The sequence below is a fragment of the Bufo gargarizans genome, chromosome 1, assembly GCF_014858855.1.
Source record: "Bufo gargarizans isolate SCDJY-AF-19 chromosome 1, ASM1485885v1, whole genome shotgun sequence".
In the NCBI taxonomy this organism is placed as follows: domain Eukaryota; kingdom Metazoa; phylum Chordata; class Amphibia; order Anura; family Bufonidae; genus Bufo; species Bufo gargarizans.
In genome coordinates this window covers 95532856-95821213 of record NC_058080.1, presented here as the reverse complement: position 1 = coordinate 95821213, position 288358 = coordinate 95532856, and the positions used below count along the sequence as shown (strand labels likewise).

The 288358-nt window shown below is 44.3% G+C and overlaps 2 protein-coding genes across 3 annotated transcripts in view; both read right to left on the bottom strand.

Annotated features, from left to right (window-relative positions):
• The window catches only part of CC2D2A (coiled-coil and C2 domain containing 2A), a 90342-nt gene extending 1612 nt beyond the window's left edge, over nucleotides 1–88730 (bottom strand). The window contains exons 1-36 of the mRNA XM_044296771.1: nucleotides 88500–88730; nucleotides 84536–84619; nucleotides 80175–80244; nucleotides 77695–77786; nucleotides 74016–74117; nucleotides 73293–73394; nucleotides 70254–70433; nucleotides 66169–66322; nucleotides 56540–56676; nucleotides 55504–55635; nucleotides 53500–53709; nucleotides 53247–53353; nucleotides 50077–50217; nucleotides 48534–48690; nucleotides 47896–48125; nucleotides 45143–45320; nucleotides 44613–44769; nucleotides 36218–36359; nucleotides 35284–35422; nucleotides 34320–34523; nucleotides 31612–31704; nucleotides 31237–31328; nucleotides 26037–26204; nucleotides 19865–19970; nucleotides 19439–19548; nucleotides 17872–17968; nucleotides 17664–17762; nucleotides 15595–15771; nucleotides 14089–14292; nucleotides 13905–13994; nucleotides 11076–11189; nucleotides 8851–8985; nucleotides 8408–8530; nucleotides 6001–6059; nucleotides 5302–5479; nucleotides 1–2874 (exon numbers count right to left, since the gene is read on the bottom strand). The exon at nucleotides 1–2874 is cut by the window's left edge and continues 1612 nt beyond it. Of these exons, the coding sequence (XP_044152706.1) occupies nucleotides 2686–2874; nucleotides 5302–5479; nucleotides 6001–6059; nucleotides 8408–8530; nucleotides 8851–8985; nucleotides 11076–11189; nucleotides 13905–13994; nucleotides 14089–14292; nucleotides 15595–15771; nucleotides 17664–17762; nucleotides 17872–17968; nucleotides 19439–19548; nucleotides 19865–19970; nucleotides 26037–26204; nucleotides 31237–31328; nucleotides 31612–31704; nucleotides 34320–34523; nucleotides 35284–35422; nucleotides 36218–36359; nucleotides 44613–44769; nucleotides 45143–45320; nucleotides 47896–48125; nucleotides 48534–48690; nucleotides 50077–50217; nucleotides 53247–53353; nucleotides 53500–53709; nucleotides 55504–55635; nucleotides 56540–56676; nucleotides 66169–66322; nucleotides 70254–70433; nucleotides 73293–73394; nucleotides 74016–74117; nucleotides 77695–77786; nucleotides 80175–80244; nucleotides 84536–84619; nucleotides 88500–88538 (4791 nt within the window). The 5' untranslated portion in view covers nucleotides 88539–88730 and the 3' untranslated portion in view covers nucleotides 1–2685. The remainder of the gene's footprint in view (nucleotides 2875–5301; nucleotides 5480–6000; nucleotides 6060–8407; nucleotides 8531–8850; nucleotides 8986–11075; nucleotides 11190–13904; nucleotides 13995–14088; nucleotides 14293–15594; nucleotides 15772–17663; nucleotides 17763–17871; nucleotides 17969–19438; nucleotides 19549–19864; nucleotides 19971–26036; nucleotides 26205–31236; nucleotides 31329–31611; nucleotides 31705–34319; nucleotides 34524–35283; nucleotides 35423–36217; nucleotides 36360–44612; nucleotides 44770–45142; nucleotides 45321–47895; nucleotides 48126–48533; nucleotides 48691–50076; nucleotides 50218–53246; nucleotides 53354–53499; nucleotides 53710–55503; nucleotides 55636–56539; nucleotides 56677–66168; nucleotides 66323–70253; nucleotides 70434–73292; nucleotides 73395–74015; nucleotides 74118–77694; nucleotides 77787–80174; nucleotides 80245–84535; nucleotides 84620–88499) is intronic.
• Nucleotides 88731–127614: 38884 nt separating this feature from the next.
• On the bottom strand, nucleotides 127615–248105 carry C1QTNF7 (C1q and TNF related 7). 2 transcript variants are annotated; one of them, XM_044285503.1, is made up of 3 exons: nucleotides 247806–248105; nucleotides 133516–133761; nucleotides 127615–129978 (listed from the first exon to the last, which is right to left on the bottom strand). In XM_044285503.1, exons 2-3 carry the CDS (start codon nucleotides 133754–133756, stop codon nucleotides 129350–129352), a joined length of 870 nt encoding a protein of 289 aa, XP_044141438.1. In that variant the 5' UTR covers nucleotides 133757–133761; nucleotides 247806–248105; the 3' UTR covers nucleotides 127615–129349. The 2 variants fall into 2 exon arrangements, with proteins under 2 accessions (XP_044141438.1, XP_044141476.1); XM_044285541.1 differs by lacking the exon at nucleotides 247806–248105 and adding an exon at nucleotides 143846–143959.
• Between the last annotated feature and the right edge of the window lie 40253 nt (nucleotides 248106–288358).

Below are 288358 nucleotides of genomic sequence, written 5' to 3'. Positions count from 1 at the left end.
ACTGAGGCTACCTGAGAAAACTGAGCGATGTAGCAGTCCCATATACTTTGAATGGAGCAGAAATACGCATGCTATACCATCTCTCCAAACAGGGAGCACGAGACTTTAAATGCTTCTGCATAATTAGAAAAACATGGCTACTTTCTAACAAGAATAGTGCCACACCTGCCATTGGGAGGTGTCTGGTATTGCATCTCACCTCATCTCTACTGACTGTGCACAAACTGTGGATAGATGCGGCCCTGTTTTTGGAAGAAAGCAGCCATGTTTTTCAAATCTCTTCAATGAAGAAGTTCACCAATCTAATCCCAAATTAAAAACTGGGAAAATAATAAAACCGTCTTATGCTGGGCATTTAGCCGTTCATGCGATAGATCAATATAAAAAGAAATGAAATGTAACTGACAATTAAAATAAATCACTGATTAGAAGTCTAGATATGCATAGGTACAGAATATGTCTCAGGACCTTCTATATTCAGGGCCCTATAGTAGCTGAACATGCCTGTGGAGCAATCGTATGGCTCTATGTGTGGTCCATTTTTCTTTGGCATCTTCTTTTTTTGGTTACGATAAATGCTCAGTTAAGGCTATATTTCCACCACATTTGGTGTATGCAGGAAAAATGATCTGAAGGTACTATTTCTACTTGTGGGGAACACGTATTAGGTGTAAGAAGTCTTTTAGGCCATGCAATACAAAAAGACGGACAAGCTGTGCCAATACCAGATGTAAGGTGGCTATCCTACAAGTCAATGTTTGACATTGTAAAAAGGTCCTGAGACATGGTTCGGGGTTATAGCCAAGCCAGTCACTCATCAGCATACAGCTGTTTTGGGGCGATTGCCCCTTATTAGTGCAGAGCAGATAGAACTGCCAAAATTGGGTGAGGGGCTTTTGTCAGAATTGGGGATACGATTTCCCACTGTGGGAATAGTGAGATTGCAGTTTTATGCAGACTGGTTGCTAAGGGCTGAATCTTATTAAATATGGGGAAAGTCAGTCTAATAGTAACTGATTCTGGAATATCATGTTATTAGTAACTATATATATGAAAATTGAAATTAGGGTCTAAGTGTGACAGTTATCCTTTAAACCCCCCTACAATGGGGTTGATAACGGGAAGGTTTTAATGTCATCCTACATTTCATTCAACCCACTGTATGTCTTATGGCTTGTTGGGATAGCCCAATCCTCAATCTAGTAAAAACTGCATTTGCAGAAAGGAGAATTTCCTAGAACTATTTCTATGGAAAACGTCATTCAGAGCAGAAATTAGCCCAGTTTGGCTACATTTTGTGATGGTACAGGAATAGGGCAGCTTTCTGCTACACCATTACCCATTGTTAATGTACCTTAAAGGGGTTTTCAAGGAATAATTACTTTGTATCTAATGCCTGCAGCCTTCCTCTGTAAACAGAAAACTCAAACTGGCTTCAGCAGTTATAGGGCCATAAGCGGCACATCACCGCTGAAGCCAGTTATTGGCTGCAGCAGAGCACGTGACCAGGCAGAACCAGATGCAAACACTGCAGAGACCAGAAAATGGACACAGTGGAAGCAGCGCAGAAGAGCTAAGCGGCAGGGAGCAAGTAAGTATGAACTTTCTGTTCTCACAGACAGGCTGCGGGTTTTAGATTTTTTGCTTCATAAGACACACTTTTCCCCCCAAAAGTGGGGAAAGAATGGCAGTACATCTTATAAAGAGAATAATAATGAGTGCTTCCATAGGTATGCAGGAGTTATGGAGAGCGGCGAGTGTAGGGCTGTCTGCATTCACCGCTCCCTGGTCTTCTATTGGACGTCAGGCTGCACTGTGTCCTGACTGCATAAAGCATCAGAACGTAGCACACGTAGGCCTGAACTATGACCTGGCTTTGTTTGACGCTGGGTCTTGGTGCAGCACAGGGACGGAAGACGACTAGGGAGTGGTGAGTGCAGAAGGGCACGCCACTCGAGGCATTTTATGTCTGATCTGAGGCCTGATGGAGTTTGGGGGTCTGATCTGAGGTCTTATAAAGATTGGGGGTCTGATTGGGGTGTCTAAAAGAATGACAAATCTGATTGGGTGGTGATGAAGATTGGGGGTTATGATCTGATGAAAAATATGTTTTTTTTCGTCCTCTAGGTGCATTTTAAAATCATGTGCTTCTTATACGTTTATTTTTTCCGGAAAACCCTATTAAAGGGGCCATATGGGATAAAGGAAAACATGGCTGCCTTCTCTCAGAAATAGCAGTATGGACTGTGTCTGGTATTGTAGCGCCACCTGAATAGGGGCTAAGCGTCAATACCAAGCATGAACCATGTTGCTGTTTTTTAAGGAAAGCAGACATATTTTTTTTTTATTAGATCATACAACCCTTTAAATTCCAAAGTGACAGCACTTTTAGTCAATGAGCCAGGTATATACTGTAAATACCAGTGAACACCAGCTTCTGCCCTGTTCATTATTCTCCTTCTCATTTCTACTGAAAGCCTGTTGGTTTCTCAACCGCAAAACACAACCGATGTCAAGTAGGGATCACAGGAGAATTTCACAGGAGGTTTATCACAGGTGACGTAGGTTCTAGTATGCCTGCCAAAGGATGACCTGCCTGAGAAGCAGGAGAACACCACCCAGGCAGGTTTGGCAATGATCTTGGCCCATCGTGGTGGTTATTGTCTGGAACATTTCATCCTCGGGTCATCTGTTTCGAATAAGAGACGCAACATATATCCATACTGAGTAGACATTCTTAGGGTAGGGGTGAACATACACAGCCAGGGCAAACTCCACATTGGGAACTTCATTGTTGTGAACGCCAGTGCTGTACACGGCCTCTATGAGAGGTCTCACATCTGAGAAGGCCATGTTAATTGGGAACCCTGAAAACTGGAGAAAAAAAAATGCACAAAATAAAATGTGTCAAATATAATGCAGGATGTCACAGATGAGATTAAACTCATACAAAAATCCCTCCCCAGCTTCAATAAACAATGCTTATTTAATAATGTTCAGATTCGGGGGATACTATATCTCCTAATCTGTGTAAGGAGTCTTATAGGCCAGGAAGGCTCCTCTATAATTCTGGGAATAGGGTATGTAAATCAACTCTTAGCAATCTCTACATTATATCTGATAGCATTAGAGGCAGCTATCCTATAATCAATGTTCAACCTTTTAAACGGGCCTTGAGACATGAATTTGATTATAACTAAGCCAGCACCTCATCTGCAGACAGCCGTTTTGGGTTGACTGCCCTTCATCAGTGCAGAGCAGAGAGTTCTGGCTTAAGAAAAGCTTAGGTCAGGATTCTGGAGATACTATATCTCCTTAGGGAGAGCACCTAATCAGCATGAAGAGTCTTAATGCAAATCAGCTCTTAGCAGGCTCTGCCTCTGTGTTGACTTAACTGGGTGAGAGGCCGAGGTCGGAATTTGGGGGATACTATATCTCTCACCAAGTTAAGCCAGTACTCTCTGCTCTTCACTGATGAGGGGCAATCATCCCAAAACAGCAGTCGGCAGATGAGTTGTTGGCTTAGCTATTAACCAAGTCATGTCTCAAGGCCTGTTTAAAAGGTTGAATGTTGTAGTATAGCTATCTTATATCTGGTGGCATTAGAGGCAGAGGTTGCCATGAGCTGATTTGCCTACGGTCTTATTTAATAATGTGTAATGAATCATGATGTAAAGTTCTAGTACATTTGCGTATTTCTCAATGTTCTCAAAATATCTGCTTGCTGTCATCAGTACAAGAAGCCAAAAACTTGCTCTGATAATATGAAAGTGTCACAGCTGCAATGCTCAAGATCTGATGATCTATGCACCCATGTCAGTTAAAGGGAACCTGTCACCGGGATTTTGGGTATAGAGCTGAGGACATGGACTGCTAGATGGCCGCTAGCACATCCGCAATACCCAGTCCCCATAGCTCTGTGTGCTTTTATTGTGTAAAAAACCCAGATTTGATACATATGCAAATTAACCTGAGATGAGTCCCGTGTGTGAGATGAGTCAGGGACAGGACTCATCTCAGGTTAATTTGCATATGTATCAAATCGGTTTTTTTACACAATAAAAGCACACAGAGCTATGGGGACTGGGTATTGCGGATGTGCTAGTGGCCATCTAGCAACCCATGTCCTCAGCTCTATACACAAAATCCCGATGACAGGTTCCCTTTAAGTATGAGGAGGACAGCTTTTCAGCTTCTGGATGTAAACAATGTTTTCATTCACTGACAGTTAACAGAGATCTCGGGAAACTCTAAAGAATCCAAATGCCTATTAGAAAGTCTCATTATACACAGATGAAAAAGGGTTTTATGCAAATAAAACTTAGGCTACTTTCACACTAGCGTTAGAAGAATCCGGCAGGCAGTTCCGTTGCTGGATCCGGAAATCCATATGCAAACGGATATCATTTGTTTCTGGATCCGGATGCGGATCCGTCTGACAAATGCATTGCAATACAGGATCAGTCTCTCCGGTGTCATCCAGAAAAACGGATCCGGTATTTTTTTCACACTTGGTTTCCCGGATCCGGCATTAATACATTTCAATGGAAATTAATGTCCAGCAAGTGTTCCGGAATTTTGGCGGGAGTTTTTTTCCAGTATTGAGCACCTATGACGGAACTCAATACCGGAAAACTTTAACGCTAGCTGGTATATAAAGGAAACATTCTAGGATTTTTTTTTATATACTTTAGGTTTTAATTTCTCACCTTTGTGAAGATATTTGTTTGCTGTCAGTGAATGAGAACAGTTGTTAACATTCGAAGACTGCAAACCTGTCCATAACTGTTCTCAGCTGAAATGTTGATCCAATGTAGACAATGCTCTATGAGCTAAATACATCAGCAGCAGCTACACAAATATCTCTGGTGGTTTGCTACAATGTATCAGTATGCAGTCCTGTTCAGCTTCCTATACTGGATACAATGTAGATCTACTACTCATCTGACAGCAGGACTGTTACTACTTACTGACTTTGAATGTAAGCACAAGTGTTATTATTCACTGACAGCAAATTAAGATCTTGAGGAACTAAAACAATTAGAAAGTTCTATAACTTTCCCTTTAGTCACCAACTATGAAACCCAGCTAGCTATATATGAATGACCATATAGTAGTCATCAGGGTGATGTCCAGATTAGTCAGTGACCCAACCCCGGCCCCTCCTGCCATGACTGACATCTCCCTGCTGGAGCTGTCCAGTTGGGGATCTGAGAACCTGAGACTCTTATGACATCTTATAAAGATGGTGTGAATACCCCCCCTACTGGTCATGTGCTGAATGTAGACTGTTGTCTGTACCCTATAATCGCCCAGCTGCCGCTGCAGCTCTGCCCGGTGATCTTCCTCCACATCTTTGCCTTGGTTCTGTTCCAATAAAGGAAGGAAATGCCTGAGAGTAGATGTGCAGTATCGGTTCCAGCGGGTGGGATGTCTTGGTCTCCATTCCATTATCTTCTCTTTCAGCAGCTTTTCAATCCTTTGAAAAACAAAAATAACTTCATATTCAGCTCACTATTTGAAGATCTTTTTAATAAATCTGTCCTTCCTTGGAAGATCCACAGTGAGAGCTGGCACAGAGACACACTAAGGGCTCATGCGCGCGAATGTTTGCTGCCTGCGCCACGCATTGGGGACTGAAAATTGTGGTCCGCAATGCGCGGGCACTGTCCGTGTGGCCTGCGCTGATGTATGCAGACCCATTCAACTTGAATGGGTCAGTGATCTGTCCACACCGCCCAAAAATAGAGCATGTTTTATTTTTATTTTTTTGCAGTGCGGAGGCAGGGACCGAAATGCCATGGAAGCACTCCGTAGTGCTTCCGTGGCCTTCTGCTCCGTATCTTCCAGATGCATGATACGGGGCGCACACAGCTGGTGCTTGTATATTGCACATGTTCCTGTAAATGAGCCCTAATACAGTAACACCGGAATAAAATATGACATTCCTTATATACTATTTTACAGTCAATGCTCCAGCTCAGGCGGATGTTACGGTACCTGTCCTGAAGCTCCATGGCCGCAGTCTTATCTGTACGCTGATAAATCAGTTCATCTGGCTAAGGAGGGAACAAGCACATTGATTTGTTAGAAGAAAGACTATACATGATACCTGAATATACTCGCCATGTTACATTCCCTCTCTATTTCTAATGAGGTTAATTATTTGTAAAGTGCATGTCCAGCACTTTCTAATACTGTGTTGTTTATAGGTCAAACATTCGGTCCTTATTAGTTTCTTAATATACTATTAGGCTCCTTTCACACGGGCAAGTTTTCCGTGCGGGTGCGATGCGTGCGGTGAACGTATTGCACCCGCACTGAATCCTGACCCATTCATTTCTATGGGGCTGTGCACATGAGCGGTGATTTTCACGCATCACTTGTGCGTTGAGTGAAAATCGCAGCATGCTCTATATTGTCCGATTTTCACGCGACGCAGGCCCCATAGAAGTGAATGGGAAGCGTGAAAATCGCATAGCATCCGCAAGCAAGTACGGATGCTGTGCGATTTTCACGCACGGTTGCTAGGAGACGATCGGGATGGAGACCCGATCATTATTATTTTCCCTTATAACATGGTTATAAGGGAAAATAATAGCATTCTGAACACAGAATGCATAGTAAAACAGCACTAGAGGGGTTAAAATAAATAAATAAATAATTTAACTCACCTTAGTCCACTTGATAGCGAAGCCGGCATCTCCTTGTGTCTCCTCTGCGCTGAACAGGACCTGGGATGAGCTGCTGCATTAAATACCGGTTAAGGACCTTTGATGACGTCACTACGGTCATCACATGGTCTTTTACCATGGTGAATCACCATGGTAAAAGATCATGTGACGTACCATGTGATGACCGGAGTGACGTCATCGAAGGTCCTTAACCTGTATTTAATGGAGCAGCTCACCCCAGGTCCTGTTCATCAGCAGAGGAGAAACAAGGAGATGCCGGCTTCGCGATCAAGTAGACTAAGGTGAGTTAAATTATTTTTTATTTTATTTTTAACCCCTCTAGCGCTGGTTTACTATGCATTCTGTATTCAGAATGCTATTATTTTCCCTTATAACCATGTTATAAGGGAAAATAATACAATCTTCAGAACATCAATCCCAAGCCCGAACTTCTGTGAAGAAGTTCAGGTTTGGGTACCAAACATGCGCGATTTTTCTCAAGCGAGTGCAACGCATGACAATGTTTTGCAATCGCGCGGAAAAATCGCGCATTTTCCCGCAACGCACCCGGCTCTTATCCGGGCAAAAAAACTGACGCCCATGTGAAAGAGGCCTTATAGTATCAGAGCTCCACCCCCCTGTATACTCATACAGAAAAACAACAATTCCTGCTACTCACAGCCACCACCAGGGGGAGCTTAATCGCTTACTGCATACTGTGTTACTATTGACCTTCATGTATAAAGTCATAGAGTCACTTTACTTTTACACAATTTCATTTCATTTAATAGAGAATGGTGTAACTAGAAAAAAAGCTGTAAAGTCTGGCCACTAGGGGTCTCACTTCCACCTAATTTGCATTCCACTGTCTGTTGTCAGGCAAGACCTGTCCCTGGTAACAGAGACTCAGAAGATGGCTCATAGGAAAAGAGTAAGCTGAGATCCGGAGCCTGATAAAAGAACTGCTTCTACACTGCTTTTGAAGATAATGGGAGCCTTCTGTGTGGCTGTAAGTTTGATTTATCCCATTCAGCTCTGGAGCTGAAGACATAGTTGGAAATAAGGGAAAGGATGTCACAATAGTACAGTGTGAGATTCCACCCCTGCTTCTGAGCGAAATGCATCTAGTTATGCAGCTGAAACAGGGAATAATATGGCTGAGGAAGACTTTCGGGAAGTCCAAAAAGGCCTGTACCTTCACAGTTATGATTGTACAAAGAAGCACAGCCGGTACGCAAACATCTTTGAAAGCTTAGGTACGCTTTAAGCTTTGTCTAATACATTTCCAAGTGTGGACTATAAAAAATATGATTCAATGGCTATAAATTTATCAGACATCACTCCGGGAATGGTATTCAGGCCAATAACATCGAATTTCTATGAACATTGTATTATGTCAAAAATATACACATCGATACAAGTCTGTGTCCAGACATTAGCCCTAACCAGCTGTGTCTAACCTGTAGCCAAACTACAATTCCCAGCATACTCTGCTCTATCCTAATGCTGTCATGTCATGCAAGGAGTTGTGGTTTTTCAACATCTGGGGAGCTACAGGTTGGATCTTACTTTAGTAATGGGAAAAGCTTTCTTAGATATCACAGCCTCGAGGTCTTCATGGTTTGGACCACTTCTCCCTAGGGTCACCCATATACATATATTCACTGCTATAAGTAACAACAGTCCTATGCTATTTCCCATAGTCACTTGTGTGTACATGTATTCAGAAATACCTGCACACTGGGGAGTCCAGGATTCGGGTAACTTCTTGAGAAGAATGGCTTCCACAGCTTTGGGCGGCTTGTGTCAAAGCTTATACTTATAGGAGAGTCATATTGTTGAATATTAAACCAAATCTAAAAGGAAAAGAGGCAAAAACAGAATGAAAGAGAAGACAGGCAATATGGAAGAGTTCTGCCTTGCAATATATGCGTGGTTGCATTGTTAAAGGGGTGGTATGGGATTAGAATAAATATGGCTGCCTATTTCCAGAAAGAGCACCCCTCTTATTCATGGATTTCTTGTGGTATTGCAACTCGTTCAAATGAAAGGGGCTGAGCTGCAATACCAGGCGCAGCCTATAGACACGAGTGGCACTGTTTCTGGTAGAATGCAGGCATGCCTTTTTCTAGTCTCATACAACCTCCATAATAACTTGGATCCATCACATACTTACATTATCAGCATTAATCAAGCAGCCAACACTTTGCAATGGACAAAAAGTGTCATATTGAGCATAAAAGCAACCGCTGCTTGGATTCCATATGATGTACTGGTTCTGCTCTAATGTCAGCACATAAGTAGTGGGGCCCTAGAAAATATGTAAAAAAAAAATTACATTACTAATCCGAGATGTAATAGTAAACCGGACATGTGGACACTTACCACGTAGAATAGTACGATTTCACAGGAACTACATACTGAAGTGACATTTAAAGGGCAACTCCAACAAATGCCACATAACAGTGTATAAAAAAAATCGATACCTTTTGTCTCTGCTGAATGTACGGTGTTTTAGAGACAGACAGTGGTCCAGATTTACTAATGCTGAAGATGATGTAAACTTAAAAGGGGTTGTGTCACTTGAGCAAAAGGCATTTTCTCATGTAGAGAAAGAGAATACAAGGCATTTACTCATGTATTGTTATTATCCATATTGCCTCCTACGCTGGATGGATTCATTTTTCCATTACATTATACACCGCTCGTGTCCATGGTTACGACCACCCTGCAATCCAGCAGTGGAGGTCGCTCTTGCACACTATAGGAAAAAGCACTAGCCTATGTGCACTCCGGAGGTTTCAGCCACCATAGAGGCCAGCACCTTTTCCTATAGTGTGCAAGCATGGCCACCGCTGATGGATTGCAGTGTGGTCGTAACCATGGAAACAAACAGTGTTTAATGTAATGGAAAAATTAATCCAGCCAGCGAAGGAAGCAATATGGACAATCACAATACATTAGTAAGTGCCTTGTAATAATGGGAACCTGTCACCTCCAAAACACGTATAAAACCTCCAGCATTACCTCATAGTAGCCCCCAGTCTGTTAATAATCATATGTTTGATCCGGTAGTATGATGCTCCATAGGTTCAAAAAACTACGTTTTAAGCACCATCAGCATTATCTTGCGGGTCAGCTTGAAGTCAAGCGGGCAGAGGCCTCCTTGCGTCAAGTCAAGGTAAGCACATCCCCTAACCGTCCCTTTTTTTTGTGAGATTGAAAGCCTGCAGTTGCGTCAGGGATCACCTAAGTCTCGCGCATGCGCGGTCCGCTCCTTGGTAATGCACGATCCCGTCTCCTGCTGTCCCAGCTTGGTCTCATATAATATTTCTGGGCAACAATTGAGCTTATAAACTATTTTTTTTTGCTGTTGGGGTCAGGTGCGAAGCACTCGCACTGGCTTGAATGGGTTCATGGTTTGCATTTTCTGGACATATTCTATTGTTTTTGCGGAACAGACATACGGATGCAGAAACCACACAGATGATCCGTTTGCTTTCCACATCCGTCCATGTCCATTACGTAAAAAGATAGAACATGTCCTATACCTGGGCATAAAATGCGGACCAAGGTCCTATTGAACTCAATGGGTCCACAAAAAAATGCATAGGCAACACGGATGATATCTGTATTTTTTGGACCTGTCATTTGCGGACCACAAAATATATACGGTCATGAGCATGAGGCCTAAACAGGGTATCTAGACCCCCACCTTATTTATCACAGGGGCTCAGGCTGGATGATAAATGATATACCAACTATTGGTTGACTTACAGATTTTTATACAAGGATCGTGGTGCAATTTTGGCACAAAAAGGTGTGTATTAGGTCCTGCCCTGTTCCCATAAAGCACTGCCCTTTTCTGTTAAGTCCGGCCCCCTTCAGAGATGTGCCAAACTGCACCAATTTAGGATTTTTGGCACAGAAACATCAGTAAATCTGAGGTCACAATGAACACCGTCTGAAACCACAACATGTAAATTCCCATGTAGCTCCCCTTACAACTCAACCCACTTAACGCATTGAGGGACATTTATTAAACCCTTTATTATGGCGTAAAAAAATTGGCAAATGATGGTGCATGCCATATGTGCACTATAATTTGTGACTTTTTCAGCTTAAAAAAAAAGAGCAGAGAAAAGGGGGCGGTTCTAGCGGGAGGGGTGGGGCTCCACGCCGCCTGCCGGATTTACTATGACTTTCACCACAAAGTGGCGTAAGTTATAGTAGAAGTCTACACTACCTACAGTATCTGGCACACGGCGCCTAATTTATTAAGGGTCCACACCATTACATAAGACACCATGTTACACGGCACATAAGACAAGCTGTGACTTTAAGGCAAACCGTCAAGTATATAGAACATAGGTTCGTCTGTAAGTGTGGGTGATGGACTACCTCAGGGATGGCGATTCCGATTACAAGCCAAGCTTTCTTTCCCATGGCCAGGAAATAATTGCACAGTAGCACAGCGTGTTCTTCCTCGTCTCCAGCCAGAAGGTCAAGGAATTGCTGAAAAATACAAGCGGCAGAAGATATTATCACTAGATGCAGAGCAGATGGACATCACAGAGAGGAGGCTATTGGCCAGAGCGGAGATTAAAAAAAAAGCCCCATCTCTAGTGGACCTGACCTTGACCTGTCCATGTGTTTTATGGTCATCAATTCATTTAAATAACCGGTTGGACTTTGATGCATAGGGAGGCGCTTACAAAAGCTAGTGAGACGGCTCTATGCCTGGGAGATACCACTTTGCACATTATTTTCCTATGGAGCATTGCCACCAAGTCTTCATACATAACTGGTCTCTTCTAGCCGCATCCACGGCTTTGCACTCAGCCAGCCAGAATCCTACTCTGCAGGGGCAAACACCCCAAAACAGCAGTGTGCAGATGGATATTTGGCTTTGCTATTAATTGTATGGAGTGGGCTACGGCGGTGAGCGCACTACATACGCGGCGGGTGCCAGCTGTATAATACAGCAGGCACCTCGCGCAATGACGGGGAACATGATCGCGCCGAACCCCATCATTAAACCCCTCAAATGGCATGTTCTAAAGCGATCATAGCATCTGTGAGGTAAGGCAGAGGGATGCGGCTCCCTCTGCCTTACTATCCGAGCCCCGCAGTGAAATCACGTGGCTCCAATCAGTTACCATAACAGCCTGGGAGCTGCTGAAGCATCCCTAGTCTGTCATGGTAAGCTCCCTGCTGAACTATGCACAAGGCACAGCTCAGCAGGGAGTGTGTAATAATCCCATTCACCGGAATAGATCTTATTTAGGGTGAATGGCATAAGGCCTCTTTCACACGAGCGTGACGGATAGGCTCCGGATGCGTTCAGGGTTCGTTCAGTGAAACTCGCACCATTTTGCAAGCAAGTTCAGTCAGTATTTTCCGCGCGAGTGCGATGCGTTTTTTCACGCACGTGATTAAATACTGAAGGTTTAAAAACAACATCTCTTAGCAACCATCAGTGAAAAACGCATTGCATCCGCACTTGCTTGCGGATGCAATGCGTTTTTCACTGAAGCCCCATTCACTTCTATGGGGCCAGGGCTGCGTTAAAAACGCAGAATATGGAACATGCTGCGTTTTTAACGCAATGCAGAACTGATGCGTGAAAAAAAACGCGTGTTGCCGTTTCCGTATTGCGGACCGCATTTGCGGATCCGCAATACACGGCACCGTTCCGTGTGCATTCCGCATCACAGATGCGGACCCATTCACTTTAATGGGCCCACAAATCCGGAGATGCGGAACGGAAGCACGGAACGGAACACTACAGAGTGCTTTCTGGGGTTCCGTTCGTGCCTCTACACCGCAAAAAGATAGAGCATGTTCTATCTTTTTACGGAACGGAGGGATCGCAGACCCATTCAAGTGAATGGGTCCACGATCCCCATGAGGCTGGGCCAGGTCCACAGCACAGGCTTCACACGGTCGTGTAAACGAGCCCTAATAGTAATCAAAAAGGTCCAACATACCACAAAAATGGTACCAATAAAAAGGACAGTTCGTTCCACAAAAAAACAAACCCCCATACTGCTCTGTAGACCGAAATATTAAAAAGTTATGGCTGTAATAAAATGGCTATGCAAAGAAACTGTTGATTTTTTTCAAAAGTTTTTTTTTTTTAAGTAATAAAATAAAATAAAGACTACACCAGTTTGGTATCGCCGTAATCGTATTGAGCGAACCTAACCTTTGTAGGATTGTTTTTTTTTTTTTTCCGTTTTACCCCACAAAGATTTTTTTTCCCCAGTTTTACAATACAGGACATGGTAAATTAAATGGTGCCATTAAAAAAATCCACCTTGTCCCGCAAACAATAAGCCCTCAAAAATAGGCTCGGTCTTTAGAAGGGGTTATCCAACACCCCTGAATGCCCGGGCACCTCATATAGGTTATACTTACCCCCCTCCCCAGCACCCATGTCGCTCCTGTCCCCGCACGTACAGATCAAAACATCCGCCGATGGAGGGAGGATATTGGCAGCCAATAGCAGGCCACGACGGGGACAAGCCTCCCTTGCATAGCGGGTGCTGAGGAGCGGGGAAAGTATAATCTATATGAGGTGCCCAGGCATTGGAGGGGGGTCATTATAGGGGTTGCATGGATTAAGGAGAGACAGTTCTTCCCCCACAAAAATAACCAGTACGTAATTCTCCATTTTCTCTGCAGGTTAGGCTAGTTTCACACTAGCGGTAAAGAGATCAGGCAGGCTGTTCCGGCAGGGCCTGCTAGATCTCTCTGGATCCGGCATAGCCAGACACTACCTGAATGAGTGCAGCAGATTTTTTCCGGACGACTCTCTGCATATTTGATCTCTGCTGGTCCCCATTGTAGTTAATGGGGCTGGAGGGCATTCAGGTAGCGTCCGGCAATGCCAGATCGAAAGAGCTCCAGCAGGGAATAGCCTTTCGGATCTCTTTACTGCTAGTGTGGAACTAATATGGCCGTCTGCAGCTTTCCTCAGCAACATCGGTAATTTAACTGGATGTGCTGTGGCCCATCTGTTGGAAGGAGTGGAGGCACTGGGGGCAATATGTCCATCTCTATAATTCAGTCCAGGACACACAATACCTCATCCATCGACTCCTGCAGACACAGCATATTGTACAAAGGTCCAAGTCTACCCCGCACACGTATCTGTAGACATGACTACAGGGTTGAAATGCCCCATCCACAAGAAGCAGGGTGCCGCTCACATATGTGCATACTCACATCAGATGTACTCCATAAATTACAGATCCCAGCAAACGATACATTATCCGGCAGGAAGGGAATTAATGACACGTATCGAGCCAGCAGCTCCTGTGTGGGAGATATCAGATATGTGCAGTACAGATCAGATGAATAGGATGGGGTGTATCCACACACACATATTTATGGATGAGGGGGCACTCACACTCGTTGCTTGCACGTTACTTGGATCCGCATCAAGAAGCTCCTGAGGAGGCTTCAAGGCCTTGATGTATCGTGTCACAAATACAGTAGTCCCGTTAATATCCGTGATGGTGCTCAGGCATTGCCGTCTGGGGAACTTTAATGCTGCTTCACTTTGGAACTTCTCTGCGGCCTGAAGCAACTTCTCATCTTCTCGACTGTCAAACTAAACATGGTTTATGGCATCAGCATTCATCAACATGTCCCGTAACATTATCATCCATCTTATTTCACCTGTACGTCTGGGAATTAGACTCCATAATAAGTCTCAGTAAAACCACAGCTCACACCTCCAGGTATCACCAAGAGCAATGGCTAACGGCAAATGGACATAAACAGGATTAGATCCCATGAATAGGTTTTTTGTTACTGGTCATTGTCCAGCTCACTCCAGCTACTAGCCTTTCCCAAAGTCCTGTTCCAGACATAAAACAATGGCTATTTCCAACAGCTGCCATTAGGGGGGAGTTCAGTGCAAAGAGATTTTATTTAAACCTTCTATTGACTTCAAAGGCAACTGTAGACACACCTATGTACGGAGCTCCCTCTAGTGGTGGCTGCAGGCCATCAGTTTTATAATGTTTTATGTGAGTGGAGAAATAGACACAGAGCTGTAAGGAGATTTATCAGTGTATTTATGCCAGATGTATGGTGTAAATACATTGAGCAATATAGTGTTCAGAATGACCGTCATATTTTAGAAGTACCCTGTACTGAGGGCAACTTTTTTTTTTCTTTATTAAAAATGTCCTAAAATAATAAATTTGCCTAAAATCTCATGTGGGTGGGTCTATGCTAAATTTTGGTATGGGACTGTATGAGATCTGTGTACGCCCCTGGTATTTCCAACATTTTGCTATGTATGGCAAGCATAAAAGAGCTGTCTAATGAAATAATGCATCTTTAGGACAGGGCTCAATGCAATCTCTGGTCATGGAGCCCTGGCCATAAAAAGAAAATGACTTTACCCAAAATCGAATTCCTGGCGATCAGACAATGACGAAAACGTACCATTACATGCCAACCGTTCAGGTAAATGGTCGACCATATAATGTATGCCACTTGTATGGATGGCACACGTATGAGTGATAGATCTACGTATATGCTGAGCATGCTCAGTAAATCGCTAGCCATTTCACTGCAACACCTCCTGCCAGGCACCTGTACAACCACCAACATCAAGGGCACCTCAAAACTACCATCAGGCAGTAGACCCAACTACAGGGAGTGCCCCGAAGGAGGAAAGGGTGCACCCTCCTCTCACTGCATCGGCCCTAGGGAGCAACGGGCCTGAGGGAAACCACTGTGACACATTCTATAGTCAGAATCACTACTACTCCCATCATCTGCTAAAGCTCCCCAAGATCTCACTGCAAAGAGACACGCTGATGATGAAAGTGACTACTTCTGAAGTGTTACTAATGGGTATTATGGGGTAATGTGCAGATTATGACAACATTATTCATACCTTCTCTCTAATGGGCGCTCCAGGTACAAGCTGAGGTTCAATCGTGATAAAAAGTGTCAGAAAGGACCCCTGACTCAGGCTTCTTACTGACTCATAACCACCATCATTTCCCAGGCTGCGCTGCTTGCTGTATCCGAGGAGCACTGGTGGGGTCTCAATCCGAAATGTTCCATCAATCTGAATGAGAAGCAAGTAACATTATTTCACTTTTAACGGGCCGTGGTTTTCGTAAAGTATACACATTTCCCCGTTACATGGAGCTGAATATGGAGGGGAATCACAAAGATATTAAACAATTCTATCCCCATCAATAGACATGGAAAATTCAATGCTTCTAGTATATGTTTAGTAAGATTACAATATATTCTTATTATTATAATTATTCTGATTAGTATTAAAGGGATTGTCTCACTTGAGCAAATGGCATTTATCATGTACAGAAAGTGAATACAAGCCACTTACTAATGTATTGTGATTGTCCATATTGCCTCCTTTGCTGGCATGTTTCATTTTTCCATAACGTTATACACTTCTCGTATCCAGGTGTTTACGACCACCCTGCAATCCAACAGCGGTGGTTGTGCGAGTACTTTGTAGGAAAAGGCACTGGCCTCTCTGGTGGTTGGGACAGCAGGAGTTCCCAACCACAGCTGCTGGATTGCAGGGTGGTCGTAACCATGGAAACGAGCAGTATATAATGTGATGGAAAAATGAATCCAGCCAGCAAAGAAGACAATATAGACAATCACAATACATTAGTAAGTAGTTTTTATTAACTTTCTCTACATGATAAATACCACTTAGTGAAGGGAGACAACCCCTTTAATAAAGCAGATGGGTCACCCTAATATGCTACTCTATGCAAAGGCAGCATATTACAGCTACAAGTCCATACTACTAGTAGCCAAAATGGCACAAAAACATTTCTGCAGCATTGAACAAATCCATTGGGCACATATTGTACCGTATTTTTCGTTCCATAAGACACGCTGGCATTTTCCACACATTTTGGGGGGAAAAAAGTGCGTTGTATGGGGCGAATACTAATGAGCACCTCCATTATGGAAGCGCTCATTAGTACTGGAGGACCACTAAGCGGTGAATGCAGTGCTCCCCGGGCTCTGTACTTACCAGTATATGGTCATCTGTTGCCGACTATATTGTGACTGCGCACAGCGTGAGGACAACAGCGCTCTGTGGCGTCACGCTGTGCGCGTTGGGTCAGAGCAGAGCGCGCGGCAGAAAGATGGAGCTCGATCCTGGGAGTGGAGGCGGCGGCCAGAGCAGGAGAAGTAAGTAGATTTTTTTAAAATTTTATTTTCTCTGAGCAAAAAGAGTCTATACTGAGGTCTGCGGGTCGTTCACATTCGGGGTTTGATCTGAGGGCTGAGTGTGGGGGGGTATTTATAATGGGGATGTTATCTGGGGTCTGATCTGAGGTCTGAATGGGCAGATTCTTATTCATATTGGGGCTCTGATCAGAGGTCTGGGGGGGTCATTCACATTGGGGTCTAATCAGAGGTCTTATTGGGGTCTTATTAACATTGAGGCTCTGAGCTGAGGTCTAATAAACAATATTTTTTTTCTTATCCTCCTCCTCCTCCTCTAAAACCTGGGTGCGTCTTATAAGATGAAAAATACGGTAGTTAAGATCTCCGTGGCCTGATGAACGGCAGTGAGCGCTACTCTTGTGAATACACTGTGAATATACTATGGTCCGCTGTATTCTACCAGTACCATTTTGACTTCTAGCCGTACAGTCACCGCTAGTAATGATATGAGGGACGCTAGCAGCTCAGCGATGTGTGCAGGACATCCTGCCGCCACGTGTGTTCCTCTCAAATGGCAGCAAGCAGACATACTGAAAACTGGGAGTAATTAGGACAGAAAGAATGCTGGAAAACTGTCTGATTTAATTATAAAAAAATAAAATAAAAATTGCTTTAACGGCAACCCCTTTAAGAACCTGGTCACAGTTTTCAAGATTTCCCCTTATCTTCAATATATCATGTTATTGCTCTTCTTGCGGTCTGTCTCCTGCCAAGAAGCTAATTTGTGAATGCACCTACCCTGGCCTGGAAATAGATTGTAGTAAATGGAATTCGGATGGATCCGAGCCAGTGTCTCTCCACTCGGGTGTGGATTGCACTTCCTCTCTCGCGATCATCCTGAAATATAGCAATAAATCATTACTTTACTGGAACCTTGTCAATGGTAATGGCGGATTGTTACGATAATCTGATGCTGTATATTCACATAGCGCTGCTTATACCTTACCTCTAATATATCAAAGCAAACTTCATCAAAGACATTGATGAAAACATCGTCCTTTACAGACTGTAAACTGGCTGTGCTGTAATCACCATTGGGAGCCCTAGAAGAAGGAAAAACCGCGTCCGATGAGATGTACCGCAGCAGGTCAAGTCATGGAAAGGAAAGGAGCAGGGCAGGATTATAGTGGGGGCAAATTCAACATTTCGTCCCCATCTTCATCAGGACTGTCACAGCAGGGTCTATGAAACTTGGCATAAAAATCCTGGATCTAAGCATCGACCATCCTCTGGTTGTGCATACCAGTGTTACTTAAAGGGCATCTGTCAGCAGTTTTGTACCTATGACACTGACTGACCTGTTGCATGTGCAATTGGCAGCTGAAGACATCAGTGTTGGTCCCATGTTCATATGTGCCTGTATTGCTGAGAAAATTATGTTTTAATATATGCAAATGAGCCTCTAGGAGCAACGGAGGCGTTGCCGTTACACCTAGAGGCTCAGCTCTCTCTACAAACTCTTCACTATTGACAGGGCCAGGCAGTGGAAACATCTTTACGCCTGCCCGGCCTTGTGAATCAAAGTGGAGAGGGTGCGGCAGTTGCAGAGAAAGCAGAGCCTGTAGGCGTAACGGCAACGCCCCTGTTGCTTCTAGAGACTCATTTGCATATATTAAAACCACATTTTTCTCAGCAATGTGGACACATATGAACATGGGACAAACCCAGATGCCTTCAGCCGCCAAGCTCATATGTAACAGGTCAGCCAGTGTCATAGGTACAAAACTGCTGACAGACGCCCTTTCAAGGGGTTGTGCAGCCAGTACATCAATATCTGATCGGTGGGGGTTTGACTCCTGACACTCCCGCCAATCAGCTGTTTGAAGAGGAAGCAGCGCTCGTACGAGCACTTTTTTCTCTTCAATATTACACTGCGCGTCGTCTTGTTTGCAGCGACAGCGCAGTGTAATGACAAGTGCTTGGAACAAACACTTGTAATTACACTGCGCTGCTGAGACTTCTGAGATGAAGCTCAGTGTATTCTTGAAGAGGGAGTAGCTCTCGCACAAGCGCTGTCTTCTCTTCAAACAGCTGATCGTGGGGGAGTCAAAATCCCACCAGTTATTAATGACCCATCCTGAGGATAGGTCATCAATATGTCGTGGGTGCACAACCCCTTTAGGGTCAATTCACACGTTCGCAAAACGGGTCCACATCTGTTCCGCAATTCAGTTTCAATGGGGCCGGAATGTGCTGGATCTGGCCCTTCTGTTTTTTCCATTGTTCTGCTCCTAGAACAATGGAAACTGATTGCGCCAGTCTTATTTGTATAGTTTTAGAAATAATTTTCTTGTGGTTGCGTGAGTGTGTATTATTTTAATGGCGCTCTTATAATAAATCTGGAAATGTATGGAATCCAAATTCTCTACCGTTCCCCTGTTATCGTATTAGAAGTCAGCCCTTCAGGTTCAAGCTATGGTCTGCATGTGGTGTAAGTCTTTAAGCCAAAATCCCATATGATTGTCTTTTTAACAAGTTGCTGCTGGTTATCCCCATATGGCAGCATTATTTACCTGAATGGCAGCTCCAGTTCTTCATTCCAGTTTGGGTTTGGACCATCAGCTGTTGAAGTCTGGCACACTGTGCGCTGGAAGGAAACCTCTACAAAAGGCCGGACCAGTACCTGAAATCATATTAAATACAATGGAGAGATATTATGTGATGCACAATGTAATCGCTCACAAATAATGCGCAAATATCTTCACATTGGTGTGTCCGTTCAGCACATATAAATGTAAGGGTATAAGAAAGTGTACTATTTAGGCAAAAGAAGATTATCTGGTAACTGTCACACATACAGTACCCCCAATTTAAGGGCGAGATCCTGGAGCGGGCACATAGTTGTCCTAGTGGCAATTTGACTAAATTAGAGATAATTAACTCATTTTGTTATTAAAAATACCGTAAGTTAATAATGATTGAAATGGTTCATTAGTTACCTGGTTAACCGACCACTCTGGTGTCTGGGCCTGTCCTTGAGGGGAAGCAGACGCTGTGAACATCTCATTAAATGATCTTGCTGACCTGGACGGCAGCGCTGGTTTACTAGGAAGGAATAAAAATATATGTATATTTATACACGGACATGGCAATTTTAAAATCTCCTTACAATTGTAAATTCAGTAATGTAATCAGAATATGCTTATACAGCAAGAGAGAGAACAAGGTGCTACCAGAAGACTCGGAGCATCAAAGTTAGTGATGGACGAACATTGGCCGGGACGGTTCACGAACGCAATCAAATGTCCGCGAACTGCAAACCTTCAGCTTATACAGACGTGGACAAAATTGTTGGTACCCTTTGGTCAATGAAAGAAAAAGTCACAATGGTCACAGAAATAACTTTAATCTGACAAAAGTAATAATAAATTAAAATTCTATAAATGTTAACCAATGAAAGTCAGACATTGTTTTTCAACCATGCTTCAACAGAATTATGTAAAAAAATAAACTCATGAAACAGGCATGGACAAAAATGATGGTACCCCTAACTTAATATTTTGTTGCGCAACCTTTTGAGGCAATCACTGCAATCAAACGCTTCCTGTAACTGTCAATGAGACATCTGCACCTCTCAGCAGGTATTTTGGCCCACTCCTCATGAGCAAACTGCTCCAGTTGTGTCCGGTTTGAAGGGTGCCTTTTCCAGACTGCATGTTTCAGCTCCTTCCAAAGATGCTCAATAGGATTGAGGTCAGGGCTCATAGAAGGCCACTTTAGAATAGTCCAATTTTTTCCTCTTAGCCATTCTTGGGTGTTTTTAGCGGTGTGTTTTGGGTCATTGTCCTGTTGCAAGACCCATGACCTGCGACTGAGACCAAGCTTTCTGACACTGGCTAGTACATTTCTCTCTAGAATTCCTTGATAGTCTTGAGATTTCATTGTACCCTGCACAGATTCAAGACACCCTGTGCCAGACGCAGCAAAGCAGCCCCAGAACATAACAGAGCCTCCTCCATGTTTCACAGTAGGGACAGTGTTCTTTTCTTGATATGCTTCATTTTTTCGTCTGTGAACATACAGCTGATGTGCCTTGGCAAAAACTTCGATTTTTGTCTCATCTGTCCACAGGACATTCTCCCAGAAGCTTTGTGGCTTGTCAACATGTAGTTTGGCATATTCCAGTCTTGCTTTTTTATGATTCGTTTTCAACAATGGTGTCCTCCTTGGTCGTCTCCCATGTAGTCCACTTTGGCTCAAACAACGACGGATGGTGCGATCTGACACTGATGTTCCTTGAGCATGAAGTTCACCTTGAATCTCTTTAGAAGTCTTTCTAGGCTCTTTTGTTACCATTCGGATTATCCGTCTCTTAGATTTGTCATCAATTTTCCTCCTGCGGCCACGTCCAGGGAGGTTGGCTACAGTCCCATGGATCTTAAACTTATGAATAATATGTGCAACTGTACTCACAGGAACATCTAGTTGCTTGGAGATGGTCTTATAGCCTTTACCTTTAACATGCTTGTCTATAATTTTCTTTCTGATCTCTTGAGACAGCTCTTTCCTTTGCTTCCTCTGGTCCATGTCGAGTGTGGTACACACCATATCACCAAACAACACAGTGATTACCTGGAGCCATATATATAGGCCCAATGGCTGATTACAAGGTTGTAGACACCTGTGATGCTAATTAGTGGACACACCTTGAATTAACATGTCCCTTTGGTCACATTATGTTCTGTGTTTTCTAGGGGTACCATCATTTTTGTCCATGCCTGTTTCATGAGTTTATTTTTTTACATAATTCTGTTGAAGCATGGTTGAAAAACAATGTCTGACTTTCATTGGTTAACATTTATAGAATTTTAATTTATTATTACTTTTGTCAGATTAAAGTTATTTCTGTGACCATTGTGACTTTTTCTTTCATTGACCAAAGGGTACCAACAATTTTGTCCACGTCTGTATTTACAGCCACCAAATACTTAGTAGAAGTGTACAAATAGTCCCACAACATGGACAGTGACAGACCAGAGGGGGATCAATGGCAAAAATTCCAACAAAAAAATATGTATCTTAATTAGGGGACATTTTTATGCATCTTAAAGAGAAATTCTCTGAAATGTGCCCTGTTGGAGCCTAGAATTTTTTTATTTTAGGCCACAGGAGTACGGGCCTTAAAAATAGGCAGTCACAATAAATTGTGAGTATGTGGCTCGAGGTACATTATGCGGTCAATGGATAACAAATTTTACTGTAGGCCACTTTTTTTCACTTTTTGGGGGGGATGGGGGGGCAACTGGTATATCACACCAGTAGAAATTATTTGTACCAATGTCGTTTGTCACTATCTGTAGCTGAGGTAACGCAGCAAAACTGCAAACAAATGCTGCATTACCCAAATGCACTATATAGAAAGTATATAATTGGTATTTAACACCCCTGCTTCAATCAGTTTTTTGGGAGGCAACTGGTATATCACACCAGTAGAAATTATTTGTTCCAATAGCGTTTGGCACTCTGTGTAGATGCGGTAACGCAGCAAAACTGCAAACAAATGCTGCACTACCCAAATGCACTATATAGAAAGAATATTATTTGTATATAACACCCCTTCTTCATTCAGTTTTTTTAGGGGGCTACTGGTATTTCACACCAGTAGAAATTATTTGTTCCAATGGTGTTTGTCGCTATCTGTAGCTGAGGTAACGCAGCTAAACCGCAAACCAATGCTGCACTACCCAAATACACTATATAGAAAGTATATTATTGGTATATAACACCCCGGCTTCAATCAGTATTTTTGGGGGGCAACTGGTATATCACACCAGTAGAAATGATTTGTTCTAATTGTGTTTGTCCCTCTGTATAGCTGCGGTATCTCAGCAGAACCGCACACAACTGCTGCACAATACAAATGCACTATAATATACTTTCTATGTTAGAAAGTATATTATAAGTATATCACACCACTCAGTAAGTCACACCTATCGATAGCACACCTATACCAGTCCTTAAAGGGACTTTTGTGGCCCTATTAGCTAGCGTTTGGTGTCCCTAACAGCCTGTCCCTGCTCCACACAGCAACCTCTCCCTACACTGGCAAAAGACTGAATGTAAAATGGCGGCCAGATCGGGTTTATTTATAAGGTAGGGGGTTTGTCCATGTGCTGAAACCTCTCAATTGGCTGTCCTGTACCACCTGATGGATGTGTCATTGATCAAAGTCCTTCACAATGTAAAATAATATGGCGCCGGTGGACATCGCCATATGTTCCCCCATTCGGCGAACCGCAAACGAGCAATCTGTTCTTGTTGTATAATAATATGCAATGTTATTTAGTGCTATTTTATATGTTCAAACTTTATAATGACCCAATATAGATTTTGCATGGATGGGACAGGGTTAATTTCCTTGCCTCAGCCCCTCAAAGAAGTTAGGTGTGGATCTGCATCAAGCTCAGTCTAGTTAGTGTATTTGAGGAAGTAAGCGGAAGCTCCATGTTCTCTCCACTCCTCACAGGACTGGACTACAGTATTCCAGAGAGAGATAAAGGAATGAACAAAGGCGGTCCAGAATCTGCATGGCCAAGCGATGGAGTCAGTCAGTAAGGTATTTGCTGATCAAAGCTGATAGACTTTACTGCTGTGAGGGGAACATTGCTAAAACACGGGGACACAACCTGGCCAGCCATAGTTTAAACCTGTATCACTCGGTTGGAAATTACGGCCACCATTGCAAGATTAATATTGCCAGCCATAGATTCTGCAGAAAGAGAATTTGGAAAGGTAGACAGGAAAGGGGTCATGCAATTCCCATCCTGCTTAAATCCATACATTGATTGCCATCAGGTAAGATTTGCACTGCGAATTATTCCTTCTATAAGTTTATGAATAAAGGTCCAGCTGGGTGATATCAGATGAGGTGTGTCCCTGCATAGTATAACACTGGCATCACTGACTGGATCGTGTCAGAATGTGCAAGGGCACACCTCCAACTGGTAACCTCCAGCTGTACCTTTATTCATAAACTCCTTGCATGAGGAATTTAAGTAGTTACTAAAACAGACATGTCAGGAGAGGGGACAGGTCCTTTTTAATAAAGATACGCAAGTACATTTTTACCATACTTTAATGGCAATTCCCTTTTTTCCCAATTTTTTTCCATTTTAAGGCTACATTCACACGATCCGTATGCGTTTTGCGGCCTGCAAAATACGGATCCTCAAAAAAATACAGGTGACATGATTTTGACATCCGTATTGCATAGTTTTTTTTTGTGGATCCGTTGTAACAATGCCTATCCTTGTCTGCAAAACAGAGAATAATAGGACATGCTCTATATTTTTTGTGGGGCTACGGAACGGACATACGGATGCGGACAGCACACGGTGTGCTGTCTGCATTTTTTTGCGGACCCAGTGAAATGAATGGGTCCGCATCCTATCTGCAAAAAAAACGGAACTGACACAGTAACAAATTCCGTTCGTGTGCATGAGGCCTTAAGGAGAAAATCCCTTTGCCGTGCACCACCCAACCTATATCTTCACTTTTAAAGCTCCTATTGGAGCGGTCACCAACGCCCCATTAGAGGTCATCCAGCATTCCCAGAAACATCAGACCTTTTAACAACTCGACCAATAAGTTCTCTTCCCATACGTATGTATTAGTGAGCCACACAGATTTGTATCAGTAATTATATCACCGGACGGCTACAGAATTTTAGGAGTAATCTGATTATTTTGGTAAATGACATTCATGTGTATTCCCCTCCATAGAGGTGCATGGGAATGTTTACTTTCACTACTATCTGCCATTAAACGCATACTGGTGTATTTGTGGGAACATGAACTCCCCCTTTAAATAGTGGGAAGATATACAAAGACACTTGCTTATGTGTCAGCGCCTGAACCTGGTTATGTGGATATAGACACGTATTATAATTAAATAAAAGTCAGAAAATTACATTGTGCTTGGTACATGTATCGGTTATCAAAACTGTCTAAAAGAGAAAATAGCCTGGTTGCCCATGGCAACCAATAAGAGCTCAGCTTTCATTTCTTAAACTGCTCTGGTAACATGCAAGCTGCGCTGTGATTGGTTGCTAGGGTAAACAGAGACTAGCCTTTTCTTTTAGACAGTTTTAATAAATGAGGCTTAACATTGGTGTAGAAAATAATGTTCCTGTGCAGATTCACAATTCACCCCATACATACTGATGGTATTGGGTGTTCCCATACTTACCAATGTGCAGGGTGGTAAAATTGGGGCATCCCAAACCCCACCAAAGGCCCTTTATGCCCACTTATGGAAAGGTGTTTGGGGGGGGGGGGAATTACATTAATATGCAGTGTAAACTTCAGATCATCCCCCTTCCCATACACTGTGGCCCGCACGCTCTGCAATTTCTGGCCCCTGGGGGCGGACTGGAATTAGTAATTATATGACCTTTAACCTTTTCAGAGCGATTTTTTATTTTTTTTTAAGTCTGCCTCACAACATGAATCAGTATGTCCGGTAAGTGAGCTCTTATTAGATGTAAGTGCATTTGTCTGATGAACAGATATGGCGGTATCTTTCTTTTGGCATACGTGGGTCCAAGTTATCTTTCTTAGTTATTAGGGTTATTATTTCTCTAAGGGCTGTTTCAGATGAGCGTGTCCTGTGCGAGTGCGATTTCCCATTAAGGACACTGCTCGTTTAGCAGGAGTACATGGTATTATACTGATTTATAATGCTGTGTGTCTCTGCATGACAGAATCATGTCAGTATAATTGAGTAGATACAGGTCAAGCAGAGACACACAGCATTATAAATCAGTATAATGCCATGCGCTCTTGCGAAAAGAGCAGTGTCCATAAAGGGGAATCACACACTCACACGGAGCGCGATTCCCGCACAGGAAACAGCCCTAAAGCTTCAACTTTTCTTTGAGCAAGGGTACAGCTAGATGGCGGTGCTATTAGATGTGATGTCACTGTGACGTGATAAGATTTCTTGAATGGTTTAGTAAGCTTGTGCCTTCACATGTGGCAGATTTTGTTGCAGAAATTTCTGCAGCTGAAAGTCGGTTTATTCTTGTGAAAGGGGTAGTTTTAATGGTAAGCACATGGATTTCTACAAGCCGCCTTCAGGTGAATGGAAAGGATTTTCACACAGTTTTCTCACCTGGTCGTTGGTTTTCTCACTGGTATGTCATAAGCACGGATGACGTTCACCAGGACTTTAATGTCCCCATCAGACAAGTTCTGGGCGGTGACCTTCTTCCGCTCTTTTCTCCTAGGCTTCAGTGGACGTTTTGGCTCGGCTAACTTGAAGAGATCCATTCCCAGGATCCTGAGATGGGAGCAGAAACCATTAATGGTCTGAATATTTCCTGTGATATCACTACATGTCTAGCTATGCAGCAGTCCTCAGTGGAGCCCCCTGGAGATGGTTTGGAGCAGTACAACTGAATGGACAAAGCCCAGTATAAGAAAGTAATGAACATATCGCAATTTGCAGGCCATTTGTTTCCCAATTATTTATTGGCAGAGCCGGTGGGAGATGACACTGTGGTCATAGATGGTTGATGTGAGATTGGGTTGTCATGGGTGGAGCAGATACCATGAAATAAAAGATACTGCAGTGACATGCAGCTCCTAGCAGATGATTGGCTTCGTGAAAAAAATTGTATTCGGCCTTTTCTCAGGTTGTATCTCTTTCTGGAAAGTCTGAATATTCATGCAGTGTCCCCACTGCAAGTGGTTAAATTGCAATGTCACTGTATTACTTGTCCCATAGACTGTGTATGGGATGGGAGGATGTCTAGTGGCTGGCAGGGCTGGCACCATCTCTTCCTCTCTAGGAGGAAGTTAGTTTAGTGTTCTGTTCGGTTACGTTTTGTTCCCATTGACAATAAATGGGCACAAAACTGAAGTTTTTTTTTCCGGTATTGAGACCCTATGACTGATCTCAATACCGGAAAATAATAACGCTAGTGTGAAAGTACCCTAACATCACCTGCTGTTTTTTTTTTCTTCTAATTTCGCTGTCCACCCCAATATAGGATTCTTATAATAAGGGTACATTCACATCATCATTTAGCTTCCCGTTCTTCCGATCCGTCAGAAGTAGAGAGACAGAAAAAAAAAAAACAGGATCCTGTTGCATCAGTTGTCATCCATTTTAGCCATTTCCATCTGAGATCCGTTTTCTCCCCCCTCCCCAGTCTAAAAAACAGGTCTCAGACAGAAATGGCTCAAACGGATGACAACTGATGCAACAGGATCCGTTTTTTTACAGGATCCCGTTTTTTTTTCTGTCTCTCTACTTCTGACGGATCAGAAGAACGGAAAGCTAAACAGTGATGTGAATGTTCACTAATTCAGGCATCTTCCAAACCATTTTCCAGATCAGTGGTCTTCAAAGCATGCCTCTCCAACTGTTGCAAACAAATAAAAATCCCAGCTTTCCTGAAATGCCCGTGAATGCTGGGAGTTGTAGTTTTACAACATCTGGTGAGCTACAGGGTGAAGAGCACTGTCTGAGCGGCATCTCTGAGGACTGCAGTATGGGACTGATACTAATTATCACTATGGTACAAAACACCACCATAAAGTCACATAAAGCTGTAATTGGGACATGACGACATTATAATAATCGGTGACTACAATGTAAAGCACTGGACTATTACCCAAAATTACCCAGATTTTATGATATTACATAAAACCATTATCAGCGCTGGGATCCAAATCATCCCGGCTCCATGGGATAAAACCCAAAAATTTCATAGAACTAAGAAATATGAGAGGAAAACCCTCATTATCCTCAATGTACCATGACCTACAGAGTGAGAATGGGACTCCTCATCTATGTCCGGAACCTTGATGGGAGTCAGTCTCCTACTAATGGATATGAAGAAATGGATGAGCTGCCGAGCCTTTTCAGGACTCTATTACAGTCTCATTACATTTTATGACAACTTTATGGAAGTAATTTTGTACTTACTCCTACACAGGCAATAACCAAGGGGGCGATATTGGGGGCAACAGCCCAGTGATGGTCTAACGCCCCAGAGGAGCATTACCACCATTGCACCTTGCTACTGTCTCCTATGGTTAACCACGTGTCATCCTATGTATTGATTTCCAGGTCCTGCACAATGTGTATTCATATTTCCTATTTTGTAACTGTTCGAGTGTCATATGCCTGGTTCACCAGCAGGTGGCAGCATAGATGGCAGAGCTATCTTACAGAGAATGGAGCTTTCTATTCCATTCTAACACAGCCATCTGTGGTGTGGTGGGCGTGTCCCACTTGCTGCAGGGAGGGGGGGGGGGGGAGTTCTACTTAGAAGGGAGTTGAGCTTACCCCCTGCTAGGGGAAGGAAGCAGGAGCCCGTCCCTGCTGGACGAGCACTGTCTGGACCAGCTTGATAAGCATAGAGCCTCAGAAACCAGGAGTAAAGTGTTCCCTGGATAAAGCTAGAGACAGACCAGACCACAGAAAGTGAAGTACAGCCTAAAGAAGGAGCTGAGTTCTACTATAGCCAGCCTGTTAGCACAGCAGAGCCAGAGAGCAACAGACGTAGCAGAGAGGAGTTGGCGTGCCACAGTTAATGCCAAAGCCTGCTGGAAACCAAGACAAAGCCTGTAAATCATTTGGAGAAACGTTTATTTCAGGAACTACATCACAAGATCTGGACTCAATTTATTCTTCATCCCCTACTACTACTACCCCCTTTTTCTGCGTTTCAGAAAGCCACGGCTTTGGTTCCAGCATATCCAGGTAGGAGCATCGTGACACGTGCAACACTATTAAGGGACATTTAGGCCACCCTACACCACTCTGGCATTCCTACACCTGGGTACCATAAACTACCATATCACTAAAAGGGGCCCTGTGCCCTTGTTGCTTCACAACAAACCCCAAGTAGTGCGCCCGACGATGCCGCAATGGGAGCATAATGCAGGGAGGGATACATGGGCATTGCCATTTACGTGTACAGCACAGCGGTGGTGGAGGTGGTAGATCTGACTACACCCTTGGTTCATTGCCAGTGCACTAAATGAAGAGTAGAGCAACGATGGATACCATACCCGGAGCCATTAGAACTTAGTATAAAAGGCAAAGCGGAAGTAAGAGAGTACAAATACAGATCAATATGACGTCCGGACACATATGGAGAAAATGAGTGCAGAATAACAGAAGAGAGAAAATGTCAGCGATACTGAATCTCACAGCTTAGGAGGATGGCGTCTATCTAAATGACAGAAAATCTAATTGCCGGTCTGCAGTTTCAGCCGTGGCATGAATCAGTGGGGTATGACCTAAATTTGGTGCTCTGTGGTCGGGGAGAGTGGTGCGACAACCGCAGCTCACACCCAGCTTTCCCCAAAAAATGATTATAACTATTCCTGGTTGTAAAGCATTTTTAAAAACAAAAAGACAACATCATTGTCTTATGGCCTTTCTTTTGTGTTGTGAAGGTGGGGGACTTTAAAGGGGTATTCCAACCATTATTAGGATGCGTCATAAATTCCTCATAGGTGCGGGGGCAAAAGTAGAAAGCCCCCCTCCCAATCTATCGGGCGAACTGGGCTCCTTGGACACCTTTAACCGGAAAAGGGAGGAAAACAAGATGAGCAGTCGGAATACTCCTTTAAACTCTGATGAGAAAAACGCAATGGTTGAAGGTTTACCTTTATAATCAATCTACAATCATGCACTAATAATTTTTATTAATTAAGTTAAGCATTTTAGGTTTTTGGCAGATCCTCTTTACACCTGGAAGAAGGGAATCATTATAAATGTTCAAAAATCATATTTTCATACCAAACACTGAAAAGCCGTAAACACACAAAAGAAGTCAATCCATGCAGAAATGGTGCATATGTGAATACGGTCTAATACTGGCGAGTTACCCAACTAAGAATCAGGATAACTTTATATTATTTGTGAAATCCTGTCTTCTTCCAGAAACAGCACCACACCTGTCCTCAGGTTGTGTGCGGTATTGCATCTAAGCTCCATTGAAACGAATGGGGCTTAGCTGCCATACCATCTATGCACAGGTGTTGTGTTATTTTTGGAAAAAGGCAGCCATGTTTTTCTCATCCTGGACAACACCTTACATTCACACTACCGTATTTTCGTTCAGCGTCCGATTAGTATTTTTTGCTGATTGCACGCAGACCCATTCTTTTCTATGGCGCAGTAAAAAATGCGGACAGTACACGGATGCCATCTGTGTGCGGTCCGCATCCGTGGAATAGGACAAGTCCTATTCTGGTCCATTTTGGGGACAAGAATAGGCATTTTTTTTACAACGGGTCCCACGAAAAGTGCAGGATGCACATAGACCAAATTGCGGATCCACAAAACTGATACCGTCGGGTGAATGTAGCCTTAATATGAAATGGCACGGTAGTAAGCAGAGTAATAAAGTGTTATTATCACATCGAAAACTATAATAATAGAAGATCCCTCCAGCCCACATCAGAGATTAATAATATAAGTGTCTACAATCTCCCCATGGGGTTTCAGTTTTTATCACTTTTTATCACGTTACAAACCATAATGATCCCTGAAGAAACATCAGAATTTTCTCTAAGACAATCAATTTGTGGTGAAATACCCAAAGCTCTCAGGCCTCTATAAAACATTCTCGTGAGAATGAGCTGCAGTACAAGGCACAGCCACATGGGGCAGTAAAAAGGGCGAGGTGCTCCAGCAGGTGCTGAGGCCTCATCTTTCTACTGATCGGTGGGGTTCCTGGAGGTTGGACACCCACCGATGACATACATATGTCCTATCCCAAGGCCATCAATGCATATTCCTAAAAAAACAACTTTAATAAAGTAACATTTTTATCATTTATTCTGCCAGTTTTTTTTATACATTCCTGGCAATACCAAGCACAGCCACTATACAATGTACGGCGCTGTGCATGGTAAGCTGCGAAAAGGAGCGCTGCTGCCTTCTCAGACAGCTGATCAGTGGGGGTCCCAGGTGTTGGATCCCCACCGATCAGATAATGATGACCTATCCAGAGGATAGATCATCAGTAGAAAACAAAAGCTTGGAAAACCCTTTTAAGAGCTTCTGTAAAATATACAGCTCGTATAGCGGATTTGAAGCCCATTTGATTGACGACACCATATAAAATAATTCCTGGTATGTACTAGATCGTAGAGCATGGTTGGGGTCTTACACAGGTATATCAGGGGTGCTCTGCTTGTAATGGGACCATAAACTGGGTTTCAAATTCTATTTGAGCTCATTACGTTTTCCGACAAAATCGTTGGAGGCTCCATAATCATTTTACGCTATTAAAACAATGACTGGGGACGCCTTGTACATTTTGAGACATTTATATACATCTTACCCAAGACTAGGGATCTCTTCTTCGACAACCAAGTCCGAAAGAATATAATGATGTTTCGCTATGAGGAACCGGTTTATCACAGATTCCCTAACCTGACAGACAAAAATAATAAAAAATTATATTATGTGCCATATAGTACATGTAAATGGTCATCATTCATGACCTCCACCTTGTTCTTTGTCATGTACGGTGGTCCCATGTAAAGCCTGGTCACTGGGTATAAAGAGGTGATCATGTGGTCAATCAAACCTGTTTTTTTATTTTATTAATATAACGATGTGAGATGCAGCAGAGCTGAACGTGGCACAAATTATTAGAACCTGTTCGGCTCTGCTGCATCTGTACAGACTCTTACGGATGTCAGTGGGCATTTACCTTGTGGAGGTATTTGGCCACCATGATCCTATGTGTATCTAAGTGTGTTTCTGCAGTGCTCATATCCTGGTCCTGCAATTTCTTCTCATAGTCCTAGAAGAGTCCAGAAAAAGTACAATCAGAATTCCAAAAACCAAGCCCAAAAAATCCAAATCTTTATATTTCAATGTATGTTTCTGTTCTGTAAAAGTCAGATAGATACAGTAACTTGCAGGTGGGGTTGGACTGGTTCAGCAGAGGATCACACAAGGAGCTCAAATTTCAGCAACAGTGATGATCTACCACAAGAGGGCGCTTGAGTTCCTGCTGTGATCATTCTCATTTAAAGCCGTCAGTAGAGCAGAGGAGCAGGCGGCTTGTTGTTGGGGAGCTGTTATCTCCCGACAGGTCTGTTTTACTGAATAGCCGTGTTCATGAAATACCAGTGGTGAACCATCTCTTGTTAGAATTGTGTTATGATGTTTCCCTGTTACCCCTACTAGAAATGTATGAATAAACTGACAACTAGGTGTTACGTTGTTTTGACCAAAGTGAGCTTTGGATGCTTCATCCGAAGTCGCGTCGCTCAAAACTTCGGAATAATACTGTACGGAGATCCGTCTCTGTACAGTGTTAGAATGTATGGGCTCCAATGAGCCAACGTTAGTTATTCACGAAGTCGCACGTGACTTAGTTGAATAACTTCGGTAATTGATTTTTAAAGTGGAAAACCACTTCAAAACCTAACTCGGCTTCGGCTCCATGGTACTAGTTGGAACCAAAGCAGAGTTCAGTTTCAAGTTTTAAAGTGGTTTTCCACTACTACTCGCGACTTTGTGAATAACTTCGACTCATCAGAGCCCATACATTCTAATACTGAATGGAGATAGATCTCTGTACAGTATTATTCCGAAGTTTTGAACAAAGAGACTTCGAATCTCGCATCTGAAGCTTGCTTTGCTCAACACTAGTTACCAGTCTAATATTGTCCAATCAACGATGACTGCATAAGATTGTATGGGGACACCCTCTTTGACAAAGAGAAAATCCAATAGTTAATTTATTCATAGATATGCAGAAGGAATAACAGAGGAATAGCGCAATGCAGAGCTATAAGAAAAGGTCACTTGAATTAACACAGAAGAGGACAGTATACTGCTACAGAGGGATCTGGATAGATTGCAGGCTTGGGCAGAGAAGTGGAAGATGAGGTTTAACACTGACAAATGTAAAGTTATGCACATGGGAAGGAATAATGCAAGTCACCCGTACATACTAAATAGTAAAACACTCGGTAACACTGACATGGAAAAGGATCTAGGAATTTTAGTGAACAGCAAACTAAGCTGCAAAAAACAGTGTCAGGCAGCTGCTGCCAAGGCCAATAAGATAATGGGTTGCATCAGAAGGGGCATAGATGCCCATGATGAGAACATAGTCCTACCATGTTACAAATTACTGGTCAGACCACACATGGAGTACTGTGTACAGTTCTGGGCTCCTGTAAACAAGACAGACATAGCAGAGCTGGAGAGGGTCCAGAGGAGGGCAACTAAAGTAATAACTGGAATGGGGCACTACAGTACCCTGAAAGATTATCAAAATTAGGGTTATTCACTTTAGAAAAAAGACGACTGAGGGGAGATCTAATAACAATGTACAGTGATCCCTCAAGATACAATGGCCTCAGGATACAATATTTTCAACATACAATGGTCCTTTCTGACCCATCGTAAGTTGAAACTAGGCTCAACATACAATGTCTGACTCAGATCCAATCAATCAAGGACACTTCTCTGGTAAACTAGCTGTATTTGTTGCTAGTTAGCAGCTATTCCTGACATATGTAAGGACTTGTCTTATCTGTCTTCGTTATATGCTTATTTTTCTTAAATCCTCATATTTTGGGGCTTTGGAACAGATTACTCCACTTACAATGGTCCTCCTGGAACCAATTAATATTGTAACTTGAGGGACCACTGTGTAAATATATCAGGGGTCAGTACAGAGATATTTCCCATCATCTATTTATCCCCAGGACTGTGACGAGGGGACATCCTCTGCGTCTGGAGGAAAGAAGGTTTGTACACAAACATAGAAGAGGATTCTTTACGGTAAGAGCAGTGAGACTATGGAACTCTCTGCCGGAGGAGGTGGTGATGGTGAGTACAATAAAGGAATTCAAGAGGGGCCTGGATGTATTTCTGGAGTGTAATAATATTACAGGCTATAGCTACTAGAGAGGGGTCGTTGGTCCAGGGAGTTTTTCTGATAAATAGAACTGATTTTTTGCAGAAAAAAATGTTTGCAGTAAACCTGCCACATGGAAATAAATCCCCTTAAGAGGCTATTTATCAGCGATACCATGATCTTGTAGTTCATATGATCTCAGATGTGAGTATTAAATATTTTTTTACCTGACCGCTGATCAAGGATATAGATCACATGATATCTAGTGATCGATATAGATGTACAAAAATGGGTTGGCACTCCCCTTGAATAGTATAATCTGGTGCTCAGTGATGGGGCGAAACCCACTTTTAGTTAGATTCTGTCAAATCTATTCCATCCTTTCCATATCCATCTATGCAGAGTGCCATCACTAAAAAACTGTGGTGTCCTTTCTTCACCCATATAGCCAAGTTTCAGTGCATGTGTGTGTATATATACGGTATATTATATACACACATATACACACACACACACACATATACACTGAATCCTTTTACCGTGAATATCTTGTCTGGAATTTCTCGCTCCTTTATGGGCACCATCTTGTAGTTGCGGAATTCTGCCACTTCCTGGTTTCGGAGCTGTAGAAGACGCAGTCGTTTGGATCTACTGAGGTCCTCTTCTGACACAAAGTCAAATTCCTTCTGCAGCTGCTCAAGTCTGAAGAACTCAGGAACATACGCATCCCCACTGTTTGCAATCTACAGTTTATAAGAAAGTGGAGGCCGGATTGATGAAACAAATCTAGAGCATCTTCATTTCTATTTCATGACCCTTTGGGGCCCAAAGTTGAAAAATTATAGTAGAAGTACAGCGTAACATGCACTTTGATATAGGGAGCACTGTGGGACTGTAGCCCATTTTTACATATTTAGCAGAAAATTAAAGGCGATGTTACACAAAGTAATATTAATTTACTCTTTACTAAAAAAAAAAATCTAATGGAATTTTCTAAATTCCTGCATCTAGAGATGTTGCTGTCAAGTACTTGTTATGGCAGCCTCTGGTGTTCTTTTGATTCCCTGTCAGAATGTCCACCTAGGTTCAGTGCTGGTGGTCACACATACTCAGTAGCTCAGTCCCACCACTAGGATCAAGTTGTACATGAGCAGTGGAAAGATTCCTGCAGATTTACAGGCCACAGTCAGTGCACTACAAGTAGCCTCTCCTCACCAGTATTTAGGCCATTATGTGACTGTTCATAGAAGGAATAAACAGCAGGGGGCGCCATAACAAGTATCTAACAGCAATATATACAGTAGATACTGGAGCATCTTTAAAATTATTAAAATCTTGTTGAATGTATGAAAGAAAATTTATATTTAGTCGTGAGACACCCCTTTAGATAAAATTACAATACATTTTGAGGATTTGTAGGGATAAATATCTAAAAATCACCAGTCACCAAATTACTTGTATACTGTAGTGTTGCTATAGGTAAATGTACATCATATATCTCACCATTATGAGTTGCATAAGGGCTGCGTTGTTAGGATCATTGGGATCAAGCTTGGATTCTGCTGCCCACTTGGCTAATTTCTTCATGTCTGTCAGTCCAGAAGCCCCGATTGAAGACACAGCATCCATATTGTTTAAGGCCCTGTCATTGAAATACATTACCATTATGAAATACACATATTGACTTTCATAACATATTTTTCATTCAAGAAGCACACATATCACCCAGAGACCAGTGAATAAAATACAATTTTCCTATTTTCAGGTTCCAGATAAGAGAATGACCTTTCTATAAAAGACAAAATCTCTATTTTGATAGGTTTATCAATTACACAGTAATATTACTAGATATATTTCCCTTCATAATGTCATAGGCATAAATGCAGTTCTAGCTATCTGCCACCACTAGGGGGAGCTTCCTGCATTCAGATTGCTGAGTTCACTGGGATTTACATAAATGTGTATGCTGGGAGCTCCCTCTAGTGGCAACTAAAGGCAGCCAGACTCTGGATATAAATGAGGAAATTGCCTTTCTGTAATAGAAAAACGGAGCCCTGGCCCGTATATTAAGAAATTTGTTAGAAGAGAATTTTTGTGGACCTATTTAAATAAAGTAAAAAAATAATAATCAAAGGCTATTAGATGGTTGATATTCCCTGTAACAGAAAGTAGGATTGTTTAACATCAACTTGTTCTATAACAAATATTCCCACTTAGTAGTGGCACCGAATTTGCAGAAGCATTCTCAAGCTAGGGATCTGCAGCTGTCGGTCCACGGTATTTTTGCATTGGGGCTAAGAAACTTCAAGTTACGACTATCAATTCTCTATTAAATGACCTTACTATGGAGTTACATTTTCAGAAATGTATTATACTGGAATGATCTGCTCACCTAATACAGATACACAGTGTACTATCAGTCTGGGCACAGACTTACCTCTGAATATTTTGCTGGGAAAGAGGGGGAACCAGTGGCACCCCATTCTCCCCCACTGCCCATGATACGCAGTATGCAACTTTTCCAGATGTCATTAAGGACACCTTATTGCTTCCATCAGCTTCAAAGGAAAACGGAACATCTAAAAATATAAGAAGTGATTAATTAATATGCAAGTAGTGGTCGCTCATTGAAGGGAAGGGCTGGTACCATGTAGCCATACATGCTGCTGGCCAAACCAGTATGGGCTGCTAGGAAGATGATGGGGGTTGGCTTTTATGGTTACTTATGTACCAACTGTTTACTTATTTTACGGACATTAAATTAAGATTTTTTTTTTTTTTTTAACAGTGTTTTATGATCTCTGATTTGTCTACCCTAACTCCACTACTTTAGTTCCTTAAATCGCAAATCATCACCTTGTCTGTGCAAATGTGGGGTACATGGCTGTCAGAGTAGCCTTAAATATGAGTGCTGTGTATACCCCCATTTGTCCTGGAGATTATGTGACTGCCGGGGGTCTGGATATGTGCTACTGCTGCTGATTAGAACGGTCGAAAAAAAATCAAGTCCTCCAAATGTCTTTTTAAAAAAAACAAACAAAAAAAAAGAAAAAGAATGAAAGTTAAAAGAAAAATACAAACCGGATTCCAAAAAAGTTGGGACACTAAACAAATTGTGAATAAAAACTGAATGCAATGATGTGGAGATGGCAAATGTCAATATTTTATTTGTTATAGAACGTAGATGACAGATCAAACGTTTAATCCGAGTAAATGTATCATTTTAAAGGAAAAATACGTTGATTCAAAATTTGACGGTGTCAACAAATCCCAAAAAAGTTGGGACAAGTAGCAATAAGAGGCTGAAAAAAGTAAATTTGAGCATAACGAAGAGCTGGAAGACCAATTAACACTAATTAGGTCAATTGGCAACATGATTGGGTATAAAAAGAGCTTCTCAGAGTGGCAGTGTCTTTCAGAAGCCAAGATGGGTAGAGGATCACCAATTCCCACAATGTTGCGCAGAAAGATAGTGGAGCAATATCAGAAAGGTGTTACCCAGCGAAAAATTGCAAAGACTTTGCATCTATTATCATCAACTGTGCATAACATCATCCGAAGATTCAGAGAATCTGGAACAATCTCTGTGCGTAAGGGTCAAGGTCGTAAAACCATACTGGATGCCTGCGATCTCCGGGCCCTTAAACGAAATTGCACCACAAACAGGAATGCTACTGTAAAGGAAATCACAGAATGGGCTCAGGAATACTTCCAGAAACCATTGTCCGTGAACACAATCCACCGTGCCATCCGCCGTTGCCAGCTGAAACTCTACAGTGCAAAGAAGAAGCCATTTCTAAGCAAGATCCACAAGCTCAGGCATTTTCACTGGGCCAGGGATCATTTAAAATGGAGTGTGGCAAAATGAAAGACTGTTCTGTGGTCAGACGAGTCACGATTCGAAGTTCTTTTTGGAAATCTGGGACGCCATGTCATCCGGACCAAAGAGGACAAGGACAACCCAAGTTGTTATCAACGCTCAGTTCAGAAGCCTGCATCTCTGATGGTATGGGGTTGCATGAGTGCATGTGGCATGGGCAGCTTGCATGTCTGGAAAGGCACCATCAATGCAGAAAAATATATTCAGGTTCTAGAAGAACATATGCTCCCATCCAGACGTCATCTCTTTCAGGGAAGACCCATTTTTCAACAAGATAATGCCAGACCACATTCTGCATCAATCACAACATCATGGCTGCGTAGAGGAAGGATCCGGCTACTGAAATGGCCAGTCTGCAGTCCAGATCTTTCACCTATAGAGAACATTTGGCGCATCATAAAGAGGAAGGTGCAACAAAGAAGGCCCAAGACGATTGAACAGTTAGAGGCCTGTATTAGACAAGAATGGGAGAGCATTCCTATTTCTAAACTTGAGAAACTGGTCTCCTCGGTACCTAGACGTCTGTTGAGTGTTGTAAGAAGAAGGGGAGATGCCACACATTGGTGAAAATGGCCTTGTCCCAACTTTTTTGGGATTTGTTGACACCATGAAATTCTGATTCAACATATTTTTCCCTTAAAATGGTACATTTTCTCAGTTTAAACTTTTGTTCCGTGATTTATGTTCTATTCTGAATAAAATATTAGAAGTTGGCACCTCCACATCATTGCATTCAGTTTTTATTCACGATTTGTATAGTGTCCCAACTTTTTTGGAATCCGGTTTGTAAGTAATATTAAAAACCTCAATAATAAACAAATTAAATGAATAAAAGTCATGACTATCATATGTGGAGTTGCAGACCCTAGATAGGGCATGTTATAAATAAAAATAACCATCAGAATAGTGCAAAAAATATAAATCAAAAATGTGAATTTGAAAAAAATTAATAAAATCTACTCATTAAATGCCTAGTATTTCTAAGATTAAAAAACAACTGCTAGTCAGCAAAAAAATATGGAAAAACATAAAGCCCTATTTTGGGCATTAAAAAAAAAAGTCACAAAAATCACCTTAAAGGGGTTGTACAGCTTTGCAGTATGTTTGTGCAGCTACTACTCAGTGGTTGGAGCCTTCTGCTTTCAGTTCCATCCACTGGTGTTTCCTGCAAACCTCTGATCGTTGGGATGCCAGGTTTCAGATGCCCACCGATCTGATACTGAAAACCAATTCTGAGGATAAGCCATCAAAATTTTAAAAGCTGGACAACCCCTTTAATAACCTAAAAACGCTATAGTCATTTGACCAGTCCATGCAAATGAGAAGAACTCTTTACGTTGTTATTATTATAGTGTAGCTACTCTTTGCAGAATAAGCTGACATTATGTATACATGACCAAAAAGTAAAAGATGGTACGGAGACAGCGCTATTCCAAAGGCGATGTTTCAGCTAACAAGCCTTTTTCAAGCATGCATACACCCCAGACCTGCTGGTCTGTGCGCATGCGCAGCAGGTCCGCTTGCATTGCCCACTCTGACTTCCTTCCTGGCACATCAGCATCTCATTGTGCACGCGCATGGCCTCTTCACACGCGCCTCCCCGGCCGCTTTACACAAAAGGCTTTGTCCCATACAGAGCACGCCGGCACATCGGCAGCTCATGGCGCACGTGCAAGGCCTCTGCGCACGCTGATCCACGGTCGTTTTACACATAGGGCTTTGTCCCACACAGCGCATGCACTACTCGACCCATCAGCGACCTACTTCGCAGCTTTTTTTAAATCTGGTGTCACACAATGCATACATATTTGCCTCCTTCTCTGCATGCTGACAAATTTACATCATGACCACAGGTATGATTGTACTTATTACTGTTCAATACTCATTGCTTAATTGTTATTGTGTACAACAATACGTCTCTCCTCCTTATGAGCTGCAATTCTATTGATGAAAATCCATATGTTCTATCACCTTTCTCCTTGTGACATACCAGCAATTTTATTATACATTAATGAACTTAACCACTTCCCCTGGAGACGTGCAGCCACCACTACCCTGGCTTGGGCGTGCTGACCACTCATCTTTATTCTGAATATGTATACATGAGTGACAACACTATAGCTGACTACTAAATTTATTTATTTCTGGCATTTTTTTTTTAGCAGTGTTCCCCTCTGCAGGCTACATCTATAATTCTCAGTTGTCTCTGAGCAGGTGACTGGAAATTAGCTGTTATCATGTCTCCACATAGACTACACAGAGACAGAAGATTCTACTCCCTCTCCCTCATTCAGAATCAACATGTACCACCATGTAGGACATTATAGAGAAGTGCGGAGCAGTGTAGATGTGAATAAAGCACTTGGATGAGACCCAACATTTACAATTAGCTGCTCCAGCCTCTGTGTCTCTTTCTCACTCTGCAGCTTACTCCTCTTCCCCTCCTACAGACTTCTAAGGGAGCTTCTGATATGATCCTTCAGAGAGTTGACAGTGTGTCTTGGTCTCTCAAGATGGATTGACGACAGAACTCAGAATGAATGTTAGTTCAGGAAAGGTGGGGGGAGAAAAGAGCTAATAAATGGAGGACAATGCATTTGTATGATAAGATATTTTACAACGTTTCTTATGTTCACCTGCACTACTGATATATACAAAGTTGTGTGAAAGGTTAGTGACCATTTAAAGTCCAAAAGGGTTAAATACTCTGACGTTTTGGAATAAAGAGGGGAAGATTTTCTCAGCATCCAAAAATGTAGAAATTACTAGCAGACCTGCAGCTGTCTCCATAACTAGGTGTTTGGAGAGTTGCGCCTCCAGGTCTTTCTGGGTATGATAGGATGAGCTGATGACCCTGAGCCCATAATTTACCTTTATTCTCTTTATTCACTTGAGTAAGTAAGATTTTGTTTAGCACAGTGGTGGCCGATTCATCTCGTCCTGTATGTCATTACTATGCTGGTGTGATAAAGATGGATGAGAGCATATGACCGCTGACTCGATATGTGTGCTGTAATAACGGAAGATGTATGAACTACATCTGTGCATACGGTCATGACCTCCGGACAAGAAAAAACTCTGGCTACTTTTTTTCCCAGTACAACTGCTGTGGTGTCTATGGAAATAGGAGTCTAATGGACTACTGTCCCTGCCCTCTGAGACTCCATCATGTCGGCTTACTGTAGCCATGTAGATATCCACATGCCTAGTGATACTTCCTGCTTTTTATGGTCAGTTTTCATAGAAGAAGAAAAACCAAAAATAGAAGGGAGTAATGTGTACATTTTTTTAGGCACTTTCAACCATATATGTTTCACGTGCCCCCTGATTAGTTGCAGAAAAACAGGGGATGAAGACTTCAATGAAGAGTTATGAATAGAGTGGGGTTGAATCTGTTATGAGTCTTTTATATAAACATCCATGGCTGCTAATAACTATATAAATGGGACATGGTGGTTGGTCCCATGTGACATATTTTGCACTGGGGGCTGGGAGCATCAAGATACTTCTCAAAAGTCAGCCTTTGGTTTCAGTTTGCGGAACTGAACATCCTGCACTCTATAGAACTGTCCTATACTTGTCCGTAAAACGGACAATAATAGGACATGTCCTATTTTTTTGTGGGGCCACGGAAAGGACATACTGTATGGACTTTAGCGACCCCACTGAAGTGAATGGGTCCAAATCTAATCTGGAAAAAATGCAGATCGTATCCAAGCCAAATATATGCTCATGTGCATGAGCACTTTCACTGATGGTAGATACAGATCAAAGACTACAGCTGCTGTTCTTATGACACTTCCTTTACTCAGGTTTACCCTCATCATTCTGTGGATCTAAGCCAGTATTCACATCAATGTTCACATGGTGTATGGGTGGGATAAATAACTATATGGACTGGTATGATGGTCCAGAGCCACCCAATGGATAGGACAAGGCTGACCAAAAGACTATAGTACAGACAGGAAGTTTTGTCATGATGACATAGGAGTAAACCAGCTGCAGGCTTTGGGCCTGGAAATTTAAGCAAAGTTCTAAGCCTTAAAATAATTTCAAACTTATCTTGGATGCTAAAGTGCATGTGATCTAATTCTTAAGTGACTTATCTGGGCTTTAAATATAATGTACCATAAGGATGTGTGAGACTGATAGGACATGGTGTGTCAAGAGGAAAGCTAAATGTCATACTGCCTTGGCCAAGGTATTTAGAGTCAGTGGTAGAGAATGGATTTCATAGGCAAGTGTGCTTATCCAACCTTTCGTTTGTCCATAACCATGTCAATGCAAGTACATGAATTAGAAGGGGAGTAGATCCACTGAAAATAGAACTAAATCCAACAACACTTTCAATAAAACTTGAACTTCATTCCAGAAAACCACTGAAACTTCGAAAATGAACCAGCAGTATTCAAAACCCAGAAGCGTTAAGGCAGTCGTCATCTTAACCTGCATGTATTTTAAGCATTGGTATTCCATGTTTATTTTTAATGGATTTCTTGAATAAAGTTCAACTTTTAATGAAAGCGGTGCTGGATAAAAGTGTATTTTTAATGAACAGCCTCCTTGCCTTGGATGAAGGAAATGCCAACTAGATTTCTGAGATGGAAAAAGATAAAAAGGAATATAACGCTCTGGGAGTCACTGCTGTTATTATTGGAGCTTTGCCAATATCAACCACAGATCACTAAATACATAGGGGAACATTTATTAAGAAAAACGGCGGTCTTAATAAGCCCTATAGCTGAGGGTGGAAGACGGAAGTTATGTGGAGCTGCCGGCATCTCCATAACTCCTGCGCATCCTCCACAAGTTCTAAATGTAAGACAGTTTCCTAGCCGTTTTACATTTAGACCCTTTTCTACGTCTAAACCAGGCGTAGAAAATGATGAAGGAGACGGGGCTGTCGGCCCATCCCCTTCCCTGCCCGCACCATGCCCACTTTTTTAGACCTGGGGGAATAAGTCGCAGATTCCGGCGCACCATGGCGTGCAACAGAATGTGCACCACATATACGCCACAAAAGTGGCGTATTTCTTCTCATAGAGTTGTGGTTTCCATCTGATTTAGTCATTATTTCTCATATGGCATAGAAAGAACCATGGCCCCATTTACATGATGAGAGTTCATTCAGATAGAACTTTTTCATCATTGATCCCATAGACTCTAAGGGTGCCTACACACACTGCGGATTTTGTTGCAGAAATTTCCGAGACTGAAAATCAGTAATATTCGCCTGAATGGGGCTTGCAGAAATCCATTGGCTTCCTTCACCATTTAGTAATGGAACCGATTTTTAGTCGCAGAAAATTCTGCAACAAAATCCAGTGTGAAGGCACTCTAACACTTCTTTTTACACATTGCTCTTTGTAAGAATTTCTTATAACCATATACATGATTGCTAAAATATATCTAGATTATGGGTTATGACACCACTTGGTGAATGCCCAGCAGGGTTTGCCAACCGTCCAGGAATGTCTGGACAGTTCGTAGAAATAGGTGACTTTTTCATGCAATTTTTTTTTTTGGGGAGGTTGATGGTACTTGACTAGGTTATTTTGGTGGTAATCATCATCATTTTACAGCTCCCAGTGAATGCTGGTAATGAAGTCTTATCAGTACTAGACATGAATTACTTATAATCTTTATAATTTATTATGGTTTTCCAATTTGTCCGTAATTTTTTTTGTATGTCCATGATTTTGGGACAAGTTGTCTAGAAAAAGGAAAGATGTTGGTTGGCAACCCTGCTGCCCAGTGGTAGTTCATGCTTGCCAACAAGGTCTGACATTGGAAGGACAATTGTATAAGGGCTCATGCACACAAGCGTATTTTCTTTTCGCTTCCGATACGTTTTTTTTGCGGACCATATGCGGAACTATTCACTTCAACGAGTCCACAAAAACAACGGAAGGTACTCCGTGTGGATTCAGTTTCCGTATTTCCGTTCCGCCAAATAGTAGCGCATGTTCTATTATTGTCTGCAAATCACCGTCCGAGGCCCCATTCAAATCAATGGGTCCGCAAAAAATATGGAACACATATGGAACACATCCGTATGTCATCCGTATTTCGCGGATCCATTTTGTAGAAATGCTATGCCCAGCCCATATTGCTCAGGTGTTTGGTGATTAATAAGTTACTGTTTCCGTTTCCAATCCTCAAAAACCGGAGGCATACGGAAACCATATGGATATGTTCTGTGGAATAACGGAACAGAAGAGGACTTAAATCAGAGAAAAAAATATTAATAAACTCAGATACGGAACAACGGATCCGTGAAAAACGGACCACACAACAACAACGGTCGTGTGCATGAGCCCTTAGAAAAATTTGAATCAGAGTTTTGGAAGTAAAACTTGGGATAATAATTGATATGAAGAATCCAGTATTACACTAGAGTACCAGAGGATTGTCTGGAGGGTCCAACACAGAAACAATAATAAGCACCTAATAAAACAGGGTCCCAATGGTCTAGCAGGAGACAATCTCATTTGCAGCTGATTTTGGACTAATAACCTCAGTGGTGGACATAACTCATGTACAGCCTGTGCAGATGTGGTTGGGAAAGGGGCCCATAACCATCTTACCAAGAAAACACCAATGTTTCCTAATGTCTACGTCATTGCATATAAAGCACTGTTATCAGTGTTATTGTTGGTGGGTCCATTACAGTGCATGGGGTCTATAGAAACAGTATAGAACAGCAAAGTATGTTGTTTCCAAGTTAGGAGAAGAGTATAGCTTGCTATGCTACGCTGTTTACGTAGGTCCCATGAACTTCAATGGGATTTACTGAAACAGTGGAGTGCAGACCCTGGTGGTCAACACTGTTACTAACTCCTTAAAAAGAGGACATGCACATGCCCCGCATACATAACAGGGTGGGTCCCCAGAGTCATTTTCTCTGGGGGACCCAAGGAACCTAAATCCAACAATATGAACATTTCCTTACCACTGCCAACTCCTTCATGATCATACATGACCCTCAGGTTACTGCTGAACTCAACCTCCTCCACTGGGGCTCTGCCAGTTAAGACAGTAGTTTCCGGAATGGGTACAAAAACCTCGGCCAGCAGGGTGCCACCGCCATGTCCTACTGTCTCATAGATCTAAAAGAGAAGCTCATGTACTTTACCAACATATAGTAACACAATGCAATATGCTTACTGTATAGAAATATTACTGACCGATTTAACAACAGTCTTCAAAATAATATAAACTGTGGGATTTTATGTAATTGACAAATTCATAATTACAGTAATATCTTAACCAATGAAGACCATCACAGAGTAAATTATTACTAGTTTTCAATAACTGGACCTTCATGTGACATTCATCTAATATTCATAATTTGACTCTATATAGGAGATGGTGTTCTTTTGGTATGCACACGCCAACATATATGTTCCCCAGGAACCAAAGTACAGACACAGGACTGTTGATGCCATGCTTATGTATGAAGGTTTGTATGACCATCAGTACCTGTAGCTTTATGCTTTCCGGCCAATTATAAATCTGTAAATTGAAGATTTGTCCAAGATGGACCCTGAAGTCTGACCCTAACTGGTTTGTCACAGTTCTGGACACCTCTTTGTTGTTGAAAAGGATCTTAATGAACAATGAGTGTTTCTGTAGATCTTCACGTCTCATTACTTCTACCCTGTAATGGGGAAGGAATCGTATAAACATTTTATATTAAAACTGATTAAAAAAAAACTATGCATGCTTCTGTATAATATTGAAAAAATGTGGAACGGGCCCATATCACACACAGCACAGATCCATGTGGCATAGGCCCATATCTGTACAGCACAGATCCATGTGGTATGGGTCTTTATTCATACAGCACAGATCCATGTGGCATAGGCCCATATCCGTACAGCACAGATCCATGTGGTATAAGCCCATATATGTACAACACAGATCCATGTGGCACAGGCCCATATCCGTACAGCAATGATCCATGTGGCATAGGCCCATATCTGTACGGCACAGGTCCATAATATTGTATTGTGCATTGACCTTAAAGAGGCTCTGTCACCAGGCTCAACCCTATTAAACCAGGCATACTGTCTGGTAGGGTTCATCACGCTGATTACAACCATATCTACGATTAAAATGATACCTGCATTGTATTCATATGCTAATGAGCAAGTTGGAGCACCAGAAGGCAGGACTGAATCCCTTGAGCACTGCTTTGTAACCCCCCCTTCCCCATGATTGACAGGGCTCGATATCAGTGTGCTAAGGGCAGAGCTGTTTTCTAAGCATTTACATATCATAAACTCTATGTACTATAGCATTACCACACTGAGATCTGACCAGAAAGCTAATACACATAATACTGCTTTAGCCACAGGCAGAATATAGGATTATAAAGACACCAGTATTATTTGTTATCTGTCTGAGCATTCTTCTCCATGTGGTAATCCTATAGCTTAGTGATAAGTGGTTTGCCATACATGTAGAAATTGTACACTTTAAGTATTGGGACAGACTTACATCAACTTTTTTTCCTGTAATTTTTTCCATAATAAAAAGCTATGCTATAAAAAATAATATAATAATATAATAACAATAAAAGGCCTTACTATATTGAGAATAGTGGTTGTTTTTTTTTTTTTAGAAAACTAAAACTAATTACTGATTTATTCAGAGGCACAATATATGATTATAAAGAAACCAGTAATATTTATTAGCTTTTTAAGCCTGAAAACATTACTCTCAATATAATAAGGATACAGGCTTTTATTATAGGTTAAAAGTAGAAGAAAAGAAAAAAAATCCTTAAAGGGGTTATCCGAGTTATTTTTTTGTTCTATGTTCCTAACTAAGCAAATGTAACAGCTTTCCAATTCACTCACTTTATCTGCAGTGCCTGGTTTCTCAGATTTCACTGAGGGTCACATGACCTGTGATGTCAGCTTCTCTCCCTGCTCTGATAAAGGTCGTTTACAAGCCTGTAAACGAGACGTCACTGTGCTGGCCACACCCACCCCCCTTCACTGCCGTCTACTCTCTGCTAGGATTCTTAACCCCTTCAGCTGCACAGCTCTGCAGGCAGGGAAGAGACAATGCTGGGCACTGGAGCTGATATACTAGAGAGAGCATTGCACAAGAAGGTAGGGGAAAGATTCTGTGTGTATTAGCAGTGTCATTATACAGCTGGGACTTGTAGTCCTACACATACAACATGCTGCAGAGTCTCCCAGCAGGCAGACAGGTCACTCAGGGCAGCTCTTCTATCCACTCCCTTAGCAGAGCAGGGGGAGGGGGCAGAGATTGTTTTTATTGCATGTAAACAAAGGGCCATAAAGAACCAGGGAAATGAGGAAATATATATATTTTTTTGCATAAAACTTGCTTAGCTCAGTTATATATCAGATTTTCAGTGCTATATTATTATTTTTTCATAAGTCGGACAACCCCTTTAAGTCTCTCCAAGGATTCAAACCTGGGATTTCTACATGCTAAACCAAGCACTCACCACCAAGCTATAGCATTACGGTATAAAGAAGCATGTTTTTTCTATGCTCAGAAAGATAAACACATATTAATGGTGTCTTTATAATCATATACTGTGCTTGTGAATAAAGTATAACTATGTATATTAGCTTTCTGAGCAGATCTCAATGTGGTAATGCTATAGTACATAGAGTATATGATATGTAGATGCTATGATACAGCTCTACCCTCAGCATACTGATGTGTATCCTTGTCAATCAAATGGAAGGGGGAAGTGTCGGGGGGGGGGGGGGGGTACAAAGCAGCAAAGCAGTGCTTAAATGATTCACCCCTACCTCCTGGTGCTCCAACTTGTTCATTTGCATATGGATAAAAATGCAGATATCTCTGCAGCTGTTTAGCATACAGATAAAAGAAAGGTATTGTTTCTATCAGCATGATGAGCCCTACCACCCAATATGGATTATTAGGGTTGGTCCTTGTGACAGAGCCTCTCTAAAGCAAATGGTAACTCAACAGCTGCAATTATATCTTTTTTTTTCATAGGTACATCACTACGACTTGCCTTACCCTAGACACCATGGATGGAAAAACACCAGTATCCATGTACAAAATGAATAAAACTTCTACTTTATTTCACTGTAATAAAAGCTTGATACCAAAATTACATTTTTAGAACTAATGAGATGTTAATCATTGATCAAGTGTCTATGAATAACAACTAATTAGTTCGAAATGCGTCAGAGATGGTGTTTAACAGCATATATTACCTTGGGCACATGTTATTAGGAGTGACGGTTCCAGAAAGGCTCAGTTCAGGATGCAAAGTAGGCTCTCCAGGTCTCCTCCTGATGTTAGCTGCCTTATCACGAACCTGTAGTTCTACCTCGTGTCTGTCCACCAGAACAGGGGGAAAGGGTTTGGTGGGTTCTTCTCCAAGATGTCTACTATCTGCATCATCATCTTCTGCACCCTCTGTCTTCTTTTTATTCTTCATTTTCTATGTATATATCATATATGAAAGTTAAGAAATGGCAAACGAAAAACTGAGGAAGAACCACAGATGAAGGTAAATGTAAGGATCCATGCAATGGAGAAGATGAGGCAAGTTACTAGGGCTGCATGGGTACTGTAGAACAAATGCAGGATGAGGAGGTTAACAGAAACAAACATTTGGTTCAGGATGATATATATAATAAATACATATGCACAATAAATGATATCACTATGTTATAATGTATAAGGCAGATGTACACAATCCATGGCGTGCAATGTTGTTCTGTGTGGCCCACCACCATCAGGACACAGAGAGAATTGTGGCCCTGTGATTTGTACAATCTGATCATATGGCCCCTACCCAGAAAAGGTTCTTCACTCCTTGTATAAGGGAATACACCAGCTTTTATACCTGTGCCCTTTTCCACGCCTTCCATTGCTGAAGATCATGTTTGTATTGCTTCACATTCTTCTCATACTCCTCTGTATATTCTTCCATGAGCTCATTTATTTCGGCTTGAATTTCAGCTTCATATGCTTCCTCATCAACTTTCCTATTAACTTCTTCCCTAAAGTCAAGACATGCTTTAATATCTGGATTTAATGCACCTTTTACGATACTTGTATAACTATAAGTGTCCTTTCTTTATCACTGTTTGAAGCGCATGTTTTGCACGTGTTTGGGACACTTTTAAATAAGATCTAAGATGAGCAACTTGGAAGAATGCAAAGCCTCAGAAAAATATTTTAACACAATATTCTATATGCAATCCATCTAAATATGCTCTCTTTAATGATAGGATGTGTTCAATGGCAGAAGTATGGAAACTCTGGCTCAAATATGTGAGATCTCATGGACCCTAGAGGCTCTGTTAATGATTTTGCATCAGAGCCCAGGAGCTTCAAATTATGGCCCTCCACTCACTGCCTCCCCATTGAAATAACAAAATGTTGTCAAACAAAATATAAAAGGATATTCCTATCTGAGACATTTATGGCATATCGATAGGCCCCTATCTCTAGAACATGGCTCCACTATAAATGGAGAGAAAGCCATGCATTGGTGTCCTCCACTCCACTGCTATGAAACTTCCAAAATTGGCCAAGTTCTAGTGTGGCCATTATCGGATGTCCTATAGCAGTGAATGGAGAGGATGCAGTGCATGTGTTTTGCACTCTATGTTCACAATGGGGCCAATTTCTTGCGACAGGAGCAGGTCCCAAAGCCAGGAGCAGGATTATAATTACAGATATCACCTCTGTATAGATAACACAGGATCCACCTTTCACAATAGGTAATATCACAGCTTATCTACTCCCTCTTGATCTCTGCACAGGTAACATAGCATGCCTACAAAACTCTCCCATAGAAGTCAATGAAGTCCCCTCCTATCCATTGTATCTATGGCCTATGGTGGCAGCTGTAATATCTCTAAATGCTATTAACAGCAGCTCAGGCAGAGCTTGATGGGGACTACACTATGGAAGGCCTTGGAGCCTTCAGAAAACCCCAGGCTGCCATAGCAACTGCAATCTCCTTAGAGGGGAGCCGTTCAGTCACTGGGAGCGCAATTGTGACCACGGCATCTGAGGGCTTAAAAGTCTATGTTCGGCGTTATCACCTATCATGGACTCTGCCAATGAGTGTCTGCTGTGTAAAACAGGCGACTAAGAAGTGCGAACTCCGCTCCTGAGCGAACACCATCTTTAAAGAGCCGACATCTGCCGTACATATATGGTGGATTTCAGGAAGTGGTAAACATTAATTTCTTGATCATCACTCCTAGATCTTTATTGCTCTCTCCCTACGTATCAGTTGTCATCACATTGCATTCCACTTAAGTTAAACACTTGTCTCAGTCATTTTTATGCCCAATTACTTTAAATCAAAAATCAAAACATCAAATCTTGACTTGTCTGAAGTAATTTCAAAATCACATGCCATCACTACATACTTTCGCAAGTAAAGCTTCACTGGGGTGTTTGTGAACTTCTGAAAATCGCGCAAGGACTTTATCTCTTTCCAAACTTTAATAAGGGACTTGAGGAGAATTCTGTCTCTTTCTTGTTCAGCATCTCTATATTTTCTTGTTTGTCTGTGATGAAAAAATATAGGTAAATCACAACATTTGGTGGTACACATAACTGCTTGGTATATGAAACAATTTAGCAATGTAACAGAGTTTTCTGCTAAGATATGTAGTGTCCGTCTAGGACATTACTAGTGGTTAAATGGTTAAAGAGTACCTAAACCGTTGTGTAAAATTTTTATAAGATCTCCCTAATAAAAGTTTTTCTAATATACTTTATTATTAATTTAGAATTTTTATTATACTTTTACCTCCCTAAAGCGCACTATTCCCTATTGCACTTAAAACTCAGTTCTCTGTACACCGCTGACAGCTGAGCAGTTAGCGGTGTACAGAGAACAGAGTTTTAAGCGCACAGGGAATAGTGCGCTTTAGGGAGGTAAAAGTATAATAAAAATTCTAAATTAATTAAGTATATTAGAAAAACTTTCATTAGGGTATTAGGGACAACATATTACAATTTTACACAAAGGTTTAGCTACTCTTTAATGTTTTATGCTGTGTGATATGCCTTAAGTAGGGATGAGCGAACCCAAACTTTACAGGTCCGGAGTCGGTGTTCTTGCAGTGTAGGAAATCTGTTATGGATTCCATTATAATGGAATTTGTAGACGGAACACAAAACGGAAGCCTTTTAGAAGCATTCTGTTTTGATCCGTCATAATAGAAGTCTATGCCTAAGCTGGACTAGGTCTTAGGCTTCCACCATGACCTAGCCATTTATGCAGCTGAAGTGGAAAATGTTCTGTTTGAGGATGCTGTAATGGATAGTCTATGAGGAGAACACTTTGGTAACAGACCCCTTAGCATGGACTAAGCCTTAGACTTCTGGCCTGGCTTAGCTTTTACAGCTGTCATATCGCTTGTGATGTGGAGTTTTGCACCTCACCACTAGGAACTACAGAAAATATGAGACATTTGTGCACCTCCCCTACCCCATCTGGGAAATGCATAACAGAAATATTGCTATTTGAGGAACAGGATCAAGAGAAACAGATTGCTACATCTAGAGGACATTGTGAATTGGTGAACTGGAACCTTGCTCCAGCTCAGCCAGACCATTGTTGGGGAAACTCTCTTGTAACCATCTTGTTAGGATGTGTTTTGCAACTTGCCACTAAGTAAAGAAAATCGTGAGTTACTTGTTCAACTTCATCTCAGTCTCCTGCCTATCAATTCGCACACTAAAACCAAGGGCACTCCACCTTCCACCAGCCAGGAAATTCTACCTGTGGTCTGCCAAGGGGAAAATTATTACTTCCATCATCCCAAGTGCGACCCTCCTCTCACCACTGTAATAGGCCTATCAGTGAAGGAGGTTTGGTGGAGAGAAGCCCAGCCACTGTAAAAAATGTGACTACTACCTCCATCTTCTCCATATTCCCTGTGTTGCTGGAAATGTCTGTTTATTACTATTGTTATTATTTGTATTGTAAAAATTCAATAAAAATAAAATAAAAAAAAGTATAATTTTTATAATAAACTTTTTGTTCCTGACGAGAACATCCCCCTAGCTGGCAGATTACCTAATATTGGTACAAAAAAAGAAAAAGAAGAAAAAAAAGCAACACTACAAGAAAGGAAAGTGATTTTCATTACGGTCACAGTTCATGTACAATGGTATGATTCCAATTAGAGCAGTCTAATTTATTAGAAGCTGCACATAAGTCAAACCATTGTGCTTCAATATGTCACATATCCAGCATTCTAGAAGACTCATAGAAGACTTTCTATGAGGTAATATACTGAAACCAAATCCTTGTGCGGACAAAGCACTGCCATGTGGAATCACTTCTGTGGCCACTGCTGCTCTTGATAGAAGGCAGATGAGATGCCTTCAAAATTCTCACTAGCTGGCAATGTTTTCCTTTGACAGCAAAATCACACAAAATTCAGACAAGTTGGGAAATATTTCTTCACCATACATAATGATAGAAATCACAAATGACTCAAAGGAACATTGAGTTATATTATTCCCTATAAGGAAATATTCGACATTACTGGAATGGCGAAAATCTGATGATAAGATTCTGACACTAGTTACTTTCTCTGTGCACTGGGACAACTCACTGATAAAATACACTATATGGAGAAAAGTATTGGGACACACATCTTAATCACTGAATTCAGGTTTCATTTAGTTCCAGTGTCACAGGTGTATCAGATCCATCCCCTAGCCAAGAAGTCTGCCTTAACATACATTTGTGAAAGAATAGCTCGATCTAAAGAGCCCACTAAATTCCAGCGTGGTCCTGTAACAGGATGTCAACGCTGTAACAAGTCAGTTTCTGTAGTTTCTTCCCTCCCAGATATTCCACCATCAACTGTAAGGGTTATTATTGAAAATTAAAAGGGTTAGGAACCACAGCCCTTTAGTCATGAAGTGGAGACCACGTAAAATTAGAGCGGGTTCGTCGAGTGCCGAGGCACATGGTGTATGGTTGCCAACACTCTGCTGAGTCGATAACTGCAGAGTTCCCGAACTTCTCTGGCATTAACATTAACACAAAAACTGTGCTGTGCCAGGAGCTTCATGGCACGGGTGTCAATAGGCGAGCAGCTGCATGCAAACTTTGCATCACTAATCACAATGCCAAGCATTGGATGGAGCGGTGTAAAGCACGCTGCCACTGGACTCTGGAGCAGTGGAAACGTGTTCTGTGGAGTCAGAAATCACACTTTTCTATCGAGCAATCTGAAGGATGAGTTTGGTGAATGCCAAGAGAGCATTACCTGCCTGACTGCATTGTGTCACCTGTAAATTTTGGTGGATAAGAGATAATGCTATGAGGTTATTTTTCAGGGCTTGGCCTAGACCTCTTAGTTCCGGTGAAGGGAAATCTTAATGCTTCAGCAGACCAAGATATTTTGTTAATTGTAAGCTTCCAACTTTGTGCGCAAGGCAGGTGTATAAAGGCATGGTTTGGCAAGTCTGGCGGGGTGGAACTTGGCTAGCCTGGACAGAGCTCCACAACCCCATCCAACACCTTTGGGGTGAACTAGAATGGAGGTTGCTAGCCATTTTAGTAACTTACCTAATTTCAAGTTTATATTCTGAGATACTTTGTTCAGCCATTGTGTTGGAGACATGGGCGGCACCTCCAGTGGAAATATTTTGTACAGCATTCCTCAGTGCATGTAACTTTATCACAGGACGAGAGAGAGAAAGAAAAGTCATCAATAAGTATTTAGAAATGTAGATTTAAATTTTATATACACGGGTTTGTTTTTTGATATCATACAGACATCGGTAAAGCCACCAAATTCAGCAGATACATAATCACATACCTTGTCTGATAGAAGGTTGGAAAGGTCCTTCTGCTTCCTTCTCAGATACTGATCATACCGTTGGGATAATTTGGATGCTAGCACATGTTCTCTACTAAAAAGTGGGTGATGGGTAAACACGATCCCTGAAATATCAATATCCAATTGAAACTCTCCTTGAAGTCCTCCAGACTCCACCATGTACTTATGTGATTTTTTAGACGGGACAGCCTTTGAATAAAAACATAGAAAAATAACTTTTGATGTCCAACATCAGAGAGGGAATGATGAGCCTAGTGACATAATACATTGGGAATTTTAGGGTCTTGGATTCTCTTATTTTTTTTGCTGGTTGGGGCAATAAAGATCTGGCATATATTAGTCTTACATGTACTGTAAATATACAATATTTCCCAGCTATAAATAATAACATTTCAAGATCAGAAATCTATAGCTCCACAGTCTTCAGTAGCAGAATCAAGGATGTTAGGAGTAGATGAGGAATAAAAAAAACCTCAAAAAATAAAAGGGAAAATGGCTTATTGCCTAAATCACGTTTTTATATTAAACAATTTTTTTTATGTCACTATCTATTTAAAAAAAATACTGAATACTATCCTGCAATTTTCAAACTGCCCATTAGGTCTAGTAGTAGGTCATGATTTTCTCTTCTGTACAGATAACTTTTCAGTACCATTATCATCACTATCACCACAGGAAAGGTTACAATGACAGGTATCGCCTCTGTATAGGTAAGACAGAATCCACTATTCACAATAAGTGATATCACAGCTTATCTACTCCCTCCTGACCTCTGTACAGGTCACAGAGCATGCCTACAAAACTCTTCCATTGAAGTCAATAGGGACAGCTCCTGCCCATTGTGTCCATGACTTATGTAGCTACTTTCAAAGAACACTACAAGAAAATTTAAACTAGAACCTTCAGAATCACAGGTGCATATCCATGAAGCAACATGATTATAAAAAGAAAATGACTGCACACCATTATACATAGAAACAATAGAGCTAAGAAATGGGGGTCATTCTAGATAAAAGTGGTACGATACAGACTATAAATGAGTTAATGGAAGCTCTTAGCGCACATATTTGCTCAAACATGTGTCGGGCCTATCTACCAGGCGTCAAGTGACGTATGTAGCTGGTCTCTACACTGCCCCGAATATTGTAGGCTTAAGTAAGTCCAAAGAGAGGCCGTATATTTAGTGTTAGGGACCCATCTGCGGAAGACACCTTGACCTGGTAGATGGGCCCGACACATGTTTGAGCAAATATGTGCGCTAAGAGCTTCCATTAACTCATTTATAGTAGGTATTGTACCACTTTTATTTAGAATGACCCCCATTTCTTAGCTCTATTGTTTGTATGTATGATGGTGTGCAGCCATTTAGTTTTTTCTAGAAATAATAATAGTTTCCACGCATTTGTAAGTCACCCATTAACTAGATTTCAATGCAGTGAAAAAACAAAAGGATGCCACTGCAGTAATAACCATCTACCCCCAGTGATCTATTGAGACATTATCATATTTTGTGATCGTAAGAGCCTCATCACCATCTGGAAATTCCTCATGTCCCAATACATGGATAATGAATAGGTGACCTGAGGCCGACTGGAATATTATTTCATACATTTTCAAAGATGTAACTTAAAATACTTGTGCCCCAATGTATATTCTATTAAAGTGCCCACCTACCATCTGCCAATACAATGGACTCTATGATGAAGATATAAACACAGAAAAGAGGAGCGGCCAACCACAACATCTTAAAAGTCAATTGCAAAGTCATATTCTGCAATATGATATGAAAAAAAACAATGAGTTCTAATTACCAGTGTGAGCAACGTGCTCCAAGGGGAAATGGACAAGGAAAGACAGAGAAGGGCAGATCAATTACACAGGAAGAGGAGCCGTAGAAATGTGTCCACCGGGAGTAGATAATATGATCAGAATGCTTGCATGTGCCATAAATCAATCCTTCCATATTTCATGCACTCTTCGTACCTTCACGTATATGGTCTCCAAGGCTGGGTCTATCCCTTCATGCAGAGAGAATATCGGAGGTCTTGTAGGAGAGGCTTTTATAGGATTAGGCAAAGCCAAAATGTTCCCATCATCCCCAAACCATTTCTTGCCCTGAAAATAAAATACAATAATTTGCCAAATTAGACAAACAAGACCATTATGGGGGGTGTCCACGACCATCCTTATTTTTCATTATAATCTGACAAGTCAGTAATGCTAATTATGTGGGGGTCAATCTCTGAACCCCACCATTGCTCGCTAGCATTTGCCATCTCTTGACAGATGTTGAAGAGTCAAATCACCATAATTTTATGTTTATAGATCCCTGCAAATATGATCCAGTCCTCAGATTATTATACTGCATATCCTAGCCTGCTTTCTCTCTCCTGCAGTAAATCAGGTCACTCCTACAGATAGGACTCTGTTCACATTAGGGTCAGTTCTGAGATCCCATTGCAAAATCCATCAGATCTGAATGGAGGAATAATGCAGCAAGCAGCGCTATTCTTTCTGTCAGAACGACAGCCATTATGGACACTGGCCCACTGTCAGCCATTGGGGTCCATCAGGTTGTGTTGGTGTCCATCGTGATGTGTCAATCATTAGTAGAAATTTGCTGATATTTCTGACAATGGATAGAACATTAAAGGTAATCTATCACCACGTTCTTGGACTATTATCTGCAGTAATGAATGAGTAGTGCTGCAGATAAGGAGTCCAGATGAATTTTTCATTTTCCTGCTGCCCCTCGTTCCTCAGCTGTCAAGGCTCATAGTGGCACTGAAATACACTGTCAGGACTGCTGTGCATGCGCACAGGAGTCCTCTCAATCATGTTCTCACAGCAGTCAGGTGTATTTCAGTGCAGCTTTGAGCGCTGACAGCAGAAGAACAAGAGGGCAGTGGAAAAATCAAAGATAGTGATCTGGACTCATGTATTACTGTAGATGGTCCAGAATCATGGCGACAGACTCCTTGTAGAACAATAAGAATACCAGACATCACAGTTTTAGTACCTCATCCTGCTGTAATATCCGGTTCTCCAGAAGGTTCTGGTTGGTCCGTGATACTTTTGGCTTCTCGCCAATATATAACCCCTCATCTTCTAGATACCTTGGCTGCATGTTTTCAGGGATCTTCTGGCTCGGTGGCACTGTAATTTAAAAGCAGAAAAGTCAGTGATGTTCTCTGTATTTCTCCAAGGCTTGACTATTTTCCTAAAACTTATCTTGAATGTTAATTCTCAATGCCACCTGTCCTAATGTTGGATATACATGCCCCGACCTGGCAGGCAATTATCGGGAAGGATCTGTTCCTGGCTGCTCGTCAGTGGAGGAAAAGCTTCATTTACATGCAGCGATCACCTCCACAGAATGAGGATGAGCAATGGCTACTGCGATCATTCGCCCTCATACAGATTCATTGTTTCTGGGCAGCAGATCCCTGTTCACACGGCACAATCTGCTGCGCAGAAACAATGATTTAATGTGCTGGACGAACAATGATTGCACCCGATGAACGCTTTGCTCACTCATCAGGTGATCGGCGGCACATTTGACATGGGCCTATTATCAGGAACGAACGTTTGTTCGTAACATTCGTTCCCGACAATCGAGCCGTGTAAACCCAGCATTAGGCTACATGCACACGACCGTTGTATGTTTTGCAGTCCGCAAATCGAGGATCTGCAAAACACGGATGGCGTCTGTGTGCGTTTCGCAATTTGGGGAACGGTACGGACAGCCTTTAATATAACTGCCTATTCTTGTCTGCAAAGCTTGGACAAGAATAGGACAAAAGTTATATTTTTTTTGTGGGGCCACGGAACGGAGCAACAGACGCGGACAGCACACGGAGTGCTGTCCGCATCTTTTGCGGCCCCATTGAAGTGAATGGGTCTGCATCCGAGCCGCCAAAACGGCAGCTCGGATGCGGACCAAAACAACGGCCGTGTACATGAGGCCTTAGGGAAAGGGGGATCTGCTTTCAATATGTAAAGAGTGGGGCAGGTTTTAATAGGGAAGTCTCAAATTGTGGTAGAATTCTGGCACACGTGTTCAAAAAATGTATGTGGCGTACTGGAAAGGGGCGTGGCTTAAGAGACACTGTGCACCAAAATTGGGCCAAATTATGGTGCAAAGTAGTTCGGTTAAAAGTATAGATTTAGGGGGAATTTATCACACCCTGCACTCCAGAATTCTGGTTCTAAAAGGTAACAAAATAGGGGGTTTAGTGCCTTTGTGGGATTAATATTGCAAAAATTGTGACTTTTTGCATTTTGACACAATTTACTCTAGTTTTGAAAAGTAGGTGGGGAAGTGGGCATGGCTAGCTATGTTAACATAGAAACATAGAATGTGTCGGCAGATAAGAACCTTTTGGCCCATCTAGTCTGCCCAATATACTGAATCCTATGAATAGTCCCTGGCCCTATCTTATATAAAGGATAGCCTTATGCCTATCCCATGCATGCTTAAACTCCTCCACTGTATTTGCAGCTGCCACTTCTGCAGGAAGGCTATTCCATGCATCCACTACTCTCTCAGTAAAGTAATACTTCCTGATATTACTTTTAAACCTTTGCCCCTCTAATTTAAAACTGTGTCCTTTTGTGGTAGTTTTTCTTCTTTTAAATATTCTCTCCTCCTTTACCGAGTTGATTCCCTTTATGTATTTAAAAGTTTCTATCATATCCCCTCTGTCTCGTCTTTCTTCCAAGCTATACATATTAAGGTCTTTTAACCTTTCCTGGTAAGTTTTATCCTGCAATCCATGGACCAGTTTAGTATCTCTTCTCTGAACTCTCTCTAGAGTATCTATATCCTTCTGGAGATATGGCCTCCAGTACTGCGCACAATACTCCAGGTGAGGTCTCACCAGTGATCTGTACAGCGGCATAAGCACTTCACTCTTTCTACTGCTTATACCTCTCCCTATACATCCAAGCATTCTGCTGGCATTTTGTGCTGCTCTATTACATTGTCTTCCCACCTTTAAGTCTTCTGAAATAATTACTCCTAAATCCCTTTCCTCAGATACTGAGGTCAGGACTGTGTCAAATATTCTATATTCTGCCCTTGGGTTTTTACGCCCCAGGTGCATTATCTTGCACTTATCCACATTAAATTTCAGTTGCCAGAGTTCTGACCATTCCTCTAGTTTTCCTAAATCCTTTTCCATTTGGCCTTTCCCTCCAGGAACATCAACCCTGTTACATATCTTTGTGTCATCAGCAAAAAGCCGGAATTAGACTTACCGGTAATTCAGTTTCCACGAGATCACCACGACGGCTACAAGGAGATTGACCCCTGACCTCTGTAGGGGCAGGAACAGAGAGAGGGTTTAAATCCCCCCCTCCCACCACCAGCACCAGTGTGTCCAAAATTACAGAGACAGAAATAGGTGGTGAGAACAGAAAAAATAATGAACCGAGAGGGTATTACTTCATAATCTCCCAGGTAAGACTAAAGGAAGGGTAGGGAATATATGTGCCGTCGTGGTGATCTCGTGGAAACTGAATTACCGGTAAGTCTAATTCCGGCTTTCCACCTCATCACCACGACGGCTACAAGGAGATATAAAAAATTATAGCTTAGGGGGGGACGACCGCCTGAAGGACCTTACGTCCAAAAGACAAGTCTGAAGTAGATAGGTCTAACCTATAGTGTTTAGTAAAGGTGTGGATGTTAGACCAAGTAGCAGCCTTACAAATATCCTCAAGAGAAGCTCCGGCCCGCTCGGCCTGGGAGGAGGACATAGCCCGGGTAGAGTGAGCTCTCAAATTTGGGGGGCACGACAGACCTTGGGACTCATAGGAGATGGAAATGGAATCCTTTATCCACCGTGCTAAGGAGGACCTGGAGGCTTTTAGACCCTTATTCTTACCTGAGAATAAGACAAATAGGTTGCTGGATTTACGGAAACCTTGTGATACTTCAAGATACCGTAAGACAGAGCGTCTTACATCTAGAGAGTGGAAGCTAGATTCCCTAATATTAGAGGGATTACTGCAAAAGGAGGGTAAGACTATCTCCTGGTTACGGTGGAAATCAGATACCACTTTAGGCAAAAATCCTGGGTCTAACTTAAGAATGATTCTGTCATCGGTGATACGGAGATAGGGTTCCTGTATCGATAGTGCTTGGATCTCGCCTAGCCTTCTTGCGGACGTGATGGCCACCAAGAATGCAGTCTTAAGCGATAGATGTTTGGTGGAACAACTAGATAGGGGCTCAAACGGAGCAAGAGTCAAGCCAGTGAGTACCGTATTGAGGTCCCAGTTGGGGATCCTAGATTTTAGAGAGGGACGTAGTCGGGAGGCAGCTCTCATGAATCTTTTGATCCAGCGATGACTGGCTAGATCTCGATCAAAGAAGCAAGCAAGTGCCGAGACCTGTACCCTCAGGGTAGAGGGTCTAAGACCTAATTCAAGCCCCTGCTGGAGGAAGTCCAAGATTTTCAGAAAATTGGGCGGCTCTAAATTTGGGGCAGGGTTGCCAATCCAGGTACAGAATCTCTTCCAAATCTTTAAGTAAATTGAGAAGGTAACCTTCTTCCTACTCGCTTTTAGGGTGGCTATCACTTGGTCTGAGAGCCCTTGGGACTTCAACCTCTGGACCTCAGGATCCAGGCTGACAACTTGAGGAAGCTCGGATCTGGGTGTAGGATTGGCCCCTGGTGAAGCAGGTCCCTCCTGGAAGGAAGAGGCCAAGGGTCCTCTACTGATAGATTTTTTAAAGAAGAGAACCAGCTCCTTTTCGGCCAATAGGGAGCTATTAGAACTAGTGTCGTATCTTCTAGGTAGAGTTTCTGGATTATCCTGGGAAGTAGAGGCAAAGGTGGGAATGCATAACTGAGATCCCAGTCCCAATGAATCGTGAGCGCATCCAGCGCCCAGGGATTGTCCCGTGGGTTTAGCGAACAGAACGTTGGTACCTTTGCGTTCTTCTTGGAAGCGAACAGATCCACTTGTGGAGTGCCCCATCTTTCCGCCAGAACCTGAAATACTTCTTGATTCAGGGACCACTCGGTATGATCTATTAACTGGCGACTGAGATAGTCTGCTTCTACGTTCAGTATTCCTTTTAAGTGAATTGCGGAGATGGAACTCACATGGGATTCTGCCCAGTTGAAGATCTTCCTTGCAATAGACATCAGTTTCTCCGATCTCGTGCCTCCCTGGTGAGAGAGATAAGCCACCATCGTCGTGTTGTCCGAAAGGATTTTTACGTGCTGACCCACCAGAAGGGTCTCTGCAGCCTTCAGGGCTTTCCAGACTGCTTCCAGCTCTCTGAAATTGGAGGACTGAGAGCGGGTTGTTGGAATCCAGGAACCTTGGAACAAATGATCTCCCACTTTCGCTCCCCATCCTTTTCCGCTTGCGTCCGTAAGTACTTGAATGTAGGGAACCTTCTCCCAGGCAACTCCCAAGGACAGATTGCTTGTGCTTTTCCACCAATTCAGGGAGGTCTTCACTGCTAGGGGAATCAGAACTTTGTGATCCAAGGAGGACTGTTGTTTGTTCCAAGTTCTGAGGATCCATGCTTGGAGAGATCGGAAGTGGGCCTGACTCCATGGGATGGACATGATACAAGACGAGAGAAGACCCAGGAGGCTCATAGCTTCCCTTATGGGACATGACCTCCTGTTCTGGAAACGTCGAACCTGTAATTGAAGGTTTTTGACCTTGTCTGGTGGAAGGAAGGTATGCTGCGTTCGGGAATCCAGGATGACGCCCAAGAACTGGATAGTGCTGGAGGGCACCAGGTTCGATTTTTTCATGTTCACCAACCAACCCAGATTTTGAGTGAGAGACAGGAAGGTTTGTAGGTCTGTTCTGAGTTTGTTCTCCGAATTCCCAATTAAAAGGAAATCGTCCAGGTACGGTATAATCACCAGACCTTTGTGTCTCAGGAAGGCCACCATCTCGACTACCAGCTTCGTAAACACTCTGGGTGCAGATGATATCCCAAAGGGGAGGGCCGTAAACTGGAAGTGATGAGTTACTCCCTTGTGGTCCTGGATGGCGAACCTCAAGAACCTTTGTGACTCTGGATGAATTGGGACGTGATAGTAGGCGTCCTGAAGGTCTACTGAGCACATCAGGGCGTTCCTCCCTATTAACGGAATCAGGGACTTCAGGGATTCCATCCTGAACTTCCGATAAATGACAAACTTGTTCAGGGCTTTCAAGTTTATAATTGTGCGGAATGAGCCCTCTTTTTTCTCTACCAAAAACAGGTTCGAATAGAACCCTTGTCTTTGCTGTGTTGACGGGACTTGTACTATCACGTCCGTCGCCAGAAGACTTTGGACCCCTTGCAGAATCTTTTTGCGCACTTTGGGGGAACTTGGGTTGGTGACAATGAAGCGGTTTGGGGGAGATGAAGAAAGTTCGATGTGGTACCCGGATTTTATTATGTCCCGAACCCAAGGGTTCAGGGTAGTGGACTCCCAGGGAGTCAGAAAATTCTTCAATCTCCCCCCAACTCTGGCGTCATTGCTTGTCCGAGGGCTTATTCTGGGAGGAGGAGGGGTTGTTCCTACCCCTGCCCCCTTTTGGGTAACTCCAGCGTCCTGACTTCCCTTTATCCTTAAAGGGTCTATTCTGGCTGGTGGGGGCCCGAAAGGGATATCTCCTTTTATAGGGTCTCTCCTCTGGGAACCCCTTTTTTTTGTCCGCCGCTTTCTCCAGGATACGGTCTAGGACGGGCCCAAAGACGTATTCCCCCGAGAACGGGATGGAGCATAGTTTCATCTTTGATGTGTTGTCGCCTGACCAGCTCTTCATCCACAAGGCACGGCGGGCCGCATTAGAGAGCCCGGCATCCTTTGCCGCAAATCTGACAGACTCAGCTGAGGTGTCTGCCATAAATGCTGTGGCGGATTTCAATAGGGGGAGGGATCTTAGGATCTCATCCCTGGAAGTATTATCTCTGATGTGAGATTCCAGTTCCTCTAGCCACAGCCTCATGGATCTTGCCACTGAGGTAGCTGCGATGTTTGTTTTTAAAGTGAACATCGCCGCTTCCCACGATTTTTTTAAGAGGCTATCTGCCTTCCTATCCATGGGATCACGCAGCTGAGAAGTGTCTTCGAAGGGCAAGGCAGTCTTCTTATTGACCTTTGCGACTTGAATGTCGACCTTTGGTGTTTCACTGAAAATTTTTGCTTCGCTTGAGTCAAACAATAGCCGGTTCTTAAAGGACCTGGACACCCCCAACCTCTTTTCCGGGTTGGACCACTCGTCAAGCACCATATCTCGCATGTTCTCGTTTATTGGAAACACCCGGGTCTTTTTAACCCTGAGTCTCCCAAACATCTCATCCTGGACCGAGTGGGCTCTAGGGGTTTCTTCGACCCCCATAGTGGCCCGGACCGCCTTTAGAAGGTCTGGCATCTCGTCCAATGAAAAGCAGAATCTTCTATCTGATTCCGAAGTATCAATATCAGAGGAGGCCCCCTCGTCCTCCCAGGCTCTAGATGATGAGGCATCTTCCTCTATCATCTCCGGGTCTGATAAGGAAGGAGATGGACCCCTACGTTTTTTTGGTGGAGGTGCATCCCTGGGTGAAGGCATCTGGGATAAGGAGGTTCTTACTTCCTCATGGATCATGGACCTTAATTCGTTAAAGAAGGAAGGCTGTTCTTCAGCGATAACGCTAGAGATGCAGTCTTTGCAAAGCTTTTTGCGATAGATGTCCGGAAGCCGTTTAAGGCAGGACACACACTTTGACTGTTTTCTGATTTTTTTCTGGGCCTCCTTAGCGACCTGGGAAGAATAACCCCCATTAGCCATACTAGGTATACATGGAACTAACAGTCAGAAGCCCCAAGCCAGAGAAGTGGAGGAGGAGGAACAAGCAACCTGGTACGGTGTCTAGGAACAAGTAACAGGGTGGAAAAAAGCGCTTCCCCACAGGGGAACTTACTGCAGGCGGCACAGAAGGGTCTCCAGGGGAGCGGGGTTCGGTCGACATGACTGCACGCTGCTTCGATGTACGCCGGTACACTGAGACATTCGGCACCGCTGGCGCCGAAAATTTGAATGGGAGACGCCTCTGAATGACGTCACTTCCCTCGTCCACCGGAAGTGACGTCTGCCGCTTTCCTGAAGCGCTTAGGCGCGCACCCGGCGATAGCCAAGCCGGCCCGGCGGGAGAACGCGACCCGGGAGCAGGCTCACATATTATAATGGAGCGAGTCCTCCCTCCTTCACCCCTGCCCAGCGTTAGTACGAGGACCGCAGGAGGGCAGGGGGAACACCCGGTAGGTGTCAGGAAGTTACATCCTCTTCATCTCCCCGCAGGGAGACTCTCTCTGCCCCTGTCCTCTGTAGGGACAGGAAACACTGGTGCTGGTGGTGGGAGGGGGGGATTTAAACCCTCTCTCTGTTCCTGCCCCTACAGAGGTCAGGGGTCAATCTCCTTGTAGCCGTCGTGGTGATGAGGTGGAAAGACAAACCTTACCATCGAGGCCTTTTGCAATATCACTTATGAAGATATTAAGCAAAATTGGTCCCAGTACAGATCCCTGTGGAATCCCACTGGTAACATGACCTTGTTTTGAATGTTCTCCATTGACTACAACCCTCTGTTGTCTGTCACTCAGCCACTGCCTAATCCACTCAACAATATGGGAGTCCATGCTCAATGACTGCAGTTTATTGATAAGTCTTCTATGTGGGACAGTGTCAAAAGCCTTACTAAAGTCTAGATATGCGATGTCTACTGCACCTCCACCGTCTATTATTTTAGTCACCCAGTCAAAAAAATCTATAAGATTTGTTTGACATGATCTCCCTGAAGTAAACCCAAAGGCTTTTAGTAGTAAAACAAAAAAAAAAACGTATACAAGTTTGGTATTGCCACATTCTTACTGAGCCACAGAATAAGGACGTTGGGTCATTTTTAGCGCACAGTGAACGCTGTGATATCAAAACCCCAAAAACCTTGGTAGAAATCTGTTTTGTTTTTGTTTTTTTCGTGCGACACACAGAATTTTTTCCCGTTTTCCAATACAAGATATGGTTAATTAAATGGTGGCGTTAAAAAAATGCATCTTGTCCCACAAAAAAAAGACCTCAGATAGCTATGGCAACAGAAAAATAAAGTTGTGGTTATTGGAACGTGGGGAGGAAAAAATCCAAAAAGGAAAAATAGGAAAATAGGCCTCAACGCCAAAGGGTTAAATTTGGTGCATCTGTAAAGCTACAGTAACACTTTTTGTCTTGAAATGCTATTGCAGTATTTTATGCCATCCTCCAACTGGAGTGTGTTTGTGACTTTTTTTTTCAACTTTTTAAAAAAGTCGCAATGATAAATCAGGAGTTAAACTCGTTAATGACCTGACGTCCTTATTCTGTGGCTCAGTAAGAATGTGGCAATACCAAACTTGTATACGTTTTTTTTTTTGTTTTACTACTTTAAAAAACTAAATAAAAGCCTTTGGAAAAAAAAAACTAAAAAAATCATTTTTTTTTTGCATTGCCATATTCTGACAGCCATAACCTTTTTATCTTTCAGTCTGCAGAGCTGTATAAGGGCTTGTTTTTTGCGTAACATTTTTTATTGGTATCAGTTTTGTGGTATGTACCTTTTTTTAATCAATGTTATTTCATTATTTTGAGGAGGACAAGATGACAAAAAAAGGGCGAATTGCGCGTTTTTTTTTTTACGTTACGGCATTGGCTCCGATTGGAAGGCAGAGGAAGCCGCATCCCTCTGACTTCACTCACAGGTGCCACTCACATGATCGCGGCATCTGAGGGTTGAAATGACGAGGGCGGTGCGATTGCCGCTCTCTGTCAGTGTGGGCGGGTGCCGGCTGTATCATACACCTGGCACCCGCTGTGTATGGAGCAGGCACACTGCAGAGGCCCGCTCCATAAATCCGCTCACTCAGTATGAAATACAGTGGTTAACAAACGGGTGACATTTGGTAAATTAGGCGCAATGTACTCCAAAGCAGATTCAATCAACTTCAACTATTACCCTCATTATAAAATCCCCCCCGTAGACTAGACAGTCAGCATACAGTTTATCCTCCAGAATCATCCCTGATGCGTCCATAGACCATCCAGACGGAGGGGGAAATGTACTAAGACTGGTGTTTCTTATGCCAGTCCTAATAACAAACTCTACTGGCATAAAATGCCCCAAAATATAACAGGTAATAATTCTGGAGCATCTTTGGGAGGCCTGTGCGTCCCCAGGGAGCTGGTGCACATACTGCTAAATGTGTAGGGCCACCGGTGACCCACCTGCCCCCTGTAAACCTTCACCACATCTGCTTTTTATAAAAGTAGCGAGGGCGGAGAAAAAAGCCAAAAAGTCACACATTTCAGTGCTAAATATGAGCCCTTTGTATGGCAGTTTTCTGGCCCAAGCTTTGTATACTGACGCGTAGTACTAGACAGGATTAGTATATCTGCCCCAGTGTACAACATTTCAAGCTTAACTTTTTGGCCAGAGTTTCTGAAAGCCAAATAATAATTATTTAACCATAATCTTATTTTCTTCAGTCGGGTTACCCTACTTGGGCTATCCCTTTCTGTTAGAAAGTACCCCTGAAAATAAGAAAGCCACCGGTTAGGACCCCCAGCAATCAGCTGATGTCACATTACACTAGTGCAGTTGTCAATCACCTTGTCGAAAGCTTGGTGCGAATAAAACGTCTCTCTCTTTTTGTAGCTGGCTGTGGTAGCCTTCGTATTCTGCAGCCACCAACTCTATGAAGTCACGTGCCGTCTGGTCAATGAGAAACAGGTCATCATCAGGAACCAAGGACTCCGCTTCTCCCTGTAACAATGTAACCTTGTGAAAACAATAGAAATGCGTCCTGCTAATCAGCAAAAGCAGAGGAAGAAAAAAATATATAAAAAAAAAATCTACCTAACAATGCAATTTAATTATTATTTTCATCACTCGCAGGAACATACGTCCCTGAAACCCATTAAAGGCTATGGACAACTTTGCCTTCCTTTTTTATTTATGTGCTTTTTTTCTCAAAATGCAAATATAAGCAACTTTCTAAATAGTTTTTATTAAGTGTCCTACTATCCTGATGCCATAGAGCAGGGATGTTCAACCTGCGGCCCTCCAGCTGTTGCAAAACTACAGCTCCCAGCATGCCCTAATAGCTGAAGGCTGTACAGGCATTCTGGGAGTTGTAGTTTTGCAACAGCAGGAGGGCCGCAGGTTGGGCATCCCTGCCATAGAGTATGTAGACTCCTTTACATAGTTGGCTATGCTGCTGCTATCAGCTCAGGGCTGACATGATCTATCTGCTTTACTGACAGCCTGCTCCCCCTGCTATCCCCATCTCCTCTCAGGAAACCAGATACACATTATTACCCGTATAAAGGTCAAATCCACTGATTTTGATGGGACCAAATGAATGACTAAGGCTACTTTCATATCTGCGCTTTCCCTTTCCGCTATAGAGATCAGTCATAGGATCTCAATAGCGCGGGGGGGGGAACGCTTCTGTTTTGTCCCTATTCATTGTCAATGGGGACAAAACTGAACTGAACGAAACAGAATGCACCAGAATACATTCCGTTCCATTTGGTTGCATCCCCATCGCGGACAGAATAAAGCTGCAAGCAGTGTTTTTCTGTCCGCGATGTGGTGCGGAGCAAGACGTGTCCGTCCTGACACACAATGTAAGTCAATGGGGACGGATCAGTTTTCTTAGACACATTAGAAAACGGATCCGTCCCCCATTGACTTTCAATGGTGTTCATGACGGATCCATCATTGCTATGTTAGAGATAATACAACCGGATCTGTTCATAACGGATGCAGACGGTTGTATTATCATGGCAGAAGCGTTTTTGCTGATCCATGATGGATCCAAGTATAAAAATAGAGGGGGCAGAGGGGACAACTGCACTCAGACTCTAAGGACCATTATAACAATTATAACACCCTACTGAGAAAGGAACCTGAGGGCCTCCAATTTTAGTCTTTTTTTTTTTTTTTCTATAATCTTTTTATTTTCAAACGTGTAAAAGTGTACATTGTTTCATTTCAAAATTACAAAGCATTTTTGCATCATACCATCTAGTATTGAATTTCACTCTTATTTTTAACCCCCCCCCATCCCTCCCTTTTTTTTTTTTTTCCTTCCGCGGAGCCACTGTCGTTACCTTTTCATTACATCAGATATTTTCATTCCCACTTACCCCAAATCCGCACCCAGGCTACCTTTTTCCCTTCAGTTTGGGCGAGGGTATGTTCATATTGCTTAACCCTGTTCCTACGTTCCTTCCACTCCTGAAGACTGGGATATTTCCTAGAGCCCCAATACTTAACTATTATTATTTTGGCCAGGGCAATGCCCCGAAGCCAAAGTATCTGATCAATTTTGTTTTTATCCGTTTCTGGGAGGGTGCCCAGAATAGCGTATTCAATACACGTTGCCTATTTCATAGGCGAGCTATCCCGTAGTATTCGAAATATTTTGGTCCAGTAATCTTTTATCCCTGGGCATTCCCACAGCAGGTGTTTATAATCTCCTCTACCTTTACTGCATTTATAACAATTCTGTTCTCTATCCTTGTATATGGTATGTAGTAATACCGGAGTGTAATAAAGACAGTGTATGATTTTCAAAAGGATCCATGCATGGGCGGGAGAGACAGTCGATCTTGTTATATTTCTGTAAACGATATTCCACGAAATGGGTTCCCCTTTTTGCAAATCCTTTTCCCATTTAGCCTCACCTCTAAATGTGATTTTTTTTGTGTATTCAAGTTTAAACTTTGCATAAATGTGTGATATCGATGTGTTACCAGTCATATCCTGACAGATATCCAAAAACGTGTTCCGTGCAATATTCAAATAATTCTTATTCTCCGTGTAGTGTATAGCGTGTCGTAATTGTTCATATCGGAATTTATCCATAAATCCTAATGTAATATCTGGTAGGATTTCATTAAGGGGCTTAATCTGTCCCTTCTGAAAAACCTGTGAAATTAAGTTTATCCCATATTTCTCCCAATATTCCCCATCACCCAGTAACATAACTTGCGGAAGATGTACATTCCCCCATAATGGGGTATATTGGACTGCTTGGGAGACTCCAACCATCAATCTAACTTGTTGCCAGATATACCCAAGCATTCTACCGAATGGGTTCCGTGTTCTTCTCTTCTCCATACTGCAAGCTTCAAGGATATAAAACAGATCCTCCCAAGGTCTACAATACTTCCCAAAAATAAGCCGAATGCATTTATTCTTTCGATTCCTCACACACCATCTCAGCTGGGAAGCTATATAATATCCTTTAAGAAAGGGGATAGAAATTCCACCTTCTTCTTTATATAAATATTGTATCTTGATTCTGACTCGTTTGCGCCCCCATATTAGTTCGTTAAATAGAGTCTCTAATTTATTAAATAACTTATCTTCTATCGTGATTGGGCTGGCATTGATTATGTATAGTAACATTGGTAATAGCGACATTTTTATAAGTGCTATGCGATTAATTTGTGACAGGGGGAGTTTTAGCCATTAATTTAATTTTTTCCTTAACTCTATCCATTATTGGCAGTACATTTAACTCCATAGAGTGCTCTAGTTTAGTCCCTATCTGGATACCCAGATATGATAGGGAGTCTACTGGGGTCAATATGTTAACGTGGGATTTGTAGTCAGGCGGAACTGGACGTTTTAATGGGAGAAATTTAGATTTTCCCCAGTTTATCTCGTATCCAGATAGGGATCCGAATTCGTCCAGGCTGTCCATAACCCTGGGCAGGTTCATATATCCTCTCCCCAGGAACAGTAGCATGTCGTCCGCATATAGACTTATTTTGTCCGCCTCTCCCTCGCACCCAAAACCTGGTATTTCCCTATCTGCTCTAATTTTACATGCCATTGGCTCCAAAAACAGCGAGAAGAGCAGGGGGGAGAGGGGACATCCTTGACGTGTTCCTCGAGTCAAGGAGAAGGGGACTGAGTGTTCACCGTTGATTTGGACCCTGGATACTGGACTTTGATACAGAATACGAACCCATCTGGAAAAATATTCACCTATTTTAACCCGGGATAGTACTCTCCAGAGGAAGGGCCACTCCACCCTATCGAAGGCCTTAGCGGCGTCCAATGACAGGAAGGAGCAGTCCTCCCCCTCCCCCATCTGGACGTTCAAGAAGGCCCTCCTCACGTTATCCTGTATACTCCTTTTGGGGATAAACCCGGTTTGGTCTGCATGTACGACTTTATGGATAACTGTTTTTAATCTGTTTGCCAGTAACTTGGCGAAAATTTTATAATCTGTGTTCAACAGAGAAACGGGTCGGTAAGATGTAACTAATAGCGGGTCTTGTCTGTCCGCGATGTGGTGCGGAGCAAGACACAATAGAAAACGGATCCGTCCCCCATTGACTTTCAATGGTGTTCATGACGGATCCATCATTGCTATGTTAGAGATAATACAACCGGATGCAGACGGTTGTATTATCATGGCAGAACCGTTTTTGCTGATCCATGATGGATCCAAGTATAAAAATAGAGGGGGCAGAGGGGACAACTTCACTCAGACTCGAAGGACCATTATAACAATTATAACACCCTACTGAGAAAGGAACCTGAGGGCCTCCAATTTTAGTCTAATCCATTTCAGAATGCATTTTATAAGGTGTGTCATCCTACAAGGTAGAACATGAAATCACAGGAGATGACCCTGGGTACAGCTTCAGGCTATGCCTCCATATACACCCACCATTCCTTCCTCTCCCTCTTCCTCTTGTTCAACCTTTGAACTAGAGTCTCCAGTGTCCTCCGTCCTGCGAGCGTCTTCTGATTTCTTTTGGTCTTGCCCAGTATGTGCTTCTAGTTCAGGATCAAAGTTGAAAGTAAAGAAGTTGAATGATTCTTCTGCGGTGGGAAATCCATCGGGGACCTGAAAGAAGACTGGTGCAAATGATTTTCTGTAGGCCTCAAACTATCCCTACAAAAAGGGACAATCAGGATTTATCACATGCTATTCTGCCACCGATGTACAGTATGTGAAAGAAGTCTCTGATTGTGTAAGTGGCAATCTCTTGTACAAGCAATTCATTCAGACACCTTTCCCCAATCAACCGAGAACATGATGGTTCATGATCCAATTCATATCTGAGAGTAATGATGCACTAATCGCCAAGAAGAAGGCTAGGCTTCTTATAGTAATATGCCAGTATATCGTGGGTTCACAATCTCATTAGTAATTGGAAATATTGATGTTGACATCCATGCTATGACCATTCAAGACCCCCAAGAACCTTTTAGGTGGGCCACACTACAAACTTGGCTTCCAGTTTTGGGATTTTTTTGATCATCATAGTGCGCATGCTTCTACCAGTACACGGTCTTCTTAGAACCTCAGAGTACTGATGTTGGCACTCGCCTCAGGATGACTCATGTCCTGTCTGTTTTTCAGGCTACATCGCTTACTATTTTTTGACAATGATGCATTAACATCATAGTGAACCTACCACATAGATATTTAGCATGAGAATATGAATAACTGGACAGATGGGAGACATATGGAAGTGTGGAAATAGAGTATACCACAGAGCTGTTACATGCAGCATATGGAAAACATATTTATGGGCTGCATCTTTGCCGCTATAAATCATTTTTATGTGGTTAATATGGAAAGAGCATTCAATTTACTCAATAATAAGGATAATCTATACATAACACAAATGAAAACGGCATATATTCTGCAGAGGTAAGGGGGAACACACAATATGGGAGCACACAGTACAAGGCGTCAACTATAACACAAAATATATCTTATAAACACTTAAAGGGGTTCTCCGCTTGAAACATTGTTATAAGGGTCCCTTGTAGTGGTGTACATATAAAAGTAAGGGCCCCATAGCAAGGATCAAACCAGACCCCCCACACAGGACCAAAGGGTTTCTGCCATTTTTTCCACTGCCTCGTTTGCTAAAAGTTGTTTCTTTAAAGGGTAGAGTCCTGACCAGGTTTTCACCCCTAGTAGAAGAGGAGATTATTACAACTGGGCCCCCTCTTGCCCAGGGTCCCGTAGAAGTCGAATGGTCTGCCGCTATGGTAGTTACGCCCCTAGTCCCTTGACAATAAATTGATCACCAAGTGTCCCCCGCTGGGAACCCTGCGATTAGCTGTAATCTGCATGGAAACCTGGCATCAAGGGTTCAATTTCCATGCAGCACTGAACGGACACAGACAATGACGCTTCCTCCATTAGACTAGGCAATCGTGTAATCATCAGGTCTCTCCAGGTCTAGCAGAGCTGTGGAGTCTTAGTAGACCTAGATCAGCTCTGTCAGTGACTAATGTCTCTATAACAGCTGTTTTAACCTGTAACTAGGGCCTTGGGGAACATATTCCATGAAAAAAAAAAAAAAAAAAAAAAAAATCTAGTTGGACTAAGATGGTAATTACCCACGGTGTTATTACCATCTTAGTCCAACTAGATTAGGTGTTCCCCTCTCCATTACCCTGACAGGGTCTCTTAGGGACCTTATTGCAGGGCAAGGTTCCGGACGGGACCACCCCTTGCGGGGCACGGATCCCGTGTTAGGGTAATAGGGTCACAGTAGGTCAAGTAGGGTGCTACAGGGACAGCTGTTCCCCTTGCGGCCCCTTCTCCAAAAGGCAACCTCCTACCTACGAAGTACCCTTCCCCCGGACCGGAACACCCTATCTATGTGCTAGAATAAGAACTTACCTTGGTCGTCTGCCGTGACTGTTCACCATCAAGCACGGTTTGCCCCGGTACCGGTAAGACCCATCCTTATCTTCTATCCCACCTGGGTTCGTTCTTGCTCTCCAAGTGGGATCTAGGACACCCTTGCCGGGGTTTATTAGCACTGTTTGTGGCACCTCCTGACCTTTGGGGTCCGCACAACCTTATAAAGGGCTCGCCCTAGGGATCCTAGGTACAGTGGGTCACTGTTCCAGTGACACACCTGTACACAGGACCCGACCGTATCTGTTTGTTTGTCTTGTAAGGGGACTTTACTTGTTTTAGTCATAATAATAAATATCACGTTTTAATTGTTACTGCCCCTTTGATTTTTCTCTTCAGCTCATAAATGCTCATTATAGGTCAGTATTTATATGTTTGTTAAGAACGTAGCCATAAATGAGTGTTTATGAGCTGTCAGGGGTCCAGAGATGAGGGCTACAGATCCAGCCAACAGAGCAGGGCCCTGGTGGATTCAGTGTGAAGCAGAGAGCGGCTAGTCTGTAAATGTACTGAAACTGAAAGCTCTAGAGGAAAACCTGTTGAAAATGTTAATGTTTATGTCTATGTTAATATGTGTTTTATCTTAAAATGAGTACAATGCAGTAATAAAAAGAATCGTCTCCAGAGGTGAGGCCTGGTAGTTAATACAGGTAATGTATCACTCTTACTAGTTAGACCAGACATCCCAAGTGTCCCTCTTTTGGAGGGACAGTCCCTATTTTTGACCCAAGTCCCTCTGTCCCTCTTTGCTCCATAAATGTCCCTTTTTTGATCTGACGTATAGATTTGCATTAATACAGCTACAATATTGATCCAGAAAGTGTTTAGTTCATCTCTGTATATCAGAGCCATGTATAATATTTCAGTATTTGATGCAATTTTGGTTTTGGAAATGTCTATATTCAGATAATTTGTGCGCTAGTGTAAAAGAAAACCATTGATGTGTACAGATATGCAGGAAAATTGATCTTTTACATGAGGAACCATAAGTGTCCTTCTTTGACCATCCAAAAAGTTGGGAGGTATGGTTAGACTCACATTAGATTTTTTCTGGATTGTCTTCACAGCATCACGGAATCTTACTTTTGAAGATAGTTGAGCTTCTACATCCTTTGCTTTCTGAAGAGGGATGACACCCTGCTGTGGGACCAGAAGACATACAAGCAAGAATATCATTTAAACAATCTTGTGCTACGCGCACAAACTTATATTGAACTAATCAGTTATTGACTGGGATATTTTATGAGTTCTCTATCTATGACGTCAACCAACTTAAGACTATTTTCCCTCCCGAAACAGTGTCATTCTTACCCATAGGCTGTGCGTGGTTTGGCAGCTTAGCCTCATCTACTTTACTACAGACATTGTATTACACACCCATATACACAGTGCACTGATCTCCGGTATGGATACACAAAATCAGCCATTGATGCACTGTACTCAGGGGTGGATTGGCCATAGACCTTACAGGGAAATTTCCCAGTGGGCCGATGCCCAGGGGGCCGCCTAAGCCCTCCTCATGGCCGCCAGTGGAAATTTTTGGGGATGTATCTTGTGCTGCTGGGGGCAGTATATTGTGATGAACTGTGGTATTTGGCTCTGTTGAGGTGGAATAATGTGCCACAATATGGTATTGCTGGCCCTGCCTACTTGTGTTGGCCCTGCCTTCTGTCAATTTGGACCCAACTACAACATGGGGCCACTTTTAGTATTTTTTCCAGGGCCACTTTAAGTTCCCAATCTGCCCCTGACTGTACTCACCTCTTCACCAAACCTTGGACCGGCATCTGGAAGTCTGGATCTAGTAAGGCTTTGTGGTGAGACGGTTGGTGACTCTTGCTGGAGTTTGCTCTCCGCTTTAGACTGAAAAGTAAAATCTCAAGATTAATGAAGAATGCCCTGAGCAATGGACGACTTCACTGGAATCACACTTCACTAGAATGGGGTTGATGATGCTCTGGTGCATACTTTCCTGCTGTAAACACGTAATCAACCCTCACAGCGTTTCTAGTGGGATCCACGTCATACGTGAGGGATGAAATAAACCAGAGTTTATCTGGTCAATTACATAAATATGTAAGTAACTTGGCTGCTCTAGAGTCTCATCTGGTCTGGGATGGACATAAACACAACCCACGTAAAAATGGATCTCCAGAGGAGAAGGTCATGTTAAAGTCTCAGCATGCTCTGCGATACCATATTCCATGACATACGTGTCTAGACTCCTGAACATATTTTATATCAGTAATACTTCATTAGAACAGCGGAAGGGCATAAGACTTAAAAATTATTACAGTACAGTATTATTATGCCTGTTTGAGGGTTGAATGACAGCACATGGAGTGCCTACAGCTCTGCACTAGGAAGTCGTCCAAACGATATGACATCATACTGTAGAGATGCTCACCCGTAGAAGCTTCTGATGGAGTACTGAATGATTATTTAATGGTGAATTGCATATGAATATAAATAAGAGCTTGATGGGCGAGACATGATAGCTGAGCAGAACTTATAGCTTATACAAAGCCGTAACAAGTCCAAACATTTGACACTCCTCACAGCAGTAAAACTTACAGTTCTTTATTTTAGGGCATTTATAGGATGTCCACCTCAAGCTGAGATAGTGGATGCACCTGCCAAAAGGCTTCAGCCAACCTAAAAGATTCAATGTTGTATGTATGTGATGGCACGTGATCCCTCTCGGTGCTTCCTCCAGACTAGGAGGGCTCCTGTGGCAGCTCAGATTCCAAGCCGGTGGACAAAACCCTTTGTGAGACTCTTCAGCCATTTCTTACAGTCAAGACTTTGGGAATACTATTGTTCTCTTTTCATTGGATCATCAATGAGAGATCCATGAGCTATCTATGTTACTGAGCTTTTCTTATCTCCAAACTGCCCAATTCTGAGATCAATCCAAAAATGTATTGAATGGTAAGCTCTACTGTTCGAAAGTCTATAAGACAATAAGGTGTTACAACTTATTGGACTGTATAGACCAGGGGTGCACAACCTGTGGTCTGAGGAGCAGGGACACAACAACTACTAATTGTACCAGGAGCTTAACTACCAATGTAGAAGCTGCCAGCAAGCATCATGGTGGCCCGGAGCCAGGACAGAAGCCAGCACTATTGCTTATTTACATACAGAGCCCACCACCAGTGGCAGCAGGGGCCCGGCATACCCTACAGTCTGATTCTTCTGTTCAGAGCTGCACTACTACAGCACAGCGCTGGACAGAGTATATAGTACTAGTAAGTGTCATGGCCAGGGAGGAAATTCTGCTGCCCCTGCCCCCTCGCTGGCATCTGGATCTTCAGAAAGCCAGAGCAGAAAGTGGTTGGTAAACAGGAACCTGGGCTCTACTGCTGCAGGAAGAGGGAGGGAGAAGAAAGCAGGACCATAAGGAAGAGGAAGAGCAAGAGAGAAGCATGGAGGACAAGACTGGAGACAGCCTGCAGCTGGACTTGGAGAGAGGAGGATGGAGAGAAAGATACAGTAAGAAGAGGAGACCTGGTGACATTGAATGGAGGAGCATAGTGGGCTGTAACCGGAAGCATAATACAGTGTGGCATGTCCTTAAAGGACTTCTCCAGGAGTACTATAAAATGTCCGCCAGCCATCTGTCCTAGAATGTGAGCAGGACCTCACTACATACTACACTGCTTTACAATAGATGGTAATAATGTGATCATGGCTATGTTATGCCATCATAGCTGAGCAGCCTGACAGGAACGCTCACCATTATGTTGTATATACAAGTACCAGAGTGTAGTGTGTAAGGAGGTCACACACCCTCACTCCCCTTGGAAGCGGAGTGAAGACATCCAGTCCTGCTCAAATTTTAGGACAGGTTGCTTGCAACCATTTTAAATCATTTTCAGAGAGCCCTTTAAATTATAGACACTGTGTAACGTAACAAGGACAGTTATTGTTTAGATACTGCTTTGTTATGGGTGCTAGTAGTGCTACTTCAAAATGTATATTTGTTAGTGTGCACATCTGCAGTATGTCACTGACACCACCTTATGGAAATACAATGTGGCATGGTAGCGCCTGCCACCAAATAGCACTCATCCATAAAACACAGCCAGCCATTTAGAGACATCTGTAATAAAGCTCATGCCACATTGCATTTCCATAGGAAAGTGTCCGTGACATGGTTGGTGCATGGTCATGTGCGTTAGGCTGTGGCTACCCAGCGATCTTGGATGCGATAAATGTTGAGTGACCAAGGACTGCAGTGTAGCAGTGCAGTCATAGAAATGAATGAGGTTGCAGCACAACTTGCATGTTACTACGACCCTGACCATTTTATTTTCATGCAACCCCCCACCGAGTGGGGGGGAGGGGGGCTGTGTGTAGAGCGTGGGCAATCTTGACTAGCCGCAAGAGTGGGGGTTGTAGGGAAGTTCGTGGGGGGGGGGGGGGGGGGGATGCTCCTGGCATTTAACAGACTTTTATGGCATATACTAATAGTATAAACTTTAAAGGGGTTATCCCACAACTCCTTTTACTGATTTACCTGCTTACTTAGATGTCTTTCCTCCCTTTCAGTGGGTGGGCAGCAGCTCACATAAGACAATAAAGCACCTTCATCTCCAAGGATGTATTGCATTATCTCTTGTTAACCCTTTCTACCCTGCATAAATAGTAGTTCCTCACATATAGCCCTAGAAATGCATACGGTATGTAATGCCCCCATAACTCCCTTCTCCACTGTCCAGAGAGAGCTCTATCTAAATAGGTCTACGGATTTAGAGAAAGGTAACTGGGCCCAGGGCGTAACTACCATAGCGGCAGACCATGCGACTGTTATGGGGCCATGGGCAAGATGGGGCCGAGTCTTAGTTGGGATTATCTCCTCTTCTACTGAGGTGAAAACTTGGTGAGGACTCTACCCTCTAAAGGAACAACTTTTAGCAAATGAAGCAGTGAAAAAATGGCCCAAGGGTCATTGAAAAGGGTTAAGGCGGAAACCCTTCTGTCCTGTGTGGGGGTCCTGGTTTGACCCTTGCCATGTACGCCACTGTCTGGACTGCTTCACTATGAGATCACTACACTGGCAGTAATAGGAGAAAGGCATGCGAGTCCACCTCTGAATGCAGGAGAAGGTGGACCAGAAGAATAAACAGCAGGGGGGCTACCACAGAGTAATGTACATAAAAAATTAATATTATTACTGCATGTGTATTGCATTAATACTTCATTTGAAAAGCCCTATTTATTGCATAGTAATCCAACCCATTTATTTTTTATTGCACCCCTTAGGATTGGTTTAGTCGGAAAATGTGGCTCTCAGACCACACATGGTTTTGCATCCCTGGTAAAGAGTCTAGGCGCCAAGTCACTCTTCTGTTTGCACACAATTATGTTTAACTCATGACAGATGCAAGCCAAAAAAATCCCATTGAAAACCCGAAAAACACAAATATCTCCTCACCCTTCCAGCTTTCAGTTTTTCTCGCAGCCGTTCTCTCATGGAAGATTCCGCAAAGCTAGGCTTTGTACTGGAGATGTTTAACGGAGGCAAACCTAAAAACAGGATATTTGGGTTAGACTCTTTAGTTTTGTTTTATTCACGTCATAACTGTTGTAAATATTCTATTTCTGAAACAATGAGGGGGAAAAAAAATAAAAAATAATACTTTTGGTTTGGAAATTGTTCACATGCTAAGACAGCATCCTCGCTGGTAGAAAAAGGAAATGAAATGTAATGAAACCTCTGCCAAACTAAGAAATAATAATAAATCAAAAATATATATGGCACAGGTAAACGTGGTTAAACTTCTCACAGATGGGTTGTTATGTTCTATTTGTCCTGTAGGGGCACTGCAGGGAAATCAAACTACCTCTTATTGTCCTTAGAAAACATTTTCTTGACCTAAATGGAATCGGTAAATCAGAAAATGACCTATTATTTAAATCATGTTTTTAGGTTTAATATATTTTTAAATAATTTTTTCATGGTATTATTTTTACTTTTCCACGTCTTTATCTATATTTAAACACAACCATAAAATCCTGCAGTTTTCCCACTGGTCACTAAGCCAAGTAACAGGTGCCACTTCTTGGTCTGTACAAATTACTTTACTGTAGATATCTGCTTATCTACCCACAGAGGCGATATCATTACAGGCAGGATTAGAATGACAAATAAGACAGGATCCATCATTCACAATAGGGGATTGTCAGAGCCCATCTAGTCTTTCCTTGTACAATGTCCTCTGTACAGGTCACAGAGCATGCCCAGAAAACTCTCCCATAGAATTCAGTGATGTCCCCTCCTGACCATTATGTCTGTGGCCCATGGGGCTGCCGTAAAGCAATTTTGTTAATGCTTTCTAAATGCTGTTAACAGATCAGACACGATGGCCGCCCCCATAATCATGTTCAGGAAATAGAATTAAAAAAATTTTGGGTGACACATTTCCTTTAATTTACCATGGCTCTTAAGAACGTGTATAGTTTCTAATTATATTTTAAACAGACAATTAAAATAATATGATCTGATCTCATTTAGACCTTAAAATGTCTGTATTCAAATAATAGGGGCACATTTATAAAGACCGGAGTTTTAGGCGTCTGTCTTAATAAGGCCCTAATCTGTAGATGCGCCGGCCTCACCATAACTTCAGCGGATCCTCCGCCAGTTCTAAATGTAAGACGGCTTCCAAGCTGTCTTACATTTATACCATTTTCTAGGCATCCCCGCCCACTTATTTAGACAATAGGTCATTTTCTGAAGACACTTTCCCTTTAAAAAAATAAAAATAAATGACAAGCTTGTCAATGGTTTCAAATAGAAACCAGCAGAAATTTGATTGTTAGCTCTGGGCTATAATTTAGGATTCAACTCATGACCAGTATAAAAGTTATATAATGTATTTGAAAAATGACAACATTCTTGGGAAGATTTATCATAGATTTATCACAGAACGGCGGTGTGCGCTCATCGATTATCAACAAGTGCGCGGCCGGCATAAGCCTCCTCATAAATTAGGTGCAGCATTCGGCACCAGTCCCTAGCTGAGATTTCAGTGTTTTTTTTATGCCAGAAAACTGGTGTAAAAGACGCTGGCCCACCCCCCCCCCCCCCCACCCCCTTTCAGGAAACTGGTGAAAGTGGCGGAGAATGGGCAAAAATAGCTGTGGAGACATGCACAAAGCTGGTCTGCAATTATAGGAAGCGTTTGATTGCTGTAATAGCCAATAAAGGCTTTTCTATTGAATATTGAGAAGGGTATGAATAATTTTGGACTGGACACTTTTTGCTCAAATGTAAATAAAAGCGGAGAAATGTTTTTTTCCACAATAATGCCTCTTGTACATCTACATCATTTCCCGTCAAAAAATTACTTGCTGGTTGAATAAAAGTAACTAAGTCAAAATTTGCCAGGGGTATGAATAATTATGTATGTACCCAAACAGGTGCATTAAAAACGATAACTTGTCCTGCAAAAAATAGGCCCTCATACAGGTACGTTGATGGAAAAAATTTATAAGAAGACCCAAATAAGATAAGCAATCAACTAAAAGACTCTGTAATAGGTGGTTGGAAATTTATGGAAATCCCACCAAAACGATCACCAAAGTCACCAAAACTAGAGACTATTTCGTAGTCTACAGCAGACCGTATGTGATCAGCATGAATATATGGATGCACTATGGACACACGCACGAAGACACCTCTCTGCTGTTTTTGATGTTGAAATCTGCATTATAATCTGGCAATATAATCTGCTGGATTAAATTTTCCGACAAGATGGAATATTGCTCAGAGTAGTCTACATAAATCATGTCTCCAGTTCCCGCGCTCGGCACGGCTTCTGACAAGGTGAATGGTTGCAGACATCATTATCTACAGAGGAATGTTCATCCAGAGCCAAACAATTGTGGTTGTAGCCCCGGGGCTGTACTCACTGCGCTGTCCTTGTGTAGTAGAAGACCCAGCATCTTCCACGGCTTCTGCGTCTCTGACATTCTCTATCAGCTGGAGAGATGGAAGAGCAGACATATCATTACCATCAGATGTGTCCTCCATGATCAGAGAGAAGGGATCTGCTCAGAAGAACAGACCTTTATAGAATTATATACATACTCTTCTCTGGGCTGACAATACTGACGGACAGGTCATTAATATATTATCGGTTGGGGTCCGACACCCCCTCGGAACTACCACCGAGAATGGAGCACAGCGCTGTTCAACGTGTAGTGGCCGTGCCGAGTTATTGAAGCTAAACTCCCAACCATTAGAATGCTATGGAATCAAAAGAACACCAGGGGGCGTCATAACAAGTATGTAAGCGATATCTACACACAGGGGCGTTTAAAAAAAAAAAAAAGATTCCAATAGAAAAATTGTTTATTTTTTCTGTTATTTAACAGAGTAAATTACTATTAAGTTATATTACCAGAGCGTTCATGCAAAGAATCCAATAAAAACCTCTCCGAAATCGCAGTCACTCAAACAACCTTCAGGTTCTAATACAGAACGGCCTGTTCATGGCCCCTCGAAGATGGAACAGATTTACTGCATGAAATAGTTACGTGAAACCATGGAAATCGGGAGATAACAAGGCGGCTCACAGCCTTTCTTCTAGAGCTATACGTAAATCTCAATGGAAATGAGAGCAAGAGATAACATATGGAGCAAATGTTATATTCCCCAAGCTTCATTCTACAACAGCGGGTGAGGTCTCTTTTATAAGGCCTCATGCACGCGATCGTAGCCATTTTGAGGTCCGCAAACCACAGACCAGGAAAAATACGGATGCAGTCCATGTGCCGTCTGCATTTCTTTGCGGACCCATTAAGAACAACGGGTCCGTAGTCTGAATTTTGCAGACAGTTTCTATCTTTTTTGCGGAAGGGACATATGGATGCGGAAAGCACACGGATCATCCCTCCGCATCTGTATGTCCGTTCTGCAAATAGATAGAACATGACCTATACCAATTGAAGTCAACAGGTCCGCAAAAAATGCGGATTTAGCAAGGACAGCACCCGTCTTTTGCGGATCCACAATTTGCAGGCTGAAAAATACATACTGTCATGTGCATGAGGCCCAAGACCACATATATTTTCTAACATGTGGACTAAGGGTTAAGATCAGATTCATTTGTAAAAAAATAAATAAAATGAAAGTTAAATAGTATATCATGTGGTTTTACATTTGCAGAGTGGATAGTTATTAACCTGCTGTATGTACTATTCAGTTCACAATGTGTAAAAACGGCCCCAAAGTGCACACGTGAGACAATGTCAGGAGGATAAAAGGGTTAATGCCATCTTCACTGGTGGTGTAGTGCTTTAATTAAAGGGTTTGTCCCGTCTCTCTGAGAAGTGCGGACCCTAACCGGCCAGGCTTATAAAACAGCCAAGCGGGCTGGGGCTCCACTGTTTCCGTGACTCCTCTTGTAGTGAATGGGAAGTACGCAAACAGCGTAGTCCAGGAGTTACGGAAGTCGTGTAACTCGTTCTGCTAAGCTGTTCGTGTAGCGTCCATTCACTGCAATGGGAGTTACAAAAACAGCTCAGCTGTTTGGGAAAACCCGGCCATCTGGGGCCAGCGCTTGGTTCAATCTCCTTGTGGAAACACCCACGGCTGTCTCGCAGTATATTATTACATGTAATATTCATCGAAAATACACATTAAAAATTATACAATTAAAAACATGATAAGATAGCATATAACCATATATTTATAATTTTCAGTTTTAAAATCTGCCACTAAAGACTAATAAACATAAAATCTTCTGTGGCATCCGATAAACCAGACAATCTGATCATCTGACATTTGCTTCCAGTACAGAAATATAATGTGGGATTTCTTAGACGCAGCATTAGAAGACCTCAAGGGCTTTCTTTTCTGAAGGTTCTCTAAGTTTTTATACAGTTTTTCATGGCCATCCAGTAATTTAGAATATTTCATTATATAATCCCTACTGGGTCCCATTTTATGCTCTGGTCACTTTCATTAGCATATACAATAGACCGACAATCAAATGTACTGTATATAGGGGCCACCTACCTCTCCCCCGATGTTGAGAGAAAGAAGGATCCAACATCCTTAAAAGGGGTTCTCCGGGAATTAAGAAAATGAAAATACTTAAATATTACTTTATTATAAATATATTTCTAAATACCTTTATTAAGTGATAATGGCTCATTTTGTCTAGGAAGCAATCACAGGGAGAAACAAAATGGCCGCTGTCCTATTAGTGCACACAAAACCTGTCCTAATCACACATCCTCCTCTCTGCTCTGCTTGTCAGGGATTACGGTCCTGAATACAGCCGATAAGAACTTTAGCTGAATCTCTGTAGGAATGGAGCTCATGAGGAGACGCCTGTACAGGCAGGATGGACAGGACAGACTATGGTAAGCTGGGGCTGTGGTAATGGAGACTGCATACAAGAGCTGCTGCTCATTACCCCCACCTGCTCTCTGTACTTCATGTCTCCTCATGACCTCCATTCCTGCAGAGATTCAGCTGAAGTTCTTATCATCTGTATTCAGGATCATAATCCCTGACAAGTAGAGAGGAGGATGAGGCAGCTCTTTACCTCAGTGTTGTGAAGTAACTTGTCCTGCTGTGTGATTAGGACATGTTCTGTGTGCACTAATAGGACGGCGGCCATTTTATTTCCCCTGATGATTGCTCCCCAGACAAAACGAGCCATTATATAACTAAGGAAAGGTATTTGGGAATATATTTATAATAAAGTAATTTTTAAGTATTTTCATTCTCTTATTCTCATCTCATATCACTAGGATATGCCCCATTGTCTGACAGGTGCAGGTCCCACCGCTGGGACCTGCACCTATATCGAGAACCTGAAAGTGGTGGAGGGCGCACTGTGCAGCTGGCTCGGCTATTTCCATCAGGCCCATAAAAGTGAATAGGAGCAATGGTGCGCTCCCATTTACTTCTATGGGGGGAGCGCTTGGTGGTGGCCGGACCACAGTCCTCCAGCCACCACTTTGTGGAGCTCCCTTCCCGATATAGGTGCGGATCCCAGTGGTGGGACCTACACCTATAAGACAATTGTCTGAGATGAGACAACTCCTGTAATTTTTGGGCCACTTTGACACGGTCAGTATTTTAGTCAGCATTTTTCATCAGTATTTGTAAGTCAAAACCAGGAGCGGGGCCCAAACACAGAAGAGACACACATCTTTCCATTGTACTTTTCCTCTGTAGGTTCCACCCCTGGTTTTGCTAAACAAATGAAAAATACTGACCAAATTCTGACTGTGTGAGCGTGGCATTACACTAAGGGCTCGTTCACACGACCGTTGGTGTCCCGTTCCCGAATTGCGGACCGCATTTGCGGATCCGCAATAAACGGGCATCGTTCCGTTGTCATTCCGCATCACGGATGTGGACCCATTCATTTCAATGGGTCCGCAAATCCGGAGATGCGGAACGGAAGCACGTAACAGAACACTACGGAAGCACTACGGAGTGGTTTCTGGGGTTCCGTTCCATTCCGTGCCTCAGCACCGCAGAAAGATAGAACTTGCTCTATCTTTTTGCAGAACGGAGGGATTGCGGACCCATTCAAGTGAATGGGTCTACGATCCCCATGCGCCTGCCCCACGGAAGGTGCCTGTGCATTGCGGACCGCAATTTGCGGTTTACAGCACTGGCCACCAACGGTCGTGTGAACGAGCCCTAAGTCTGTAAAGTAACCCGATATAGTAAAATATATCTCCCATAATGCAGTGCAGTAGAGATCTTATAGAAGCTCAGCTACGGTAAGTGTCTGTCAACTGCCTCCACCTGCAAGTGGCAGAGTGATGAATGCAGCTCTGGAGGGCAACACTGGCTGTAATATCATATATAGTACAGCGTATATGAAAGTACATAACCTACTGTATATAGTGCAGGTCAATGGGAAACCTATGCTTGAGGCCTAAAGGTTCATACACACAACAGTGTCAGTATACTGGTCCACACGGATCCGCAAAATATGGACACTTTCCATTTGCAATCTGCATTTTTCTCACTCTCATTACTAGAAATTACTATTCTTGTCCACAATACGGGCAAGAATAGGACATGTTCTATAATTTGTGGAACAGACAATGGATGCGGACAGCACACAGATAATAACATCTGCATACTGTCCGTTTTTCCTTTTTGCGGACCAATAGAAATGAATCGGTCCATGTCCAATCCTCAAAAAATGCAGATCGGACCAGGATACAAAATCCGGTTGTGGGCATGAGGCCTAATATACAAAGGCCCTGCGGTGACTGCAGGTGAAGTACCGTACCGCTTTCTTCCTTTTCTGCCGTTGTGCTTTCAATGTCTTTTTCAGCTCCTCCACGTCAGCATCTTCATCATTAGCCAGGATCTCCTGAAACCCAAAAAGCATTAAACACAATTAGAGGACAAGCAGCTTCATTCTTCAGAGTAACTTGGCTTTAACAGGACACTAAACCTAGAACAGAATGATGACGTACGTGGATGATAAGCTTCCCAGTCTTACAGAAACCTTTCAGGGAATAAAAGGGTTAAAGGGGGTTATCCAGAATCAGTAATTCATGGCTGCCTTCTTCCATATTAGTGCCACGCCTGTCCACAGGTTGTGCACGGTATTGCAGCTTGCCCTATCACTTTAATGGAGCTGAGGTGCAGTACCAGGCACAGCCGGTAGACAGGTGTGGCGCAATTTCTGGACGAAAGACGCTTTGTTTTTCTATTCCTGCAGAAAGCCTTTAATTTCCTCTTGCTTGATTGCTTCCATTTTCTGGCTGGCTAAGCTAAAGTTCCTGCTGAGGGCAGTAGCTGTACTGTCATAGACAGGTCTGAAGGGGAATGGCTGATCTCCTGGGGCACAGAGAATATTCATTCATATTAGGTTCCCACTGTAACATCATGTCAAGAGGACACTGCCGAGTAGTTACCGACGTCACAGATTATGGCTAATTTCTAGAATAAAGGGGCTCATGTCATGTGCATTTCATTCAGAGAGGTAACGTGAATTTCCCGGACCCCAATGGCAATTGTAACCGTCCATTCCGCCTACCATGTGCTTTTCATACTGGTGCCTTTAGGCCCCTTAAAGGGGTTGTGTCACTTCAGCAAGTGGCATTTATCATGTAGAGGAAATTAATACAAGGCACTTACTAATGTATTGTGATTGTCCATATTGCTTCCTTTGCTGGCTTGATTCATTTTTCCATCACATTGTACGCTGCTCATTTCCATGGTTACGACCACTCTGTAATCCATCAGCGGTGGCCGTGCTTGCCCACTTCAGGAAAAAGTGCTGACCTCTCTGATAGACGGAACTGTGGGAGAGACCATAGGCGGGTGCTTTTTCCTATAGTGTACGAGTACGACCACCGCTGATATAGTGTGGAAACGAGCAGTGTATAATGTGATGGAAAAATGAATCAAGCCAGCAAAGGAAGCAATATGGACAATCACAATACATTAGTAAGTGCCTTGTATTAACGTCCTCTACATGATAAGTGCCACTTACTGAAGTGAAACAACCCCTTTAAGGTGCTAGGGCCTGAAACAACCCCTTTAAGGTGCTACAACTACAACCTCTGCACCCCATCCAGCTTCGCCCCCGTTTTCATTCATTCCTATAGCAGCACTGGGACCATTATGTCACTGGCTCAGGGATCGCCAAGCTGAAGGCCAAACAGACATGGTGCCCAGAACTGCAAAAATAACACGGGCTGCCAATGTTATCTAGGCTTTCCTTGGGTAATATATAACCGGTACATTGACCATAAAGAAACAATACCGAAAAAATATCTAAAGTGAACCGTCTTCGTTCTTCAGGAAACGTCTAATTGGAGGACAAATAGAGTCTGAACACTTTCCAATACTTACAGATATGGAATAAGCTGGGAAATTCCATATGAATGTCCTCAGCCAGATCTCAGAGCCTACCCTAGATGTCTGATGTAATGCGGCCATACACTGGGATGATAACACAGGCCCAATTAGAAGCGTATGACACGTATCACACAAAAGAAACGCTGAGCGCCGAGATAAAACGGAAAGGGTCAATGTATCCCGTCTGCCCAGAGGTGTAATCCCTTAAATAGCCATTACCTAATATATTATTACTGTAACACTTCTACTACTAAAGAGGTGGACTTTGAGGATATAAAGCTCTAACTTAAAGGGGACGACATCTTCCTTGTATGAGGTTGCAGTTGTCTGAGGCAGTACATTTTCTACAAGAGAAATGTCATAGATTGTAAGCTCTTGCGAGCAGGGTCCTCACTCCTAGTGTTTCAGTTGTATATTGACCAGTTACATTGTGATGTCTTTAGTTTTGAACATGAACCCTATGAATTTGTAAAGCGCTGCAGTATATGGTGGTGCTATATAAATATTATTATTAAATGTAGCATTACGTGGCATCCATTTAACGGGGGTTGTCTGGTACTTAAAGGGCATCTGTCAGCAGTTTTGTACCTATGACACTGGCTGAACTGTTACATGTGCAATTGGCAGCTGAAGGCATCTGTGTTGGTCCCATGTCCATATGTGCCCGCACTGCTGAGAAAAATGATGTCTTAATATATGCAAATGAGCCTCTAGGAGCAACGGGGGCGTTGCCGTTACACCTAGAGGCTGTGCTCTCTCTGCACTTTGATTGACAGGGACAGGCAGTGAAAGTATCATCATGCCTGGCCCTGCCAATCAAAGTGGAGAGGGTGCATTGCTCCTAGAGGGTAATTTGCATATAATAAAAAATAGCTACAGTAGAATCCTAGCATGCATGTGTATGGAAGGAAAATATGTGGAATGGGTGCTCAGCCTACAGTTAAGGCCACTTTCACATTAGCGTATTTTGCGGATCAGTCATGGACCTGCAAAAACTATTCTGTTACAATACTACAACCGCATGCATCTGTCATGACATGTATTCATGTCTTCTATAGCCATGACGGATCCGTCATGAACACCATTGAAAGTCAATAGGGGATGGATCGGTTTTCTATTGTGTCAGAGAAAACGGATCCGTCCCCATTGACTAAGGCTACTTTCACACTAACGTTGTGAGGATCTGGCAGGCAGTTCCGTTGCTGCATGCAAACAGACATCATTTGTTTCCGGATCCGGCTGACAAATGCATTGAAATACCGGATCTGTCTCTCCGGTGTCATCCGGAAAACCGGTATTTATTTTTTTCACATTTATAAAGGTCTGCACATGCACAGACTGGAAAACCGGATCCGTCAATGCGGCATTTTCCTGACCACTTGGTACCAGATCTGGCATTAATACATTTCAATAGAAATGAATGCCGGATCCAGCAATCCGGCAAGTGTTCCGCATGCTGCGGTATTTTCTTCGGCCGTATACTGTAAAAGGGACAGAACGGAAGACATCCTGATGCATACTGAATAGATTGCTTTTCATTCAGAATGCATTAGGACAAAACGGATTTTTTTATGGCTATGACGTAACTCAATACCGGAAAACTTTAACGCTAGTGTGAAAGTACCCTTACATTGTGTGCCAGGACGGATCCGTCTTGCTCCGCACCACATGGCGGACAGAGAAACGCTGCCGCCTCCAGAGCGGAATAGAGACTGAACGGAGGCAAACTGATGCATTCTGAGTGGATCCTTATCCATTCAGAATGCATTAGGGCAAAACTGATCCATTTTGGACCACTGAGCCCTGAATGGATCTCACAAACGGAAACCAAAACGCCAGTGTGACAGTGGCCTAAGACATATGTAGAATGAACGGGCTGAGCACTGTACACTGTCACCCGCTAGCTGAGAGCTGAGGGGACACATTACCCTGTAGAACCACTGGCAGGTCAAGCGTTTAATCTGTTCCTCTATATATTATTATATAGTGTACGGCACAGATGGAGGCAGGGGATACTGCACCCCCAGGATTTGGTTTTCAGCTCTGCTACATACACACCTATGCATTACACTGTCAGTCCCAAGCCATTCTACAGTTGGTTTCTGTGTAGCCCCATCCTAGCAACCTCCATACAATCTACTGATCCCTCCCCACTGAAACCACACTGTAACCCCTTCATTGCTGGCATAGACTTGTAAATAACACTGCCAAGGTTAACACCTTCACTGCCTGTAATGGCAGCTGCACAAACTAGTTCTGACAATAAAGTCTCCTGCTGATGCAAACGAACAAATCACACACACACAGAGCTCGGAGCCGGCAGCACAGCAAAGGGTTAAGAGAGTATTTACAAATAGAATGTAGCACAATGTATCACCCACCTCCACTATCATCCTCTGCCTCTCCTCCGTGCCCCTCATGGTGGCAGCTCCTCTGCCAGGGATGCCAGGCTTCTGCTGGGTTCTTCAGCTCTTGTCTGAAGCCTCCACCACCTTAATATGGGATCTGCATGTCTTATGTGGCCACTGTAAACACACTGCTGAGGACTAACCTCTCAGCTGGCAACTTACTGGCACTGGGAGAGCACTAACAACATAGTAACTGCAGGCAGCCATTGTTTGGACAGCCACTCCCACTCCCATCATCCTCCAGTGTGATGAGAGAGCTGGGCTGGGCTGAGATCTGACTGAGGGATAGGCTGTGCTGCAGGCTGTTGCTGAGAGTTGTGTTTCCACCACCTGAGCAATGATTGCAACAGGTTCAGTCTAGTGTATGTTATATCTGTTTCTGGAAAAGATGGGTAATTATGTGCAGACTTACAGCTCCCAGGGAGGTCGTCACTCCGCTCTCCCTGACTCCGGAAAAGCTAATTGTGTCTGCGCCTGGTTTTAGGCATACAAATGCTATTTTAGAAAGTCTTTTTTATTTATTTTTACTTGCATGTACTACTAAAAATGTGCCTGTTTTGGAGGCGTTTGCACCTTGTTTGCCAATTTTGACTAATTCAGAAGTTTTCTAACTTTTGCGCATATTTTCTGACATTTTTATGTAGGTGCGCCTTATTTTGCACCTGATTTAGTCGTAAAAACAGTCTAATTTGTACTCCGCTCGTACTTTTCTGTGTCTGAGTGGTGAGTGTCGCCACTAGTGTTGAGCGAACTTGTGTTTTTGAGTTCAGCGTCTAAAGTTCGGGTTATCGAAGAATCGCGTTATGGATTCTGCTACCACGAACCAAGTTATGGTCCGTGGTAGTGGAATCCATAACGCGATTCTTCGATAACCCGAACTTTAGACGCCGAACTTAAAAACACAAGTTCGCTCAACACTAGTCACCACATTATGGGGATGTGCACCTTATTTCAGCTCACTTACACCACTTTTTCATGCGCATACTAATAAGCCCAGTCTTGGGCTTCTTGCACACGACCGTATGCCCTCCCAGACCTACAGTCCGTGAGCGGGCCATGTGTCCCAGAGCGGCATTGATCGTGCGCACGGGAGCGCACAGCATCATAGATTACAATGATGCCGTGCACGTCGGGCCGCCCGCGGGGCTATTGTCCTGCACTCATATGACCTTATCCGTGCGCAAGATCAATGCCGCTCCGCAAAATATGGCCGCTCACGGACTGTAGGTCTCGGAGAGCATACGGTCGTGTGCAAGAGGTCTTAGGCTGTATTACACAGACTAGCTGTATTTGACAGATTTCTGACCAATCTTGGTCCAATGGCCTATTACACCCACAGATCTTTTATTATACACACCGAATTATGGTCTAATTGGACAGAACTGAAAGCCTAAAAACAGGCAAGCTTGATAAATGTGCCCCAGTGGGTCCAGTTATGCAGCCATATGGGAGCAATGAATTAATCTGTGCAAATCAAAGCAAATCAGACACTCGGGAGTCCGGGAAAGCAAAGTGACAATCCCTGCGAGAGGAGTAATGGCAGCAAAGTTAGTTGTGAACCTCATTCTGGAGCAGGATTTTTAACATGTTGAATGGAGCATCCCGAATTTATAATTATCAAAGGATTTTTACATTTCATTTGGAGGATCTAACCTGGTGTGGTATCTCCCTCTAGATGAGAAAATCCTGGCTTGTCCCTTTAAGACAAGTTATCCCCAATCCTATGGATAGGGGATCAGTGTCTGATTGTCGGGGGTCTCACTGCTGATAATAATGATAACTTTGACAGTAATTATATTCCCAACTGCTACCAGACTCAAAAAGCATTTATTGTATTTGTGTCACAGTCCAGTCGGCACTTAATCCGATGTATGTGCTGCAACGGAAAGATGCGCTTCCCAAATCAGTGTCACTACCAGAGCTTTGAGACGTTCTCACAGCTCTGTGTCTCCACCCCTGTGATGATGTCACTTAGAGTTTGGAGGTGTTCTCACTGTTCTGTGTCTCCACCCCTGTGATGAGGTTTTTACTCCCAGCTGTCTCTCCTGCATTTGATTTCCCTGCCTTTAAATCACCCCTCCTCCTATTGCAGGGCGTGGATTATATTTCTCTTTTCAGTTGTAGCGCTGCCTTGAGTATCTTCACTTGTTAAGCTACTAGTTCTCTGGACCTGTGTTCAGCTGCTGCAAGCACTCCGGATATTGCCAGCGGCCCTTGGATCCGTCTTCTCTGCGGCTGCAGCTCCATCAGCTAAGTGTGCAGACTTTGTTGTGTACCTGGTGATTTCCTGACTGGATCTGAGGTGGCCACGGTTCCCTCCATATTCTGAGCAGGGCATCGGTGGCCGTGCCCCTTCCACTATTGTAGGGGTTACAGGGCTCATCGGTCTAAGGTACGCGGGCATGCCTCGTTCCACCATTTGGATCCGGGCATGTGCCTTAGCAGCATAGGGAGAGTGTTGAGGGTCTGACAGGGGTCACCCTTTCTCTTCCCTAGTTTGGGTCCGGTCAGTAGCTCTTCTTACTGTGTATGCTCTGGTTACCCTTAAACAGCCGTGACAATCAGTAGCCGAGAAATCCCTTCAAGCGCTGCAGGATTCAGTCAGGTTTCTACTTTAGTGTATTTCATCAGATACAATCTCAGGACGCTTTTCCGCCGTCCAGTCTTCTACAACCAATGGATGGACCGAAACAAGTCCTGAGGTTGTATTTGATGAAAAACACTAAAGTATAAACCTGACTGAATAATACAGCGCTTGCCGGGATTTATTGCATTTATGGACATTGGAAATAAGTCTGCAATTTTTATGGACTTTCCAGGAATTTATGGGCATTTTTCAGTCTTGTACCCATTGCGTGCAACGTTTTTTGGTCTGGCCGAAACCCGGCATTTATGTCGGAAATCAGCTGGATGACTGCTGGACCCTTGGAGGTGCTCTGTGCCGGAAAAGCTTGCCGGATTAGAGATGTGAAAGAAGCCTAAAGAAGGGGCCACTCTTTCAAAGGGTCCTTTGCTCTGGCTAGTAGTGGGGGAGCCCAGCTATCACTTTCCACTACAGAAGTCTGAGGATCTGTGGATCTGCACAAGGATTACCCCCACAGTAATTCAATAGGGATCATTTTCAGCTTTTTTGTTTGCACTGGATACCAAATGTCAGCTCAGCAGGTTTGATAGTGATTAAAGGGCATCTGTCTGCAGTTTTGTACCTATGACACTGGCTGACCTGTTGCATGTGCATTTGGCAGCTGAAGGCATCTGTGTTGGTCCCATGTTCATATGTGTCCGCATTGCTGAGAAAAATGATGTCTTAATATCTGCAAATGAGCTTCTAGGAGCAATGGGGGCGTTACCATTACACCTAGAGGTTCTGCTCTCTCTGCCGCTCCCTCTACACTTTGACAGTGCCTGGTAGTGTAAGGCTGGGTTCACACGGGCATTGCGGGAAAAAGCGCGATTTTTCCACGCAAGTGCAAAGCGTTTTAATGCGTTTTGCACACGAGTGAGAAAAATCTGCATGTTTGGTACCCAGACCCGAACCCGGACTTCTTCACAAAAGTCTGGGTTTGGGATCAGTGTTGTGTAGATTTTATTATTTTCCCTTATAACATGGTTATAAGGGAAAATAATAGCATTCTTAATGCAGAATGCATAGTACAATAGTGCTGGAGGGGTTAAAAAATAATGAAACTCGCCTCATCCACTTGCTCGCGCAGCACAGCTCATCTTCTTTGAGGACCTGGGAGCAAAAGGACCTTTGGTGAAGTCACTGCGCTCATCACATGGTCCATCACCATGGTGATGGACCATGTGATGAGCGCAGTCCATGTAAAGATTGGGTCCCAATTCCGATCGTCACCTAGCAACCAATGCGTGAAAATTGCACCGCATCCGCACTTGTTTGTGGATGTTTGCGATTTTCACACAGCCCCACTCACTTCTGAGGTGCCTGCGTTGCGTGAAAAACGCACAATATAGAGCATTCTGGGATTTTCACGCAACGCACAAGTGATGCGTGAAAATCAACGCTCATCTGCACAGCCCCATAGAAATGAATGGGTCCGGATTCAGTGCGGGTGCAATGTGTTCACCTCACACATTGCACCGGCACGGAATTCTCGCCCGTGTGAAAGGGGCCTAAACGTCATCACACCCGGCCCTAAATTCTCCCAAAGTCTTGCGCTGCGTCATGTGCTTCAGTATCCAGCGCAGGAGCAGTACAGGAAAGACGTTCGCTGTGCTCAATGTCGAATAATAATGTCAGCCGCTCTCAGTGCTTTTGTAAAGCTGTAAGTGCTATTTTTCAGGCTCATTCAGATGTTTGAGTGTTTTCTCCTGATAGCTGTGGTTTTTCCCATTAAATGCCTCCCTATGATGGCAATAAGGTATCAAAAGGGAGCTCTGCCAACATGCTAGTTTAGCAAACTGCTGTATGTTTGTGATTTGTGTCCGGCCAATTCTCCGCTTGTCTGACGGAACAGCCATGCCGGCGTTGAAAGTAACCTTAGCGGGTTTACTTGCCTTCTGTAGAATGTATTTAATTTAATGGTCCTCCCTTCAGATAGCTTGAACATCAAAGTCCAATGATTTTTTGATGATTAGACCTAAAAATGTTGTTTGCTCAATATTTTATGGCACGTGGAACAAAGATCAATAAAGGTCAGAACTAATAAGCTCTGTTAAATGGGAAAATTCACAAGTCAACTTTAAAGGGAACCTGTCACCTGGATTTTTGGTATAGAGCTGAGAACATGGGCTGCTAGATCGCCGCTAGCATGTCCGCAATATCCAGTCCCCATAGCTCTGTGTGCTATGGGGACTATTCTATTTTATATATATGTAAATGAGGCAAGTAAGAAGCCCAAGGGGCTGTTACTAACGTTTCTGGAGCCCAGCCACGCCCACTGTGAAGGAGCCCAGCACCTCCTGTATCCACGAATATCCTCCTTGCTCCCTGACGTCACAAAGCTAGAGCGCCGTAATCTCGCGATGCGCGAGCTAGTGCATATGCAGTGTCGGCATAGTGTTCCTTCCCTATGCTGGCATCAGCCTCAGGGAACGAACTGCGCATGCGTTAGCTCGCGCATCGTGAGATTACGGCGCTCTACCTTTGTGATGTCGGGGAGCAAGGAGGAGATTCGGAGGATGCGGGCGGTGCTGGGCTCCTTCTCAGTGGGCGTGGCTGGGCTCCTTCTCAGTGGGCGTGGCTGGGCTCCTTCTCAGTGGGCGTGGCTGGGCTCAGCTCTGAAGCATGGAGGAGACAGGACTCATCTAAAGTTCATTTACATATATGGCGGGAACATTTATTTTAGGTTTATCTCTGAACTGACCGTTCGTTCAGAATTTAATTTAATATCATTATTAATGTATTAAAAAGTATCTTTAGAAAAGTGAGTGGATAAATGGGCTTAGAAAGTGATGACAGGTTTCATTTTAAATAGTTTGTGAATCTGCAATAAAAAAAAACATTTTGACAGAAATATCACATTTGTTAGATCAGTCCAGGACAGTTACTGTTTTTATTTCTTTGGAGGTTCTATTTTATATCTTATTAGCAGGTAGTATAGCACAGGAGCTATACACGGGTCTCAGGGCCCTTGGCATGCTTCAAACACTCCTAGCCAATGCAGAACACAATGTACTACTCCCCAGATTACTGATGAATTGTTTTTTGTTAAGCAGAAAAATTTTTGATTAGAAAGTTTTTACTAAAAGTCGTCACCCTCTGCCTCGCCCACTTTATATAACTGTGGGAAAAAAATGTACACCACACAACTGACAAACTCAATGATAAATCTCCCCCATTCAGCTCTTTGACTTTCCTCCTAGTGTATTATAAAACTGCCTGAAGCCACCACTAGGGGGAGCTCAATGCATGGGAATTCATACAGTTATCATTGACTGCCACGGAAGCAGTAAAAGTCTCTTTGCACTGATCTGCCCCTACTGACAGAAGAAAGAGTTCAGCGCTGAGTACAATCATAGTCCTGGAGCAGGATTAGTAGACAGACAAGGTAAGGTACAAGGGTATTCAGACAAGAGACCACCTTCACTGGTTACTAGAGACTAGAAAACCTCGAAGCTCAGGCGAGGAGGTATATCCACGGCCCAGCTAATGGGGAGACTGATCAGCACTTGGTCATCATCTGGCCAAGGAGCAAGAGGGAAGGATTAATTCTTGCAGTTCTGAAATAAAGTTCATTGCGCACTAGCCTACAAGGAGACAACAGGACAGCAGCAGACTGGACCTTCAGCCTAACACAGGGCAGTCCTGGCTGACATCACATGTTGCACATTATATTCCATGAATGATTCTAGGATGTGTAAATGAATCTTAATCTGAAGATTTATTTATTTTATGTCATCTTATTGCAGGACCCATAAAACTTTGGCAGGATTTGCCTGTTACTGTTTATATTGCTGTCTTATTAAAGGGGTTGTCAGAGTTATATTTATTGATGACCTATCCTCAGGATAGGTAATAAATATCAGATCGGCGAGGTACGACACCCCCGCCGATCAGCTGTCTGCAGAGGAGGCGCGCGCCGTGCCAGCGTTGCCTCCTCTTCACTGTTTACCTTCTAGCCGTTGCATCCGTCCCATTCATTTCAATGGGACGGATCGCTCCTATACACTCCGTCCCATTGAAATGAATAGGACGGTTAGGTGTAATTACACCTGCTCACTGCTGCGGATGCAACAGCTAGAAGATAAACAGTGAGGAGGAGGCAGCGCTGGCACGGCGCGCGCCTCCTCTGCAAACAGCTGATCGGCGGGGGTGTCGGGTGTCGGACCTCGCCGATCTGATATTGATTACCTATCCTGAGGATAGGTCATCAAAAAATATAACTCGGACAACCCCTTTAACTGAGTCTCTTGTAAGTTACTTGAACATATTATGACTTCTCTGGTACCTCCCATGTCTTCAAAGCAGAGTAGTGTAAATGTTCAATATGGCTACTTCTTTCTTCCTTTATGAGATTAGGTGATCCATATTCCTCTGTGTGGCTTCTGTCTCAGCACAAATTGCAGAAATATTTTAATGGGGATCTTTGTCAGGATGGGGCTTTTCCGGGTTTCTCCACCCTCCAGTCTCTGGTTTGCAACTTATCAGTAGATAGGATTACCTATAATCACTTACTGCTCAATTTCAAACTGCTTTCATGGTTTGAGAAAATGGCGGCCTTGCATTACCTGGTCCCTAAGGTGGCTCAGTGGTTAGCACTGGTGTCTTGCAGCGTTGGGGTCCTAGGTTCAAATCATCTGCATGGAGTTTGTATGTTCTCCCCGTGTTTCCTCCAGGTTCTCCGGTTTCTTCCCACACTCCAAAGACATACTGATAGGGACCTTAGATTGTGAGCCCCATTGGGGACAGTTGGATGATAATGTCTGTAAAGCGCTGCGGAATTAGTAGTTCAGTAAAATGCATAAAATATAAATATAAAGGACTTGTAAAAGGTCTGAATTCCCCCTCTCTAAGTGACTCACCTCTCCCTTATATTTCTGCTTGTAAGGCTCCATTCACACGTTCGTAGTGCGTTTTGCGGATCCGCCAAACACGGACAGCGGCAATGTACGTTCCACATTTTGCAGACCGCACATCGCCGGCACTAATCGAATATGCCTATTCTTGTCCGCAATTGCGAACAAGAATAGGACATGTTCTATGTTTTTTCGGGAACAGAAATGCGGACCCGGAAGTGCGGGTCCGCATTTCTGGAGCCGTGCGGCCCCATAGAAATGAATGGATCCGCAATACCGTTTTGAAATTGCGGACGTGTGAATGGAGCCTAAGAAGAAACTTTTGACATTGTCAACCTCAGAGATTTCCCAGATTTATAAACTTTGTGGAGGTCTCTCTCGTTGCATCACCTTGCAAGAGACTTCTTACAAATTCATGAGCAGGTGGTACAAACCTCCGTTGTGTTGAGTGATATTGATCCCACCATACTGTCTACTTCTTGGCGGTGGTCAAAATAAGTGGGTTCATATTTACATCTCTGGTGGGGCTGTACTTTCATTCAGCCTTATTGGGCTAGGGCAGGGGTAGGCAACCTCCGGCTCCCAGCTCTTGTGAAACTACACTTCCCAGCATGCTCTATTCATTTCTATGAGAGTTCTTAGAAGAGCAGAGCAAGTATGCATACTGGGAGTTGTAGTTTCACAACAGCTGGGAGCCGGAGGTTGCCTACCCCTGGGCTAGGGTGAGCGAGGTATTGTCCAAGATTTGTCCCAATGTTAAACCCTAAACTATCTCTTTGAATCTCCTTCCTGCTTCCAATACCACATATAATAAAGACTCTCTGGTTACAATTGGTATTTGACAGCTAAAGCTATGATCCTGTTATATTGGAGACAAACTTCTGCCCCTTCCTTTTTTAATCTTGCCTGTGATTTGTTTTGTTTTCTCTCGCCTTGGTGTGTCTGACTTTCCCATTCAGTCCTCGTACCAATATCCATGTATATCAATATAGTCATATGGTTAGTTTGGTTAGGCTGTTTGACTTGCCTCCCATGTGGTGTGTTATATACTGGACGCCATCTGCTGTGGACTGACTTGTGGTTGATGTGTTCATATGTTGGGCCTGTTCAGTTATTTTATAAAATTAATAAAAAGAGATTTGGCGCAGAGCAGAGTAGCACTCCATAGACTGCAGAGGATGGATGTGAGAGGGGCCCCTAGATTTATTTAGAGCCCATCTCCTGCAGAGAGGAGAAAGAGTGATATGAGCGCTTCTCTCTCCTCATTCTAGTGATCGGTGAAGGTATCGGTACTCAGACCCCCACAGATCAAATGACATGTCAAATGTTTTGCTAAAAACCTAATGACCCTTTAATTTCCCTGGTGGAGGCGCTGCAGGGGGACTGAACACTTGACCAGAGGTTTTTCTACAGAATATAGCTGATCACTGAGGGTCCTAGCAGCAGGATATACGGTGATCAGACAATCCCTTGAGGCCTCCTGCACACAACCGTAGGTGTCCCGTTGCCGTATTGCGGACTGCATATGCGGATCCGCAATACATGGGCACCGATCCGTGTGCATTCTGCATCACGGATGCCGACCCATTGACTTGAATGGGTCTGCAAATCCGGAGATGCGGAACGGAAGCACGGAACGGAACACTATGGAAGCACTACGTAGTGCTTCTGTGGGGTTCCGTTCCGTACTTCCGTTCCGCAAAAAGATAGAACTTGCTCTATCTTTTTGCAGAACGGACGGATGCCGACCCATTCAAGTTGAATAAATCTGAATTCGTCCCTGCGGCCACACGCAAATTGCGGTCCCCAATGCATGGAACGGAACTAATACGTTCGTGTATAGGAGGCCTAAGGCTGTATTACACAGCCCGTTGTGGCAGACAATTGTTGGGAGGCAAGTGTTCCCTCCCGGCAATGGCCTGCTCACTAGCTGAGGATACCTCTGCTATTACATTACATCAGCTTTTATATATATATATATGAGAGATAAATGGTACAGACTGCAATAAACCTCAGTTCCCATTGTTCCTTAGTTGCACATGGAATATCTGACTTCAGTGGTGCTCTATGTTAAAGGGTAACTGTCATATTTTTTTTTTATGCTATTGGATTGGTCTGACTAAGTTTACCTTAGCTCCCTTGTTAATACTTTTGTATAGGTATTGAATTACCGTATTTTTCGCCCCATAAGACGCACTTTTTCTTCCCCCAAAATGGGGGAGAAATGCCCCTGCGTCTTATGGGGCGAATGCGTGGAGTTTTACATCGCTGCCAGCGATGTATCAGTGAGCGGGGAGGGACTGGGAGGAGCTGGGGGCCGGCAATAGCGGCGGGGCGGTGCAGTCAGTGTAGTATAGCACCGCCCCGCCGCTCTGGTATACTAATATAAGAAATCATATTGAAGTAATAGTTATTAAACATGTCCCCCAACTGCTATTACTACCTTCCCTCCTAATCGCTGCTGTAGAATTCAGGCCAGTCGGGCGGGCGGCAGCGTAACTCGTGTCACGTGCCTGCGCCGCCTACTTTATGAATGAAGTAGGCGGCGCAAGCAAGTGACGTCAGTGAGACGCGCCGGCCGGCCGTCCTGCCGGTCTGATTTCTACAGCAGCGATTAGGATGAACGGTAGTAATAGGAGTTGGGGGGCATGTTTAATAAATATTAATTCAATATGACAACTTATATTTTGTGCGGCGACGGGCGGGGGGGGGGGGGGGGGGGGGTCGACAGTTCAGATTGCGATCTGTGGATGGCACTGTTACGGGGGGGGGGGGGGATCTGTGAATGGCACTGTTATGGGCTGGGGGGGTCTGTGCATGGCACTGTTATGGGCTGGGGGGTCTGTGGATGGCACATATATAACAGTGCCACCCACAGACCCCCCCCCCCAGCCCATAACAGTGCCATCCACGGATCCCCCCTGTAACAGTGCAAGCCACAGATCCCCCCCCATAACAGTGTCCGTCATCCACAGATCCCCCCATAACAGTGTCCGTCATCCACAGATCCCCCATAACAGTGTCCGTCATCCACAGATCCCCCCATAACAGTGTCCGTCATCCACAGATCCCCCCATAACAGTGTCCGTCATCCACAGATCCCCCCATAACAGTGTCCGTCATCCACAGATCCCCCCATAACAGTGTCCGTCATCCACAGATCCCCCCATAACAGTGTCCGTCATCCACAGATCCCCCCATAACAGTGTCCGTCATCCACAGATCCCCCCATAACAGTGTCCGTCATCCACAGATCCCCCCATAACAGTGTCCGTCATCCACAGATCCCCCCATAACAGTGTCCGTCATCCACAGATCCCCCCATAACAGTGTCCGTCATCCACAGATCCCCCCATAACAGTGTCCGTCATCCACAGATCCCCCCATATAACAGTGTCCGTCATCCACAGATCCCCCCTATAACAGTGTCCGTCATCCACAGATCCCCCCTATAACAGTGTCCGTCATCCACAGATCCCCCCTATAACAGTGTCCGTCATCCACAGATCCCCCCTATAACAGTGTCCGTCATCCACAGATCCCCCCTATAACAGTGTCCGTCATCCACAGATCCCCCCTATAACAGTGTCCGTCATCCACAGATCCCCCCTATAACAGTGTCCGTCATCCACAGATCCCCCCTATAACAGTGTCCGTCATCCACAGATCCCCCCTATAACAGTGTCCGTCATCCACAGATCCCCCCTATAACAGTGTCCGTCATCCACAGATCCCCCCTATAACAGTGTCCGTCATCCACAGATCCCCCCTATAACAGTGTCCGTCATCCACAGATCCCCCCTATAACAGTGTCCGTCATCCACAGATCCCCCCTATAACAGTGTCCGTCATCCACAGATCCCCCCTATAACAGTGTCCGTCATCCACAGATCCCCCCTATAACAGTGTCCGTCATCCACCGATCCCCCCCATAACAGTGTCAGTCATCCACAGATCCCCAGTAATAGTGCCATCCACAGACCACCATTAGTTCCAAACCCACAGCACACCTTTTGGTTAAAAATGTTTTTTTTCTTATTTTCCTCCCCAAAAACCTAGGTGCGTCTTATGGGCCGGTGCGTCTTATAGGGCGAAAAATACGGTACCTAGTAATTGCAGCATGTTCTTTCCTCCCCCAGGCATTTCAGTGGTGCAGCTAAAACAGCTAGTGTCCTCCGTCTCCTATCTTCTGCAGTTGTGTTCAAAATAATAGCAGTCAGACATCACTAACCTGATCAATCGCTGTTTTTGGTAAAAATTATATTTCTACATGTCAAATAATTTACTAGCAGGTGTAGTAGAGTAATAGAAATACAACAGACCCAACAGTCATGACATACATGCTGCTCTGTAATTCAATCACTTATTGAAAGGGGCATGTTCAAAATAATAGCAGTGTATAGTTCAATGAGTGAGGTCATTCATTCTTTGAAAAACAGGTGGCAATTATTGCCCTTATTTGAAGAAGGAAGGCAGCAAATGTTGTACATGCTGGTTACAGTGCATTTCTCTCTGAAATTCTGATGAAAATGGGTCGTTCCAGACATTGTTCAGAAAAACAGCTTTCCTTGATAAAAAAGTTGTTTGGAGAGGGGAAAAAATATAAAGAAGTGCAGAAAATGATAGGCTGCTCAGCTAAAATGATCGCAAATGCTTTAAAATGGCAACCAAAACCTGAAAGATGTGGAAGAAAGCGAAAAACTACCATTCGAATAGATAGAAGAATAGCCAAAATGGCAAGGACTCAGCCAACAATCAGCTCCAGGAAGATCAAAGAAGGTCTAAAGTTACCTGTAAGTACTGTTACGATTAGAAGACGCCTATGTGAAGCCAAGCTGTCTGCAAGAAGCCCCCGTCCCACTGTTGAAAAAAAGACATGTGCTGAAAAGAGCACATTGACCGGCCTGAAGAGACATTTTGTGGACTGATGAAAGTAAGATTGTTCTTTTTGGGTCTAGTGGCCGGAGACAGTTTGTCAGATGACCCCCAAACACTGAATTCAAGCCACAGTGCACTGTGAAGACAGTGAAGCATGGTGGAGCAAGCATCATGATATGGGGGTTTCTCATACTACGGTGTTTGGTCTATTTACCGCATACCAGGGATCATGGATCAGTTTGAATACATCAGAATACTTGAAGAGGTCATGCTGCCTTATACTGAAGAGAAAATGCCCTTGAAATGGGTGTTTAAACAAGACAACGACCAAAAAAACACCAGTAAACGTGCAACATCTTGGCTCCAGACCAACTAGATTGACGTTACGGAGCTGCCGGCCCAATCCCCGGATCTTAATCCAATAGAAAACTTGTGGGGTAAAAAATGCAGCTTCTGAGGCAAAACCAAGAAATAAAGAACTGTGGAATGTAGTCCAATCATCCTGGGCTGGAATACCAGTTCACAGGGGCCAGAAGTTGGTTGACTCCATGCAACACAGATGTCCAGCAGTTCTCAGAAACACTGGTTATACAACTAAATATTAGTGAAGTGATTCAAAAGAAGGCAACATTTTCAAACATTTTTCAGTTTATATAGTGAAAGTTTGAGTTTGTAAAGAAGAATACAAACACTGCTATTTTTTTGAACAGTCTAATATAAAATTTTTTTTTTTAGAGGAACAACACAAATTTGATATATTTTTCTTCGTGTTTTGATTTGGAATAGAATGTGTAGCGTTCCCAATGCATTAGTGTGTATGGAAATAAAAGCTATTAGAAGGATTTTGACCTTTATTCACTTTTTTAAACACACTGTTATTATATTGAACACCACTGTATATGCAGAAGACGGAGGACGTAGTAGTGGGCAGTCCCGAACGCTGCGTGCGCGCTCCCGTCGGACCGGGATAGTGCTGATATTCCCGATAAAAATTTACGATCAACTACTCAGAAGGAAGCTGATTGGTTGGGGTGAGGCTGCGCGTTCCCGAGATGAGTCAAATGAATTCTGGGTAGTTACACTTACCGTGAGGCTAAGACCTCCCTCCGTATCGGCAGCCACCTTGAGAAGATAGAAAGAAGTCTTGTGAGAAGCGGTTGCTATGTAATTAGGGTGTGGCTGTCTAATTAGGAGAAGGTAAAAAGCCAGCCTTGAGGGCAACCCAGTCCTTTGAATCCAGAGGAAAAAAACAGGCTGGTTTTGGGAGCTCCATTTATATAAGCAGGCATATAACGCGAGTTTGCGCGTCGTGTGTTTGATTTATATGTGTGTTGTATAAGTGTGTGACTTCAGATTAAGTGACTTTAGATTCTGAGACTTCAGTGGGGGACTGCAGTAAATCAGTTTCTTATCACTGCATTATATTGTATTTTTCTCTTTCTTTGTGTAATCCCCACTTAGTATGTGTTCCATTACTGACATCTTGTCTGATCTATGCAGTCCTGGAACAGCCGTTCGAGGGTGTATATCATTGTTCAAAATGTGAGCAAATTACCTGTTTGGAATCTCGAATTGAATATCTAAACGGGCGAGTTTCAACACTGAGAAGCGTTGACAATTTGGAAAAGAGTTTGCTGCTCACTGAGCAAGAACTCTATGGGGTAGATGAGGGGGAGGGTGGTAGCGAGGAGGCTGAGGAAAGTGAGGTAGCTAGCTGGGTAACAGTTAGAAAGCGGGGTAGAGGGAAGGAGTGCCAGGGAGGCTAGCCCTGATCTGTCACACCCCAACAAGTTTGCACGGTTGGCAGATGAGGGGGATGTCGGTTCAGATTGCACGGTTGGCAGATGAGGGGGATGTCGGTTCAGAGAGAGGAGGGGTTTGGGTTCCTAGAGAACTGGGTCGACTTCTCTGTCAGCTACAAGCTCTATCGTAGGGATGGGCTGCACCTCAATGGGGAAGGGGCAGCTGTTTTGAGGGGAAAGATGGCTAGAAGATGGCTAGAAGGTTGGAGAACTAGGGACTGGGGGGAAGGGTAATTACGTTATAGGATGGGAAGATAGAGACCGGGAGGAAGGGAAGGAGGGACTGGAACAGTTCAGAAAGGAAAGGTGTAGGGTAAAAAATATACACAAACCTCTTAATTGTATGTATACTAATGCCAGAAGCCTGACTAATAAAACTGGGAAACTGGAATTAGTGATGTGTGAGGAGGACTGTGACATATAGGGAATAACTGAGACATGGCTGGATGATAGCTATGACTGGGCAGTTAATGTACAAGGTTACAGCCTGTTTAGAAAGGATCGTGAAAACCGGAGAGGGGGAGGGGTCTGCCTTTATGTAAAGTCCTGTCTAAAGCCCACATTCCGAGAAGATATAAGTGAGGAACATGAACATGTGGAGTCACTGTGGGTAGAAAAACATGAAGGCAAAAATAATAAAAAATTACTAATAAGAGTTTATTATAAACCACCTAATATACCAAAGTCCACAGAAAATCTACTACTAAACGAGATAGACGAGGCGGCAAATCATAATGAGGTGGTTATCATGGGGGACTTCAACTATCCAGATATAGACTGGGAAACTGAAAGCTGTACATCTCATAAAGGAAACAGGTTCTTGGCAATAACCAAAGACAATTACCTTTCCCAACTGGTTCAGAACCCGACTAGAGGGACGGCCATACTGGACTTATTAACCAATAGACCTGACAGAACAACAGGTGTGCAGGTTGGGGGACACCTGGGAAATAGTGACCATAAAGTAATAACCATCCAATTATCCTTCAAACAAGTGTTTCTATAGGGAGGAACAAAAATACCAAACTTCAAAAAAGCTAAATTTTGCAAACTAAGAGAGGCCATAGGCCTAACTAACTGGGACAAAGTCCTCAAAAATAAAAATACCGCCACAAAATGGGATATTTTTAAAAGCATCCTAAAATCTAATTGTGAGAGGTACATACCTTTTTATAGGAATAAAGGGTTAAGGAACAAGAAGAAACCAATGTGGATAAATAAAAATGTAAAGAAAGCAATAAATGACAAAAAGAAAGCATTTAAATCACTAAAACAGGAGGGTAGCACGGAAGCACTGAAAAACTATAAGGAAAAAAATTGAATATGTAAAAAACAAATAAAAGCCGCCAAACTAGAGACCGAGAGATTAATTGCCAAAGAGAACAAAACTAACCCTAAAATGTTCTTTAATTATATAAATGGTAAAAAGTATAAATCTGAAGGTGTCAGCGCTCTACAGAGCAATGAGGGGGAAGTTGCAGAGAGCAACGAGGAGAAAGCAAAGCTATTACATATTTTTTTTTCTCCACTGCATTCACTGAGGAAAATAAACTGTCAGATGAAATGCAGAATTTAAAAGTAAATTCCCCATTAAAAGTCTGACCCAGGAAGAAGTACAACAGCGACTTAAAAAGATTAAAATAGACAAATCGCCAGGACCAGATGGCATACACCCCATATCCTAAGAGAATTAAGCAATGTCATAGCCAGATCCTTATTTCTTATATTTACAGACTCTATACTGACACAGGATTAGCGCATAGCAAATGTGGTGCCAATATTCAAAAAGGGTGCAAAAACAGAGCCCAGAAACTATAGGCCGGTAAGTTTAACATCTGCTGTGGGTAAACTGTTTGAAGGTTGCTATCTTGGAGGATCTCAATGAAAATAAGCAAATAACATCATATCAGCATGGCTTCATGAGGGATTGGTCATGTCAAACTAATTTATTCAGTTTCTATGAGGAGGTAAGTTCTAGACTTGACAGTGGTGAATCAATGGATGTCGTATATCTGGACTTCTCCAAAGCATTTGACACTGTACCACATAGAAAGTTAGTATATAAAATGAGAATGCTCGGACTGGGAGAAAACATCTGTATGTGGGTAAGTAACTGGCTCAATGATAGAAAACAGAGGGTGGTTATTAACGGTACACACTCAGATTGGGTCACTGTCACTAGTGGGGTACCTCAGGGGTCAGTATTGGGCCCTATTCTCTTCAATATATTTATTAATGATCTTGTAGAAGGCTTGCATAGTAAAGTATCAATTTTTGCAGATGACACTAAACTGTGTAAAGCAGGCCTGCTCAACCTCCGGCCCTTCAAGCTGTTGCAAAACTACAGCCTACAGCAGGGCAATGTGGGAGTTGTAGTTTTACAACAGCTGAAGGGCCGCAGGTTGAGCATGCCTGGTGTAAAGTAATTTACACTGAAGAGGACAATATACTGCTACAGAGGGATCTGGATAGATTAGAGCAGTGGTGGCGAACCTATGGCATGGGTGCCAGAGGCAGCACTCGGAGCCCCCTCTGTGGGCACCTGCACCATGGAAAAAGTCTATGGTGTACCAATATGCCTTAGATGTTTACTGCCATTCATTAGCGCAGGGAACACTATGAATAGCACAGGCAGCGCACTAAATGTAGGCAGACTATTATAGCTAAATGATAAAGTACATGGAAGATATACTAAAATGGACTGTAGTATTCAGGTTACATGGATGTGTTGGCACTTTGTGATAAATAAGTCGGTTTTGGGTTACAGTTTGGGCACTTGGTCTCTAAAAGGTTTGCCATCACTGGATTAGAGCAAGGATGGCCAACCCGAGGCTCTCCAGCTGTTGCAAAACTACAACTCCCAGCATGCCCAGACTACCTACAGATATCGGCCTACAGCAGGGCATGGTGGGAGTTGTAGTTTTACAACAGCTGGAGAGCCGCAGGTTGGCCATACCTGGATTAGAGGCTTGGGCAGAGAAGTGGCAGATGAGGTTTAACACTGACAAATGTAAAGTTATGCACATGGGAAGGAATAATGCAAGTCACCCGTACATACTAAATGGTGAAACACTTGGTAACACTGACATGGAAAAGGATCTAGGAATTTTAATAAACAGCAAACTAAGCAGTAAAGACCAGTGTCAGGCAGCTGCTGCCAAGGCCAATAAGATAATGGGTTGCATCAAAAGAGGCATAGATGCCCGTGATGAGAACATAGTCCTACCACTTTACAAATCACTAGTCAGACCACACATGGAGTACTGTGTACAGTTCTGGGCTCCTGTAAACAAGGCAGACATAGCAGAGCTGGAGAGGGTCCAGAGGAGGGCAACTAAAGTAATAACTGGAATGGGGAAACTACAGTACCCTGAAAGATGATCAACATTAGGGTTATTCACTTTAGAAAAAAGACGACTGAGGGGAGATCTAATTACTATGTATAAATATATCAGGGGTCAGTACAGAGATCTCTCCCATCATCTGTTTATCCTCAGGACTGTGACGAGGGGACATCCTCTGCGTCTGGAGGAAAGAAGGTTTGTACACAAACATAGAAGAGGATTCTTTACGGTAAGAGCAGTGAGACTATGGAACTCTCTGCCTGAGGAGGTGGTGATAGTGAGTACAAAAATAACAAGAGGGGCCTGGATGTATTTCTGGAGTGTAATAATATTACAGGCTATAGCTTCTAGAGAGGGGTCATTGATCCAGGGAGTTAGTCTGATTGCCTGATTGGAGTCGGGAAGGAATTTTTTCCCCCTTAAGTGGGGAAAATTGGCTTTTAACTCAGTTGCAAAAGTACAAATGTCTTTTTTCGGCCTTATATACTATGTTATGTACTATGTTATGTACTATGTTACTAAGTGGTATTTAAACACAATAATTAGTGATTATGGATTATCACCACAGCAGCAACAACATATATGAAAATTTAATTTTGAGTGAAAATATGACCATTATCCTTTAAAGTCCACTGTATGCACTCAACACTGGAATGGCTTCCTTTTGGAAAAAGGCTTGTCCTGCTGAGACAATCCCTTTAAGGGCTCATGCACGCGACCGTATGTATTTTGCGGTCCGCTAAACATAGCTCCGCAAAAAATACGGATGACGTCTGTGTGCATTCCGTATTTTTCAGAACAGAACAGCTGGCCCTTCATAGATTCAGTACTATCCTTGTCTGTAATGTGGACAATAATAGGACATGTTCTATTTTTTTGCGGAAAGTAAATACGGACATACAGAAACGAAATGCTCATGGAGTAACTTCAGTTGTTTTTTTTGTGGACCCATTGAAATAAATGGTTCCGCATATGGTTCGCAAAAAAAAAAACGGAACGGACACAGAAAATACTATCGTGTGCATGAGCCCTAAAGGGTAGCGCCAATATATTTAGCCGTGACTACAGACATACATTTGTTGGAAAAAAGTAAAAGGAGCACTTTGATTTGCAACTACAGCCTACCTACAGGGAGTCTGAGGTAGTCTGAAATCCACCTCCTGTCTACTCATTGGTTTGGGCTGCTTCGCTCTCTCTCTCTGATTGGCTGCTGTGTATAAGCACAAGCCCATCCCGTTCTCCCCAGAATGTCAATGCATAGACTGCTGATCTCAATTACAGCAAGTGCAAAAGGATTTTGAAGTGTAACTACTACATTACCAGGGAAAAGAAGAAAATTATCAGATACTTGCTCTATATATACTGAGAGAAAGGTGCCTAAGGGAATGGGACCCTATCCATTTTGTGGATCCATACTTTTCGCGAGCCCCATTTAAAAAAAAAAAAAAAAAAAACTATTCTTGTCCGCAAAAGTGACAAGAATATGACATGTAATATGTAGCTCTGCTGCATGGTCTTGAGCTGTCCGCATTTTTTGCGGTCCCATAGAAAATGTGAATTGGTTGTGGACTGAAAATACAATCGTGTGAATGCACCCTTAGTAAGGGGGAGTCTAAATGGTAGCTTTAAATATTGACCCCAAGCAGCCAGCTCTTAGGGCTCATGCACATGGCCATTGCCGTATTGAATGGGTCCGCAAACCCATGGATGCGGTGAGGAAGCACGGATCGGAACCCCACGGAAGCTCTATGGAGTGCTTCTGTTGTGTTTCTGGACGTGCCACCGCAAAAAAAAGTAGTGCATGCACTACTTTTTTGTGGTGCGAACCTTCGGATGAGGATCACTGACCCCATTCAAGTGATTGGGCCGCGATCCGCATGCAGCTGCCCCACGGTCGTGTGCATGAGCCCTTAAATGTCTTGTTTCCACTGGACTTGGACTTCATGCACATGACTACACAAAGCAACCAGTTGATTAATGTCAAATCTATTACTCATCTTCTTTGATGGAGTTTACATATTATACATTCCATGTCCAGATCCAGTTAGTTTGAAGCCGTTGCATCCTTTAATCTCCTCTGGTAGTATTATCCAAAATATGTTTGGCAGAATTAACGTGAAATTGCAGTAACTCCTGCCAATGTTCTTTCTGCTCGGCACAGTTACACTTATCTGCACTTTCTTTGGAAAAGTAACAACATGACCTTAAAGGTGAAATAGAAAAGAGGCTATGTACACCTTTGGGGGCAATTATTTTTTATTATTATTGCATTATACTTATTTTGAGCTAAAAATCATTTTTTTCAGTTGGTCTTTATTAACAATATGGAGTCCTTTTTTCTGTACAGAGTTGACATGCTCTACTAGCTGCCTGTGGATTTTTTGTCTTTTCCGTTGTCTGAGCAGCAGACCTAGTCCTTATCTCTGCTCTCTCACATTATAAACACTCATTAAAGCTCAGTCCTTATCTTACTGATACCAATGTGGCTTAAATAAGTGTTTATGACCTCTTAGTAGTTTAGAGATAAGGGTAATTAGATGACTGGCACAAAGTGAATGTGAAAGTACCAGTCACACAGCTAGAAATACAGTTAACCCTTTGTGACTGAACAGCTCAATATTTTTAATAAAGGCCAATTGAAAATATGATTTTTAGCCAAAAATAAGTTAAATGCAATCATAAAAAAATGGACTCCAAAGGTGTACATAGCCTTTAATGAAAAGTAAACCTTCATTTTAACAAATCTTGGTATTCTAAAATAGTATTTTTAAAAGCTACAAAAAATAGTACAAACAAAATGTGAGACTTTGCATATACAGTACAGACCAAAAGTTTGGACACACCTTCTCATTCAAAGAGTTTTCTTTATTTTCATGACTATGAAAATTGTAGATTCACACTGAAGGCATCAAAACTATGAATTAACACATGTGGAATTATATACATAACAAACAAGTGTGAAACAACTGAAAATATGTCATATTCTAGGTTCTTCAAAGTAGCCACCTTTTGCTTTGATTACTGCTTTGCACACTCTTGGCATTCTCTTGATGAGCTTCAAGAGGTAGTCACCTGAAATGCTTTTCACTTCACAGGTGTGCCCTGTCAGGTTTAATAAGTGGGATTTCTGGCCTTATAAATGGGGTTGGGACCATCAGTTGCCTTGTGGAGAAGTCAGGTGGATACACAGTTGATAGTCCTACTGAATAGACTGTTAGCTGCTTTTTTCTTGCCATAATACAAATTCTAAGTAAAGAAAAACGAGTGGCCATCATTACTTTAAGAAATGAAGGTCAGTCAGTCCAAAAAATTGGGAAAACTTTGAAAGTGTCCCCAAGTGCAGTCACAAAAACCATCAAGCGCTGCAAAGAAACTGACCCACATGCGGACCGCCCCAGGAAAGGAAGACCAAGAGTCACCTCTGCTGCGGAGGATAAGTTCATCTGAGTCACCAGCCTTAGAAATCGCAGGTTAACAGCAGCTCAGATTAGAGACCATGTCAATGCCACACAGAGTTCTAGCAGCAGACACATCTCTAGAACAACTGTTAAGAGAAGACTGTGTGAATCAGGTCTTCATGGTAGAATATCTGCTAGGAAACCACTGCTAAGGACAGGCAACAAGCAGAAGAGACATGTTTGGGCTAAAGAACACAAGGAATGGACATTAGACCAGTGGAAATCTGTGCTTTGGTCTGACGAGTCCAAATTTGAGATCTTTGGTTCCAACCACTGTGTCTTTGTGCGACGCAGAAAAGGTGAACGGATGGACTCTACATGCCTGGTTCCCACCATGAAGCATGGATGAGGAGGTGTGATGGTGTGGGGGTGCTTTGCTGGTGACACTGTTGGGGATTTATTCAAAATTGAAGGCATACTGAACCAGCATGGCTACCACAGCATCTTGCAGCGGCATGCTATTCCATCCGGTTTGCGTTTAGTTGGACCATCATTTATTTTTCAACAGGACAATGACCCCAAACTCACCTCCAGGCTGTGTAAGGGCTATTTGACCATGAAGGAGAGTGATGGGGTGCTGCGCCAGATGACCTCGCCTCCACAGTCACCGTACCTGAACCCAATCGAGATGGTTTGGGGTGAGCTGGACCGCAGAGTGAAGGCAAAAGGGCCAACAAGTGCTAAGCATCTCTGGGAACTCCCATCAAGACTGTTGGAAGACCATTTCAGGTGACTACCTCTTGAAGCTCATCAAGAGAATGCCAAGAGTGTGCAAAGCAGTAATCAAAGCAAAAGGTGGCTACTTTGAAGAACCTAGAATATGACATATTTTCAGTTGTTTCACACTTTTTTGTTATGTATATAATTCCACATGTGTTAATTCATAGTTTTGATGCCTTCAGTGTGAATCTACAATTTTCATAGTCATGACAATAAAGAAAACTCTTTGAATGAGAAGGTGTGTCCAAACTTTTGGTCTGTACTGTATGATAAATAATAAATTATATTACTTAATACATGGAATTGCTACAGTAAATAATAAATTAAACTGTCTCCATGGTTACAGACTACAAAGAAATCGTGTGTAGTCTGATCATATAATTATGTATAACTACCACCCATCTGTACTCTCTTTTTGCTAACCTACAACAGTAAGTAACATATAGCAATGGCCGGACTGAGGGGGGGGGGGGGGCGGAGCCCCCTTTAAGGGAGGCCCCCATGACGGGGGTTTGGTTTAGTGAGCTGGGTTGAGTAGACTGGGGTGGAGGGAGGGGGGGGCTATAGGTAGGGAGAAAGGTTAGTTTGAGTGAGGGGGTGGAGTTAAGGGGTTAAATAGGCAGGGAGGAGGAAGGCAGGGCGCCATTTTAGGTAGAAAGAAAAGCTCCCACCCACCCTTCCCCTTTTGTTTTGTGTTTAAGGGATTGGGGTTGTGGTATGGGGAGGGGTTCATTGGGGAGTGGTCATGGTGGAATCTGAGGACAATTGGGGGGGCCCCACGGTTGGGGCTGGACTCCCAGGTGGACCGAGCGGTTGTGGTGAATTGAGGGGGGGATCATTCGGTGGTTCCTTTGAGCTGGGCGTTACGGCTGGAGGCAAGAATGGCTCACCCTGGTTCGGCAGGTCGATGTTTTGGGGCTTCAAAGACCTTCCCCCATTGGGGATTACAGTATTATGTTATGGTTATTTTGAAATTGTTATTGTCACGGCTGGCGGTGGGGGAAACCCCCAGCCGTGCGGTGCCAGGAGATGATAGGGTTACCCCTTGGCCGGGACCACAGAGTTAGGGACGCAATAGGAGGTGACCTGCTCCCTAACTCTGACCCTGTCTCCTGTCAGTATGAGCCGACCTTGGTGGTAGGAGGGCTCATACGCCGGAACCTAAAAGTCCCTATGAGCCCTCAAGTCGGCCCTGAACTAGGGGACAGAGTCAGACGCCCTACTCCTCCTAGGCACGGAGGAGCAGGAGTCTCAACGGCCAAGCAACACAGGGGGAACATCAACAGACATATGGAAATGACAGGTAAGTGAGACTAGTCCTGCACTTACCTGCCACAGACACACAAACCTGGAACCCATGAACAAGTGCTGATGTCCACAGCAACATAAAGGACACAGCACACACCAGACATCACACGGGAACCCAGGAAACCATATGCTGCACCAACAAAGAGACCACACAAACATCTACTGAACACCAAACATGAATATAACTAACGAAGATTTATGAACAGAAGGATGGTCCCCACCAAGCAGATGGAGGAGACAGGAGGCTGCTCCAGCCAGCATGGCTGAGAGCAACCTACTGAACCAAGCCAGGGACTGAGGCTTTATAGGCCAGGTGGCCACACCCAACGGTAAGACACACCCAGTGACTCACAGACACACTGGGAAGGGAGTTAACCCTTCCTACACCACAGAAGGGAAAACACACATAAAGGGGAAAGCACACAAACTCACTCACCTGTCTCCGACGGCAACGGCATGCGTGGCAACCGTGTCCTCAAGAACAGCCAACGGGCCGAGACACTTCCACAGCATGCAAACATCACCAGACGTTGCCGCGGACAACCGCAGGTGAAGGGAGGAGTCCAAGTGCATACAAACACCACCTCGTGCACAACAAACAGACAAAGGGAGTGCACACAAAAACACATTGTCAAGGGCAACCACACGCATGCCTATTGTCCACGGCAACTGCACCTGAGGCAACAACGAAGTGCTCCCAGCTGCGGTTGACAACGGAAAACCGTGGGCAACAGCATGCGGCACCCAAGGAGTCACGACCGTGACCAAGGGTCGTGACACTCTCTCCCCTCAAAGCCCCCCCCAACCGAAAAGGGAAGCTGGTGGGACCAAACAACAGGGAGGGGGGGAGGGGCAATGCCTGATAACCACCAGTGTCTCCCTCCAGAGCTGCCGCCAACAAACCTGGACCGTACACAACAGCCCCAGGTTGCCAGCCAACAAAGCGGACTGGAAGGGAGAACAACTGGAGGCACTGCCAGACAGATGCCCGTATATCCCCCCAGGACTGCCGCCAACAGACCTGGATCGTACACAACAGTCCCAGGTCGCCAGCCAACAAAGCAGTCCAGAGGAGGAACACAGGACACCAGACAGATGCCCGTATCTTCCCCCCAGAACTGCCGCCAACAGACCTGGACCGTACACAACAGTCCCAGGAAGACACACCCAGTGACTCACAGACACACTGGGAAGGGAGTTAACCCTTCCTACACCACAGAAGGGAAAACACACATAAAGGGGAAAGCACACAAACTCACTCACCTGTCTCCGACGGCAACGGCATGCGTGGCAACCGTGTCCTCAAGAACAGCCAACGGGCCGAGACACTTCCACAGCATGCAAACATCACCAGACGTTGCCGCGGACAACCGCAGGTGAAGGGAGGAGTCCAAGTGCATACAAACACCACCTCGTGCACAACAAACAGACAAAGGGAGTGCACACAAAAACACGTTGTCAAGGGCAACCACACGCATGCCTATTGTCCGCGGCAACCGCACCTGAGGCAACAACGAAGTGCTCCCAGCTGCGGTTGACAACGGAAAACCGCGGGCAACAGCATGCGGCACCCAAGGAGTCACGACCGTGACCAAGGGTCGTGACAGTTATTTAATAAATGGCTGCTGTGGCCATTACATTTCCAGTTGGTGGTCCGAGTCTTATTGGGATCGGGGTTCTGTGGCGGGGAGGTGTAATGGTGGGGAATGGGGGATTCAAAAGAGTGTATTAAGGTAAGTGGAGGTGGCGAACAATGCATAACCAATACCCCCGTCAAGTAGGATAGGAGATCTGGAAGAGAACCCCTGACTGTTGGGTCAGACTACATAGGGTTTCTTTTTAGCCAATAACTTTGGAGACACATAGGTCAGCATAAAAACTATGGGCCGATGAAGCTGAAATATTCCTACATTAGGGAATAGAAGGTGCAGTGTGCCGCAATCTGGGACTTCTCTTCGGTGATACCAGGTCTAAAAAAGTGATCAGGGAGAGGCCGGCAGGCCCGTCTTATTTACCATTTTCTACACCTGTTTTAGCCGTAGGTCTAAATGTCAGATGGCTGGGAAGCTGCCTTACATTTAGAAGAGACGGTGGATCCGCCGAAGTTATGAAGAGGCCAGCGCCTCTACATAACTTCGTAAGATTCTCTTTCAGAACAGGGGTTTATTAAGACCGGCATCTAAAATGCAGATGTTAATAAATGTGCCCCTATAAACTCAAATTATCAGCTTATATAGATGAGTCTGAACAACATACATTTTATTAAATTTTCAAGTCAATGATGACAAGTTGGACAGCGTGGTCCCTCAGGATAGGTCATAAATATGAGCTCAGCAGGGGTCCTACTCTGTTTGAAGAGGTAGGAGATAGTGTTGATTGAGCATGCTCGGCACATGGTGGTATTCGGCCGAATACCGCATGTGCTTGAGCGCAATGCTCGAGTCTCCTCCCCGCAAGTTTGTTGGCTGGTACGCAGCCAATAAACGTGCAAGTAAGTACTGCCCTTCACTGTAATGCCGTAGCCATGTTGATTACTGGCATTACAGTGATTGGCTGGCCGGAACGTGTCATCGGGTACTATATAGCACCCGATGACACGTGTTCAGCTCAGTGTTAGTCAGCGAGAGCTGTGCTGAAGAAGGGAAAGATAGTGTAGGGAGTGACATTTTTATTATTATTTTTTTTGTTGAAAAACTTGTCAAAGACCCAAAAGTCCTTTGAAGGACTATTGTGTGTGGCAGCAATATCTATTTTTAGCGCATCCTGCGCTAAATAGCGTGCAATAGTTAGGCCGCTGCAGACAGCGACATTATCTGTGCTACATCTCCTGTGTAACATGTGCATATCCCAAAAATATCTGTGATATCCAGTGTACTTTTTCCGTAGACGGTGTCCGCTGCGGACAGTGACATTAGCTGGGGTACATCTCCTGTGTAACGTTTCCACATCCCAAATACCTGTGACATTACCTGTAATTTTTTATTAGCCGCTGGTGACATCAGCGACATTATCTGCGGTATTTCTCCTGTGTGACGTTTCCACATCTCAAATACCTTTTTGGCGCATACACTTCCAAATCCTACGCTACTGTATGTGTGACATATTTTCAAGCATATATAACATTTAATATGAAGAAGACGAGCAGTAAGGGACAGGGAAGTGGCCGTGATGCTGATGGTACCGTTAGAGGCCGTGGCCCTGGGCGCGTTGAAACTGTGCCTGCTGCCAGAGCACATGAAAAGCAATCATCCAAAATACCTAGCTTCATGTCCCAGTTTGCAGGGCGGTGCAGGACACCACTCTCGAAGTCAGACCAGTGCAACCAGGTGGTCGGTTGGATTGCAGCAGATAATGCTTCCAGTCGGTTAAACACCACCCTGTCTTCCACCAAGTCCAGTCTCAGTAGCCAAGAGTCTGGTCAACACAATCCTCACCCTGATCCTCCTTCCTCCCACCATGGAGCTTATATAAATGAGTCTGAACAACATACACTTTATTCAATTTTCAAGTCAATGATGACAAGTTGGACAGTGTGGTCCCTCAGGATAGGTCATAAATATGAGCTCAGCAGGGGTCCTACTCTGTTTAAAGAGGTAGCAGATAGTGTTGATTAAGCATGCTCAATATATACCTCCTTCCTCCCACCATGGAGAGTCTTGCCAAATAAGTGATCCCACACTCGGATATTCCAAGGAGCTCTTTTCAGCGCCATTCCTTCATTTGGGTCTCTTGACAAGCCCGCTTGAAGAGGGACATGAGATCTTGTGCCCTGATTCCGAAACTGTTGAGCATCCACAGTCACAAGAAGATGACGGTGTGGAACGGCAATTAGTGTTTTACGAGGTGGATGATGTTGATGAGACACAGTTGCCAATAAGTCAATGGCAATTAGTGTCTCAAGAGATTGATGATGAGGATGAGACACAGTTGTCAATAACTGAGGTTGTTGTTAGGTCAACAATAGTGTTGCTCAAGCGCCAAATTGCTCGGGTGCTCGGGCCGAACATATCGGGATGCTCGGGTGCTCCACAGAGCACCCAAGTATAATGGAAGTCAATGGGAGAACCCGAGCATTAAACCAGGCATCCCCTGATCTGAAGAGGGTAGGGTGCCTGGTTCATAGGAAAAGTTCAGAAAGTGATGGAAACACCACCAAATTGGTTCAGGAACAGCATGGGGAGGATGTCTGGATGCATCTTGGACTCTCAGGTCGCAGCTGGGAACGATGTTGTCCGAGTAGTATGCCACTTTTACAGACTGACAATAATACGCATAAAAGATAAAATTTATTTTAGAGGAAAAATTGTTAGGAAACATTTTTTCCTGTATATTAAGGCTACTTTAACACTCGCGTTTGGTGCAGATCCGTCATGGATCTGCACAGACGGAACCGTTCAGAACGGATCCGTTTGTATTATCTTTAACATAGCCAAGACGGATCCTTCTTGAACACCATTGAAAGTCAATGGAGGACGGATCTGTTTTCTATTGTGCTAGATTGTGTCATAGAAAACGGATCTGTCCCCAATGACTTAGGCTACTTTCACACTGGCGTTTTGGCTTTCCGTTTGTGAGATCCGTTCAGGGCTCTCACAAGAGGTCCAAAACGGATCAGTTTTGCCCTAATGCATTCTGAATGGAAAAGGATCTGCTCAGAATGCATCAGTTTGCCTCTGTTTCGTCTCCATTCCGCTTTGGAGGAGGACACCAAAACTGAGCCAAACAGATCTGTTTTCTATGACACAATATGGCACAATAGAAAACGGATCCATCCTCCGTTGACTTTCAGTGGTGTTCAAGATGGATCCATCTTGGCTATGTTAAAGATAATGCAAACGGATCCATTCTGAATGGATGCAGACGGTTGTATTATCTGAATGGATCCATCTGTGCAGATCCATGATAGATCCGCACCAAATGCGAGTGTGAAAGTAGCCTTACATTGTGTGTCAGGACGGATCTGTTTGGCTCAGTTTCGTCAGACGGACACCAAAACGCTGCAGCGTTTTGGTGTCCGCCTCCAAAGCGGAATGTAGACGGAACAGAGGGAAACTGAGGCAAACTGATGCATTCTGAGCGGATCCTTTTCCATTCAGAATGCATTAGGGCAAAACTGATCCATTTTGGACCGCTTGTGAGAGCCCTGAACGGATCTCACAAACGGAAAGCCAAAACACCAGTGTGAAAAAAGCCTTACTTGTATATAAAGTACAAGTGCTGCCAAAAATTACAAGCAAGAGGCACTCCGATACAGCCTGTATTTCACATAAAGAAAGGCCTCATTCACATTGTGGTACAATTGTTCATATAGTGGGACTCCTACACTCATAAAGCCTATGCACTAAGTGAAAGGGCTGCCAAAAATTACAAGGAACCGTCACTCCAATACAGCCTTTGTTACACATAAAGGAGGGCATCATACACACCCTTGAAAAATTGTGATTGATGGCCTGCTAGTGACCCTCAAAAACATTTGGAGCAAGGGGCTGCTGATCTGACCATCTAAAACATTAGAAGCGAGGGTCTGCTGCCGCTTTGATGACTCTAGATAACCTCGGGTTGATCACATGTCTCCGTGACAGCGACGATCAATTCGGATGTCTGCCCTATCAACTTTCGATGTTACTTTCTGCGACTACCATGGTGACCACAGGTAACTAGGAATTAGGGTTCGATTCCGGAGAGGGAGCCGGAGAAACGGCTACCACATCCAAAGAAGGCAGCAGGCGCACAAATTACCCACTCCCGACTTGGGGAGGTAGTGACGATAAATAACAATACAGGACTCTTTCTAGGCCCTGTAATTGGAATAAGTAAACTTTAAATCCTTTAACGAGGATCTATTGGAAGGCAAGTCTGGTGCCAGCAGCCGACTCGCTCCCGGCCTCCACAATGTTCACCCAGTATGCCGTCAGGGTGAGGATTGTGTTAACCAGACTATTGATTAGTGAGACTGGACTTGTTGGTGAGGGACTGCTCATGACCTGACCCTCTAAAAGATTGTAGGTGAGGGCCTGCAGGCGAGCTTACCCTCTAAAATATTATATGCGAGGGCCTGCATGTGAGATAACCCTCTAAAAAATTATATGCTGGTGCCTGCAGGTGAGCTGACCCTGTAAAAGATTGTAGGTGAGGGCCTGCAAGTGAGCTGACCCTGTAAAACATTATATGCAAGGACCTGCAGGTGAACTGACACTGCAAAAGATTGTAGGTGAGGGCCTTATGGTGAGCTGACCCTCTAAAAAATTATATGCGAGGGCCTGCAGGTGAGCTGACCCTTTAAAAGATTGAAGGTGAGGGTGTGCAGGTGAGCTGACCCTCTAACAAATTATATGCGAGGGCCTGCAGATGAGCTAATCCTGTAAAAGATTGTAGGTGAGGGCCTGCTGGTGAGCTGACCCTCTGAAAAATTATATGCAAGGGCCTACAGGAGAGCTGACCCTCAAAAAAACATTATATGAAAGGGCCTGCAGGTGAGCTGACCCTGTAAAACATTATATGCGAGGGCCTACAGGTGAACTGACCCTGTAAAAGATTGTAGGTGAGGGCCTGCTGGTGAGCTGACCCTCTAAAAAATTATATGCGAGGGCCTGCAGGTGAACTGACACTGTTAAACATTATATGCGAGGGCCTGCAGGTAAGGTGACCATGTAAAACATTATATGCGATGGCCTGCAGGTGAGCCGACCCTGTAAAAGATTGTAGGTGAGGGCCTGCAGGTGAGCTGACCCTGTAAAAGATTGTAGGTGAGGGCCTGCTGGTGAGCTGACCCTCTAAAAAATTATATGCGAGGGCCTGCAGGTGAACTGACACTGTTAAACATTATATGCGAGGGCCTGCAGGTAAGGTGACCATGTAAAACATTATATGCGATGGCCTGCAGGTGAGCCGACCCTGTAAAAGATTGTAGGTGAGGGCCTGCAGGTTAGCTGACCCTGTAAAAGATTGTAGGCGAGGGCCTGCTGGTGAGCTGACCCTCTAAAAAATTATATGCAAGTGCCTGCTGGTGAGCTGACCCTCTAAAAAATTATATGCGAGGGCCTGCAGGTGAGCTGACCCTGTAAAAGATTGTAGGTAAGGGCATACAGGTGAGCTGACCCTGTAAATGATTGTAGGTGAGGGCCTGCAGGTGGGCTGACCCTGTAAAAGATTGTAGGTGAGGGCCTGCAGGTGAGCTGACCCTCAAAAACATTATATACGAGGGCCAGCAGGTGAGCCGACCCTGTAAAAGATTGTAGTTGAGGACCTGCAGGTGAGCTGACCCTCTAAAAAATTATATGCGAGGGCCTGCAGGTGAACTGACACTGTTAAACATTATATGCGAGGGCCTGCAGGTAAGGTGACCATGTAAAACATTATATGCGATGGCCTGCAGGTGAGCCGACCCTGTAAAAGATTGTAGGTGAGGGCCTGCAGGTTAGCTGACCCTGTAAAAGATTATAGGCGAGGGCCTGCTGGTGAGCTGACCCTCTAAAAAATTATATGCGAGGGCCTGCAGGTGAGCTCACCCTGTAAAACATTATATGCAAGTGCCTGTAGGTGAGCTGATCCTGTAAAACATTATATGTGAGGGTCTACAGGTGAGCTGACCCTGTAAAAGAATGTAGGTGAGGGCTTGCAGGTGAGCTGACCCTGTAAAATATTGTAGGTGAGGGCCTGCAGGTGAGCTGACCCTGTAAAACATTATATGCGAGGGCCTGTAGGTGATCTGACCTTATAAAAGATTGTAGTTGAGGGCCTGCTGGTGAAATGACCCTCTAAAAAATTATATGTAAGGGCCTGCAGGTGAGCTGACCCTGTAAAACATGATATGTGAGGGCCTGCAGGTGAGGTGACCCTGTAAAATATTGTAGGTGAGGGCCTGCAAGTGAGCTGACCCTGTAAAAGATTGTAGCTGAGGGCCTGCTGGTGAGCTGACCCTCTAAAAAATTATATGCGAGGGCCTGCAGGTGAGCTGACCCTGTAAAAGATTGTAGGTAAGGGCATACAGGTGAGCTGACCCTGTAAATGATTCTAGGTGAGGGCCTGCAGGTGGGCTGACCCTGTAAAAGATTGTAGGTGAGGGCCTGCAGGTGAGCTGACCCTCAAAAACATTATATACGAGGGCCAGCAGGTGAGCTGACCCTGTAAAAGATTGTAGTTGAGGACCTGCAGGTGAGCTGACCCTCTAAAAAATTATCTGCTAGGGCCTGCAGGTGAACTGACCCTGTAAAAGATTGTAGGTGAGGGCCTACTGGTGAGCTGACCCTCTAATAAATTATATGCGAGGGCCTGCTGGTGAGCTGACCCTGTAAAACATTATATGCAAGGGCATCATATGCGACGAATAAGCATGTTGATATTATGGAAGAGGAGGAGGAGAAAAGGAAGATTCAACCATATACCCTTTTATGTGGTGGAAGGGGTGCATGGGAATACAGTGTATTCAGTACATTATAAACAACACATTTAAAGTGCCTTTTATGTTCAGCCACTTTCCTCTGGTGGAGTAGAGAAGTTAGGGGCAATCTAGGCCTTGTTTATTTTTATAAGAGTCAACCTGTCAGCATTTTCAGTTGACAGGCGGATATGCTTATCTGTTATAATTCCACCAGCAGCACTAAATACACGCTCAGACAAAACGCTGGTGGCAGGGAAGGCCAGCACCTCCAAGGCGTAGAGCGCTAGTTCGTGCCACGTGTCCAGCTTGGACACCCAGTAGTTGTAAGGCACAGAGGGATCATTGAGGACGCTGACACGGTCTGCTATGTACTCCTTCACCATCTTCCAAAAATTTTCCCTCCTTGTGACACTAGGCTGCGCATCAGGGTAAGGGTGCTGACGGGGTGTCATGAAACTGTCCCAGGCTTTGGAGAGTGTTGCCCTGCCTCTGTTGGAACTGCTGTATGTTCCCCTTGTCTCCCCTCCTCGGTTGCCCAAGGAACTACAGGCTCTGCCGCCAGCATTGTCAGATTTTTTGAAGCAATTTTTCAACAAGGACCTTCTGGTATTGCACCGTTTTGCTCGTCCTCTCCACCAGAGGAATGAGAGATGACAAGTTCTCTTTGTAGCAGGGGTCGAGAATTGTAAACAACCAGTAATCCGTGTTGTCTAAAATGCGCGGGTTGCGGGAAAGGCAGCCTAACATGAAGTCAGCCATGTGTGCAAGAGTACCAACAGCCAACTCTCAATCTCCTCATCCTCTTCCTCCTCTTCTGCCCACCCACGCTGAACAGATTGAATTAAACTTCCATGGGTACTACCCCCTGTAGCGGAGGCAACCGCCTCCTCCTCTTCATCGTCCAATTCGCGCTGAGAAGACGAACTGAGGGTGGTCTGGCTACCACCCTGTGTAATGTCTTCCCCCATTTCCACCTCTTTCCACATGCAAAGCGTTGGCCTTAATTGTGACCAGCGAGCCTTTGTGTAGACACAGAAATGGAATGGTGACGCTGATAATAGCGTTATCGCCGCTCACCATCTGTGTTGATTCCTCACAATTTCTTTAACCTGACAGAGGTCAGACATCGATGCCCACTCCTCGCTTGTAAATAGCGGAAACTGACTGGAAAGGCGACAGCCATGTTGCAGCTGGTATTCCACTACTGCCCTCTGCTGCTCACAAAGCCTGGCCAACATGTGGAACATTGAGTACCAGCACGTGCTGACGTTGCACAACAGCCGGGGAGCTGGCAATTTCAAGCGCTACTGCAGCGCTGACAGACCGGCTGAAGCTGTCGATGACTTGCAGAAATGTGCACACACGCAGCACACCTTCACCAGTAGCTCAGGCAAATTGGGGTAGGTTTTGAGAAACTGCTGAACCCCCAACTTTAAGACGTGGGCTAGGCATGGGATGTGTGTGAGCTTGCCAAGCTCCAAAGCCGCCACCAAGTTACGGCCATTATCAGACACAACCATGCCTGGTTGTAGGTTTAGTGGAGCGGGCTACAGTTCAGTCAGGTCTCTTATCCCCTGCCACAGCTCTGCGGTGGTGTGCTGTTTGTCCCCTAAGCATATCCGCTTCAGCACGGCCTCCCCACTGCAGTGCTACACTGCTTCCAGCTACTGACTGGTGCTGCACGTGGATAATTCGGAGGTGGAAGTGGAGGAGGAGAAGAAATGGGGGTTGGAGCCACTAACGTACGTGCTGGCGGAAACCCTGATCGATGTAGGGCCCGCAATCCTTGGCGTTCTTAGCACCTGTGCCATGCCAGGGTACGACTTGCTCCCGGCCTCCACAACGTTCACCCAGTGTGCCGTCAGGGAAATGTAGCGTCCCTGGCCGAATGCACTTGTCTATGTGTCAGTGGTTAAGTGGACCTTGCCAGTAACTGCGTTGGTCAGGGCACGTGTGATGTTACAGGACACATGCTGGTGTAAGGCAGGCACGGCACACCGTGAAAAATAGTAGCGGCTGGGGACTGCGTAATTAGCGACGGCCGCCGACTACAGGTTGCGGAAGGCCTCAGTGTCCACATGCCTAAATGGCAATATTTCCAGGGCCAGTAATTTGGAAAGCTGCGCATTTAGTGCTATGGCCTGTGGGTGGGTGGCTGGCTGGGTATTTGTGTTTGCGTTCAAAGGCCTGGGGTAAGGGCATTTGGACACTGCGCTGGGATAGGGAATTGGATGTGGTTGCTGATGGTGCTTGAGAAGGTCCAGGTGCAGGGCGAAAGGCATCCGTGCCTGCGCCTTTGACAGGGGATTGGCCAGCACGTAACACAGGGGAAGAGGAGGCAGTGGTGTGACCCCGCAGACCCAGATTGTGGACCCAGGCGTTCGGCCCACTTATTACGGTGCTCAGATGCCATGTGGCGGATCATGCTGGTGGTGGTGAGGTTGCTAGTGTTCATTCCCCGACTCATTTTGGTACGGCACAGGTTGCAAACTACTATTCTTTTGTCGTCCGCACTTTCCTCAAAAAAACGCCATACTGCGGAACACCTGCCCCTTGGCAAGGGAGATTTCCGCAAGGGGTGCTCCGTGGAACAGTTGCAGGCCTGTTTGGTGTGGCATGCCTTATCCCTTTTGCCACCCCACTGCCTCTTCCAGCCTGTTGCGGTGCTGCAGATCCCTCCACCTCTCTACTGCTGTCCTCGCTCGGCTTTCCACCTTTCCAGGTTGGGTCAGTGACTTCATCGTCCACCACCTCCTCTTCCACTTTCTCACTCTGCTCATCCTTCTGACTTGTTGACCTAACCACAACCTCAGTGATTGACAACTGTGTCTTATCCTCTTCAACAACCTCTTGAGACACTAATGCCGTGGACTTATTGGCAACTGTGTCTCATCATCATCCACCTCATTAAACAGTAATTGCCGTTCCCCACCGTCATCTTCTTGTGACTGTGGATGCTCAAGAGTTTGGGAATCAGGGCACAAGATCTCATGTCCCTCTTCAAGCGGGCTTGTCGAGAGACCCAAATGAAGGAATGGCGCTGAAAAGAGCTCCTTGGAATATCCGAGTCTGGGATAACTTGTTTGGCAAGACTCTCCATGTTGAGAGGAAGGAGGATCAGGGTGAGGATTGTGTTGACCAGTCTCTTGGCTACTGAGACTGGACTTGGTGGAAGACAGGGTGGTGCTTAACCGACTGGAAGCATTATCTGCATCATTCCAACCGACCACCTGGTCGCACTGGTCTGACTTCGAGAGCGTTTTCCTGCGCCGCCCTGCAAACTGGGACATGAAGCTAGGTATCGTGGATGATTGCTTTCTTGTGCTCTGGCAGCAGGCACAGTTTCAATGCGCCCAGGCTCACAGCCTCTGCGTGTACCATCAGCATCACGGCCACTTTCCTGTCCCCTACTGCTTGCCTTCTTCATATTAAATGTTATATATGCTTGAAAGTATGTCACACATACAGTAGCGTAGGATTTGGATGTGTATGCGCCCAAAAATTTAAAAAGGTATTTGGGATGTGGAAACGTCACACAGGAGATATCCCGCAGATAATGTCAATGCTGTCACCAGTGGCTAATAAAAAATTACAGGGAATGTCACAGGTATTTGGGATGAGGAAACGTTATACAGGAAAGGTACCACAGGTAATGTCACTGTCCAAAGCGTCTACATAAAAAGTACACTGGATGTCACAGATACATTTTTTAAGCGCACACGTGACACTGCAGATGTGGCCCTGGTAATGTCACTGTCAGAAGCGGACACCGTCTCTTGAAAAAGTATACTTGATGTCACAGATATTTTTTGGATGCACACACTTTACACTGGAGATGTGGCGCAGCTAATGTCACTGTCCGCAGCAGACACCGTCTACGGAAAAAGTACACTGGATGTCACAGATATTTTTTGGATGCGCACACTTTACACTGGAGATGTGGTGCAGCTAATGTCACTGTCTGCAGCGGCCTAACTACTGCACGCTATTTAGCGCAGTTTGCACTAAAAATGTAGATTGCTGCTGCCACACACAATAGTCCTTAAAAGGAATTTTGGGTCTCTGTAAAGTTTTGGTAATAAAAAAATTCCTATAGCACTCCCTACACTGTCTATCCATTCCTCAGCACAGCTCTCCCTGACTAAGACTGAGCCGAAAATGCATCATCGGGTGCTATATAGCGTTTTTGCAGTTTTTTTTAGGACAGTGCGGACGACAAAAGAATTGTAATTTGCAACCTGTGCCATACAAAAATGAGCAGGGGCGTGAACACTAGCAACCTCACCACCACCAGCATGATCTGCCACATGGCATCAAAGCACCATAATAGGTGGGCCGAACGCCTGGGTCCACAATCTGTGTCTGTGGGTCACACCACTGCCACCTCTTCCCCTGTGTTACGTGCTGGCCAATCCCAGGTCGAAGGCGCAGGCCCGAATGCCTCCTGCCCTGCACCTGGACAAAGTGTATAGTGATGTAGAACAATGTGCCGTGTAACACGCATAAGGAGTCTGCTGTGGTAGTGAAACAATACTGTGAATCACTGCACACTTCACTTATTTGGGCAGTTACGGTGCCAAAACTGACCAAATAACTCAAGTGTGAACCTTACAGGTCGCTGTAAGCGTCAAGAAGAAGCACACTCCTTTTACACCATCGTCAGCTGAGTCCACATAGATGTCTACAGAACCTGTTCTATTAAACGCTTATATTAGTAGAGCCCCCCTGACAGAGTGTAGAGGGTTTCAGCAGTAAGTTTGTGTAGTGGCAGCAGCATGAGGAGACCACAGAATGGCCCAGTGACATGGTAGTGATGTGGCAGCACCATGAGGAGACCAGAGAGTGGTGATGTGGCAGTAGCATGAGGAGACCACAGAGTGGCTCAGAGACATAGTGTTGAGGTGGCAGCAGCATGAGGAGATCACAGAGTGGTGAAGTGGCAGCAGCATGAGGAGATCACAGAGTAGTGAAGCGGTAGCAGCATGAGGAGACCATTTTGGACCGATAGCGAGGGTCTAACATGGCGGAGAGCCAGTAGTCATCCCTCTGGCAAATGGTGACAATTCGGCTGTCGCTACGCAAGCAAGTGAGCATGCATCGGATCATTTGCACAAGTGACTTGGAGGGACTCCCTGCCTCCATCTCCACTGCATACTGCCACGAAGTGTCTGGGTCCTCTGCCTTGTCTTCCTCATCACCCTGTAGCTCCTCTGGCTGCTCCTGCTCCTCCTCTCCTTTCACCTGTGTAGAAAAACCACCCATTTCTCTACACATTGCTTGTGCTTTAATGTCTTCCTCCTCTTCCTCTAGTTCAGTCTCCACAGGGCTTGTGTGGCCGTGTGATGTAATCGCCACGTCTACTGTCCCACCAGATTTAGAAGCATCTGTTCCAGGACATGATTCAGTGGAATGACGCTGTGCATCCCGTAGACCTGGCGACTGACAAATAAAGTGGCCTCCTCAAAGGGCCCGAGCAAACGGCAGGTGTCACGTATGAGCTGCCACTGGCTAACATCGAAGTTACACAGGGGAGTACCTCTGCCTCCTGTATCACAGAGAAATTTTTTATGTCCTTTCTTTGTTCATATAGTCGGTCCAACATATGGAGGGAAACATCGCATATCAGCCTATGTTGGGGGATGCCGTTTTGCCGCTGCAGCTCAAGGAGGGTGTGCTTTGCTGTGTACGAGTGGCTGAAGTGCATGCAAAGTTTTTTGGCCATTTCCAGGATGTCTTGCAGATGGGCAGAAGACTTCAGGAACCGGTTTACAACCAGATTGAACACGTGCGCCATGCTCTTCTCGTTGTGTCTCACCATGTTCTTCTCGTTGTGCGTCACCATGGTTCCGATTTTCAAGGAGAAAGCCAGGATTTGATTTCTTGATGAAGGATGCAGAGAAATTCCTCCCCTGTGTTACTCCGTTCGCCCAGGCAAACTAGGTGCAGAACCATTGGCGGATCCGGACATTATGGGGGGAGCACTATGGAGAGGGGGGAAAGAAGCACTATGGGGGCATCTAATGAGGGCCCTACATACTGGCACATTATGGGGGAGCACTATGGAGAGGTGGGAAGGAGCACTATGGGGGCCCTATATACTGGCACATTATGGGGGGGGGCACTATGGAGAAGGGGGAAAAGAGCACTATGGGGGCATTATATAAGGGCATTTAATACTGGCACCCATTTTGGTGCCACTATGGGGAAGGGGGAGAGAAGCATTATGGGGGCATCTATGTGGGGCAGTCTATAGGGCCATTTTTGTACTGCCACATTATGAAAGGCACTATGGGGGCATATTCTGGGGGCACTATATAGGGGTGTTTTTAATACTGGCACAAATTATACGGGCACTATGGGCACCTTAGCTCAACTTGGGGCACTAAGTGTTTTTTGTAGTGGCACACAGTACTGGTCATTGGATCACATAAGGGCATTCTGGGGACATTGACTGGGGGCACTAAGAGGAGGTATTTTTTATTTATTTTTTTACTGCCACACAACGGAGCATTTTTTGTACTGCCACACATTATAAGGGGGCTTTATTACAACTGGGGTACTATGGCAGCATTATTACTTCTGGGACACAATTACTGTTGGGGGCACGGTAGAAGCACTATTACTACTAAGTGCACTCTGGCACCGAATAAGTACTATTGTTGGGATTTTGGGGAGCACTATTACTGTGGGGGCACCCTGGCACAGTATCAGCTTAGCACAGTTATTTTTGGGGGACATTATGGTTACACTATTAGTGTCAGGGACACTATTTGCTGGGTGCAGTTATTTTTTAGGGCATTGTGTTTCAATAATTATTGAAGGGGCGCTGTCTGTGTGTAACTAGTATTTTCAGTTTCTACAGTATAGTTTTGGGGGCACAGCGTCTCAATATTGGGGGAGCATATTTGGATGTTGAGAAGGTGGGAGGAAAAGTAGGAAACTAAGATGTCTGTCTGTCAAACTCTGCAGAGATGAGAGATGGCTGAAATAAATCATCATGGTGGTCTGGTCTGAATGGAGAAGATGAAGAAAGAGAACATCTACATCAAAGGAGACGTCACTGGATGTAAGAGGTATTGGCGCAATATATGGGTGGGACTGTGTGTGGGTGTGGCTTTAAGGTGGGCGGGGACACAGGGGCCCCATAATGTCCTATTTCCCGGGGAAGTGCCCCTCCCGAGACCAGGCTCTGGATCCGCCACTGTGCAGAACAGCGTGACACCGCCGTGCCCTGCACATGTGGAAGGCTGGTGGGGCACTGTGAATTGTCCCTGCAGTGAAGGCTGAGGACATGGTGGAGAATAAGGAGGCAGAGGCGGACATTGTCGCAGGACCAACGGCGTGAGAATGTGGAGGCGGAAGTGGCGTCACCTGGCCAAGTTACTGGTGTGGCTGAGCAGGAACCACATTAACCCAGTGGGCCGTAAAGGACATAATGTCCTTGACCGTAGTTACAGCTCCACAAGTTGGCGCTGCCGTGCACTTTGGCAGACACCGACAGGCTCAAGGACTGGCCCACCTTCTGTTCTATATGTGTGTGCAGGGCTGGTACTGCCTTTTTGGCAAAGAAATTATGATTTGGGACTCTCCACCTCGGCTCGGCACAAGCCATCAGTTCTCTGAAAGAGGCAGAACTTTAAATACAGCTCTGGGGTATAATACAGGACATAACACAGAAATAGTACAAGATAAAAAGTCATAGTTTATTAAAAAGGTTATTCATGTTTATTTAAATAATCTGATATAAAATATACTCATCTGTTTTACGTAAATTATCTCTAAACATTGTAACATAGTTTCTATTGTAGACATAGCCTTTAAGCATGTTGGTGCCAGAAATGTATGCTCATTGGTTGTATATTTCTCTTTGTTTTCCAGAGAGCAAAATAGTACAGCAACCCCCATCCTCCATTTGTCTAAATTAGTGCCAATAGGAGAAACATTTGCAATAGGAGGCTTAGGCCTCATGTACACACCCATATTTTTCATCCGTGTTCTGTCCACATTATTCATTTTATGGGGCCAGGCACACATCTGCAGAGCTTTACAAATTCAGAGGGTTCATGTACAAAACAAAAGACATCACAATGTAACTGGATAATATACAACTGAAACACTAGGAGTCAGGGCCCTGTTCGCAAGAGCTTACAATCTATGAGGAAATGGGGGTGACACAAAAGGTAGTTGTATATAAAACATGTCCTATTTTTCTTGTCCATATTGTAGATGGAGAATAGTCCTTTCTTTTGATGGGAGTGAGAAAAATATGGAATGCACACGGAAGGTATCTGTATTTTGTGGATCTGATGTTTGCGGACTGAAATATGTACATAGCCGTGTGCATGAGGGCCATGTGTAAGAAGTAAATACACAATTATTGTCTTATTCAGTAGTCCCCCTCTATATACTGATCTTACAGTTTTACTTGAACTTGATCCAATCTACCATATGCTGATGATAATACCTTTCAAATGATATTGAGAAACTGAATGCAAGTTGTCTGTATGGATATCTGTCTATGGAAAATTACATTATTTCATTTGTTTGTATGCAAAATTGAATAAAACATATATTTATCCACCTTTATTAATGTGAGAGCACCTAGATTTTCTGGAGCAATTTGATGTATCTAAGTTTAGAGAAATTATCTGTACTTAGCCCCAGAAAGTGATGTGGCTTCACGGTAGAGGGGGCGTTACCCAAATTGCAATGTATTATGTCATCATTCTGGTGTAAAATTCTGTTGCAAAGTAAGCCAATAAATGGTTGGTGTAGAGTCAGTAAAAAGTGTCTATCCCTGCTTCACATTTATCATCCAGCCTGAGACCCTGTGATAAATCTGGTGCAGGTCTAGTAAATGAGCCCCAGTGTGTTTATTGCAAAGATCATAATTTTTAGTCTCTTTATTTTAGTTATCAATTTTAAAAAAATGTCCTTGGGTAAATATAAATTAGGTGAATGTGACCTAATTTATATTTACACAAGGAATTTTTTTTTAAATTGATAACTAAAATAAAGAGACTAAAAATTACGTTAAGACTTTAAGCAGGGAAATAAAAAGATTTATGGCTTATTTAGTTTTGCATAAAACATATGGGGTTCATTAGCAATAATACATTGGAGGAGATTTATAAAAACTGGCTTCAAAAAGTTGCAAATGATGGCGCAAATATGGTGTGCGCCATAATTTGCAACTTTTTTACACCACTATTGTCTTTCGTTGTCTTTATTTGTTAGCATGTAATAAAATGACCTATGAGGGTTCTAACTAAGTCTCAAAATGACCTGTTTGGCGGTTTCTTATTTTTGTCTAACAATGGTTTATGTCATTCCTAAATGAAATGGCACTGAAACAAGCTGTTCAAGAAATAAAGGTTGTCAAAGTGTCCTAGTGAACCATTGAAGACTGGGGTACCACCTAAAAAGCCCAGATCTGTCAAGTTGGAGCCATGTATCAAAAATCATCATCAGACCAAGCATTCAGATAGTCAGTATCTGCATATAAAAGAAATCCAGAAAACAAACTGTCTGCCCAACTCGGGTCTGAAAAGAGACCATTCTGATCTGCATAGAAAATCTCCAGCCAGACTTCATCTTCCGGCTTTAGGTAGAGTAACGTTGAACCTGAGGCAACATCATGGTTTCCCGTGTTGGCATCAAACGTCTTTATTTTGTATTCTCCATTGTGTACCAGACTGATGGCCAGATGCTTGTCTGCGACAGTGATCTCATAGGAGAAATAATAAATTCCAGGAATGGCACAAATAAACTTCCCTACGGATGGGTAGTAGTGTTCCCCTTCATTAAAGAGAATTTTGTTAAATAAGATTGGAAGTCTTTCCTGAGGAAAACTGGTGGTAATCCCAACTGAGAAGGCAGATTTTAGAATTATATCACCACACTTACATACTCCTGGTTCTCCCAGATATCCTCTGGTCCCTTTATCACCTTTAGGTCCCAATGGTCCATCAGGTCCAATTTCACCCTTGTCTCCAGGCGGTCCAATTGGTCCTTTTTTGCCACTTTCTCCTTGATCTCCTTTTTCACCAATGGGTCCAAGTGGACCTGTTTTTCCTCGTAAACCTTTAAGTTAAATGTTGATATTGTTAACTCCACATCTACCGAAGAATATAAAAATGCAAGAACTCAAGAATACTTATGGAAGACCTTTCTATGCTGCCAGTGAACACTGTATAAAAGAATTAGAGGTCTGAACAAAGGTCTGTCACCATATGGACACAGATTTATCTCATAACTAATACTGGAGTGGAAAGACTTTATTCTTGTGGGAGAAAGGAAAGGGCCCCTGAGAAAGGACACCCCATTGAGCTGCCAGCCTACAGAAAATCTAGCAGAACAATGGGGAGTTCTCTGGATCCATGTGAGGTACAGGACTGGTTCTAGCTTTGTTAGAAAGAGATTGCCATGTACTATATAAGGTCTGATTTTAATTTTGTAGATCATGGTATAACACCTTTAATGACTTCTGACTGTAGTCTTCTCGCAGTTCTACAATCTCTTTTACATAATATGATGCAATATCCATTAGTTATAGACAGTGATCAGAAACATTTAATCAAAGTGGTCAAAGATATCCTTGATGTCATCAAAAGCTTAGTACGCAAGTCTGCGTAATGGAAACCACACAATAGTTTATACTGTATCTCACCCTTCATAGTTATGGGGAGAATGTATTAGAGTTGTACGCCAGTTTTTTGCTACTAAAGAGTTTCAAATTTTGTTGCAAGCACCATTTTGCCCCAATAGTTGTTACTTTTTCCCATCTTACACCACTTTTCAAAAATGTCAGAATGTGGGCATGGTTAGCAATATTAATTAGTTTCAATGATAAATGAAGGATTAAATAATTGCGACCAAATACCATATGCTAAGACTAAGTTAGAGTAGAGTGACAATTGAGACATAGCATATTGACTCTTTATTATTATCTATACACGGCGACCTTTAGGTAAATCAAGGTTTTCTATATAAGAGATTTTTATCAAGAGATTCTTGTTTTTAGATTTTTATTTTTTAAAGGTTTTGGATTTTTTAAAATAATTTTTTAAATACAACATGTGAGGTGTTGTTTATCCTTGTGACAACTAGATATCAGAGTGCCCTCCAATCTTCATTTTTATCTATTAATTAGTTTCACCCTAGATTTATTACTGTAACTTTTTTTAAAAGTCACAAAAAAATTCCCAAACTCACTACAGTAGTAAGTAAGTAATATAAAAAACTGGAGAAGCCATTTATCAAACATTATGCGCTGTATATACCCTCGGGATAAATTCCCAGATAGTTTTTTGATCAATACAATGGGGCAAGTTTACTGTTGAAAATCTTGGTGTAATTTGCCCCCTAAAAAACCTGGCAGCACATTTATTGAGAACGGCATTTTAGACCCCTATATCTGGCGGTGGATCTGCCGGAGTTATGTAGAGGCACCGGCGGATCCATCGCATCTTCCAAATGTAAGACAACTTCCGACTTGTCTTACATTTAGATCATTTTATACGCCTAAAACAGGTGTAGAAAATGATGAATGAGACGGGCCTGCCGACCCATCCTGTTCCCTGCCCACGCAAAGCCCACTTTTTTATACCTGGTGTGAGCAAAGGACCTTTCCGCCGCAATCTGCTCCAGAAATACCCCCTAATTTAGGAGTATTTCTGTTTAATAAATGACCCCCCTGGTATATATGCCTTGCATCACAACTATTTTATACAGTTTTAGATACTCTTTACTCCACATCTCACATGTGTCACATATAGAAAGGGGGGGCTTCGATATGACATTGTGTGGCAGACATTTAGCAAATTTTTTGGAGTAAACTAAGACAACAAATAGCTGGTATAAAGTTACACTAGACATACTATAGGTACACCAGATTTATCATCCAGCATCTGCCTCTATAATAAATTTTGCTCAATTTAGTGACTCTAGTCAAGTCTAAGAGCATATAATATCAATGTGTGACCTTTTGCCCTTTTTTTGGATTTTGTAGTTTTGGATTCAAGCAATTTTTTTATGCCAGAATTTATGCCAGATTTCAGATATGTAATTTTCAGTCTAAAGTGTAATCATATTTATTACATAATTTCCATCAATTTGTGCTCCACCAGGGGACTGTAGTAGTTCACGTGCGACTTAAAAAAAAAAGTTGCATTGATAAATCTGGCTAAAAATGTAGCCCCGCCAACAAAACGCCTGGATACCCTTTAGTAAATGCACACTGCTGGGGAAAGCGCAAACCAAACTAAAAATGGCCCAAATGTGTCATGAATTTGGCCAAATTCACTGACAAAATAGGCAGAACCACTCCACTTTTCTAGCACTCCTGACATGCCTGTTTTAATAGTTTCATGCAGTCCCCGTGTAATAACAGTTCTGGAGCCTCTATTCGTATGTCTCTATGTTATGTCATTCTTTTATTATTTCTACTAGAAGTTATGAATGAATTGCTAGCAGTCTACAGTAAGGGTACAGAGGGGAGGTAACCAGTAGGGGGTATGTACCTGCACAGACTCATTCTATCCAATCAGTGCTGCCATTTTCAGACTGTGCAGGTACACCCCCCCCCCCCCCCCCCCAACTGGTTACCACACCTCTGTCCCCTTACTGAAGGCTAATAGCAATTCATTCATAACTTCTAGTAGAAATAATAAAGGATGGCACAACAAACAGACATAAGAATAGATGCTCCAGAATTGTTAGTACGTGGGGAATGCATGTAGCTATTAAAATAGTCATGTCAGGAGTGGTGAATTACCCTCTATGATTACACTGTGTCCCTTTTTAGACAAGATTAGCATATCTGGTCCGGGGAGGGTGGGGCAGGGGCTTATCCTGCAGTCTAGAATTCTGGCTCCAAAAAGTCAGAAAATAGTCTGACTTTTTGGGATAATTAGGGACATTATGCAATTTTACACGAATTGCTCCAGTTTTATGGGAAAGTAGTTAACTATGGTTAACTATGTTACTTCATTTCACTCCAGATTTTAAAAAAAATTCTACTCTTAAAGATGCACCGAAATTATGAAATGTCCTGCGACATCTGATAAATTTGGCGCAAATTTTGGCAACGTAGAATACTGCAAAACTTGTGTTTGAAATGCAACCAAACAAAAAAAATAAAATGATTTCTGAGAATATTTTTAGGCCAAACTCAGATGAGCGAGTTCAATGCAAGACACAGCGAGTTTCTCTCGTTGAACTTGCTTATCTGGGTCTGGTAAATATGGAGATGCTAAAGGACACCTGTCAGCAGTTTATGCTGCCCTCAGATAGGATGTATAAAACTGATGACAGATTCCCTTTAAACACATACAAGCTTTTCCCTGCACAAGGCATTTTGGGGAAGCATTTATGATTTGGTTCTATGTAAAATATTATAATAAGCAAAAAAGGTCTGGTTTTATTTACCAGAAACTCCACTCACCACTCTCGTCTAAGTGTTATGTCTGCTATAGTGGCTAAACTCTGTTCACTTTATTAATGTAGTTTACGACAGAAGATATATTGGTAAATAGTAATAGTCTTATGTATAATAATGTTGTATCACATAATAATTATTAATAATACATAAGATAAGATGGATGGAACTTTGTTCATTACCTGTTGTGCCCTTCTCCCCCATTTCACCCTTTCTTCCATCTCTTCCATCTCTTCCAGGAAGGCCAATCCGTCCATGTGGCCCAACTAATCCATTTGCCCCAGGGGATCCTGGGGGCCCCGGCAATCCTGGGATGCTACAGACATACTGTATATTTTGGTGTTCTCCCTTACGTTTATTGCTTGCTGGCTGCCCACTGACACAGAGTGCAAAGCTTGTAACATAGAGCAAAATAATCATCATCAACCCTGCAAAAAAGGAAAATAGAGATCGGACAGTGAAATTAGATGGTCATACACTCATCCTATTTCATGTACTGTGATAATAAATAAGGGATCCCTACTTAGGCTAGTTTCTCTAGCGTTAAAACTATCCGGCAGGCTGTTCCAGCAGATGAACAGTGTTGGAGTTCATTGTATTCAGCATAGCCGGAGCCTATTGACTATATTGGAACCCGGAGGGGATCCGGGCTGTTTCCAGCATGAGTGCCAGACTTTGGCTGGACAAAAACCGAATGCTGGCACCCATGCTGGGAACATCCCAGATCCCCACTAGGTCCCATTATAGACAATGGGGTCTGGAGGTGCTCCGACCCGATCTGGCTATGCCCGATTCGATAAATTCCGGAATGCCGTTCTGGCAGTATTACCACTAGTGAAACTAACCTTATTTATTAGCTACAATGGAGGACAATAGTAAGAATAGATTAAGGCCAATTGCACATTATCACTAAAGGGCCCTTTATATGGGTCGAGAATCCACCAGATAATCGCTAATGTGCTTCATAGGAAGGCTGGATAGTGATTATCTGCTGGTGTAAAGGTGGCAACAATTACGCTCATTCATCGGGTAATTGGATTATTTGTGTAGGCACCTAAATCATGCAGCAATCTCCTCCACAGTATAGGGACGAGCGATTGCTAATGCCATCTGCTGCCAGCAAACAATGATTTAGGTGCCTACACAAACAATCGTATTACGAACGAGAGTTTTGTTCATCGGGTAGTCAGCGGCACCTTTACATCTGGTGGATTCTCAGCTTGTGTAAAGGGCCCTTAAATCATTGTTTGCCGGCAGTGTGATTCTGTCTAAACATGCTCTGCTGCTGGCAAATAATAATTCTGTATAGAGATGAGCGATGGCATTAGCAATTGCTCCTACTCATACTGTGGAGGAGATCCCTGCATGTAAATACAGCATTCCTCTCTACTGATGAGCAGGCGATTGCTGGGAGGGAACTCTCCTTCCGACAATCACCTGCTGAATCGTCCTGTCTAAGGCTACTTTCACACTTGCGTTCGGGGCTCTGCTTGTGAGTTCCGTTTGAAGGCTCTCACAAGCGGCCCCGAACGGATCCGTACTGCCCTAATGCATTCTGAGTGGATGCGGATCCGCTCAGAATGCATCAGTCTGGCAGCGTTCAGCCTCCGCTCCACTCAGCAGGCGGACACCCGAACGCTGCTTGCAGCGTTCGGGTGTCCGCCTGGCCGTGCAGAGGCAAACGGATCCGTCCAGACTTACAATGTAAGTCAATGGGGACGGATCCGTTTGAAGTTGACACAGTATGGCTCAATTTTCAAACGGATCCGTCCCCCATTGACTTTCCATGTAAAGTCAAAACGGATCCGTTTGCACTATCATGGAAAAAAAAAAATAAAAAAAAAATATATATATATATATATATATATATATATATATATATATATATTTTTTTTTTTGTTCATGGTAATGCAAACGGATCTGTTCTGAACGGATCTAAGCGTTTGCATTAAAGGTGCGGATCCGTCTGTGCAGATACCAGACGGATCCGCACCTAAACGCAGGTATGAAAGTACCCTAAAAGGACCTTTTACTTTAAACAAAAAATGACACCAGATGCAGAAATCATTGTAAAAATAACAATTGTTGCTAACACGGGCTGTGGAGAATACCAATGGTTATTTTATGTACTGTGACATCACTGTGCTTATTACCACTGTACTGTGACATCACTGTGTTTATTACCCCTGTTCTGTGACATCACTGTGTATATTATCCCTGTACTGTGACATCACTGTGTTTATTATCCCTGTACTGTAACATCACTGTGTTTATTAGCCCTGTACTGTGACATCACTGTGTTTATTATCTCTGTACTGTGACATCACTGTTTATTGCCCCTGTACTGTGACATCACTGTGTTTATTATCCCTGTACTGTGACATCACTGTGTTTATTACCCCTGTACTGTGACATCACTGTGTTTATTATCACTGTACTGTGACATCACTGTGTTTATTATCCCTGTACTGTAACATCACTGTGTTTATTAGCCCTGTACTGTGACATCACTGTGTTTATTATCTCTGTACTGTGACATCACTGTTTATTGCCCCTGTACTGTGACATCACTGTGTTTATTATCCCTGTACTGTGACATCACTGTGTTTATTACCCCTGTACTGTGACATCACTGTGCTTATTATCCCTGTACTGTGACATCACTGTGTTTATTATCCCTGCACTGTGACATCACTGTGTTTATTACCCCTGTACTGTGACATCACTGTGTTTATTACCCCTGTACTGTGACATCACTGTGTTTATTACCCCTGTACTGTGACATCACTGTGTTTATTATCCCTGTACTGTGACATCACTGTGTTTATTATCCCTGTACTGTGACATCACTGTGCTTATTATCCCTGTACTGTGACATCACTGTGCTTATTATCCCTGTACTGTGACATCACTGTGTTTATTATCCCTGCACTGTGACATCACTGTGTTTATTATCCCTGCACTGTGACATTACTGTGCTTATTATCTCTGTACTGTGACATCACTGTGCTTATTATCCTGTACTGTGACATCACTGTGCTTATTATCCTGTACTGTGACATCACTGTGCTTATTACCACTGTACTGTGACATCACTGTGTTTATTATCCCTGTACTGTGACATCACTGTGCTTATTATCTCTGTAATGTGATATCACTGTTTATTACCACTGTACTATGCCATCACTGTGTTTATTATTCCTGTACTGTGACATCTCTGTTTATTATCCCTTTACTGTGACATCACTGTGCTTATTATCGCTGTACTCTGACATCACTGTGTTTATTATCCCTGTACTGTGACATCACTGTGTTTATTACCCCTGTACTGTGACATCACTGTGCTTATTATCGCTGTACTCTGACATCACTGTTTATTATCCCTGTACTGTGACATCACTGTGTTTATTACCCCTGTACTGTGACATCACTGTGTTTATTACCCCTGTACTGTGACATCACTGTATTTATTATTCCTGTACTGTGGCATCACTGTGCTTAATATCCCTGTACTATGACATCACTGTTTATTATTCCTGTACTGTGACAATATTATTTGCATTACTCTTGTATTATGATGCTATTTATTATGCCTGTGATTTCTGTGTGTGCAATAACCCTTTGCTATGACATCACAGTATTTGTTGTCCATGTACGGTGACATCACTGCATTTGTATTCCTTTACCTTGACTGAGGCGGCCCAATGTTTCCTCTGTCATATAAAAGGCGATCAGTACTACCAATTACAAGTAAACCTAGGTGGGGTCCTGTTATAGATTTTGCATCAGAAGCTAGGAATTTTATGCTATACCTCTAAATGCTGAAATTGTAATTCCAATAAACCTCTAGAATCCTAGGATGTCAAACTCTATTATCCCAGAATGCAGAGCCACTAGAATAAGTAACTCTTACTCTAGTGGCCTTGACATTACAAAGTCCACATGACCGATCATTATGGAAACATTTCCTTGACAATTTCATGATAATTTATGCTTCCTTCGGCTACAGTAAGAATACAGAAAAGCAATTAGACATGTTTCATTTCCATTCATTTCAATTATATCTAATGTCTGAAATACAGTGCCTTGAAAAAGTATGCTTACCCCTTGAACTTTTCCACATTTTTTCATGTTACACCCACAAACTTAAATGTATTTTATTGGGATTTTATGTGGTAGACCAACACAAAGTAGCAACTATATATAGCTTGCTGCATTCTCAAGTGCTGCATTTATAAGTGCATTGTTGATATTCAAGAGATACTCTGGAGGTAATCTGGAGGTGGATACAATCTAAAAAGTAAGATCTGTTTGTTTAAAATCTTTCCCCTCTCTAAAATGGCAGACTTGGTTCAGTGCAGGAATTGTTGTGCTTTTATTTCAGGTTCCACTATTCGGAGGTTTGGATGCTGTCTGATCTGTAGACAGCTCTCCATAATGCAGCAGGAAATTGCATTTTTGAGATTTGTAAATTAACTGTTAAACAAATTCAGGCTGGGAATGTTGCAATGCCACTGCCAAAGAGGCCCCCTAGAAATGAAAGATGGGTTACTGCAGGTTCTGGTAGACCGAGAGTTGTTGATAGAAGACATGTCCCACAGTCTGTGGCTCTCCATAATTCATTTGCAGCACTTTCAGAGTGCAAGAGCAAAATGAAGGATGGCTCAGGCACAGTGGGTGAGGAACAATCCTTTCCCATGCCTAAAGTATGCAATACTGCAGCCAAAGACAAAAAGGATAAGGTGAGGACTGATAGTAGGCAGCTGTTGGTGGGCGACTCTATCATAAAAGGTGTGAAGTTTAAGGAAATGGTTTTGCCAGATGTCTCCCTGGTGCTACTGCTAGCAGGGATAGACGACATATCCTTAATATTGTTAGGCAAGCAAAGCAGGAAAGTGAGGTGGATATTATTGTCCACCTTGGGACAAATGATCTGGCTTGCAATGTGGTTACAAAGGTGAAGGAAGCTTTTCACACATTTGGAAATAATATACGGGAGGTTTCATCAACTGTTTCATTCTCTGCAGTTTCGCCTGTGCATAACCTTCAGCATGACAGGAAGATGCGCATTAAGGAACTCAATGTATGGCTTGGTGAATGGTGTGGGTTTGGCTTTGGGTCTCATGTTAGCTCTCGTTGGAATGGAAAAGAACTGTACAAGAAAGATGGTTTGCATCTTTCTCTCAAGGGAACAAATGTCTGTCCTTAGTGAACAGTTCAAAGTATTTGCTAAGGAGCATTTCAACTAGGAAAGGGGGGCAAAAGAGTGATAATCCAGCAGTCCGACTGCCCCCGGGAACAATGCCAGAAGATGCCAGTAGTATATAGGTTAAGAAATTACAAGCTCAGAGTCTTGTCTACAAATGCTCGCAGTTTAGGGAATAAGATCAATGAACTTGAGTCTATAATGGCATCTGAGAATATAGATTTAGTGGCTGTTACTGAGACATGGTTCAATGGGAGTAATGACTGGGATATAACAATACTAGGGTTCTCTCTATATAGGAAAGACAGAGAAGGCAAGAAAGGGGGAGGGGTGGCCCTGTATGTGAAAGATAGCATAAAATCTAATTTAATACAAGTTAGCAAGACCAATTTAGAGTCAGTTTGGGTTACCTTGCAGCTTGATAATCATAAGGTAACTCATATAGGTGTGATATATAGACCACCTAGCCAAGTCAAAGGATTAGATGATCTACTAGTTGAGGAAATAGCTAAAATGACATTGAAAGGGGAAGTTATCATTATGGGAGACTTTAATCTTCCTGATGTAAACTGGAAAACCAAAATAGCTAGTTCTGCCAGGAGTACAGATATTCTAAATTCCCTACTGGGATTATCTCTACAGCAAGTAGTTGAGCCAACCCGGAAGGAGGCCCATTTAGTATTCACAAATGGGAATTTGGTATCTGATATTACTGTAAAGGAGTGATCACCAGTCAGTGTGGTTTACTATAGGTACAGTGACTGAGTCGCACCACACAAAAACAAAAGTTTTAAATTTTAGAAAAAACTGACTTTTCTAAAATTAGATTAGTGGTATACGAGTCCCTATCAGATTGGAATAGTTTCAATGGAGTCCAGGAGAAATGGGACTACTTAAAAGTGGCACTATTAAAGGCAACAGATAATTGCATTAGGCTAGTAAAAGCAAAAAAAGAAAGAGACCACTGTGGTACTCAGCAGAAGTGGCCAAAATCATTAAAAACAAAAAGTTAGCATTTAGTAATTATAAAAAAAAAAAAAAACACGAGGATGACAGGCAAATTTATAAGATTAGGCAGAGAGACTCCAAACAAATTATAGGAGCTTCTAAAGCACAGGCAGAAGAGAAATTTGCTCAGTCAGTGAAAAAAGGCGATAAGACATTCTTCAGATACATAAATGAAAAAAAAAAGGAAACTAAAACAAGGAATTACCAAATAAAAAACGAAAGAAGGAAGGTATATGGAAGAAGATAAATAACTATCTGACTGTCTCAATGAATACTTCTGTTCAGTTTTTACAAAGGAAAATGAAGGAAAAGGACCTCAGTTAGAAAGGAAGACTAATGCATTTTTTGATGCATGTGTCTTTACAAAGGAAGAGGTTCTAATTCAGCTGTCTAAAATTAATACAAATAAGTCACAGGGGCCTGATGGGATACACCCAAAGCTATTAAAAGAGCTTAGCGGTGTAGTAGCAAAACCATTAACAGATTTATTTAACCAATCACTGGTAACAGGAGTCATCCAGGAAGATTGGAAATTAGCAAATGTTGTGCCCATTCACAAGAAAGGTAGTAGGGAGGAATCTGGCAACTATAGGCCAGTAAGCCTGACATCAATAGGGGGGAAATTAATGAAAACCATACTTAAGGAGAGGATTGTGGAACATCTAAAATCCCATGGATTGAAAGATAAAAAACAGCATTGGTTTACATCAGGGAGATCATGTCAAACTAATCTTATTGATTTTTTTTTTATTGGGTGACTAAAATAATAGATGGCGGAGGTGCAGTAGACATCGCTTATCTAGACTTTAGTAAGGCTTTTGATACTGTGCCACATAGAATCAGTGATACAGTCCGAACCTCAGTATCTGAGGAAAGGGATTTAGGGGTCATTATTTCAGAAGACTTAAAGGTAGGCAGACAATGTCATAGAGCAGCAGGAAATGCTAGCAGAATGCTTGGGTGTATAGGGAGAGGCATTACCAGTAGTAAGAGGGAGGTGCTCATGCCTCTCTACAGAGCACTAGTGAGACCTAATTTGGAGTATTCTGCGCAGTACTGGAGACCATATCTCCAGAAGGATATTGATACTTTGGAGAGAGTTAAGAGAAGAGCTACTAAACTAGTACATGGATTGCAGGATAAAACTTACCAGGAAAGATTAAAGGACCTTAACATGTATAGCTTGGAAGAAAGAAGAGACCGAGGGGATATGATAGAAACTTTTAAATACATAAAGGGAATAAACAAGGTAAAAGAGGAGAGAATATTTAAAAGAAAAAAAAGTGCTACAAGAGGACATAGTTTTAAATTAGAGGGGCAAAGGTTTAAAACTAAGTAGTGGATGCATGGAATAGCCTTCCTGCAGAAGTGGAAGCTGCAAATACAGTGAAGGAGTTTAAGCATGCATGGGATAGGCATAAGGCCATCCTTCATATAAGATAGGGTCAGGGGCTATTCATAGTATTCAGTATATTGGGCAGACTAGATGGGCCAAATGGTTCTGATCTGCCAACAGATTCTATGTTTCTATGTGTGTCGTGAAAATAAATTGATACGTGGTTTTTAAAATTTTTAATAAAAATCTGAAAAGTGTTGTGTGCATTTGTATTCAGCCCCCTGTACTCTGATACCCCTAAAAAAATCCAGTGTGACCAATTGCCTTCAGAAGTAAACGTAATTAGTAAATAGAGTCCATCTGGGTGTAATTTATTCTCAGTATAACAACAGCTGTTCTGTGAAGGTCTCAAAGGTTTGTTATTAAAAACTTGTAATCAAACAATAGCATGAAAACCAAGGAAAACACCAGACAGGTCAGGGATAAAGTTGTGGAGAAGTGTAAAGCAGGCTTAGGTTATAAACAAAATATCCTAAGCTCTGAACATCTCACAGAGCACTGTTCAATCCATCATCTGAAAATGAAAGGAGTATGGCAGATCTGCAAACCTATCAAGCCATGGTCATCTACCTAAACTGACACCCCAGGGAAGGAGAGCGCTAATTAGAGAAGCAGCCAACAGGCTCATGGTCACTCTGGAGGAGCTTTAGAGATTCACAGCTCAAGTGGAAGAAACTGTCCACAGGACAACTAGTCGTTATGTACCCCTCAAATATGGTCTTTATGGAAGAGTGGCAGGAAGAAGTACATTTTTGAAAGCAAGTCATAAGAAGTCCCATTTGCAGTTTGCCACAAGCCACGTAGGGTACACAGTACACATGTGAAAGAAGGTGCTCTGATCAGATAAGACCAAAGTTGAACTTTTTGGCCTAAAAGAAAAAGGCTATGTGTGGTGGAAAACTAACATGGCACATCACCCTAAACACACTATCCCCACCATGAAACATGGTGGTGGCAGCATCATGCTGTGGGGATGCTTTTCTTCAGCAGGGACCGGAAAGCTGGTCAGAGTTGATGGGTAGATGGATGGAGCTAAATACAGGCAATCCTAAAGGAAAACCTGGTAGAGGCTGCAAAATACTTGAGATTGGGGCAGAGGTTCACCTTCCAGCAGGACAACGACCCTAAAAATACAGCCAGAGCTACAATGGAATGGTTTAGATTAAAGCATAGTCATGTGTTAGAATAGTCCAGTCAAATTCCAGACCTTAATCCGATTGAGAATCTGTGGCAAGTCTTGAAAATTGCTGTTCACAAACTATCTCCATGCAATCTGACTGAGCTTGAGCTATTTTGCAAAGTAGAATGGGCAAAAATGTCAGCCTCTAGATGTGCAGCGAAAGGTGGTCCTACAAAGTATTGATTCAGGGGGGCTGAATACAAATGCATGCCACACATTCCAGATTTTAATTTATTAAAAATGTTGAAAACCATGTTTCATTTTCTTTTCACTTCACACATACTTACTGTACTACTTTGTGTTGATCTATCACATAAAATCCCTATACAATACATTTAAGTTTGAGGGTGTAACGTGAAAAAATTTGGAAATGTTCCAGCTCCCTCTGCCGGAGTGTGTCCAGCAGCCCCTGTCCTCCTGTGCAAATGGCAAAATGGAAAAAAATTCAAAACAAGCCTATAGCCTCATATGGCTATGTGAATGGAAAAATAAAAAAGTTATGGCTTTGGGAAGGCTGGGAGTAAAAAAACGAACATGAAATAAAATGGAAAATTTCCTGATCGTTAAGGGGTTAATTTGTAGTAAGAATGGAACAGCAGAGTTATAAAAAAAAGGATGCTGCTGTATTGTTATATCATTTCCTAACACAGATATGTCAAAAGAGGTGACCGATCCTCTTTAACAATCTCTGTTTCTTTTCCATATAGTGGAGGTAAAACTTATCATTCAATCACTAATGTTCTTAAAAATAAGATGGTATAATTAGCCAGGGATAGGCTGCCAGTGGGTGCAGGACAGTCAGCAAACCACTTTCACTTGGCCAAGGTATTTAGATACAAAGCTCGGGCAACAGGCCCAATCTTTGTCCCAATTGAAGGAAAGTCTGATTACAGCTCTGGATAGAGTTCTCCATTCACATGGACTGGCTGAGCATACTCCACTCAACTAAGCAGCAGTAATCGACACCATTTATTTTTTTCCCATTTAGTAAAATGCGGTCATCATGTACCCTGGGAGCCGATTGTTGAGACCTTCCTCCATTTTTGAGATATCAAGTAATCAAATATCATTGTCAACTTGATACTGAAATTCAGACTGCAATAGTAAGCAGATTTTGTAAGCTTGCCATGGATTTTAACCTAGACATCGTCCAATTCTTGCTGGAAAGACCCCAATACTAAAAGCTTGAGAAGCCATTCTGTAGACTATTACATACCAAGACCATAAAATCATGTCCTCACCTTCAGGTACATTTAGAACATACTGTAAGGACTTATAACTAGCTGCTAAAAGATCATACTGGATGCCCCTTCGCCTGAGTTTTGTTATGAATTTGATATTTCCCACACAATGTGATTATGCAATGTCTCAATGAGATACTTGGGTGTATTCCAGCGCTATAATAGACCATCTGTGTTACAAGTAATCTGAGATGGAAGAGCTTGTGGATGTTGTATGTTGTGAAGACCAGTGAGGCATCACTATTGATCTCTGCATTCTTTGAACTTACATCAGAAAATCATTGGAGGCAAATTGCACTTCCCGTCAAAGATCTGTTCACCAAATGGAAGCCAACCAATGACATCCCCTATGTCATCCCACATTCCCCTGGTTTCATGCATGTTTTTTTTGGAACAGCGGTTTTGATTTACAAATGACTCCAAATCTGAATTAAGCAAAACAATCAACAGTGGGCCTAAACAATCGGGTTTAAATAAATACCTGGTCCCGAATTCACCTGGGCTTAGATCCCCACAAAATGAGAAAATGGTGGATACCAGATTACAGGATCTGACACATGAGACGTCAGCCGAACGGAGAGAGGGGGAGAGGGGAACACCAGTGACTTATACAGAAACAGACGTAAAAATGGTACAGGACATACTTTGCACTGTCTCACGGATGGAAAACTTAATGGGTAATTTAGTAACCCAGCTTGGGGCAGTGCAAACGGATGTTATGATTATTCGAGCGGAGATGGAAAAAGTAAGGCAGCGTCTACAGGAGATGGAAATAAGGATTCCTACCCTAGAGAAATCCGTGCAGAAATTAGAGAAGGAGGTGGTCCTTTTAAAACAAACAAACGTTAAGATGGAACAAAAACGGGTAGATCAGGAGGATAGATCAAGAAGGGCTAACATAAGATGTGTGGGGATCCCAGAGCAAGCGGAGGGAGGAAACTGTGCTGAATTTATGGAAAAATGGTTGAGGGAAAATAGTAGAGCAGGCACTCTCTCTCCCCTATTCTCTATTGAAAGAGCACACAGGGTCCCCACAAAAAATAGGGTGCCAGGGGATTACCCCAGACCCATACTGGTGAAATTTTTACTATCTAAGGATCGAGATGAAATACTATCTGATGAAAGAACCTCGGAAAAATATTATATACAGGGCGTAAAGATCAAACTCTTTCCAGACTACTCATTTAGCACTAATGTACAAAGAAGAGAATTTATATCGGTCAAAAAAGATTAAGGGAGGCAGGTATAAAGTATAGCTTGCTCTTTCCGGCGAAATTAAGGGTGGAATATAAAGGCAAGATTTTTTTCTTCCAGACTCCGGAGGAAGTTAGTGAATGGGCGGATGGGGAGGGTCTCTGAGGCTGGTGGGGGGGGGGGGGAGTGATAGGAGCTACGCTAAGTTATGGAGTCGCCCGGACTGCTGGTTAGCAGAAGGGGGGACTATGGGGGTGAGGGACGTGGAGGGAAATCTTTTTTTTTTTTCTCCTTCCTCTTTGCTAGATGGTTAGGATCCTTTCGCTGAATGTGAGGGGGCTCCGTGAGAGGGTTAAAAGATATGCTATCCTTGAGTGGATGAAGAGGTTTCTGCCAGCCATCATCTGTCTCCAGGAGACACATTTGGATAAGGAATCAGTAAGATGGCTAGAAAGGGGTTGGGTAGTGGCGGGATATCACTCTGTATACACGACTTATTCCAGAGGGGTCTCAATTTTGATACACAATAAGATTAAGTTTGAATGTTTGGCACGCGAGGCCGATGACCATGGCAGGTACCTCTTTCTATATTGTTATTTAGAAGGGATTAAAACTGTAATTGCAAATATATATATTCCACCACCATATAAACCAGATGTTCTGTATCAATTGTATAGATTTATGTTAAATAAACAGGAATGTATACTGATTGCGGTAGGTGACTACAATGCGGTTATGGATCCACTCAGGGATAGGACATCTAGCAGAGGGGGAGGAGTACAAAATGTAGACTTATGTAAAGTAGCCCATGAGTTCAATTGGGTAGATGTTTGGAGGGTCCAGCACCCGGATGAAATTAGATATTCTTGTTATTCAAAAACACACCAAACTTGGTCGAGAATAGATATGACCTTTGGAAATAAAAATTTAATGTCCCAAAATAGGATTATGACAAAATATATACCTATGGCTCTGTCAGACCATAATGCAATGGTAGTTGAGCTGGACTTGAACAAAGATAATACTTTGTTGTTGTTTAAGTTCAACTCCCATTGGCTACCATTGATCTCAGACACAGAGAGTATAACTGAGGAATTAAAAACCTTTTTTATTGAAAATAACGGTTCTGCCGGTAGACTTGTGGTTTGGGACACTTTCAAGGCTTTTTTGAGGGGAGTTTTGTTTAAAAGGGTAAATTATTGGAAAAAAAGAACTAGAGAGAATGGGAAGGTATTGGAGAAAAAACTGCAAGAGGCAGGAATGGCTAGCATGAGAAATCCTACTGTACTAAATAAGAGAGCCTGGGAGGAAGAACAGGAAAAGATGAAGATTTATCAATTAGAGAAAAGCAGGAAAGAATTGCTCTTTCAAGGCATCCAACTAGCTTCGGAGGGTGAAAAGGTCGGTAAAATACAGTGAGAAATCAAAAAGGGAAATCATGGATAGGTGCAATCAAAGATAAAACGGGTAAACTAATTACCACACCCGAAGGTATTAAAAAAGTGTTCTGGGAGCACTTCCTAGAGCTGTATAAGTCCAGGGTACAATATTCAAAACAAGAGCTAGATTCATACTTGGACGAGATTGCCTTTAGTAGGATATCCAAGCCCCAAAAAGAATATTTGGAAAAAGAAATAACGGTGGCAGAAATAAATCTAGCTCTGGGGAAGGTTAAATCCGAGAAAGCACCGGGTGGGGACGGGCTCCCCTTTGAAATATATAAAACCTTTTCCCAGGTTTTGGTACAAGAATTAAAGATAACTCTGGACGAAGCTCAAAAATGAGGCGACTTACCGAACTCTATGAAGGAAGCAACTATTACACTAATCCCAAAAAAGGGAAAAGAACCAACAGATCCCGGTTCATACAGGCCAATATCCCTGTTGAATACGGATGTTAAAATTTTGGCAAAAGTCCTAGCTGACAGGCTTTCAAGGGTCATTAAAGTAATAATAAATAAAGATCAGACAGGATTTATACCGGGTAGAACAATATACTCCAATATAAGAAGGCTGTTCCTCAACATCGAAGCTAATAGATTGGCTGCAGGGGAGAAAGCGATACTCTCATTGGATGCCCAAAAGGCATTTGACTGCATTGAATGGGAGTATCTATGGGCAGTATTGAGGAGATTTGGTATAGGGGAGGGATTTATAGGATGGATCCAGCTAATATATCTAAATCCCAGGGCTAGAGTGGTGGTGGATGGGAGCTTGTCCCTGCCTTTTGCCCTATTTCGAGGCACTAGGCAGGGATGCCCTCTCTCCCCACTGCTATTCGCCATTGCAATGGAACCCTTGGCAACCATAATAAGAAATGATAATGAGATTAAAAGCTTCCAATATCCGGGCGGAGAAGAAAAATTGTTAATGTATGCGGATGATATATTACTCTTTTTGCAAAATACTGTTTAATAGAGTAATAGAGATAATAGATAAGTTTGGTTTTTTTTCGGGTTTAAAGATAAATTGGGGGAAATCACATATGTTATCACTAGGAGATAGACAATTACAGGGAGATACACGGGTGCACGTTCTTAAAAAACATGAAAATTTTAAATATCTTGGCATACAAATCTCCGGAAATATAGAAGAATATGAAAAATTAAATGTCCTTCCCTTAGTAAAAGAACTAAGAACTAAAATACATATATGGAAAAGACTGCCAATGTCAATCCAAGGTAGGGTAAATCTAATAAAAATGGTTCTTCTCCCAAAGATACTCTATATACTTCAAAACGCTCCAGTGAGAATACTGCAGACTACCTTCAAACTATTTGATAGACTAATGGCGGACTTTATTTGGAAGGGTGCGATCCCTCGGATAAAGAAGGAAGTCCTTCAGCTCCCAGTGCAGGAGGGAGGATTAGCGGTCCCCAATTTGTTTCTATATTTTTTAATAACTCAATATGGGAATATAAAGGGTAGTTTAGATAGTCAAGTGGGTAGGCAAGAATTAAATAGATGGGGGTGGAAAGAGGGAGGTAATCACTTAGAGGTGCTGGAGTCAGGTTTTCTGGGGAAAAAAAATTCTGATAATAGGATATTAAATCTAATAGAACACGTATGGGGGGAAATTAAGAAGATATTGGAGATTAAAGGGTTTTTGAAATACACACCGATATGGAAAAATCTTTATTTAAAAGAATTAGAAACAATAAGGGACTATATAGATTGGGGGAAAAAAGGAATGATATATTTAGATCAGATCTTTGAGGAAGATAAGCTGAAGGACTTTAATACAATGGTGTTGGAATTCGGGATCCCCCATACTGATACCTATAAATATTTTCAAGGGAAAGAAAAAATGATGAAAAAGAATTGTAACTATTATGTCTAGTGTTAGAGTAATGTGTTTTTTCCATTTTTATGGATCTATTTTGTATGTGAAATTCAAATAAAAAATTAAAAAAAAAAAAAAAAACAATCAACAGAACAAATAAACTAAATATTGGAGAAGTAGGAAGTGAGGCTCCTTTAAAGGGATTCTGTCACCTCCCCTCAGCCAAAAAACGATTTAAAAGCAGCCATGCAGCACAGCTTACCTGGATTAAGCTGTGCTGTTTAATCTTGAAATCCGTCCAGCAGTTACTTTAAAAAACGACTTTGATCAATAAGGAAATGCGTCCTGAAGGTGCCCAGAGGGGCGTTTTTTTCTTCCTAGTGAGCCCAGTACCGCCCCTCTTTCAGTGCCCAGCCCGCCTTCCTTGTATTTTCTAACTTTGCTCTGGTTACCTGCCTTTTGGTGACATCACATCCTGTTCTCTCAGTTCCTGTGTCTTTCTTTTCTTCAGCAGACTCAGAGCTGGTGAGAGCATTTTGTTTTGACCTCTAATATCCTCTAATATACCTCTAATGTTCTTTATATGTCTTTGCTCAAGGAAAACTCAATAAATTACCAAAGAATTTCCATTGTATCCTCATTGGAGCTTCACATGCAACTGGTACTACGACCTAGGGATATTAGTGAGTTCAGCTGTCTACCATTGCTTGTACAGAGATTACCATTTACAACCAGTCATCGACTTCTCTAACGTACATATGTGGCAGAATACTTGCTATTGTTCATGCAGCTGTCCGACTGTTACATAATTTAGCCCTACTGTAAGTCCTAGTGGGTATCAGAGCAGCTGGCATTGTTCCATATCCATTACCCAACTGACCATAAATCTATATGCCTTTAGATCCCTCTAGTATGTAGACCTCGTGTGTTTCATTATGTGTTTCCTTATTTGAACCCCTTTGATTCATATATATATGATAATACCTAATTTTAAAAAGGGAAAGGAAGTGAAGACTCTCATTAGAGATGAGTGAATTTCTCAAAAATTCGATTTTGTCGGTTCACAGAATTTTCCGAAAAGATTCGATTTGAATTTGTTTGTGGCGAATCGCGTTAAAAAACAGCTATTTCCTGGCTGCAGAGAGCCTGTATAGTGGTGTAGAACACTGTGCCTTACAGTAACATGCATAGGGAGTCTGCTGTGGTAGTGAAATAATACTGTGAGTCCGTATGACACACACATGACAGGCATCGCTCTTAGAATCACTGCACACTTCACTTATTTGCGCAGTTACGGTGCCAAAACTGACCACATAACTCAAGTGTGAACTCAGCCTTACAGGTCGATGTTAGCGTCAAGAAGAAGTGCACTCCTTTTACACCATAGTCAGCTGATTCCACATAGATGTTTACAGAACCTGTTCTATTAAACGCTTATACAAGTAGAGCCCCCGACAGAGTAGAAAGGGTGTCAGCAGTAAGTTTGTGTTGACGTCACTGATTATTTTGCCCATCCTCTGATCTGTCAGAACAATAACCCCCAGAAAACGGATCCTGTCTGTTGAGCATTCGCCTTCACTCGGTCAGCATTTTGTCAGTAATACATCAGTATTGCTAAAGCCCCCCAAAAAAACAGGAGTGAATCCAAAACAGAGATGACACGTTAATAGAATATTTGCATGTCTGTGTTTTGTATCCACACCTTTTGGTTATCAAATCATAACCCTATTCTGATGGGACCACACAGGCCTTAGAGCTGCTGCATAGACTGGATCCATTGTGTGTCTCAGTTTTCCTTCCTTCTGACAGATCAGAAGAAGGGTCAAATAAATGATCTTGTCATCCAGGCCAAAAAGGCAAAATAGTGGCCCAGTCATGAAGTGGGGAGGGTGGAAAAAAGCATGAGAAGTCCACAGAGTGGCCCAATGACATAGTGGTGAGGTGGCAGCAACATGAGGAGACCAGTGACATAGTGGCCCAGAGTGGTGAAGTGGCAGAAGCATGAGGAGACCATAGAGTGGCCCAGTGACATAGTGGTGATGTGGCAGCAGCATGAGGAGACCACAGAGTACTGAAGTGGCAGCAGCATGAGAAGACCACAGAGTGGTCCAGTGACATAGTGGTGAGGAGGCAGCAGCATGAGGAGACCACAGAGTGGCCCAGTTACATAGTAGTGAGGTGGCAGCACCATGAGCAGACCACAGAGTGGCCCAGTGACAGAGTGGGTAGGTGGGGGGACAATACCAGTACCAGCTGAAAATCGTGGCTGACAGTAGGAGCACCTGGCAGAAGGTGTGGCATCAGGTGGGTGGCAGCATCAGAATAGTAGCTGAAGTAGGTAGCCAGAAGAAATAGATCTCAAAGTGTTGGTGTGGCATCATGGATGATCTAGTCTGATACATCAGGCATTGGTGTTTAAAAATCCTGGCTGATCCATGCCTGATTCGTTTTTACAAAGGTCAGTTTCCCTACATTTTGGGTGGACAAGCGAGTTCTCCTTGGGGTAACTATGGCCCCTGCCGCACTAAACACCTGCTCTGATGCCACACTGCTGGCTGGACAGGAAAGCTTGTCCAGGGCAAACTCGGCCAGTTGCGGACACAAATCGAGTTTGGCTGCCCAGTAGTCCAGGGGATATTCGATGTGGGGTGGCAGGGTGCACTCCAAGTATGCCACAACCTGCTGGTTCAGGTTCTGCTCCATGTCTAGATGCTGCTGCTGGTGAGTAGCTTCTTCAGTAGGCGGGTGAAGAAAACTGCTCATCAGAGACTCTAGACTTAAGTTGCAGCTGATGGAGCTGGTACTGCTCCTGAACCACCACCCCTCCAGCAGCCATGGCAGTGGCACATGAGCGCAGAGGGCCCCCTGGTCAAACCTGCATGAGGATGGGCGATGGCGAACATAGGATGCCTTGATAGTTCAGCTTGTCCTCCCTCTCAGCGGGTGTGAAAAAGGCCCCCATTTTGGACCGGTGGCGAGGGTCTAACATGGTGGAGAGACAGTAGTCCTCCTTCTGGCGAATGGTGACAATTCGGCTGTCACTACGCAAGCAAGTGAGCATGTATTAGGCCATTTGCGCAAGTGACTCATAGGGACTCCCTGTCTCTATCTCCACTGCATACTGCTATGGTGTGTCTGGGTCCTCTGTCTCATCTTCCTTATCGCCCTGTAGCTCCTCTGGCTGCTCCTGCTCCTCCTCTCCTGTCACTTGTGTAGAAAAACCACCCATTTCTCTACTCATTGCTTGTGCTCGAATGTCCTCCTCCTCCTCTAGTTCAGCCCCCACAGGGCTCATGTGACCGCGAGATATAGTCGCCACGTCTCCTTTTCCCTGGTCAGTCAGATTTAGAAGCATCTGTTCCAGGACATGAATCAGTGGAATGACGTTGTTCATCCCGTAGTCCTGGAGACTGACAAGTAAAGTGGCCTCCTCAAAGGGCCCGAGCAAACGGCAGGTGTCACGAATGAGCTGCCACTGACTAACATCGAAGTTACACAGGGGAGTACCTCTGTCCACCTGTATCATCAAGAAATTGTTTATGGCCTTTCTCTGTTCATATAGTTGGTCTAACATATGGAAAGTGAAATTCCAACAGATGGAAACGTCGCATATCAGCCTATGTTGGGGGATGCCATTCTGCTGCTGCATTTCAAGTAGGGTGTGCTTTGCAGTGAATGAGTGGCTGAAGTGCATACGTTTCCTGGCCATTTTCAAGCCATGTCTTGAAGATGGGTAGAAGACTTCAGGAACCGCTTTACAACCAGATTGAACACGTACGCCATGCAGGGCGCATGGCTCAGCCCTCCTTGACTCCCATGTTCTTCCCCTTGTCGGTCACCATGGTTCTGATTTTGAGTTATCAAGGAGAAAGCCAGGACTTGATTTCTTGATGAAGGACACAGAGAAGTTCCTCCCCTGTGTGACTCTGTTCTCCCAGGCAAACTTGGTGAAGAACAGCATGACACCGCCATGCCCTGCACATGTGGTATGCTGGTGGGGCACTGTGAATTGTTCCTGCAGTGGAGGCTGACACCGACAGGCTCAAGGACTGGCCCACCTTCTGTTCTACATATGTGTGAAAGGTTCGTACTGCCTTTTTGGCAAAGAAGTGACGGCTTCTCGGCTCGGCACAAGCCATCAGTTCTTTGAATGGTGCAGAGTCCACCACTTGGAAAGGGAGGGACTGCAGCACCAGCAACTTGGCCAAGAGCACATTCAGCTTCTGCGCTGTTGGATGAGTGCATGCATACTGTTCTCTCTTGGCAATCGCTTCGGTGATCAATTGCTGACGGAATGACGGAGGAGGAGCAGGAGCATCAGGACCAGCAGATGATGGGAAGGAGAAACAGCTCCCTTTGGCTGAAGTGGTGGAGCCTTGACTGTATATAATTGGGTGTGTGCCACTAGGTGATGCAGCAGATGCTGTGGCAGGCTGGACCACCACATCGGAGCCACGTTTCTCCCAGGCCACTTTATGTTGACGCTGCATGTGTTGAAGCAGGGCCGTGGTGCCAACATGGCCATGCTTCACCTTCTGCCTACAAATCTGGCAAATGGCCATGTTCACCTCCTCCGGCAGCCTAACAAAAAATTGCCACACGGCCGAGTATGGAATTTTCCCACCAACACTATGTGCTGACTGCCTGCTACTGTTGCCTCTGTGAACCCCTGCACCGCTACTTTCCGGGCTGGTAGGTTCCTGCGGTCTACTCCGGGCACGTTTGGCTCCTGACCTTCCACTGCTGCCACCCTGCTGACTCACAGCCACGCTGCCACCCTGCTGACTCAGCCGCTGCCTCACGCGCAAGCTGCTACCCTCTTCTCCTGATGATGAAGCCCCTTCTTCACCCGGCTCCCAAGTGCGATCGGCTACATCATCATCCGCTACTGTCTGCACATCACTGATGACCCTCTCAAAGGTCTCAGGGCCAGGAGCCTGACCGCTCGCAACACCTGCTCCCATGTGGCCCTGCTCATCACTACTTGCCCGCCTACTGGAGGAAGCGGCGGATGTCTCCTCTAGATCTTGGCTAGGTGATAGCTGCTGACTGTCAATACACCTATACTCATAAGAGTATGGAAAAAGTGTGTGGAACATAAACTACACAACACCAATATAACCAAACACACCACTAATTCATAGAAAATCAATAAACTTTATTCACACCCAGACACCCCCAGCCAAGAGTCGGTGGGTTCCTCTGACACAATGCTTAGTTGGCATGGCCGGGAGCTAGCCCTGTGCCCTCACCTGTCCTGAACCTTCCTCTGTCATTTTCAGTTCCCTCAGCGTGAGAAGTAATATATGCCGTAGGCTCGGCTCCACTATACAGCGAGGACGAGCTACTAGAGGACAGTCAGCAGCTCACACAACACCAATATAACCAAACGCACCACTAATTCATAGAAAATCAATAAACTTTATTCATGACCAAAATTATATAAATATACACAATGTCAATGCGGTTAAAAAGGACCCCACGCTAACAACAAGTGGTGGAAACACTCACATGCGGTACATAATCCCTGAAATAATCCTGTAAACTCTCAAAACCCCAGTCATATGTTTATAAATAATTCAGGAAATATTTAGGTTAGTACTAATATGTCACACCTAATAAACCAAGAGCGCTCCTGAAAAAAAAAAGGACCATAATGTTAAAAACAATGATAATATACAATGTCAGGAAGAACATCAGGGAGAGAACATGTAGTGTCCCACTACGTAAAGGTGGGCACTACTCAAGGGTCAATTGGGTCATGTTGTTCTCCACCTCCTGTGGAACATGGTCATGGTATTTTGTATTACATTATAATGTATAATGTCATGTTATCTCCTGTGTACCAGGCCTGTTAGGGGTGTAGTTCCTCCTCCTAGGCAGTAGAGGGAGCTAGGGAACCCCCTAGTACAGTGATGGCGAACGTTTTACAGACCGAGTGCCCAAACTGCAACATAAACCCACTTATTTATCGCAAATTGCCAACACACCAATTTACCTTGAATACTACAGTCCAATATAGAATATCTTCCATGTACTTTATCATTGAGCTATAATAGCCTGCCTACATTCAGTGCGCTGCTTGTGCTGTTCATAGTGCGCCCTGCGCTGCTGAACGGCAGGAAAAGTCTAAGGCATATTGGTACACCATAGACTTTTTACAGGGTGTGGGTGCCCACAGAGAGGGCTCTGAGTGCCGCCTCTGGCACCCGTGCCATAGGTTCGCCATCACTGCCCTAGTATATATAGACAGGTCTAGTCCAGGGAGTAGAGAGTGTGTGGCTAGAAGCCAGTGTTGACTTTAGCCAGGTAGTAGCTGAAGATCAGCTTCTAACATGCAGCTAGATAGCCCAGTTTCCTAGCCTGCATCCAGGAGAAGAAGTTTACTCCTGAAGATATCCAGCATCTTGCAAAGTACAGAGCAGTGCTAATTTTTTTCAGCCAAGTAGAAAGCTGAAGGGCAGAAGTTTATTGTTCAGCAAGAGGATTTATACCAGAGGAAGGTTTCTCTACCCAAGGATAAAGCCAGCTATTAGGCATACGGGCCTTGGAGAAAGCCAGACAGGATCTGAAGAAAGTACAGCCTGATCTGTGAGTGTTATTCCCTCTGAGTATCTTGCTAGGATTTTTTTTACCTACCATTGATGTGAAGCCTGCCTGTTACTAAACAATCTCTATATGGAACTGTTTGGAGAAATGTGCATAGTTGAACTGTTCAGTAAAGAAGAGTTCTAGTTCACTACAACCGTGTGGTCCTCCATTATTCCTCCAACAAATCGGTGTGCCACCGTTACCAGCACTGGGGTCACGAACTGTAAGGGATCCAGCCACGGGCATGCTAAACCTACAACACCCAAGGCACTTCACCTATCACCCGGCCTGGTCCCTATATCCAGAGAGTGCCCCAGAGTATCTACGTGCCAGCCTCTCCATCACTGCTGTACGCCTGCCCAGGGTATCCTACAAACTGTGAATACTAAGAGCAACCCTCGGTCTGTTAACTGACCCCCGTGACCTCACATTCTCTCACCCTGAAGGATTGGCTTACTGCAAACATACAATAATGGAAATGGAGAGATCCGCCACCACCTGGCCAGAGAGATCAGAGGAAAGGGACAAAGGAGTTTGTTTAATTCAATCCTTTCGGGAACATTGTATTCAAAAGATAGATCCATTTGGTTTCGCGTTGTGCCAGCAATTTCTTCCAATCACCTTCCCGTGGTGAAATCAAAATGGTATCTATCCTAAACCTAAAAAGCGAACCATCTGAATTATGATGTTCCAAGAAATGTCTAGGGATAGATAGCGATGCATCAACCTCCTTAGCTGCTTCAATTCCTAATGCGTGCTCAAATACGCTCTTCTTGAGGGGCCTTGAGGTCAGACCGACATAAATTTTCTTACATGGGCATATCGCCCAATATACCACTCCCATGGTTGTACAGGTAATGGTGTGCGTGATGTTGAATTGCTGTTTCTCTGGTGAATCCCAAAAGTGATCTGCCTTATCTATGTTGTTACAGGCAACACAGTCACCACAGGGCCTATGTTCTACCTGACATTGTATATTATCATTGTTTTTAACATTATGGTCCTTTTTAAAAAAAATAATGGTTTTATATTTATTTTAGATCATTTCAGGAGCGCTCTTGGTTTATTAGGTGTGACATATTAGTACGTACCTATTGGCAGTCTTCTTTCTCACGCTTGTTCTTCTTTTTATAAGCACGCATGTCATTGTGGAGTTGGGAGTTTTTCGCTTGAGAGCAGACTCGAGACACCTCCATATATATATGTCTATCTGGCAATAGTAATAACCTACAACAACCCAAATGCAATACCCAACTACTCAACCTACCACAAACTATACAAAAAAGGAGCGAGGATATATCACGATAAAAAACTAATTTTATTAATTTCAAATGACACAATCAATTACAGGTAAGAGCAGAAAAGGGACAGGACATGAAGACTGAGCCACTGTGGGGCTCTAGAATGTGGAGAATCACATTTGGGAATGGGCGTAACCATAACCAGAAGGTAACATAACAATTTTGACAGAGGCTCCAGACACAGGAATAAATGCGAGTACAAAGTGCTATTCCTTAATTGTTAGCAATTAACATCCTCTCGGTCTCGGCATCTGACATAAGGATACTGTAAAGTATTGGAAGGACGGTGGAGTACTACTTAAAGCTGACAATATACAGAATCACTCTAGCCACCCGTCCCACCCTGCACAGAATACCATGTTACCTACCCATCTCACTGCTGTAAACTGGCCACGCACTTCTCAAACACTTCAACCTCGACACGTGTTTCGCCACGTAGGCTTCGTCAGGAGGTACCTGTTATGTTATGTTACCTGCTGGTTATGGTAATGCCCATTCCCAAATGTGATTCTCCACATTGTAGAGCCCCACAGTGGCTCAGTCTTCATGTCCTGTCCCTTTTTGCTCTTACCTGTAATTGATTGTGTCATTTGAAATGAAAAAAATGAGTTTTTTATCGTGATATATCCTCGCTCTTTTTTTGTATAGTATCTGGCAATAGTAGTTTTTCTACGATATGCACTTTATATATGCACTTTTATTTATGGTTGACTTGATTTATAATCCACATAGTCTTGGGATTTTTCACAATATTGTGATATATTTTGATCCTGTCTAAATGGCACTATAGGTTTTTTATCTTTATCATTATTTTATTTTTCTGTATTTATTTATTATTTTTCTTCTCATGGGTTACATCTTATCTGCACTTTCTTTCACTTACCTGTACTTGATACGTCGTATATATATATACACATATATATATTTTTAGTGCATTTGTATCTGGTCTGTTGTGCACTTCTGCGAGGGGTTGCGGCTTTATATGAAGTCCCATATAATGCGGCTTGTCTTCAATGCAATGGAGTGATTGGCAGCTAATTAGTTGGATGGGATGCAGATGTCGCTTACCTATAAGAAGCGGTCCTGGGTTTAGATTTGCACGCCCTTTGGAAGAAGCCGTGTGGCGAAACGCACGTCAGGGAGTCACGGGTGGCAGCACCACTTGCGGTCGGTATATATTATGTATTCTTTCCTGATCTCCTTTCTATTATGTACTCTTGTTAGCCTGCTGTCTTATGCATTGCATTTATGTCATTCTATGGATTTCCTGAATTATTTATAGACATATGACTGGGGTTTTGGGAGTTTACAGGATTATTTCAGGGATTATGTACCGCATGTGAGTGTTTCCACCACTTGTTGTTAGCGTGGGGTCCTTTTTAACCACATTGACATTGTGTATATTTATGTAATTTTGGTCATGAATAAAGTTTATTGATTTTCTATGAATTAGTGGTGCGTTTGGTTATATTGGTGTTGTGTGAGCTGCTGACTGTCCTCTAGTAGCTCGTCCTCGCTGTATAGTGGAGCCGACCCTACGGCATATATTACTTCTCACGCTGAGGGAACTGAAAATGACAGAGGAAGGTTCAGGACAGGTGAGGGCACAGGGCTAGCTCCCGGCCATGCCAACTAAGCATCGTGTCAGAGGAACCCACCGACTCTTGGCTGGGGGTGTCTGGGTGTGTCACTTGCAACAAACTCGAAGACTGAGTCAACCATTCAAGCACTGCTGGGTTGCTGGTCAAGACACGACCACTAGATGACACTGTGACTCCTGCTGCCACCTCTACCTTCTTCTGCTGCCTGCGACAGAAATATTTTGGCCACTGCCCATTCCTTTTGAAGGGCCTGTCATCTGTCACCTGTCTGTCTGACATACTGTATGATAAAATAATTAAATTTAAATTTAAATAATACCCCTCAAAAAAGGCTGTAGTACAATGTTACTTCACTGCTGAACCGCAATTAAGACATATATATATATTTTTCAGATTAATAAACTCCCCCCCCCCAAAAAAAAAAAGAAAACACAATTCACCACAGAACGGCAATTAAGATGTATTTGTTTTCCTATTTCTGCACCCCAAAAAAAGAAATATAACAATTACAATTCACCGCAGAACGGCTAATGGGACGTACGTATCTTTCCTATTAATAAACCACGTAAATGGCTGTAGTACAATGTAACTTCACCACTGAATGCCAATTATGACATATATTTTTTTTTCTTGTTTTTCCTATTTCTACACCCCAAACAAGAAATATAACAATCACAATTCACTGCAGAACGGGTGATGGGACATACATATATTTTCTTTTTCTACAGCACGTAAATGGCTGTAGTACAATGTAACTTTACCGCTGAATGCCAATTATGACATATATATACACATTTGTTTTTCCTATTAATACACCCCCCAAAAAAAGTAAAACAATGTAAAATTAACGCAGAACGGCTAATAGGACGTACGTATCTATCCTATTAATACACCCCGTAAATGGCTGTATCACAGAACTTGCACCCCAGTCAGGTTAGTGATGTATCATATTGTGCAAACCTAAAAGCAATTTGGATCCCCAATAAGTGCAGCAAGGTGTAATAGAATCGCTCCTATTGCATCCTGTTCTCCTTTTATAGTGTAGATGATTCCTCCCTATCCTTTTCCTACACCTTGACTAGTCTTTCCCGGAACTTGCAAAAAAAAATTCAGCACAATTAAGTCTTTCCTAGCACTGTCCCTAGCGCCTGCTAACGTCTCTCCCTGCACTAAGTACACTGGATAATGTCTGAATCCAAGATGGCTGAGGCTATTTATAGCGCTGTGACATCACAGGGCTGGCTGGCTGCTGATTGGCTGCATGCATGGCATTGTGGATGATCCCCCGTTCCCAGAGTTCTTTGCTCCATGTCCTAACACGTGCAGCAGCCATTTTAGGAAAAAATTTGATTTGTTACCACGAAGCCTGAGGAAATTCGGATTCGGATGAATTCCACTTCACCGACTTCGATTCGCTCATCTTTAATTCTCATGATCTAGGTTATAATGACTGCACAAATAAAATATTCTTTGCCATCAATAATGATGATACATTCAACATCTTGCAGTACAAACTATCTCTGGAGTATAAACATATTGATTCGATAATTTAACAAAATGAATGAATTTGTTCCAAGTATAAAACCATAACAAAATGTTGGGATACAAGGGAATAATTATAGGAGTGAGCTCATTGGTAAAGTCAGATGCTTTTGAGATATGGGTTAGGCATGTACTGAATATTTGTACCATTAATTGCAGCAATTGTGGTCTCTTTATTGCAAAATACAAACATTTGGATATTTATTCATGATATTTACAAGCATCTTATACTTAATATACTGTAAAGAGGTATCAGGTTGATGTTTCATTGGGTTGACTACACAGTTATATTTTATGACACCGGGTATTGTATAATATATGTATAATATCATAAAGTAGAATGGAAACCTACATTGCAGTAAGCAGAAATACAAGTAAGGCCTCATGCATACGACCGTTCTGTTTTTTGTGGTCTGCAAACTGCGGATCCGCAAAAAACAAAAGCCGCCTGTGTGCCTTCCGCAATTTGCGGAACGGAACGGGAGGCCCATTGTAGACATGCCTATTCTTGTCCGCAAAACGGACAAGAATAGGACATGCTATATATTTTTTTCGGGGCCTCAGAACGGAGCAACGGATGCGGACAGCACATGGAGTGCTGTCCGCATCTTTTGCGGCCCCATTGAAGTGATGGGGGTCCGCACTCGAGCCGCAAAAACTTGGATGCGGACCCGAAAAACGGTTGTGTGCATGAGGCCTAATACTACAGGTATTGGGTAGGACTGACCTCAAAGTAACAGAGCATACTCTGCAGAAGAAGACAACCCCATTTAGAGATGACTTTGGAGACAATCACTTGCTACTAGGGTCTATTTCTTATGACATAATTCACAAATAACCTATTAGATTTTTATTGATGATATGACCTATGTGTACAATGATAACAAAGTTGAATATATGGTATAGTATACGTAGTTGGATGGTGGACCCTTCTTCTGCTGGTCCTGAGGAACTAAAACTCCAGAAAACATCTACAAAGAAGACTGCCCTCATGGCCCAGGATCTTAACTCCTAATTTTTGTACTAAATTCCTGAATATGACTACGTTGACACAAATGGGAAAAATGGCGATCCAGCTCTCCCTGACGCCATACTGATACCACAGGTCACACCGCTGGGGAAGGTCCACTCGGACCGAAACGTTCAGTGATTTATTGTGGAATATTAATTATAAATATGTCTGGCTCAGAAACCCTTTTGTAAAGTATAAATAAATGATATCCTTATTTGCAATATATCACTGGAGTGCAGCAATCTTTCTTTACTTGATTTTTAGAACCAACTGAAGTCAAAGGGGCTATTCACATGGCGCTTTTTTAATAGGGCATGAAATCAATGGGCTTGTTTTTAACGCCTGTTTAGACAGGCATGCACCATCTAACGGCAGTAAAAAATTGGTGCACTAGGTAAAAATAGGTCCATCAAGTTTCCCAAGAGGCTAAAAAAACAATCATATTGGGCCCTTTGGGTTATTTGTAATCCATATTTCATATTCCCTTTGGTTAGCAGATGTGGTAAAATGATCTTATTTCATACTACTAATAATGCAGATGTATCGGCAGTGGAAGCAGGTTGCGTTAATATCAAAATTCAGATGAGATATTTGTCCTGGAAAAGTAAAAGTACACAGAAGCCAATTATCTGTCCGCCCTAAATTACTCCCCATGGTTTCCAACGGTAAGAAATCAGTGGTGTTTCTTTGGTTCGGGAAGTACCTGATGTCCTGAGAAACCCTGCTACCCTATTATAATAATTTATAATGAAAAACTGAAAATCCCTGGATAATTGTATGGTTATAGTTAGGCTACTTTCACACTAGCGTTTTTCTTTTCCGGCATAGAGTTCCGTCCTAGGGGCTCTATACCGGAAAATAACTGATCAGTTTTATCCCCATGCATTCTGAATGGAGAGCATTCCATTCAGGATGCATCAGGATGTCTTCAGTTCAGTCTTTTTGACTGTTCAGGACGGAGATAATACTGCAGCATGCTACGGTTTTATCTCCAGCCAAAAATCCGGAACACTTGCCGGAATGCCGGATCTGGCATTTTTTTTACATAGAAATGTATTAGTGCTGGATCCGGAATTCAAAATACCGCAATGCTGGATCCGTTCTTCCGATCTGCGCATGCGCAGACCGAAAAAAAATTGAAAAAAATAAATACCGGATCCGTTTTTCCAGATGACACCGGAAAGACGGGTCCGGCATTTCAATGCATTTGTAAGATGTATCAGGATCCTGATCAGTCTTACAAATGCCATCAGTTTGCATACGTTTTGACGGATCCGGCAGGCAGTTCCGGCGATGGAACTGCCTGCCGGATAACTTTGCCGCAAGTGTGAAAGTACCCTGGACCACCACATCTGAGCCACAGTTCTCCCAGGCCACTTTATGATGACGCTGCATATGTTGATGCAGGGCCAGGGTGCCAACATTGGCCCTCTGGCAACTCTTCACCTTCTGCCCACAGATTCTACAAATGGCCATGTTCAACTCCTGTGGTGGCTTAACAAAAAACTGCCACACCGCCGAGTAGGTGATTTTACCCCCAACACTCCACACTGATTGACTGCTACCGCTGCTGCTTCCGTGAATAGTGTTGGGCACGAATATTCGAATCGCGAATTTTAATCGCGAATATCGCCACTTTGAGAATTTGCTAAGATTTAGAATATAGGGCTATATATTCGTATTCGCGAATATTCTAGATTTTTTTTATTATCTGAACCCATGACCCCTCCCTGCTTCTTGATTGTGGGCCAATGAGAAGGCTGCAATGTCTTTGTCTGAGCTTAGTAACATCCCTAGCAACCAATAGGAAAGTTGCCCACCCCTTACTATATAAGAACCTCCCCAGCAGCCATTTTCAGAATTTTTTTGCAGTTCTGAAAGGGAGAGCAGTGTCATTGCTGAGCTCTGCTACATACATAATACAGATAGTTAGTGGGAGATAGTCAGTGTAGGTTATATCCAGTGTAGCTGATTCCAGTGCAGGGTGTTATGAAGGTTCTGCTGTTCATACATAGATGCTACAGACATAGTGAAATGATGTAACAAGTTCACAACAATACTTGCACCAATCAGTAATATGTAGTCAGACCTGCTAAAATGTTGCACATATTATGCCAAAATATGCGCATCATTAATTGCTGATTTGCGCAATTGTGAAAATATTGGAGCACTCTATCTGCATATAAAGCTATTGTAATGTTCTGCCGAACCAACCATTTTCAGGAAACTTCTAGCAGTTTGAAAAATGTACCAAAAGTGACCCACGCCTGTATTACGTACGCAATAATTGCATATTACATAGCCGATTTTTGCAATCAAGAAAATATCGGCAAATTCTCGAATTCATGAATTTATGACGAATATTCGCCAAAATATTTGCGAAATATCGTGAATTCAAATATTGCCCCTGCCGCTCATCACTATCAGTGAATCCCTGCACCACTACTTTCTGGGCAGGTAGACTCCTACGAAGCGGGTGGTCTACCCCGGGTACGTTTGGCTCCCGACCTCCCACTGCTGCCACCCTGCTGACTCCAGGCCACGCTAGAGACTTGCTGGCTCCGCAGCTGCCTCACGGGCAAGCTGCCATCCTCTTCTCCCGATGATGATAAAGCCCCTAATTCACCCGCCTCCCAAGTTCAATCAACTACATCATTATCATCGAATTCTGTCTGCACGTCACTGATGTCCTCCTCAACGGTCTCTGGGTCAGGAGCCCGACCGCTCGCAACACCAGCTCCCACGCCACTCTCCTCATCACTACTTGCCCTCCTATCGGAGGAAGCGGCGGATGTCTACTTCACATCTTGGTTGGCCAGTAGCTGCTGACTGTCCTCTAGTAGCTCGTCCTCGCTGTATAGTGTAGCTGAGATCACAGCATATAATACTTCTCTGGCTGAGGGAACAGAAAAGGATAGAGGCAGGTTGAGGACAGGTGAGGGCACAGGGCCTGCTCCCGGGCCATGCCAACTAAGGGTTGTGTCTGACGAACCCACCGACTCTTGGCTGGGGGTGTCTAATGTCACTTGGGACGAAGTGCCAAGTGACATAATTCAAGAACCGCTGGGTTGCTGGTCAAGACACGACTGCTAGATGATGCTGGGAGCTCAGGTCTCTCGCTGCGACTCCTGCTGCCACGCCCCTTACTCTGCTGCGACCTGTGCCTGCGCCAGAAACATTTAGGCCTCTGCCACTCCCCTATGCAGGGCCTGGTACTTCTCTGTCTAGCATACTGTTAGATAAAATAAATAAATAAAAAGGAAATTAAAACGAAAAAAGTCGGTAATTTTCTCACTTCACCACAACGGCTAATAAGCCCTTTTTTTCCACTAATACACACCAAAAAGGGCTTTAGAACATATAACTGCACTGCTGAACGGCAAATAGAATCTTATTTCTTTCCACTTATACACGCCACAAAAGCCTTTAGAACAGATAACTGCACCGCTGAACGGCAAATATATATTTTCTTGCCGCTAATACACGCCAAAAAGTGCTGTAATTTTCTCACTTCAACACACAACGGCAAATCCTTTTTTTTATGCCACTAACTAATACAAGCAAAAAAGGGCTTTGGAACATATAACTGCACCACTGAACGGCAAATTATATATATTTTTTTGCCACTAATACACGCCAAAAAGGGCTTTAGAACATATAACTGCACCCCTGAACGGCAAATATACATATTTTTTTTACAATAATACACACCAAAAAGGGCTTTAGAACATATAACTGCACCGCTAAACGGCAAATAATATATATATTTTTTGCCACTAATACACGCCAAAAAGGGCTTTAGAACATATAACTGCACCGCTGAACGGCAAATCTTCTTCTTCTATCTATCTATCTTTCTTATTATTTTATATATATGCAGCGACCGGGACTTGCAGGGTAAAACACGTGAGGCTCACAATGGGCCGATGGGGGCAGTAGTTGTTTGTACTCACTGTTAGCAGATGCCTCCCTGGGCCGGCGTGCAGTGATGAGAAAGACAGCACGAAATCCTCCGGGGCACTCTCTGTTACAGGGAACACCAGCCAGATGGAAGTTGAGGTGCCCTTGATGGTAATGGATGTAAGGTGCTTTTGCGGCTCGGCCCCTGGTTCGTGACGCCAGCACCGTAAGGTGCAAATGTGGAGAGTAGCAGTAGTAAGAATGAGGAGTCGTTTGTTGTAAACCAGTTGAACATTTACTGAAAATCAATAGTCTCTGGACAGTTGGTACAGATCATCAATGGAAAGCTTTTTTGTTTAGCATAAGTAATAATAAGTTCACTTGTAATCCTATTATCAGGTAGTGGCAGTTGTCAATGAAGGAGTTGTCCCTTTTAAAATAGACACTATCGATATTAACCTAGCTGGATGTTTTCCTCGAATTCTTGGCAAATGAAACTGTACTCCATATTGGCTATGTAAATCGCTGATGCTGCATACCTTTCTTTAACTGATTTATATGCTGCAATAGAAATACCACCCAATAATGTTGTTCCCTCAACCAGGCCCGTCGCTAACAGACAGGCAAAACAAGCAATTGCTTGGGGCCCCGAGCTGGCCCGGGGCCCTAGATAGGGTTGCCACCCGTCCGGGATTGACCCGGACAGTCCGGGTTTGTAATCCTGTGCCCGGGTACAAGCCTTTCTTAGACCCGGGCACAGGATTATTCTATTCTATTCATTGAAACTGCAGACAGTCAGTGTGGAGTCCGCCCGATCGCATATTTAAGCTGCTGCCTGAGTGCACTGCACTGTCACTTCACTAGTGACTCACTCACTGCGGTGGCGGCGGCCGGGTGATAATCAGCTGAGCGGAGCGCTCCCTCCCCCAGTCCCCCTCCTCCTCTAGACTCTCCTCCAGTCTACAATCACTACAGTGATGCGGCTGCCAGGCAGGCAGCGCAGCCGCAGCGGCTCACTCACTGTTTAGTAGTCTCCAGTCCAGTCTCCTCGCTCCTCCTCGCTCCTCCTCGCTCCTCCTCGCTCCTCCTCGCTCTTCCTCGCTCTTCCTCGCTCTTCCTCGCTCCTCCTTGCTCCTCCTCGCACCTCCTCGCACCTCCTCGCACCTCCTCGCTCCTCCTCGCTCCTCCCCTGCCTCCCCTGCCTCCCAGTCCCTCCCTCCTTCTCTCTGATAAGGAACTAAGTCAAGTCCACAGGAAGTGACATCAGAGAGAGAGAGGCAGGGAGGGAGATTTGAAATCATTCTTCCAGCAGCTCCAGGCTCCAGCAGCCTGCCCAACTAGTGCCCAGCCCAGACTGTGCCCACTGTGCCCTGCTACTAGCTGCTAGTTTTTGAACCTGACCAAGACTGAGTCTGACTGTGACACCAGATAATCACTTACTTTACTTCTAAAAAGGTATAAATATAAAACATTTGAAGCATGTTTGTAACAGTGTTTAAACAGCCTCAGGTTTCTGAATCTGTCAATCAGAAAAAACATTATGTTATGTAGCTGACTGACATTAGCGATGGGCTAATGTTATCAGTGCATAACAGTGTGTTTTAACTCCCTGCCTGCCGCTGTTCTCTTAAAATAAAGTCTTATAATATGCTAATGAGCCTCTAGGTGCTATGAGAGCGTTGCTGCAGCACCTAGAGGCTCCGTCCATTCACCTTTTGGCAGTGGCACGCCCATGTTTAGTTGATTGAAGTCCGAGTTTTCCTCTTCGTCCGGTAAATCCCGCGCCTGCGTCGAATACTAAACAGTACGGCGCAGGCGTGGGATCAGGGGCGTAACGATTGCGGTGCAACAGCGATCAGGGGTGGAGGCGCAACATGGGCGTGGTTGGAGGCGGGACATGGGCGTGGCTGGAGGTGGGACATGGGTGGGGCCACTTGTCTTCTCCCAGCTCGCAAGCCCATTGGACGAGGCGCTGCTACTGGGGACATGACGTCACCTGCCCGTCGCTTCTCAATGAATTGTCTTGTATTGATGGGTTCTAGTGGGATGAGGTCTGCACTGCAGGTAGGTGGCCCGGCGTGTGCAGGGGCAACAGAGCCCGGAGGGAATGGTAGGTGAAGGGATGAGGGACTGACCGGGGCACGGACAGGAGCGCTGTGTTTACAGTTACAACAGGCGTATTGTGACGTCACCTGATTGACAGGTCACCCTGCCAGAGGGAAAAGTAGCTAGCGGCTGTCAGCGGGAGGGGGGGGCCTCCATGTCTATTTTGCTTGGGGCCCCCAAATTCCTTCAAACGGCCCTGCCCTCAACTTATACTCATGTTTATAGCTTATTCTATTATGTATTGACATGATTCTTCTTACATACATCTTTCAATAAATACCCCATTGAAACATAAAATAGACACTTTACAGGCAAGGACCCTGGTGGTAATCCTAAATTCACTCTATAGCACTATGGTACTAAATAATATATATATTTTTTGCCACTAATACACGCCAAAAATTGCTTTAGAACATATAACTGCACCGCTGAACGGCAAATAGGCCCTTATTTTATTCCACTTATAAACGCCTCAAAAGGCTTTAGAACATATAACTGCACTGCTGAACGGCTAATGATATATATATTTTTGCCACTAATACACAATAAAAAGGGCTTTATAACATATAACTGCACTGCTGAACGGCAAATAGGCCCTTATTTTTTTCCACTTATACATACCACAGAAGGCTTTAGAACATATAACTGCACCGCTGAACGGCAAATAATATATATTTTAGTGCCACTAATACACACCAAAAAGGGCTGTAATTTTCTCACTTCACCACACAACTGCTAATAAGCCCTTTTTTCCCACTAATACAAGACAAAAAATGTTTCCGAACAAATAACTGCACCGCACAAGGGCAAATAAGACATAGAAATATTTCCTTGTAATAAACCCTGTTAATAGATGTATCAAACAGCTCTTGCACCCTAATAACAAGAACGGTTTGCTGGAATTACAGAGCTGTATAATGGCAATTTGGATCCGCAGTCGGTGCAGCAAGGTGAAATAGGATTATTCCTATTACCCAGGCTGTAAACTCCCCTACTGAACCCTGTTTTGCTTCAATACTGTGGAATGATTCCTCCCTTTCATTTCCCTAAACTTCTATATAGCAAAATAAAAGTTTTAAAGTCTTCTCTACCACTGTCCATAGCGCCTGCTGACGTCTCCCCCTGCACTAAGTACACTGGAAAATAGTTGCATGCATGGCATTGTGGGTGATCCCTCGTTACCAGAGTTCCTTGCTCCATGTCCTAACACGTGCAGCAGCCATTTTAGGAATAAAATGCAATTCTTTACCACGAAGCGTGAGGAAATTCAAAATCGGTGCGTATCGAATTTTTCTTCATCAACTTTGATTTGCTCATCTCTAGTTATAGTATCATTTTCATAACATATATCCGTGTATCAGCAGGGCAATCTGTAGTCTTCTAAAGAGTTTTGACTCATAGAATGATGTCCATCTCCAATTTGTAATACAATAAAAGCTTGTGATATAATGTAATAATCTGGGGACTTGTGCATAATATAAAAAGACCAACCAAAAAAGTTAGAATTATTTTAGTATATAGTATCATACTTTCTAAAGAAATAATCACCAGTCCCGGCTATCCTCACTATTAGTCAGAGGGACTCATTAAAGCTGTGGCGCAGTGACCCGAATCCCATAATTTTCGCCACTTGCAAATCACACAGTGATATTGTAGGGCTCTAACCTTAGGCTGAGACCAAAGACCAACATTTGCCTGGTGTTAGCCAGCGCTCTGTGCCTGCACATGCTGACAAGCGTGGGCAGCAAGTAGCTTAACTGTTGTATCTGTGCTCCGTGCCAGAGTTTACTTCCTGCTTTAGTCTAGTACTGTTGTTAGGGCGTGCACGGGTGTGTCTCTCCTCCCTTGTAAAGCAGCACGTACACGCCGTCTATCTCCCTAGCCTATGGCTGAGTTGCAGGATGTTTTCCTGCCCAGGAAGGCGCCTGAGCAATATTGGTCACTAGCTTGTCTAGTTCCTAGTGTTAAGATGTTTTGGTGTTTCTGCTTTTCTGTGTACTGGAACCTGTATTTCGATTTATCGGATTTTACTTGCTTGCTGCCTATCTCTGACCTTGGACTTCGTTTACGGACTTTGCTTGTTCGCTGCCTGCCATGACTTCGGACTTCTTGACCATGTCCTTCCCCTTGGTCCTTGCCCGGTATCTCTGACCCCCTGGTCAGCTGTCACTGACTCGGGGACTGCTCTGGAGTGGCACCTGGCAACTACCCTAACGTCCCAAGCCTAACCTCACCATCAGAAGCTCTAGTGAAGACCAGGTAGTTGCTTAGTAATGCCCCTCCAGAGTATAGTCAGTCAGTGGCACCGTGGGTCCACACCCGCTTGCATAACACCTGGGTAATTATTGAAACAGTGATGCAAATTTAATGCTTCCCTGTAGGTCGGATTTTAGACCATTGAAAAAACTCTGACTGCTTTGCACTTGTTGTGGTCATGGGGCCGCACTGCTTACTGAGTTCGATGTACTACACTTTCATTAAGTTGATGTCTACCTTAATTCAAAACACCTTTATAGGGGCCGGAGTTCCATCTTCAGAGTAGACTTACTGACCCCTTAACGACCACCAACTGCCTTTGATATACTTTGGCATTGCCACATTGAAGCTCCTGCTCTTGGAATTTGCAAAATCAGGTAGGTTCATGGCTTATAGAAAACTTCAGGGACCTCAGGAGAGCATACACTGGGTGCACAATTATTAGGTTATAAATTGTATTTTTGGGGATTAACTTTATCATTGAAGAAATACAGTGCTCTCAGTCAATCCAAAATGTTAGTAAACCTCAAATCTTAATATGTAAGAAAATAAAAGTGATGTTTTTCCATTTTTAGGAGAATATATATTCGTGCATAATTATTGGGCAACTATTAGTGTGCAGAATTATTATGTAGCTAAATGAAAAAGGGAGATTTTTTTATCTCACTTGTTTATTTATCTGTTGTTGTTATTATCGTGAAGAAGAATAATCAAAAAACCCACAATTTACAAAGAAACATTTCTGACATTTTCAAAAAAAAAAACATCAGTGACCAATATAGCCTTTTTGCCAGAGGAAACTAGCTGCCTAATAATTAGGGCTCATGCCCACAAACGTAAGGGCTCCGTGCCCGTGCTGTGGACTGCATACGGTGGTTCCGCAATACACGTGTCACCAGCCATGTGCATTCCGCATCACAGATGTGGACCCATTCACTTGAATGGGTCCACAAATCCGGAGATGCGGTGCGGAAGCACGGATCGGAACCCCACGGCAGCACTACGGAGTTCTTCCGTGGTGTTTCTGGCCATGCCTGCGCACAACAAAAAAGTTGTGCATGCACTACTTTTTTGCGGTGTGGATCACCTGATATGCTTCAGTCCAATAAGCAAGTTTATACAGCTTTAAGTTGGAAAATATGCATAAAAATTATATGGTCAAAATTAGTGTTGAGGGAATTGAAGTATCTAAAGTGGACTTTGATCCGAATTTCAGGAAAAATGCGATTCGCCACAAAGTCAAATTTCCTTGTACTTCGTGGTAACAAATTAATTTTGCTGAAATTAGGGTTTAAACACCCAAAACATACTCACCTAATCCATTTGCACACAAATAGCCCGCTGCGCCAATTTTGATTGAAGATAACGTGTGAAACGTCTCCATGCCACTGTGCACAGCACCGCGCAAGATGGCCGTGGCGCGCTCTTTGTGATTAAATGGATAAGGTAAGTAAACTGATTAAACCCTAAAAGCCCTCATTTTTATTCTCAGATGCCGCAATCAGTGATGAACGTGGCATCTAATGGGGTTCAATGACAAGGGGCAGCGCAACCGTCGTTCCCCATCATTGCACCCACTACTTACAAAGAAATGCAAATTTATTTGTGAATTCTTTGTGAAATTTGGAGAAGCAGCCAAATCGAATTTTCACTAACTTTGCTCATCTCTAGTGAAAATACTTACTTGCCTAATAATTGGGCACACTGTGCAGAAGTACCTAGAGATCAATAAGTTCAATGTAGTAAGACAAAGAAGTTTCAATGCTTCGTCTTAGTGAACCCAGATCAATTCTGCCGGTATGACAACAAGAAATAGTTTCACCCAGAAGAGGGGCTACTATGGATGGCTTTGTTTTAATGGAGACTGCTAAATAAAAATGATAAAGCGCAAAGTGACCTGAGAGGTCTGTTATGACCCCATTGGGGACATATTGTATTATGTAATGAGTAAGGCTTCGTTCACATCACCGTTCAGCCTTTCTGTTCTCCTGCTCCGTTTAGGGGCAGGAGAACGGAAAGGACATATAAGCACATAACTGACACCAAACTGAGTCAAACAGAGCCTGAGGACCCCATAGACTATAATGGGGTCTGTTATGTTTCCGCTCAGAAGATGATTTTTGAGCGGAGACAAAAGTTGTGCATGCAGGACTTTTGTCTCCGCTTAAAAATCATCTTCTGAGCGTATACATAACGGACCTCATTATAGTCTATGGGGTCCTAAGGGCTCCGTTTGACTCAGTTTGGTGTCAGTTATGTGCTTATCTGTCCTTTCCGTTCTCCTGCCCCTAAACGGAGCAGGAGAACGCAAAGGCTGAACGGTGATGTGAACGTAGCCTTAAAAATAAAGAAGAAATAAAGTAGAATAAACACAATGCCCAGGACAACCCAAACTATGCCCATAGCCAACCTAAATCACAGGAAACTACTAAAGATGACCTGTCACCACTCCTGACATGCCTGTTTTAATAGTTTCGTGCATTCCCGATGTAATAATAATTCTGGAGTCTCTATTCTTATGGCTCTATGTTGCGCCATTCCCTTATTATTTTTACTAAAAGTTATGAATGAATTGCTAGCAGTCTGCAGTAAGGGTACAGAGGGGTGGTAACAAGTTGGGGGGGTGTACCTGCACTGTCTGAAAATGGCAGCACTGATTGGATAGAGTGAGTCTGTGCAGGTACACCCCCCCCCAACTGGTTACCACCCTTCTGTACCCTTACTACAGACTGCTAGCAATTTATTCATAACTTCTAGCAGAAATAATAAAGGAATGGCACAACATTGAGCTATATGAATAGGTGCTCCAGAATTGTTATTACATGGAGAATGTATGAAACTATTAAAACAGGCATGCCAGGAGAGATGACAGGTCCTCTTTTAGTTTTAAATTGACCAAACAAGATAGGGAACTTGGTCAGCCTCTCCAATCTAAGCATTGAAAGTGTGATCTCTGTAATTTACAGTTGTGCTAAGATAGCGGTAACCATCAATCTTAGTTGAATTGGCTGAAACCTTGTAGATCGTGAAGAAGTTTATTCCGAACTGTGCAGATCATACACTGATGAACAAATGGATAGGTCAAAAAATCATGGTGTGAGCAGCTAACAAGATACATGTGGCTGAGATGAAGAGTAAAGCCAGAATGCAAGGGAGAGAGGGGAGGAGACTTTACAATTTCACAGCAGGAGGGGAAGAGAGAAGGGACACAGAATAAAAAGGCAAACCATGCATGTGTAACATGACACTCCCCGTGAAAATCTACGATTTCTAATAACAATAATAAACTTTATATAAGTCCTTGAATAATAGATGTTTCTTCTTCTGGAAAATCTGCAAAATGAAAAGGAACAACAACATTTCAACAAGGAAAACATTACTACAATATTTGTAGACGTGCTCTTTAAAGTGTTGACAGCGTTAGGAGGAAGATAGATCTGTGAGTCCATCTTCAGAGGGGAAGGCAGCAACATGCACCAGACCTTCTTACCTCCCTTTAATCAAGTTGACTTGAAGGGCTGTCTTCAGAGGGGAAGGCAGCAACATGCACCAGTCCTTTTTACCTCTCTTTGCATCAGGTCGGTGGGAGGAGTTCATCTTCCTGTTTAGGCAGAAGTAGTACCAGCTCATTTATGGGTCTGAAGTAGTGTCTTGCAGAACCTTCTTTCATTACCTTAAAGGGGTTGTCCCACTTCATTAAATAGGGTTTAACTAATTCATTTCCCCCCACTGAACATATCCTCCTATATATGTCATTTTCAAAAAGTTCGCATTCGTCCTAAAAAAGGTTCTATGAGAACCCTTTGTTTATTATTGTCTCCCATGGATACGGCCTCATCTCGCCGGCCGCATCCATATGCCGCGCCTGCGCACCACAGCCGAAGACATTCATCGGCCAGCCTCTTCAGTATTACGAGAACGCGCACGTCCGCGCATGCGCAGTATATCCAGCGCGTCTGAGATAGAGCTGCGCATGCGTGGGCATCCGAACAGTTCGGGCGAGTCAGCGGAGTGAGCGGACGGACGTCAGAGGAACGGGATACTATTTCCTAAAAGGTAAGTATAATATCTACTGGCCCACTAATCCACCAACGATTATTGAATACTGGGCAACACCTGGGGGGCAACTATATGCTATATATGGACACCTGGGGGCAACTCTATGCTATATATGGACACCTGGGGGCAACTCTATGCTATGTATGGACACCTGGGGGCAACTCTATGCTATGTATGGACACCTGGGGGCAACTCTATGCTATGTATGGACACCTGGGGGCAACTCTATGCTATGTATGGACACCTGGGGGCAACTCTATGCTATATATGGACACCTGGGGGCAACTGTATGCTATGTATGGACACCTGGGGGCAACTGTATGCTATGTATGGACACCTGGGGGCAACTCTATGCTATCTATGGACACCTGGGGGCAACTCTATGCTATATATAGACACCTGGGGGCAACTGTATGCTATGTATGGACACCTGGGGGCAACTCTATGCTATCTATGGACACCTGGGGGCAACTCTATGCTATATATGGACACCTGGGGGCAACTGTATGCTATGTATGGACACCTGGGGGCAACTCTATGCTATGTATGGACACCTGGGGGCAACTCTATGCTATATATGGACACCTGGGGGCAACTCTATGCTATGTATGGACACCTGGGGGCAACTCTATGCTATGTATGGACACCTGGGGGCAACTCTATGCTATGTATGGACACCTGGGGGCAACTCTATGCTATATATGGACACCTGGGGGCAACTCTATGCTATCTATGGACACCTGGGGGCAACTCTATGCTATATATGGACACCTGGGGGCAACTGTATGCTATGTATGGACACCTGGGGGCAACTCTATGCTATGTATGGACACCTGGGGGCAACTCTATGCTATATATGGACACCTGGGGGCAACTCTATGCTATGTATGGACACCTGGGGGCAACTCTATGCTATGTATGGACACCTGGGGGCAACTCTATGCTATGTATGGACACCTGGGGGCAACTCTATGCTATGTATGGACACTGGGGGCAACTATATGAATTTTATGCAGACTGGGGGCAACTATATTATATGAATGGACACTGGGGGCAACTATATGAATTTTATGCAGACTGGGGGCAACTATATTATATGTATGGACACTGGGGGCAACTATATGAATTTTATGCAGACTGGGGGCAACTATATTATATCTATGGACACTGGGGGCAACTATATTATATGAATGGACACTGGGGGCAACTATATGAATTTTATGCAGACTGGGGGCAACTATATTATATCTATGGACAGCAGGGATAACAGGGATATGTAGCAGAGCTAGGTATGCGCTGGTACATTCTCAGTGATCGAAGAGGTGGGGATTATCAATATATGTCATATAAAGAATGGTGGAGAGATATTACAGGTGTAGGACTGAGATAACAGGGATATGTAGCAGAGCTAGGTATGCGCAGGTACATTCTCAGTGATCGGTGAGGTGGGGATTATCAATATATGGCATATAAAGAATGGTGGAGAGATAGTACAGGTGTAGGACTGACATAAAATGGATATGTAGCAGAGCTAGGTATGCGCTGGTACATTCTCAGTGATTGGTGAGGTGGGGATTATCAATATATGGCATATAAAGAATGGTGGAGAGATAGTACAGGTGTAGGACTGACATAAAATGGATATGTAGCAGAGCTAGGTATGCGCTGGTACATTCTCAGTGATTGGTGAGGTGGGGATTATCAATATATGTCATATAAAGAATGGTGAAGAGATAGGGTAATACACTGATATGTGGCCGAGTTCCATATAAGCTGGGTAATAGGTCAGTGATAATATCAGACACCGGGAAAGCTGGGTAATAAGTCTATAAGACTTATTACCCAGCTTTCCCGGTATCAGATATTATCACTGACTTATTACCCAGCTTTCCCGGTATCAGATATTATCACTGACTTATTACCCAGCTTTCCCGGTGTACAATATTATTACAGACTTATTACCCAGCTTTCCCGGTGAACAATATTATCACTGACTTATTACCCAGCTTTCCCGGTGTACAATATTGTACACCGGGAAAGCTGGGTAATAAGTCAGTGATAATATTGTACACCGGGAAAGCTGGGTAATAAGTCAGTGATAATATTGTACACCGGGAAAGCTGGGTAATAAGTCAGTGATAATATCTGATACCGGGAAAGCTGGGTAATAAGTCAGTGATAATATCTGATACCGGGAAAGCTGGGTAATAAGTCAGTGATAATATCTGATACCGGGAAAGCTGGGTAATAAGTCAGTGATAATATCTGATACCGGGAAAGCTGGGTAATAAGTCAGTGATAATATCTGATACCGGGAAAGCTGGGTAATAAGTCAGTGATAATATCTGATACCGGGAAAGCTGGGTAATAAGTCAGTGATAATATTGTACACCGGGAAAGCTGGGTAATAAGTCTGTGATAATATCTGATACCGGGAAAGCTGGGTAATAAGTCAGTGATAATATCTGATACCGGGAAAGCTGGGTAATAAGTCAGTGATAATATCTGATACCGGGAAAGCTGGGTAATAAGTCAGTGATAATATTGTACACCGGGAAAGCTGGGTAATAAGTCAGTGATAATATTGTACACCGGGAAAGCTGGGTAATAAGTCAGTGATAATATTGTACACCGGGAAAGCTGGGTAATAAGTCTGTAATAATATTGTACACCGGGAAAGCTGGGTAATAAGTCAGTGAATATATCTATCTATATCTAGCACAGATCATATGGCTACTAGCTAACATGCATTTATGCTGTAGTGATTTATTGTTTTTGCTGCACAGAATGGGTTTGTAACACAGGTTTTATGTGTAAGTGTATTAGAATGCAGGACAGACACAAGTTACTCCATTAGTTCACTAGCATTGGTCAGTGGTCACTGAGTGATTCCCCAGCAGGGGGAGGGGCTTTACATACTCTGCAGGCTCCATGTGGATGACTCATCCACATGAACGAGCACGGACTGAGCTCTGAGGGTGAGTCATGAGGAGGCGTGGCCTTCACTCAACTGCCTGAGAAGCAGGAAGTTATCAGGACATCTACTGCTGGTAAGATTGAAACAGCAAAGTGGGACAACCCCTTTAACTTCTGCATTCCGCACCTTGCCGTCATTACTTGGAATAGTTTTTGTAATAAAACCCATAGGCCAGTTGTTGCCTCCGTTTCTTTCAGGAGAACAATGTCCTCAACTTGCAGGTCCAGTTTGCTGACTTGCCATTTTCTGTGGCTTCAAAGGTTGTAAAGGTACTCCATCTTCCACCGGCTCCAAAACGCATTGGCAAGATGTTGAACCCATTTCCATTGGTGTTTGCAAACATTTGCACAATCAAAGACCAGAGGAGGAATACTGGCTATTCCGATCTTTTGAGTTAAAAGTGTGTCTGGAGTTAGCAATGCCGGTGGCAATATCCATGAAGTATCCTGAAAAGCAGCAGCAGGTACTGCGCAACTGCCTAGGTCAGAAGGGTTACATAGTGCCGTTGCTCAGGAGTAGAGAATTTCCTAATGCGTTCCACTCGATTGCCGACATACACATGGAACTGTCTTGTTTGATTGTGTATGTATCCTAGCACGATTTTGTTGTCTGTGTAAAAGTTAAAGGAGTCAATGTCAAAGTCTGTTTCGTGCTCCATAAGCTCAGCAATTTTAACAGCTAATATGGCTGCACAGAGTTCAAGCCTTGGAATAGTACGTGCAGGCTTTGGAGTTTGCTTGGCCTTGTCCATGACAAATCCGACACCTATTTCACAGTTGGGGTGTACAACCCGGAGATAGGCTACCGCAGCTATGGCTACCATGGATGCATCAGGGAATACATGGATCTCTATTCTGGTGGCATACTTCAAGGATGCAAGAGAGTAAGATCGTGGTATCTTAAACTGTTCCAATGTCTGAAGGGATTGCTTCCAGGATTCCAACCTTTGCTGTTTCTCTTTGGGTAAAGAGGCATCCCAGTCAGTGTTCTCTGAAGTAAGTTATCTGAGTAATATCTTGCCCTGAATAGTGAAGGGTGCTATAAATCCCAAGGGATCATAGATACTGTTTACTACAGACAGCACTCCTCGTTTTGTGAAGGGCTTGTCACAGACTGACGTTTGAAATGTGAACGTGTCTTGTTTAACATCTGTAGGAAGGCGCAAGTGTCCGTCATTGACGAAAGGTATGTGTCACCAAGATTCCTGGCCTCGGTGAGGTAAGAGCCAGTAATTTTAAGTGTCAGCGGCAGTTAGTGCTGACTGACATTATTTGTTATTTAGTATGGCTGTAGATCCGATCTGGGCAGGCTCTTACTGGGAGCAGCCAAAGTGCATGGTGGGTGGCTTCTCCCCACGCTCCAGGCCGGGTTTTGGCTGGGATATAAAAACCCAGCCAGCAGTCTCAGCTGTGTGGATTATCCTCCATTTCACAGTGAAGCTGTGGAGGCACTGTGGTTTTGGGATCTGCATGAGGTGTGCCGTGCTAAAGGCCTGAAAGCCGCATTGCTGGAAAACAGGCCCCCTAAAGCCTACTGTGGATGGCTGATAAAAAAACTGCTAACCAGGGGAACGTTTGTGTTCTGTGGACTTTCCATGGTGTGAACATACACCAATACTGCAAACTGTTATTTTGTTTTGTCTTTTGTGTGAATAAACACTGAACTATTTAAGTTCAAGACTTTGTGATTGCCTCTATACTGCGTTCGCTTAGCTGCCTACCAGAGCAAATCCCCACACATCCCACAGCAATCCAAGGCTGCGTTGCGTGAGGGAAAGGTCAGACCCTAGTTGGAATTCATTAGCACTGACAGCATGAGCATCAGAAGGAAATGCTCTGTTGGAGATGATTTTGTGTAGTCTGAGGTTGGAAGTAGCAAGCATGTTCTGAGTTCTGGTAAGAAGGTCGATGGCTTCTTCTTTCGTAGGTAGAGACTTGAGACCGTCTACGTAGAAGTTCTTTTCAACAAACTGACGTGCATCAGACCCGAACTCTTGTTCGCCTTCTTGGGCTGTTTTTCTGAGTCCGTAAATGGCAACTGAGCGGGAAGTACAATTACCAAAAACGTGTACTTTCATCCGATAGTCTATAACCTCATCGTTGACATCATTATTGCGGTACCACCGGAACCGGAGGAAGTTTCTGTTGTCTTCATGGACAATGAAACATTTGTTGGATGTCGGCCATAATGGCAATTGGTTCTTGTCTAAAGTGGAGTAAGACTCTTAGGAGGTTGTTGTTCAGGTTAGGCTCGGTGAGAAGAGTCTTCTCCTTGTGTAAGAGGGGGTGCAGGCTCACATTGATCTCTCTCAAACACCTTCTGCATAAAGTTGACAAAATGTTACTTCATCTCCAGTTTCTGGTTCAGGCTGCGCTCTAAAGAGATGAACCGTAAATCTGCATGTTGTCTATTATTTGGAATTCTCTTCCTTGGGGTGTGAAATGGTAGCGGTGCCACCCAGCTGTTGGAATCATCTTGGTAGAACTCTTTACTCATGGTTCTCAAGAATTCTTTGTCTTCCATCATGGCTGCTAACTCGTTGTCTCTTGTGGTTACCTCAAACACTGTGTTTCCAATGTTGTCATCCCAGAAGATAAATACTTTCCTATCATCTAGTATGATGCGCTCTTTCGTACCTTTGTCACACAGCTTTTCTTTCACACTGTAGTGATGTTGTCGTCGTGGAAAACAAGTAGTGCGTCCGTTTGGCAGAACATGTGTTTTAAAGAAAGAAAGTGAGAAAGGTTTCCTGGCATTGCTAAGGCAGACATTGCCTATGATGACCCAGCCTAGATCCAGACGCTGGGCGTAAGGTGCATCATGTGAGTCGTTGATTTGATGGCGAACCTTGTGCACCCTTAAAATGTCTCTCCCGAGTAACAGTAGGATATCAGCATTTTCATCAAAGGCTGGTATTTGGTTAGCTATGTCCTTCAAGTGAGAATAGTGCAAGGCAGCTTCAGGAGTGGGGATCTCATCCTTGTTAGTTGGGATATGATTACACTCGATGATAGTAGGCAAGGGTATTTCCATGTTGCTATTGAGAGGAGCAACTACAAGGCCACTGGCTCTTCTACCCAAGACTTCTGTAATGCCTGGTAGAGGCATCTCCTGCTATGCCTAACAGATCAAAAAACCTTGTAATTGCAAGAGATCGGTTACACTGATCATCAAGAATGGTATACAGTCTTATGGCCCTGTTAGGTTGGCCCTTTGTGTATACACGAACCAAGCATATCTTTGCACAGGATTTCTCACAAAGTCCTTCCGCACAGACTTCAGTGCATGTAGAGAATACTTGAGTGGAGGCAGCTGTTTGTTCAGTGTGCTCCCCGCCATGCTTTGGCCCGGGAGAGATGTCTGTGGATGGAGTAGAGCTGTGTTGGTACAGATGAAGGGCTTGTACATGGTTGTCACTACCGCATTCAATGCATTTAATAACAGCCTTACAGTCTTTTGCAAGGTGTTCTGTGGAGGTACAGCATCTGAAACAAACTCCAAATCCCTTTAAAAGTTCCTTACGTTCTTGTAGAGGTTTCTTTCTAAAGCCAATGCATTTCTTAAGTGGATGTGGCTTGTTATGTATGGGACATTGGCGATTTGGATCCTCAAGTTTCTTGTTTTGCCCAGTCCTTTGAAAAACCGTAGCAGGTGCAGGTTGAACATCAGTTCTCTTCATTGATACTGGGCACCTGCGGTCTCTGTGCGTTATACATATCTTTGCAAGTCCTGGGGGAGGTAGACTGAGAGGGTTACAGTCACCGTAGAAGAAACTTGGGTCATTCTTTGAATCTGTAATTTTCCCTTATGAAGTCACAGAGGTAGGAAAAAGGAGGAAAGGCAACTCCGTATTTTTTCTTGTAAGTTGATCCCTGACTAACCCATTTTTCTTGAATGCCAATTAAGGACAATGCCTATTAAGGACAATAGAGTTGATGCCATGAGGGGTGTCAAGGTAACTGAGCCCAGGTAGGAGGGTGTCAGCTTTAGCAAGTTGAAGCTCTAATAGAAGATCACTGAGTTCTTGAAGCTTTAGATTGTCTTCAGCTGCAATCCTTGGGAAGCCTTGCAACCTTTTGAATAAGGCATCTTCGATGGCCTCAAAGCTGCCAAAGCTATGTTCAAGTCTGTCCCAAGCAGTGTCGAGACCTGCAGCAGGATTGGAAGTGTAAACTGTTTCGAGTCTCTTGATACGTTCGGCAGACTGGGGACCTAGCCACCTGATGAGTAGGTCCAGTTCTTCTGCAGCAATGATGTCTAGCTCGCTGATTGTGGCTTTAAAGGTGAATTTCCAGCCTCTGTAATTTTCAGGTTTGTCATCAAACGTGGTGAGGCCCGTCCTAGTGAGTTCTCTGCGAAGCATGTATTTAGCAAACTGTGACATGTCTGTGTTTTCATACTTTGGGTATACAGTTACAGGTGGGACAGAGTTAGTTGCAGTGGCTGGTACACTGATGTTGAGTGACTTGGAGAAATAGGATGGTGCTAAGGAGTTCAACACTGGATCTGGCATACAGTCCAAGGGTGTGTTGGTTTGTAGCTGTATAGTAGTGGGTTTGTTAGGAGGTAGTTAGTGCCATAGTAAGGTAGAAAGTCTTTTCTATCCATACCAGTTTCCGCCACTTGAGAAGGTGCAGTAGGTGCAGAGAAAACACCTTTGTTGAGTGCTTTGGCTGCTATGACAGAGTGATGGAGTTCTTATGTATGAATGAGCCAAATAAGTTTCGGCTTATTCACCATTTGTTGTAGCCGACCGGAAGCTCGGCGAACAATGGTATAGATCAGGAGCTATGTTCTGTGTCTTACACTTCCTTTGATGCAGCGGTGGCGTGGGTTTGTCGTTTTGGGCAAGGGGAGCTTTTGGCAAAAACGGATGATGAGGTGGCTTTCCTTTTGCTGCCAATACATCCGGATGGTTTTCATCTGTTGGGGTTTAAATAGGAGGGTCAATTTTATGTTGACTGTTGTTTACCCATGGGTTGTGCGATTTCTTGTTCCTTGTTTGAAAACTTTAGTTCATTTCTGGAATGGGTTGTAAAGCAGGAGTCTGTTTGGAATTCCGTGCTTCACTATTTAGATGATTTTTTGTTTTTGGGGTCGGCGGGTTCTCGGGTTTGTTCTATTTTATTGTATACCATGGAGTGTGTTGCAGCAGTTTTTGGAGTTCCATTGGTGCCCGAAAAGACAGAAGGGCCGGCGACTTCGGCAACATTCCTTGAGATTATTATTGACACGGTGAACATGGAGTGTCACTTGCCGGAGGATAAGGTATATGATCTTGTGGCAGAAGTGTCTGGGTTGCGGAGAGTTAGGGCTATTTCACACAAGCGGATGCCGTGCGTGTCATCCGCAGCGTGAATGAGAGCCAACTCCCGCACTGGACAGCAGAGACACGGAGCATTAACATGATTGATAATGCTCCGTGCCTCTCTGTAATGTTTTTACTACAAAATCTTTTGTTTCAGACGGCTTTTTCGTTGGCATTTTTTGGAGCTTTTTGGGTGTCGGAATTGGTGGCGAGTAGTCGAGTGGGAGTGGGCGGTTTATGTTGAGAGAACGTTTTGATGAGTCCAGAAGGCATGCACTGTTTGGTGCGTAGATCAAAGACGGATACTGAAGGTAGAGGGATACGGTTTTTTTCTGAGGCCTCTGGAAGGGTCTGTAGTTTGTCCAGTTCGTTGTGCTGATGAATTTTTGCCAATTCGGTCGGAGTTAGCGGGGCCATTGTTGATACATCAGTATGGTACGGCTTTGTCCCAGTTTCAGTATGTGGCGGTTTTTCGGAAGTGTTTGGCGGTGGCAGGTTTGCCAGCTAAGGAATTTGCGTCTCACTCATTTCGTATAGGAGAGGCTACTGAGGCATCTAGGTGGGGTTTGAGTGACGATGTTATTTGACGAATAGGAAGATGGGAATCGGCTTGTTTTCATTCATACATCCGCCGGCACTTGCTGTCACATGTAGATCCGTGCGGGTGTGAGTCTTAGTTGTGCATTCAAGGTTGTTTCTTATCTGAAATGGTTAAATTTTTACTGATATGGTGTTTTTTTCTGTTGTTGCAGGGTCTGCCCCGTGCTTAGCCTAGATTTTTGGTCACTGCTATGTGTACTGGGGGGAACCCAGAGAGCGGATGTGCGTAGGAATGGAAGGCAGTTGTATTTTTAAGCCAGCGAGTTGCAGGTTCGTTGGATTAGCCTGCGAGGCCTGTTGTGGGGACGAGTGCTTCCCGAATTTAGTTTTTATGTGTCATTGGATCGTCCTCCGGATATTGTGGTGTTGCACGCTGGGGGAAACGATTCAGGGTTGTCACTCCAGGAATGTCATTTGAGATATTAAGCTGGATTTATTGCGTTTATAGGCCGATTTTCCTCCCTTGCTGGTAGTTTGGTCAGAAATAGTGGCGTGGCGGTTTGCAAGATCTGAGGACAAGTTGAATAAAGCACGGGCGAAGATTAATAAGGAAGTGGGACTGGGACGTTTTATGAGATGCCAAGGTGGATTTGTGGTATAGCATAAGGATTTAGAGGAGGCGTCTACGCTATTTTTGCGGAAGGATGGTGTTCATCTTATGAAGTTGAGATGGATTTGTGGGCTTTGGGATTTCAAGACCTTTTGGAGATGGATTTTAAGGTAAGGCGGGACGAACATAGGTGAGGTGTCACCGATGTTCGTCTGGTGGCAGATAAATGGGGGGGAATCCTGTGAGGTAAAACTTGGAATACGTGCATGACTCTTTGGGGCGTGCATCTAGGAGGTTGGTGGTTAATTGAAAGCTGGGGCTCCTGTTTGGGCTAATAATTTCGAGGAGTTGGTGCCCTTCGGACAGTGAGTGCGGCCGAGGGTAAGGTTGGATTATAAGTGGAGGTTTACAGTTTACTTGGATCCCGTTGCATCATGTAGGTGTGTTCTGGGGACAGGAAGTAGAAAAAGTTACAGGTTGGGTTTAATGTTAGCACATTGTTTATGAGATATGTGTGCAATTTATGTTGAGAACTGTATGGTTAATAAATGTGGCCACTACTGCCTTTTTACACCAAGTCATGCCTGCGTGTTTTTCTTGGAAATTATTATACAAGGGGTTCTTAAGCCGAAGAATCTTCCATCTGAGGAAGTCATACAAAGAATCTGAAATATGTAAAGCACAAATCAAAATGAAAGTAAGAGCCATGTCAACAGGCAATAACTCTGAAACAACATATGCACGTTACGAAGAACATACTCCCTTGCAGGAAATATCCCGTTACTTTGGAGCAAAGTATTTGCCTGAATCTCTTTTTTTAAGCAGTTAAAAAAAAGATATACTGTACTTATAAAGTCAAGAAATATAAAAACATATTGCAGTGGACTCTGTTGTATTCTCCAACTCTATAGAAGACATACATTATGATGAAATGGCATGCTTATTAAAGAGGACCTTTCACTACTCTACAAACTAAAAACTAACTAGATCAGTGGGCAGAGCGGCGCCCAGGGGTCCCCCTGCACTTACTAGTAAGTCTGGGCGCCGCTCCGTTCGCCCGGTATAGGCTCCGGTGTCTGCGCTCCCTCTGACTGATTTCTTGTAGGAGGCGTGTCCCTTGCTGCACTGCTGGCCAATCGCAGCGCACAGCTCATAGCCAGGCTATGAGCTGTGCGCTGCGATTGGCCAGCAGTGCAGCAAGGGAAACGCCTCCTACAAGAAATCAGTCAGAGGGAGCGCAGACACCGGAGCCTATACCGGGCGAACGGAGCGGCGCCCAGACTTACTAGTAAGTGCAGGGGGGCCCCTGGGCGCCGCTCTGCCCACTGATCTAGTTAGTTTTTATGGGAAAAATACGGCTGGCACTCACTATGTGGTTCACATCAAACAACTGTTTTATTAGTCCTAGTTCACAATGGAACGAAAACAACAATACATGTATTAACCGCTTGCCGCAACTGTAACGCCGAAAGGCGTCATCGCGGCGGCTCTCCCAGGCTACGCTAACGCCGATTGGCGTCATCTCGCGTGAGCCGAGATTTCCTGTGAACGCGCGCACACAGGCGCGCGCGCTCACAGGAACGGAAGGTAAGCGAGTGGATCTCCAGCCTGCCAGCGGCGATCGCTCGCTGGCAGGCTGGAGATCCGAATTTTTTAACCCCTAACAGGTATATTAGACGCTGTTTTCATAACAGCGTCTAATATACCTCCTACCTGGTCCTCTGGTGGTCCCTTTTGTTAGGATCGACCACCAGAGGACTCAGGTAGGTCAGTACAGTCGCACCAAACACTACACTACACCCCCCCCCCCCCGTCACTTATTAACCCCTTATAAACCCCTGATCACCCCATATAAACTCCCTGATCACCCCCCTGTCATTGATCACCGCCCTGTCATTGATCACCCCCCCTGTCAGGCTCCGTTCAGACGTCCGTATGATTTTTACGGATCCACGGATACATGGATCGGATCCGCAAAAAGCATACGGACGTCTGAATGGAGCCTTACAGGGGGGTGATCAATGACAGGCGGGTGATCACCCATATACACTCCCTGATCACCCCCTGTCATTGATCACTTCCCTGTAAGGCTCCATTCAGACGTCCGCATGATTTTTACGGATACATGGATCGGATCCGCAAAACACATGCGGACGTCTGAATGGAGCCTTACAGGGGGTGATCAATGACAGGCGGGTGATCACCCATATACACTCCCTGATCACCCCCCTGTCATTGATAACCCCCCTGTAAGGCTCCATTCAGACGTCCGCATGCGTTTTGTGGATCCGATCCATGGATCCGTAAAAAATCATGCGGATGTCTGAATGGAGCCTTACAGGGGGGGTGATCAGTGACAGGGGGGTGATCACCCTGATTACCCTGATCACCCCCTGTCATTGATAACCCCCCTGTAAGGCTCCATTCAGACGTCCGCATGCGTTTTGTGGATCCGATCCATGTATCCATGGATCCGTAAAAAATCATGCGGATGTCTGAATGGAGCCTTACAGGGGGGGTGATCAGTGACAGGGGGGTGATTACCCTGATCACCCCCTGTCATTGATAACCCCCCTGTAAGGCTCCATTCAGACGTCCGCATGCGTTCTGTGGATCCGATACATGTATCCATGGATCCGTAAAAAATCATGCGGATGTCTGAATGGAGCTTTACAGGGGGGGTGATCAGTGACAGGGGGGTGATCACCCTGATTACCCTGATCACCCCCTGTCATTGATAACCCCCCTGTAAGGCTCCATTCAGACGTCCGCATGCGTTCTGTGGATCCGATACATGTATCCATGGATCCGTAAAAAATCATGCGGATGTCTGAATGGAGCCTTACAGGGGGGGTGATCAGTGACAGGGGGGTGATCACCCTGATCACCCCCTGTCATTGATAACCCCCCTGTAAGGCTCCATTCAGACGTCCGCATGCGTTTTGTGGATCCGATACATGTATCCATGGATCCGTAAAAAATCATGCGGATGTCTGAATGGAGCCTTACAGGGGGGGTGATCAGTGACAGGGGGGTGATCACCCTGATTACCCTGATCACCCCCTGTCATTGATAACCCCCCTGTAAGGCTCCATTCAGACGTCCGCATGCGTTTTGTGGATCCGATCCATGGATCCGTAAAAAATCATGCGGATGTCTGAATGGAGCCTTACAGGGGGGGTGATCAGTGACAGGGGGGTGATCACCCTGATTACCCTGATCACCCCCTGTCATTGATAACCCCCCTGTAAGGCTCCATTCAGACGTCCGCATGCGTTCTGTGGATCCGATACATGTATCCATGGATCCGTAAAAAATCATGCGGATGTCTGAATGGAGCTTTACAGGGGGGGTGATCAGTGACAGGGGGGTGATCACCCTGATTACCCTGATCACCCCCTGTCATTGATAACCCCCTTGTAAGGCTCCATTCAGACGTCCGCATGCGTTCTGTGGATCCGATACATGTATCCATGGATCCGTAAAAAATCATGCGGATGTCTGAATGGAGCTTTACAGGGGGGGTGATCAGTGACAGGGGGGTGATCACCCTGATTACCCTGATCACCCCCTGTCATTGATAACCCCCCTGTAAGGCTCCATTCAGACGTCCGCATGCGTTCTGTGGATCCGATACATGTATCCATGGATCCGTAAAAAATCATGCGGATGTCTGAATGGAGCCTTACAGGGGGGGTGATCAGTGACAGGGGGGTGATCACCCTGATTACCCTGATCACCCCCTGTCATTGATAACCCCCCTGTAAGGCTCCATTCAGACGTCCGCATGCGTTCTGTGGATCCGATACATGTATCCATGGATCCGTAAAAAATCATGCGGATGTCTGAATGGAGCTTTACAGGGGGGGTGATCAGTGACAGGGGGGTGATCACCCTGATTACCCTGATCACCCCCTGTCATTGATAACCCCCCTGTAAGGCTCCATTCAGACGTCCGCATGCGTTCTGTGGATCCGATACATGTATCCATGGATCCGTAAAAAATCATGCGGATGTCTGAATGGAGCCTTACAGGGGGGGTGATCAGTGACAGGGGGGTGATCACCCTGATTACCCTGATCACCCCCTGTCATTGATAACCCCCCTGTAAGGCTCCATTCAGACGTCCGCATGCGTTCTGTGGATCCGATACATGTATCCATGGATCCGTAAAAAATCATGCGGATGTCTGAATGGAGCCTTACAGGGGGGGTGATCAGTGACAGGGGGGTGATCAGGGAGTCTATATGGGTGATCACCCCCCTGTCATTGATCACCCCCCTGTCATTGATCACCCCCCCCCCCCCCCCCCCCGCCCTGGTAAGGCTCCATTCAGACATTTTTTTTGGCACAAGTTAGCGGAATTTTTTTGTTTGTTTTTGTTTTTTCTTACAAAGTCTCATATTCCACTAACTTGTGTCAAAAAATAAAATCTCACATGGACGCACCATACCCCTCACGGAATCCAAATGCGTAAACATTTTTAGACATTTATATTCCAGACTTCTTCTCACGCATTAGGGCCCCTAAAAAGCCAGGGCAGTATAAATACCCCACATGTGACCCCATTTCGGAAAGAAGACACCCCAAGGTATTCCGTGAGGGGCATATTGAGTCCATGAAAGATTGAAATTTTTGTCCTAAGTTAGCGGAAAGTGAGACTTTGTGAGGAAAAAAACAAAAAAAAAATCAATATCCGCTAACTTATGCAAAAAAAAAAAAATTCTAGGAACTCGCCAGGCCCCTCATTGAATACCTTGGGGTGTCTTCTTTCCAAAGTGGGGTCACATGTGGGGTATTTATACTGCCCTGGCTTTTTAGGGGCCCGAAAGTGTGAGAAGAAGTCTGGGATCCAAATGTCTAAAAATGCCCTCCTAAAAGGAATTTGGGCCCCTTTGCGCATCTAGGCTGCAAAAAAGTGTCACACATCTGGTATCACCGTACTCAGGAGAAGTTGGGGAATGTGTTTTGGGGTGTCATTTTACATATACCCATGCTGGGTGAGAGAAATATCTTGGTCAAATGCCAACTTTGTATAAAAAAATGGGAAAAGTTGTCTTTTGCCAAGATATTTCTCTCACCCAGCATGGGTATATGTAAAATGACACCCCAAAACACATTCCCCAACTTCTCCTGAGTACGGCGATACCACATGTGTGACACTTTTTTGCTGCCAAGGTGGGCAAAGGGGCACATATTGCAAAGTGCACCTTTCGGATTTCACCGGCCATTTTTTACAGATTTTGATTGCAAGGTACTTCTTACACATTTGGGCCCCTAAATTGCCAGTGCAGTATAACTACGCCACAAGTGACCCCATTTTGGAAAGAAGACACCCCAAGGTATTCCGTGAGGGGCACGGCGAGTTCCTAGAATTTTTTATTTTTTGTCACAAGTTAGCGGAAAATGATGATTTTTCTTTTTTTTTCTTTTTTCCTTACAAAGTCTCATATTCCACTAACTTGCGACAAAAAATAAAAAATTCTAGGAACTCGCCATGCCCCTCACGGAATACCTTGGGGTGTCTTCTTTCCAAAATGGGGTCACTTGTGGCGTAGTTATACTGCCCTGGCAATTTAGGGGCCCAAATGTGTGAGAAGAACTTTGCAATCAAAATGTGTAAAAAATGCCCTGCAAAATCCGAAAGGTGCACTTTGGAATATGTGCCCCTTTGCCCACCTTGGCAGCAAAAAAGTGTGACACATCTGGTATCGCCGTACTCAGGAGAAGTTGGGGAATGTGTTTTGGGGTGTCATTTTACATATACCCATGCTGGGTGACAAAAATATCTTGGTCAAATGCCAACTTTGTATAAAAAAATGGGAAAAGTTGTCTTTTGCCAAGATATTTCTCTCACCCAGCATGGGTATATGTAAAATGACACCCCAAAACACATTCCCCAACTTCTCCTGAGTACGGCGATACCAGATGTGTGACACTTTTTTGATGCCAAGGTGGGCAAAGGGGCACATATTCCAAAGTGCACCTTTCGGATTTCACCGGCCATTTTTTACACATTTTGATTGCAAAGTACTTCTCACACATTTGGGCCCCTAAATTGCCAGGGCAGTATAACTACGCCACAAGTGACCCCATTTTGGAAAGAAGACACCCCAAGGTATTCCGTGAGGGGCATGGCGAGTTCCTAGAATTTTTTATTTTTTGTCGCAAGTTAGTGGAATATGAGACTTTGTAAGGAAAAAAGATAAAAAATAAAAAATCATCATTTTCCGCTAACTTGTGACAAAAAATAAAACATTCTAGGAACTCGCCATGCCCCTCACGGAATACCTTGGGGTGTCTTCTTTCCAAAATGGGGTCACTTGTGGCGTAGTTATACTGCCCTGGCAATTTAGGGGCCCAAATGTGTGAGAAGTACCTTGCAATCAAAATGTGTAAAAAATGGCCTGCAAAATCTGAAAGGTGCACTTTGGAATATGTGCCCCTTTGCCCACCTTGGCAGCAAAAAAGTGTGACACATCTGGTATCGCCGTACTCAGGAGAAGTTGGGGAATGTGTTTTGGGGTGTCATTTTACATATACCCATGCTGGGTGAGAGAAATATCTTGGCAAAAGACAACTTTTCCCATTTTTTTATACAAAGTTGGCATTTGACCAAGATATTTTTCTCACCCAGCATGGGTATATGTAAAATGACACCCCAAAACACATTCCCCAACTTCTCCTGAGTACGGCGATACCAGATGTGTCACACTTTTTTGCAGCCAAGGTGGGCAAAGGGGCACATATTCCAAAGTGCACCTTTTGGATTTCACCGGTCATTTTTTACACATTTTGATTGCAAAGTTCTTCTCACACATTTGGGCCCCTAAATTGCCAGGGCAGTATAACTACCCCACAAGTGACCCCATTTTGGAAAGAAGACACCCCAAGGTATTCCGTGAGGGGCATGGCAAGTTTTTAGAATTTTTTATTTTTTGTCGCAAGTTAGTGGAATATGAGACTTTGTAAGAAAAAAAAAAAAAAAAAAAAAATCATCATCATTTTCCGCTAACTTGTGACAAAAAATAAAAAGTTCTATGAACTCACTATGCCCATCAGCGAATACCTTAGGGTGTCTACTTTCCGAAATGGGGTCATTTGTGGGGGTTTTCTACTGTTTGGGCATTGTAGAACCTCAGGAAACATGACAGGTGCTCAGAAAGTCAGAGCCGTTTCAAAAAGCGGAAATTCACATTTTTGTACCATAGTTTGCAAATGCTATAACTTTTACCCAAACCATTTTTTTTTTTGCCCAAACATTTTTTTTTTATCAAAGACATGTAGAACAATAAATTTGGCGAAAAATGTATATATGGATGTCGTTTTTTTTGCAAAATTTTACAGCTGAAAGTGAAAAATGCCATTTTTTTGCAAAAAAATCGTTAAATTTCGATTAATAACAAAAAAAGTAAAAATGTCAGCGGCAATAAAATACCACCAAATGAAAGCTCCATTAGTGAGAAGAAAAGGAGGTAAAATTCATTTGGGTGGTAAGTTGCATGACCGAGCAATAAACCGCTAAAGTTGTGGAGTGCCGATTTGTAAAAAAGGGCCTGGTCACTAGGGGGGTATAAACCTGTGGTCCTTAAGTGGTTAATATACACACTATAAATTAAAAAACGTTCAAAAACCCCTAAAAATTGTATAAAATATAATAAAACACAGTTAAAATCTATGATACTATTGCACAATGAAAATCACAATATTCTTTAACTTAATAGTAGTTAATAGCCAAGTCTCTTGTATTTGGGAGCTTGTGTCTTTAAATGTGGGACGCTATGGCGTCGGTTCAATGTCCGCTATAGATTTGAAATCCTCAATCCAAAGACAGCAATAGCTTTTTGTATCAAAATGCTAGGAGGGTGCTGTTGCCTTTTAGACAATTGAATGAAACAGTCCTTATATTGTGGCTTATGGTGTTTTTGCCTATAAAGGAGTGTCGCTTACCCTTCTCAAGGGAGTCTTCAGCAGTCAGAATCGGCCGCTTGTTGCACCGCTCGCTTTCGGCGTCCTCGCTCTCTGATGTTGGTCACGTGTTATCTCAGAGGTATCGCGGGAGTTAGAAACTATGTTTCAATGTTCCTACGAGCGGTGTTGTTTTGAAAATATCGAATGGAGCGCTCCACTTCTGAAAAGATGATTCAAATTTTGTCGTTCGTGTCCCAACTATTGCAGTATTCAGGGATATAACGCTAAACGCGTTTCGAGGACTTCAGTCCTCTTCCTCAGTAGCTATATCCCTGTTGGTACATCCTCCTTTTTATATCCCTCCAGGTAGTCCACAAAAACTGGATTGGAATCTCATTTTTATAGGGTGCGGTTCCAGTGCGTTTCTTGTGTGGTTTTGAAATCGCATATGCGTTTTTTGTTGCATTTGAACCGCTACATCTTGATATATAAAGATACCCCAAAGCAGAGTATTGGTACAATGTGTAATGCACATTAAAAACATAAAAAATGTTAAAACATAATACAAGTTAATAAGAAGGGATACATATATACAATAAAAAGGGGCATCATCTTCTTTATCTTCTATTTCTAATACATTATAAAATTCATAGTAGAAGTGATACTACACTTTATCACTTCTACTATGAATTTTATAATGTATTAGAAATAGAAGATAAAGAAGATGATGCCCCTTTTTATTGTATATATGTATCCCTTCTTATTAACTTGTATTATGTTTTAACATTTTTTATGTTTTTAATGTGCATTACACATTGTACCAATACTCTGCTTTGGGGTATCTTTATATATCAAGATGTAGCGGTTCAAATGCAACAAAAAACGCATATGCGATTTCAAAACCACACAAGAAACGCACTGGAACCGCACCCTATAAAAATGAGATTCCAATCCAGTTTTTGTGGACTACCTGGAGGGATATAAAAAGGAGGATGTACCAACAGGGATATAGCTACTGAGGAAGAGGACTGAAGTCCTCGAAACGCGTTTAGCGTTATATCCCTGAATACTGCAATAGTTGGGACACGAACGACAAAATTTGAATCATCTTTTCAGAAGTGGAGCGCTCCATTCGATATTTTCAAAACAACACCGCTCGTAGGAACATTGAAACATAGTTTCTAACTCCCGCGATACCTCTGAGATAACACGTGACCAACATCAGAGAGCGAGGACGCCGAAAGCGAGCGGTGCAACAAGCGGCCGATTCTGACTGCTGAAGACTCCCTTGAGAAGGGTAAGCGACACTCCTTTATAGGCAAAAACACCATAAGCCACAATATAAGGACTGTTTCATTCAATTGTCTAAAAGGCAACAGCACCCTCCTAGCATTTTGATACAAAAAGCTATTGCTGTCTTTGGATTGAGGATTTCAAATCTATAGCGGACATTGAACCGACGCGATAGCGTCCCACATTTAAAGACACAAGCTCCCAAATACAAGAGACTTGGCTATTAACTACTATTAAGTTAAAGAATATTGTGATTTTCATTGTGCAATAGTATCATAGATTTTAACTGTGTTTTATTATATTTTATACAATTTTTAGGGGTTTTTGAACGTTTTTTAATTTATAGTGTGTATATTAATACATGTATTGTTGTTTTCGTTCCATTGTGAACTAGGACTAATAAAACAGTTGTTTGATGTGAACCACATAGTGAGTGCCAGCCGTATTTTTCCCATTTTACTTTTCACTTTTTAGACTGATTGAGTGAACAGTCTTTCGTCTAGAGCACCCTTACCTGATTGAGGAGGGTGGTGAGCTATCCACAAATTTCTCCTAGTTAGTTTTTAGTTTGTAGAGTAGTGAAAGGTCCTCTTTAACACAAATTATAAGACAACAGTATTATGCATATGTTTACTCAGACATATGAAAGGGAGAAGATGGAAATTTAATGCATCCATTTACTATAGGATTACGTTTTGTACTATTCATGTGCTCTGACATCCTAATAACACCTGCAGGTGACACCATTAATGGGGTTTTCCAAGACTTAAAGGGTTATCTCATGACTAATGTAAAAAAAAAAAATGAAAATCAGACATCACATAGTAAATGACAATCTGGGTACTTTCACACTAGCGTTATTCTTTTCCGGCATTGAGTTCCGTCCTAGGGGCTCAATACCAGAAAAGAACTGTTCAGTTTTATCCTAATGCATTTCCCATTGACATGCATTAATTCCGGATCTGGCCCCGAGTGTTCTGGCAAAATGGATCTGGCATTGTGGTCTGCGCCTGCTCAGACTGAAAAAAATGTGAAAAAAATAAATGTCGGATCTGTTTTCCCGGATGATACCAAAGAGACGGATCTGGCATTTTAATGCATTTGTCATGCAGATCAGGATCCTGATCCGTCTGACAAATGCAATCATTTTGCACACATTTTGACGGATCCGGCAAGCAGTTCAGGCGATAGAACTGCCTGCCAGAATCCTCTGCCACAAGTGTTTAAAGTACCCTAACAAAGCTAGAACCAGCCCTGTACCTCACATGGATCCAGAGATCTCCCCATTCATTGCTCTGCTAGATTTATATCAATCTGACAGCTCAAGGAGTGTCTTTTCTACTGCAGCTAAGAAGGCGTGTCTCAGCTCTGCCTATCACAGCTCAGGAGGCGTGTCTCAGCTCTCCCTATCACAGCTCAGGAGGCATGTCTCAGCTCTCCCTATCACAACTCAGGAGGCGTGTCTCAGCTCTCCCTATCACAGCTCAGGAGGCAGTTGAAGGATCAAACTGAGCATCTGCGGCCATCTCAGTGAGCAGGACAAAAGAATTAAAAAGAACAGCAGGTGGCGCTATACAGATACATTTTATTGAATAACTCAGTGGCTATGCTAAATTTGTAATAATATGCAAAAGAATTTAGATCCAGGTGCTGGTTTGAAAACTGTAGAATATTTTTCATGAGACAACCCCTTTAAATTCTGATGACCTATCCTCTGATCGGTGGGGATGCAACACCCAGGATCCCCACCAATCAGCTGTTCGAAAAGCTTTCCCTAAGCTGAGTGACAACATGTTTATCGGTCACATGGCCTAGAAGCAGCTGAGCCCCATAGAGCGATATCAAGCACAGCCACTCTATAATGTACGGCGCTGTGCTTGGTAAGCACAGAGAAGGCAGTGCCGCTCACAGGAGTGCAAGTGCTTTCTCAAACAGCTGATTGGCATGGGTCCTGGGTGTTAGACCCCCACCAATCAGACACTGGTGACCTATCCAAAGGATAGGTTATCTCATCAGTATTTAAATCTCTGAAACCTCTTTTAAGTTTGTTTTTTTCATACTATGATATCACAGTGTACCTTACAACCTTTTTTGTGTGTTTTTTTTCCTGACCATTTTTCTTGAATTGTGACGTCATTTTTTTATCACTCACTCACTGTGCTGAAATGTTACTGAGGTCATTATCCCTGCACTCTGACATCACTATGTTCATTATCCCTGCCCTATTAATATGATTGTGTTTATTATCCCTGGACTGTGACATCACTGTATGCATTATCCCTGTACTCTGACATCACTATGTTTATTATCCCTGCTGCATACAAATATATTGAAAAAAATATAATTTATAATCTACTTTCCCCAATCAACATGCATTTATGGTACTATAATAGTTACTATCTTGACAGTCTTCACCCACTTGGGTCTGAACACAAGGGAGAACTATTCCTACACAGAAGTATAAAGCACACATGACAGTTATTAAAGGGGTTGTCCAAGTTATATTTATTGATGACCTATCCTCAGGATAGGTAATCAATATCAGATCGGTGGGGTCCAACACCCGGCACCCCCTTCGATCAGCTGTTTGAAGAGAAGGCGTGCGCGGTGTCAGCGCTGCCTCCTCTTCACTGTTTACCTTCTAGCCGTTGCATCTGCAGTCCCATTCATTTCAAGCCACCCCATTCATTTCAATAGGAAGGCTTGGGTGTAATTACACCTGCTCACTACTGCAGATGCAACGGCTAGAAGGTAAACAGTGAAGAGGAGGCAGCACTGACACCGTGCGCGCCTTCTCTTCAAACAGCTGATCGGAGGGGGTGCCGGGTGTCGGACCCCCGCCGATCTGATATTGATGACCTATCCTGAGGATAGGTCATCAATAAATATAACTTGGACAACCCCTTTAAGCCCTGGGATCTAGCAATGCAAATCCCTCCTCCTTAAAGGTGGCCATACACTTTCAAGAGGTGTCAGCTGAGTGATCAAAATGTATATGACTTCTAGCGATAAGCTCCAGCAGTCCCACAGATAATGAATGGAGTAGCAGCAGCACGCAAGTGTGACTGTCACCAGGCTCGGACTGGCCCACAGGGGTTCAGGTGAATCTCCCGGTGGGCCCCTAGTCCCCCACCCCTGGAACGTGGCACAGTAGAGTGGCTGCACAACCTATAGATAGGCAGCGTACAGCATCTGAACCAGCCTATACGCCCATATAAAAAACTGGGTATATTATTTAGCAGTTTAATTTTATAGATGCATCTGGTGGCTGAGATGACTTGTAGACACAGCGGCAGGACAGCCAGTAGCTTCCTTTTCTAGGTACCTGGCTTCTTGAAGTCTCTGTACGGACCCCTGTAATTAATCACCTCGTAGTGTCTTGTTGCTGTCTGCCACTGTGTGAGCAGGTAATATTTGCAGGTATCTGTGTAGTTGGCCCTAGGGTGGCCACTGGCTTTACCCCAGAAAGCTGGACCTCAGAGGCCACGTCCCAAACTGATAAACCACGCCCACATATGTGAAGCCACACCCCCACCACAATCAAAGGGGGGAGAATGGAATGGTGAGTTTATGTATAGCCCTGCCATATACGCTGCCACCTGCTGGTTAACCAGGCACATTACTTGTAATAAACAGTTGCATAACAAGATTAGGAATGCACAGTGTAGAGGACCTGGACAGAAATACACAGATTACATTTATGTTAGACCATTAAAGATAGTAGCAGGGTGAAGGAGTGGTAACACCACTCCAGGGTGTTACACACGGATGAAAGCATCCAGTGTTGGGGGGGCAGCCAATGGCAGACGGGGACGGAAACAAGCCACCCTAGCGTCACCCGCGGTGCCAGGGAGACTCGTCACCACCTGCTATTGGCTCCCCCCCCCCCCCCGACACCGGATGGTTTCATCCATGTACAGGGAGAAGTGGCGGTGCAGGGACCATGAGCGCCGCGGGGAGCGGGGTAAGCATATTCCCATATTCCCGGCACATGGGGAGGCTGTTTATGATATTGGATAACCCCTTTAAAGGGGTATTCTCAAGACTCTATTTCATACTTACCTGCTCCCGGCGCGCTGTCCACTTCCTGGTTTCGGCACTCGGCAGGGGGCGGGCTCCATCTTGATTGAAGTCTTCTCCCGGCCGGGCCGCGCGCTGTACTGAACACGCACGCTGAGGCCGCGCATGCGTCCTGGTGACTTCTTCCTGGCAAATATACTTTTCTGGCCAGGAAGAAATCACCATAGCGCATGCGCGGCCTCGGCGTGCGCGTTCAGTACAGTGCGCGGCCGGCCGGGAGCAGAGAAGAAGTCGTCTGGGGTGGGAATTTGTTAATTAAATATATTATATATTATATTAACAGATTTAACAGTGATCATTAAGATGAGAATACCGCTTTTAGTCCCAGAAAGAGATATCTGGAAAAAAGAGGACATATAGTCACCCTAAAAACTGTTCTAGGGGAGGCTATGGCACTTGTGGGGCACTGTGACTGTCACTTATGGCACAACTATGGATATGGTGAAGACTTACAGAGGGCCTTGGCTAAGCTTTATAGGACATTTATCTGTTATGGGGGAACTGTGACTGGCATCTGGGGGGAGAGGAGGTCGGCAAGTTATGAAATCAGTGGATGAAATGTTTTGGGGCTTTGACTGGCACTAATACGGCACTGTCAATGGCTGTCTCTTATGGTAACACTGTGGTTGCTGTGTTTTAGACGGGCATTGTGGCTAGCACCTATGGGGGCACTGTGGATGGCATTTGTAGAAGCACCATAGTTGTCACCAGTTTGGGGACACAGTAGTTTTCAATTATGGGGTACAGTGGCTGGCCGTTGTGGGGGCACTGGGGCTATCTCCCTTGGCATCACTGTGGATAACACCTATCAGGTCAATATTGCTGGGATTTCTTGGGGAACTTTGGCTTCCAGCAGATGAAACCTATGAGGGCATTGACTGGCACTTTATATGGCGTTGTCGGTCACTATCTCTAATAGAGACACTGTAGGCCAAGAACTTTAGGATCTGTAGGAATGGTCTGGCTGTCACTAACTATGGTTGGCAGTTATGAGGGCAGTCCCAGACTCTTGAGTGTATGAGGCCTCAGTCTGGCACTTATGGTAAAGGGGCACAATGAGGGCACTGGGACTGCGACTTGTGGTGTTATTGCTGTACTGTCATGATACAGACATGTGAAAACTCTGTTCTAAAGTACATCTTAGACCGCATTTACCAAGGACTGTCCTTGTTGCCCCTCGCAACCAATCAGAGCTCAGCTTTCATTTCTTTAACTGCTCTGGAAAAATGAAAGCTGCTTTCTGATTGGTTGCTATGGGCAATGAAGATAGTCTCACTGGTAGATAGTGTTGATATATAGTGTTGATGAATATGAACCCGTTCCTCAAGGGGGAGGTGCGCCTGTGTTATTATTTATTGTATGTGATCCCCTAATATTACATATATAATATGCATTTATATATTTAGGTCAGGGTGTGTTCCAATTTAGACACAAAATGGGACACGCGTCTAAATTTGCAACTTTCCGACAGTGTTCACCTGAACAGTCATTGACCCTCAGCGTCACCAGTGACTGTTCTCATTCGGCACAACGTCCTAGCAACGCTTTGCTAACTTGGTTAGTTTATAATGAATTTCATTTTGAGGGGTTTTCCCATCAGGGGCATTTATGGCTTATCCAGAGGATGGGGCCCCCGAAGTGTACAGACAGCAAGTCACGCATGCTCGGCCACTCTTCATTTACCACTGTGGAACTTCAGAAAATAGCTGAGTGGCAGTTTAGCTATTTTCAGGAGTCCCATTGTGGTGAATGGAGAGGTGGCCAGTGCCACGCTTTTGCTGCTTGTTCTCCATTCTCTGCTATAGGACTTCCGAAAACAGCCGAGCATGCTTGCTATTTTGGGAACTCCCATAGCAATGAATGGAGAGGACACCGCACATGCAAAATGTGCTCTCCGTTTACTTCAGACTCCTGTTCTGGAGATATGAGCGGGTCCCAGACCCCCACCTACAGGACATCTTTGACACATCCTATTGATATATGCCGTATATGTCCCAGATGGGAATATCTCCTCCACCTCCTTACTGAGAAAATCATGCATACACCTCTGAAATCAAAGAACGCAAGATAAAGACACAGAAGAAAGACACGGAACACGGTAATTGGGGAATAAATGGCCAAATTGTTTATTTAAAATACTAAAAAATGGCAAACCCCCGACTCACGGAGAGTCACCCTCCAGCACTCAGGAGAGGAAAACCCCCCATGGAGGAAACCTCTAGGGAACCATGGCTGGAGAGCTGCCCTTCCCTTGGGCTTAGAGGGTAATGCCACTATGTGGCTGCCACATAAATAGTAGTAGGGGGTTGCAGCAGCTAGGCTGATCTGGTTGGCTAGGTGAATGTCCCTTTTCTCCTGTTGTGTGATGGGCTTCCTGCTAGAACCTTAAAATTTCGTCAAGGTATGGTGGGTGGGGGTAGTCAAGCTCAAGGCCCTCAGGCCATCAAGTACGGTACCAAATATGGCTGCTCGACTTTTTACAAGGGTTTTTCCATTATGACACACGTGCTTGTGATGTCACAGGTGTCCATGACTAATGTTTGTGGCAGTGTTCTGACGAGTTAACCCTTAAGTGACTATCAATCTGACTTACTGCAGAGACCCTTAACTCCTTCCTGACCACACTTTGTCAATATACTTCAGTTTGGATAACCGCTGTATATTTACCGTCCTACGACGGTCACAGGGTTTCCTGCTTCGGGGGAGCAGGTTTGTTCTGTTACTGACAACACTGCCAACACCAAGCACCCGGACCAGTGGCTCTTATTTAACCCCTTCCAGACCACACCATGTAAATGAACAGGCTAACAGCATAGTCCGTTCGGTTTTATATGTGACCCTTGACCCTATCCTGGGACCCCACTTGAGGACGGCAGAGCCATGAGACGGACACTTGCATCTTGACTTTACTCAAGCAGGCGCAGTTTTCAGTGGTTACAGTCACCATTGGGTACAAAGCCTGTTGGTTACATTGTTATTTTAAGCTTGGCGTAACTATGGGCAACTAATCAGTCTATCAGGTAAACAGCTTGACGGTGTCAGTCTTTCACTGAGTCACACTGCCCTATAGTTATAAATCTCGGTTGCTGTTTCTAACAACTCATGGTACCAAGATGTGGCGTGGCACGTGGATCAGGGCTGTCTTGTCAGGATCACACTATGGAGTCCATAGACACTCTCTTCCCTCCTCCCAACTGTAATCTTCTCCTTAACTGCCTCATGCTGTCTTCTCTCCTTGACTGAGCGAGAATAGGGTTAAGGGTCACATATAAAAATGAATGGACCATACCTTAGGGTGCATTCACACAACTGTAAGTGTTTTGCGGTCTGCAAATTGCGGATCCGCAAAACACAGATACCGTCCGTGTGCGTTCCGCATTTTGTGGACCGCACATGGCCGGCGCTATATAGAGAATGCCTATTCTTGTCCGCAACTGCGGACAAGAATAGGACATGCTCCATATTTTTTGCGAGGCCGCAGAACTGAACAACGGATGCGGAGAGCACACGGTGTGCTGTCCGCATATTTTGCGGTCCCATTGAAATAAATGGGTACGCACCCGTTCGGCAAAATTGCGGAACAGATGCGGATCCATTTATACGGCCATGTGAATGCACCCTTAGTCTGTTTATTTACATGGTGTGGCCTGAAAGCGGTTGAATAAGAGCCACTGGTCAAGGGCTCGGTTTCGGCAGTGTTGTCAGTAACAGAACATACCTGCTCCCCTGAAGCAGGAAACCCTGCGATCGTTGAGTGACCATAAATATATATGGCGGTTATACAAACTGGAGTATATAGACACAGTGTGGTCAAGAAGAGGTTAAGGGCCTCTGCAGTAAGGCACATTAATAGTCACTAAAGGTTTACCCCTCAGAACACTGCCACCAACATGACTCATAGACACCTGTGACATCACAAGCTCGTGTGTCATAAGAGAAAACCCTTGTAAAAAGCCGGCAAGCAGCCATATTTGGTGCCGTACTTGATGGCCTGAGGACCTTGAACTTGACTACACCCACCTACCACACCTTGACGAAATTTGAAGGTTCTAGCAGGAAGCCCATCGCACAACGGGAGAAAAGGGACATTCGACTAGCCAACCAGATCAGCCTGGCTGATACCCCCCCTACTATTTATGTGGCAGCCACATAGTGGCATTACCTTCTAAGCCACGGGTGCACAACCTGCGGCCACATGCGGCCCTTGATACCATTCTGTGCGGCCCCCAACCATCTGGTAACAGACATGTATGTCTATGTCTTGTGGCTGCTTACGTGTATTTTTCATGTATTCTCCCATTAGAGTCCTGGAAGTGTAACTAGACATTAATTGTATATACAGTGTGTTCAATATGCCATAAATATAGTATTTCAGTTGTTAATACCCCTTTAAATTTTAATTTCGGACCTCATCATTGGTTCAGTCTGGCAATGTGGCCCCTGACCAGGAAATGTTGTGCACCCCTGCTCTAAGCCCAAGGGAAGGGCAGCCCTCCAGACATGGTTCCCTAGAGGCTTCCTCCACAGGGGGTTTTCCTCTCCTGAGTGCTGGAGGGTGACTCTCCGTGAGTCGGGGGTTTGCCATTTTTTTGTATTTTAAATAAACATCTTGGCCATTTATTCCTCAATTAATGTGTTCCGTGTCTTTATTTTGCGTTCTTTGGTTTTAGAGTTGTATGCATGATTTTCTTGGGAAGAAGGTTAAAGAGATATTCCCATAATTGAAAACCACTGTGCCCCCAAACTGCCAGCCGCTCCATAAGTGAAATCCATGCTGCCACTACAACTCCCAGCAATACTGGTAACATAGTAGCTATTCGCACTGGTGCCAAAGGTGACAACCATGGTGCTCCTACAAATGCCTTCCACAGTGCCCCCATAGGTGCTAGTCACAATGCCCGCCTAACACAGAAACCACAGTGCTACCAAAAGAGGCAGCCATTGACAGTGCCATATTAGTGCCAGTCAAAGCCCCAAAACATTTCATCCACTGCCTCCATAACTTGCCGGATGGTGCCAGCCACCTCTCCCCCCAGATGCCAGTCACAGTTTCCCCCATAACAGATAAATGTCCTATAAAGCTCAGCCAAAGCCCTCTGTAAATAATCTACCCATTTCTTTTTATATCAGTCATCCCCCTCTTACATACTCAGTTGGGAAAGGGACTTGGGAATCACCTTCACAACAGAACAGAAAGACCTCCTCTTCACACTGACGCAAAAGACGTTAATTGCCAGTAGAACTCAGAAGGTGGATTTTAAGGTCCTTTCCAGATGGCATAGGGTATCCTCAAAACTACACTCACTTTTTCCAACTGCCTCCCAATTATGTTGGATGTGTGGAGGGGATCGATGAACAATTTTACATATCTTCTGGGAGTGTCCTGTGCTTGCTAGCTATTGGGCAGAGGTGTGATGCGTATCCTCTAAATTCACTTCCTACGTTTTCCCTAAGACACCTGTCCTTTTTCTGCCCCATCATAGTGAGATTTCTTTATCCACCAATAGGAAGTCTGTAGTATGTAATTTGGTTAATGCCGCAAGAACATCTATCCCGTGTCTGTGGAAACAGACATCGGCTCCCAAAATTCTCTTTGATTTAGTAAAATCCAGGAGGTCATGAGAATGGAGGATCTCACCGCATCTATGAGCGGCAGTGATGATCGACAGGGGAAATATTCAAATTTGCGATATTTCGTGAATATTTGGGTGAATATTAATCAAATATTCGCGAATTCGAGAATTCATGATCTCTAGTCATTATTTTCTTGTTTGCGAAAATCGCAATCAGAAAATTTGCGATAAAAATTCACGATGCGAAAATTCACAATCAACACTACTCCTAAAGTCAAAGATATAGCAGCCTTCTCATTGGCCCACAAGCAAAAAGCAGTGAGGGATCATGGGTACTGATGAAAAAAAAATCTAGAATTTTCGCGATTACGAAGATATAGTATATAGTATATTCTAGATATTCGCAAATTCTTGAAGTGCCAATATTCGCAATAAAAATTTGCGATTAGAGTATTCGCGAACAACACTAATGAGCGGCACACACTCCAAGTTTCATAAAACATGACAACAGTGGATTTTATTTCAGAGCTTTCTGGACTTCAAGTCTTTGTTGGCTTCATGGACCTGGTGCTCTTTCTTCTATGTTCTTCTTCCCTTAGTTTTTTTCCTTTCCGTTGCCTCTTCCCATCCCTCTTCTCTTTTTTACTATTTATAGTCTACTTTTCTTCTTTTACTTCTTTTCTCACAACCTTTATTAGACTTTATTTTACATGGTTTTATGATACTTTTGTCTACCTTGTCCAGACATTGGGTATTGATGGATAACCAATATGCCTATTCAGTGATACAAAAAAAACTCAGAGAAAACTAAGAAAGGACAAGTTTTTGTCCAACCAATTCTCTACATATTTGCCGGATCTCTGCCAGACCCCAATATAGTTAATGGGGTCCAGCGGGAAGGTGGCAGCATCCAGCAATGCCAGATCTGGAGATCCCTGCCACAAGTGTTAAACTAGCTGAGTCTGAGCTAAAGTTTGGATATAATTTTGTATTTGCATTACTTTTATTTCAGGCAATTGCTAGGATCCTCTTCCGATCAATAGGATGAGGTTCCAGCGCTTCCCCCGTTTCCGCTCACTGCATAAACAGAAAGAGGAGGAGTTTTAATGGAGCAGTGATCACCCGCTGCCATCCAGACTCCTCCTCTATCCCCCCTGCCACTCCATTCAGTGTCTGTGGGGCTAGCACAAATAGATGAGTACTTTTATATAATAAATAAGTTGAGAGATAATGGATAATAACACAAAGAATTAGAAGATCCTCTACATCTACGTGTACTATGCATTATATATGCCATTAGTACATGTTCAGAATAGTGGAACAATTTGGCAAAACAATATCACAATACAATAACTAGACGTGACTCATACATTTATAGTATGTGCTATGAAAATACTATTATGTAATCTTTCTCCAGTCTTTTCTTCACCGGATCCTCTGTGTCTAAGGACAGCTGCCGTTGCCAAGATTTTACAGCTTCCTTCTGTGTGACTGATGGATTTTCATCTGTATGAGGCAGCTGCTGTCTGACAATGAAGATAAAGTGAAGTCCAGATTTTATAAGAAAGTTTGGACTTGCCAATATTGTCATTATTTACCAAACAAAGATTAAAGACTAGAATTGGAGAAGGTAGCATCCGCTCTTTGAACATTTCTTAGAGTTTCTCCACCTAAATAAACTTTTACTGTTAAAATCTCCATAAAGGGCATCTGTCAGCAGATCTGTACCTATGCCACTGGCTGACCTGGTACATGTGCACTTGGCAGCTGAAGGCATCTGTGTTGGTCCCATTTTCATATGTTCCCACATTGCTGAGAAAAATGATGTTTTAATATATGGAAATGACCCTCTAGGACCAATGGGGGTGTTGCCGATACTCCTAGAGACTCAGTTTTTTAAGTACAAATCTGCTGACAGATGCCCTTTAATATGGCTATGAGGTAAAGGTATTCTCTAGTAATGCCAAACGTCCTATTCCTTCAGGAGTGGACCTCGCCTGAAGCAGTGCTGACTACAGATGAGTGCCTCTGGTGCTTTTCTCCTATGGAGTATTGCCTGGAAAAAAAAAATCTCCATATACCACTGTCTCTATAAGAGAAATAGTAATCCTTGCATTTAATCTCATCTAGCCAACCATTATTCTTTTTTAAACTTTCAAGTTTTATTGAATTTTCCAGATTAAGTACAGTAAATTCTGTAATTATTAAAGACGTCTCTTATAAAGTTATTGTCAATAACAACACATGTAACAGACATCTATTATGTGTAACACATTCTTACATAATCACTACAATAACATAGTAATAACATAGTAATTTTGCCAAATACAGAATTTGTAATCCTTCTGTGCTGCGTAACATATCTTAACCGCTCATAACCAATATATGAGTAGCATTGTAACCTAAATGCATATGGCTATGTAAGTCGTGTCGCTATTTGGCCGCACATTCACCGCTCCTCCCCATTGCTATTAATATGCATTGCCGTTCGCTACAAAGCCACCAGTGGGATTTTAGATGCATATGCGGAAGAACTCCAGATTTCCCACCTCTTAAGTTTTTGCAAACGCTCTATGTAGGATCCTGCATAAATACATTCATGTTGCATATATTGATTCACTAAAGGGATCAGGTCTGATAGCTTTGGAGCGATGGGCATTTTCCACGAGGTAGCAATAAGCTTCCTAGCTGCTGATAAAACTCCCATTATGACAGGTCTGTAACTATAAGGCATATCACCCATTCCAATGGATAAAACCGCTAGTGAAGGGTTGAGAGGAATTGGGAAACTCGCCACTGAAGAAAGAAGATCAAAGACCCTTTCCCAAAACGGGAGAATAATAGGGCATGACCACCACATGTGCAATAAAGTTCCCCTATCCCCACAAGCCCTCCAGCAGCCTGGGCTATAGTTGGGATCTATATGGGTTATACGGGCTGGAGTTAGATACCATCTGAGCTGTATTTTCCTATTTTGTTCAATGTGATTGATACATTTGGCGTTGGCTATCGTCCAGTGGAATATCCAACCATTATTCTGATCAGTATCGATCATGTAATTATATAATGATAAGATTCAATAATTTCCCCCATATCCGCTATAAGTAGACATATGTGGTTAGTCAGTAGCAGGAGTCACCATGCAATTGTCTAAAACAAGCTGGTTGGTCTGGCACTGATGTATTTCTCTGGATGTCCATACCTTTTCAGCAATTCAAGGGCTGTACTGATGTTCACGTCTAGGATAAGGTTATGTTATGTGGCATATGTGTATACCTGTAAGAGTTGATCTGCTATTTATGGGTTGTCAGTCATACTACTTTTTTGTTCTTCTCTGATATGGTTCTCTAAATGCCAATGTGAGGCGGCTTCAGCCTGTTTCCCCTGCCTTCTGCTTGTGATAGTTTTCTCTCTGTCAGCTGTTACAAGCAGGATGCAGAGGAGAGCAGTGTGGAGACGCACTGGAAATTCTGCACACAGCACTCACAGGCATTAAACATAGTAGTGTGAGGCTTTATACAGTAGCTCTGCAGCTAATTATTGTATGGCCTTGATTGTATGGACTACAATATCACCACTTACTGATCTCTTAGATAGGGCAGAATTGACCTCATCAGTACTGGAAGAACATACACAGAGAAACAAGGATGGCAGAGCTTGGTGGGGAGGAGAGGTGTCTGAGAGCATTCAGAAGGGATTTGATAAATGAAGATGTGATCCTGTAGTTTACAAGAAGTTATATATAGAATAGACTAACATCCTCTCTACACACGGAGTGAAGCGTGTATTAGACCGCCAGATTTTCTGGCAGGATGATTTGCTATCGATAGTTCCTATCAATGTGATCGTTCCTCCCCATGCCACGGAGGACATCGCTGCGTGTAATTTTTTTATGCACTTATATAGCACTACTATATTCCGCAGCGCATTACAGACATTAGCATTGGGCTGTCCCCAATGGGGCTCACAATCTAAGGTCCCTATCAGTATGTCTTTGGAGTGTGGGAGGAAAACAAAGTACCTGGAGGAAACCCACACAAACACGGGGAGAACATACAAACTCCATGCAGATGTTGTCCTTGGTCAGATTCGAACCTAGGACCAAGTCAACAGTGCTAACCACTGCTGCCCCCGTGTAATAGCAGCGGTGTCCTCCGCTAGCTATCTGACGATTGCCGGGAGGGAACGCTTCCCTCCCAACAATCATCTGCGGCATTGGGGTGTCTAATACGCCTTTAAGGTCTGGACTGGGAATCAGATTGGGTGTCAAGTGGATGACACAACTGCCCATAATAAAAGGGTCCAAAGTATATGGCCATCAATGAGATGGAAAGAAACTAACAACACTGCTAGAATATTTCTGGTGAGTTAGTAATTTATGTCCTAAATAATTGCCTGATTGCTTCTTTAACATACAGTATATGTCAGTATAAAAGCAACAGCAGTATCAACACCCAAAGAAATACCAGAATATCACAGTGAGGACTTTGCTCTCATGCCTCAGCCTTTCTAGCTGTGGAGGATTTATGCAGCAGCCTATCTGACTCTGATGAATAATTGTGTGTATTTGATTTTATTATCCAGTCATGTCTACTGTTTACTTACATTGGATGCAAGATGTAGTCACAGCTGCAGAGACCAGATTATTTTCTATGCAGATGTTTAATATTAAGAAAGGCTCTCTCTCTCTCTCTCTCTCTCTCTGTCACTTGAGACATCGCTAGCATTTTCTAAACAGTTCCTTAAAGGGATTGTCCATTGAATAAATACTAATTTATTTTTATTTACTAATTTATGTTTTCCATAGAAATATATTTTTTAACCCTTTCACTGCCGAGCCACTTTTAATCTTAAATCCCAGGCCGATTTTTGCAAATCTGATATGCGTCACTTTATGTGGTAATAACTTTGGAACGCTTTTTCTTATCCACGCCATTCTGAGATTGTTTTCTCGTGAGTCGTGACACATTGTACTTCATGACAGTGATAAATTTGAGTCAATATATTTCACCTTTATTTATAAAGCAATCCAAAATGTGCCAAATTTTCTAAATTTGAATTTCTCTACTTTTAAGACAGATAGTAAAACCTCATAAAATAGTTATCAATCAACATTACCTATATGTCTGCTTTATGTTGGAATCATTTTGTAAAGGTCATATTATTTTTTTAGGACGTTAGAAGGCTTTGAATTTTAGAAACAATTTTTTAAATTTTAACCAAAATTTCCAAAACCATTTTTTCAAGCACCAATTCAGTTATAAAGTGATTTTGAGGGGCTTATGTAATGGAAACAACCCATAAATTACCCATTTTAGAACTACACCCACACACGACCACGTTCAAGTAATCAAGGCCAATTATGTACGCGGTAATAATATTAGAAACTATTATCACATGAATCACCGCAATTAAAACATAGCATTTATTAGTATATCATGATAAAGACACACCAACCAAACAATCAATGTGACCTCAATATGCTTCCAAAACAACACAAAACACAATCCAATAGGCAAGGACAGGAGGGAGGATAGAATGGAGAGATAGGGAAACTGGGACGCTGCCCCTAAGTAACCCTAAAACTTCACACCACTGGTACTCCCTCCCTAAACTTCCCCTTACTGTCCCTTTCTGGGGCAATAGTGACTGCCCAGCTTCATCAAGAGCAAAAGGAAACAGAAAGTGAAGGAAATTCAAAATGTGACTCAATGGTCAAGGTGCAATTATGCTATATTTACTTAATCCAACGCGTTTCGTTGGCATCCGCCAAATCATCAGGGGATCCGTTTGTAAATTGTCAAAACTTCCTATATGCGTCTAATAAAACTCCTGAAACAACATATATATATTCGTAGTGGTCACATCCTCAGAAGTCCTTATACAGCTACTTAGCTTTTCCACAGTATATCAATGTGGTCCAGCTGTAGTCCTGTCCTCAAACATGTGTATGGCAGCATCCATAGTCGTCTTGCAGTACTACATTGGCTGTAAGTGTATTACACTGAGTAATACACTTCAGTCTGCTTGCCTGTGAGATCCAGGGGGCTGCCATCCAAGCCATCGGGTCCCCGTCACAGTAGCACGGGGACCCGATGGGTGCTCCCTCCCTCTCCACATATCGCACATGCTGCCGTCAGCGCTGGCAGCGGCACATCTAGGGTTAATGCTCCAGCATCAGTGTTTTTACAGATGCCGACGCATACAGCAGGTGTCCGGCTATCAGTCACTGCCGGACCCCTACAGCTGATCAGGCGGGCGCAGCTCCTGCACCCGCCCGATCAGCACGCCGTAGTACTACGGTGCTGGTATTTAAGCCACAGTAGCCAGCTGGTACTGAACAGGGTAAATGCTCCTGTGTTTAGATATTGCTGTTACAAACTTGTTATGGTGCCTCCTGGTGTTCTTTTGATTCCCTCTTAAAATGTCCACCTAATGTGCCCAGTGCTGTTGGTCGCACATGCTAAGTAGCTCAATCCCACTGTGGATCCTCTTGTACACCAGCGGCAGAGTAATTTTTCCAATTGAATAGGCCAGCTAAGAAGAATCAGTGCCCTAGAAGTGAATCCAGACAAGCATTCAATTCATTAGAAGGATGATATGAGAAGTACAGTAATCAGCAAGAGGCACCATGCCAAGTATGTACGAGTATATTTACATGACTGTATGTGTTTTGCAGTCAGCAAAACACGCACACGGCCGGCCCTATGAAATGGCTATTCTTGTCTGCAATTGCGGACAAGAATAGGAGATGCTCTATCTTTCTTGTGGGGCTACGAAATGGAAGTAGTGATATCTACACACTAGATATCATTATTATTAGAGATGAGTAAAGTTGACGAAGTGGAATTCGATCCAAATTTCAGGAAAAATTAGATTCGCACCAAATCCGAATTTCCTCACGCTTCGTGGTAACTAATCACATTTTTTTTCCTAAAATGGCTGCTGCACGTGTTAGGACATGGAGCAAGGAACTCTGGGAACGAGGGATCACCCACAATGCCATGTATGCAGCCAATCAGCAGCCAGCCAGCCCTGTGATGTCCCAGCCCTATAAAAACCCTCAGCCATCTTGGATTCAGACATTTTCCAGTGTACTTAGTGCAGGGAGAGACGTCAGCAGGCGCTAGGGACAGTGATAGGAAAGACTTTAAAACTTTTATTTTGCTGTATAGAAATTCAGGGAAAGGATAAGGAGGAATCATTCCACAGTATTGAAGCAGAACAGGGTTCAGTAGGGAAGGTTACAGCCTGTGTAATAGGAAGTAGGGATCCAAATTGCCATTATACAGCTCCGTAATTCCAGCAAACCGTTCTTGTTATTAGGGTGCAAATGCTGTTTGATACAGCCATTAACAGGGTTTCTTACAAGGAAATATTTCTACGCTATGGGGCCCGCAGCGCAGGGGGGCCTGGAGTGCACAGAAGGCCACGCCCCCTCCGTCTACTCTGCACAGAAAGTTATTTAGAGAATCATAGTTAATATGCGGCAGGCAGCGGCATGTGTGTTATCTGCCCCCCCCCCCCCCCGATGATCTGGGCTGCGGGCCTGCTGCATTTCACACTGGCCAATCAACATTTCACAGCACAAAGATCCTGCTGCTGATTGGCCAGTGTGTATCGCTGGCAGGTGCCGCCCAACTTTTCAGATACACAGAGAGGCGCTGCATGCAGCGGGCGTAGCATCCTCTCTGCACTTACGTCATCAGCCAGCGCCCCCGGGCCAAGACTGAATGACCACAGCTAGTGACTAGTTCCCCAGCAGCCGTGGAACAACAAGGGGCGGGCCAGAGCGGGGCGGCAATCGGAGAGAGGCTGGGAGGAGCGATGGCAACTGCACAGAAGAGCAGCAGGTAAAGGCTGAGGCAGGGGCTGCTGGGAGTGAAATGTGGGGCAGGAGGGGGACGGAGCCTAGGAGCGGACAGTATTCTGGCCATGTAGGCTGTGCTGTACAACATCTGTATACACTGACCCTGCACCCTGTATACACAGTGCAGTGTCAGTGTATACAGTTATGTGGGGTACAGCACTGTGTATACAGGGTGCAGGGTCAGTGTATTCAGTATAAACAGGGTGCAGTGTCAGTGTATACAGTTATGGTGGGCACAGCACTGTGTATACGGGGTGCAGGGTCAGTGTATTCAGTATAAACAGGGTGCAGTGGAAAAAGTGGAAAAAAATAGGGGTCGATTTGCCGTTCAGCGGTGCAGTTATATGTTCTAAAGCCCTTTTTGGTGTGTATTAGTGGCAAGAAAATATATATTATTTGCCATTCAGCGGTGCAGTTATATGTTCTAAAGCCCTTTTTTGTGTGTATTAGTGGCAAAAAATATATATTATTTGCTGTTCAGCGGTGCAGTTATATCTTCTAAAGCCTTTTGTGGTGTGTATAAGTGGGAAAAAAAAAATAGGGACCTATTTGCCGTTCAGCAGTGCAGTTATATTTTCTAAAGCCTTGTTTGGCATGTATTAGTTGCAAAAAATATATATTATTTGCTGTTCAGTGGTGCAGTTATATGTTCTAAAGCCCTTTTTGCCGTGTATTAGTGGCACAAAAAAAGTATTTGCTGTTGTGTGGTGAAGTGAGAAAATTACAGCCCTTTTTGGCGTGTATTAGTGGCAATAAAATATATTTGCCGCTCAGCAGTGCAGTTATATGTTCTAAAGCCTTTTGTGGCGTGTATAAGTGGAAAAAAATAAGGGCCTATTTGCTGTTCAGCAGTGCAGTTATATTAGTTCTAAAGCCCTTTTTGGCGTGTAATAGTGGAAAAATTATAAGCCGTTGTGTGGTGAAGTGAGAAAATTACAGACTTTTTTAGTGTGTTTTAATTTCCTTTTGATTTATTTATTTGATCTAACAGGATGTCAGACAGAGAAGTGCCAGGCCCTGCACAGGGGGGGTGGCAGAGGCCTAAATGTTTCTGGCTCAGGCACAGGTTGTAGCAGAGTAAGGGGGCGTGGCAGCAGGAGTCGCAGCGAGAAGCCTGAGCTCCCAGTGTCATCTAGCGGTCGTGTCTTGACCAGCAACCCAGCGGTTCTTGAATGGTTGACTCGGTCATCCACTTCGTCCCAAGTGACATCAGACACCCCCAGCCAAGAGTCGGTGGGTTCGTCAGACACATCCCTTAGTTGGCATGGCCCTGGAGCAGGCCCTGTGCCCTCACCTATCCTCAACCTGCCTCTGTCCTTTTCTGTTCCCTCAGTAAGAGAAGTATTATATGCTGTGGGCTCAGCTCCACTATACAGCATGGACGAGCTACTAGAAAACAGTCAGCAGCTATTGGCCAGCCAAGATGTGGAGGAGACATCCGCCGCTTCCTCCGGTAAGCGGTCAAGTAGTGATGAGGAGAGGGGAAGGGAAGCTGGTGTTGCGAGCGGTCAGGCTCCTGACCCAGAGACCGTTGAGGAGGACATCCTTGACGTGCAGACAGCACTCGATGATGATGATATAGCTGATCACACTTGTGAGCCAGGTGAATTAGGGGCTTCATCATCATCAAGAGAAGAGAGTGGCAGCTTGCCCGTGAGGCAGAGGCAGAGCCAGCAAGTCGCTAGTGTGGCCGGGAGTCAGCAGGGTGGCAGCAGTGGGAGGTCGGGAGCTAAACGTGCCCGGCGTAGATCTCCTGCTTGGCAGGAGCCTACCTGCCCGGAAAGTAATGGTGCAGGGGCTCACGGAAGCAGCGGCGGTAGCAGTCAGTCAGTGCTGGGGATAAAATCACCTACTCGGCGGTGTGGAATTTTTTTGTTAAGCCGCCAAAAAGGGTTAACATGGCTATTTGTAGAATCTGTGGGCAGAAGGTGGAGAGTGGCCAGGGTGCCAATGTTGGCACCACGGCTCTGCGTCAGCATATGCAGCGTCACCATAAAGTGGCCTGGGAGAACCGTAGCTCCGATGTGGTGGTCCAGCCTGCTGCAGCAACCGCTGCATCACCCAGTGGCATGCACCCAATTTCAGGCATTCAAGGCTCCACCACCTCAGGGGAAGGAAGCTGTCTGTCCTTCCCATCATCTGCTGGTCCTGATGCTGCTGCTTCTCCTACTACTCCTCGTCAGTCATTCCGTCAGCAATCAATCACTGGAGCGATTGCCAACAGACACCAGTATGCGTGCACTCATCCAATGGCGCAGAAGCTGAATGTGCTCCTGGCCATTTGCTGGTGCTGCAGTCCCTCCCTTTCCAAGTGGTGGACTCTGCATCTTTCAGAGAACTGATGGCTTGTGCCGAGCCGAGGTAGAGAGTCCCAAGCCGTCATTTCTTTGCCAAAAAGGCAGTACCAGCCCACAGAACAGAAGGTGGGATAGTCCTTGAGCCTGTCGGTGTCTGCCAAAGTGCACGGCAGCGCCGACGTGTGGAGCTGTAACTACGGTCAGGAACAAAACATGTAGTTTACGACCCACTGGGTGACTGTGGTTCCTGCACAGCCATACTAGCAACTTGGCCAGGTGACGCCGCTTCCGCCTCCACGTTCTCACGCTGCAAGACGACCTAAAAATGGGCAGGAAACTTTTCATACACTTCAGCCACTCATACACCACAAAGCACACCCTCCTTGAGCTGCAGCGGCAGAAAGGCATCCCTCAACATAGGCTGACATGCGACGTTGCCACCCGTTGGAATTCCACCCTTCATATGTTGGACCGACTATATGAACAGAGAAAGGCCATAATCGATTTCTTAATCATCCAAGCGGACAGGAGTACTCCCCTGTGTAACTTAGATGTCAGCCAGTGGCAGCTCATGCATGACACCTGCCATTTCCTCAGTCCTGTTGAGGAGCCAAGTTATTTGTAAGTCGCCAGGACTACGGGATGAACAACGTCATTCCACTGCTTCATGTCCTGGAACAGATTCTGGTAAATCTGGCTGGTCAGGGGACTGGAGACGTGGCGCCTTGATCTCACGGCCACATGAGCCCTGTAGGGGCTAAATTGGAGGAGGAGGAGGACATTGGAGCACAAGTAATGTGTAGCGAAATGGGTGGTTTTTCTACAAAAGTGACAGGAGAGGTGGAGATGGAGCAGCCAGAGGAGCTACAGGGCGATGAGGAAGACGAGGCAGAGAACTCAGACACACCATGGCAGTATGCAGTGGAGATGGAGGCAGGGAGTCCCTCTGAGTCACTTGCACAAATGGCCCGTTGCATGCTCACTTGCTTGCGTAGTGACAGCCGAATTGTCCCCATTCAGCAGAGGGATGACTTCTGGCTTTCCACCTTGTTGGACCTACGCTACCGGTCCAAAATGGGGGCCTTTTTTACACCCGCTGAGAGGGAGGACAAACTGAACTACTATAGAGACATCCTATGTAGTCAGTTGGCTGCTGCCTATCTGCGCCATTGTCCATCCCCTCGCAGGTCTGACCAGGGGGCCCTCTGCGCTCACGTTCCTCTGCCATGGCTGCTGTGGCAGGGTGGGGGGGGGGGGGTAGGAACAGTTCCAGCTCCATCAGCAGCAACTTGAGTCTAGTGAAGAAACTACTCACCAGCAGCATCAGCAGCTAGACCTGGAGCAGGATCTGAACCAGCAGATGGTCGCATACTTGGACAGCACCCTGCCACCCCACATTGAAGATCCGCTGGACTACTGGGCAGCCTAACTGGATTTGTGGCCACAACTGGCAGAGTTTGCCCTGGAAAAGCTGTCCTGCCCGGCCAGTAGTGTAGGATCGAAGCGGGTGTTTAGTGCAGTAGGGGCCATAGTTACCCCAAGAAGAACTCACCTGTCCACCCAAAATGTGGAGAGACTGACCCTGTGTCAAGATGAATCAGGCGTGGATCAGCCAGGATTTCCACCCACCAATGCCTGATTCATCAGACTAGATCATCCATGGTGCCACACCAACACTTTGACAAAAGAGACCAGTTTCTTCTGGCTACCTGCCTCAGCTACTATTCTGATGCTGCCACCCACCTGATGGCATACATCTGATGCCAAGTGCTCCTTCTTTCACCCACCATCTTCAGCTGGTACTGGTATTGCCACCCACCTCACCACTTTGTCACCCTGTGGTCTCCTGATGCTGCCACCTTCACACTATGTCACCTTGCCACTGTGTGGTCTCCTGATGCTGCTGCCACCTCCACACTATGTCACCATGCCACTCTGTGGTCTCCTGATGCTGCTGCCACCTCCAGATTATGTCACCTTGCCACTCTGTGGTCTCCTGATGCTGCTTCCACCTCCATACTATGTCACCTTGCCACTCTGTGGTCTCCTGATGCTGCTGGCACCTCCACACTATGTCACCCTGCCACTCTGTGGTCTCCTGATGCTGCTGCCACCTCCACACTATGTCACCTTGCCACTCTGTGGCCTCCTGATGCTGCTGCTGCCACTTTCACACTGTCATTGTGCCACCCTGTGGCCTCCTCCTGATGCTGCTGCCGCCACCTCCACACTCTGTCATTGTGCCACTCTGTGGTCTCCACATGCTGCTTCTGCCACCTTCACACTGTCATTATGCCACCCTGTGGCCTCCTCGCCATGCTGCTGCTGCCGCCACATCCATACTATGTTATTGTGCCACTCTGTGGCATCCTGATGCTGCCACAACCTCCACACTGTCATTTGGCCACCCTGGGGCCACCTGATGCTGCCACCTCCACACTGTCATTGTTCCACTCTGTGGCCTCCTGATGCCACTGCTGCTGCCACCTCCTCACTGTCATTGTGCCACTCTATGGCCTCCTGATGCTGCTGCTGCCACCTCCACACTGTCATTGTGACACTCTGTGGCCTCCTCCTGATGCTGCTGCTGCCGCCACCTCCACACTCAGTCATTGGGACACTCTGTGGCCTCCTCATACTGCCGTCACCTCCAGACTCTGTCATTGTGCCACTCTGTGGCCTCCTCATACTGCTGCCACCTCAAGACTCTGTCATTGTGCCACTCGGTGGCCTTCTCATACTGCTACCACCTCCAGACCCTGTCATTGGGCCACTCTGTTGTCTCCTCATGCTGCTTTCACGTCACCACTATGTCATAGGTCCACTCAGTGGACTTCTCATGCTGTTCCCACCCTCCCAACTTCATGACTGGGCCACTATTTTGCCTTTCGGCCTGGCTGACATCATCAGTTATTTAAAACCCTTCTTCTGATCTGTCAGAAGGAAGGAAAAATGAGACGCACAACGGATCCTGTCTATTTAACAACTGTAAGGCCTGCATGACATGGTCCCGATTTTGCATCAGAATTGGCTTATGATTTGGTAGCTAAAAGCAGGAGTGGGTACAAAACACAGAAGACATGCAAATATTCCATTCACGTGTCATCTCTGTTTTGGATCCATTCCTGTTTTTTTTGGGCTTTAGCAATACTGATGGATTACTGACCAAATGCTGACTGAGCGTGATGGCGGATGCTCCACAGACAGAATCCGTTTTTTGGGGGTTATTGTTCTGATGGATCAGAGGAAGGTCAAAATAATCAGTAACGTCAACACAAACTTACTGCTGACACCCTCTCCACTTTGTCGGGGGTGGGGGGGGGGCTCTACTTGTACAGGTGAAACTCGAAAAATTAGAATATCGTGCAAAATTCATTTATTTCAGTAATGCAACTTAAAAGGTGAAACTAATATGTAGACTCATTACAGGCCAAGCGAGATATTTCAAGCCTTTATTTGTCATAATTTGGATGATTATGGTTTACAGCTTATGAAAACCCCAAATTCACAATCTCAGGTCCCCTTTGCTCAGGGGGTATGGATTAAAGCTGACTAGAGTGTGACACTTTGAGCCTAGATTAATGAACCTTTTCACAATATTCCAATTTTAAGTTGAATTAATGCAACTCCTTTTAAATTGCATTACTGAAATAAATGAACTTTTGCTCGATATTCAAATTTTTCAAGTTTCACCTGTATAAGAGTTTAATAGAACAGGTTCTGTAGACATCTATGTCGAATCAGCTGCCGATGGTGTAAAAGTTTTTTCCCACACTTCCAAAGTGTACCATATACAGGGCAGAATAGAAGCCAAACTGAGGATCACAACTACTGAACTTGCATGGTTGCTGGAATGAGCTGTATAAACATTAGAAGGACGTCGGTCAAAAGTCGATGAAGGGTTAGGAGTCAATGGGAATTTGCAAGGAATTTGGAATTAAACCAGATGTAAACATATTAAAAGGGTCGTACAGAATTAGAACAACTTCACTGTTTACTTTTAGAACTGGGTAAGTGCAGTAATTTAGGTAACAGCGTAAGAGTGTTGGAACTTAGCCTTGTACCTTGTTGCTGTGGCTATATCACCTAATTCAACTGTTAAATGGTAATGAAACTGTTGCTAGTACATGCCAGCATTGTATTATGTTATGTTTATATTGCTGAACACTTGCACCCACGATTATATGTGTTATGATGATATGTGATATATCATAGACTATGCCTTTAAGCTGCTAAAGGGTTCCAGCTAGTGATGGACGAACATCGGCAGGGACGATTTGCAAACGCGATCAAATGTTTGCGAACCGCAAGTTCGCGGCGGGCCCCATTCACTTTAACGGCAGGCGATCCTGAAAAACCTTCAGGTCCAATTTGCAGCCACTAAATACTTACTAGAAGTGCAAAAATAATCCAACAACATGGACAGTGACATACTAGAGGGGTATCAATGACAAAAATTACCACAAAAAATATGTATTTTAATCAGGGGCCATTTTTATGCGTCTTAAAGGGAAATTCTTAAAAAATGTGCCCTGCTGTAGCCTAGAAACTTTTTATTTTAGGCCATGGGAGTACAGGCCCCAAAAATTAGGCATTCACCTGACAGAAAAGAACAAGTGATTATGTGGCTGGAGGTATATTTTGCGGTCAATAACAAAAAAAATTGGATACATTTTTTTTTACTGTAGGCCACTGCAGTACAGGCCCTAAACATTAGACATTTACCGTACAGAAAAGATCAAGTGATTATGTAGCTGGAAATATATTAGACGGTCATTGGATATCAATTTTACTGCAGGCCAGTGGAGTACAGGCCCCAAACATTAGGCATTCACCGTACCGAAAAGAACAAGTGATTATGTAGCTGTAGGTACATTAGGCAGTCACCGTATAACAACTTTACTGTTGGCCAGTTAGATTACAGGCCCCAAAAATTATGCATTCAACATACAAAAAAAAAAAGATTAAGTAATTATGTGGCTGGAGGTATATTAGACGGTCATTGGATATCAATTTTACTGCAGGCCAATGGAGTACAGGCCCTTAACATTAGGCATTCACCGGACAGAAAAGATCAAGCTATTATGTGGCTGGAGGTACAGGGAGTGCAGAATTATTAGGCAAATTAGTATTTTGACCACATCATCCTCTTTATGCATGTTGTCTTACTCCAAGCTGTATAGGCTCGAAAGCCTACTACCAATTAAGCATATTAGGTGATGTGCATCTCTGTAATGAGAAGGGGTGTGGTCTAATGACATCAACACCCTATATCAGGTGTGCATAATTATTAGGCAACTTTCTTTCCTTTGGCAAAATGGGTCAAAAGAAGGACTTGACAGGCTCAGAAAAGTCAAAAATAGTGAGATATCTTGCAGAGGGATGCAGCACTCTTAAAATTGCAAAGCTTCTGAAGCGTGTTCATCGAACAATCAAGCGTTTCATTCAAAATAGTCAACAGGGTCGCAAGAAGCGTGTGGAAAAACCAAGGCGCAAAATAACTGCCCATGAACTGAGAAAAGTCAAGCGTGCAGCTGCCAAGATGCCACTTGCCACCAGTTTGGCCATATTTCAGAGCTGCAACATCACTGGAGTTCCCAAAAGCACAAGGTGTGCAATACTCAGAGACATGGCCAAGGTAAGAAAGGCTGAAAGACGACCACCACTGAACAAGACACACAAGCTGAAACGTCAAGACTGGGCCAAGAAATATCTCAAGACTCTTTTCTAAGGTTTTATGGACTGATGAAATGAGAGTGAGTCTTGATGGGCCAGATGGATGGGCCCGTGGCTGGATTGGTAAAGGGCAGAGAGCTCCAGTCCGACTCAGACGCCAGCAAGGTGGAGGTGGAGTACTGGTTTGGGCTGGTATCATCAAAGATGAGCTTGTGGGGCCTTTTCGGGTTGAGGATGGAGTCAAGCTCAACTCCCAGTCCTACTGCCAGTTTCTGGAAGACACCTTCTTCAAGCAGTGGTACAGGAAGAAGTCTGCATCCTTCAAGAAAAACATGATTTTCATGCAGGACAATGCTCCATCACACGCGTCCAAGTACTCCACAGCGTGGCTGGCAAGAAAGGGTATAAAAGAAGAAAATCTAATGACATGGCCTCCTTGTTCACCTGATCTGAACCCCATTGAGAACCTGTGGTCCATCATCAAATGTGAGATTTACAAGGAGGGAAAACAGTACACCTCTCTGAACAGTGTCTGGGAGGCTGTGGTTGCTGCTGCACGCAATGTTGATGGTGAACAGATCAAAACACTGACAGAATCCATGGATGGCAGGCTTTTGAGTGTCCTTGCAAAGAAAGGTGGCTATATTGGTCACTGATTTGTTTTTGTTTTGTTTTTGAATGTCAGAAATGTATATTTGTGAATGTTGAGATGTTATATTGGTTTCACTGGTAAAAAGAAATAATTGAAATGGGTATATATTTGTTTTTTGTTAAGTTGCCTAATAATTATGCACAGTAATAGTCACCTGCACACACAGATATCCCCCTAAAATAGCTAAAACTAAAAACAAACTAAAAACTACTTCCAAAAATATTCAGCTTTGATATTAATGAGTTTTTTGGGTTCATTGAGAACATGGTTGTTGTTCAATAATAAAATTAATCCTCAAAAATACAACTTGCCTAATAATTCTGCACTCCCTGTATATTAGACGGTCATTGGATAATCATTTTACTGCAGGCCAGTGGAGTACAGGCCCCAAACATTAGGCATTCACCGGACAGAAAAGATCAAGTGATTATGTGGCTGGCGATACATTAGGCTGTCAACTTTACTGTTGGCCAGTTAGATTACAGGCCCCAAAAATTATGCATTCAACATACAAAAAAAAAAAAAAGATTAAGTAATTATGTGGCTGGAGATATATTAGACTCTCATTGGATATCAATTTTACTGCAGGCCAATGGAGTACAGGCCCTTAACATTAGGCATTCGCCGGACAGAAAAGATCAAGTGATTATGTGGCTGGAGGTATATTAGACCGTCATTGGATATTAATTTTACTGCAGGCCAATGGAGTACAGGCCCCAAACATTAGGCATTCACCAGACAGAAAAGATCAAGTGATTATGTGGCTGGAGGTATATTAGGCGGTCGCTGGATAAAAATACATGTCAAATACATATGTTTAAAAGAACTAAAAATATAAAATTGGATTAAAAACATGGCTAACAAAATCCAACCTCTTGAATAAACCCCAAAGGATAATAGGTGAAATTCGATAACACGTGGTCGTCACAAGTGTTGAATTCCTCTAAGGCCACAACAAGTAGGCATTCACCGTACAGAAAACATTAAGTGATTACTGTATGTGGCTGGAGGTATATTAGACGGTCATTGGATATCAATTTTACTGCAGGCCAGTGGAGAACAGACCCCAAACATTAGGCATTCAACGGACAGAAAAGGCCTTTTATGCCGCTGTATTTAAATAAGAAAAGGACCATTCTTTGTTCTGGATGGTGGCGGATATATGTGGGCAAACATGAGGAAATTCAATTAAACGTGGTCGTCACAGGTGTTGAATTCCTCCGAGATCCATGCCTCATTCATTTTTAGAAATGTGAGGTAGTCCACACTGTCGTGAGCTAGGCGAGTGCGCTTATCGGTCACGATCCCCCCTGCTGCGCTGAACATCCTTTCGGACAGGACACTCGACGAGGGGCAAGCCAAGGCCCCCATTTGCACTAAATTGGAAGTGGTGTAGCGCACTGGCTCCTGCTCATCGCCCAGGAGAATGTTGTCCGCGGTCTCCTCCCCCCAGCCATGGACAACACCAGGGATCCCCGAAAATTTTAAGCCCCCCTCAAAGCCTGCTCTTCTTGCTCCTCCTCTTCCTTTTCCCCCCTCCACCATCCTTCTCTAACTCCTCTTCAGACTCCTGCTGACTTGTCTCAGATGGAGTAGCCCGCCCTGGGAATTCATTAAGCATTGCGACTTCCTCAGCTCCTTCTCCTCGACGGCTTGATCAATGACGCGACACAATGCATGCTCCAGAAAGAAGGCGTAAGGTACGATGTCACTGATGGTGCCCTGGCTGCGACTGACCAGTTTGGTGATCTCATCAAATGGCCGCAGAAGTCTTCATGCATCGCGCATGAGCAGCCACTGGCGCGGTGAAAAGAAACCGAGCTCCCCAGAACCTGTCCTGCTGCAGAGTTCGTACAGGTAGTCGTTAATGGCACGTTGCTGCTGAAGCAGCCTATCAAGCATATACAAGGGGGAGTTCCAGCGTGTCGGGCTGTCACAAATCAGACGTCTGATGGGCAAGTGGTATCGCTGCTGAATGTCAGCAAGGCGATGTCACGAGGGTATCGAGAACCACGCCTGACTCCGTTATACCCGGGGTCAGGAAGTCGCATCGGTTGGCTATTTAAGATAGGGCTGTTTTCCTTATGGTAGCTTTCTGGGTTTGCTTTGCAAACCCTTTTGGCTCACTCAAGGATCCGTAGCTCCTTCTCCTCAGCTGTTCCTTGTCCAGCACTCCCAAACCTCCTTATATTCCTCTCTCACACTTCTCTGGTTGCCAGAGATAGAGCTTCCTGCCTGGACATCTATCCTGACCCACTGGAGCTGTGTTGCTGCGTTCTCTGACTGTTGATTCAGAACGCTACCCTCCGGATCCCCTGTTGGACCTTTGTGGACAGTTGTTGTCGTCCACCTGGGTGTTTGTGTTTGTCTGTGTTTGTCTGTCCTCTCCCTGGTGTTTCCCTCTTAGTGCAGTGGTGAGGACTAGCGATCCCACCGGCCCGTTCACTATCTAGGGCTCATTTCAGGGAAAGCCAGGGTTTAGGCAAGTGATCGCCGCACGGGTGAGGAACCCGTCTAGGGACGTCAGGGCAGTCAGGTGCCAGCCGCAAGGTGAGTTAGGGGTCACCACCTTTCCCTCTCCCTTAGGCAGGGCTTTCCCTGTTTTCCTCCCTGTGCGTGACACCGGTCATTACAGGCGAGCCATGACCGTGTAAGATCTTCTAAAATGGAAAGAGATTTTCCTGGCCTGCCGCAAGACGTCCTGGACCCCATGGTATTTGCCAACGAATCGCTGCATGACTAAGTTCAGGACGTGTGCCATGCACGGCACATGTGTCATTTTTCCCTGTTTCAGTGTGCTCAGCAGATTGGCACCATTGTCGCACACCACTTTACCAACTGTCAAATTGAGCGGGGTTAGCCACTGATCGGCCTGTGACTGCAGAGCTGAAAACTGTGCAGGACGGCAGCATGGCAACGTCTCACCTGGGACGTCGAATAGGTTCTGGGGAACTTGGGGGCGCAGAGGAAGAGGCGGTACCAGTGGAAAAGGAGGAGTCAGCCGAGGAGGAGACGGAGGATGGAATAGGAAGAGGAGAAGAAGAGGCAGGCCTGCATGCAATCAGTGGCGGTAACACCAAATTCACACGGGTGACACAGGTTAAATGCTTGACAACCGTCAGAAGGTTCACCCAGTGGGCAGTAAAAGTTATGTACCTTCCCTGCCCGTGTTTGCTAGACCACGTGTCTGTGGTCAGATGTATCTTGGCACCGACACTGTGTGCCAGAGATACATTCACTTGCCGCTGAACATGGCCATATATCTCTGGGATGCCCTTCTGGGAGAAATATTTCCTTCCGGTGACCTTCCATTGCGGTGTGTCAATGGCCAAAAATTTTCTAAAGGCCTCCAAGTCCACCAGTTTATATGTCAATAGTTAGCAGGCTAGCAGTTCCGACAAGCCAGCAGTCAGCCATTGGGCAAGAGGATAATCCGGCATCATCAACTTTTTATGTTCGAACATTTGGCCCACGGAAGCCTGCCTTTTGTCAGATGAACACAATGATCGCACGGTGGAAGGTGGAGTGGAGGACAAATGGGAGGAGAGAAGAGAAGGAGAAGAGGCAGGACCGGGAGCGCTGGGAGTGTGGCTTTGTGGGTTCTGACGGTGTTGCTCCCACTGGGCTTGGTGATGGGAGGCCAGGTGCCTTCTTAAGGTGGTCGTCCCTAGGTGAGTGTTGGGCTTACCGCGACTTATGCGTTGACAGCACAGGCTGCAGATGGCAACACTATTGTCAGCAGCTGACACGTTAAAAAAATCCCACACTGCGAAGCCATGTGCCGGCGTCCTGGGAGCGCCAGATGTGACCGTGCATGGTGGATGGCTCGTTCCAGATACATTTGCAGTCTGCTTTTTGCCTCCTGTGGACTGCGAGTTCTGCCTGCTTCTCCTCCTTCTCCTCCCTATCTACTGCTCTGTCTTTCCCTCTGAACTCCCCTCCTCTTCCTCTCTTGTGGGCACCCACGTAACGTCCATCGACATGTCACCATCGTCACCTTCACCACCACTGACATTACAGATCTCGGAGTAGGCAGCAACAGCAGGGACCACCCTCCTTGGGCTGATCTGGGTACTGTTGTCAGACTGCTGGGTGGCGACCGTTGATACCTCCTCTTCCTGATCCAATGCCAAGAATGGCTGCACATCGGTAAGGTCTTGGAATGGATGGGAAAATAATTCCTCTGACTCGAGCGGAGGGGATATGGTGGTGTCATTGGGGGTGCACACAGCATAGAGTGAAGAAAGTGCAGATAGAGAGGATGATGAGGGTGCAGAAGCGGAAGGCTGAGTGAGAAACTCATCTAACTCTGGTGTGTCCTTTGACGTAATTGCACGCACCTTCTGCAGCTTCCCACTTAGGCTCCGGCCTGGTGCACCTGCCTGACCCCTACCACCCCTGCGGAATGGCCTGCCTCTTCCTCTCCCTGTCATTTTCAAAATGACTCTGTGACAAAGTCCCTATAGAAGAGCAGTATTTGTGGAAGAAGGTATATAACACCCCTGCCTCAATCAGATTTTTTGGGGGGCAACTGGTATATCACATCAGTAGAAATTATTTGTTCCAATAGCGTTTGTCGCTCTGTGTAGCTGTGGTAACGCAGCAGAGCCGCAAACAAATGTTGCATTTCCCAAATGCACTATATATAAAGTATATTATAGATATATCACACCCCTGCCTCAATCAGTTTTTTGGGGGGGCAACTGCTATATCACACCAGTTGAAATTATTTGTTCCAAGAGCGTTTGCCCCTCTGTATAACTGCAGTATCGCTGCAGAAAGTCACACAACTGCTGCACAATACAAATGCACTATATAGAAAGTATATTATAAGTATATCACACCCCTCAGTAAGTCACACCTATCGATAGCACACCTATACCAGTCCTTAAATGTACTTTTGTGGCCCTATTAGCTAGCATTTGGTGTCCCTAACAGCCTGTCCCTGCTCCACACAGCAACCTCTCCCTACACTGGCAAAAGACTGAATGTAAAATGTCGGCCAGATCGGGTTTATTTATAAGGTAGGGGTGTGTCCATGTGCTGAAACGTCTCAATTGGCTGTCCTGTACCACCTGATGGATGTGTCATGGATCAAAGTTCTTTACAATGTAAAAGAATATGGTGTCGGCAGACATCGCCATATGTTCGTCCGTTAGGCGAACCGCGAATGAGCAAAGTTCGACACGAAACGACCGCAGGGCGAACCGCAAGGCCATCTCCATCTGTCCACATTGACTTGCATTGGCGGTCATGACGGATCCGTCTTTCAAACCGCAGCATGCTGCGGTTTGCTCTCTGGTGTGAGAACGGAACGGAATGCATTTTGGAGCATTCCGTTCTGTTCAGTTGATGATGACGATGATGTATAGTCTTGTGTACACGCAGTCTTACCCTTAGGGCCTCGATGCGCTTAGCTGGCTGAAAAGAAGGCATGACACTTTGCCATGGGCCGCAAAGGCCTAGAGGATAAGGCACCTATTCCAGAGACCAATTTCCTAGCACTTATCAAATGGAAAATCAAGAAAAAGGGAAGGGAGGGAAGGTAGGGGGATCTCAAGGTTCAAAGGGTTCGGACGAGATATAGAAAATGTGAAGAGAACAAAATTAATAAACGTGAAGGAAAGGTATCTTTAAAATAGAAGGCACATTACCAATTGGGAATTTATAGACAAAGATTTAGGAAAACCCCCCAAATTATATGAACCAAAATAAGTGTTATATAGGAAGATCAAACGCCTGTTTGAAAAGTAAGGTTTTCAGTACACGTCTGAATGAGAGAAGACTGGGAATCATTTTCAGGCCCAGAGGTAGATTGTTCCAAAATCTTGCCCCTTGAGCCGAAAAGGATCTACCTCCACGTCTGATCTTATTAACTTGTGGGATGTTAAAATTTGCAGAGTTACTAGACCTCAATGTCCTCAACGTACCTGGTGAATTTACGTCGCAGGTACAAGGGCCCCACACCATGGAATACCCTATACATGAGGCATCTAAGCTTGAACATCAATGCAAGGCATTAAGAGAGGGAGTAATATGCTTTCGGCGGGCAACACCCGTTAGTAGACTTGCTGCGGCATTCTGCACAAGTTGAAGTCTATGCAAGTTCTTCTTAGGGAGTCCCATGTACAAGGCATTACAATACGTTTTGTCCCCATTGACAATGAATGGGGACAAAACTGAGGTGTTTTTTTCCCAGTATTGAGACCCTATGATGGATTTCAATACCGGAAAATATATAAACGCTAGTGTGAAAGTAGCCTCATGTGGCAAAAACATAGTAGTGTATTTTAAATAGCTGGCCAGCTCCGACTATAAAACCTTTCATAGGTTACTGGTATATTATGTGATAGGTTACTGGTATATTATGTATCTGTTACTGGGGGGGGGGTCTGCTCAACCATCACATCATTTCATAATTTCCATTTGCACAGTATTTTTGTGGGAAGTTGCTGAAGCTTGTTTTCTCCCCCTAAAATTGCTTCATAGACAAAACAATGATTGTAAGCCATTATCATTATTCATTATTATCAGAACTAGCAGAAGAAGCATATTTTCCTTTGGTTGTAAGAAATATTGTACTCGCTTTAAAAGGGTTTCCAACATTTTGTTAAGAAACTGTACGAGTTGCATATGCAGTAAGCCCCGAAGCAACTGGTGCAGAGGATGGGAGTGGTAGTGGCCCTGATGAAGTGTGGTGTCACAGTGTACTCCCTCAGGCTGTTGCTCCCTGGGGATCGGTGCAGTTAAAATGTAGTACTGGAATGAGGTCCAAATTAAACCTATAAAAGTCACTTTCAGGAATGCAACACAGAACTTCAAAGTCATTTAATAGCAGTATATTTGGAGTGCTATCTTCTTTGGCACTCGTAAGGATTATAGAGGCAGGTTGGATGGCTGCAATTTAGCACTTAGGTCGTACTGGCCTAGTAATGTTTTGAGTAATGGGTGTTTTAGCCGTAGTCCCTCACCTCACAGCTGAATTTAGCTGTTCACACTGCTGTATCTCTTCTCAAGTATTTACTTGAGTCCTGGATCAAGTTAATTTCACTAGAGAACCTCTTTAGGAAAAGGAGCTCTGACTTGTGCTTTATCTCTACACTATAGTTTAACAGGAACTCCCCCTACTGGCAGGAAGCAGGACCAACCCACTCCTACCAAGAGGGGATGAGCAGGGTCATTAGCCCTGTTTCTTCTTAACCCTTGCCATCCATAACCTTACTGGTAGTTACAACCATAGCATACAAAATACACGGCAATGCATAACAGTATAAAAGAATAACTACTGTATATACATAATTGTATAACCCCTAGGTCTGGGGTGCTACACATATGGTTAAAGGGTTTGCCCAGGATTTTTATTATCCTCAGAATGGGGCATCAATATCTGATCACCAAGACACCTTGCACACACATATTGATCAGTTGTTGTTCCATAGCTCCGGCACCAGAACTACATAGTTCCATCCAGCTGATCTGGATGGAACTAATTGATTCAAAAACAATTGATTCAAAAACAAAGCCACGAAGGAGAAAGAACTGCCTGTAGAGATCAGAGACAGGATTGTGTCACAGTTCTGCAAAAGGGTATTGAAAGTTCCCAAGAACACAGTGACCTCCATAATTCTTAAAGAACTTTAGAAGAACAAGTGCTCTTCCTATAGCTGTCCTCCATGCCAAACTAGTAATCGGGGGAAAGTGTCTTGGTAAGAGAGGTGACCAAGAATCCAATAGTCACTCTGGCTGAGCTCCAAACATCTTGCGTGCAGATGGGAGAAACTATCAGAAGGTCAACCATCATTGGAGCAGCAGAGTGGATAGAAAGAAGCCTCTCCTCAGTGAAATACACATTCAAATTTGCAAAAAAAAGCACCTAAAGGACTTTCAGACTTGGAGAAACAAGATTCTCTTTTTCAGAAGCTGGGACATGGAGACTGGCCAGAGTTGAGGGAAAGCTGAATGGAACAAAGTACAGAGATATTCTTAAAGAGGACCTTTCATGTATTTTTTTTAGTTTAAATACCTTTACTTGAGGGGTACTGATGCTGCCACCTTGCCTGTTTTTTTCAAATATCGCTCCTACGCCCCGCTGTGCCTCGCTCAGTATGTTAAAGTATAACTGTCATATTATTTTTTTTCCATATTTTGATAAAAGCGATTAGTATCACCTTAGTGGCCATCTTCAAATGTTATATTAATTCTTCCTAAACCCTTAAAATCATTCAATTTGTGCCCCATAGTACCTATTCTCACCTTACCCTAAAACTGCGTTGCTAGGAGAGGTCCGTCTATCTGCTGGAGGACAGGAGATGCACGAGCAGGCTGCCCTACTTTACAGCCGAGTCCCGCCCAAGATCCGATGGTATATTCTAACCCCGAGGCGTTCCCATGGTGATGGGGTCGCACCTCTGACAGGGCGCTGCCATCCGTGGCACCCGAGGGGTTAATTGTGAGACGGCGGCTCCCTGTCAGAGGTCGGGTGCCTTCTACAATGTTTACATAGGTGGGCAGTGGGGCCCCCCTCCTCCCCAGGAAAGGGACACTGACAGGCCGTTAGAGCATTTAAAGTGACATATACAGGTCCTTCTCAAAAAATTAGCATATTGTGATAAAGTTCATTATTTTCTGTAATGTACTGATAAACATTAGACTTTCATATATTTTAGATTCATTACACACAACTGAAGTAGTTCAAGCCTTTTATTGTTTTAATATTGATGATTTTGGCACACAGCTCATGAAAACCCCAAATTCCTATCTAAAAAAATTGGCATATTTCATCCGACCAATAAAAGAAAAGTGTTTTTAATACAAAAAAAGTCAACCTTCAAATAATTATGTTCAGTTATGCACTCAATACTTGGTCGGAAATCCTTTTGCAGAAATGACTGCTTCAATGCGGCGTGGCATGGAGACAATCAGCCTGTGGCACTGCTGAGGTGTTATGGAGGCCCAGGATGCTTCGATAGCGGCCTTAAGCTCATCCAGAGTGTTGGGTCTTGCGTCTCTCAACTTTCTCTTCCCAATATCCCACAGATTCTCTATGGGGTTCAGGTCAGGAGAGTTGGCAGGCCAATTGAGCACAGTAATACCATGGTCAGTAAACCATTTACCAGTGGTTTTGGCACTGTGAGCAGGTGCCAGGTCGTGCTGAAAAATGAAATCTTCATCTCCATAAAGCTTTTCAGCAGATGGAAGCATGAAGTGCTCCAAAATCTCCTGATAGCTAGCTGCATTGACCCTGCCCTTGATAAAACACAGTGGACCAACACCAGCAGCTGACATGACACCCCAGACCATCACTGACTGTGGGCACTTGACACTGGACTTCAGGCATTTTGGCATTTCCCTCTCCCCAGTCTTCCTCCAGACTCTGGCACCTTGATTTCCGAATGACATGCAAAATCTGCTTTCATCCGAAAAAAGTACTTTGGACCACTGAGCAACAGTCCAGTGCTGCTTCTCTGTCGCCCAGGTCAGGCGCTTCTGCCGCTGTTTCTGGTTCAAAAGTGGCTTGACCTGGGGAATGCGGCACCTGTAGCCCATTTCCTGCACACGCCTGTACACGGTGGCTCTGGATGTTTCTACTCCAGACTCAGTCCACTGCTTCCGCAGGTCCCCCAAGGACTGGAATCGGTCCTTCTCCACAATCTTCCTCAGGGTCCGGTCACCTCTTCTCGTTGTGCAGCGTTTTCTGCCACACTTTTTCCTTCTCATAGACTTCCCACTGAGGTGCCTTGATACAGCACTCTGGGAACAGCCTATTCCTTCAGAAATTTCTTTCTGTGTCTTACCCTCTTGCTTGAGGGTGTCAATGATGGCCTTCTGGACAGCAGTCAGGTCGGCAGTCTTACCCATGATTGCGGTTTTGAGTAATGAACCAGGCTGGGAGTTTTTAAAAGCCTCAGGAATCTTTTGCAGGTGTTTAGAGTTAATTAGTTGATTCAGATGATTAGGTTAATAGCTCGTTTAGAGAACCTTTTCATGATATGCTAATTTTTGGAGATAGGAATTTTGGGTTTTCATGAGCTGTATGCCAAAATCATCAATATTAAAACAATAAAAGGCTTGAACTACTTCAGTTGGTGTGTAATGAATCTAAAATATATGAAAGTCTAATGTTTATCAGTACATTACAGAAAATAATGAACTTTATCACAATATGCTAATTTTTTTAGAAGGACCTTTTATTCTTCTATTGGGCTTAATATGCTTAATTAAACTATACCATTATCACCCCTCGCTGCCATTCCTTTACTTATGAAAAGTGTTTTTATCAATATGCAAATACCTTACTTTGTGCCCAAGACGCTGTCTCCTAGTTCCGCCCAGCTCATTAGTATTCACTGCACTGGGCGGCTTTTTTGTCTCCAGACGCAATGAAATCCCGCGCATGCCCAGTACTATCTTCCTGGCATCAGCCTCATCTCGTCGCTCCGTGCCTGCGCCGGATAAGGTCCCCGGCACCCTCCAGCTCTAGTAGAAGATAGTACTGGGCATACGCGGGATTTCACTGCGTCTGTGGGGAATTGATGATGTGAGTATTACCTTTATTGATTTACACCACAACCTTTTAAGCTTCTAAAAAGAACATAATATTGAATAGTTGTATAAATGTATCAATGTTTTTGAAGAACTGGTGTAGTGATCATAAGGGCAGTCAATGGGATGTCAGTCATCCCTTTGAAGGAACATGACAATGTGTAATGGATCCTGATGGATCTCATTGACTTCCGAGGGCTTATCTGGGCTTGAAACATGGACAAGTTTTTAAACAGACAACACATGGATGGTGCTAGCTGTCTTTCTCACACACCCTCTCACATGAAGAGTGAGTCTTGAGGAGAATTTGACCTTGATGGTGCATGTCCATGGTACGTGAAAAAAAATTGCCCATCTGAATGGGCACATTGAAGTTCATGATTACGGTAAGTGTTCAGTCTGCTTTTAGCTTTTAAACCAGAAGGAATAATATGGAGGATACACCATTCAGTTCTACATACATATACACTCACCTAAAGAATTATTAGGAACACCATACTAATACGGTGTTGGACCCCTTTTTGCCTTCAGAACTACCTTAATCCTACGTGGCATTGATTCAACAAGGTGCTGATAGCATTCTTTAGAAATGTTGGCCCATATTGATAGGATAGCATCTTGCAGTTGATGGAGATTTAAGGGATGCACATCCAGGGATGGAAGATCCTGTTCCACCACATCCCAAAGATGCTCTATTGGGTTGAGATCTGGTGACTGTGGGGCCATTTTAGTACAGTGAATACATTGTCATGTTCAAGAAACCAATTTGAAATGATTCAAACTTTGTGACATGGTGCATTATCCTGCTGGAAGTAGCCATCAGAGGATGGGTACATGGTGGTCATGAAGGGATGGACATGGTCAGAAACAATGCTCAGGTAGCCCGTGGCATTTAAACGATGGCTAATTGGCACTAAGGGGCCTAAAGTGTGCCCAGAAAACATCCCCCACACCATTACACCACCACCACCACCAGCCTACACAGTGGTAAAAAGGCATGATGGATACATGTTCTCATTCTATTTATGCCAAATTCGGACCCTACCATTTGAATGTCTCAACAGAAATCGAGACTCATCAGACCAGGCAACATTTTTCCAGTCTTCAACAGTCCAAATTTGGTGAGCTTGTGCAAATTGTAGCCTCTTTTTCCTATTTGTAGTGGAGATGAGTGGTACCCGGTGGGGTCTTCTGCTGTTGTAGCCCACCTTTCTTTCCCATTCTGGCATTCAGTTCAGTTCAGGAGATTGTCTTGACCAGGACCACAACCCTACATGCATTGAAGCAACTGCCATGTGATTGGTTGACTAGATAATCGAATTAATGAGAAATAGAACAGGTGTTCCTAATAATTCTTTAGGTGAGTGTAGTGTGCTATATACAGTAGATCCTTCTTCTCCTATCCATATTGTAGGCAGTGAGGGGTATGTACTGTAAATCTAATACAGGCTTGGGAGGCTAGATCTAATCTTGAAGAGATGATGCCGTAGATTCTTCCACAGCACATCCTTACTGACTCATCATCAATCATCTGAATATATAAAGTAGCCAGTGCAATAATGCATGTCTATGATGTTGTTGCTGATTAAACCTTTGCTACTGGAAAATTGTAATTTATCTGGTTTCCATTTTCTTGGCTTTCAAGTAAGCAGTAAATTAGACTTTTCGCCTTCTAGGGCTATTTTTGTTCAATTTCATCATGCATTAGGGCAATAGAAGATTTTTTTTTTGCTGATATGTGAAGCTGTTAAGCCTTAAAAGGTCTTTGACGTTATTTTGGAACCCAGTCTCCACTCTTCTCATTTCAAGATTTATAAAATTGCTGGCCTCATCTCAACATGGTCTTTTTATAACATCATTTATAAAATTTCACAGACTTCATTCCGGAGTTGTCTTAAGCAATCTGAATGCGTTCTTCATAAGCAAAGAAAAAAATGTAGATTACATAAAAGACCTATGAATAACCTCAACAAATATCTACAGAAGAATTATACAAGATTATCAGGACTGGCAATATTACATTAAAATTTCTGATCTGGTGGTATGTTTCAGTTATTAGATCTTTGCAGGATATAGTTATGATTTCCAGGTCATCAGAGACTGATCTGTTTAAGATCATCTTGAAGAAATCCTGCAGGGTGTGGATGAGATCTGCAGTAGATATGGATTCAGGAAGGCCTCGCAGCCTGATATTATTACTCCTGCTACGGTTTTCAGAATCTTCATGAAGCCGGTATAACTGGCTAATGTGTTGGTCTCTCTGAAGACCTTTGTCTTCCACTGTATCCAGGCGACAATTCAGCTTGGTGAGAGGAGACATCATCTACCCTCTCCTCGATGAGTTGCAAGTTGGTAGAGAGGGTATGGAGTTCCTGCTTATATGAAGTCTCCAGTCGCACTATGAACTTATCCATTTCTTGTCTAGTCGGCAATTGCCGTACATGAGCCCTCCAGTCCCAGGATGGGTCATCTGGCTCTAATTGTAGAGAGGACTGGGTTGGGGCTTGTGGAATCAGAGGCGCCGACACTTGTGTCACCGGCACAGGATCTAGTGCGGCCTGGCAAGATGGCGCATACCTCGTGTCTCCTCCGTTCACTGCATGGGCCGGGGGAGGCGGCGGTGAGCCTTTCTTCCGACCTGTGGTGGGCGACTGAGACTGATGCATGTTGAGGTGCAGGCTGTCTTCAGTGGGACTCGGGCTTAGTAAGGGTTTGAATGGAGGAGCTGAGATATTAAGTTTGCGCGCTGCTTGCAGGGGAGCAGCCGCGCAGGAGTCGCGGCCTGTTACCTTCTGCCCCTCCGGAGCAAAAAACTGCTGGATTCCCGTGCGTCTCACTTCTGTGGGAGTTCTGGGGGGACCGGCTGTCGAACCTCTTTTTTGTCCGGACCATCTGAGCCCAAGAGCCAGGCACCGGTGAGCTATGAACTCTTGCTAGAGCAATCTCGTGGCAGGAGCTCTCGGAGATGCGTGTTCACTCCGCCAGAGTCAGGACACACCCCCCTGGTCAGTTTTTTTTAGGGATTTTAATGGTAGAACGTTAATGATGGGCGAGGTGGTGGATAGTTTTGACTTTGAATTATTTACAGATGCGGCTGGAGGGGTGGGGTTTGGGGCTTATTGTCATGGCCAGTGGTGTGCAGCTCGTTGGCCGGAGTCTTGGGTTGAGCGGGGGTGGGTCAGGAATTTGTGTCTCCTTGAGCTTTTTCCCATAGTTCTTGCAATGGTGTTGTGGGGGGATAGATTTAGGAACAAGAAGGTGCGGTTTCATTGCGATAACATGGGGGTGGTACAGGCGATCAATGGTTTGACGGCTTCGTCTCCACCCGTGGTTCGCTTGTTGCAGCATCTTGTGTTGCTTTGTTTATCGGTTAATGCATGGGTGGTAGCAGTTCATGTGCCCAGGGCTTCTAACAACATTGCGGATGCTCTTTCTCGTTTGCAGTGGGAGCGATTTCGTCAGTTGGCTCCGGAGGCAGAAGCGGAAGGCCTGGAGTGCCCGGGGTTGCTGTGGGGACTACTGGAGGTACTGTAGTGGGGTTGTTGCGGGGGTCATTGAGCACGGGTTCCTGGGCTGCATATGGGAAGGCTTGGAGAGAATGGGAGCAGTGGTGTTCGGTTTTGGGGATGAGAGTAGATGAAGGGAAGATACCTTTATTGTTGTTCTTGGGGCATGGGAAGGAGCAAGGTTGGTTGGTGGCGCAGTTGAACAAGTGTGTGGCAGGCCTGGCATTTGGTTTCAAGCTACGGGGCATGGCTGACGTTACGAAGACCTTTTTGGTGAGGCAGGTATTGAAGGGTTGGAGGAGGGGTCAGCGGACGGATAATCGTAGAAGGCCAGTGTCGTTCTCTTTCCTGTTGAAGATTGGTAGACAGGTCGAGTTAGTTTGTAGTTCCGTGGGGGAGGTTAGCTTGTTTCAGTTGACTTTTTCCTTAGCCTTTTTTAGGGCTTTCCATTTGGGGGAATTGGGAGCGTCAGGGTTGCGGGGGGTCTGTGTGGGGAGGATGTGGATTTGCTCAGGGGTCAAGTCCTGGGAAAAAAAAGTGTGGGAACTCACCCAAGATTCACTGCAACCCCCCCCCCCCCTCCAAAAAATAAAAAAAGCACAGAAAATCTAGCATGCTGTAATTTGTGTAGCTGCGGACTAAAAAAAAAAAAAAAAAAAAAAAACACTTTTAGAAAAGTTTGTCCTGGGATTCGATCTCATGACCTCTACAAATCACAGGCAAGGCATATGCCCTCACAGCTATGAAAGCTGTCTAGCTAGTTACTAGAAAAAAAATATATAAGACTTCTACTGTAGGTAACTTTGCCCACTGTGTATGGATGTAGCAGAGCTGGGTGTGTTGGGGCAGCTGTCATGTGTATGGTTGTGCACTAGGTATCAGTAAACTAGGTATCAGTAGAAGTATCAGAAAAAAAAAAAAACACTTTTAGAAAAGTTTGTTCTAGGATTTGAACTCATGACCTCTACACATTAGAGGCAAGGCATTTACCCTCACAGCCATAAAAGCTGTCAAGGTAGTTGTTTAAAAAAAATAAAATAAGACTTCTACTTATACCTAGTGCACAACCATACACATGACAGCTGCCCCAACACACCCAGCTCTGCTACATCCATACACAGTGGGCAGCTGTCATGTGTATGGTTGTACACTAGGTATCAGTAGAAGTCTTATAAAAAAAAAAATAACACTTTTAGAAAAGTTTGTCCTGGGATTCAAACTCATGACCTCTACACATCAGAGGCAAGGCATTTACCCTCACAGCCAAAAAAACTATCTAGGTAGTTGCTTAAAAAAAAAAAAAATATGACTTCTACTTATACCTAGTGTACTGATACCTAGTGTACAACCATACACATGACAGCTGCCCCAACACACCCAGCTCTGCTACATCCATACACAGTGGGCAGCTGTCATGTGTATGGTTGTACACTAGGTATCAGTAAACTAGGTATCAGTAGAAGTCTTATAAAAAAAAAAAAAAACACTTTTACAAAAGTTTGTCCTGGGATTTGAACTCATGACCTCTACACATCAAGTGAGGCAGTCGCAGGCAGTAGCACCGCACAGACAGCTTCCTCTCAACTGAAGCTGCCCCTCCTCCCTTAGCCTGCCCTGCACAGTGCGCTCCGTCTCCATCTGATTCTGATTCAGCCGCGTTCTCCTGGCTTGAGGCTGAAAGGGAACGGCGTTCCTGCCATGAAAAAAGTGCAGGAACGCCGTTCCCATGCGTTCCCCCTCCACTCGACCCCTGGATTTGCTCCAGGAAAGGGTGGTGGTCCGGCTGCGGACGTCCAAAACGCATATGGAGGGTAAGGGGCGGTATATTACACTTTTTTCAGTGCCAGAGTGCTTGTTGTGTCCAGTGAGATGTTTGCGGGTGTATAGGGAAGAGGTGTTTTTTTATGGTGGCCCGCTGCTGAGGCGTTGTGATGGATCGTTTCTTTCCAGGTTTCAATTTGTGGCGGTGTTCAAAAAATGTCTAGTAGGGGTGGGGGTGGGCCCAGCAGATTTCACGGGTCACTCCTTCAGGATTGGGGCAGCAACTGAAGCGGCTAGGTTGGGGTTAAGTGACGTGGTTATTAAAAGTATAGGGCATTGGGAATCCATCAGGTTCCGGTCATATGTGCGTTTGGGTAGTTTGTAAGGGGAATGGTGGTGGCTTGAATAGTAATGTGTTTCTTTTGTTTGCGTTTTATTGCAGCCTCCAGTCCGGCGTTAGTTTGGATCATTGGACACTCGTTTGTTTTCTGGGGGGCGTTGAGGGCGGATGTTTGGGAAAACGGACGTCAATTGGGGTTTGGCAGAGATGTCGCGGTTGTGAAGTGGCTAGGATCCAGAGGTATGTTGTGGGGCAGTGTGCTGAGGGAGGTTCATCGTTTTGTTAGGTTAGACAGAGCTCCAGACATTTTAGTGCTCCATGTTGGGGGGCAATGACTTGGGGGTTAGACTGGTGAGGAAATTGATCAGGGATATCAAATTTGATCTCTTACGGCTTTGGTCATTGTTTCCTCAAATGGTGACTGTATGGTCAGATATTGTGCCTAGGAAAACTTGGCGAGAGGCGCGGTCTGTTGAAGGGGTGAACAGGGCTCGGATTAAGGTGAACAGGGCGATTGGACGGTTTGTGGCTAAGAGTGGGGCAGTGGCAGTTAGACATGTGGATCTTGAGTCGGGCCTTGGTGGGTTTTGGAGGGCGGATGGCGTTCACCTGAATGCGGTTGGGATTGATCTGTGGTCACTGGGACTACAGGGTGGAATCGAGAGGGCTTTGGAGATGTGGAGGAATGCGCAATCATGAGGTTTGAGTGGTCAAGTTGCACGTTGTTGGCGGGGGGAGGTCCTCAGAGCTGGTGGAATGGGTTGGTGCTTGAGAATGAGAGGGCCTCAATGGTGGGGCTGGACTCTCAGGATTGGGCACTCGGTTAATCGGTGAGGCATCCATCAGTTGGTGGCTCCGAGCTGGGTGTTTACGGCTGGAGGCAAGGTGGATTGTCCAGTTGGTGGTTGTTCTGGATGTATACATGTTGGGGCTTCTAGGACCTCCCTCGTCTGGGGTAATTCATTGTTAACTTATTTGTAATTTTAGTTTAATAATTAAACGGCTTCTATGGCCGATTTAAATCCGACTCAAGTCTCTGTGTATTATTGGTAAGGGGCAAGTTAAAAGGTAAAGGATGGAGGTATAACAGGGGAAGGATAGTTTGCTAGGGCCCAAAAAGGGTCACCAATAATTCGCTCAAGTTTAAAATCAGAAAATATTGAAGATGTTGGAAAAAGCCATCCTTTTTAGTGCAGCTGAAAAATAAAAATGTTGCTGCAAACAATGCCAAGAAAGTGTTGCACTTATGGTAAATGTGAGCCAATGAGTCATCTCCGAACAACACTTTCCTACTTCCACGTGGAAAAACATATCTCTGAACTACTGCTTACAGAAAGAGCAGCAGCTAAAGCAAGATAACTGCACCCACAATCTTGTACAGATAATACAATACAATACATTTTTAATTAGTACTTACTGTAGTTTACATTTTACATTCTCATTTTATGGAAGCTCCAAAAAGGTATTTTTAGCCAAGACATGGAAAATTGAGTAAAATCCAATTTGACTAGGTCAAAACAGGAACAATGTCCACTCATCTTAACACCTCTTATATCAAGCACCTGTCGCAATGAGTCTGTAACACAATGGATGCTTGATCTAGCACCTTATGGACCTCCGCCAAGCAAGATCCATAAGGTTGAGCAACAGTCAAGTCCAATCAGTTCTGGTTGTGGAGCTGATCAAATAAATTGTCTTTATTGTAGTTGGTCCTACATTTACCCCAGTCTGATACCAGCCATAGCAGGGCAATGGCTGAAACCTAAGGGCTTCTTCATATCTGCTTTGGAGGCACCATTCGGGGCCTCCATTGCAGATTCTTCCAAGAGAAGTGGACAGGATTTTGTCTCGCTAAGAAAATGGACGCCAGTACAGAAACCAAACGGACCCCATTACAGTCAATGGAGTGTGTTTGGCTCTGTTCGTTTAAGCTATGTGTCAGATCTGGCACTTCCATTATTTTAATTGTTCTGCTCCTCTAATGAAGCAGGACAATGGAAATAGCTAGCGCAAGTGTGAGCGTGACCTTTTAAAGCTTTTGCAATATGTGGCAAAAAAAAAACATCCAGAGAGACAAAGCCTTTAAATACCAGTTCCTGGAAGTTAATAGTTCATAGTAAATGATGAACGTATTGGAAATATTTCTCTTAAAGCCAGTGAATTCTTTCTTGAGTTTGTGAACATGTTCATATGCAGAGCACATGTCCCAATCTAGGATGACCTACCTGCTAACTGAGAACAACATGTGCTGCAGTTCTCCTAGGGAAAGAAATTTGGTTTCAATTCTACTTTGGAAGACTACTGATAAAAAAAAAAAAGAAATGAAGATTAGATGGACTGCGCGCTTCAGAGGAATTACTGCATCTGGAATTAATAATTGCTTGAAAATTAATATGGCGTGTCTCCACATAAAGGAAATTAGCCTTATAATAATATTTGTATTAGTCTTTTATAAAGTTTGGTGTGTTTATGGACTATACTATTATTACAAATGTAGAAATTCCCTTCAGAACAAAACAGGTTGTACATAATAAGTCAGCATAATAAACAATAGTTACATTTATCTGTCGCAGCGGGAGCTTGATTGCATTGACAGTACATTTTACATAAAGCTATGCACATCTGTAAGTAATTAAATGGTGTTATCAAGAAAAGATAAGGATTGGAGCAGGAGCGTACAGAGAAGAGAATCCTAGACCAAATACAACTGGACCCACTGCCTCTGATGGCTCAGACCCTATAATGGTCCAAAAAGGTCCAGAAGACAACCCCATTTGGAGCCAACTTTGAGCCAATTACTTTCCACTAGAGCAGGGATCGGCATGCACACTTGCTTGGCTCTTGTCAGAACTCCCATAGAAGTGAATGGAGCATGCTGGGAGTCACAAACAATCTATTAGACCATGATGATATAGGTATAAAATTACATGTGCCTATAGAATCTTTTCACCAAGACACAGTACTAACAACTCTATCGCACTATGCACACAGTCTTTATTTTCATGTCAGGGTGGTACACAATTCCACACAGGTAAATTTTTTGTAGGCATATCAAATTCTTACAGACAAAACGATTTCAAAAGGAAAAAACTTTAAACCCCTATTATAAGTGAGTGGAGTCCATTGGTCACCTTAGGATGAATTGTATGCCTGAACCAACACAGTATCAAGGCTAATGCTTAAAGGGGTTCTCCCGAAATACTCAGTTGTTACCAAGTGCCCACAACCTGCCTCTATAAATAGAAGATTCATACTTATCTACTCTCTGACACTCCGTTCCTCCATGCTGTCTTCACTGGGTCGACATTCTTGTTCCATGACTTGCTTTCTTCTGGAGCTGCATGGGCATCTTCACATGCTCCACTGAAGCCAATGACGTGGCCACAAGCAGCATATCACCACTAAAGCCAGTCATAGGCTGCAGTGGAGAATGTGACCATGCCCATGCAGCTCTGGAAGCATACAACCCAGGGACAGGAATGTGGACCCAACAGATGATGGAGTTGTGCGGAGCAGGTGAGTATGAAACTTCTACTTACAGCGATGAAATTGATGGCCAATCCATATCATATGTATGACTAGTATGGCCAGGGGGAGAAATTGTGTTCCCATATTTTTTTCAAAAACATTCAGCAAACGTCAATATGTTCTTGCACTCGATTATGATATGATTGACGTGGATAGCTCACCACCTTTTCAGAATGAAAAAGGTGCTCTAGTCTTGACTGATCACCAATCAGTAAGAGGTAAAATTGAAGAAACAAAATATAAGACTGGCACTCAATATGTGGATCATATAAGTGGTAATTTTAATACATTGTACACAATAATAATAAAATCAGCACATAGTGATGACTATGAAAACTGAGTGGTAATTGGGGGATATAAAATGCAACACAATATCACACAATCTAAAATATCAATAAAAATCGCATGAATGGTGTTCTTGCACTCATTTGAGATAAATATACCTTAATAATATTTGCCCTGTTTGTCAACAAGGTCATTTTTTACATTTTTAATTTCCAAAATATATCTAGGGCTACATTCACACGTCAGTATTTTTCTATATCCCGAATTTCGGTCCGTTTTTTGCGGATCCGTTGTTCCTGAAAATGTTTCTGTATGTCATCCGTTTTTTTTGCGGATCCGCAAAAAACTGAAACATGTATAAATTTCACAAAGCAAATAAAGTTGTTTGGATTTCTTTGAATTTTTTTTTAAAAAAAAAGTGAATAAGTGATTTCTGTGGGCAGGATTTAATTTCCAGGAACGGATTCCGCATAAAACGGATGACATACGTAATGACATACGAATGTCATCCGTTTTTTGCTGAACCATTGACTTTGTATTGTACCAGGATCCGATTTTTGCGGAAAAGAATAGGACAAGTTTTATATTTAATCGGACATGCGGAACGGAACAACGGAAACGGACAGCACACATTGTGTTGTCCGATTTTTTCCAGGACCCATTGAAAATGAATGGGTCCAGATCTGGTCCAGATCTGTTCCGCAAAAAACGGAACAGATCAGGAAAGAAAAAACTGACCTGCGAATGGACCCTTAAACTAACAGTTCAACAATAATTTCTCTCTTCTCATTGTTGTATTTATTGCATCTAGACTATTATGTATATAGATTTAAAGGGAGATGTAGATATGTGACTTTTTATCCTTTTCCAACTTTTGTATATTTGGTGCTTAGTATTATTAACCACTGTATTTGTCCCGTGAAAGTAATTGGATAATGTGTTGAGCATAATTACTTAATGCGTGTTTGCACACAGTGCCTAGGGGAGTGCCAGCTATAACTATGGCCTTGATGTTATCCTTGTGAATAAAAAAAATAATAATAATCCACTTTAATCTACAGTACTTCTAATTCCAAAGTTGTGGTCATGAAATGAAATAATGTCATCTTAAAAAATCCTAATATTCCAAGGAAAAATCTGTTTCATACATATTCCACTAAGCAGTAACAAATATAAAAAAAAAAATTCTCGCCCATTTCTCACCATTTTCTTGGGAGTAACATCCCTAGCAATCTAAAGTACCACATGGAGCAACACACAAAATCCAACTGTTGTAGTAATGGTAGATTAGATTACAGAATTGGAAGTTCTTTCCAAGAATTTGGATGATGGTTGACCCAAAACATTCTTGCTTGTGATTCATTTTTGCATTTGCAATGTTCGCAGCACATAGCCTTTGATCTGTGAAAACTCAAAGCCGTCAGAGAACATGAAGCTTTAGCGTACACTGGTGTAATAAGCACTCAGCCCTCATAACGATGAAAACGCCTCATTTGAAATAATATTACATTGTTTGGCTATGACCTAAAGTTAGCTGGCTGATGTTTATATGACTTTATTAATACATCGTGTTGATGAAAACCATCACCATTAATAAGATGTGTTAATGAAAACCACAAGGCAGATAGAGCAAAAAGCAATTTAACTTTTAAACCATTTTGAATTCATTTATCAAAGATCGAGGGGATCTACATAAAGGGTTTTCTCTACACTCCAATTACCACCTCCTCATAGGATGTTCCAGGTAAGAATCATAGGGGTGATGTCCCAACTTCACTGGTGCTTTAATTAATTATTATTTTTATCAGGTAGTTATTTACAACTAAAAAGTGAATTTCCATCTTATCCCGACAGCTGAATACAAGGACACAATTACATACAACACAACCACATGCTCAACTGTAGCCACCAAGATCTCAATACAGGAAAAAACTAAGTCATAATTTCTAACTCTTCATGTGCTTAGTATACCCAGTGGCCCACTATCTAATGGATATGGGGATGTCCTACCTACTTCCAACAGCAGATGTTGAAGAGACGAAGGAACGATGTGTGGATTTTAACAAACCCAATCATATGTACCTATTGAAAATTGCCTTGAAATCATATGCAGCATCCACTGCTTAAATTGTTTTGTGCAAATCTTGTATGTATGCTGTGGAAGGATTTAACGGGCCGTAGATAGTGTTGCTCGGAGAGGCTGTTCCACTCTCCCAATAGGGAAGAGTAAGGGAGTATAGTATGAGACAGCGAAGTGAGCAGAAACAGAGAACAGCTCTGGAGAAAGAATCGGCTAGAGAGATGCTACCGATGTGAAGAGAAAGCTTTAAAACCAGCTTCTGAGAGAAAAAGAGCCAAAATGATATTATGGAGCATACCAGTGATGAGAGGAGGTGCGTATGAAACAAACTGTGGAGATAACTTGTCTAAGAGACTTGTTGACTCTGCAGCTAACTTGTCTAGGAAATGAAACGTTTCGGGAGCCATGACGTTCTTTGGGGACAGACTGTTTATCTTCTAAGGTCAACATCCTGCAGAAAACATTGTGGATCCGTTTGTGAGTAAAGAACGTGGTGACAGAAAGTGATATAGAGCAGAAAGCTGCAAAAGAGGTACTGCATCCCTAATTCTGGATGCTAAAGTTAGATAGCAAAGTGCAGTGTGAGGAGACTGCTTCAGAGAAAGACCTTGGCCGGTTAACTACTTTTGCTGTTGTGAGAACTATAAGATCTGTGAAATTGCAAAACTGTGGAAGATCTGCCTGTCCATGCAAATTCTGAACTGTGAAAACTGCTGTGTGTACTGTATTGAAACTTCAAACTACCAGCAAAGAACTGTTCAACTGTTAAGTGTTTATTATCATTGTCTAACACTTCAGGGAACCCTGCCTTGCACCTCAGAATTCATCACCATGAAGTGCACCACACCTAACTCCAGGCAGGAGAACCCCAGAACCAGGGTGTGCCCCAAAGGGAAGGAAAGGTATGCCCTTCCCATTACTGCATGGCCCAGGGGAGCATCAGAGTGAGTAATTTCCACCTCCATAATTGCTACAACCATTCCTATCCTCTCCCCTCTCCTGGGCACGCTTCACATATGCATGTTTGACCAAGCTGACTGTACAGGGGAGAGATGGGAGGAAGAGCTATTGACCAACTGAGCGTCCATCAAAAGCTGGCTAGGGGTTTTGGCCATGTTTAGTGCTAAATAGAAACATCTCTTTTACAATGTATTTCTTCACTCAATAACTTATCTGCAGTATGAATAATGCATTCTTTACACTCATACTAAGCCAGAGCAAGTTCCAATTCAGACACATCTCCACAGGTTTTTGGATTTTGTGGAGGGTCGAGAGAACACTAAAAGGCCATATAATGAGCAGGAGGAGTGTTGGAGTGGCTGTCATGTCCACTAGATTATATTGAATTGGGAATCTGGACCTCCATGGTCACAGATCTACCTGTAGAAAGCCAGCTCTGTATATGGGGTTAACTACTACGGCTGACTATCAGAGGCTAGGGTTTTATTTTCATGGGTTGGGTTCCAGGCACCTGCAGCCCCTACTTCTTTCACTGCTATCACATTAACAGTATGTTGCCTTAGTAAATTGTTATTATAATTACGTCATTTATTTGCATTGGGCTGACATAGCGAAGAACTCATTGTAGAAACAGCTTTACTTCCTTGTCTAATCATCAACATACGGTATTTAATATTTCATCTGTAAGAATTTTTAGTGTGTAACAAGTTCTGTTGGCCAGCAATTCTCTTGGGAAAGGCTGATATATGCCAGGGATCTATGGTAACCAATATTATAATATACTGTATTATTTTTGAATATTATTACCCATTGCTTATATATCCCCAGCGTCTTCTACAGTATTGTACAGAGATTGGTATTATTAACATCAGTCATGTCCCCGGAGCTGTCCTTCCTATTCATTATTTGTATGATTATCAGGACCATCCTTATATTTTCACCGTGCCTGGGAGAGGTGGGGAGGATGGGAGTCATTGTACTCCTAGTGGCAGCTGTGGTTCAGTTGCTCCCTGGGCCATGCAGCCATGAGTAAAAGAATATACTTAATCACCAGTCCTCAAAAATGCTGCAGGTCTGTGGAGTGTTGTGGGGTAGGTTACACTTTCAAGGAATGTACATAAAAAGTCCGGACCGCGCGTATCATAAATATAAGGTATAAAACAGTTTTTTTTTTCTTCTTCCTCCCTTCAAAAAGTTACTAAGGTCTGCAAATTTCCTACTAATAAAAATATCCATTAGTAGGAGATCTGCAGACCTTGGTAACTTTTTGAAGGGAGGAAGAAGAAAAAAAACTGTTTTATACCTTATATTTATGATCCATGCAGTGATGAGATGGGCGCACCTTTTTTCTCTTTGGGGCTCTCCCTGACTTTGGGGCTCCTGTCTGGTGTTAGGTGGGGTGCCATTCGTGTAGATTTTAGATGCAAGACAGGTCTTAGTGTGTGAAATGAAAAGGCTGACTTTAGTGCAACAAGATCACTGTACTTTACTGCAGCAGTTAGATGTGTAATGACCCAGAGTGGCATTACCAGCTCTTTTGTACCCCCACTATCTTTATTGGTGAATCCTGTGTTATTATATATATTTATTGCTATGTCCTACATAGTGTGCAAATGTATTTCCTTGCAAATCACTGTTTTACATGTAATGTGCCTGGTTCACCAGCAGATGGCGGCAATCTGGACAGAGCTAGTTTCTCTGGGATGGAACCTTCTATTCCATTCCAGCCCTCTCTAGAGAGGGAATTAGTCAGTCTAGTCTACCCTGCTCAGGGAGAGGTTGTGTGTCGGCCTGCAGGCCCTGCCTGCAAAAGTCTATATGGTTGCTTGTCCCCTCCTGTTAAGTGAGCTTGAAGCCAGGAAGAAAGTTCGTAGGATTAAAGTAAAAGACAGACTACAGACAGCTAAGTTCCAGCAGAAGAGGAAAAGTTCCTGCCCAAACCTAGAGACAACCTAGCAAGTGAGCCAGAGAGCTGGGTTATTAACCCCAAACTTCCCTATGCACAGCCTTTAAGATGCACAGCACACAAATACAGTGGCATACAACCCTTGCAGTGGGCGTTTTTGCAGTACCATCTGTTAATGTCCCCTTACCAGATTCAGTAACAGCCTAGTGCACATATAACCATAACAATTAGTGCCTAACTATAAGTACCATACAGTATGGTGCCTACTTAATATGGTGCAACACGATAGCTGACTAATATATTTTGCGCCCACCAACTTACACTGCAAAAACAGTCTACTGTACAGATGCTAAGTAGCAGTGTCACACAATGTCTTAGTAAATCCCACAATAAAGTCTCAAATTATACCAGAATACAGTGACCAAGTAACATTCCAATACATAGAAGAATCTATCACATCCAGCATAGGAGCAGCTGATGCGCTTTGTGTGACTGCACATGTCAGGTTCACACAGTGATTGGTATTTTGTACTTGAGTATTGGTGGCAACAGATGTGACATTTAAGTGTGTTTCTGGGACTAAAATATTGATGAGCTATGTGAGGATAAGTCATCAGTATCAGATCGGTAGAGGACCTCTTCCTTATAATGTGACGTCAGGTCCATCTGATCTTTGTGCACATCAGTACGATTCGTGTCAGTCTGCAATACCAAGCACAACCATTATGTGGCACTGTGCTTGGTGTACTAACAAAGGCTGCAACACTCATCCAAGTGCTGCAGCCCCTCAAAAAAAAGGTTGATCATCAGGGGTGATGGGAGTTGGACCCACACTTATCATCTATTGATGAGGATAGGTCATGAAAGTCCTGGAAAACCCTTTGACATTTCGGATTTACCACAGCTGAGATCCCTTTGTGCTTATTCACTTCAGTGAGTGGCAGACAATATAAGAGTACAGGGAACTAATAATATAAACTGTGGTAAAGAGGTCAGGCTTAAAGCGGCTTTCCAGATATTGATGGTGGAAAGTCCAACACCCGACAACCGATCAGCGGTTTGCATCAGCTACCAGCAGCAAAAGCATAAAAGTAGACTGAGTTGCAAACAGAAGACTCTGTCCATTGTATAGTGTGCCAGGGTACTGCAGGATAGGTCATCAATATCTAAAAGGTGGAAATCCCTTTAAAAAGGTTTACTGGGATTTTCATATTGGTGGCCTATCCTCAGGACCATGTGATAAACCTAGGCGCAGCTCAGTTCCATTCAAGTGAATGGGGCTACGCTGCAATTCCAAGCACAGCTGCTATCCAATGGATGGATGATGGTGGCACTCACTGATGGTCCATCAGCTTCCTCAAACTGATCTGCAGGGGTGCTGGGAGTTGGACCTCCGCCTATCTCATATTGATAACCTATTCTGAGGACAGGCCATCAATATGAAATTCCTGGAAAATCCCTTTAACATTTAGTTTGAAAACTTTCCTTCTTTTTTTCAATGTAAACTTACAGTAAATGTTGCTGAAAATCGAGTACATTTTTAGGGCAATGAGATAGAATAAACTGATTAATAAAATCCAGTAACTGTCTCCGTAGTGCTGCCCTACCCTGCGCTGACGAGCTTCAACCAACTGAAACAGATCTGGCAAATGATAGGTGCTTCTTAGCAGAGACAGGGATTTCTGACACATTGCTTTTATAACATTTTATTCTGCTAGAACTCCAACTGGTGACATAAGTGGTGAGTTCACAGTCACGTTCCCAAGTGAGCTCGCTAAGCCGTTTCTCCGGTATATTTGACATAGTTATACCAGTAAGTAAAAATGATTACTTGCAAGTGACATGCTTGGATCTCTGCAGATGTGTGGAACATAACTGTAGTCACCCAGCTGTTCAGTCGTAAGCTCTGCTTACATGGAGATCACTGCGGTTTCCTCCCATTTCCATAGTCTCTGATGGTGGTTTAGATGCTGGGATATTCTTCCCAAACAAAGAGCAAGATAGAGACCGGACAGACCATTGATATGCCAATAAGAAAATAAATTATTACTAACTATGACGCTTTCAAGCGCCAACATATTCCACAGCACAGAGATTGTCATCATGCACATGTCCCCTATAGGACGATCCAATAAAGGATCCATTCGTTCTATAACTGCATGACCCATGAGGATAGAACGTGATGCTTAGAGACAGGGGTGCACCACCAATGAGCCAGGTGAGGCGATCGCCTCAGGCAGCACCAAGTAGAGGCAAGTGAGGGGAAACAAAGGGCCATGGGCTGAAGGGAAGGGGTTAGGTAAAAAAATTGGCATTGGAGAGGGATGGGCGCAATTTCCGTTTTCTCCTCAGGCAGTAGAAAGGCTAGGTGCACCACTGCTTAGAGATTGCAATTCTTTACACACTCACAAAGTTACACTGGGAAATTCATTTTCGTCAGATTTTCCCTTAAAAACTTGCTCTGGCAGTGATCTTGTGCTGTTTATTCATGGCTCTGTTTATTCCCCATGTTACATGGAAACCTTGAACTGTCATATAATACATAAATTCTCGTTAGTTTGTTGGAAACATAAAGGATTACAAATATGATAACAATGAGTAACTCTTTCCGAAATTCACTGCAAATAAACATGATAGAAAAATCTACGGATTTGCATCACAGAGCAAAGACAATGGTGTTTATTAGAAATTAGTGATTAAATTTGTCCCATGAAGCGGGGTTGTGAACCTGTGATGGGGTATCCCAGAAGCTGAGGATGTTCTCCTTGCTGCTTGATTGACAAGGCCAGACATCTTGGCCAGCCATGACAATCTTGCACCTGCACACCTGCTCAGAGACTCTATCTATTTATTATCTATTTGATATCTATTTAATATCTATCTGTGTATCATCTATCTAATATCTTTCTCACATCTAATATATTACTTACCTATCTAATATCTGCTGTACCCCAATGCAGGGGTATCTGCAAATAGTTTGTTATTTAATGTTATGTAATGTTATGTCATGTATTGTTATGTAGTATACACCCAACATAGCAAAGTATGGTTGACACAGCCAGGGTTAACCATCCTGGCTCAGCCCTTGTAGGAGATTAACGATGGGCTGGCCCCACCCCTAACTTGTAGTTCTAAGTGAGAGTTGTTAGAGGAAGGAAGCTTTGCCTTATGCTCGTTCTTCTTAGGCCTCAGGTTCCAGAGGCTAACTGATCTCTGTGTGAATTACTGCAAGAACTACTGAAAGGGAAGTAGAGAGGAGAGCGCAAGAGATCCAGCATGGGAGTCAGCAAGATAATCTGCTACTACAGCTATTCAGGCACTACATGAAAGATGTTCGATCCCAATAATTCCCTCAATTCTTAGCCCATGTAAAAGGGCCCTTACAGTGGTTTGGGACAATCATAACTTTTCAAACCCCCAGACGAATTTGCTATAGATGTTCACCACTGAACAATGTGACTCTATTGGGACAATTATCTGCCCCAAAAATGTGCATAGGTGTATAATTTGGGGGTATTTTTTCAGAAGACAAGGTGGTTTATGACTATGATGAATACAATGGGACCATCTAGGAACAAAATATGAGGTGGGACTTCACGTATGGTAAGTACATAAGATAGGGACTCATATTGAGGCTCTCACAGACTTAAATAGAGACTAAAGGCGCTCATACACAGGCTATTGTCTGTCGAATTCAACAACAATTTGGCGGGACTGGCTGACAATGTAATGTCTATGGGAAGCTTCTAATTCTCCCATGACAGATTATGTCGAGGCAAGGATTGGGGTCTTTGAATTTTTACATCCAATCCTTTTGTTCTTCCAGGAGGTAAACTGCTCCCAGAGGTGTCTACCAGTGGCTTTCTCAACTCTCCCCATTGAAAGCACATACAGTGCCAAACGCGCACAGCAGAACCAGTCTATCATGTGTATGGAGCAATCAGGAGAAATAGCTGTCTCCTGAACAAGCATTTGGCCAACGACTATTTGGGCACCTTTACTTCCAGCTGAGATTACAGATGCTGGTGGACAACTGATTGTCAGACTGCCAGTCACATGATGTTCAACTGGATTGACACAGCCCTGTATAGAAACAAGGGTGTACCTCCTAAATATATTATTCAACAAAAGAGAACTGGTACCATGAAATACCTAATAAAATAAATCTTTATTTGACATAAAAAATGTAAATTAAATGGACAAAAATACATATACATAGAGACCACACAGGGTGTTTTCACAGGGCAGTCCACAATGAGTGTTAAATTCTCAATTGACAGATCTTATTGTATTTTACATTTACCGTGTGAGACACTGCATATAATACATCATTAAATCTGCATATAATATATAAGCTATTTTCAATCTTCAATGCAGATGCCTCTCACCTTAAATGTAACTAGCAGCTGAAACCAGGGTATCAGTATATCTATGTTAGGAGGACGGTGCCATATATAGTCTACAACATGTTGCATACAATCTATTAATCTGTGCACCAAAAACTACTTTAAAGTCCTCTCTTACCCCAATGTCCAGCGACTCCGATGCGGACTGTTCCTGCCAAACAATCCTCGACGCACGTTTCGCTTATTGCTTCTTCAGGAAGATATCCTCCTGAAGAAGCAATAAGCGAAACGTGCGTCGAGGATTGTTTGGCAGGAACAGTCCGCATCGGAGTCGCTGGCACCGTCCTCCTAACATAGATATACTGATACCCTGGTTTCAGCTGCTAGTTACATTTAAGGTGAGAGGCATCTGCATTGAAGATTGAAAATAGCTTATATATTATATGCAGATTTAATGATGTATTATATGCAGTGTCTCACACGGTAAATGTAAAATACAATAAGATCTGTCAATTGAGAATTTAACACTCATTGTGGACTGCCCTGTGAAAACACCCTGTGTGGTCTCTATGTATATGTATTTTTGTCCATTTAATTTACATTTTTTATGTCAAATAAAGATTTATTTTATTAGGTATGCCATGCCAGTCACATGATGCAACATCGGCTGGTAACAGAGTCGGTTCTACTGCAATAAAGCAGCAGTTAATGTGGTTCACTGCAACTTCCTATCTCTCATGTAGTTTACAAATTGGGCCACCTAAAAAAAGTGCATCTTAAAAAGGCACCTGTCAGCAGATTTGTACCTATGACACTGGCTGACCTGTTGCATATGCACTTGGCAGCAGAAGGCATCTGTGTTGGTCCCATGTTCATATTTATATTGTATAAGTAGCTACCTTTCAAATGTTTAGGAAAAATCAAGATATACATCATCGAAGGACTCCCGGTGCATATGATTAAGAAGGCATTTCTTACTGTATGTATATTTGTCCTCCTAGTAACAGTTGTCAGTTTTATGGTGGTAAAACATAGTTTGGATACGAGGGTTGTGTATGCAGTAGAGCTGTTGTACAATACTTCTAGGCAATAATACCTCTGCACTTACTGCATCCGGTGGATCATGCCATGATTTTACCTTTCTATGCCACAGCTATGGAAGCCCCATATAACAGCAATGTGTGCATGAGACTTTACAAACCCACAACTATAGCAACCTAATTTATCGATAGTCACTTCACTTCAGATCAGTCTTCAAATAGCTTTTCCTTAAAGATGAAGCAATAGAAAGAGTTCGAGGCATACTGCGCCTTGTTTCCCAGTATATAACTGCGTCAAGTTCATTATCATACATAATATGCTGTGCATAGTTAATAAGGTAACATCAAGATCACTGTCGAGATGTAGCATAGCCAAGTTTAATATTTTACTCCTAGGAACTGCATCAATTGCATTGTCATGACCTTCTACGTTCTTGCAGTAAGGTTGTCAAACTCAGCTGTGTTACATCTGTAAATGCATGTACAGTGTTCAGGATAACCATATAGTTATCTTACCTTATCTTGGAATATTATCTTCCACCATCTCAGGAAAGATCTTGCAGCCCAACTTTCCCATAGGTTTCCACAGAAGTTCTTCAGTTCTGTAAACCCTATGAAACCATCCAGCATAAAGTGACACTGCAGCAGCAGATCTGTTCCCCGATGAAGAACTAGCCTGCAAGTTGTAGATGATCCAGTTCTGCTCTCAGCCCCACTTCTTTAAACTAGCACTTGCCAAGATTTCTAATTTTAAGCGACTGCAATAAGTCTCTGAGCAGACTGCTTCCTTAGGAGCAAAGGAGTTAGAGGGTCTCTCCCCTTCCATCTGCTGAGTGGATGTGTCTTACTGTCTTACTTTAGAGTTAATATTTAGCAGAAGTGGTCTGTAGCCTGCTATCCCATCCGACTAAGGTCAGTAAGTCATACAAGCAGCTGGGAGGAATTACAAATATGACCAGCATTATGTCTTAATTTATGTTCCTTCACTGCGGATACTTAGATGTTAGAATTGCTAATACAGTGATTGTATAACATTTCTATTTTTGAAAGATTCTTACTCCTTTGGCTACGTGGTAACTACCAGCAAGCAGGCTAGCAGCTGTTCACCAGATCGTTTTATAGCTTGTGATTTTTAGAGATGAGCGAACTGTTCAAAAATTCTATTCGCCAATTCGCAAAATTTTTGTGAAAAATTATGTTCAATCCGAATTTATTCGCGGCGAATTACGTTAAAAAAATGCTATTTCCTGGCTGCAGAGAGCCTTTCTAGTGGTGTAGAACACTGTGCCTTGCAGTAACATGCATAGGGAGTCTGCTCTGGTAGTGAAATAATACTGTGAGTCCGTATGACATGCAGGATGACAGGCATCGCTCTTAGGCTAGGTTCACATGGGCGGTGCGGGAAAAGATGCGGGTGCGTTGCGGGAAAATGCAAGATTTTTCAGCGCGAGTGCAAAGCGTTTTAATGCGTTTTGCACGTGCGTGAGAAAAATCGGCATGTTTGGTACCCAGACCCGAACCCGGACTTCTTCACAGAAGTTCGGGTTTGGGATCGGTGTTTTGTAGATTTTATTATTTTCTCTTATAACATGGTTATAAGAGAAAATCATAGCATTCTTAATACAGAATGCTAGGTAAATTAGGGATGGAGGGGTTAAAAAAAAAAAAACTCACCTCATCCACATGATCCATCACCATGGTGAGCGCAGTGACGTCACCAAAGGTCCTTTTCCTCCCAGGTCCTCAAAGAAGAAGAAAGAAGACAAGCCGGGCTGTGCGAACAAGTGGATGAGGTGAGTTACATTTTTATTTACTTAGCATTCTATATTAAGAATGCTATTATTTTCCATTATAACCATGTTATAAGGAAAAATAATAAAGATCGGGTCGCCATCCCGATCATCACCTAGCAACCATGCGTGAAAATAGCACCGCATCCGCACTTGCCTGCGGATGCTTGCGATTTTCACGCAGCCCCATTCACTTCTATGGGCCTGCGTTGCGTTAAAAACGCACAATATAGAGCATGCTGCGATTTTCACGCAACACACAATTGATGCGTGAAAATCACCGCTCATGTGCACAGCCCCATTGAAGTGAATGGGTCCGGAATTAGTGTGGGTGGAATGCGTTCACCTCACGCATTGCACCCGCGCAGAATTCTCGCCCTTGTGAAAGGGGCCTTAGGCCTCTTTCGCACGAGCGTGACGGATTAGGTCCGGATGCGTTCAGGGTGCGTTCAGTGAAACTCGCACAATTTTGCAAGCAAGTTTAGTCAGTTTTGTCTGCAATTGCGTTCAGTTTTTTCCGCGCGAGTGCAATGAGTTTACAAACAACATCTCTTAGCAACCATCAGTGAAAACCTCAATGCATCTGCACTTGCTTGTGGATGCAATGCGTTTTTCACTGAAGCCCCATTCACTTATATGGGGCCAGGGCTGCGTGAAAAAATGCAGAATATAGAACATGCTGCGTTTTTCAAGCGTCACGCATTGCATCCGAGCGGAAAACTCGCTCGTGTGAAAGGGACATTAGAATCACTGCAAACTTCACTTATTTGGGCAGTCACAAGGCCAAAACTGACCAAATAACTCAAGTATGAACTCAGCCTTACAGGTCGATGTTAGCGACAAGAAGAAACACAGTCCTTTTGCACCGTCATCAGCTAAGTCCACATACATGTCTACAGACCCTATTCTATTAAACGCTTATACAAGTAGAGCCCCCTGACAGAGTGCAGAGGGTGTCAGCAGTAAGTTTGTGTGGACGTCACTGATTATTTGGCCCTTCCTCTGATATGTCAGAACACCAACCCACAAAAAAACGGATCCTGTCTGTGGAGCATCCGCCTTCACTTGGTCAGCAATCCATCAGTATTGCTAATGCCCAAAAAAAAAGGAGTGGATCTAAAACAGAGATGACACGTGAATGGAATATTTGCATGTCTTCTGTGCTTTGTACCCACTCCTGCTTTTGTCTACCAAATCACAAGCCAATTCTGATGGGACCATACAGGCCTTACAACTGCTACACTGACAGGATCCGTTGTGCGTATCATTTTTCCTTACTTCTGACAGATCAATAGAAAGGTCAAATAAATGGTGATGTCAGCCAGGCCGAAAGCCAAAATAGTGGACCAGTCATGAAGTGGGGAGGATGCGAACAGCATGAGAAGTCCACCGAGTGGACCTATGACATAGTGGTGACGTGGAAGCAGCATGAGGAGACAACAGAGTGGCCCAATTACAGGGTCTGGAGGTGGTAGCAGTATGAGGAGGCCACCGAGTGGCACAATGACAGACTCTTGAGGAGGCAGCAGTATGAGGAGGCCACCGAGTTGCACAATGACAAAGTCTGGAGGTGACAGCAGTATGAGGAGGTGTCACAGATATATTTGCAGATAGCTGGAACTTATAAATAAACGACCGACTGGCTTGATCCCAAACTAAGGAGCATATAGGTGAGCCCTATAAAACCCTAAGAGCTCTCCCTAACTGCTATGCACATTCAAGGGTCTCAATGGTAGATGATTGCATGCCTACGTACCTAAGACTGTGTGACACCTGAAAACCCTATAATAGTGAGGGGACATGACCACGGCTCCCTGCACTTAATACAGGTCAGGGTCACCTAGAATCAAGCCAGAAAGGAATCACAATAAAGGAAAAGACTTATCTGAGCAAACAGCAGCAGCAGCCTCCAGCAGTGAACACTTCATCCAGGAAGTAGTATAAACCGCAAAGTGAGGCAGTATGGGAGGGAATATAAAGTAAGACGATTAGTCTAAATAAGTGACACCTGGCAGAAGGAAAGGAGATGACAAAGTGAAAAGTGAAACCAAAACAAAGTACGTCATACAAGAGGTAGAGAAGAACGTCTGTCAGACCTTCTCACAGAACTGGCGGTGACAGTACCCCTCCCTCTACGGGTGGACTCTGGACACTCAGAGCCCACCTTCTCAGGATGAGACCTATGGAAAGCCCTGATGAGACGAGTGGCCTTAATGTCCGCCACTGGGACCCACATCCTCTCCTCAGGACCATAACCTTCCCAATGAACGAGGTACTGAAGAGAACCGTGGATAATGCGAGAATCCACAATCCTAGAGACCTGAAATTCAAGATTACCATCAACAAAAATCAGAGGAGGAGGCAAAGAGGAAGGTACAGTGGGTTGGACATAAGGTTTTAATAGGGACCTGTGAAAAACATTATGGATTTTCCAAGTCTGAGGAAGATCAAGACGGAAGGCAACGGTATTGATGATGGACAAGATCTTGTAAGGTCCAATAAACATAGGACCCAACTTCCAGGAGGGAACCTTCAGTTTGATATTCTTTGTTGACAACCACACCAGATCACCAACATTCAGGTCCGGACCAGGCACACGTCTCTTATCCTCCACACGCTTATATCTCTCACTCATCCTCTTCAGATTACCCTGAATCTTTTGCCAAATAAATGACAAAGACGAGGAAAATCTCTCCTCATCAGGTAAACCAGAAGACCCCTCTCCAGAGAATTTCCCAAACTGCAGATGAAACCCATATGCACCAAAAAATGGTGACTTATCAGAGGACTCCTGGCGACGGTTATTTAAAGCAAACTCAGCAAGGGACAAAAAAGAATACCAATCCTCCTGATTCTCCGCCACAAAACAGCGCAGATATGTCTCCAGATTCTGATTGACGCGTTCGGTCTGACCATTCGACTGCGGGTGAAAAGCAGAGGAGAACGACAACCGAACCCCCAAGCGAAAACAGAAGGCCTTCCAGAATCTGGAAACCAATTGCGTGCCCCTATCAGAAACGATGTCTGAAGGAATGCCATGCAATTTAACAATGTGATCAACAAACGCTTGCGCCAGCGTCTTAGCACTGGGTAACCCAGAAAAAAGGGAATGAAATGCGCTATTTTGCTAAAACGGTCCACTACCACCAGAATCACAGTCTTCCCTGAGGAACGAGGCAGGTCCGTAATGAAGTCCATTGACAGATGCGTCCAAGGACGGGAAGGAATGGGTAACGGGAGGAGAGAACCCGATGGCTGTGAATGAGGGACCTTGGCACGAGCGCAGTTCTCGCAGGCTGCCACAAAACCCTCAACCGTCTTATGAAGAGACGGCCACCAGAATCTCCGAGCAATGAGATCCACTGTGGCTCTACTCCCCAGGTGCCCAGCAAGGACAGTATCGTGGTGCTCCTTAAAAACCTTGTGTCGTAAAGCGAAAGGCACAAACAACCTCCCAGGAGGACAAAGATCAGGAGCCTCTGCCTGAGCTGCCTGAACCTCTGCCTCCAAATCAGGATAAAGAGCAGAGACGACCACCCCTTCAGCCAAAATGGGACCCAGGTCTTCAAAGTTCCCCCCTCCCGGAAAACAACGTGACAGGGCATCCGCCTTCACATTTTTGACCTAAGGGCGGAACGTAACAACAAAATTAAACCTAGAAAAAAACAAAGACCATCTGGCCTGTCTAGGGTTCAGACGCTTGGCCGATTCCAAGTAGGCCAGATTCTTATGGTCGGTAAACACGGTAATAGGGTGTCTGGCACTCTCTAACCAATGGTGCCATTCCTCAAAAGCTAATTTGATGGCCAACAACTCCCTATCTCCCACATCGTAATTTCTCTCTGCAGAGGAGAGTTTCCTTGAGAAAAAGGCACACGGTCGCCATTTGGCAGGAGAGGGACCCCTTGATAAGACCGCACCCATACCCACCTCAGAAGCATCCACCTCAACAATAAAAGGTAGAGAGACATCAGGTTGTACCAAAATGGGAGCGGAAGCTTTAATACAAGAAAAGGCTTGAAGCGCATCTACCGACCACGAGGTAAAATCCACCACTTTTTTAGTTATATCAGTGAGTGGCTTAACAACAGAGGAATAATTCAAAATGAACTTTCTGTAATAATTGGCAAAACCCCAAAACTGCATCAGCGCCTTCTGATTCTCAGGAAGCTCCCAATCAAGCACAGCGCAGACCTTCGCAGGGTCCATCCAAAAACCAGAAGCGGAGAGAAGAAAACCAAGAAATTGAATCTCCGAAACCGCAAACACACATTTCTCCAGTTTAGCATACAATTTATTCTCCGGCAGAATCAGCAAGACCTGACATAGGTGGTCCCAATGAGTCTTGAAATCAGGAGAAAAAATCAAACATGTCATCTAGATACACCAGTACAAATTTTCCCATTAAATGATAAAAAATGCTGTTCACAAAATGTTGGAAGACGGCCGGAGCATTCATAAAACCAAAGGGCATAACCAAATTCTCGAAATGACCCTCAGGGGTATTGAAGGCCGTCTTCCATTCGTCCCCTTCCCTGACCCTGACTAGGTTGTATGCCCCTCTTAAATCAAACTTAGAAAAAACTTTAGCCCCAACAATCTGGTTAAACAGGTCCGGGACCAGAGGAAGCGGATATGGGTCACGAATCGTGATACGGTTCAGCTCCCTGAAATCCAGACAAGGTCTTAAAGAAGCATCTTTTTTCTTAACAAAAAAAAACTGCGGCAACAGGTGACTTCGAGGGTCGGATGTGTCCTTTTCTCAGGCTCTCAGAGATATACAGTAAGTACGCATATCGACTCTTTCAGGTTGCGAGAGATTGTATAATCGTGATTTTGGCAGCTTGGCGCCTGGGATGAGATTAATAGGGCAGTCGTACTCCCGGTGAGGGGGCAACTCCTGGACACCACTCTCGGAAAACACGTCCTAAAATTCAGAGAGAAAAGAAGGCACAGTCTTGGTAGCAACCTCTGAAAGAGACGTCGTGAGGCAATTCTCTCTGCAAAACTCACTTCAACCATTTATTTGCCTTGCTTGCCAATCAATGGTGGGGTTATGTTTAGTGAGCCTGGGTTGCCCCAACACTAGAGGAGTAGGTAATCCGCTTTAGACGGAACACAACACATCCTCAACATGAGCGTCACCCACAGTCAAACAGATATTGTGAACTATGCCCTTTAACGATCTTTGAGAAAGAGGAGCGGAGTGCACACCTGGAAACCATGCGTTGTTGCAAATTGATTATTAATGAGATTGACAGCTTCTCCACTATCTACAAAAATCTCACAAACAATGTTCTAGTGCCACCCTGGCAGGTAGGAGAAAACGGGTACTACAAGCAAACGGCAAACCTTCAATTTCCACATCAACCTTGCCAATAGTAGCAAATGGAAAGTTTTTAGAGGGTTTCTTCATTTTATTTTTTATTTTTTATTACCCTCAGAAAACTCCATGACTCTCCTAGAGGGGCAAACATTAGCCAAATGATTTATACCCCCACAACAGAAACAAACCCTCCTCTGAGAGCTGAATCCTCTACTATCAGAGGCAAGCAAACCCAGCTGCATGGCCTCCTCCTCAGAGGGGATTGAGACAGACTGAGACCCCTGCGCACTGAATGAGACAGCCCCACTGTCCTTGGGCTGAATATGACAGGAAAGAGTAGTCTCCTCTCTCTCTCTCTAAGACGCCTGTCAATACAAACAGATAGAGACATGGCAGACTCTAACGACGCTGGTCTCTCATGAAAAGTAAATGCATCTTTCAATCTTTCCGAAAGACCATGGCAAAATTGACTTCGGAGTGCAGCATCATTCCAACCAGTATCAGCTGCCCATCTCTGAAATTCAGAACAATATATCTCTGCGGACTGTTTACCCTGGCATAAAAGATGCAGTTTAGATTCAGCCAGAGCAATAAGATCCGGGTCATCATATATCTGCCCCAATGCTACAAAAAATTAATCCACCGATCGGAGGGGCTGTGCCCCCACCGGCAGCGAAAAGGCCCAAGACTCAGCGTTATCCCTGAGCAGCGAGATGATGATCCCCACCCTCTGCTCCTCATCACCAGAGGAATGGGGAAGTAGGCAAAAATTGAGTTTGCAAGCCTCTCTAAAGCGAACAAAATTCTCACTACCCCCGGAGAACGTATCCGGAAGCGAGATCTTATGCTCGGAACAAACTCCATGAACGCCAGCAGAACCAGTCACCTGAAACTGAGACACAGTTTTATGGAGATCTGCTACCTCCAGCGAAAGACCTTGCATGCGGTCAATCAAGGCTGAAACCGGATCCATGCTTAAGATGGTTTTGGCGGTTTAAAATGTCAGGGATGAATTTGCAGATAGCTGGAACTTGTAAATAAACGACCGACTGGCTTGATCCCAAACTAAGGAGCATATAGGTGAGCCCTATAAAACTCTAAGAGCTCTCCCTGACTGCTATGAACATGCAAGGGTCGCAATGGTAGACGATTGCATGCCCACGTACCTAAGACTGTGTGACGTAAAAACACCAAGTTGGAGCTCACCTCACCATACACCACCGAGGAGCACGGACACAGAACCGGAACCAAGGCTGAGAAATAGTGAAAAAAGTAGATTGTCCAGCTTCACCTCGCAGTGTGTATTTTATTAGGAAACGTGCTTAAAAACCAAACATCAGGCTCATTTCATCAACATGTTTCGGATCAACATATATTACAGATCCTTCCTCATGACACAGACATAAGACTGTGTGACACCTGAAAACCCTATAATAGTGAGGGAACACGACCACCGGCTCCCTGCACTTAATACGGACGGAGTCAGGGTCACCTAGAATCAAGCCAGAAAGGAAACACAATAAAGGAAAAGATTTATCTGAGCAAACAGCAGCAGCAGCCTCCAGCAGTGAACACTTCATCCAGGAAGTAGTATAAACCGCAAAGTGAGGCAATATGGGAGGGAATATAAAGGAAGACGATTAGTCTAAATAAGTGACACCTGGCAGAAGGAAAGGAGATGACAAAGTGAAACCAAAACAAAGAACGTCATACAAGAGGTAGTGTCAGACATTCTCACAGAACTGGCGGTGACAGGAGGCCACCGAATGACACAATGACAGAGTCTGGAGTCGACGGCTGCAGCAGCAGCATAAGGGGAAGGCCACCAAGTGGCACAATGACTGGAGGTGCCTGCAGTATGAGGAGGCCACCAAGTGGCACAATGACCGAGTCTGGAGGTGGCAGCAGTATGAGGAGACCACAGAGTGGCCCAATGACATAGTGTGGAGGTGTCGGCAGCAACAGGAGGAGGCCACAGAGTGGCACAATTAGCAAGTCTGGAGGTGGCGACAGCAGCAGCATCAGGAAGATACCACAGAGTGGCAAGGTGGCAAAGTGTGGAGTTGGCAGCAGCATCATCATCAGGATATCACAGAGAGCCAAGGTGACATAGTGTGGAGATGGCAGCAGCATCAGGATACCACAGAGTGGCAAGGTGACATAGTGTGGAGATGGCAGAAGCAGCATCAGGATACCACAGAGTGGCAAGGTGACATAGTGAGGATATGGCAGCAACAGCAGCATCAGGATACCACAGAGTGGCAAGATGACATAGTGTGGAGATGGCAGCAGCAGCATCATCAGGATACCACAGAGAGCCAAGATGACATAGTGTGGAGATGGCAGCAGCAGCATCAGGATACCACAGAGTGGCAAGGTGACATAGTGTGGAGATGGCAGAAGCAGCATCAGGATACCACAGAGTGGCAAGATGACATAGTGTTGAGATGGCAGCAGCAGCATCATCAGGATACCACAGAGAGCCAAGGCGACATAGTATGGAGATGGCAGCAGCATCAGGATACCACAGAGTGGCAAGGTGACATAGTGTGGAGATAGAAGCAGCAGCAGCACCAGGATGCCACAAAGTGGCAAGGTGACATAGTGTGGATATGGCAGCAGCATCAGGATACCACAGAGTGGCAAGGTGACATTGTGTTGAGATGGCAGCAGCAGCATCAGGATACCACAGAGTGGCAAGGTGACATAGTGTGGAGATGGCAGCAGCAGCATCAGGAGACCACAAAGTGACCCGGTGACAGAGTGGGGTGGTGGGTGGCAATACCAGTACCCGCTGATGAAGGTGGGTGAAAGAAGGAGCACTTGGCATCAGATGTGTGGCATCAGGCAAGTGGCAGCATCAGAGTAGTAGCTGAGGCAGGTAGCCAGAAGAAACCGGTCTCCTTTTTTTCAAGGTTTGGGTGAGGCGGCATGGATGATCTAATCAGATGCATCAAGCATTGGTGGGTGGAAATCCTGGCTGATCCACCCCTGATTCATCTTGACAAAAGTCAGTCTCTCCACATTTTGGATGGACAGTCAAGTTCTTGGGGTAACTATGGCCCCCGCCGCACTAAACACCCGCTCTGATGCGACACTACTGGCTGAGCAGGACAGCTTTTCCAGGGCAAACTCTGCTAGTTGTGGCCACAAATCCAGTTTGGCTGCCCTGTAGTCCAGTGGATCTTCAATGTTGGTTGGCAAGGTGATGTCCAAGTATGCCACAACCTGCTGGTTCAGGTCCTGCTCCAGGTCTACCTGCTGCTGCTGGTGAGTAGTTTCTTCACTATGCGGGTGAAGAAAGCTGCTCATTAGCGACTGTAGACCCAGGCTGCCGCTGATGAAGCTGGTACTGCTCTTGCCATCCCACCCCTTCCCAGCAGCCATGGCAGTGGAACGTGAGCGCAGAGGGCCCCCCCAGTCAGACCTGCGAGAGGATGGACGATGGCGCAGATAGGCAGCGGCCAACTGACTACATAGGATATCTCTGTAGTAGTTCAGTTTGTCCTCCCTCTCAGTGGGTGTAAAAAAAGCCCCCATTCTGGACCAGTAGCGTGGGTCCAACAAGGTGGAGAGCCAGAAGTCATCCCTCTGCCGAATGGTGACAATTTGGCTGTTACTACGCAAGCAAATGAGGGTGCATCGGGCCATTTGTGCAAGTGATTTGGAGGGACTCCCTGCCTCCATCTCCACTGCATACTGCCACGGTGTGTCTGGGTCCTCTGTCTCGTCTTCCTCATCGCCCTGTAGTTCCTCTGGCTGCTCCTGCTCCTCCTCTCCTGTCAACTTAGAAAAACCACCCATTTTGCTACACATTGCCTGTGCTCCAATGTCCTCCTCCCCCTCCTCCTCCTCTTCAAGTTCAGCCTCCACAGGGCTCATGTGGCCATGAAGTCCTGGTGACTGACAAATAACGTGGCATCCTCAAAGGGCCTGAGCAAACGGCAGGTGTCACGCATCAGCTGTCACTGGCTGACACAGGGGAGTATTCCTATCCGCTTGGATAATAAGAAATCATTGATGGCCTTTCTCTGTTCGTATAGTCGATCCAACATATGAAGGGTGGAATTCCAACAGGTGGAAAGTCGTATATCAGCTTATGTTGGGGGATGCCGTTCTGCCACTGCAGCTCAAGGAGGGTGTGCTTTGCGCTGTACGAGTGGCTGAAGTTTATGCAAGGTTTCCTGGTCATTTTTAGGATGTCTTGCGGATAGGTGGAAGACTTCAGGAACCGCTTGACAACCAGATTGAACGCAGGGCGCATGGCTCAGCCCTCCTTGACGCAGCACCAACACCATGTTCTTCCCGTTGTCAGTCACCATGTTTCCAATTTTGAGTTGTCAGGGAGAAAGACAGAATTGGATTTCTTTACGAAGGTCACGGAGCAGTTCCTCCCCTGTGTGACTCTTTGCCCAGGGAAACGAGGTGCAGAACAGCCTGACACTGCCGTGCCCTGCACTTGTTGTATGCTGGAGGGGCACTGTGACTTGCAGTTGGAGGCTGAGGACATGGTGGAGGATGAGTAGGCAGAGGCAGACATTGTTGCAGGACCAACGGCGTGACAACGTGGAGGCGGAAGCGGCATGACCTGGCCAAGTTACTGGTGTGGCTGTGCAGGAACCACATTCACCCAGTGGGCAGTAAAGGACATGTATTGTCCCTGACCGTAGTTATAGCTCCACACGTCGGTGCTGCCATGCACTTTGGAAGACACCGATATGCTCAAGGATTGGCCCACCTTCTGTTCTACATATTTGTGCAGGGCTGGTACTGCCTTTTTGGCAAAGAAATGACGGCTTGGGACTCTCCACCTCGGCTCGGCACAAGCCATCAGTTCTTTGAAAGGTGCAGAGTCCACCACTTGGAAAAGGAGGGACTGCAGCACCAGCAACTTGGACAGGAGCACATTCAGCTTCTGGCCCGTTGGATGAGTGCACGCATACTGCTGTCTCTTGGTAATCGCTTCGGTGATCGGTTCCTGACCTCCCACTGCTGGCACCCTGCTGACTCCCAGACATGCTACCACCTTGCTGACTCAGCCACTGCCTCATGGGCAAACTGTCACCCTCTTCTCCTGATGATGATGAAGCCCCTTCTGTACCTGGCTCCCAAGTGTGATCGGCTTCATCATCATCGAGTAGTGTCTGCACGTCACTGATGTCCTCCTCAACGGACTCTGGGTCAGGAGCCTGACCACTTGCAACACCACCTCACACGCCACTCTCCTCATCACTACTTGCCCACCTAGCGCAGGAAGCGGTGGATGTCTCCTCCAGATCTTGGCTGGGCAGTAGCTGCTGACTGTTTTCTAGTACCTCTTCCTCACTGAAAAGTGGAGCAGAGCCTACAGCATATAATACTTCTCGCGGTGAGGGAACAGAAAAGGATAGAGGCAGGTTGAGGAAAGGTGAGGGCACAGGGCCTGCTCCCGGGCCAAGCCAACTAAGGGCTGTATGTGATGCACCCACAGACTGTTGGCTGGGGGTGTCTTATGTCACTTGGAATAAAGTTGATGAACGAGTTAACCAATCAAGAACCGATGGGTTGCTGGTTAGCAAGAGGTCTGGCTGCTCAGGCCTCTTGCTGCGAAGTAAACTGAGAATATATTTTTATTATTGTACTGAAATAGGCCACTAAATGCTTTCACCACAAATAACTGCAACTGTGAAGTGCATATATATTTTTCTTTCTGTACTGAAATAGGCCACTAAATGCTTTCAACACAAATAACTGCAGAAGTGAACTGAGAATATATTTTTCTTTCTGTACTGAAATAGGCCACTAAACGCTTTCACCACAAATAACTGCAGAAGTGAACTGTGTATATATTTTTCTTTTTGTAATGAAATACGCCACTAAATGCTTTCACCACATATAGCTGCAGAAGTGAACTGCGTATATATTTTTCTTTTTGTAATGAAATACGCCACTAAAGGCTTTCACCACATATAACTGCAGAAGTGAACTGCGTATATATTTTTATTTTTTCACAGATATAAGCCACTAAAGGCTTTTAAACATAGCACTTGAATCCCAAGAACAAATTGCTGGAATGACAGAGCTGTATAATGGCTATTTGGATCCCCAAATAATCTTTCCCTGCACTTGTAAATTGCTTTTTTTTCCCTCAATTAGGTTTTTCCTATCACTGTCCCTAGCGCCTTCTGACGTCTCTCCCTGCACTAAGATGCTGTGAAATGATTCCTCCCTATCCTTTCCCTGCACTTATAGTTTTTTCTGTTTTTTTTTTCACAATGAGGTTTCTCCTATTGCTGTCCCTAGCACCTTCTCACGTCTGTCCTGCACTCAGAACGCTGGAAAATGTCTAAATCTAAGATGGACGCCGTATTTATAGGGCTTTCACATCACAGGGCTGGCTGGCTGCTGATTGGCTGTATGCATGGCATTATGGGTCACCCCACCTTACCAGAGTTTCTTCCCCATGTCCTCACACGTGTAGCCACCATTTTAGGAAAAATTACAATTTGTTACCACAAAGCGCAATTTCCTGAAATTTTGATAGAATTTCACTTCGTCAGCTTCTAATCACTCATCTCTGGTGATTTTATTATACCAATTATGGTTTGCATATCTTAATATATGTGGCAAAATGTCAATTTGGGCCAAAAGGGTAGCGCCTCATGGCCCATGGCCAGTAGGATGCCAACCCAACAACCCCAACATAAATAATTTAGAGTATATTCACATAGAAATATTCTTGTCAGAATTTTCATTGACTGAAAAACCATTTGAATGAGACTGTTACTGTGCATGGTTTTAGGAAACTCCCTTTAGATATATGAGGCAGTTTTTCAGTAAAAAAAAAAAAAAAAGTATAATAAATCTGCCCAATGTAAACATACTGCATTGGGTCTGCAAAAAATAAAAATAAAAAAAGAGATCAACAAATTGTGGAATGATCAATATTAGGTCATGTTGATGATGCTACATGCAGTGACTTGGTGGTTCACTGCTAAAGTTGCTAAAGGGTTAATACTATAATAATAGTCAGGTTCACTACTTCACAGGTTTACTGTTATGTTAATTGTGAGTTATGCATTCCATGATCCAGAAAGGCTACATATGGGAGTAAATAGATAATATGGCAGCCTTGGTAACAGTTTCCAGGTAGTGGACTGGCCCCATCTTCCCCTGGTGGAGAATTCCTAGCTATAATGAAGACCTCTTTGGTGTGTGTCTCAGCCAAGTAGGTATATCATTGGTGAGGATGAAAAGGTTTGCGTCTCGTAAAGTTTATTTCTCTCTGCCTAAAGAAATGCTTAAGAGTAGAAAATAACAACACTTTATTAAAGACTTAATAAAACTGCGGAGAATACCCCCAACCTTAGTAATGTAGCCAGGCAAAGAATAAGTGGAGAGGGTGATGGACCAGACAACCTCAGGGGCCTCACAGGGAGCGAGGAGATTATAAGGTCCACCTGGGAGATGCTTGAATGGAGTTTGAATATGAATATGCCACCACGGAAAATAACCATGCTGTGTTGCATGTGCACTTTAGTAGATTGCAGGGATAGGAATGCCCAAAGAGTGCATTAATAATGGAAACAGACAGAGATTACAAGTAGTGTGCGGTGAATAGTGATGTGAGAGGGACAGAGGATATGTGAAAAGGTCTGCAAGTGAACCATGTAATCAGATTGTGGTCTCGGACATCAGCTATACGTCCGAATCACTAATTGTCACTTATGATGGTGGGACGACTGGAGGGAATATAAAAAAAACAGCAGTCATCTAGTTGGACAACATGCACATCCTGTTGTGGCTTAAGCGACCACTTTCCCCTGAGCCTGAACATAAAGGCTCCCCCAGTTCACCTAATGAAGCATGCATAAGAGATATGCTCGTTTATGCCCTCCAGGAAGACTGTCCACAGGCGGAATGTCCATTGGGCTTCTTTTTATAACACTTTCCTGCCAAAGTCCCCCCCCCCTCCCCACCATGGGGACTGCCACTGCCTCTCTACCTCAAGGCCATGGAAACAGATGGCTTCAGTGTTGCCTTGGTGGCTGTAGACAATGTGGCGTGTGATAGAGGTATCAGCCCAATTTCATTAAGGTGTTCTCCAATACCTCATTATTCCCTAATTGTCTTGCCCACATATTGTAATCCACATCTGCACGTGGCAAGATAGACTAACCCAGTGGTCTTGCAATTAATAAAGGTATGTGGAAACATATGTGGAATCTCCTTTGTGTCGCAGTACTCGTAAAGATATTACCAGTGAGCATGGAGCTGCATGTGGCAGTTGCCACACTGAAAAGTACCTGACAGGCCTGACCTAGAGGTACTTCTCCGCTTTCGCAGAGATTCTGTAGCATTTATAGCTGACATACAACAGATGTTCCACTGCTTCCTTGTCAAGGAAGAGCATAGAAATTACTTGAGGTTCTTCTGGTACCGCAACAACGACCCCAATGAAGACATTGTAGAGTACCGAATGAGAGTGCACATCTTCGGAAAACAGTCCTTTCCCTGCAGTCGCTATCTATGGTCTCAGGCATTCAGCCCGAGAGGGTGAAGAAAAGTATGGGTCAGATGTCAGATCCTTTGTGGAAAAAGATTTCTATGTGGACGACTGTTTGAAATCCACACTCACGAATCTGGCGGTGGTAAGTTGTATTACACTTTGTTTTTTCTGTTACAAAGACTACTGCATTGTGGGTGGTGCAAAGCATTATGGGAGTGCAAAGCATCCTGGGAAAGAGAAGTCTCCAGTCCCCAGGACACATCAGCAGAGCTGTACTATGCAGGTCTCCTTCTCAAACTCCACCATCCTTGTAAAATCATATATGGTGAGAGATCTACCTTTGTTTCAGGGATATTGTGTGTTGCAGAGCTGTTCAACGAGTTGTAATTGTTACTCAGGGAGTTGTTACTACTGTTATTTAGACATGTAGTCCTATGTTAGGCAGCCATTTTACCATGTGCTTTAGTGTTATGCAAATGTTATAGTATATGCTATCTATACCTTATACTTATACTTGCTATATGCTGAATGTCAGACTGCACACTGTGTGAACATGTATGAAGACAGAACAACAACCATCCTCGTTGCTGTCACCACCACTCCCATCTTCTACAACACCAGCCACCATGCCTTCCCTGTGGGCAAGTGCACTGCATACATAGCCTTTCTTATTTTGTGGGAATCATTTGTACAGATCTTACCAGCTAGAATTCAGCAGAGATTATGAGATTGTTTCCAATCTACTGCAAGGTACTATATTTCCATATTGGTGAGGGCTTGGTGTCTTATGTTTTGTATTGCTGGCTTTGGTGATGATCCATGCACCACAACTCTGTTGACATTTCGACTTTCTTCCCTTTGCTTTTTCCCTGGTCCCATTGACTTAAGTATGACATTACGTGACTGATGACTTACTTTGTTTTATATTAGTCTTTTTTCTTTTTTTGTCAAATATGACGTTTGAAACGAAATGCTACACATATGTCAACCGTTTTTTATCTTTCATTCTCAGCAAATGCACTTGACATAAGTTGAACTGATTTGCACTCCCTGTAATCTTGTGTCAGTGCCTCTATTTGAATTATACCACGTCCTAGGCATATTTTGGGATTGCATTTATTTTCCAGTCCATTCTCTTTGTTTGTATATGTTTATACAGTATATTGAACATATAATAAATACATAAAAAAGATATATATATTTTGTAAAAAAAAATCTAATTATGTAAAAATACATAAAAAAGGATGGGCCGGACCTGGGCTGCAAGCCTGGGGGGGAGGCCTGCATGACTGGGTTTGGTGGGAGTGGGGAGAAAATGGCAGGTAAGAGGTTAAGGACGGTGCTGGGAGGGGAGTGGCTGGTAGGAGGGGGGTGATAGTTAAAAGGGGGGACCAAAGGCGGGAAAGGGGCCATTTTCTTGTGGGCACAGTGAAGGGATCAGTTGTCATCCTCCTCCTATTTAAAAAAAAAGAGAAAAATTCAGTGTGCTGTGTGCCCCAGAGCCTACTTACCATGTCCAAGGTGGAGGCGATGCTAACGCAGCTCCGCGTGGCTGCTGAACAGAGAGGTCCAGGATAGCTGCAGGCTCAGGTCCAGGGCTTGCTGGCGGGGTCAGGTGGTGCTGTTGTTGAAGTGCCTCCAGGAAAACGCCCGTGGAGGACCAGGCCTCCAGTGCGCCTGAGCCCGGAGGTGACCCAGAGGGTCCAGCGCAGAGTTAGGAGCCCGTCCAGGGACCCTCCGGTTCGTGCTGCTGTGGGGGCAGGTTAGTTCCAGGCGGGCAAGGGCCGGGAGGAATCCAGCAGCATGGCGGGACCCAGGCCTGAGGAGAGGATCCCCTTCTTCTTCAGTGAAAGTGGGCGGCAGAAACAGGTGCGGCAGGACCTCTAGGCAGAGGTTCCGATGCCCAGCGAAGGAGAGATGGCAGGGGTGAGCAGCAGGAGCGACATGGCCAAGATGGAGGCTCGGCATCTTCTTCCCAGGCTGATCAGCACAGGGCTCGCTCACTGTCTTCTGGAGCTTTGGCGAAATCTAGTGATACAGCGGTGACAATGCATGCCCGGGCTACAGGAGGAGAAGAAATCTCTGCAGAGGATTTTCTTGAGGTTCCCAGGACAGGGGGCGACTGCATGCAACACCCTCAAGCTCGCGTTCCAGCTAGAGGAGTCACAGCATCTGCGCAGCCAGGTGAGTCTCAAGGGGGTAACCCCTTGACGCTGGCAAATCTGATGGGGACCATAAGGGTGGGGAGGACACCGGGGGCAGTGGCCGGTGGGGGGTTAAGGGAGCATTGGGCTGGGTTACGGGAGCAGGGTTTAGTGGCACCTGGGTCGATGGCAGGGTCGCCATTGGCGGCTTGGGGTGTCTCAGGGGAGGGGAGCTCTGGTCGGTGGGGGGGGGGACTACGAGCGGCTGGGGCTGGAAAGACGTCAGCGGAGTCGGGAGGTGATAAGGACGGGGGAGTAGACGCTAATAAGGATGGGGATGCACCGTGTTTGGATGACGCGGCAAATGGCGAGGTGTATGTTTGCTTTAGACTTGGTTCCCATCTACGTCCTTAATTAAAGCAGTCTTTTCCGTCAGGGAAACAGACAGCCGGAATTCACTGTATCGAGCAAAAAATGCCGGAACAGACTGCCGGAGACAAAATCACAGATGTGAACCCAGCATTAGCTATTTTTGGAAGTCCTGTGGTCAGGGATGGCTCCAGGTTCATCTGGGCCCTTGGGCGATAAATTCTCGGTGGGCCCACTTGTGGCATTTTTCATGCCGCTTACAGCAATGAAACTGCATGTATTATAGATTAAATACCTTACACAGAGCATGCTACAGAGCGGATATATGTGAATTAGTCCTTATGTGCCTACTTTTATTTTCTACCCAATGTTTCAGTCCCTCAGGTCTACTCACAGATATGTGCCCTCTCATAGTAGATATGCCAAGATATGTGCCCCCTCATAGTAGATATGCCAAGATATGTACCCCCTCACAGTAGATATGCCAAGAGATATGTGCTCCCTCACAGTAGATATCCCAAAATATGTGTCCCCTCACAGTTGATATGCCAAGATATTTGCACCCTCACAGGACGATGCGTGAGGATTCGTGCTGCTGCTGCTGTGGAGCGGGGAGAAAATATCTCCCTGCTTCAGTGGTGTGCCTACGTTGTTTGGAACCAGGGACAGGTCCTTTCTCTGGCACCCCCCCCCCCCCTCCAAATTGTACCCCCTCACAGGAGTATTGCCCCTAGTGTACAACCTTCACAGTAGTTTTGTACAGATGTGTGCCCCTTCACAGAAGTTATGCCCACATTGTGCCCTCTCTGTGCCCCTTTCACAGTTGTAATGCCCTGTCTGTGCCCCTTCACAGTAATAATCCCCAATATGCCCCCTTCACAGTAATAATCCCCATTGTGCCCCCTTCATAGTAATAATCCCCATTGTGCCCCCTTCATAGTAATAATCCCTATTGTGCCCCTTCATAGTAGAAATCCCCATTGTGCCCTCTTCACAGTAATAATCCCCATTGTGCCCCTTCACTGTAATAATGCCCACTGTGCCCCCTTCATTGTAGTAATGCCCTCTGGCTCTTTGCCCCCTCCATAGTAGAAATGCCCATTGTGCCCCCTACACATTAGTAATGCCCTCTGTGCCCCCTCCATAGTAATAAATTCCTCTGTGCCTCTCCATAGTAATAAAGTACTCTGTGCCCCCTCCATAGTATTAAAGACCTCTGTGCCCCCTTCATAGTAATACAGACCTCTATGCCCCCTCCACAGTAATAAAGACCTCTGTGCCCCCTCCATAGTAATAAAGCCCTCTGTGCCCCCTCCATAGTAATAAAGCCCTCTGTGCCCCCTCCATAGTAATAAAGCCCTCTGTGTCCCCTCCATAGTAATAAAGCCCTCTCTGTCCCCTCCATAGTAATAAGGCCCTCTGTTCCCCCTCCATAGCAATAAAGCCCTCTGTGTCCCCTCCATAGTAATAAAGTCCTCTGTGCCCCCTCCATAGTAATAAAGCCCTCTGTTCCCCCTCCATAGCAATAAAGCCCTCTGTGCCCCCTCCATAGTAATAAAGCCCTCTGTTCCCCCTCCATAGCAATAAAGCCCTCTGTGTCCCCTCCATAGTAATAAAGTCCTCTGTGCCCCCTCCATAGTAATAAAGCCCTCTGTGTCCCCTCCATAGTAATAAAGTCCTCTGTGCCCCCTCCATAGTAATAAAGCCCTCTGTTCCCCCTCCATAGCAATAAAGCCCTCTGTGCCCCCTCCATAGTAATAAAGTCCTCTCTGCCCCCTCCATAGTAATAAAGACCTCTGTGTCCCCTCCATAGTAATAAAGTCCTCTGTCTGTGCCCCCTCCATAGTAATAAAGCCCTCTGTTCCCCCTCCATAGTAATAAAGTCCTCTGTGCCCCCTTCATAGTAATAAAGCCCTCTGTGCACCCTCCATAGTAATAAAGTCCTCTCTGCCCCCTCCATAGTAATAAACTCCTCTGTGCCCCCTCTGTATTAAAAACAAAAAAACACAGTAACTACTCACCTTGTCGCGTTCCTGAAGCTCACAGTCCTCACTTTCCTGCAGGCACAGATCGCTCTGCAGCACTCTGTAGGCGGAGCTTATGCAAATTACCGTGCTGACGGCTCCGCCCACACAGTCCGGCAGCGCGATCCATGTCTGCAGGCTGAATGGTGGAGCGGGGAGAAGTCTTCCAGCTTCACCATTCTGTGCGCCGCTGGCCTGAAGGAGGGGAGGAGCGCGGGGAGCTGAGCGGTGAGTGACAGGACCCAGCTCCCTGCGCTCCAGCAATGAGCGCTTCCATCTGTATTCATCGAAGCACTCATTGCTTTTGGCAGCTGTGCTGTGGGACCCGGCACTTGCCCGAGTATGCTGGGTGCTGACGCCGGCCTTGCCTGTGGCGCTGAATAAAGAGTGCATGTGTGGCTTGCTCTCCATTCACTTCAGGGCCACGTTCTTGGGACTTTATTGGGGGGAATATCTGCTGCCTACGGGCTCCTTCGGTGGCACAGCATGGGATTTAATAAGCAGTGAATAGAAGGTTTTAAACTATTTGCAGCTTTTCCAGCACCCATTTGCCAAAGGCTGAGCTCTCGGAAACATCCAACCAATGCTTGATGACTGAGGGAGGCATTTTCCAGGTGTATGGGCAATGGTTGTGGAACTACCTTACCAACCAACCAGTTTGACTTTGGGCTTGGGCATTATCCTGGCAGACCCCTACTTTTCACCTTATTGACTTCTAAACAGGGATCTGTTAGGCCGCTACCTTTTAGAATAGTCCTGGTGTGGTTGGCTGCTGACCCACGGGGATCTGAGACACAGGTGTGTGGCACCAAGGGAACAGGTAAACTCAAAGTCAGGTCAAGGTCCATATGGTGAACAGACACAGGTCAGGAACTAGGAATCAGGAATGAGGCAATGAAACGGATTATAGCTCTTTTTCAGGCTCCAGACAGCTAGAGAGCCCTAGTGCTGCAGGGAAAAGTCTCTCTCATACACACACAGAAAGAGAGATTGCCTTTGTCTCATACGTACTGGCCGTGGATACTTGTGGGTGTACCAATGTATGCCATGTGGGTTGATTGCCGTGCTGTGCGTACTTGCAAGGGATACTTGGTGGAAACAGGTCTATTCTGCCTGTATCTCATAGAAACATAGAATCGTTTGTCCCATCTAGTCTGCCCAATATACTGAATACTATGAATAGCCCCTGGCCCTATCTTATATGAAGGATGGCCTTATGCCTATCCCATACATGCTTAACCCCTTAAGGACCGGGCTCATTTTCACCTTAAGGACCGGGCCATTTTTTGCAAATCTGACCAGTGTCACTTTAAGTGCTCATAACTTTAAAACGCTTTGACTTACCCAGGCCGTTCTGAGATTGTTTTTTCGTCACATATTGTACTTCATGACACTGCTAAAATTGGGTCAAAAAAGTTATTTTTTTTGCATAAAAAAATACATTTTTTACCAAAAATTTAGAAAAATTAGCAAATTTCAAAGTTTCAGTTTCTCTACTTCTGTAATACATAGTAATACCCCCAAAAATTGTGATGACTTTACATTCCCCATATGTCTACTTCATGTTTGTAGCATTTTGGGAATGATATTTTATTTTTTGGGGATGTTACAAGGCTTAGAAGTTTAGAAGCAAATTTTGAAATTTTTGAGAAATCTTCAAAATCCCACTTTTTATGGACCAGTTCAGGTTTGAAGTCATATTGTGAGGCTTAGATAATAGAAACCTCCCAAAAATGACCCCATTCTAGAAACTACACCCCTCAAGGTATTCAAAACTGTTTTTTCAAACTTTATTAACCCTTTAGGTCTTCCACAAGAGTTAATGGCAGATAGAGAAACAATTTTGAAATTTCTATTTTTTGGAAAATTTTCCAATATAATCAATTTTTTCCAGGAGTAAAACAAGGGTTAACTGCCAAACAACACTCAAAATGGGTTGCCCTGATTCTGTAGTTTGCAGAAACACCCCATATGTGGTCGTTAACTACTGTTTGGCCGAACGGTAGCACATAGAAGGAGGGGAACACCATATGGGTTTTGGAAGGCAGATTTTGCAGGACTGGTTTTGTTTATACCATGTCCCATTTGAAGCCCTCTGTTGCACCCCAAGAATAGAAATTTCAGAAAAGTGACTCCATCTAAGAAAGTACACCCCTCAAGGTATTCAAAACTGGGTTTACAAACTTTGTTAACCCTTTAGGTGTTCCACAAGAGTTAATGGCAGATGGAGAAACAATTTTGAAATTTCTATTTTTTGGAAAATTTTCCAATATAATCAATTTTTTCCAGGAGTAAAACAAGGGTTAACTGCCAAACACCACTCAAAATGGGTTGCCCTGATTCTGTAGTTTGCAGAAACACCCCATATGTGGTCGTAAACTACTGTTTGGCCGAACGGTAGCACATAGAAGGAGGGGAACACCATATGGGTTTTGGAAGGCAGATTTTGCAGGACTGGTTTTGTTTATACCATGTCCCATTTGAAGCCCCCTGTTGCACCCCTAGAATAGAAATTTCAGAAAAGTGACTCCATCTAAGAAAGTACACCCCTCAAGGTATTCAAAACTGGGTTTACAAACTTTGTTAACCCTTTAGGTGTTCCACAAGAGTTAATGGCAGATGGAGAAACAATTTAGAAATATCTATTTTTGGGAAAATTTTACAATATAATCAATTTTTTCCAGGAGTAAAACAAGGGTTAACTGCCAAACAACACTCAAAATGGGTTGCCCTGATTCTGTAGTTTGCAGAAACACCCCATATGTGGTGGTAAACTACTGTTTGGCCGAACGGTAGCACATAGAAGGAGGGGAACACCATATGGGTTTTGGAAGGCAGATTTTGCAGGACTGGTTTTGTTTATACCATGTCCCATTTGAAGCCCCCTGTTGCACCCCTAGAATAGAAATTTCAGAAAAGTGACTCCATCTAAGAAAGTACACCCCTCAAGGTATTCAAAACTGGGTTTACAAACTTTGTTAACCCTTTAGGTGTTCAACAAGAGTTAATGGCAGATGGAGAAACAATTTAGAAATTTCTATTTTTTGGAAAATTTTCCAATATAATCAATTTTTTCCAGGAGTAAAACAAGGGTTAACTGCCAAACAACACTCAAAATGGGTTGCCCTGATTCTGTAGTTTGCAGAAACACCCCATATGTGGTCGTAAACTACTGTTTGGCCGAACGGTAGCACATAGAAGGAGGGGAACACCATATGGGTTTTGGAAGGCAGATTTTGCAGGACTGGTTTTGTTTATACCATGTCCCATTTGAAGCCCCCTGTTGCACCCCTAGAATAGAAATTTCAGAAAAGTGACTCCATCTAAGAAAGTACACCCCTCAAGGTATTCAAAACTGGGTTTACAAACTTTGTTAACCCTTTAGGTGTTCCACAAGAGTTAATGGCAGATGGAGAAACAATTTTGAAATTTCAATTTTTTGGAAAATTTTCCAATATAATCAATTTTTTCCAGGAGTAAAAGAAGGGTTAACTGCCAAACAACACTCAAAATGGGTTGCCCTGATTCTGTAGTTTGCAGAAACACCCCATATGTGGTGGTAAACTACTATTTGGCTAAACGGCAGGACATAGAAGAAGGGGAACGCCATATGGTTTTTGGAAGGCAGATTTTGCTGGACTGGTTTATTTACACCATGTACCCTTTCAAGCCCCCTGATGCACCCCTAGAGTAGAAACTCCATAAAAGTGACCCCATCTAGGAAACTACGGGATAAGGTGGTTGTTGTTTTGGGACTATTTTAGGGGTAAATATGATTTTTGGTTGCTCTATATTACTCTTTTTTGAGGCAATGTAACAAAAAAATTAAATTCTAAAATTGTTTCTACATTCGCTATTTAGTTTTGTGGAACACCTAAAGGGTTAACATAGTTTGTAAAGTAACTTTTGAATACCTTGAGGGGTGTAGTTTCTTAGATGGGGTCACTTTTTTGGAGTTTCTAGTCTAGGCTACATCAGGGGGGGCTTCTAATGGGACATGGTGTCAAAAAAAAAACTGTCCATCAAAATCTGCCTTCCAGAAACCGTATGGCGTTCCCTTCGTTCTATGCCCTGCCGTGCGGCTATATAGCCATTTACGACCACATATGGGGTGTTTCTGCAAACTACAGAATCAGGGCCATAAATATTGAGTTTTGTTTGGCTGTTAACCCTTGCTTTATTACCGGCAAAATGGATTTAAATTGAAATTTTGCCCAAAAATAGGTGTTTTGGCACAGTTTTTATTTTATATTTTTAACACCGTTCATCCGAGGCGTTTGGTCAAAAGTTATTTTTATAGCGACGACTTTTACGCACGCGACGATGCCCAATATGTATGGCTCTCAGACTTTGGACACACTAAGCAGGCATCCTAAAACTGCGGCCCTCCAGATGTTGTAAAACTACAATTCCCACTATGCCCTGATGATGGCTGTAGGTTGTCTGGGCATGCTGGGAGTTATAGTTTTACAACATCTGGAGGGCCGCAGTTTGAGGATGCCTGCACTAAAACTAATATTTTTTGGGGAAAGAAAAATAGTTTTCGTGTCTCCAAAGTCTGAGAGCCATAGTGTTTTATGTTCTCTAGTGAACTGTTGGGGATTATAAAAATTTAGTACTCCATGGAAGTGTGATACTCCCTGAAGCAATTGATAATGCAGAGGCCCGGATGATCGGGGCACGTGTCACACTGAGTTGTGGTGTCCTTCCGTATCCCCCTCTTGTGACACACTCTGCACTTTTTTTGGGTTCGTCCCTTCTTTCCAGTATGGGGGACCACACCTGGAAAGTGTTGGCCAGGGACGATCCGGGCGCCTCCAGTTCCCGAGGTACTCCGGCCTGCTCTTTCCCGGTCCGAAAAGATCAGGTCCTTGAGGACTGCCTCATAGAATTGGAGGAATGTCCCTGTGCTGCCAGCGCTTCGGGATAGTACAAAAGAGTTGTACATGGCAACCTGCACCAAGTAGACCGCAACTTTTTTGTACCATGCCCGGGTTTTGCGCATGGCGTTATATGGCGTGAGGACTTGATCAGAGAGATCAACTCCTCCCATATACCGATTGTAGTCGACGATACAATCGGGCTTGAGGACCGTTGCCGCGGTACCTCGCACAGGGACTGGGGTGGTGCCGTTACCGTGGATTGTGGACAGCATAAGGACATCCCTCTTGTCCTTATACCTGACCAGCAACAGGTTTCCACTGGTAAGTGCACGGGTCTCACCCCTGGGGATAGGTACCTGGAGGGGGTAGGCAGGGAGGCCGCGCTGATTTTTCCGCACGGTCCCACAAGCGAACGTGGATCTGGCGGCAAGGGACCTGAACAAGGGAATGCTGGTATAAAAGTTATCCACGTACAAGTGGTAACCACTATCCAGCAGTGGGTACATAAGGTCCCACACGAGTTTCCCGCTAACACCCAGAGTGGGGGGACATTCTGGGGGTTGAATACGGGAATCTCGCCCCTCGTACACACGAAATTTGTAAGTGTACCCTGAGGTACTCTCACAAATTTTGTATAGCTTCACGCCATACCTCGCCCGCTTTGTGGGAATATATTGGCGGAAACTGAGTCTCCCCTTGAACGCAATGAGCGACTCATCAACCGCGACCTCCCTTCCAGGTACGTAGGCCTGCTGAAATGTGGCCCCAAAGTGATCGATGACCGGCCGTATCTTATACAGCCGGTCATAGGCAGGATCACCTCGGGGTGGACATGCTGCATTATCGGAATAATGCAGACATTTCCGGATGGCCTCAAACCGGTGACGTGTCATGACCATACTGTACAGTGGGGTCTGGTACAAGACGTCCCCACTCCAGTATTGTCTGACACTGGGTTTTTGGACTAGACCCATATGCAGCACGAGGCCCCAAAATGTCCTCATTTCGGCTGCACTGACCGGCGTCCAGCCACCGGGTCTAGCCAAAACTGAGCCTGGGTTTTGAGCGACGAACTGTTGGGCGTACAGATTCGTCTGCTCCACCATCAAATTCACCAGTGGGTTACTGAAAAAAAAACTAAAATAGTCTATTTCAGTAAACCCCACTGTGGGAATCTGGATTCCAGGATTGCCAGCGAAATCCGGAATCTCAGGCTCAAAGTCCACTGGGGGACACCAGCTAAGTTCATCGGCAGGGGTCTCCGGTGGACTTATTTGGTGGGCCGGGAAACCAGTACGAACCCCAGGGCGGCTCGTACTAGGGTGGGCCACAGGATCCCTAGCATGTGGGGCCCCTGGCTCCGCCTGGCGGCGTCTCCGCCGCCTTGGTGGCTCATCGTCATCCGATGATGATGAGGAGGATGCGGATGATAAGAGGAACGTGGGGTCATCCTCATCCTCACTGGGGCTCTCAGAGTCGGAGGCAATCTGGGCATATGCCTCCTCGGCCGAGAACACCCGGCGGGCCATGGGTGTGTGTGCGTGTAGGTGTGCGTGTGTGTAAAACTTTATTATATGTGCGTGTGTGTGTGGGCAACGGGTGTTCGCGTACTAAAAAAGGCAAAAAAAAAAGGGCAAGTGTTAGGAAAAAAAAAAGTTAAAACTTGCTGATCAGCGGTACAACGCTGATCAGCGGTCGGTGGGGTGTGGGGCGGGCGATGCGCTAACAGTGGACGGACGCTAAAAAGTGCCGGCCAGTCAGCGCACGCAGAAAAAAAAAAGTGGTGGTGAGGAGGGGGGCTGGTGGGGGGTGGGTGGGGTGGGGCTGGTGTGGGGTGGGGGGGCTGGTGGGGGGGGGCAAGTGGCAGGGGGGGGTCTGGGTTAGGGTTAGATGGATAGATGGAAGTTTGGATAAGTTTTCTTTTTTTTTTTTTTTTTTCCTAACTTACTTTTCCCTTCTTTCCCTGCCTAACGGTGCCTCTCCCTCACTGACCCTAACCTACCTGGGTGGCGATGGGTGCAGGAGGGTGATGGATGCCGATTAGGGGGACACAGGAGCTGGTGCTGGACGATGCTGCCGGGTGCTCGTGCAGAACAGGAAGAGGAGGGGAGAGAGGAGCGCAGGAAGTTTGAATCTCGCGCCTCTCTCCCCTGCACCAATCAGCACCCTGGACAGCAGTGTTCAGCACCAGGGCCAGCACCGCCTCCTCAAATCCTCGGACTGCGATTGGTGGTGTATAATTACGCCACCGATCGCAGTCTTTTTCCGGTTCATCGGGTCACAGGACACCCGAATGGACCGGAAACGCAGAAAACCGCAGGTCTGAATTGACATGCGGTTTTCTGCGATCGCCGATACGGGGGGGGTCAAATGACCCCCCCCCTGCGTTGTTACGGGATGCCGGCTGAATGATTTCAGCCGAAATCCCGTTCCGATTAACCCCCGCGGCGCCGGAGTTACGGTTTTAAGTCAGGACGTACCGGTACGTCCTCGGTCCTTAAGGACTCGGGAAATAGGGCGTACCGGTACGTCCTCGGTCCTTAAGGGGTTAAACTCCTTCACTGTATTTGCAGCTACCACTTCTGCAGGAAGGCTATTCCATGCATCCACTACTCTCTCAGTAAAGTAATACTTCCTGATATTACTTTTAAACCTTTGCCCCTCTAATTTAAAACTATGTCCTCTTGTCTAGCAGTTTTTCTTCTTTTAAATATTCTCTCCTCTTTTACCTTGTTGATTCCCTTTATGTGTTTAAAAGTTTCTATCATATCCCCTCTGTCTTGTCTTTCTTCCAAGCTATACATGTTAAGGTCCTTTAATCTTTCCTGGTAAGTTTTATCCTGAAATCCATGTACTAGTTTGCAATAGATCTCCTTTCTGTTCAGCAAGGAAGGGGTTAATTGTGTCTTGCTTGCTGTGCGCTCTGTGTGTCTACCTTTCTGTTCGTGTGCACCTGTCTGACTATATTATAATATATATAATTTAATTTGTCTCTTGAGGGCTATGATGTGCCTAAGTTTTGCATTCATGTCACGTCATGTCTTTCTTATCTGCTGTACCATGTTTTGCCTTGATCCGTTTGGAATCTGTCTGTGTCCTTGTCATAGTATTGCTCTATTCTGTATGGAGCTTCAGTCTGTCTGAGTGTTTTAGTGCATGTTCTGCCATGTCTACTGTGTCTGTACAGTGTCCTGTTCCTGAAGTCTGTCTTGCCTAGTCTGTTATGTCTGAACTATGTTGAAGCTCCTGACCTTTGTCTTGCCAAGTCTGCTATGTCTGTACAGAGTCCTAGTTCCAGTAGTCAGTCAGGCCGGACTGGAGCGCAGCGATGGGGGAGGACGCGCATGAGGAGGCCTGGCAGTGAAGGACAGGTGAGGAAAGGGTTAGTTGGTGGTGGGGGCGGGATAGGAGCGGAGGTGCGAGTTGCCAGGGCGGCGGGGGGCGTGGCCAGAGCGGGGACGGAGGAAGAAGGCGGAAGTCGGGGCAGTGCGGCCAGGGGAGCGAAACGAGCAGGACGAGCGTGAAGATGTCGGCGCCAGGACTGTCGTGGAGGAGCTGTTGGAGAGGCTGCGGCGGGAGGCGGAGGTGAGGGGGCCTGGCTGGCTGCAGGAACAGATGGGCGGCTGCGTTGTGTTGCCTGATCCAGCGGCTACCCCCGTTGCTAGGGCTGCCCGGCCGCGGCGGAGTATACCGCCGGCGCGCCTAAGCCCTGAAATCACCCCCCGGGCCCGGCGCCGGATAGGGAGCCCCCCTGTGGACCCTCGGCGCTCTCGCCGTGGGAGGAATACCGATTCTCGGCGGGGCCCTGTGAGGAGCGGGACGCCCCTTTCCCCGTTCCCTGCGGCTGTGGCATTGGATGCAGGACCAGGCACGGTGGACCGGCCCAGTCCCCCCCCATGCGGGCGGTCCACTCGGCGGTCGGACAGTATCCAGGTTCCTCGGGCTGCCCTGGTGGGAGAGGATTGCCTGGGCAGGCCCAGAGAAGATTCCAGCGGTGTGGAGGAGGATTCCTTTTCGGTGGCGGGTGCTGCGGTATCGTCCAGGCGTCCGGCTAGCGTGGTGCAGAGGGTCCAGGATGAGCAGCCGTCGACTTCCAGGAGCTTTGACGGGGAAGTGTCGGTACGGCGGGAGTCAGGATCGACGGCAGCGGGAGTCACAGCGCCCGCGGTGCCTGGTGAGATTGGTTGGGGATCTGTTTTGGCGCAGGGTTTCCCGGGTGGGGGGGGTGGGAACATGGGTGAGTTTGGTGAGGGTTTGGGTCAGTTTTTGGGGGGACTGGCGGGTTGGTTGTCGGGTATGGGTGCGGGTGCTGGGTCTCCTTTACCGGGGTGGGGAGTGGGGACGGGGTTGGGTGCAGGGTCGCAGGTGGTCACGGCGGGGTCGGTGTCGGTGGAGACGCAGGCGGGGGGGGAGGAGGAGGTGCAGAGGTTGGATGATAGGGCCCGGGGTGAGGTTTATGTGTGCTTTGAGGGGCCGCTGGGGGCTCATTTAAAGCAGGAGGTGAGGGAAAAAATTTGGAAGGGGGAGTATGTGGAGATATTCTCGCTGCTCCCATTGGAAAGGTTCAATTTGGATAAGGGCAAGAAGGATGAGGGGAAGAAGGAGGATTAGGATAAGCGTCGACATCGATTGATCCCGCGTACGTTTGCTAATTGGCTACAGGCATTTGCCATATTGGCGAGTGTCATTGGGGAACGGGCGCCTGAATGCTGTTCGGCGCTGTTTTGCTACCAAGACGCTATTGGGGAGGCTTATAGGGTGTATGGGGGTGTGGGCTGGCTCCGTTATGACGAGCAGTTCCGGCAGCGTAAGGCGGTGAGGCCTGATATCAGGTGGGATCATAAGGATATTGGGTTGTGGTTGAGGGTGACGGCGCCTCCTAGGGCTGGGCAGTCCTTTCGGGGGGAGTCCGGGGGGTCATCCCCTGGTGCGTTGGCGGCGGCGGCGGCTAAAGGGCTGTGCTTCCTTTTTAATGAAGGAAATTGCAGATTTGGTGCCAAGTGCAAATTTAAGCATGAGTGCACAGGGTGTGGGGGAGCACATGGCGCTAACCGTTGCTTCAAAGGGGGAAGGAACAGGGGGGGTGACGAGGCTGGAAAAGGGACGGACGCCGGTGCGGGTGGAAGAGATGCAGGTGTTCCTCGATAGGTACCCGGATCGGGTTGCGGCCGGATTGTTGGGGGATGGTTTTAGGTTTGGCTTTCGTATTCCATCAGTGGCTACGGCGGGGCCTACGGTTCTGAGGAATCTTAGGTCCGCGCTTGTTCATGCGGATGTTGTGGCGGAAAAGTTGAAAAAGGAGGTGGAGTTGGGGCGGATGGCGGGCCCGTTCAAGGTGCCGCCGGTGCAGGGTTTGCGGGTTTCCCCGTTAGGTGTGGTGCCGAAAAAGGAGCCGAACAAGTTTCGGCTCATTCATCATTTGTCTTACCCAAAGGGGGCGTCGGTCAATGATGGTATCGACCCTGAACTTTGTTCGGTGGTGTATACCTCATTTGATGCGGCTGTGAAGTGGGTGAGGCGGTTGGGGCAGGGGACGTTGATGGCTAAGGTTGATGTGGAGGCGGCCTTTCGGTTGCTTCCGGTTCACGTGGAGAGCATGGGGTTGTTGGGGTGTTTTTGGGAGGGGGAATACTTTGTGGATAGGTGTTTGCCCATGGGGTGCTCTCTGTCGTGTGCATACTTTGAGACATTTAGTTCTTTCTTGGAATGGGTAGTGGTGGACGTTTCTGGTTGTTCCTCTGTTATCCATTATTTGGATGATTTTTTGTGTTTAGGGCCTGCGAATTCGCGGGTGTGTTCGTTGTTGCTGCACACGGTGCAGTCTGTTTTTGCACGTTTTGGGGTACCGTTGGCGCGGGAGAAGACGTTGGGGCCGGTGACGGAGTTGTGTTTTTTGGGGATTGTTATAGATACGGAGCGGATGGAGTGTAGGCTTCCGCAGGATAAGTTGGTGGATTTGCGTTTGGAGATTGGCAGGGCCTTGGTCAAGGAGAAGATTAGGTTGAGGGAATTGCAGTCCTTGCTGGGTAAATTGAATTTTGCTTGTCGAATTATGCCAATGGGGAGGATTTTTTGTAGACGGTTGGCTGCGGCTACGGCGGGGGTGGCGGGTCCGTATCATTTTATCAGGTTACGCAAAGAGTTAAAAGGGGACTTGAAGGTGTGGGCGGAGTTTCTAGGTCATTATAATGGCAGGTCTTTGATGATGGCGGAGTTGTGTGATAGTGTGGAGTTCGAGTTGTATACCGATGCGTCGGGGGGAGTGGGTTTTGGGGCCTATTGCCAGGGTCAGTGGTGTGCGGGAGTATGGCTGGATTCGTGGGTGAGTCGGGGTTAGGTGAGGAACATGGCGTTGTTGGAGCTGTTTCCCATTGTAATGGCGGTCGTGTTGTGGGGGGAGAAATTTGAAAACAGGAAGGTGCGGTTTCATTGTGACAATTTGGGGGTGGTTCAGGCTATCAACAGTTTGTCCGCATCTTCTCCGCCGGTGGTTAGGCTGTTACAGTTTTTGGTACTGCGTTGTTTGTCGATTAATATGTGGTTGGTGGCGGAGCATGTGGCGGGAGTGTCTAACTCTGTGGCGGATTCTCTTTCTTGTCTACAGTGGGAGCGGTTTCGGCTTCTTGCGCCAGAAGCGGAGCTGGAGGGTCTGGAATGTCCGTCGTGGCTGTGGGGGATCCTCGAGGAGCGGTGATGGGTATGCTGAGGGATTCGTTGAGCCCGGGTACTTGGAGGGAGTATGGTAAGGCGTGGGCGACCTGGGAAACTTGGAACGGAGCCTGGGGGGCTAGGGGGGGTGATGAGGATGTGCGGTTGCTGATGTTGTTAGGACAGTTGAAGGGCGAGGGGTGGTCGGTGTCGAAGGTTAATCATTTTATTGCGGGGGTTGCGTTTGGGCTTAAGTTGCGGGGGTTGCCGGATTGGACTAAGGGTTTTTTGGTGAGGCAAGTGTTGAAAGGGTGGCGCAGGGGTTCGGGCAAGGTGCCGGATTGTCGGAGGCCGGTGTCCTTTGAGCTGCTGCTGCAAATGGGCGATAAGTTGGAGGGGGTTTGCAGTTCTGGGTGGGAGTTAGTGCTGTTCAGGGCGGCATTTGCTTTGGCATTTTTCGGTGCTTTTCGCTTGGTGGAGTTGGTGTGTGACAGTGTGAGCAGGGCGGGGGGACTCAGAAGTGAGGATGTTGAGTTGGCAGGGGACAGGTTATATGTCCGGATTCGTAGGTCTAAGACTGATCAGGAGGGCAGGGGTCGGCGGTTTACGTTGTTCACGGTGCCAGGCTGTAGTATGTGTCCGGTGCGGTGTGCAGGTTCTTATGGGGCGGGGTTACCGCGTAATGAGTTTCCTTTTCTTAGGCATGAGGATGGCTCCTTTTTGTCTAGGTTTCAGTTTTTGGCGGTCTTTAGGAAATGTTTGAAGCTCTTGGGTGTGCCGGTGAAAGATTATTCTAGTCATTCGTTCAGAATTGGCGCGGCAACTGAGGCGGCAAGGTGGGGCGCCAGCGAGGAGGTGATTAAGAGGATTGGGCGGTGGGAGTCGGTGCGTTTAAAATCATATGTTAGGCCTGCATTATTGTAGTTGTATGGGGGGTGTTAGGCGGGTTTTTAATGTTTCCTTTTTGTGTTCGCAGGTTTGGCGGCGACGGCTTTGGTGTGGATTCTGGGGCACTCCTATGTGTTCTGGGGTGCGGTCAGGGCTGATGTGAGGCCAAATGGGCGTCAGTTGGGTTTTAGTCAGGAGTGTGCTACGGTCAGGTGGTTAGGTGTGAGAGGTATGTTGTGGGGTGGAGTTTTGCGGGAGGTGCATCATTTTGTGCGATTGGATCGGCCTCCGGATGTGTTAGTTTTACATGTGGGGGGGAACGATTTGGGCAGGCGTCCTTTTCGGGAGTTGATTCGAGACGTCAAGTTTGATTTGCTCAGGATCTGGGCGTTGTTTCCGGGTATAATAACGGTTTGGTCGGACATTGTTCCGCGGAAGGCGTGGAGGGGTGCGAGGTCGGTGGAGAGCCTTAACAAGGCTCGGATTAAGGTGAACAGAGCGGTGGGCCGGTTTATGGCGAGGAATGGCGGTGTGGTGGTGCGGCATGAGGTGTTGGAGAAAGGTGAGGGTGCATTTTGGAGGGCAGATGGGGTGCACCTGAATGCGGTGGGTACGGATTTGTGGGCTCTGGGGCTCCAGAGTGGTGTGGAGATTGCTTTGCGTATGTGGAGAGACGCGCAGGGTTGAGGTGGTCAAGCTGCGCGTTCGTGGAGGCGGGGGAGGTCCTTGAAGTGGAGGAATATGGTGGTACCTGAGGATGGGAGGGCCCCGCGGGAGGGGCTGGACTCTCATTGAGGAGCTGGTAGGAACTAGTTACGCGTCCATCAGTTGCTGCCTCCGAGCTGGGTTCAACGGCTGGGGGCAAGATGGAGACGCAGGTGTTCCAGCGTTTATGGAGTTATTGGGGCTTCTAGGACCTCCCTCGTCATTGGTTAATTTATTGTTATATATTTTGTATTTATTTAATAAACGGCTGCTGTGGCCGATTAAATCCAAGCAGTGGTGTGGTGTGTTTATTTCCTGGGTTAGGGTGTGGGGTTGGGGGTAAGATGTTGGTTGAGTTAGTGGGACTGAACATATAGCCAGTGCCCTCTTCAAGTCAGGCCGGACTGGAGCGCAGCGATGGGGGAGGACGCGCATGAGGAGGCCTGGCAGTGAAGGACAGGTGAGGAAAGGGTTAGTTGGTGGTGGGGGCGGGATAGGAGCGGAGGCGCGAGTTGCCAGGGCGGCGGGGGGCGTGGCCAGAGCGGGGACGGAGGAAGAAGGCGGAAGTCGGGGCAGTGCGGCCAGGGGAGCGAAACGCCCACCCACCCGACCCTGTTGGATGTGGAAGTAGGGGAGTGGTGGTGTGTTATGTGTCGCGGCAGTCGTGGAGGCGGTGGAGGTCCTTGAAGTGGAGGAATATGGTGGTACCTGAGGATGGGAGGGCCCCGCGGGAGGGGCTGGACTCTCATTGAGGAGCTGGTAGGAACTAGTTACGCGTCCATCAGTTGCTGCCTCCGAGCTGGGTTCAACGGCTGGGGGCAAGATGGAGACGCAGGTGTTCCAGCGTTTATGGAGTTATTGGGGCTTCTAGGACCTCCCTCGTCATTGGTTAATTTATTGTTATATATTTTGTATTTATTTAATAAACGGCTGCTGTGGCCGATTAAATCCAAGCAGTGGTGTGGTGTGTTTATTTCCTGGGTTAGGGTGTGGGGTTGGGGGTAAGATGTTGGTTGAGTTAGTGGGACTGAACATATAGCCAGTGCCCTCTTCATGTTCCTGTTGTCGGTGTCTCCAAGTGTAGGGTACAATAAACCCAAAAGTCCTCTGATGTTGCTTCCCAAATGGAGGCAAAAGGAGTTTGTCTTACGCCTGTGGGAGAGAAGATGGCTTGGCTTTACACATCTCCAGGCTTTTTGGGTTAGAGATTTTTTCTTGTTAAAAACAGAGGAACGTCTTGACTTGAAATTCATTTGTTAATCAAAAATGCTTGAAGTTTCTTTTACATTTTAGAGAACCTCTGCATGTGGCACAAAATGGTTTGCTGTTGTATTTCTTGCTAGAAAAAGGAAATGCAATTCCTTTGTCTTTATTTAAGTTTTTAAAAAATAGTTTGAAGCTAAGGACCAAACAGACTCTGGCTGAAAGGGCAGGGATCAGACAGTGTGCTTGGATGGTAGGTTGTCTATCCATTGTTTGATCCAGAAAGCTTTTGCAGTTGAATTGTTCAACTTCAGACTTCTAGAAGCCATCCATTCTCAAGGAGTCCAAAGGTCCATCACAAAGGAATTCTGCATTCATCTTTATAAGGGGAGTTTTATTAAAAATGTCTTGACTAGGAAGACCTTTCGCTAAATGTCCTGAAGTTTGGCTGAGACAGATTTTCAAAGCTCTCACAACAAGCATTGTAGCCGAGGCAGTTTTTACACAAAGCTGATGGGGTAGAGTAAGCTTTCTTTGGTAATCAGTCTGTCTTTTTATCCATTGGGTCCTTTAGAGCAGGGGTGCACAACTTTTTTAGGTCTAAGGGGCCGCATCGCTCTATTTCAGGGGGCTGCAAATAAAAAAAAAAGTGTTGATCGGCACTCATTGGCATTGGCCTATTAAGTAGGCCAATGTAAAATGACTGGGGAGGAATGATCGCTATAAAGCCTCATTCACACGTCCGTGGAACACGGTCCGTGAGATACCGGCCTGGCATCCTGCTGAGTGAAGGAGCTTACAGCGTCATTGGCCGCTGCTGTATAGTAATACACTCGTATAGATCATATGAGTGTATTACTGTACTGCGGCGGAGGTGTAAGACCATGAACCAGGGAGGGATCCCCAGGATACAGCGAAGTCATGGAATAAGGAAAGCGACACGGACACCAGCTCTTAATGCAAAAACAGTAACTTTACTGAACAGTGGTATTAACAGTAATTACAACAGTAGTTACAGAGAGAGTATATATCACATACAGTATAAAATACAATGAACAACACAAAGTCACATTCCCTTCTATTGCCCCCATATGACACTGTTTCACGTGCCCGGATCCACACGGTCCTCTCATGCAGCTCCAAGCTCAGCAACACCACCTCTCATGGTAGCTCCGACCGTTCCACGGCTCTTCCAGCCTTCCAGAACCTAGTCCTCTCTCTCTCTCGCTCTCTGGGAAGCCCTCTGGATCGCTGACCCTGGCCTGGTCTTTATCAAATGGTGACTTACACCAACTCGCAAGTCCTTCCATCCACCATGAGGCCTCACAGGGTCTGTAACCACGTTCCACGGTCCAACTGACCTTCCAGGAACCGATCCTTTCTTCCTTGACAACATCTGCATTGCTGACAGGGATCAGTCACTTCTGACCGCTCCAAGTCCTACAGACCTGAGGATGACACTGGATCCTGTCTTCAGCCTCTGCACAAGCATGTCTCCTCATGTCACCATTTCCTGCTCAGTCTGGCACACAGCAGCATGAGTTATCATCTGTTTTGCATATCTAGATCCGGCAGTAACTTCACTGTGTGGGAAAACAGCAGCCTCTTGTCGCAGAAAAACGGAATGACAGTCTCAGAAACAGCGTTCAAGAATCAGTGGCTGTTTCTCCATCTTACATACCACTCCACTAAAAGGTTGTCGTCCTCGGCAACCCTCCCCATCCACACTCTTTCTGTGCATAGCGCTGTGGGGGGGACTGGGGGTGTAAACCAGCATTGGCCCTCTAGTTCAGACGGACCTGCTCCGCTGGCCAGCCATTCAGGACTCTCTCCCAACCATCCAGCGACATCGAACTATCGGACGCCACCCCACTTAAATGTGCCACATAACGGGGCTGTTGGCATACAGGTTGGGCAATGGGGCTCAGCCACAGTAGTTCTTTGGCACACTCCCCTTGGACTCTCTCACATTTTAGAAGATGGCGCAACAGCGCCCCCTGAGCTGGGTCCTGATCCAGTGCCACTGGCGCCGGGGGACAGTCTGTCGCCACGTTCCCATCCATAACGGTCACTGTATCCTGCCGACTACGCCAAGTTGGAAGACCGTGAACTGGGGAGGGACCCCCAGGATACAGCGAAGTCATGGAATAAGGAAAGCGACACGGACACCAGCTCCTGAGGCAAAAACAGTAACTTTACTGAACAGTAGTATTAACAGTAGTAACAATAACACTAGTTACAGAGAGTATATATATATATCACATATATATCAAATACAATGAAAACAACATGTCACATTCCTTTCTCTTGAACCCCCAAATTACACTGTTTCACGTGCCCTCAATGCTCTCAGCCTAGACGCTGGAGTGGCCTTGTAGTGTAGCAACAGTGGAGTGTCCAGAATACCCTATACCCCAGGATCAGAGTCACGGTACCAGCCCAAATTAAAAACCGTACCAAAACTGGCGTACACAGCAGAGCCCGCAAGTCGATACTGTGCCGCAGGGTAACGGACCTGACCGCTGGCGCACACGGCAGAGCCTGCAAGTCAATAACCGTGCCGCTAAGTCACTGACCTGGTTATGTCCTATGTTTACTGGTTGCTCCGGACAGACAGCAAGTCCCTGCCACAACATGTGACCCTGCAGAACCGGTACTCTGACCCTCTGTTCCGATCAGCTTCCTGACGCCGATACTCATTCCTGCGAACAGAATCCGGATCCACACGGTTCTCTCATGCAGCTAACAAAATGGCGTACTTCTTCTCCAAGCTGAGCAACTCCACCTCTCATAGTAACTCCAACCGTTCTATGGCTCTTTCAGCCTTCCGGGACCCAGTCCTCTCTCTCTCTCTGGGAAGCCTTCTGGATCGCTGACCCTGGCCTGGTCCTTATCTGATGGGGACTTACACCAACTTGCAGGTCCTTCCATCCACCATGAGGCCTCACAGGGTCTGTAACCACATTCCACGGTCCAACTGACCTTCCGGGAACCGATCCTTTCTCCCTTGGCAACATCTGCATTGCTGACAGGCATCAGTCACTTCTGACAGTCACTTTGACCACTCCAAGTCCCACAGACCTGAGGATGGCACTGGATCCTGTCTTCAGGCTCTGCGCAAGCATGTCTCCTCATGTCACAATTTTCTCTCTCTCTGGCCCACACAGAAGCATGAGTCAAATCCCTGAGTGTGCTGGCTGTAGCTGCAAAACAGTGGCCTCTAGTGCCCGGAATGCCAAATGACAGTTTCAGAAACAGCATTCAAGAATCAGTGGCTGTTTTTCCATCTTACAGAGGCACAAAGCGCACGGCGTCATATCAACCAATGACGCCATGCGCTCCTGCACTCAGCAGGATGCCAGTCCGGTATCTCACGGACCATGTTGCACGGACATCTGCATGAGGCTTAACAGTCATTCCTCCTTCATCCCTGATTACACAGTAAGATGTGCGGCACGATTATACCGGCCAGTTATCACGAATGAGCATTCCTTTGAAGACTTGTTCCTAGTAATTGACCTGAATAGCTCACAGTGTATTAGGGGCTTAAAGGGATTTCCCAGTAAAAATGATTTTCTAACACGTTCCTGCAGCATGGCCCCTGAAACCGAAGAGTTAAACTTACCTGCTCCCCGCCGATTCGATCCTCTGCACTGCCCCTGCTGCCTTCATCTTCCGGTCCCAGCGCTGTTTTCACCTGGCAGTACATGGACATGGTCACATACACCTCTCCAGCCAATGACTGGCTTCAGCGGTGATGTGGCCACAAGCAGCGTGTCACCACTGAAGCCAGTCATTGACTGGGGCGGTGTAAGTGACCATGTCCATGCACTGACAGGTGTAAACAGGGCAGGAACCAGAAGGGTGAGGGGGCAGAGGGGGCAGCGCAAAGGACCAAGGAGGTAGGGAGTAGGTAAGTATGAATCTTCTATTTCAGGGCCATGCTGCAGGAACTTGTTAAAAAATCTTTTTTACAGGAAAAACCTAGAAAAGTGGCGCCATTTCCTTCCATCCTTCTCCTATTCATAAATGAGCGCTTTCCTTCACTTCAGAGGACTGCGCTCATTGGTATTACCACCTACTGCCCCCCGGTTACAGGCGCCATGTAATAACCAGTAAGCTAGTGGGGTAAGCGCTTAATGGTTAACACTTTAATAACCAGGCCTGAACAGACACTTTTTTTGTGATTTAGCACACATGGTGGTTTAAACATTTGGAACTTTTTAATGTTTTATGTGTTGGGACTACCAAAATAATTTTTTAAACAATTTTATACTTGACATATAGGGCCTTATAATTTATTTTTTTGTTTTATTTGGGGGAAAAGCTGTACAAAACATTTTTAATAAGTATTTTTTTTTTCAAACTATAGCTCCTTATTCTTTAAATTTGCGAACTGACACCAAAATAAATGATTATACAGTAATTCGTTCCCTATTTTGTGTCGGTCATTTTGTTATATAATGTGTATGGTTTCACGTGAATGGGGCGATAATGGTGACGGTTTTGGTTGGTGTGGGTGTTTTTTCTTTTATGTATTGTATTATTTATTTTTATATTTTTTTTACTTAATTTTTTATATATTTCTGCTACAAAATATATCCCCCAAGAGGTAATAAAAAGACCTTTGGGGACACTGACACTTTTTGTTAATTTTTCACTTTTATTTGTATTTTATTGTATTCTTTTTTTTATAATTGGTTCATTACTTATTTTTATTAATATATCTTTGCCACATAAAATGTCCCCCAAGAGATCATAAAAAGCCTGTTGGTGGACAGTGAACACTCTTATATTTAGCAATTTTTTCTTTTTTTATTTGCATTTTTTAAAACATTTTTTATAATTTTCAATTTTTTTGCCACATCATATTTTATTCATTTTTTTCTTTCAATTGTGTTTTAATATATTTTTTGTTTTTATTTTAAATAATTTTTTTACTTATTTTTGTAATATATTTTTTTCCACATAATTTGTCCCCAAGAGGTCACTGAAAGACCTTTGGGAGACAATCAATAGAAGATTTTTTTTTGCACTATTTCCACTGTAACTGGGGCATCCAAAAGAGGGGAAATTACAGGGGAAACTAGCCTACTGTGGGGCTGAGCAGGGTCTCCTGACCCTGCAGCTCTGCGCTCCTCTGTCCCCAAGCCAGGTCCACCCTGCATAGCGCACCGCTCACCTATCTGAGAAGGCAGAAGCGCTGATACACTGCTTCTGCCTTCTCCTCGGGTCTCGTGCTGTCACTGACAGCTGAGGACCCGTCCTGCTACAGTGCAGGAGCTGTAATGCGCTGTTGTGCGGCGCTCATGGCAGGAACACAGCTGATCGCACGATCATCTGTGTTTCTGTCCAGTAGAACGGGGGCAGAAAACTTTGGCTCTGGGGGCCGCATGTTGTGCACCCCTGCTTTAGAGTGATGACTTGTCTGATGGAAGTATGATATTTCGGCAAGTTTTTAGATATAGCAATCTTCATCTTGATTCTTAACCCTTTAAGTAAACAATGGCAAGAAACTACTGATTGACTTTTTCAATGGCTTTTGTGTCATGATATCATGATGAGATGTGATATCATACTCAGGTTTAGAACTGGTCAATTTTTGGAGGAAATTCACATGCTACAGTGTTCTTTGGGTCTAATCGGTAGACTGCTTTGAACCTGGAACCTGTATCCACCTTTTTATCTGGCTTTTCCATCTCGAACCAGGATTTCTAAAAAGGAAGATTTGGGAAGGTCTTACTCTGAGAAATGAAACACTTCATTTTTACATTTGCCCTGGATATTTTTATCTCCTTCTACAATTTGTCTATAGTATTATAGTTAGAAAATAAGGAATAGCCACCCGAAATTCCCATGTTTGAATCAGCAGAATCCTTGTGTCTGAGGGTGTACAATTCCAGGAAGAAGAAGAAACAACCTCAGGAGATGGATTTTTTCCATTAGGTTTGGACTTCTTTTTCTGGTCTTGTGTCCATGAACTTCTCAGAAAACTGGGACTGGAAGCATGCAAATAACTTCTTGGCTTCAGATTGAAAAGCGTCATCTGTAGTAGACGAAATACGAGTTACACAAGTTACACAAGCAAAGACTTAAGACCAGTGGCGTAGCATGGGTTGCCAGCACCCGGGGCAAGCCAAAAATTGCACACACACACACCCCGCCCCCCCAGCCAGTGGGCACGCCCCTTTTAACAGATAATGTAGTAGATTACTTGCAGTCCTATGTAATACCACAGATAACACAGTGATAACTCTCTGAGTACAGATAATGTAGTAGATGTCACGTGCAGTCCTATGTAACACCTCAGATAACACAGTGATAACTATCTGAGTATAATGTAGATGTAACCTGCAGTCCTATGTAACACGACAGATAACAGTAATAACTCTCTGAGTACAGATAATGTAGTAGATGTCCCCTGCAGTCCTATGTAACACCTCAGATAACACAGTGATAACTCTCTGAGTACAGATAATGTAGTAGATGGGTGTGAGGCCCCAGAATTCAGAACACCCCCCCCCCCTTTATTATTAATGTAATTGCCCCCTCTGTATTAGTATTATTATTAATATTAATGACCCCCTCTGTATTATTATTA

Excerpts from the sequence above, each read along its gene's own strand:
- C1QTNF7 (XM_044285503.1), bottom strand. The coding sequence starts at position 133,756 with ATGATGATTATTTTGCTCTATGTTACAAGCTTTGCACTCTGTGTCAGT. Across the intron at positions 129,979-133,515 it reads GGGGGAGAAGGGCACAACAG|GTTTACGAGGAAAAACAGGT; the intron begins GTAATGAACAAA and ends TTTAACTTAAAG.